Source organism: Cryptomeria japonica, chromosome 5 (assembly GCF_030272615.1).
Source record: "Cryptomeria japonica chromosome 5, Sugi_1.0, whole genome shotgun sequence".
Classification (NCBI taxonomy): Eukaryota; Viridiplantae; Streptophyta; class Pinopsida; order Cupressales; family Cupressaceae; genus Cryptomeria; species Cryptomeria japonica.
In genome coordinates, this window is record NC_081409.1 from 884,464,943 (window position 1) to 884,753,300 (window position 288,358).

Genomic DNA, 288,358 nt, shown 5'->3' on the forward strand with positions numbered 1-288,358 from the left:
CTGCGATTGAGGCTATGGGATTGAGACATATTCTGTATGTGCCTGAGTTTCGGGCGAACATGGGATTGCTGACTGCACTGGCGGAGAGGTGGCACTCTGAGACTTGCACTTTTCATTTTTCGATGGGTGAGATGACAGTCACCTTAGAGGATGTATACAGGATTCTGAGGATACCGATCGATGGGGAGCTGATTCCCTACAATCGAGATGGAGACAGGGATGCCCTTAGATGAGTGTTCTAGGATTTGGGATTGGAGATGAGGGTGGGACATGTGGCATGGGATACCATGACATGGACAGGATTGGCACTACCGGCAGTGTTGGCAGGAGTTATCAGTGGGTTCCTCTGTATCAGTTTTGTACCATTTTTTATGATGATGTAGACACCTTCAGGTGATTGTAGCCATATGATTTTGACATCATTGTATCATGACACTTTATATGTATATGAGATGATTCATCTTTACGGCAGCTATATGCATGTGTACCTATGTGATGAGATGTTCTTATGTGATGCTTATGATATAGATGCAAATATGTACATGATGAAATACAATATTTTTTTTTGTTCTTTTATGTTTTATATGTGTATGCATGATGCAAATGTGAATGTATGAAATGTGGATGAAAATGACAATGCAAATGTAAATTGTGCTAACAGGTGTTGTGTGCAGGATGTGATGTAGTTGTGATATCTATATGTATGTATGAAATGCTTATATGTGGTAATGCAGGTGCAACTACATGAAATGCAAATGTTTTTGGTGTGTCATTATACTCGGTCATGTGATAGCAGGCTATGCGGACTCGAGAAGGACGATGGAAGTCAATCAAGAAAGGGGGATGGAAGATAGAAGATATGAAAGTGAAAGAGCTTCTTGTGCGTTATCATCATTGAGCTTTATTATGGCAAGTAGGTTATGACAATCGAAGCATATGTTTGACCCAGAAAGTCATTGTACCTGTTTGCATGGAGATAAGACAATCACAAACAAGGAATGCCTCAGTTCACACTAGACTCATAGTGTCCTCATATCCTTGGACAAGTCATAACATTACTAAGAGACAATCCACAGACAGCAAAGAAAAATAGGTGACGATACCCCATCCTCGCCGTTCTAGTCAAAGACATCCTGGAGATAGAATCTCTAGTCAGAGACATCCTGGAAAAGCTAAAAGACATGTCACCAAAAGATAAAATCAAAATAACACCAAGACTCGACACCAACATCCACTGTAGTCCTTAAGTTTAGTGTCTCTTGTCACTTGTATAAGTCTTATTTGATTGTAGTCACAATGTTTACTTTCACAGAAAGGATAGATAGCACTGAACCATATGTTGTCTGAGTCTGTTGAAAGATTTGATTTGTTGAAGCCCATTGTTGTTGCTGTGTCATCTGAAACTGACTCAATCTGTGAAACTGATACTTTATTGTGAAGAAGATGGAACTTTATTGTGGATTGGTGATGCAGATGCTGCTTTATTGTGGATTGTGCGCGGATAGACTGAAGAAAGCTGTAAGAAACTGTCCTCCTTGAAACATGTGATGTTCTCAGTTCCACACCCATCACTAGACGTAGGATTTGCCTTAGCCACAGATAGGGTCTGATTTATTATGGATGGAAAGGGAGTGAAAAGGGAGGTTTATTATGAATGGCTAACCAATCTTGGGTAGATCAATAACAAGCCATGATGGGAATGGGTAATTTTATTATGAATGAATAGGTTGTGAGTGTGTGCAAAGTGAAGGATGAAAGTGAATCCTGAAGGAGGGAGGAGCAATGTCTATACGCATGGCGCTGGTGACCCAGTTTTCACCATGGTACTTGCCCAAGGCGCCATCGAAGTGGTTTTCACCACTGGACGAAATTATTTCTCTTTACTTTTTTCGATTTTTTGTATTTTTTTTTTATTTTTTTTATTTTTTTTATTTTTTTGTATTTTTGAATTAGGATACTCTGAAGAGCTATGTGTAGAACCTGCGAAGGTGCATGTTGTTGATAGGATCCTCCAAAGGTTCACCTTCTGTAGTGGAGAGCTGATATGCCCCAGATCCATATGCTGCTGTAATGATGTAAGGACCAAGCCAATTTGGTTCAAACTTGCCCTTCTTCTCTCTGTCTTGCTGATTTTTGGGGTTTTCTTTGAGAACCAAGTCATCTACCTCAAAAGTGCGAGGCTTGACCTTGTGATTGTAGCTGCATTGTTCCTTGACTAAATGATATGTAGCTCGAGTGACTATCTTCCTGGATGAAGGAACTGAGATAGAATTACTAGTGTGTGGACTACACAAGTCCGTATGCATGTCACCTAAAGAAGTTTGGGCATCCCTGACAACAAAGTCCTTCGAGGAAGCTCCATTAAAGGTCCATGATGTATCGCCAGAAGGGGATGGATGTGTGGAACAAGTGGATGAGTTATGAAGGCTTATGATTGTGAAAAGAAGTGAAAGTAGGATAGCATGATGGAGACTTAGGATCAACAAGTATGCTTTTTGGCTTGAAATTTTAGAACTTTTGCCCCCAGTTATTTTGATATTAGGGGAGATCATCTCTTGTTCTTTTTCTTTCATACGATTTTTATCCTTGACCTTATTTTTTCAGACTCCAATAGCTTTTGATTTTGATTTGGACTAAATGACTTTTCTTTAGTTTTGACTTTTAGATTTTTCTTTTCAAAGCTTGATTTTTGATCCCCAATAAGTAAGGGCTTTTGTGATTCTTGTTGATCCAAGTCTGGAAGTGGAGTGGAAATGGAATGAGCAGAAAATATGGTAAAGCTATGTGGGTTCTCAAGAGGGCTGGTGATATGCTCAATAGATTCTTTGTTGGAACCACTCTTAGGACTATTGATATCAAGAGTTGCTTGCACCACTAGAGAAGATTTGCATTCAGACTTAGTAGCCACAACACTAGGTGGTTCGCACCCAATTCCTTGGCATTGCAAATTGTTTGTAGGTTGTTCTTGTTGACTGAATACCTTAGGAGATAATGAGAGTTGGTCAACATGAAATATATACTCACCACATCCCATGTCTTTAAACTTGAACTTTTCTTTGATCTCTGCTTGTTTTGATGTAAAAGCTTTCAAGGATTCTGGATCCACATATGCTGATGAAGGAATAGCTTCTCGATTGACTGGGATTGTTATTTCTGATTGAGGTTGCAGATTGTTGCAATATATGAATGGATTTGGATCCGCTTTGATGGTCACTTCAACTCCATTGTGTAGAAACTTGATGCATCGATGATATGTTGATGGTACTACGCTCATCTCATGAATCCATGGACGTCCCAAAAGTATGTTGTATGTGAGATCTAAATCAAGGACTTGACAAACCACATCCTTTGTAACTGGCCCAACTCTAAGAGGTAAGGTGACTGTACCCTTGGATGAATGCTCTTCATCATCATATGCTTTGATAGTAATTTTGTTTGTAGAATTCACAGCTTTGTCGGAATATCCCAATTGTTTAATAGTGCTCAATGTACAAATATTTAGACCTGCTCCTCCATCTATCAGGACTCGTTTGATTCTATGTTTGTATATGAAGGCTTCAATGTGTAAAGGTGCATTATGTGGCTGACTTGCGGAGGCGTCATCGGCTTCTGTGAATGTAAGGGAGTGTGGAATGGAAAGGTATCCCGCCATGGCTTGAAACTGGTCCATGTTCAGATCAGTAGGAATGGCGGTGTCTCTCAAGATTTTGTCAAGAATGGCTTTATGTGCGGGGGATATGCGTAAGAGCTCAAGAATGGAGATGAGCGCGGGTGTCTTCCCTAATTGTTCTACAAGGTCATACTCAGGTTTGGTTGATGAGGAAGCAGTGTTTTTAGCTAGAGCACCTTGCAAAGTGAATTTACCTCGGCGGGTTGTAACATGACATTCAAAGGTAGGTTCGGAAGAAGATCCAATGCCTTTTAGAACAATCTTGGGTCTCTGGGTAGAATTCTCAAGGGTTTTGTCCTTGATGATAATGGTAGAGACATAATTGTCCATCGAGATGTGATTGATGGTTGAATCATAGTTATAAGATGCTCTAGTATAGTTGGTTTGGTCATCTATGGCTTTAGCTTTTCCCTTGTCATGCTTTGGGAATTGTTTCTTAAACATTTCATGTTCTTGATTGGATGAGTGTCCTTCAATCTCAATGTCACCTCTATCAATGAGATCTTGTATGATGTTCTTCAGTCGATGACAATTTCCTGTTTTATGACCTTTGCTCTTATGAAACTCACAATACTCGTCATCATTCCACCAATTTGGTTTAACCTTTGGTTCATATGGAGGAAAATCTGGAACTGTGATTACTTTGTTTGCCACTAGCTTTTTGAAAACTGACTCAAGTGGTTCTCCCAATGGAGTGTACTTCCTTCGTGATTTAAAAGTTGTTTGACTATTCACCCGATTTGATCTGAAAAAAAAGAATTTGGGTCGCACTGTATTGGCATCAACAACACCATCATTGACTGTGTTCTTATTTTTATTCCAAAATCTTGGCTTGTCTTTTCCTTTAAAGTCATCTTTGTTTTCCTTGAATATCTTAATGACTCCTTGTTCAATTAGGACCTTCTCTGTTGCTAAGCCTTTTTCAATGACATCCTTGAAGGTGGACAAACAAGCTTTCCTTAAGTCATAACCAATCTCTTTGTTAACATTTTGGGTGAACATTTCTACCATTTGTTTTTGTGGAATTTCACAAGAGCATCTGCTGGCTAGATTCCTCCATCTTTGTAAAAATGATGCAAAAGATTCTCCCTCTTTTTGCTTGGTGTTGCACAAAGTAGTGACTGATATGTCTGTCTCTATGTTGTAGGAGAAATGTTGGATAAATGCCTCTGCTAAGTCACCCCATGACTTAATACCAGGTGGAAGTTGGGAGAACCATTCCATAGCTTGATCACCTAGGCTTTGTGGGAATAATCTCATCAAATATGTCTCTTCTGCTGCTACCTCAATGCAAGCTGTGAAAAACTGTCTTATGTGTGCCTTAGGATCCCCTTTTCCTCTATACCTATCAAACTTAGGCGTCACAAAGTGTGTAGGAAATGGAGGCATTGGAATGCTCTTGTCAAATGGATAAGGACATATGTCTCTCATTGTGTATGTTGGCTTTGGTATATTTATGTCCTCCATTTTCTTCTGTAAGTCCTTGATTTGTTGCTCCAAATTGCTCTTAGGTGGAGATCGACTTCTTGGACCATACCCCATGCTTGACGCACCAATTGGAGGAGGAGCATGTTGCATATATGGATGATATTGATCATACACATGTTCATATGGAGGAGGTCTATAGTGATGCTGCATATATGGACCACTTGGTATAGATTCATGTTGAGGAATGAAATATCTATTTTGTCCATGTATACCATACTCTACAAGCATGTCATGTTCTAATGTGTTGCCCCCAAATTTGACATGGGGTTTCCTTGTGTCCAAATTCTGAGCATGCCTTTGAATATCTAATTGCTTTGGTGGTTGATCCTTAGCGTTGATATGTGATTGAGCATATTTCTCTGCATAAGACTTCCATAATGGTCTGTGAAGGTGAGTATCATATGCTTGACCATGTGTATGTGGGACCTCTGGTTTTTGAAACAAAGATGATGGTGATTCAGGCACCATATGTGGTCCTCTATTGCCTCCACTATTAGGTGTCCTTTGATCCATGTTGGAGTGAGGTTGTTGCAAAGGTCGATTTTCCATTATTTGAGACATGTCAAAATCATGAGGTATCTTGGCTCCGCTTTGTGCCATCATTTGTAAGAAGTATTGTCTATCCCTCCTCATTATGTCCTCAACCAATCAATTGAAGTGGGGATTCATAATGGATTCTTCCACATCTGCTGAATGTACTGAAAAGTTGTCCATATCATCATTGTGTGTATCATTGTTGTTTGTAGTGTCCATGTTCTCAACATTTGGAATGTTTCTATAGGCATCCATGTCAGGTAATGTAGTATGATCAGAATTGAAAAAGATATCATTGTCATACTCATAAGAACTCATGTTTGCGGACTCTTGAGCCTCTTTAGTTTCTCTCCTAGATTTTTGAAGACGGGTTTCAACCATGAACTAGGTATTGACCAAGATGTGTGAGACTAGATGAAAATGGAAAGAGTATGGAAGACCAAGAGTTGGATGGAATGTAAATGAATCTGAAGTGTACTTGCAATGTCCAAAGTGTAAGACCAAGTATGTATGTAGTAGAGTAGGTGTGACTTTCAAAGAGAGGATAGTTTCTCTTGATGAGGTAAGTTGACCTTGACTCTAAGTAAGACCAAATGAGACCCAAAGGTGATAGACCTTGATGAGGGACCACTTAGCAAAATGTTGTTGTATGTAGTGTGTTGACAAAGTATAGTGAGGACAAGCAAGTGACCTTTTGACTCAAGTTTAGACAAATGTGAATGTAATGTAAGGTGTAAAGCAATGATAGATTTTGTGAGACCCAAAGACAAGTTGAATGCTAGATGAAAACTTGGAGAAACAACCTAGGAAGCTCAAGAATTCCGAAACTAATTGCTCTTGTTTGCTGGACTGTAAAATTTTTCCAATTTGTGAAGTTGTTGGTTGTGACCAAATCTGAATGTTTGACTATTTTTCGTGACAAGAGGACACAATGTTGATGAGGACTCAATGTTTGCAAGTGTTTAGACTCAAAATGACTCTAAGAAAAGTGTGTTGTTTGATGTAAAAATGTTTTGCATACACTTGAAGACACAAAAGACACAATGTTTTGTTGTTTGGTCTTGAATGTTTTGAATGTTTAAAATAAGTCAAGCACAATTCTTATGGCTGGCCAAGACAATAGTTGTTGATCCCACATGAGGTTTTACCCTCGAGGCTACGCTATTCAGAGTGGATACTTAGATGCTTGACCTCACTGGCTCCACCCTCGGCACTCACTTCTCGAGCATCAGTCCCCATGAAAACTCCCCGTGGTGAACTTTGTATCTCTACTAAGAATCGTATGTGTGTGGGCCGCTACCAGAGGTCCAACCTCCTGTCCCAACAACTAGAAGGATTTTGGCTTCTAAAACAAAAAGGTGCTAGTAAGGGCATCCGCTCGTGTGGCCATACATGCGGCACTTTCAGCTCTGTAAATACAGAAAGCTCCCAGCCGGTAGGGGTTATGCCCTACAACTGATCAAATAAATTTGATCAAACGGGTTTATGGGGAGACATAGTGTCGGTATGAACTAATCAGCACACGTTATCCATAGTTTTCACCATGAATACAGTTGTTTATAGTGGTTCGGAAGAGGTGGGTTTTCCTCGCTACCACTTGGGTCGTTCTCTTCTCACTAGTAGTCCTAATGACCACACAGGAAGACAGGCCCTCTAAAGATTAAACAAAAAGAGCCTATTGTTCAAGACACAAAAGACAATGATTCAATTTTAGTGCACCAATTGAAGTGTTTGCTAGTCTATGAAAACAAGGCACACAATAAAAATCCAAAAACCCTTGCCAAGGACCTGCAACAAATATTTATTAGTAGTTTGGATTGTTTCAAATGATCACCCCTTCCTGCAAGCACACAAGTTAGGTAAATTTTAGATCCAAAAGACTTTGTGAAATAGGGGCCTTCAACAATGCGTTTTGTTGACCAATTCAAAGATCTAATTCATCATTAAAAAAAAAAAACACCTGTAAAATTTCAAGAGATTTCCAGAAATGTAAGAAAATCCAAAAAATTTGCTAATTTGCTCCAAAAATTAATTTTTTATGAAAAATCATAAAAAATTCATATAAAATGCAAAATCGATCCAAAAAATCTAAAATTTTTACTGGAGAGTCCTGATGGTCTTCCAAACCTGCATAAAAAAATTTTTGCAACAAATCCAAGCAATTTGTGAGATACGAGTAAAATAATGCAAAACCCTAATTTTCAAAGATCTAATTTTTGAGTAATGATTTTGCATCAAATTTAAAATCACAAAGAACAGATATTCTGTATAATTCTGAGAGATTTCCAAAAATGTAAGAAAATCTGAAAAATTAGCTAATTTGCTCTCAAAATTAATTTTTTATGAAAAATCATAAAAAGTTCATATAAAATGCAAAATCAATCCAAAAAATCTGAAATGTTTACTGAATCTTTCTGATTCTTTTCCTGACTTGCACAAAAAATTTGATGTCAAAATTCAAAGTCGTTTGTGAGATCTGATCAAAATAAGGAAGAACCCTAATTTTTAAAGATCCGATTTTTAGGGAAATATTTTGCATCAAAATTAAAATCACAAAGAATAGATCCTATGTATAATTATGAGAGATTTCCAAAAATGTAAGAAAATCCAAAAAATTCTCTCATTTTCTCTCAAAATTAATTTTTTATGAAAAATCATAAAAAATTCATAGAAAATGAAAATATTCTCCAAAATTTCTTAATTTTGGATTGAGAGCTCCTAATACTTTCTTCAACCTGCAAAAAAAATTTGGTGCAAAATTTCCTAGCCTTTTGTGAGATATGATCGAATCTCTCCAAGATCTTGATTTTGTGTCCAAAACCCTAGCTGCACAAGATTATTCTCCAAATTGTTTTACAAAACAGCAATATAGGGTTAGAAAAATCTGCAAAAAACATAGATCTAAGAAAAATCCATGTCCCACGAGGCGTGCCAAAATGTATATGGTGAAAATGGATAAAAATAATAACGATTTTGAAAGGCTAAATGAATTCAACCACAAAACCCTAGCCTAACAACAACAAAGATCCACCATAACATATGAAGATTACCTAAGACAATGCAAATCAAATGAAATCACAAAGATTATACCATCACATGTCCAATAGGGTTTAGATCTCCATTCTTCCTATCTCCATTGTTCTTGCTTGATATATTTGCTCTCAGATTTTATGTGCACAAGAGCTCAACAAAGAACGGAATGTGGTTGCAAGTAGGATCGTAGTGTAGTCAAGTGCATAAAAGATAATTAGAACGCATAGAACGATTAGGGTTAGATAATGAAGGAAGCATCTCCTTATATAGAAGACACTATATGAAATGGAGGGATAAGATTGAGAGGTGTAAAAGGAGGTCGGCTATGATTAGAGGGTAGGTAAAAGAAATAATAAAATAATGAAAGGGGTAGGTAGTGTATGAATTAAGAGATGAATGACATGTGTCATGGGTAGAAAAGGTTAATGAATTAATTAAATAAATAAAGATTTATATAATTAATAGAAGAAGTGGGATCAATTAAATAAATAAGATATTTATTTAATTTAGGAAAAGGATAATTTAAATAAATAAATGTATTTATTTAAATGAGAAATAAGGCTAGAAGAGGATAAATGAATTAATTAAATAAATAAAGATTTATTTAATTAATAGAAGAATTAAGCTTAGATAATTAAATAAATAAAAATATTTATTTAATTAGACTGGACAATTTTAGGTGTCTATTTTAGGTGTCTACACCAACATTCCTTTCTTCCTCTAAATTGAAAGCGTCCTTTCTTTGACTTCCCTTGTGACTTCTCATGCCCAGGGCCTTTTCTTCTTTCCTTTGATCTTCCCCTATTCTCTACATTCAAAATAATACTTGATGATGATAAAGTCTCGCCTGTGCTTTTCTATAGCGTTTCCTCGCTTAGGATAACACCATCAAAATCATCAACTTTCAAAGTGTTTGTACCAGAGATAGAGTTACTTACAACCATAACCAAGCTATTCCAACTTTCTGGCAAAGAACATAAAATTAAGAGAGCCCTAACCTCTTCATCAAAGTTAAGTTTTACAGAAGACAATTGGCTAGTAACTGTATTAAATTCATTTAAATGATCTGCTACATATCCTCCCTCACTCATTTTCATATTGAACAAACGCTTCATAAGAAATACCTTATTCGAAGCTAAAGGTTTCTCATACAGTTTAGCCAGTACCGACATCAGATCTACAGTTGTTGTTGCTTTTGATATATTGAATGCTACAAATGGTGCAACACATAACTGAATGGTTCCTAGTAACTTTCTATCCAAAATATCCCAATCTTCATCTGACATCATGATCAGTTTCTTTGACTTTGCTTCCAATGGCCACCACAAATCCTTTTGATACAGGTAATCCTCCATCTGCATTTTCCATAACTGATAATGCTGGTTGTTGAACTTCTCGACCTTGAATTTGGTTTCTTCCATTTCTCCCAATCAAATCTGAAAGTCCCTGCCAATTTATAGAAATACACGGCTCTGATACTAATTGGTAGGGTTTAGGTAGATCCATAGCAAATACAAATTAACAATTATATGTAGATACAAACACAAAAGATGAAGAAAATTGCATAACAGAGATAACACAGAGGTTTAACATGGTTCACCCAAGATGGGCTACATCCACAAAACACAGTCATTCATATTTTTTCATTATCCAGTAAATCAATACAACACCATTACAATGCCCTTTTACATTCTACCCGCTTATAACAAGCAATTTTTAGGGCAACATTAAAAGTCAGATAACAAAGAATAACCCTAACCCTAAAGGAATATTCTCATACACGTATTCCTGTATTCTCATACGTATGAGAAATCACTTGGCGAGCTCCGCTCGCTAGGAGACTTTGGCTCCCAAATACTTCGGCCCTTCAGGCTGACACATCCGCCCAATGAGTGTACAGTACTTGCGTGATCAGTCACCACATACCAACAACCACCTCAAGGAAATTGACAGCCACAACAAACCAATTGGCCTCCACAACAGTCTTGGAGAGGACAACAATGGCCTAATCAGCCATCTAGATATCTTCCACCCAATCAACCTGCTAACCCGCAAGCCATTATGCCACCTGCACCAGCCAATGTTCCACCAAGAACTACTCAATTACCAACCCAACCTGCTCCTAATCCAAACAATAAAACTTAGCAACAATGACAACTAGTGTATTCCACATAATTCAATCAATATTCTGCATATTTAGTTAGCATTAGTGATGTAAATCTTAGGTCAGGCAAAACTTTGCAATCACCTGTTTCTCCTGTCATCACAAAGTTAACTAATGAAGAGGAGGAAATAGTAGAACCTACTCCTATTTTCCCAACCGAGGAACCTAAGAATCTGGATCCTCCATTCCCTCAAAGATTAGCTCAACCAAAGTCTGTCTTTGAACCAACATTTGATTTTGTGGACCAACTTAAGAAAGTTTCCATTAAGATACCTCTCTTTCAAGTAATTAAGGATGTACCTATATATAGTAAAGCTATTAGAGAGGCATGCTTGAATAAACATGGGAGGAAGAAGAAGGACCCTGCAACAGTTCATGTAATGAGTAAGTTAGCTGATATTATGCTAGGGAAAGTAATCATGCCTAATTATTTAGACCCTGGTAGCCCAGTAGTAGCAATAATGATAAATGGAGTTATGGTTCAAAATGCTCTCATAGATTTAGGAGCTTCTATTAATGTCATGAACAAGGAAATTACGTAGAATCTGAATTTGGCCAACATAAGACCTACTCATACAGTTCTTCAACTAGCTGACAGTTCTACAATCAAGCTAGATGGTATGCTAGAAGACATTGTGGTCACTCTTGATTCTTGGGAGTATCCAGCTAATTTTATGATTTTATTTCCCAAGGCTACCTTGGGGGGATATCCAATAATATTGGGCAGACTATGGTTCGCTATTGCAGATGCTTACATTGGATGCAGGTCAGGCGATATGACTATTTCAAATGGAGATAGTCCAAAGAAATTGACACTTTATCCACTTGCTCAACCGCATGAAGAATTAGAATAGTTCATCTGGCCTGACTTAGGTATTGATCCTAAGGAAGATGCCAAGTCTGTGGTAAAATTGTTGATCCTTGATAGAAGTCCTCTCCTCTAAAATTATGATGAATATCAAGTTTTAACACAGGTGTTAAATAATTCATGTGCAACGGAAGCTACAGGAGTTCAGGTACTTCAGACAACTTTGGATGTCCATCACAAAGACTATTCCCTAGTTCAGATTTAATTACCCCAACACTCCTTCATACCTTTTTTCCCAATGAAAAATACACCTACCAAGTGTGAATGAAGCTTCCATGAAAGAAATGACTAAACAGATTGAAATAGCTCCTGGGAAGAAACTCATTATTAACTGTAATCTCTCTCTACAACAAGAGCAGTTATTGAAAGATTTGTTAGACTAGAAGAAATTTGCATTTGCTTGGGACTACACTGATATGGTAGGATTAAATCCTAAGTTATACACACATAGAATCTACATACAAGAGCATACTAAACCAATCAAACTGCCTTAGAGAAGAGTTAACCTGAATCCTAGAGAAATTGTCAAGACTGAATTACAAAAGCTATTGGATGCAGGTTTTACTTACCCCATCTCAAACAGTCAATGGGTTTCACCTTTGGTGATTATTCCAAAGAATAATGGAAAATAAAGAGTATGTGTGGATTATAGGGAATTGAACAAAGAAACCAAAAAGGATCATTTTCCATTTCACTTCATTGATCAAGTTTTGGACTCTTTAGCAAGCAAAAAGTACTTCTCATTCCTTGATGGGTTTAGTGGATATAATCAGATTCAAATAGTACTAGAGGATCAGGATAAGTCTACCTTCACTTTCCCCTGGGGAACCTATGCCTACTATGTTCTTCCATTTGGATTGTGTAATGCTCCATCAACCTTTCAAAGAGTGGTTCTAAGCATCTTTGTCGACATCTCCAACAATTGCATGGAAATCTATATGGATGATTTCGCTACATATGGGGATGACTTTCAAGAGACACTTGATAACCTATCTAAAGTAATACAAAGATGTTAGGATCATAATCTCTCACTCAATAATGAAGTATGATTTCTAATGATGCAGGAAGGAGTGGTCTTAGGTCATTACATCTTAGCTAGGGGAATTCAAGTAGATCCTGCAAAAATTGAGGTAATACAAACCCTTCCAATTCCCAACAAACAAAAAGATGTGCATAGTTTTTTGGGACATGTTGGTTACTATAGGAGGTTTGTCAAAAATTTCAGCACTATTGCAAGTCCCTTGTATGGTTTATTATTAAAAGATGTAGATTTTCAATGGACGCCACAGTGTGATAAGGCCTTTGAAGATCTCAAAGCTATACTCACTCAAGCATTAGTCCTTCAACGACCCAAATGGAACCTACCCTTCTATATTTACACTAATGCATCTGACCATGTTGTTGGAGCAATTCTTGCTCAGAAAGATGGAGCCATTGAAAATGAAGTCTACTATATAAGCAAGAATCTGCAAGGAGTTGAACTAAATCACACTATCACAAAAAAAGAGATGTTTGCAGTAATATATGCTCTCAATAAATTCAGGAATTATATAACAGGGTACCAAGTGTATGTTTACAATAATCATACAACAATAAGGTACCTCATGAACAAATCAATTGTTTCTGGCAGACTAGCAAGATGGTTACTTTTGATGCAAGAGTTTGATATTACTATCATAGATAAGCCAGGTGAAACAAATGTAGTGGTTGACTTCTTGTCTAGGCTTACACATCAACCTCAGGAACCTATCATTGATGATTATTTCCCATGTGAATATCTATTTGTTATCACTATCCACATTCCTTGGTATGTTGATATATCAAATTACTTGGCTACTGGTCAAGTACCCTCATATTTCTCCCTTTAAGATAGAAGAATCCTTATTGAGAAATTTTTTCCATATACCTGGGTCAAAGGATGTTTATTTTACACAGGACCAGATAATGTAATGAGGAGGTGCATAAGGGAAGATGAAACATATGACATTCTGCATGCTTTCCATGATGAACCTTGTGGGGGTCATTTTGCAGCCAAAAGAACAATAATGAAGATACACAATTTTGGGTATTATTGGCCTACCCTCCATAAGGATGAAGTCAATTATACAAGGAAATGTGATAGATGTCATAGAATGGGTCATCACATAAGGTCAAATGAGATGTTTTTGCATCCACAGGTAGTTGTCACACCTTTTGACAAATGGGGAATGAACTTTATAGGTCCAATTTATCCCCCATCTAATGGAAAATCCTATAGCCTAGTATGTACAAATTACCTTACAAAATGGGTAGAGGTAAGGACAATAAAACATGCAAGAGGCAAAAAAGTTGTCGAGTTTCTATATGAAGAGATCTTTATAAGGTATGGAGTCCCTAGAGAACTTGTTATAGATCAGGGTGCTCAGTTCACATCTAACCTGATTGTTGTTATGATAGAAGAATATAACATTCGGCATAAAAAATCTACACCTTATCACTCGTAAGCCAATGCCAAGCTGAGGTGACCAACAGAGAAATTAAGGCAATATTAACAAAATTTGTTGCCATAGATAAGAAGGATTGGGCAAATCGCCTTCCAGAGGCAGGATGGGCATAGAGGACACCTTGGAAAACTACTATAGGGTTTACACCCTTTAAATTGATGTATGGAAAAAATGCAATAACACCAATAGAGTTTGAGCATAAAACTCTACATACTACAATAGAACTGGGTATCGACCTCTCATAAGCATAGAAGGCAAGAATATTACAACTCAATCAACTGGATGAATTGAGGAAATCTGCCCTGCTAAATAAAATTTTCATTCAACAACACCGTATGAAATGGCATGATAAGTATATCAAAACCAAAGCATTTCATGCCGGTGACTGGGCCTTGTTATATGATTCTAGGTATAAAGACAACCTTGGCAAATTACAAACACGATGGCTAGGTCCATATGATATTGAACAAGTGTTTGCTAATGGAGCGGTCAAACTTGCAACTATTGATAATGAAAGATTCAAACTGCTAGTGAATGGCCACCGTTTGAACATTTATATCACAAGACCAATAATAAGGAGGAGTTTATGCAACAATTTGAAGGACTTTCCAATCCTCTTGAAGCCACTGACGGTGACCCTCTGGGTTCACCATTTGTTTGACCATAGTTTACACTAATCATAATAAACAACTCCATGTCAATGTGGAGCTCATTTCTCCATTCCATTCCACGTCATCTCCGCTTCACTCATACTTATTTTCTTCCATTTTCAGTTCCATCACCACAATCATTATTTGAACATCTGAAAATACACTTTACATCACACGTGCTAGCAATCTTATGAGCGAGCCGAATAATCTCTTCAGCCACGTAAGTACTTTCATTGCTTTCATGATTATATTCCTTTTGTTCCACATTTTTTGTCATATCATTAATTGTGAATAATTATACTTGGATTCCTCTATCTTACCTATCCACATGTGTGGACAATTGTGCCTAACTTCAGTTGGGGTGGGGATAGATTATGTTAAAAGATATTGTCATTATTAGCAAGACATGTAAATGTTAACTCAGGTCGGTTTTTGAGTCAATTTTACTTCACCCCGATGTTTAAAGTCCAGTCTATTCAAATTTTTGAAAATTTAAATTTTTCCTTTAACTAAGTCTATGTGAATCCCTCTTAACTGTTCTTACTATACATGGCTTATTATTACATTTGAGAAGCCTTGTCATAGTGCATTCCGCTTTTTCTTCCTAAAACTTTGGGAAATAGAGAACTTCATATTGTGAATTACAATAGAAGGGTTTTCTTGAAGGAGGTTTTAGCTACCATAAATGGGGGTTTCTCCAATCAGACGAGAACCTACAGATCATAGTCTGATATTAAATGATCAAGATTGTGAACCTCTACTCAAAAGTTGTGGATGGTTAGACTATTTTCTAGAAGTTGCATGCTTGTGATGAAGATGTTGCTCTATAATTTGCACAATCGTTAAAGGATGATATGGTTGTAGTAAGGGGATTGAGGGTTCTTGTCATAGAGGAACACATTGCACAAGTTTTAGGCCTACCTATGGATGGAGAGCCTTTCCTTGAAACTAAGGATGCTAGGTCATCTCGACCTCAATTTACAAAGCATGGTGATCGTACGTTGAATTTCACTAAGCAAGGAACAAGTAGGTTGTCTCTTCCACCTCTCTAGGCTCATAGAGTAACTTATGTTATTATGTATATTACTTATGAAGGAAGACAGTCTCGATTGCAATTTTTACATTTTAATTTGTGAAGTCATTTGAGGCATGATAGATGTATGAATGTTTCCAATTTTCTTTATAACATTCTAAAACATATGATGACTCATGTACGAAAAGGTAACCCTCGGTCTGTTTCCCATCACTGTTTAATTCTATTATTGATTGAACAAACCCTAGTAGAAACCAACCTTGGAATGCAGTGGGTGGAATTTCTACATATAAGTAAGGTTGATTCGTAGCATTGGAGAAGCTGTAGCCGCTTCATCCTCTAGACCTACCGAAATTCTTAGTGAAAAATCTTCTAGTGAGGATGAGGATGCCACTCCAAAGGTTGCAGTGAAAACCCCTGTAACACAAGGGCTTGTGTCTAAAGGTAAAAAGAAGGAAAATCCAGCATAAGAAATAATGGCTAAGGGAAAGAAGAAGGGTACGTTCCTTGGGGTTACCTTGAAAGAGACAACATCACAAACAACCGTCTCTAAAAATTAAAAAGGGAATAAATCTAAAACTCCCACTGCAATGTAGAAAATGAAGAAACCAGCTGCAGAAATGAGCCAATCTGGCTAGAGGAAGAAATTAGAAAAAACTTCTACAGAAAAATGACCTACAAGGACCAGTCATAGGTTGAAAAATAAATTTAAGAGCAAAAAGGCTGCAGGAGAGGAAATGTATATTCAGAGCTCTGATATTGAAATGGAAGAATCTCCTCAAAGGCATTCTCCTATAATTCCATCTCTATCTTCCTCCTCTAGCGAAGAAGAAAAACAAGAACAAGAAATGTTTCATTAAGAAGGATTGTTAGAAGAAGAGTTGAAAAAGGATTCAGGAGAGAAAGAGTTAGGAGATGTGGCATTTTATGAAATAGGAAATGTAGCTAAGATCATGTCAGAAATAGAGACACAAGGTGGTGACAAAGAAGAAGTTGTTGAAGATGAAGCATCAATTCACTTTGGAGAGACTCAAATTAACTTGAATATTGGAGACGCTTCTAACCATCAGCAAATTCACCATGAAAAACCTATCTTTGAGATGTGAACTACTACATCTAGGCTAGTGAACTTGGCTGAAGCTGCTGAAAAGGTGAATTAGGACGAGCAAAGGACAAAGGTTATGGTACGTAAGCACAATCCACCCTCATTTTCTTGGGCCTTGCTATGACTTTTGGAAATTGTTAGAAAAGAGGGAGGGGGAATGGAGAAGGGAGATTTAAGTGTTAGAAGAAAAACTAAGAAAGAAATATGAAGAGATAAATAGGTTGGAGGATAGAATAGAACATATTGCTGCTCTATTGCCTCGAGCAATAGAGTGTAGGCCACCTCCTAGGGTATATTCCCTTTATTTGAAAGAATTGCATCTTTCTTACAAAATAGGTAGGGAGTTGTCTGGATTAAGCTCATCATTAATGACCCCTAAATAATTCATCAATGCTTATAACACCTCTCCCCAGCAGAAAAAATTGCTTTGTGAATTTTATCTTCACAATTATGCCATTTCATACACTCCGCATTGGAATCCACTACTCTCAATTGGATATATTCACCTAAGGGAATTTATGTCCCATGTTCAAAATGAAAACATTAGAGGTGAGAAAGCCAAGGAGTATATGGACATGGAACAAATTGTTCCTTTGCCATTGAGGGCCGAGTTAGGAGATCCAAATGAAATATATTACATAAGGAATCAACTTACTGTCGAACCAGGTGTTAAGAGAAGGATCCTGTCATTAAGGGAATAAGTTTATAGTGAATATGAACAGATGGCAAGGACAACAACTAGAATGGTATATGGACATCTAGCCCAAAGATGGAATTGGCTACCTGAGGATCTGAAAAGAATGGAGCCTCATTCCCTCATAAATTATCATGCAACACTCGGAATAGCAGCTACTTAACTTGGGACGATCTCAACAAGAAAAATGGATACCCTTGATCTTCCAACCACCTATGCTATAGTGGCCTATTCCACACTGGGAAGAATTGCAGTATTATGATGTGGAACAAGAAAATGACAGATGGGAGAATTTCAAGAAGGATAAGGGGTTCTATTGGAGCCTTATTTCCAAGACCAAAGGGGAAACTTCAATTGTTGATTTCAGACTACTTACCCGGAAGGAAAATCATAAAACTTTTGCTAGTAGACCAACAAAACCTTCAGTTGGGGGGTGTGATGAGCCTTAGTTTTATGCTTTTATTTGCATACATCTTGCAATCTTTTAGGACTTTTTATATTTACTGATGGACTTTATATCATGCTTTAACCAACCTTATGGACCTATTTTGATAATCATGTCACCTAAAGCTTAAGACCTTTATTTTTACAAAACCATGAACTTTATGAATGCAATTATAAGTATTTACTATCTTTGTGTGATTAATGAATGTGTGCCATGAATGGTCATGAAATGTGGATGGAATGCTTGCTCTAATCCTTGTGTTTCAGTTGTGTGGAAACATTCTTTGAGATGAAACAAGACTTCATTTATAGCAGTGTAGTAACGTGGGCAAAGATTAGACAACAAGGCGAGAAGAGGTCAAGGATTGTTGTAACTTGGGCACTAGTTGTCCAAGCTCCTTAAGGAATCTGCAAAATAGTCATGATTGATTAAATAGTTTTTCTAATGGTTATGGTGGATGCTAGAGATTATATAGGGAAGATCTACGGATGTACAAGATCAAGACAGAGTCCTAATTGTTTTAGTTTTCTTAGATTTCGTAGTTTAATAAAAGCTCCCACCTAGATATTGGGAAGTGGAGCGACTCTTATGGGAGTTGTTGTAAGGATGGATGCTATAAATCCTTCTGGTATTCCTTAGATAGTTAGTTACTATTTTTCTTATCAAGCAATGTCATGTCGTTCACTTGATTTCTGAATAAAGAGCATATCTAATTTTTGAACAAGTTTATGATGTTCTAATATGGTTGTGCGAGTTTGATAAGTTAGTTTATGTTATCACTTTCATTCCAGAAGACTCACCCAAGGGGGCCCACTTGGTGAGGATTCTCTATGGTTATCTTTCATGCATTTTGTCTTTCGAGTTATTTAATTATGTTTTATTGAATTGCTCGTTGTCTGCTCCTAAAATCATAGACTGTTACTTTGTGTCTGTTCCTGCAGCCACGACAAAACAAAACAATTGTTTGTATATAAGTTAGAAGAATGTATATTCTGATAATAGAAGTTAGTATAATTTTCTCGACTTATGATTTTAAAAGTAATTTCCTTTCCTATGAAGATTTAATCAGCATTTCCATTCTCTTAGAATATGATAGACTTGTTCTTAGACACTCTTGGTGCATATATCTTCCAGTCCCATTTCAAGTTGTACATCCTAGGATTGATAGATAAATGAGTCAGGGTAATGGGGTTTGGATAGATGCTTAGTTAGGAACTTGTGTCTCTAAGTCGAGTACTAAGTTGTGTATAACATCCATGTCTTATGCTCCTGCATCAGACATCTGGGGTTGATGAAAACGTGAGTCCCTCACTTTGTCAAGGTCAGAGGAAAACCCAGACGGTCTACCTCTAATTGGTCTGCCTTTCCACTTCACAAGATACTCTCTATACTAGTTACTCTGGGTGCTACATCCAATTTTGAATTCTGCTATCCAAAATCTCTTCAATTTGGTATGGTATCCGCTGAGGTATCTGCTTCTCCAAGTGTGCTACACTGTCCTAAATGAATTCTGTCTCATGATACTGATGTAGATCTACAATGTTGAATATAGGTGAAATACCCAAGCTATCTGGTAACTCCTCTTCATATGCATTTCCGGAATTGAATTTCTTCGAGATCTTACAAGGTCCAAACTTCCTCATCTTCAACTTGTTATAAGTTCCAACTGGAAATATCTCTTTTCTCATACATACCATTACTTCATTGCCAACTTCAAATTACTTATGTCTCCTTTTTTCATCCGCTTTCTCCTTATACTTACTGTTCATATCCTCTAAATTTTGTTTAATCTGAGTATGTACTGTCTTCATATGCTCTGCAAATTCTTCGGCTTCTGCACTCCTCTTGTCTTCATTACTGATGTCTCTCAATTCTGATATCAAACAAGGAGTGAAAGAAAAATTGACTTATTTCATAGATAGATATCAAATTATTTATTCACAAATTTCATACTCACTTCTCGATGTTGATGTGCAAAGTGTTTTCATTGGAAACCTATAGCCACATATTCAAGAAAAAATATTGTTAATGAAATTTCATTCATTTACACATTTGTACATAATCCTTCATGATTATCAGCTATCAGTTAGTCAATATAATGGTTCTTCCTCGATGAATCTAATTGATCAATCTAAGGTTCCTCCATCTTATCAATCATTTAAGAAACAAAGTATTTTTTTTATTAAAATCAATGCTCCTAATAATATTCAAACTTAAGTTACAGTTGAAATACCTCCTACTACAAGCCACTTTAACTCTAGACTGAAGAATTGACATTTTTTATAGCTTTTTGAATCATTATACTCTATCATACTTCAATTTTTAAACAATGACTTAATTAGGATTCTGCCCATCCATCTCATAAACACTTCCAAACCTTTACCTCCTTTATTTGACCCAAAGGCCTTTCGTTAGTTTCACCATACTCTTGAACATGATACTGAGTGATGTATGCATCTAAGACACAAAGTTCAAGACCTCATTGACTCTAATATTATATATGTGTCTAGTGTAAATATGATAAAGGAAATAAATCCGTAGCACCTCCTAACCAAAACATAAATTTTCACTAACCCATTACCTTCTCATTCAACCAATCTTATAGAACCAAATTCCAATTCCATAGATCCTAATTCCCAAACCAACCAACTTGAGAGCTTAAAGTTAATGTGATAAAAACTTTTCTTAACCAAGAGAAACCTAAACCTAACCCAAAACCCAACATTACCTTCACCAAAAGTATAACTCAATGCATACAAATGAGGGATCACGTTGTACATTGCTACTATAATTAATGATAAACCCACACGTGGTGTGCTCATTGATTTGATATACATAATATATATTGCTATATAAGAGTTTATTCATATATGTTATATCAAGGCACTTATGAAAAATACGAAGTCTTGATTAAGGTGCGTGGAGGTTTCACTAGCCCCATTATTTGTTCTATAACCCTTCGTGCCTAGGTTGGAGTCAGAAGCTTAGATGTGCCCTTTACCGGAATCCCTACCTCATACCAATTTTTGTGTGTAGCCGGGTCACCCTTGGCTCACCCACATAAAATCAATCCCTTCCATAGTCCATCAATGTTTTAATTTTCCATTTGAAGGATAGGTGCATATTGCATATTATAGTAGGTTCCAACCCTTGGTTGGGCATGGAAAATTTTCACTTGACTACTTTTGGCCATAACCACTTGAACCTATTAGACCTTGTGAGGATACTTTGTTCCTCTCTTATCTAAAATTTAAATCCAAGAAAACAATAAAGTTATCCTTAAGTAGTTCCTTGGGTCCCACTTTGATTGCTACCCCTGATGATCCTATGACATTTATGGATATGATAGTAACTTATCCAGCCCCACAGGTAGCGAGTGAACCACATCTTGGACTGGGTATCCTTCCCCTTCCTTGAGAGTCTAGTGTATATGTTATAGTACCACCTCCACCCTCTTATAAATGAAAATGAGGCAAATCCCTAACACAATTTGAACATCCTCGCACTTTGATGATTGCTTTTGTTCCTCGTGCTTCTTCAAAACCTAGAGTAAAACAACCCATTGTAAGTTAATCTTCCCCTACTCCCATCTCTCAAACTTTAGAGGTTAATTTTGTTGCTCCTTTTGTTTTTGGAGCCAAGAAATAAAATAAATTGATGTTGAGTGATACTCCAACTCCTTCTACAAAAGCTCTAAACTGTAATTGATGAAATCATAGTGCAAGAGAATGCAAGAGACAGTGTCGTGCTACAACTCATGATCTTTCTGCAAGAAGTAAACCTTCCCTAGAGCAGTTGGATGTTTATTTTCTCATGCCTCCTCAACCATCCTAACCTTTGGACCTACTCTTAAGACTGATCCTTACCTTTCCCATTCCATTCAAAAGCTTAAATTGTTGATTCTAAGGGATTCCTCTTTTCCTCTTCTTAAAGCTTCTTCTTTTACTATGTCGATAATGCTCGTGGTGACTCTAATAACACTATTATGCCACCTATTATGATAAACATGGATAATGGTTCAAATGACATAGTTGAAAGTATGAAGAGTCATTCTGAGTTATCCTTTATGTTCTCTAAAGTGTCAAGTCCCGCTCCTAGTGACAAATGTAGTGGTCCTTCCATAGGGAATGATCCATGTATGCAACTAGATATATCTCTTTGTACTACACTATTTGTAGCTCCTTTAAGATCTTGCCCACCATCTCTTTATGATGATCAAGACTCAGAGGTAAATTATTTTTAATAGATTGGCTCAAAGGTGCGAGACCTCTTTTGTCTTTTTTTATTCGCTTGCATGTAATGTTTTTCCTGGTGATGTGTTGCTTGGCGTGTTTTTTGTTTGTTAAGTTCTCTTTGGATGACCCTTGATGCTTCATTGGCACAAAGATACAAAGGGACCAAACTTATTGTAACATTCTTCTATTTATCGTAAATATGTTTTTTTTTTCGTAAATGTGCTTTTTTTGTACTTGTGCTCTTGTCTTGTTTTTTGGGGATGATACAAAGCATTGAGGCATTTAGGTCTCTTCCATGCTAACAAAAAATATTTGTTCCTTGTTGTTAACCCCTATTTTTGTCATTCATTGGTTTATCTTGTATTGGAATATTCATGATGTGATAATGTGTGTGTCAATTTTAGCATAGTCGGTTTGTCTCAACCAACACATCTTTATGTTTAAATATTAATGTCTTTGAACCTTTTTGTTTGAACCCAAAATTTAGTTCATTAGTTCATTGGTTCAATGGTTCATTGAGTCTTTATATCTATACTATGTCTTGGTTTCACCAAGCTTAACTTGTGTAGAAAGCTCGAGCGGGGAGTGAACTTGAACCGTCGAACCTTCCTTGGTTCGTGAGTTCATTGTCAACCATTCTACATTTAAAATGGGTGTTTTGCAAAGTGGAAGCCAAGAAAGGGAAAAGACTGATGTTATACAAGGAATATTCGAGGAATCTCGATGATTTATCTGAAAATATTTTTCACAAGGTGGTAATCATTTTTCTAATAAGAGATCGCGTGAAGTGTTATGTAATAAAAGCATGTGTCAAAAGTATCATCTCCATCGTCACTCAACACGAGTGAATGAGTTGTGGTAATCACAAAACCAGATTTTTAGCCATTTATATCATTTTCTTTTGTACAAAACGATTTGTATCTTCATGAAAAATCTTAATTAAGAAAGGTGGAGGTTCGACGCTGGAGGTAATTTTCTCAGAATTAGTAGACACACAATTGTATGAAAGGTGAGTTCAAAATATTCGCCATCTTTGTCATTTTCGAAGGAAGAAACTATTAATTTTGTTGTAGTAACTGTAGTGGGTGTTATTGTTGCCTGTTTTGGTTTTGAAAATGAGACCCATTCCACCAAAACCAGGGCCAAAATCTGGTCTAGGTTGATCTCTTCCCGAATTTGGGGATACATCCCTAGCTCATGCAGATTTAGATGAATTTTTGGAGAGAGCTAGAAATCCCTCTAGTTCACCCATGATGGGAAGAATTGTTGACAATGGGTTAATAGAAGCTTTAGTTTTCCCTTTTGCCATATAGTGCCCTGAGTTAGTACTTGAGTACATGAACAAGTATGATCCCGAACATAGATGCATCAGAAATGCAAATGGGGGCGTCCTGTTGAATGTGAATAGGGAAACCATTATGGCGGTCTTTAAAATTCCCACTAAAGAGCCATATGAATATTGGACAATAATCACCTCGTATGGGTTTTTCTCATAAAAGAAAACCTAGTACATAAGTGTTATAGCCAGAAATTGGCTCCTAAAATTCTAGAAGGGTGGTTCCAGATTGCCTAAGCCTTTGACTAGAGAGCATTTGATTAAATAAGTGAGGGATATTGTCATCTTGTTTCATAAAGTAAAAGGAATCCAACAAGCATTTTATTGGGAAGATTGGATGTATTTTTACATCCAAGTCATATTGGATGAGTAGAGATATATAGATTGGACAGAATTAATTGCTGAGAGATTGCACGAGGGACTAAGTAATTAGCTCAGAAACAATAATTTCTACATGTCCTCATACTTGTTTTACTATCTGGCATGTTCTAGACCTTGGCCAGGATGACATCATGCAGAATGGTTTAATGGGATGAAAATTTATGATTACCACTCGCACCTCCAACTACAAAAATGTCATGAGGATTTAAGAAGAGTCCATGATGTATTTGTAGGGAGGTTGGTTTATGAATTGCGTGGAAATGTGAACAAACAATTATCTGACGAGGCAATGCAACAAGTGAGTACATATGGAAGCTATTCCATTCAGTATCTTTGGTTCACCTATATCAAGGTTGGAGGGTTCAAAGGAGAACCATTTAAATTGCCAAGGTTTGCCCTTGATCGCTTTGTGCTAATTGAATTGTGCAAGCAACTTGCTCATATTGATAAGAAAACACTAGCTAGACAAGATTCAAGCATATCTTTCCCAGTTGAGTTGGGTTATTATATTTGTCACTCTGTTTTTGATGCCTTTAACCTGGAGGTTGATTTCAAGAAGCTTAACCTTCAACCCTATGCTGCTCGACCATATTTTGACAACAAAGGTTATGCTCAGACACACTTAGCTCTTAAAGAGAGTTTCTCTCACATTTCACAACTCGAAGATTTTTGGGAAGATTGCAGAGATGAGTTTGAAGTGAGACGAATAACATTTTCTAGGTTCATAGTAGACCAAATTATTTATTTTCATCTCAGAATGAGTATAACAGGAATTGAAGATAATGGAGAAGATTTAATTGACCAACAATATGCAGAAAAAGTTCAGGGCTCCCCAATCCCTGAGATGGAGTGGGATAAGAAGGAAGATGAGATTCGAATGAGGACTTTCCCTATTATCCGTAGAATTGAGCAGTGGCTGCGAAAATAGAGATTGGGAAAACTTGTTATCAAAGATTCTCCTATTCAAAAAGTTTCATCTAATAAGTTTGTTAAAATTTGTGATGCAGGTGGTACCAAGGTTAAGATTAAGGCAAATACTGCCAAAGTTTCAAAGAACTCCCTTGTTATCTAACTTCCAGCTTGTGTTACTAGGTCAAGAACCAAGAATAAGGACAAAAAGTTGCCAGAAGGTTCAGTGGTAGTTGATTTGGAAGGGTCTCCAGAAGATAAGGATAGAATGGCAGAACTAAATATCGAGATACCCACCTTGGAAGTTGGAGATGTTGAAGAACTTGAAAAAAGGAGGAGAGGACACTGAAGGTGAATTGATCTTAGCTAATGTAAGTATTGAGAAACCCCAAGCAAAGAAAGATGTAGGTCCTAATATTCCCCATTGGTTGGACACCGCTCTTAGTAGCAAGAAAAGGAATGTGGTTCCTGTCTCAGTTGCTATTGAAGACATGGTTAGCAAGTGCTTGGGTAAAAATCTGAAATCTAAAAGGCTGAAGACAGTTTCCAAGATTGATTTTGATCAGGATACAGGTAGTTGGACTGCTGAGATAGCATGTCCTGTTTCGGATAAGGAAGTAGGGAATCTGTCAGCAAAAGATTTCAATGTTGAAAAGGTTAATCTGGGTGCTGGATCGCATGTGGCAGATGTACACCATTTGGAGGCCTCCACTAAAAGAATAATTAACAGGACATGGAAAGATGAGAAGGATAGGCAGAATCTCAAAGAAACGTTGAGGCATATGGCAAAATATATAGACGCCATTCATAATCCTAATGCTTAGCCGATTTCACAGCTTCCTATGTCATTCGATCCTAAGTCACCTGTTAATCAAAAGCTTCTGGGACAAATTCAAAGGAGTAAAATGGTGACTGAAAATTTCCTAGAATGGTTGGATGGGATCGCACAATCTGGCACATAGTATTTCAAAAATTTGAGCAAGGTGTATGAGAATGCAATAACTATAATGAAAGAACTTGAAACAGAAATTGTCAATTGAAAGAAAGAGGAAACCAAATGGAGAGTTGTGGTAGCTCAAATGGATGATGTACACAAATATAGCATCATGAAATTTATGTCGAAAAAATCAGTACAGGGCCTGGATGATAACATTCTTTATGTGAGCATGAGAAACATTTAGTGGCAAAATTCTGTAGTAGAACAGGGATACGGTGAATTTGGTAAATTGCGAGACGAGTTATCTCAACTTGTTCTATCTATGCAAAATGATTTGAAGTGTATAGGGATTAAATGCCTGAAAGAGGATGGAAAAACCATAGAAAGTTTAGAAGTCATTACTCATTCGTTTAAAGAGAAAATTAACTATGTTAGGGAAACAAAGGCTCTGACAACTAACGATTTCTCAACGGTGGCGAAGATTGAATCCCTTCTTTTCCTATGCATAGGACACTTGGGAAATCATGCAGATATCATGGCCTAGGTTCGGCGAGATAAAGAGATGTGGCGCTAGAGGATTGCACATACCGGAATCTTGAACTTTGTTGTTATACAAAACTTCTCAGTTGCTCACTTGGAGAGGAAACGTGTCTCCAGCACAACGCAAAACCAGCCCAAAGATCCTGCCTCGTAGCTACAATCTCGGTCGTGTCGACCTTTGAAAATGTTTTGTGATGAATTATAGGATGGTTTTAAAAAGTTAATTTTCTGGTTATATCTTTAGAACTGAATCTTGACTCAGGGGCAGAGTTATGCAACTCTGCGTTTCCCTAAAATCTAGTTAGCCGATGTGTGGCTATTTATATATTTTTAAAAGACTATGTGAAGGTCCGAGTTTTGGTTAGCTTTCCGACTTGATATATTTTGTCTTGCATTATCTAATGTTTCAAACATAAATACTCATTTATCTGTGAATGAATGGAAATGGTTATTTTGGAAGATTCAAATCCGTGTGTTTGATGAAGGAATTGGATTTCTATTGGAGTTCATTTATGCCGAAATAGTCTTTTATTTCTGATGCAATATTATGTGCTTGCGAAGAAGTTAAGTCTGGAAGTTTTTTTTAATGAAAAGTGCGAAATACAACAAAGTCTGTGAACTTTGTCATTTTAGAAATTGATTTTAAAAAACAAAATTTTGTATTTACAACATAGTGATGTGTAGATGTGAAAATGCCTTTCGTACTTTCTGGTTAAAAGTACATGCATAATTATTTTCTTTCTTTCATTTATTGAAAATCCAAAGAGGGAGTTGTATCTCAGAAAAATTTAGAGGGAAACTTTCACAAGTTTATCCAACTGTTTGGTTAATATTTTGTTCTTTAAGGGGCAATAGAGTGGTGTTATATTATTTTTAGCAAAGGACAAATCTGTTAACCAATACTTATTACATGTTTTCTTCCTCCTTTGTACTCATAGGGTCACTATATTTGGGGACAACAGTTAGGCCTATTTGTGTTCCAATGTTAGGAGAGGAATTTAGATCTTTAGGTTACATTAATTACTGTAGATATCTCATTTCCCATCATTTCATTATTGTAATCATCTATGAATGAAAAAAAAATATAGATCTTGATAATGAAGGTATATTCACTACACCAAACACATCTACATGAACATGGTTCAAAACCCTAAAAGAATTATGAGATTTGGAATAAAAAGAAACATGGCATTGTTTTCTATACACACAATGTTCACAAAAGTCAAACTCGAGATTACAATCATTAAGGCCTTCCACAAGACTCTTATATTTTAGGGCTCTAAGACCATTCTCACCAATGTGACCAAGTCTTTGGTGCCACAATATTATTTTCTCTGTTGAAATATTCATACCAAGGAATGACCATTAGATGTATGCTACATACTTCTTCTCTATAGACTCTGACTGTGAGGACGAAGAATCCAATGATATATTCTTTGGTTTTATATAAGAACTATATCACTCGACTGTGCATGCATCTAGCTTCTATAAGGTGTCGATCCTGACACCCTTAGCCAAGACCATAGCTCCTCGTCACCTTACATCCTCCATTCAATAAAACAACCTACATACTTGAATAATTTAATTTACTCATTGAGAGTGGGTTTCATGTCAAACCTGGGACATGTAGTTCATCATCAATCTCCTTTACTCTGCCATCAAGAAATCTAATCTTCACTCTTCCATGACCAATAAGATTCTTTAGATAAGAGTCATCAACTAGATTCACCTTCCCATCATCATATTCTTCATATTTTGAGAACTAACCTTTGAGAGAGGTCACGTGGAAGGAGACTTACTGGGAGACTTGGATTTTTCTTTCTTGTCCTATTTCTTGCCTTTCTCTTTTCATTAGCTACATACGTCAAGGGCTTCGTTGGTCAATTTAGAATATTTTCTCGGCATCTCTTCAAATAAAAATAATGCAACCACCTCATCCATCTTGAACTTAGTAGTAGTACTTCCAATAGCCATCACCAAGTGATCCCATGAGTTTTGCAAAGAACTTAACAAATGCATGCAATAATCCTCCTCTATAATATTGCCAAGATAACTTAACTATGCTAAAAGCATATCAAATGCATTAAGATGAACTGCAACAAAAACTCCATCTTCCATATTTAGAAAATACAATTTCTTTTGTAGGAATAACTTGTTTATTAAGGATTTATTTTGGCAAACATCTATGAGTTTCTTCTAAAGTTATTTTGTAGTTTTCTCTTCATAAAAATTTAGGAGAACTAAATTAGCCAAAAAAAGTCTTATCAAAGCCTTAGCTTTTTGATCAATTAGATCCCAATGATCTTAGGTCATACTAGCTTATTTTGTATCAAATATTGCAACCCAAGTATCTCTATCCATGAGTATATTATCCATTTTCAATATTCACAACTCAAAATTTCTACCACTAAATTTCTCCATTTTGATTCTACTAGACGTGTTTGCCATCTTTTGCATGAAACCAAGTTACAAAATAGTCTTTTGCAAAAATCCCACTAAAACTAAAAATAGTACAAAAAACTCAACCCAACAACAAAAACAAAGATGAATAAGATTTGATACCAACTAAAAGAAAGACAAGTGCACAAAAAATGCTTCTGCACCAATATAAGCAGAATAGGGTTGTAAAAATTTCTTAAAAAAACTTTAACTATTGCAGATGCAAAAAGATGCACATTCAAATAACAAATTAAAACAGGTAAACAATGCAAACCATACACACTATGATTTACAAGGGAAAACCCTTTTGAGAAAGACCCACACTCCAAAACACCAAGCTTAATTGTATCATTTAACAATAAATAACTACTACAATACAATGTCATAGAGCCAATGCTCTACAAGAGTTTTCAGACTTCTTCAAAATTTTGGAGTAATTTTGGTAACATACCGTTACTTCAACAAGCAACAACTTGTAACTCCAAAATTTAATTGTGCATTGTATAAGAGCTTATAATGCACAAAATAGTATCCAAAATCCAATGACTAAGGCTATAGATGCAACATGGAAGGTGTGAAAAACACTACACATGCATAACGGTAAGTTTCTACTTGTCACTACATGCAATATTGCAACTGCCATTTGTAACTCAACCTGTACATGCACACTTACACTTGCCAAAATGTAATTGTACCTACAAGGCACCCACATTCCATGCAACACACAACATGAAATAGAAACCACCTACATCTGTAACTCCATCTATAATAACATCTCCCAAATTTGACTCCTCTTGAAAATATAAACTACAAGTTGTAACTCACAATGAAACATCACACAACTATCAAATTTGCCTTCAATTAACTCACACACAATAGAACACCGACCTCCTTAAAAATAAGAGTCGTGTCACCCATGCCACTTCATATGTTTGAAGATAACTCAACTTGTCACTCCAACAAGTGACATCATCGGGTGCACATAAAATTAATTAAATTGGCAAATAAAACTTAGAATAATTTAAATAAATAATTACCAAATTAAATGTTAGGATTCGAAAGGTTGAGACACCTTAATCCCAACACATTTCTTGAAAATTATGACTAGAAATGGGTTGACAATGGGGAGGTCTTTCATTTTCTTAACACTCCTTTTATTTTCCAATCGTTTTACTACCTTGAGATAAGATGTTCTTTCTCACATTGAAAAGAGGTTTCATTATTGTATTATTAAACTCATTTCCCTTTTTAGGAATTTCAAATTACTCTCAAGTGTTTATTACCACCCGTGTCTACTACCCATCTTCTTGAGCCCCTTCCACAATCTATTACTAAAAGCTAGAGTGGCTCTAGAAGGATTTTTTATAGGCTCAATGGATGATAGAAAAGTCTTTCATTGAGTGCCCTAGGAGTTTTGTTGCCTCCCAAAGGATTCCAATATCCTTGAAAATTTTGATACTTACAAACAAGGGCCAATTTTGTGTGCCAATTGGATCGTCCATACCTTGGAGGGATAAGAAGGTTGATTTTTTTTTATCTAGCATTGTATTGCTTCTAATGCTCCTTTCAACCATATTGCACAATACAACCTGTTTTTTCAAACCATCCTCATCATGAAGGAACAAATGTGAATTCAAGACACTTTGATTACCAAAAGCATTTGGTGTGCTCAGGAAATGGGAATGGATTTTGAATTAAAATTTGCATCAACCAACATTTCTTATAGTGGTCTCCTATGATCACTTAGTAGGATCAACCCCTTGCTAGAGTTCCCCGGGTCTATGCCTTTATGCTCTACATATGTGGGGTTTGCATTATTTATGACATTTTCTCAAAAAATAATAGTACTTGGATTTCTTGGGAATATTTCAAAGCTCAATTCGAATTGGTAATTAAGACATGGAGTCTTGTTAGAATATCTTAGATTTATTTTTCCCTTAAAATGTCTACAAGGTCAAAATCTACTACACAAATCCATGGTGGAAGGACTCAAAGTGGTTTCTAGATACTCATTTTAGGAATTATAAACCTTGCAATGTTATGCATGGATTTCTCATCACTTGCTTGTGACAATCAAGATTAATATGTGGCCAAATCTTTAGTTTTCTACCTCTCATTAGAAATGTAAGTTTCAAATAGTTTGTGCTACTCTAGTTGAACCCAAATTGACTCATTTCATATGGTGCCTTCTCTACCAATTTCTCCCAACAAGATCTCGATTGGTTCACTTGGGTGTGCTAGTGCCACATTTTCTTTTTATGACCATTTGGAAACCATCAAACATCACTTCTAGCTTGTCCTTAGGCCTAGGTTGCTTGGCACTAAATTCACGACTTCTTTGAGCCATTCCACTCCAAGCCTTTTTTTATGGCATATGATGTACTTTTGCATGAAAGCTCGAGATTCTTACTAAATACACCTAGATATGATATAGTTTAATAGTGGATATACTATTCTCAATTTGAAAAGATATATATTTTTCTTTCTTGCAGGTCAATTTGTTGATAAATACTTTTCTATGTGTGTTAAAACTAGTATCTGTTCTAATGTCATGTTACAAATTCAAGTCAAAACCAATAAGGTGACATTAAAGGTTGCTCATCTACATGATTTAATTAGCATTGAGCGAACACACCTTGTATGGTTGCTTGTGTGCGCCCTTCCCTTGTTAACATGGACACTTCTTCACCAAGGGGGCACACCTCTCCCCCATGTGGACATTGACAAACTTATAAGCATAGTGCCAAATGAGGTCTTTATGGTTATTAGGGCTCTACATCCTCAACACCATGGGTGGACCCATTCACCATGTGGACATTTCTCTTCTTCTTAGTGTGGTCCTTTTAGTTGGTTCAACAATGGAAATTTCCTCACTTGAACCTTGCCATATGCTTGTGCATGCTACTTCTTGACAAGTTGAAGATAAAGATCAATATAATACCCTTAATAACTCATCGTCGTCTTTTACATTAATTATGTATTATATTTTTAATATTCTAATGTTAAAATATAACACCACTCATTATAAAATATGAAAAAAACTGTAATTAAAAAAAACGGTCATTTTCCTAAGATACCTTGGAGCTTTGGAACTTTGAACTTTGGCCTCAGTTAAGTTCAAAACCATTAAATTTGGAAGTAGAAGCCGCGGGAATAATATACAATCATTCAAATTTAAAGCTGTAGAGATCGGAACAAATGACGTATTCATTTCATCGAATTTAAAGCTTTACAGACCATAAAGAGGTATCGAAGAAAAATGGCGAATGGAGTTGCAGCAGTTGACAGCCTAGAGCAGCTATTTGTCAAAGCTAACAACGATTTAATGGTAACGTTCTTTTAACATCATTACTATTTTTATTCTCTATCTCTTTTTTCAGTTCAAATCGCTAGGGTTGAATGATTCAGTAATAGGGCCGATTCACCCACTTGTGCCAACGGAAATAATTCTTATAATTCCTTTTTTTCTCTCTCTCTCTCTCTCTCTCTCTCTCTTTATGCGTTACACTTCGAGGTTGTCATGGGCAATTAGCTTCTCAAAGCATGTGATCGCGGTTTTTTTCATTAATTTATTTTTTGAATTGATTTTTATTTGAAGTATGCCAATTTCCTACTCTCTATCAAATGCAATGCGTGACATCTACATTGACTATAAACCCTGCAAAGGTTAACCCTAGAATTGTATTTGAGCTTTTGAGGGTTATCTCTTATGCATTTTTATTGCAAAATAAATAAATAAAACTAGCCGTAGCTTCAGGGCATCACAAACTCGTATCATGTATGGAAGCCTGTTTATTAAAATTAGAAGTTTTTATACTAAAATTAACTTACTAGAAATGAGAAACATAGAAGAGCAGATTTTAATTGAAAAATCTAGATATTTCTAACGTGAACGTATTTTGAAATTGGATAGATTTTTTAATTCTAACAAGAAAGTGATTTACTATACAAAGGAACAGTCAATTCAATATATATAAATAACCCAAAAACTGCAAAATTAACCTTGTCCTTTGTTCTTATATCATGTAGTTTGACTCACGTTTCACAAGAGAAGAAAATGACTTACAGCATAGGGAACTGATTTAGGGTTATTTTATTTATTTTTAATTAATTTTATCTGTAGTTTAAATCAATTTAATTCGCTGATTTTCTGAATTTGCATTGCTTTGACTTGAACATTGAAAATTAGGCAAATTTAATTGGTAAAGGTTAATTTGAAACCATCCGAGCAGTCAATTAAACATATATAAATAAACCAAAATCTTCAAATTTAACCTTATCCTTTATTTTTAGTTTTACATCATATAGTTTGATCTCATGTTTCACAAGAGAAGAAAATGACTTACAGCGTGGGGAACTGATTTAGGGTGATTTTTTTTGAGCTATTTTATCTGTACGCTAAATCAATTTATTTTGCTGATTTTTCTGGATTTGAGGTGCTTTGACTTGAACATTGAAAATTAGGCAAATTTAATTAGTAAAAGTCTAAGTTACTGGGTTTGACGTTTGGAGCCCGGATGTGGGTCTGGTTCGACCCAGGTCTGGGTCTGCTCCCGGTGTGGGGTCTGGTTTGTTGTGTTTGACAGCAGAAATTTTTAACAGTCAGAAATTCATTGATCAGCGATTTATAATAGTGAATGCCTTGCTCCTTACCGAGGCCTTCTATGGTGGAGGATATGCTGTACGTTACCCATGATGTGGGTGGGAGGCTGTAAGAGTTTCCGTCCACGTCCCACTATTATTCCATGTCGGTGTCACATAAATCTGCATCAATCCCCCGTGGTTGGCTGGCCATAGTAATTATACAATAATATTATATTATATTATATAAAAATATTGTATATTATTTATAATATAATATTCTATATATTTTACATTGTTTTTGTGCTAATGAATCCAAAGTGAAATCAAATCCCTTTTCAAAATTTTGTTAAACTGACGGATCAGGGGGTTCTCGAACCCGAACTGGTGCCTGAACCTGAACCAACAAATTAGGTGAAAGTTAATTTGAAACCATTTGTAAACCAGCCAGAGTCAATTTAAATCAGTTTTGCCTGCTGTAATTCACGTTCTCTTTAATAAATGGAAAACAAAAGTAAGACTTTAGAGTGAAGGAAGGGAGTAGTAGTTACAGATATATTGTTTTTTAATATATATTTGCTTCCTTTTGCATTGAGCACCTATTAAATTCACAATTTTTGGGCTTATGATTTGCAACTACTTGTGAGGTTATGAGAGAATTGCCGAGTCTTCTTAGACAAGCCAGGTGGACTCATTTGGGCCAACTTTGCTTGAACTCTGCAGTAATACTTACGAAGTCTCATAACTTAAGTTGCTTGGTTGAGTTGGCTGTTCACTCAATATTTTTTCCCAGGGCACTACAGTTGGATTCACCTATACAAAGGCTATCTAAATATATAACAAATATTCTTACAAAATATATTTTAAATATTGAAAAAATATAGAAACAATCATAATTTCAATTTGCATAAAAATAGGGTTAGGCTCTGTTTTTTTAATTTTCTGGTACAATTCTATGTTTGGGGAATCAGTTTTTTCTATTGTCCACCCTGAAATTTTCCTGGTTTTGCTAGGGTTCTGCCTGGGCTTGCAGGTTTGCCCTAAGCTTCATAATCTAAGTTACTGGTTTAGGTTTGGTGTTTTGCTGATTTTTTTCCTAGGTTCAGTTTGCTGCATTTGGACAAACTATATTTACATATAATATAAAAAAAAACATAAAAATTTAATATAACTTTATACAAATTTAAGGTTAGTTAGGGTTTGTGTTTTTAGCTTTTCATTTGAGGTGAACTCACAAGTCCAGGGAAAACCCTGTGCAAGCACAGGCCATAATTAGACCATAATCTGTATTGGATTTGAACTGTCTGGTTATAGGCTGGGTTCTGATTTCTGAACAAAGCCTGCAACTCAGATCAGAACTACTATACAAGACAGTAATGTTTATCAGACTGCTTTTACTTGCTTCCAATAGGTCAGATTTACAATTTTAACAAGATAAAGGGAAATATTAATATTTATCAGATTGCTTTTTCCTATATTGTCAATTTTTTATGGAGATAACTGTAAACATTTTTTTTTTCTTGTTAACAATAATTTGGAACATCACTGGGCCAGCCTGGTTCTGGGAAGAACAACTCCTCAGTCTTGTATGTGTTATTACACATACATGTGTTCTCCAAGGTATGGGCTGCCTTATTGCAACGTGGTGATTTGAGTTTGAGTTCTTTTTAGGAATGCACCTTTTTAACCATTGCACTACAATCTTTTGGGCAGGTAAATTTACAAATTAGAAAGCATTATGATTTGCAAAATATGTTATAGATTATCAATGCTAAATAGATATCGATATAAGGTTTCACAGTGTTATCTACTCTGGTCGTTTACATTGTTTTTCTTCTACATGCTGGAATGGAAACAATTTTTGATTTTATAATAGAATTGGCTGTCATTGTGCATTCACACTTTGTGTGGGATGGTGCATATGCATTTCCATCATTTGGTGTTTATCTGTTCCATTTTTTCTAGAAATGGTCTAGACTGGTGCATCTGCACTGTGGATGGAATGGTGTAGATGCATTCCTGTATATTTGGAGTGAATCTGTACTATGTAGGATTCAGTTGTGTGGCGTAGTGTGCTTCATTTTCAATCTTTATTTTCTGGTTTGGGTTGAAAGCTCTTAAATTTTTGGAGACCTTGTCCTGATAATTGTTCAATTTTTACCAGAATTAGGAGCTGACATTGATTAGGAAATACTTGGTAGTTTTCACATTTAGAAATTGGATCTCCTGTTTTGGAACTAAATCAAAGAGTATTGATAAAGAATAAGAGTGTTCCCAGGACTTGTAGTTATTTGTAGTTTTTAAAACAAGTTCCATAAAAAAAATTATGATGTGAACACGTATTGTACAATAAACTATAAAGAGTAGATGACTTCTAGGCTAAGCATTAATTTGTATACAAATTAACACATATGGTGGCTCTGTGATGCAGGTTGTGCAGCATAAGTTGGAAATAGAATCAGAGCAAAGATATGCTGATAAGGTGACTTTTTAACTGACCACTTAAAGTTATCTGCCCAATGTTGTACTAAATGATCACATACAATATACTTATCACAATGCAGATTGGTCTTTTGTCCACTTCTTTTCTGGAGTGCTGCCAAGGTCCTTTGAAATAGAATTTTTGAAATAATGATATACACAATGATTATAAAACAGTATTGTTGTGATGTTTTCAGTTTCACACATCACCCCATTGCAAATGGGGACCCCTCTTTTTGGCTCGTAGGCTAGGCCTTTTTTGCTTTAGGTTGCACAGCTTGGCAGTTAGTTTTAGCTTTGTAGCTCCTAATTAGGTGATCTCTTGTTCATCCAGGGTTGTTGCTTGAGTTAGTGATAAGTGGGGTTTGCGTGAAATGAATGGCAAAGTATCAAGGTGCATAGGGTTTGTTCTTAGGAATGGATAGAAGAGCGAGAAGTGGTGAGTTTGCTTGTAATTCCATCAAGAATTGCAAGCACAATGCCTTAAGGTCATTGACTTCAAGTCCATATTTGTGCAAGACCAAAATGGGAAATAATATGAAAATTTGACTAAGTCAAGAGTCAATCCCCTTGCATCACACTCATGCACAGAGTTATGCAGGCAGCTATCTATAAAAAAACTGAAAGATCCCTGATGGATCCCCTTGCTGATCTGCTGTAGTTTTTAAATTAATAAACTATATTTTCCTATGTTTCCTTTGATGGTTTTAGAGAATAGACAGAAGTTGCAGAAGGTTTGTTTATTTTTGTGTTTTTGATAGTTTTTCAGCAAGTAATAATTGAAGAACAAGTACATGAAAAGAGTACTGGAAATAAATGTTCATACATAGCCAAATCAGAATCGTACCAAGCAGATTTCTGATTTATTTAAATCAAATAATTGTCGAGATAGTGATTCCAAACAATTCCAGGAAGATTACAATAAGCAATGAGTCCAACCTGAATGAAGAGTGAATACTGAAATCAAGAAGGAAGTTGCGGCTTACATCCAAAGCTCTTACATAGCTCCACGAGGGAAGAGAAATGGCTGCAAAGTACAGTCGTACGGCTGTTAGGTGATGCCAAGCTAGAAACCCCAATCTCCACGTTGAACCCTAACTCTGTTCACTGAATCCTCCAGAAAAGATGTCATACCAACTCTAAGGCATTGAAAACTGAATGCAAGAACCAAATTACCACTGTGCTGGGGGCTACGTCCCAGACAGGCAAGACCCTGGGGTTTTCGTCCCAGATGCTGAATCGCTCTCCAGAGCAAATTCTCCAAATCAAAGATGAAATGTGTAAAAGATACTTGATAATTAGGTTACCATCTCCTTATAACTCCTTCCCTCTAGCTCGAACCCTAAAAGTGTATGAAAAGTGCGCATAGGCTTATAAAGTCTTATTTCTCATTTTTAGTCGCCAAGTATAGAGAAAACGCCACTTTTTTAATATAAAAGAATTCCGTTCATCAAAAGGGTCCTGGACAAATGGGAAACATTTAGAAAAGTTCAAGACCTTTCCAACGAGCTATAACACATGGGCATATGCATCCAGATGAAGCCAAAAACCCCTTATTACTCCAAAATGGCTATAAACATAGCCTTATTTAATTAATTAAACGCTAACTTAGGAAATATTTAAATATATTAAAAATATAACCCAAATAGCTGCAGAAGGCTCAAATGACTCCAAAAGTCTGAAACGGAACCTGTCACCTGTCTGTGACTGATGTCGGAAATCATGGATCAACTGGCAGTCTCATCCCTAAAATCTAGGGATGCTCCTAGAAACTAGGAAACACACCCAAATCTCCTGAAACTGAAACCAAGGAATGATCTCATGGAACCCCAACCCTGGACGCTGTCACAACCTCCTAAAAAGTAGGAACTGCCTCCTAAAATGTAGGAATTGCCTCCTAAAATCAAGGAACTGCTCCAAACTGGTCTACTACTGCCAGAAACACCAAATCCAAACACTGAATATCTTGACTGAGTCTCTATCCACCATTGCCAACCTACAAGACTCCATAATAGGCTAACTCACATGTCTCTGCTAGACAGAGCTAAAGAGGGGACATGACAAAAACACATCAATAAGTATACAACATGATATCGGATGGACAACTAAGAACTAGTACAGCACCTTAAGGTGCAATGGTATGATATTAAGTTGTGTGTTCTATGCACAAAATAGCTTCCCTCTAATATTCATAGGCCTTCATTTCCTCTTGAAGTTTGTCAGTTGAATGTCAACAGTATCTTTCTAAATGAATTATAAATAAAAATTGAGAGTGTTAATAGCTATGATATAACATGGGAGAAATATAAACAATCAAATAAAGTAAAGCAATGCTCATTGATGATGCATTGAACAACCACATAATGGAATAGCTAGCAAATGAAATTACAGCCCTGAAAAAACTTGTTACAAACAAGTATAAGATGCCAAAAAGTCATTAATTTGACAATATACCAATTGAATAGATAAATCTACCAGATGGTTTTATCCAATACTTCGAACTACAAACTACAAATTGTACAAGGGTGCGCTTGCCAACAATGTATAGCAATATGCCCTTTTCTATGGCTAAAAATTCTAATTTACTGGTCTTGGTACTGGTTTTGGTTCAGGTCTAAGGGTTTAAATGGCTTCATGGGTTTGGTCAATTTTTTTTGGGGTTGGATCACTTTGAGTTTGTCCATACAAAAACATATAAAATTTGGAAATATACACATATTTGCAGCAGTAATTAAGTTCAAAATGCCACACATAGCATCATATATTGTGTAATAAACAAAACCGCCACAACAATAAATAATATTATTATGTCAATTAGTCAAACTTGAATGTCATGATATTCTAAGATCCCAAATGGAATCTTGCTCAATTTATCACTTTTTGTACTGAGCAATTTCATCAAACAGTTTGTTTACTTGCTGATCACAGAATTTTTCTTTTCCGATTTGAACCGACTTATGTTGTAGTGATAGCATATGACATTAGTAATTTAAAATCTTGTTTTCTTTCAATATTTGGTGTAGCATTTGCACAGTTTCAGAAATTCTAATTGCAGGATTAAATGCATTTATTCAATGGCAAAGAACAAGAACTGAAAGAATATGAACATCTGTGATACAAACCAAAATAGATAATTGACATTGCATGATATTCATGATAAATATTACATTGAGGATGTATTAACTTTTTGACCTCAGTTCTGAGAAAATAATCTGCAAATACAATATATACAGCTGAAGACCACCACACACAGATCAAATGAAACAGAAATTAACTTCTTTGCAGATCTGAATATTCCATATTAATTAAAGTAAAACATATTTATTAAAATAAATGTTATTATTTCACTTACATTCAAGTTTCAACAGCTCTAATTTTAAGAATGTTCTGAACATGCCTTGTGACATATTGTGGATGGTGATAAACATTTGGATTTCTTCAGCCTCAACATATACATGTTTGATCCAATCAATTTTGCTGCCAATTTTTTGTAGCATAAGGTTGAGGGAGTGGACAACACAAGGTGTTGAAAAAGTGTGTGAATATCACTCAACCAATTGTTAAAATATTCGATATATTAAACAATAGAGTGAGAGCTCTATATAAAGAATTTACAAGAGACGATGTTTCTAAAAGAAACAATGGCAAACTGAAGCTGAAAATAGAAACTAACTAAATAAACTAAAGACAACTAAGATGACTAAGATGACCTTAGTCATCGCGTTCGCCGAATTTTTGGCTTGGGATTTGAAATTCGGCGAACTTATAAAAAAGTATGAAGTTCGCAAAAGTTCGTCTTAAATTCGTAGGATGATGGGCAGATGTTTTTTTTGTCGACAGATTAACAGTTCTAGTTGCCGCCGAGAGGGATGAAGGCCGCTGAAGGGCTGCAAACGGAGGCAATGCCTGGCCGTGGGTAGAGTTTGGAGACTGCCGTGTTGACAAAAATTGCCGTTTGAATATAAATGTTCTTATAAATATTAATATTAAAAACTTTATTGACGAATTTTTTAAAAACTATTAAAAGATTAAAGCAAAATTTTAATGACACGATGCCTTACTGGGTAGGGTTTAGAGACCGATGCCTTGACGCAATGCGATGTTAATTAATATTAAAAAATTAAATGAAAACTTAATGGATATAAATATAAGGTCAATCTACATTTAACATATTAATATTTTAGAATATTATTTTTAATTATTAATATATAAAATTTGACAGTTTAAATTAAATTAAACAAATTTAATATTGTTTATTTTCATATTTTTTAGATATATTATTTATATTTTCTAAAAAATCAAATTTATATAAAATGAATTTAATGACGAATTTTTTTTCGATTTTTTTTGTCGTGTCGAATTTCATTCAAATTTTAATGTTGGCAAATTCAAACTCAAACTTGAACGTGGTGACTTAGGTTCTAACTACCTAGAGAATATTGAACAATAGAGCGAGAGCTCTATATAAAGAATTTACAAGAGACGATGTTTCTAAAAGAAACAATGGTAAACTGAAGCTGAAAATAGAAACTAACTAACTAAACTAAAGATGACTAAGATGACTAAGATGACCATTAAAGAAACATTACAATATTCTAATACCCTCCCTTAATGGTCATCGTTCTAACCTTTGTCACCGTGTTCGCCGAATTTTTGGCTTGGGATTTGAAATTCGGCAAACTTATAAAAAAGTATGAAGTTCGCAAAAGTTCGTCTTAAATTCTGTTGCCCCACATTTGAAATACCCAAAATTTGAACTTTGAATTGGTTCTAATGTTGTATGAAGGCTCAAATATGTGTCTCTTCAAAATGAGTGAGCATGTGATCTAAGGTTGTTATTTTTAATCCACTTTGTGGTCAATCATAAATATGCCTGTCAAAATGTGAAAAATAGATGAGTTTTGAAAATTACAAGGAATTGAGGGAAATCGCTTTGTGAACATGTCCTAAGCATCATTTTGTGCAATAATCTGTCTCATATATTGGCAATGACACTGTTTTAATTGAATATTTGTAGTTTATGAGGAGGCAGTTCTTACCAATTTTTGTCTGAACCCAGTTCATAGTTTGCGATATTTTAAATTTTCAAATTTTGATGTCCCTCGCTCTAAAAAAATTAAAATCCCTCACCCTAGGTTTCGTCATGAGGATCAAATAATGATATATGCTCATTTTCGTACCTGTTGATGTGTATTTTGTACACCACCAAACACAGAATAAAATACCTAAAGGGTACCTTATCCTCTCTTGAATAAAGTCTCCGAATGCTGAAGATGTCGCGAAAAGGATCAATCGGGATGACTTCAAGGTTCTTTGTATGTAGGATCTCTACGTGTGGATAAGCTCTCTGTGGTATGATGTGATTTGCTGGAATCACAAGGGGACTTACACTTGACGACCTAAACGTCTGATTTGCTTTGAATATTGCTGGAACACAGGATTTCACTGGCTTTGATTTGAAAAAAAGAAAAAAAAGACGAGGGCGAGGAAAGGATCTAATCCTAACACTAAGAATGTAGGAGCAATGAATGATCTTTGATGAAATTCTAACTAAGTCTTGTTTTGACATCCCAGGACCATCTCCACAAGGTTAGTGTGATCTTCGAAGGAAAGCTTTATGATGTTTAGATCATCACTACAGGCATAGACACCATCAGGCTGATGCATATCAATGAAGAAGCGACAATTGAAGTTAAGCTTAAGCTGAATGATTCCAGTTGACTACACAAGGCAAGTCTGCAATCAACAAACTGCTAGTAGTATGGATATACGAATTTCACCATCAATCAAACACATTTCTTCCACTCATCTAATAACATGAAATCAAATATGAGAAGTATAGAGACCATGCAAATTGTCGAATCGACCCATAAATTTCACCATTTCTTCAATGAAGTTTTTCAAGTCTTTTACAACAACATATTGGCAACAATCTTTGCCTTCTCTTTCTATTCTACTCTAATTGCTATTCTATCAACTGACTATCTACTATTAGCTAACTATTCACCTTCTAACTACTCTCTATTAGCCTTTACAAAATGAAGAGTCGGGGCTTATATAGTGCCCTTAATACAATTCAATGGCTAAGATCAATTTGAGATCAATGGCCAAGATTCAACAATGAAAACCCTAATTAGGGTTTGTTACAACAAACTCAATTCTGACCAATGAAATAATTGTATTAATTGGACACATGTCTTCTCTAGAAAATTCGACCAATGGATAGTTGGGGTAGGTACATCGAAGTTTGTGCCACCTTTTATGAGTTAGGTACATTGAATCTGGACACGTCGAGGTGGACCTATCCGACTGGAGGAGTGATGATTGGGATGCCACCTCGTCTGACACTTGTAACTTGGTAGATATTCAACTTGATGTTGCTGAGAAGCTAGCTTTAATTAACTCTTCTGAAACTATCTACTTCCCCAACGAACCCTTGCTCTGACTTCTTTTGTCTTTGATGTGCAGGATGATGATGTACTTTGACTGATGATGCTTGACTGAAGAAGGCCGTCCTTGTCGATGCTAGATTGGGGAGGTCGTCCTTGTCCTGACTTGATCTTCTTTGATGAGGGTCCTCCAAGTAGTTGATCTTCCGACTCCGGGGCCGCCATTTGATGCCTACACAAAAGATTTAAAGTTAGTCTTTGAGCATCAAACCTTAAAGCATGAAATTCATGACCTTTCAAGGGTATAACTTAAGATATTAATTTGAAAAAGACATGATAAATCAAGAATTATACATTTTCAAACTAATTATGAATGGAAATTGGATTTTCAAGACTTAGACTTTACAAAATTGCTATGAAATCACAATAAGTCTTGAATAAGAACTTGAAAAAACTCTTCATACCTCCTCCTTTGAAAGCCTAACTACAAAACCTTGAAAAATGATGAAAGAAGACCGAATTTTGATGGACAAAGGCTTAGATTATAGTCCTCCCTTGGATGAATTATGCCTCCATTAGCCTTCAAAATGAATTTCACCTTCTTTAGTCTTCACACTTAGCAAAATTTCGCCTTCAAACACCTTCCAAAATTTGGAAATTATCCTCCAGCTTGCTCAATTTCGTACCTCCAAATATGCTCTTCAAGTTCGCATGAGAGATAATGCAAGAATGATTTGAATTTGCTAAAGAACATCTCCCATTATATAGAGCGCTCACCTCTTGTATCCCCAAGGCCGACTTGCTAATAAAGAGGTAAAAAATAAATAAAACCTTTAAAAAAGGTGGGCCGACTTGCCAAATAAAGGCAAAATAATACCTTGAGCGCTCATTAACAAATTTTAATTCAAAAAATTAATTTTAGATGCCTCCAAGATGTCCCTTTTGATTATTTCAAGGTCAAAAATTAATTTATTAAATTAAAATGCCTTTAATTTAATGCGAATTTGATTTAATCTTTCCAAAGGTTTCGAAGTTAGCAATTTTGGGGAATTTGAGGAATATCAACGCTTGACTAAGGTATCAATGAAGAATGCCAATAACTTCGCCCTAGACCCTTAGCAAGGGTCAGGAGCGATTTTTCAATTTAGGCCTTGAATACCCCATTTTTATAAATCCAAAATTTAACCTAGGCATTGTAAATAGCATCTTTTACTGGAGTTTGGGTTTGATTTCACTTGAATTTTGGAGGGAAAGTGCATTTAGGGTTTTTTCGCCCTGGACCCTTAGCAAGGGTCAGGAGCGATTTTTCAAATTTGCTCTTACTCCTCCATCATTTTAACCCCAATCTACCTCACAAGGTTTGGCAACAATCGCTTTCATTCATCTCATCCAAATTTGCTTTATTTCTGCAAGGTGAAATAAGAGTTTTTCAAATTTTCGCCCTGGACCCTCAGCAAGGGTCAGGAGCGATTTTTCTTCCCTTGCTTAGAATCATCAAGTTTTGGAAGCAAACCTTTATTCATCATGTTTTTGAAGGCCATTTTTAGCCTAGTGCATCCTTGCCTTAGCAAAAACTCGAGAAATAGGTTGACTTTGCAATTTTCGCCCTAGGCCCTGTTGACGTGTATTTTGTACATAGCCTAACACAGAATAAAATACCTAAGGGTATCTTATCCTCTCTTGAGAAAAAGTCTCTAACTGCTGAAGATTCGCATAAAGGATCAGTTAGGATGACTCCAAGGTTCTTTTGGTAGGGTCTCTACGTGTGGATAAGCTCGCCGTGGTATGATGTGATTTGCTGGAATCACAAGGGGACTTACATTTGGTGATTGAATTTCCGATCTACTTTGCTAGAACACAAGCTCTCACTAACTTAGATTTGAAAAAATGGAAAAAGGATGAGGGCGAAGAGAAGATCTAATCCTAATACTAAGAATGTAGGAGCAATGATTTGATTTTTGATGAAACTCTAACTAGGTCTTGTTTTGACATCAATGGAACATCTACACAAGGCTAGTGCGATCTTCTAAGGGAAGCTTTATGATGTTCAAATCATCACCGCAGGCATAGATACCATCCAAGTTGATGCATATCAATGAAGAGGCGACAAATTGAAATTGAGCTTAAGCTGAACGATTCCAGTTGACTACACAAGGCAAGTCTGCAATCAACAAACTGCTAGTAGTATGGATATACGAATTCCACCATCAATTAATCACATTTCCTCCATTCATCTAATCATCTACCATCTAGGATTGAAGACTCAACAAGAAACCATGCAAATTGCAAGAAACGACACACTTCACCATTACTTCAATGAAAATGGAGTTTGTTTACAATCAATGGCAACAATTTCTTGCCTTGTCCTCCTATTCTACTTTAATTACTATTCTATCAACTATATTCTAACTCTTCCAACTATTTACATGCTATCTCTAACTTATTGCCAATTATTTCTAATTAGCCTTTACAAATGAAATGTCTGGGCTTATATAGTGCCCACAATACAATTTGATGGCTTAGATCAATTCAAGATCAATGGCCAAGATTCAACAATGAAAACCCTAATTAGGGTTTGTTACAACCATTACATAACATTTAATGCTTGACCAATGATAAAATTGTATTGCTTGGACACATGTCCCTTCTAGAAAAATCGACCAATGGATAGCCGGGGTAGGTACATCGGAGTTTGTGCCACCTTCCATGAATTAAGTACATTGAATCTGGACATGCTGAGGTGGACCTCACTGATTGGAGAAATGATGACTAGGACGCCACCTCATTTGACACTTGTAACTTGGTAGATATTCAACTTGATGTTGTTGAGAAGCTTGCTTTAATTAATTCATCTGGAACTATTTGCTTCTTCAACGAGCCCTTGTTCTAACTCCCTGTGTCCTTGATGTGCAGGATGATGATGTACCTTGCCTTGGAACGCTGGATTGAAAGAGGTCGCCCATGTCCTGGCTTGATCGTCCTGGCGAAGACCGTCCTTGATCCGGCTTGATTTTCCTTGAAGAGATCTCCATTTGATGCCTACACAACATTTCAAAATTAGTAACATGATTTTGCAATACATAACATAAATTAGAGAGCAAATTTTAGGAAACTTAATGATAAGTCCTTTATTAATCATTTCCTAAAAACGATTGAGCTTACTAGAATTCAAAATTTCAAAATTCAAAAATAAGGCAATGACGATCAAAATTCGAGATTAAAACAAGAGATCTTGCCATACCTTACTTGAGAGCTAACTCTAAAATGCAAAATAAAGGAATTTGCCTAGGCAAAATTTGAAATAAGATGGTCTTCAACGTGATCTCCCTTCAAAATAGCAATTTTGCCACCTTTCAAGTTTTTGACGTGATCTTCAAGCCTTTGACAAGTTCGCACCAATAGAATTTTCAAGTTCGCACCCCTTTTGAATATAATTCGCACCTCTTTGTCTTCCTTAAATCGCACTTGAGATGATAAAATAACAATGTGAAAATAATGATCTTCACCACCCTCCTTTATAAGTGCTTACCTCTCATCATTATTTAGGCCGACTTTTGTAAAAATACCTCATCGCCCTGGTCCCTGACTGAGGGACAGGAGCGATCCATCAATTTGGTCTTGATCCTTGCATTCTCGATCTCAAATCTCCATCATAAGGTGAATAATAACATTGTTCCTTTACTCCATGCTTGTCTTACTTGACTTTCACAAGGCAAATTCAATGTTTGGAGGATCATCGCCCTGGTCCCTTGGAGAGGGACAGGAGCGATCCTTGTCTTCTAGCTTGCAACTCTTCATTCTTGATTTTAACTTCTTCGTTCATCACCTTTCAACCTTTCAAAAGACGTCTCAAACCCTTTGCAACTTTGTTTTAACATAATTTTCGAAGGATTATAAGTGTTTTGGCAAATATTACCCTGGTCCCTTCCTGAGGGACAGGAGCGATCCTAGTGTCCTGGCTCAAATTTGCAAACGTTTGATCTTTGTTCTTCGTTCATTGTCTTCCAAAGGACGTCCTTGACCATGCCTATCTTTGCCTTGTCTTGGTTTTGACGGAACATAAGTGTTTTAATAAAAATCGCTTTGGTCCTTGTCCAAAGGACAGGAGCGATATAAGTCTTTTAGCTCAATTGATAACATTTTGACGTTAAAAACCTTTGTATATCATCTTCAAAAGACACCTTCAACCTTGTATGATCTCGAAAAACCTTGACTTGACATGAATTTGAAGGAAAATGAAGGATCCCATACAAATCGCCCTGGTCCCTTGGAGAGGGACAGGAGCGATATAGCTTCTTTGTTCAATTTGATGATTGTTTAACGTTTGAAGCCTTTGAATATCATCTTTTAATCATGTCTTGGACCCTTTACGACCTTGCAAAACCTTGACCTTATGTGATTTTTGAGAGATTTGGCCAATATAATCAATATCGCTTTGGTCCCTTCCTGAGGGACAGGAGCGAACTTCAACATTTTGAGCTCATGCTTGCATTCTCCAACTTGCAATTGCTATCATTGGGTAAAACGTGATCCCTTGATCTTCCTTAATCACTTGATGCTTGACAAACTTTCAAAATTTATGCTTTCATGCAAATTTCGCTCTGGTCCCTTGGAGAGGGACAGGAGCGAACCTAGGTTTTTAAGTGCAAATCCTTCATTTTGGTGATCCTTGTAACTTTGTGCTTGATTGAGACGCTTCGAAATGTCCTTGCCACCTCTCACCTTGACTTGGAGTGGTTTGAATTTGAGGAAAAGGCAACATAACTAAGATATCGCCCTAGTCCCTTGGAGAGGGACAGGAGCGAATTTGTACTTGTAGTCTCCATCACACTTCGCCAACTTCCAAATTTATCTTCAACGGTCTCGTAATGTCCCCTTTCATTCATCCATGCCTTGGAATTCATTGTAACTTGGCAAGAAATTTGTCTAAGACAAAAATCGCTCTGGTCCCTGCCTGAGGGACAGGAGCGAACTTGGGCATTTGGGTCCCTTGTTGACGTTTAATAATCTTCAATTTGTCTTCAATGGGTTCAATTCATCTCCTTTCTTACCTTCAAACATAAAACTTGCTTGATCTTTGCCCAGATCGTACCTTATGAAGAATTTCGCTCTGGTCCTTCAGTGAGGGACAGGAGCGAATTTGACCCTCTAGGCAAAAACTTCATCATTTCATTGTTTTTGATCAAGTCTGGATGCTCTATCATGCTCATTTCGTCCTTCACCATGCCTTTGATGTCTCAATTCGTCCAAACACGGTCAGGAATAGCTCAAATAAGTATTATCGCTCTGGTCCCTTGGTGAGGGACAGGAGCGCTTCGCCTTGGTCCTCGTGGAAGGGACAGGAGCGAAATTCGCTCTGGATCCTCAGTGAAGGACAGGAGCGAAATTTGACTTTTCGAACTCTCTATCAGGACAATTTTAATGGAATATAACATTAAAGTATAAGTGACATTTCCTTCTATGTTTCTTCTTTCTTATACTTTAAGTTATATTCCATATATACTTTCAGGATGTTTGAGAGTGGTTTCAGACCTCCAGGAGTTATATTGCAAAATCTAGTTTTTGGAGGTTTTTTCAGTTTCCAGACTTAGTCAAATTTCAGGATCAGGACATTCCAGACTTAGCCAAATTTCAGGATCAGGACTTCAGACTTGCCGGACTTGCTATCCATGTGATCCCCTGGGCGACATTCAAAATGCAAAGGCAAACTGACAAAACCCTAAAGGACCTAGAAAACAAACCCTAAAAAGCAAAAAACATGGGTCCCCATTTGTAATGGGGCGATGTGTGAAAACGTCACAACAGGCCCTCAGCAAGGGTCAGGAGCGATTTTGAGTTTTTGAGCAAATTCTTGATCATTCCAACTTCAATCCACCTCACAATGCCAGGAAATATCTTTCTTCTTTCTCCCAATCCAAGTTTGATTTCGTTTTGCAAGGCAAAATGGGAGATTTTAGGATTTTCGCCCTGGATCCTTAGCAAGGGTCAGGAGCGATTTTGCTTATCTAGCTTGGTTGCTTCTTGTTGATTATCCAAATTATCTTCATAGGATAAAACATACCTTTTCTCATCCACTCCAACCATAAAAATCATTTTGACCTTGCAAGAAAAAGGTGTTTTTGAGAATTTCGCTTTGGACCTCCTGAGAGGGTCAGGAGCGAATTTTGCAATCTAGACTCAAAATGTTTCATTTTTCACCTTGAAACCTCTTTGACATTCCAAAACTAAGCAAAAACATCCCCCATAAAATTTTCGCTCTGGACCCTCAGCAAGGGTCAGGAGCAAAATTTAGGTTTTCAACAGAGTCCTTTATCTTTTCAAGTTGAAACTTTCTCAGGTGGGTAAAGGGAGATGCCTTTATTTCACTCATGTTCAAAACTTGATCTTTTTTCACTACAAAATAAGGGAAATTCAAAATTTCGCCCTGGGCCTTCAGCAAGGTTCAGGAGCGAATTTACCGTTGTTGCCCAAAATTTACCATTTTTCATGCTTTCAAACCTCCAAATGCATCAAGTGACATCCAATCTTCCTTCCAGGAGACCCTGCACATAAAAATTTAGCCAAAATTAGTGACAAACAAGCTTAAATAAGATTTTCGCTCTGGACCTCCTGAGAGGGTCAGGAGCGAAATCTTCATTCTAGGCCAAATTGCTCAATTTTTTAGTTTCAAACCATTTCATAGGGCAAGGTTAGATCATTTTCAAGGCCAGGAACAAGGTTTCAAGCTCAAACAAGATGGCAAATGAAGTTTATGATGAATTTCGCTCTGGACCCTCTGGAAGGGTCAGGAGCGAAATTCCTAATCTTGGCCAAAATCCTGACTTCATTATCACATTTTTCCATCCAAACAAGTGTTTTGCCCTCAAAGATGCCTGGGAATGAGTTGGTTCTAAGCTTGGGTCAAACTAGAATGCCTTATGGAGATTTTCGCCTTGGACCCTTTGGAAGGGTCAGGAGCGAAATTCGCTTTGGACCCTCTGGAAGGGTCAGGAGCGAAATTTGACTTTTTGAACTCTCCATTAGGATCATTTTATGGAATATAACATTTAAGTATAAGTGATTATACTTTAAGTTATATTCCATATATACTTTCAGGATGTTTGAGAGTGGTTTTAGACCTCCAGGCTACATTGCAAAATCTAGTTTTTGGAGGATTTTCAGTTTTCCAGACTTAGTCAAATTTCAGGATCAGGGCATTCCAGACTTAGCCAAATATCAGGATCAGGACTTTCCAGACTTAGCCAAATTTCAGGATCAGGACATCACTCAAGCAGGACCTGCTATCTAGGTGATCCCCTTGGCGACACTCAAAATGCAAAGGCTAACAGACAAAACCCTAAAAGACCTAGAAAACAAACCCCAGAAAGCAAAAAAGCAGGGGTCCCCATTTGCAATGGGGCGATGTGTGAATACGTCACAACACTACCTTGAAAGCATGTTTCAAATTTCAGAGCCTAACTCCTTACCATTTAAAAGAAATGACCGTTTTTCCTAAATTTGGGTATTAAATTTTAATGGGAAATATTTAAATTATTTTTCAAAAATAATTTAATATTTTAAATTGGTTTCTATATATTTCCCATTGTTATCATTTCGGCGGAAAAGTTATTTAAAAATACCATTATTTTCATTTCCCTTTTTCCCACTTCATGGTCAACGGCTCCTACAAGTCCAAATCATAACCTTTGAGAGATTTAGGTTAGAAATGCTCCGTTTTCAAGCATTCCTAACCCAAATTTCTAACCTCGAAAAGTAAAGGTTAGGATTGCTCCAAAATGGAGCATCTCTAACCTTCCTTTCTAACCTTGTGTGGGCTCGCTTTATGAGTTACATAAAAAGGTTACAAATGCTTCGTTTTGGAGCATTCTTAAACTTTTTCATAGGAAAATGAAAATCTGATGGAGTGAAGATGCAAAGGACTTTGAAGTGAAATAGATCGGTGTTTTGTGAAAGAATCACAACTTACCGATACGAGAAAATGTTATATTGCATGTTTTAGATCTTCTTCGGCAACTTCAACAACTAATATAAGTTGGCCAGCTTGCACAAATCACCGAAAAAAGGGAGTTTCTCGTTTGTTTTCAAATGCCAAAAGGGAGGAAGCAATGGGTGCAAATTCGCAGTGAAGGTTTTAGAAACTTTCAAGCAATTTCAAAATGGCAGGTGTAAATTCGAATGCCACAACCTTTGTCAATTCCTTACATGGTATGGACGTCCACAAAGCATAATAGAATTGGGGATTTTCATCAGAAGTTACAGTTGGAAATGCAACCGCAGGCATGCAATGCAAAATGTTGAAACATGACTTGTGCAAAATGGATTTTGCAGTGGAGCTATCAAGGCCTTTGAATTAATGAAGGACTCTCGAACCATTTTGTTTGTGTCATATTTAGTGGAAGGTGGTTGCAGATACTTCAATTACATGAGTAATCGCATCTATAGTTGATCATTAAGATATAATGCAAGCAAAGCCGAGGAAGAGGAAGAAGCACGGGTTGCAAATGCACACCACTTTTGAACCAACTTGCCATTGATGCCTATATCAGCATGAAATTTGTTATTTTCACGCTTGGTCAGAAGATCTATTTATTGACATTGAGAGGACAGTTTTAGACAATACCTTGTGCAAGGATGCAAATATTCTTTGAAATAGGATTGATGGAATATAAAATGTATGAATGCAAATAATCAATCATGCCATCATACAAGCCTTCCCATTATGAAAAGAAATGTTATGTTCATGAAATAAAAGAATGCTGGACAGATGTAGAAGCAATTGGAGTGCATGTCCTGAAAGTGTCAGAGAAGAAGCTATTGAAGATGAAAAGCTACTTTGGCAAGATCAACGATTTGGTTCTTCAAATTCAAAAGTTATTAGTTACACTTTTGTAAAAATGACTTATGTCATTCATGTGATTAAAGTTAGAAAATTGACTTTATTTATGTAAAAGTTAGGTAAATCCTAACTTGTTCCTAAAAAGGTAGTTATCCTAAGTAGTTAGGCCAAGTAGTTATGAGGTAGTTATTCTCTCTAGCCTATAAATATAAGGCCTTTTCATTGTAAAGGGGACTGTTACAAAAGGGAAACTCCGGAGAATTTTGTAGAGAAACTTTTTGAGAACTTCTGGTTTTCACTTTTTGTACACAAAGCTTTTGGGCTTGTATGTTTTCAAAAGAATAATGAAGAATTCTTTGAGTTCATATGCATTGAATGTATTCATGATTTATTGTTACTAATTTCTCGTATGTTAAATTAGTAATCCTTTTGTGTATCGGTGGAATCTATTGGTTTTCAGTTTAATAATCTATGTAACTGACTTGATGAAACACGTCATTTCTTGGTATCTTGACTTGTTTGTGCTAGTATAGCCAATCTCTTCGTATGTTGAGAGTTGTTGTGCTTCTTTCATCATCATTGCATATTTTAAACCCATCTTATGCTTAAACCCCCTTGTAATGGTTATCTATTGTAGAATCTCAGTGTGTATTCGTGTGTCTGCCATTGGGGTTTCTGTTATCTACTTTCTTTAGTTTTGTGTTTTCCTTCCTTTTTGTACTTTCAGGTCAAAAGTACACAAAAATCCCAAAAACCCCGCATCATACAAGGGAGCTGCCCCTCTCAAACGCAAAGGAAGATTGCAATTTGATTGCAATCTCTCCAACTGTTGGAACGGTTGTCACTGCTCTTTGGGCAAACAGGGTCAATTTTGAAGGAGAATTCACAGTGACAAATCTGTTTACCAACAAATTCGTAGGATGATGGGTAGATGTTTTTTTCGTCGGCGGATTAACAGTTCTAGTTGCCGCCGAGAGGGATGAAGGCCACTCAGGGCTGCAGACGGACGCAATGCCTGACCGTGGGTAGGGTTTGGAGACTGCTGTGTTGACAAAAAATGACGTTTGAATATAAATGTTCTTATAAATATTAATATTAAAAACTTTATTGACAAATTTTCCAAAAACTATCAAAAGATTAAAGCAAAATTTAAATGACACGATGCCTTACTGGATAGGGTTTAGAGACCAATGCCTTGACGCAATGCGATGTTAATTAATATTAAAAAATTAAACTTTATGGATATAAATATTTTAGAATATTATTTTTAATTATTAATATATAAAATTTGACAGTTTAAATTAAATTAAACAAATTTAATATTGTTTATTTTCATATTTTTTAGATATATTATTTATATTTTCTAAAAAATCAAATTTATATAAAAGGAATTTGATGACGAATTTTTTTTCGAAGTTTTTTGTCATGCTGAATTTCATCCGAATTTTAATGTTGGCGAATTCGAACTCGAACTCGAACGCAGTGACTTAGGTTCTAACTACCCAGAGAATATTAAACAATAGAGCGAGAGCTCTATATAAAGAATTTACAAGAGATGATGTTTCTAAAAGAAACAATGGTAAACTGAAGCTGAAAATAGAAACTAACTAATTAAACTAAAAATGACTAAGATGACTAAGATGACCATTAAAGAAACATTACAATATTCTAATACCAATAACCTATCCGATCTACAATTTTTGGTACTGCCTATTATGAATTACACAATATTTTGAGGGTCTGCTTCCTCAATGGTTGCCATCAGAGTGTGAGCAATAAATGCACCATCCTTCACCTCCCTGTCACAAACCATGAAACCCTGTACTTCTAGAAACTGGAGGTCAGCTAAACAAGGTTTGTAGCAAAACAGTAAGCACAAGGAAAGATCTGCTCTAATACCACTTGATCTGTAAATTAGGGTGCATATTCCGCATGCTTGGCCATCAGCTTTCAAATAATGATTCAAACATATGTTAAGTGACTATCATACGGATACCTAATGGCTGAACAACTAAAATGAGATGTTTTGTCTTATCATAATCAACACCAAGTATAAAATGCATTGACACAATACGTGAAATCATACACAGCATATCTGCAACATTCTAAATATTATTGGACAAAATCTCAAATGGGAATAAAGCTTCAAAAAGAGTTGAAATGCTTTTCACGCCACTGACTTTCAGTTATTACAAATGTTTCCATGCCTAATGGCTAGTACAGCAGCATCCTAATGGTGACTACTAGTTCCCTAGTCCTGCATATTGATTTGGCAACAACATAAATCGGCAACAACCATTGCTACAGTCATGAAATGTTTTACCTCGAGCAAAAAAAAATGCAAAATGTAAAACAACCTCAATCTTCCTCCACGAGACAGACTAAAATGACCATCGAAGGCTTGCTAAGCCCCCACAACTGTAGAACAGCAACGTAACACTTTTCCATGCACTGTATATTCCTCTTTTCCTCATTTGCTTCCAGTTTGGAAGAGGAATGGTCCAAGGCACTTGCATTGCTAAAAATGTTTCAAGTTCTGCTGCTGATGGTAACTATTGGAAAACCTTTGGCTTTTGTTACCCACCAAGATCCCTTTGGGGGGGATTTTAATCAAACTGTGGCAATTTGTCATGTGCACCTTTGCTGTTATCATTATGTTTTGGCTGCATGCATGGCATTTTATTTGGAAACCGCTAATAACAATTTCATCATTATTTTCCAACTAGCGTTTATTACAGGCTTACTATTGTCCTAACGAACAATTCTGGCAATAGCAGAGTTTTTGGAAGGGCTGAACAGAAACAGAGATGGTGTTGTGAAAAGCCATGCAATGTTTGAAGCACAAAATAGGAGACTTGCAACACTGCTGCAGATGAAAAACTGATGTATGATTATAGCTAGGACATGATTTGGACCTTAAGTGGGGCCCACTTAAGCTGTATTCTGCTTTTACTGTTTGTTGTCAATGCTCAAAGCAGAACGTGGAATCCAGAAATATTTCATCATAGAAGTTTACTAATATTCAGAATATCCATTAGGACAAGTTTTGACAGACCTAATACATCATATCCTTTGACAATATTGCTGCTTCTAAATGCATTTGTTCACAATAGGAGAAAACTCAGTCCTCATAAAATATCAACATATGATTTGAATCCCATTTTCAACTATTAGAACCATCTCCTTATTTAGTTAGTAATGTATATTGGTTTCAAAAAACACTGACTGGTTTAATGATTAATGATAATGGAATCTCAATAAGCAATTCCTCTCCTCATAGCAAGACAATCCATGTTCATATAAGACAACATATACTACGTTTCACATAAATCAACATGAATGCCACTGGTCCACATGACTAAAACCATAATCACTCTGTCCTGTCTGGCATTAACTTCTATGTGCAGAAGTCAGCAACCTTATTCATATATGTTTATGACATTCTTCTATTTTCTCATCCTATTATTTGGTTTACAGTTTGGTCCTTAGAGATTCCTAGTTTTTTGCTTTGTTTGCTACCAGTTTAATATGTACATACGAAGTTTCAACCCATTCATAGGCATATGAGTTAATCATCATAAGAGTTTCCAATGATCAAATCTCAAGAATCCACTACCACTTCCAATTCTCATATAAGATTGCATGATAGATGCCTATCTTAAGGTGACTAATACAAAGTTAAGGGCAGTTGGCTTTACAACAACTATTCCAAAGAAGCTACAGTCCAGTGAACTGGTAGGCTTATGATGGTCTCTCTGACAAGATATGGCTAGAGAAGACTGTTAGACTAATACCACAGAAAAACTACAAAGTCAAATAAGTTAATCCTGGTTAATAATCTTAATTAATTGTAACCAAAATCATAATTTAGAACTTCTGCATATAAAATCATGCCTAATATGTATTAAATTCAGCATGTGCAGAATCAGAAAATGTCTAACAAACTTATATAATGTTGAAAACTACTTATAAAATTGTACTATCCCTATTAATTACATTACCAGTCATTTAATCAATAATAGTAAGTTTTTCTAGGTTACTACAACTTGCACTTGAGGATGAGTACTAAAGAAATGTATGAAATCACGATTGTAATAAAAGGAAGTATATCAACATGAAATACATCAACCAATTATAATGATTTATCAATTGAAGCTTTTCTAAATTAATAAATTAAGAAATTATCATGTTAATGTGCATTGTGCATTATATAAAGAAAGAAAACATCTAACACAAAACATGCATCTCATATCCACTAAAAGCAGCAATCATAGGTTTACTAATAATGTGCTGATTACAAAATTAATCGTCATGATATAAATCATCATTATAAACATAAATAGAGGTACCATGAGCTGCATGAAGGGTATCATAGGTATGAGGCATAGCAACATCCTGAGAAGTTGCAGACAAAAAGCTTTTATCATGTAATCATTTGCCTCGATTTTCCTCATTAAATGCATCATGATAGGAAGGAGATATGCTCAAAGGTAAATCACTAACATATGTTGTAGAAGTGGTTTAATCATCATCAATTGCATCGGCAAATTTACTGAAATCATCTAAAATAGATGGAAAGATGATAGCAAGTTCCATAATATTGAAAGTTGGATACTCGTTGGAATTAAGAGTCCATGGAACATGTAACACCTTGCTTTTGATAAAAGGACATCATGCTACAAACATTAAAATCCTTTAGAGAAGCATTCACATTAGTCATGGACAAGAGTCCAGTACAATCCATAATGAGTGAAATAAAATCAGTCAAGGATTGATAGATTGGTGGAAGAAGGATGGCCTAGAGCAAACTCCCTAGGTGGTGTAAGAAATAATGGGTTCACGAAATATAAAGTAATAAAGCATGAACTCTAAACCCTATGATGCTCATCTATCTCCTGCACTATGATCTAGATATAATCTATGTTCAACCAAATTTTTGGGATGGGCACAGTAAGGGATAGGGGAAAGTAATTTTGGGGGCAGATTTTTTGGAGGACCATTTTTAAGGGGATAGCAAGAGATAAAAGAAAAGGAAAAATAAAAAATATAAGATATTTCAAATTTTTGTATAATAACATTGACGAGACAACACACAAATTCATAGAATTTCATTGCTTTCATTGTTAGGAAGGGGACATTACACGTTCACATATATTTTCCATGGTCCATTGGGAGCACTCATCAACTGCTTCCTTGCCTTCAATACAAAGTTTTTTAGCATTTGATTTACGCCCTTTCTTCCTAGGAGGGCTGCGGTTAGGTCTGGTTTTGCTGCTCATGGCTTGAGCAATCGAGCATTTCCTAGGAGGAACAAGGACAAAATCAAGTTCAAACATCTTTGGAGACACATCGTGAATATCATCCACGAATGGAAAGGTGCCTTCAGAATCAGAGTCATCATCCTCAATAGGAGAATCATCGTTTAGGTTATCAGTGACTGGATCCATTGCAGGAATGGGATCCATAGGCGGCTCAGACTCAAGGTTGGGATCATTTTAAGTTTCAAATTTTTTTCCATTATTGCACCGGATGAAATTTGTATTTAGAGATCCAGATTTCCTAACCCATTTCTTGAGACAGATTTTGCTGGACCCCATCTTTCTTTGGGAGGTGCACACTCCAATATTATGCCCCAACTGATTACATCAAAAGCATCGAAAGGGAAGGCCTTCAAAATTTAGGAATTGGGTCCAAGTGCCAAAGGTGAAATGAATATGAACAGAGTGAGGAAGAGGCTTCGAAATATCTATCAAGGCGTAGACCTTGATGAACTTGTGCAGGGGAACTGTCTCAACTGAATCCAATTTAACAATAACACCCACCTAGTTGATCAAATTTTTGATAATATCACGGTCCCTTAAGATTGAAGGAGGGTTGTAGAGCTTGATTCAAATAAGAATCTTTGAGATTTTTGTAGAGGAAGGATCAGAGAAAGGAGACCAAGCAGTAACAAAGATACGACTATTACCGAAAAACCAAGGTCCATTCTAAACCACATAATTATGATCTGAAATAAAATTGTAGTGGACTAGAAAGAAATCAAAATCCATTGGCTCAATGGCTGGAAGGGCCAAACTGTTCCAGGAAGATCTGACCCACTCCAGAACTTGCTCAAATGAAGGGCGCCTCCTAAAAAATTGTAATAATTGATTGGACCCCCACATTAGTAATCACTGCATCCACACAAGAATCAGAAATAAAAAAGTCCACGGGCTTGTCAAAAAAATCCACATTGTCATCTCCAACCGCAAGAAAGGCTGAAGCAGAAGTAGGGTTTGAGTTTAGCAAATACATGGCCTGTGGTAGTGGCGATTGAGACCTAGCCAAATTAGGGTTTGATTTTTTGATTTGATCCAAGCAAAAGGAGCTATAGGTATGATAAGGGTTTGACCTATTTTTACATGCCAATAAAACTTGTAGATCCAAGGTGGGAGAAACTGTCCTCAATGGAGAAACAGAGGATACTAGATGGCCAGCCTCAGGTAGAGCACTAACGTCAACCCCAAGAGGATCAAACTGAGCAAAAACCTCTTGCTCTTCATGCAAAATATATTGATGTTTGCTAAAGGAGTGCAGGGAATAATGTTCACGGCCAGCCCTAGGAACGTCTTCACCATCCGAAAGCCATTTACAGGGCGGCTCTTTCCCTTCTTCAGATCAGCACCCTTGGTTTTGGTCCATGCCCCCGCTCCATGGCTCTGTGAGCTTTGAGCCCTACTCAGTCAATCACCCAAACCGGGAGCCTTAACGCCTTCTCGCCTCAAATCCTCACACATTGCCAAGATTTATTTATGAATTAAATAATTAAACAGTTTATTAATATTAGTAGTAAATTATAAGTAATAAAAGGTTAATAGTTATGCATGTTAATTAAATTTTATTGTTAATGTATATAACTACTAACTTTCGTAATAATTTTACAGTGAAATCAAGCACATGATGATGTTGCAGAAGTATTTATTAATGCAATCTCGATGTAGAGAATGCCCTTTAACTCTTTTTGAATAAAATGATTTTAGTAGTTAATACATATCTGTGTGTGCTTGATCATAATACTTGATCTAGAAGATGTCTACAAATACATGCCCATAGTCGCTCTATTCAGGATTCTTAGCACGTGGACTGACAGGATAATATCTATATTCTGGAAAACTCTGCCCTGGGGCAAGAAATTTGAATGTTGACATTAGGCTGTGTTGTGATGTACAGTTTAAGGACTGGGCTGCACCAATGACATTCTACCAAGTGGGGAAATGTTGCAAATGGTGATTGGTGGGGGTTAAGGTGATGTGTATTGGTGATTGACGGATGAGATTTGTTTTGAGAGGTAGTTTGTATGCCATATAAGTCAAATTGAGGATAAAAACTATGTAGTTACAACTTGCAACATCTGTACAAAATGGTGTAAAATGAAGGATATAGAAGTACTATAACAGAAAATAGAAAATAAAAGACATCCCCTCTAGATGTCATTAATAAAGCCAATAATATTTTATGGCTATGAAAAGTAGTTTGAGGAGGTTCTCATATCTCCCCAACGTGTTCATCATTTGCTGATCTGAACATGACACTCAAATGAAAAAGTGAAGCAATAAATTTCTCTCTTCAATCCCTGTATTGTGTGCGAGGCTTTTCTACATTTCTTATACATGGATTCAGATTTTCTTTGAATACTTATGTTTCTCTATTCCAGCAGAACATTTTATATTTATGGTATCTGTTAAAATCATTTGTGCTTTCCATTTTTTGGCATATCTCTATGGAAAAGTTCTTAAATCTGTTTTAAAAAGTAATAAAAAGGTGCACGACTCTGTTATTTCTCTTAGAGGTGTTTCATTCTTTTTATTATTATGGCCTCATAGATTGTGTCATATTGGATTCAACATGGAATATATTTTCAGTGTTGTTATGACTTGAAACTTTTACAATGCAGAATAACCCCCTAAGGTTAATGTACCGCATTAAGAAGATCCAGGATGAACTCCCATTGTTGAAAGAGCAATGTGAGAAACTGCTAGCAGCGAAGCAGGTATTTTGTAGTTTTTGTTCTTTGATTACTATTTTGGAGAGGTGGGTGATGCCACTGCTACACCTATTAAAGCTTGACTTTCTCCAACACATATTAGAAGAAATGATTGTATTTCTTGTTTAACATTCAACATATTACTTCAATCATGATGGGAACAAATCTTAATCTGTTGGTTAAACTTTTCTCTCTCTTAATTGAATGTAAAAAATTCAGGCTTTTAAATAGCCTAATTCTATTATAATCTTGAAGTGAAAATATGGTTTTGGTTGTAAGGAAAGTGGATTAAGTTCATGTCTTTCTTGTCTCCTAATAATAAGTCTGTTATAAGCAATCAACAATGATTTTCAATGTTTCTTAATATTGTAATTGCACTGAAATTGCTCACGAATATAAATCTCCATAATGCCATAAAAAACCATCAATCTATGTTATAATCTAAAACTTTGTGTCATCTTGCCAAGTATTTTGAAACAGTTTTCTTTGGTCTCATGAGACCTGAAGGTTACATTGACAAATTTCATGAGGTTTGTTGTTTTGTCATTTTTATGTTTGCACATTTTTCCTAGCCAAGTGGCGATCATTGTTAAAAATTGGTTAGCATTATTTTCTTGTCTATGCTACTTCATTGTTATGGAAGGAACATATTCTTGCTAGTAGAATTATGTATTTCTTGGCTCCTTATAATGTCAAAATCATGATTTTTTGCTTCCCAAATGACACGTTCCTTATTTTGTAGAACTATTGTGCCATAGATGTATCATCGTTGTTCTTGAATGTGAGGAAACTGTTTGATATTTTTCTCCTTTGCAATAAGTCATTTGCAGCAAAACTAAAACTTTATCATAACTGCAAGAGAATCTAAAACTTTGATAACACATTTTAATATTAATTCACATTTTTAATTCTCCTTTCTCATGTATACCTAGTTGAAATTACTCGATTAGAGCTTCTAAGAAGTATCTCTTTTTCTTGAAATTACTCGATAAGAGCTTCTAAGAAAGATTAAAGATACAATATTGGAATAGCTTTTTAAAAAAAAATAAAAATTATCTATGTTTAATTTGCTGTATTTTGTTACAGATATATATTCCAAATTTTGTAATAGCGACTGTTCTAAAATTTGGAACCACATGCTTGATGCTTTACAAATCTCTTTGTATTTATATTCTAATATTTCTTTCAAATTGTACTATGCAAGCACATTGACCAATTTTGGTAATTTGTGGACATGCATGTACTTTCTTTATTGTTCTTTATTGTCTCATTCGTGGGTCCTTCACTTCCATTTTGATTATGATGGGACCTTAGATTATTGATACATATATCCTCCATGGTTTGTTGACTCTTACTTTGCCATGAAATTGTTGTTGAACCCACCAAGGAGAAGATGTACATGGTTGTGGACCATTGAGTAACTACAAATCTTTCCCAATTGAAATTTATATACCCTATTAAACCAAATTCTTCTCTCCTCTAGTAGAATATGCCAAAGTCAAGAGTACATTGCAGAACTCGCTTTGCAGCTATCTAATGGGAGAGCTTTGGTTTTGACAAAAATGAGGGAGACAGCTAATAGCAAAACAAAGATGCAGTCTAGTGGTTGTAAGACATATCAAGCTAACCACCAATTGTCTGTAGTGTTATTCATTGGTCAAGAATGAATCATAGGACGTTGACAACTTCAACCGACCTATGTAGGTGTAGAAGATGAGTTACAATCTGCCATTGCAACATGCTCTAGAAGACTCTATTTGATTTGAACCATGAAGATTCTATGATTTGATTGTCAAAATTCAAACCCTAAGCAATAATGTAGGAGGCTTAGATCAAACATGTTAAAAGTTGCACATAAATCTGATTTTAGTTGTTGAACTTTAGTGTTAGTGCTATTTATGATGGCACGATCATCCACATTTACAATAAGAATTCCAATATCATTGCTATCACTTTTGACATAAAGACTCCTCCTGAATCCAAAATCTCTTAGATGATCATCAATTTTTAGATCACAGGCTTCATGATCTTGGTTAAGCTTGTACAAGGACTTAGTTCATTTGCAAAGTAGATGTTATTCCAAGAACTTGAAAAACCTTAGGCTGTACCATGTAGACTTCCTCATCCAAGTTGTCGTTCAAGAAGGCACTTTTGACATCCGTTTGATACACCTTCCAACCAAATTAAGTGGCTATAGCTGATTGAGAAAGTTCATCCTCATGTACACCTTCCAAGGCGTAATAGTACCATTTAGGTATTTTATGTATCTTAGGTGAATGTTACAAAGGTGAGTTCTCAACTGGAGCCTTAGAGTGGTGTAACATGCATTCACTAAGGAAATATGTAATCTAATGCATAAGCATAATTTTATCAATTTAACAATACAACATAAGGAAGAAAGAGAGGTTTAGAGAGTATAGTTTTTCTTGATACACATTCTGATCTTTAATTAGAATTTTCATTGTTTGGGAGAGGGAAAGTATCATCAGGGCGCTTTTCCACCCAACCATGGACTTACTAGTCCCCTGTGCCATTTTCAATTGGAAAGACGTGACCCTTCGCAGGGAAATAAAAGAAGTTGGAAACATGCCATCTGAGATTGGTGTTCAACCCTACACAATCCCTAGTCGTTCACACACCATAGGCTACTCTTAACTAGTATGACCTCTAATTGTGTTGTATATCTGGATTAATGAACTAACTAACGCTTGCAATAAGTAGCATCACCTTGGCCAAAGGATTTAAAGTTGCAACACGCTATTGCATGTAGTCATTGTTCTTCACCCTACTCAGCAAGACTTATCTAATGAGGATTCCAAGCCATCAAGACTATTTCATGAGCTAATGGCAATTAACTTTTTAAAAGCTCATTGGCTGACCTTCAGGTTTAGGTTCATCGTGGTGACACTAATTCTCATGGAATAATTCTCAAATGAACAACTTCCTTAAGCTTTAAGAATTCCGAGTTCTTATTTGTACTCTTGAGTTAGCAACCAGCTCACTAAGAGTGACGATCTTGTTTGAGAGTAAAGCAGATTCATTATTCAGCATGTTAATGTACCGCAACCTTATCTAGAGACTAAACCTTATCAAGAGTCATGGTAATCACGGTTGTCATTCAGATTTACCAAGTTTCTATAATTCCGAAATCCCTTAACTCAGATAAGTTGTCACTGTCTTGCTGAAAGATTCTTGCTAAAAGAAAATAAAGATAGCAACTCACTTCTTAGCAGCGATAGCCTCACTCCCAATCTTATAAGGGTTTTATTGACTTAAATACATTGCACCGCTCAACAGTCTACATGTGCAAGCTGAATAGCTAAATATGTTTTAAGTATATGCAAGCTGAATAGCTAATTACATTTCTTCTTTTTAAATTCAACTTTCCACTTAAGCTTCTGCCTAAGCAGAGGTGTAATTGAATTCTTCTTCAAGTATGAACGAATCTCATTCTCTTTTTAATTGTAAAGCATATCATTGAAAGTTATAAATACATAACAAGATTACAAGAACATGACCTGTGAATTGCAAGCTATATGGATTGCAGAAGTCCTTCTCCTTGAGAGCTGCACGTCTTAGCTTCGTCTTGGTAAGCTACAACTTATTTCAATGTTCTTCTAAGCTATGGTTCATGCAGTACCTCCGTGATATGGTTTGCTGTAAAATTCCGTTTCTATGGTGAAGAAATTATTAGTTTTGAGTGAGGATTTCTTTTCCAAAGAATTCCGTGTCCTTCTAAAAGAGACTCCCTTCTTGTATATATATCATAGGGATTCCAAATTTCTTAGCAAATTCCAAAACAGTTACGTGAATTTCCTTTTGTTTCAATGCAATTTTGAGTTCATTACAATGAATTTCCCCTTTTACATTGGATTCCAATTCCCGTGCTATCTTCCTATCTCTCCACTATGTGAAGGCGGTATATGTATGTATATGTATGTATCTTTAACCATGGATACACACACACATGTATGTGTTTGTAAAATTTATATTTTTAATTATAATAAATAAATGACTTTTATGAAAGTTTCCATTAATCATTAAGAACATAAAGAGTTAAGATAAAATAGTTTGGCCGAGAGGAATAATTACCAAATCTAAGACAAGGATGGTAAAACCCTAATCACCTATACTAACCAGTAGGGTTACCTAGCTTAACATTGGTATGTAACAAGGTGATCACAACCCTACAAGTCTCAACTTACAGATAGGGTTATAGATGGCATGGAGTCCTTTTGTTACCTCTCGTGATGATACTTTCCCTCCCTTCTCAGATGACGACGATCTTCTTGCACACACTAGGTCAAATTCATGTGGTTAGTCCGAAATCTTGACACATCTTTGTCATTGCATTTATTGATAAAAGAAGCAATCATTTCATATTCCATAATGATTAAAACTAAATCATTAACATATGTTTTGCGAATCACCATTCCATAATACCAAGGTTATAGGAGACGAGGGTGCTTGGAGACTTCGGAGATTGGTATTGGTACCGGTACAACATTTTCAAAAATAGGAGATGGGTGTACTTGGAGACGACAATTTTTTTAAATATAATTTAATAATTTATAGAAAATAGCAATTGCACTGGTAGACATGTATGCAAAATGTGGAAGTGTTCACACAACATTTGAAAATTGTTTACACTTACATTTGAGTTTAAATAAATAAGCCAGGTGCGTAAAAAAACAAAACTATATGCAAAAAGCTGTGAGCATTCGCATGTGAACTATATGCAAAACATGGTCTCATCATATGCCATGATTGTAGGGTTTAAATGAATTAAAACAAATGTAAATTAAAAAAAACATAATATTCAAACCTGGTTGCAATTGTTTGGGTGAGTTTCACTATTCTAGGGCTAAAGAAACGCTTCCAAGGGCAGATGAAAATGCAAAACAATTTTTTGTTTGTTTTGTTTTCTACCTAATACCTTGCATTTTTCTAGAGGAGATGTGTGGGAGATGCCAAATTTCCCGGCAGGATACTGGGAGATGGTGGGAGATGCAGGCTAAAAGTCTTTGGGTTGAAATGAAGACTCCAGGGACGCAAAAAGAATCAGAGACAAGTCTCTGTCTCCGAGACGCGTCTCTTGGCAACACTGCATAATACTAAGCAACAAGTATCAATGCATAAAATAACATCAAAATTTTTAGGGCACAAATGGGACGTAATAAGTGGGAACACTTGCAGTCTCGTGTCTTTGATAGACGAGTGGTAAAGAACTAGCCAAATGTTGACTTAATGAATTGGAGGGTTCATCCTTCAAAGGTACCTTAATACTAGATTCAAGATCTTTGTTGACTTTTTGTTGAACATATGAAGAATGTTTGTCTCTTTAATATCAACATCCTGATTAATAATAGATTCGTTAGTAGAAATAAAAATAAGCCTTTTTGTCTTAGATTATTCATTATAACCAACAAAGAAATACTTGATACTTTTGGAATATAGTTTATGTCTTTTTTGTTCAAGAACTAATGTGTATGCAGCTGAACTAGTAGCTTGAAAGATGTTTCCTCAAGTTTGTTATTGGTTTAAGCTTCTTAGGTGTGATTTTTTGCAAGGCTTTGCATAGACATCTATTTAGGATAGAAACCCTTGTGTTTATGACTTCCTCCCAATATTGGTTGGGCACATTGTTGCTGACCATCATGCACCATTCCAGTCCTGTTATGCCTTTCAACCGCTTCATTTTGTTGTGGAGTGTATGGTGTTGTTAACTAGCATTGAATATCTTTTCTTCACAAAATTCCTTGAATTGAGTGGAGGTGAATTCCTCCCATTATTGTACTGCAGTATCTTGATCCGAAGCTCTTTAAATGTTTGCACCATTGCTTTGAATTTGAGGAAAACTCCATAACAATTAAACTTCTGAAAAAATTAAACTCACTTTTTTTTGGAGAAATCATCCACCAATAATAATTACTGTGAATTGTTGATAATGGGAAATTTCTATTAAGGCTGACAAATATTTGCATCAATGAAACCAAAAGCTTGTTAGCATGCTATGCATCTTTTGTAAGAAATGACTTCCTCTTTTGTGTTGCAGTCAAATATTTAACACACAAATCTTGTTTTCCTTGTATAATTTTGTCACACATCCAATGCCTCATCAGTTGTGAGTATCTTGTGACTCTAGATATTACAATTTTTCCTAGTGAGTTTTGTGCCTCTGACAACACTAGATTTTAAATATTTGTCATTATTCTTAAAAAAACACTTTCCAAAAGCCCAACAACCCCTCTAAATTTGACCTAGAAAGCTTTTTTAGAAAATATTTAAATATGATATTGTGATTTTTTGCCTTTTTAAAATGCTTTTCGATTAGAACCCTCAAATTTCGAAACACTACTATTTGTTTTAATAAATTACTTCGAATTTGAAAGCCTCTCCCTCTAAATTGAAATTTGAACATCCTAGAATTTACAAATGATGTTTCTAAAACCAAAGGGAATTTATTGATAAAAATAATATCCAAATATTTTGCACTAGTTGTGATTGGCAAACATTAATTTTTTGACCTTTGACAATCTGCTTCATTGTGTGTGCCTAGTGATGATCATTTGCTCCATATTTGCCAAAAAAATCACCTAGGAAATTTATAGTGGTTAAAACTTTCGCACAACTTTATTAAATTGCCCTTTTATGTGCCCTAGGTATGAATTTTAGACACCCACCTCAAAAAATGCAAGGCTTGTAACCCATGTGACCTTAAAAAAACTGCAAAATTTGTAAGGCTTTCAACAAAATGATGAGATTTTTTTTTGTTTTTTGTGTCTTGCAAATTTTTGAAATTTTGCTTTTTTTTTTGTTGTTCTTAACCATACAACTATATTTTGCACCCATGTAGAAAAAAGCTAGATGTGATATATAGTTTGCAACTCGTGATTTTTGGTGTGAAAATGGGGATTTTTTTGACTTCTTTTGTTGCACAATTTCCCACCTATTGCTATCTTTTGGAATACAAGGTTTCTGAGTAGCATCCCTTGACAAAAGGCTACTCGAGATCCTATTAGTGATCATAGACCAAAAGACATTACTTTTATCTAGAAATCAAAGCTTTTAAACGGAGATATGGCAAGTATATATTGTTTGTATAGGAGCATAAGGATCTTTTCGAGGTTGGCTTGCCTTTGTTCCTCATAGAATCAATTTGTCTTGGTGGGTTGTGTTGTGCATAATACACACACCCCATCTTTTTCAATAGGGACCCCTGTTTGTTTGTACCTTGCTTTGCGTAGAAAGAGAAGGGGCTATGTTTGAAGTCATTCTTTCTTTTTTGTGCTTTCCAATCGCCTTGCTCAACCTGATAAGAAGGGATGAAGGCGCTAAACCCTGGCAAAGTCAAAGCAAATGATAAAGTTCAGATATTTTTAGGGCAAATCGCTTCTTATTTGATATTGTGCCTCTGAGGCGTCGAAAATAGTTTCAAAATCAAACCATTAAGCATGTCTTCCAAGCGCGTAAGGAATCCCAAAAATAATACCTTGCTAAAGTTCGTTTTTGACATTTTTCAGAGCCATAGCTTCCAATCGCGTTGGATACTTGCTGAGTTCGGCGTTTTGGAAGGTGAGCACAAAGTTATTTCTCCTTGTCGTCGCCCCTACAAATGCTGATGAAAGCCCCAAACTTTGCACGAAGTTAATGGGTCGAAGTGCAAAATGGAAAATGCGATATTGACTAACGTTGGGAGTTTGTAATATTAGGTTGCCCATTCATTATCGAGCCTTCTATGGCCGATAAAAATACCGAGGATCAAACACTCAGAGCAATCAAATAAGTAAGTTTGGGCACTAAGTTTTTGGATCATTTTGCCTGTCATTTCGAAATCATTTGTTTTTGCCGACTGAAATACCGAAAGGGAGTTCGAATAATTGAAATTTCTAATGTATTAAGAGGGAGAGCATATTGTTTTTATTTCACACTCCCACTAGCCTGTTAAAATCGCTGATAAAAATATCGAGGGTGGTGGTTGCATAAGTCAAACTTAAAATTGAAAGTGAGTTTGGATTTTTCTTAGAAGGAAAATCATATTTTTTGATTCCCTCTTGTCAATATCGGGCCAAGCGTAACAATAATGGGTTGTAACAAAATGTGGGTTTGGGCATCTCATTTTAATGAAATCATTTTGTAGCCTAGGAAGAATGCCGATGAAAATATTAGAAGGTATCAAGGCACGGTGTAATGAAAATGTAAAAGGACATAAAGTTCAAACTTAGGCAAAGGATGCATAAAATAAGCATTAGGCGTCAAATTGAAAATGAGGTCTTGCATTTAGTCGAAAATATCCCAAACTTGCCAATGAGATAATGAAAAGGGTAAAAAATATAAAATGTCCGGGTCTCCTTTGTAAGACTCTTTATTATTTTGCCTCCTCAAGGTGAGGAGATTGTTGAACAAAATGCCAAAAGGGGGTATGATGTTTCAAATGACAAAAGAACAAAGGATAAAAGGTTCAGTGTTTTACGTTTTTGAGTGCATGGTTGATTGATCCTATATTTGCTTGTCTGTGTAGGATGAATGGAACCACGTTGGACGACATGAAGAGATCCAACACACAGACGAAGCTGTGATCGTGATGAAGCTGGAAGGTGAACGTGTAGCACACAAGATCGAAATGATGATCATGGAACAATGAGGAATGTATTGCAGAGTCAAGACCAATGTGATGCTGTTTTGAGTCTCTGGAAGATAATGTCAGACACATTGAATGCTACCCAAGAATATGCATAAACTGAAATACACAGCTGGAAATTCTAGAAAAATCAGTTTGATTGTAAAAACAGAAGGGCTTTATTGTAAAATAACTACTTGTGGGCCCCCACTAATGCAATTCAAAACAAGAGAGACACAGGTTAGTTATTGCTCAACTACTTGATTTGCCTTGAGCCCAGAAAAGTTGTCTTTTGGCCAAAATTGATGTCAATCAGTTGTTGATGGCTAAGAAAGTGGTTGAAAGGGATAGCTGAGAAGTTAAAAGGTTTAGGTAGTTAGTGTTGACCACCCCTATAAATTTTTGCTTAAAATGTGTTGTTTTTGTCTCCAAGGCACGTTTTACGAGGTAGAAAACTCATATTTGTTAGTGTCAAATCATTGGGGGGTGTCTTTGTCATCGTTGTCCAAGTTTTGGTCTTCTTTTTCCTAGCTTTTTGTGCAATTTCGGGTTACAGAGTAGTCACTATAGGTTGAAGATTTTACTCTTAATGCATGCTTCCCGAGGCAAGTTTTTTGCTTCTTGTTGAATTGGATTGATCTTCAGTCCATCCTCGATTCACGTTTCAAATTTCATCGCGTTTCGAGTTCGTTTGCTATGTTTTTCCTTCAATTTTGGGTTTTTTCTTCCTGATTGCAGGTGGGAAATTTTCCTTCTATTGCAGGTTAGGTGTTTTCTTCTGTTTTAGCGTTGTAGGGTTTTTTTCTAGCAATTACAAGTGCACTTTATTTAAAACTTGTAACATGTAACTTGCTTTTTATTTTCCCTTTTCCCTTTTTGTCTTTTAAGCTGTTGTAGGAACTTTTTAGACAAATTGCAAGTGAATTTAAAATTACAAGTTTAATGAGAACTTGTAACTTCTCATAAAAGTCCCTACTTTGTGCTTTTAAGTTGTAATAGGGGTTTCATTTCCCTATTTCAAGTCTTTTAAAGTTTTTAAAGTGATTTTATGTCTTGTGTTTACATGTAATGGGAATTTTATTTTTCTATATCAAGTTTTTATGTTTTTATTCCTTTTAGTTGTAATAGGGATTTTTTTTCCCTATTACAAGTTTTATGTGTTGTTTTTTGTTGTAATAGGGATTTATTTCCCTATTACGAGTCTTTATGTTCCTTTTTGTTTTTTAAACTTGTAATGGGGATTTTATTTCCCTATTACAAGTTGTTTTATTATTTCTTGTTGCTCTTCTTCCTTTCAAACCCGAATTTGTTCAAGTGAAGGAAAAGTAATGCAAACTAAAACTTGTAAAGGGGTTTTAAAAATCCGATTGCATCTTTGGAGGGCACATTTGCTTGTAGTTGGAGAGGAAAACCCGATCTGCATTCTTGCTCTCACAAATCTGATTTTTGTGGCATTATTCCCTTGAATCTATCCCACATTCTTGCTATGCTGCTGGAGATCGATGGTTGGTGCCACGCTTTTGGGATTCAACGGTTTTGGCAAACACGTTATGCATAAATGTGGGGATTTTTGGCCCTGTTTTTTGCTGTGTAAGCTCCACGTTTTGGGTGCCCATATTCCGCCATTGTTGCCGCATTTGCAACACGTCTTGCATTCTTCAATCATTGAAGAGTGTTTGAAGTCAAATGCATCTCTCTTTCCAAGTTGTTTTTTGTGGAGAGGATTAAATGCAAAACCGATTTACTTGCTGCAAGGAATATCAACGTGGTGGTATCATTGTTCTTCCCCTTTGGTAAAAAGAATTAATATTCCGGGTTTTACAAATCTGATTGCAAACAAAAGTTTTTCCCATTTTCCAAGGTTGCCATTTCCGGTTGGTATCATTCTTTCCATTTTCCCCTCATGTCAAACCCCATTTCATCCATTCATTTCACCTTCATTCATTTTTCCCATTTAAAGTCTACTTGCAGTTGGAATTTTAAAACCTGATTGCAGTTGTGTCTTCACTTGCAGTCAGCGTTCCAAAACCTGAAATTGGTCCAAAATGCACTCAAAAACACTTGAAAATGAGTCTTAAAGGTCCAATTACAAGTGCAAACTTGTGTTTTCCCATTACACATATGAAGTTGCATGTTTATTCTCCATATTTGCAAGTCAATGCTCTTGTTTTTCCACACATGTAATGCAGTCTCCAAAACCTGAAATTGAGCTTTGGCCCCATTTTTGTATCAATCTATCCCTTTCCTTGTCAGTCTTGTTTGCACACACGACCTACCAAATCAATGGATTAAGGCATGGGCCTTATTTTGCAAGCAGATTCCAAGATTGGAGGATGATACAAAGAAAGAAAAACAACATGATGGAGCTACAAAAGAAGAAGAGATACAACCACAATTCATGGATGCAAATTATAGAATGCTTTCAAGACAGAGATGGTCATAACATGAAAAGAGGAAGGCAGCCCTTTCCCTCTTGAAGAAATGATACTACCCCAAGCATGTGAAAGGTTGGAGTTCGCTGGTTAAAGACTTAAAGACTATCAAGGGTGCAAGTTCTTGTTCCAGTTCAAGATGTCATTTACCTCGATCACAAAGTATCTTGTAGCAGCATGAAGATTTTCAAAACAGAGGATGATGTAATTAGTTTCGTGTCTTCAGACACATAGAATAGTTTCAATTGTGTATTTGTAATTTTGTTTTGACAAGTTTACTTGTAAAAAAACAATTTTGTAATTGCAAGTTTATCACTTGCACTTTTGTAATTACAAGTAAGTTGATTACAAGTCAATTTAGAATAGGAATTGTAATTTTGAATAAGTCTTAGTTAGTAGTTGGAATAAGTCATGGTGGTTGAGAGAATTTCTCAAGTTAGTTGGGATCCTCTGACCTTTTTCTCAAGGTTCCTCTCTTATAAATACTTGAGGGGGTCTATTGTAATTGATATCTTTTGGCAATGCAACACAATTCTGCCACTTTGTATGTGCACTCTAAGACTTTGAGCTTAGATGTAAATCAAATTGCTTTTAATAAAAGAGGCAAGCTGTGTTGAGACTTTGTGTCAATTCAAGTTGTTATGTGACGACATTTTTGGAGTTGATTGTGAGTTTTGTTTTATTGTTCAAGAGGGATTTAAATTCAATCTTGCAGACTTTGAGCTGCTAATTGTATTTAGAGTTATATGTTTGGTTTTTAGATTTGGTCTTGCAGACTTTGAGGCGGAAAGCTCAAGTGGGAAGATAGCTTGTAGACTTTGTGCTGCTTCTATTTTTAAGACTTGTGCATGTAAGGTGAAGTGCATCATGTAGTTAGACTTTGAACTGCTACATAGTGTGCTTAGTTAGCAGAAAATCATCTAAAACGGTTGATAGGAGAATAGATAGTTGAAGACTTTGAGCTTTCTTTTTGTTTTCCTGTCTCGGGGAAGTGACGAAGGTCTTTGTGTTTTCATGGAAACTTTGCTTCCCTTTATGTTCCAAAAATCTTACAAAAAAGTCTCATTTCTATTTTTGTTGTTATTTATTTCCAATTGCTATTACTTTTATGTGAAGAGAAAAGAGTATAGTTTTTCTTGAAGGAAGAAGAAAGACTGTTGTCACACCCATATTAGATTAGTTTAGTTTGTAGATAGGGGGAGCCTTCCCTAAATTAGGAGAGTATCATACTCACACACTGTGGTTGAATTTTGCACATCCCCCAGGTGTACAAAATTTTCAACCAACAGTTAGATGTTTTAGCAGTTAGTAGATTAGGAGTAGATTAGGACTGCTGGACATAGATTGTTATAATGGTAGTTGGAACAAATCAATAAACATTCAAGTATGGTGTTTGTCATTTTGTTCTTTTCTGTTTGCATGGTTTCTCTTTTCATCAGATTAGCTAGTTAATGTTCAGTGATTCTAATGGTGAAATGTGAGGGTATTCGATTTGATTTCAGGTTCATACTATTGGGGGCTTGCTGATTGTAGGTCCCCGTGTAAGGTTAGTTTGAACCCTTTTATTGTGCTTAGTTCAATTGTAGGTGTTTGTCTCAGGCTGTGTCAAAATTGGGTGCCTAAATAAGTACCTCCAGTCTGAAAATCCTTCATTTCTTTGGAGCTTGCACTGTTCTTGTGAAGTTGTGAGGGTGTCTTGGCAAAACAAGAATTAGTTATGTGAAATCTGTCTACTTGCAACATGTTACTATCATTGTCCTTAGGCTCTCTAAAGCCTATCCCTTTTGCTTTTATTTTCCCCAATTCAAGAATCAAAGCATCGTCAGATACAGGCCAGCTTGTTGTATCCGTAAGTCCCCTTGTGTTACTAGCAAAACACATCACCGTTGAGTTATCTTAAGCTGTCAAGACCTGACAGTTGGAACCTTGAGGTTGCCCCCTTTGATCATTCAAAACAGCATTAGGGATTTCCTTATTCAAGAGAAGATAGGATACTTAGCATTCTATTTTGTGTTGACCAAAAGAGTAACAACACAATTTCCCACATCAATAGGTTGGGTGCAGAAACTCGGTCTCTATGGTTGTTTCATATCTTGACTTTGGAGAATCTATGTTGCTTACAAATGCTTGTGCTCCCACTAACTTCCTAGGTTAGATTTTTCTTTGGTCTCATATTTGATTTCTAAATTCCTTTGTTCTTGTTTTTCCTTAGTTTTTAGGTGGCTTTAATGCTATCATTGGCCTAAATGAGAAAAGAGGGGGAATTGAGCGGTTTTGCTTGTCTTCTGCCTGTTGAAGGATAGCATATCTTATCTCAACCTAGTGGATTTGGTGCCAAGAAATGGAAGTTTCACTTGGAGTAATCATAGGCTGAAGAAACACACACCCTTATGTAGAGAAGGGGTTGAATTAGTATAAGACCAACTTTTACAATTTATAAACTTTAGCAATCACAGAGTAATAATCAAAAGCATCCACACAAGTAAGATCTAACAATTTACAACACAAGATGCACACACGATTTACGTGGAAACCCTTATTGGAGAAAACCATGGCAAAATATTGCTTATGTAGCAAACTTCTTACAATCTTTGTAGGCACCAACAACCCACAGGAGACACCAATCCCCTCCACTGAGCACCAACTCAGCAAGAGACACCAATCTCCTTGAACGAGAGGCACCAACCTCCCAATCTCTTATTAGAATAGAAGGCACCAACCTTCGAAATGCAATGATTTGTTTTTGACTTCTACTTGGATCCGCCCTAGATCACCTTCAAAAATCTGCTAACTCTTCCAACAAAATCTGCCATAAAACACTGCTCTCAAATCTGCAAAATATCTCCACTCAGATCTGTAAAATGATCTTCAATGAATGCTCATGAGTCTGAAATATTTCTTCACAAAAATCCTCACCATGATCTTCAACAATCGTTCATAAATCTGCAATATATCTGCTGCAAAATATGTCCGATATTTTCCACAGATCTGCTCTTATTATGTGAAAGATCTTCAATGAATTCTTGCTTAAATGACCCTCAACCTTTTCACCCAACAGTCATGCCTCCTCAATGAGGTCGGCCTAGCAGCATGTCTACATATATTTTTTTACTATTTTTAAATGCTTTGCCCAATGTGGGCGCTTGCTCCAAGGGGGTGATTCCTCTTTGGGACCCAATATAAAAGTTAAATAAAATTAAATTTTTTCCCTTAGGAGAAAGGGTGGCTCTCATATGGGTTGGTCCATGTGCATCAGATTTAATTTTTTGTTGTCAAATGAAACTCGACTAGGGTGCCATAACTTTGGCACACATTAAAGTCTACATGCCACGATTGGCACTTTGACATCAATGTCAACTAATCCTACATAGGCATGGAATTGAATCTATCTCAAAAAGGCTAAAAGGATTTCTTGTTTCTGAATTTTGGGCTGGCAATAACTAGTCTTCATTTTCAAAGATTTGGGGTGGAAAGGGTTTGAATGTTGGCTTATTATATTCCATTCCCTAGTACTCTCAATTCCAAAATATCCACCATTCAAATTCCAATTGAAGTGGCTTCAAGATTCTTATTTGTATAAGCTTATCGAGTGATGGTGGATGGAATGTTTGGTGGTATGAAAATGCGGATCAAAATAAAATGGAAACAATGTAATGCAAGATCCAAACACACTTTCACACTCACTCAATAATGCCTTAGATCAATGTATAAATCAAATGATAAACAATAATACCATAGCAAAGACCTTGGATTGCTCCATTGTTTAGTTGATATTTACTTAAATGCTTGATATGTAGGTTGCTCTTAGAAATTTAGCATAGCCATGATAGAACAATGATCGTAGGATGATAGTTTGATACTTGATAATTGATGTTTGATGCTTGATACTTGATAATGCTTGCTAGATCTCTTGATAATAATGAAACCTCTAGTGGAAATGTATGAGTGAAGTGTTTTATTTACATGCTTCACTTAACATTTGATCGATGGCGGAGATTGATTTGAAAGATAAACGGATGATAAAATTTGAGAGAGGGTAGGACTTGAACGTAGCACATGGATTGATGAGGTGGGAGAATAAAGAGGGGTGTAATGCATAAAGGAAATAAATACACATTTATTTTATATATTTGAGGTGGGAAGATTAAATAAATTATTTGTATTTACTTGATTTTGAGAGGAAGTGTTAGTTAATCAAATGATTTTTGAAAATTATTTAATTATAGGAGAAATTAATTTAATAATAAAATTATTTAATTGTACGAGAAATTAACTTAATAATAAAATTATTTAATTAATATTAGAGTAAAAGTGATAATATTATTTAATTTATAAAGGAAAAGTTAGCTTAATTAAATAATTAAAAATTACTTAATTAATGTTGTCCTCATTTTTGTGAATAAAAAATTGAGAGCGACCTCTTTGGATTTTTGTTAAAATTTATACTGTCTTTTGGCACGCTTGCCGAGGTTGCAATTTGTTTCAAATCTTCTTTATTTTGGGTTTGTGCCTCTTTTCAATCTTCTTTGGTTAATTTTCAATTGTTTTTAGTCTTCTTTTTTGCACTTTTAGTGCAAAATCGGGTTTCAGAGACTATATTGCAAGTTGGGGGAATTTTTAACCACATTGCAAGTGAAACTAGTCCACTTGTAGTCGGGTCTCTAGGACTCGTTTACACATAAAGCCCTTTTCTTTTGATCATAAGTCACTCGTTGTCGGGTTTATAATCCCTAAGTACAAGTTATATCATAAATTGGAAAGCAAGTGTTTTTAAACACTTCCCATTGGGGAAAGATAACCGACTTCAAGTCTTTAAAACACTTGTAATCGGGAAAAAGAGACCCGACTTCAAGTGTTATTGGGCGTTCAAGCATTATTGTTCTTTTTTGAACTTGTATTGAGCTTCAAACAACTCGATTTCTTCTTTCTTTCTCCGCGTTTTCCAAGGGATTCATTTATGTTTTAGTCTTTGATTTCAAGGAGTGTCCATCTTTTGGATCGCCTATTAAGTTCCTTGAGAGGGTTTTTGAAATCTCATTCAAGATCACTTTGGCGTTTTGCTCTCTCTCTCTCAAGGGTTTCCTTTGATAGGTACTTCTTCCTTTTTATCATTTTTGTTCATGCATCTGTGGATGTTTTGAATAGATGTTCGTTCTTTTGGTTTTCCATATATGGATGTATTGTTTGAAAGCTTGTGTCTTGCAAAGTCGAGTTTGAATGTCCATCTCATATCATATTGCCCTTCGCATTCTTCAAGTCACGCCTTGGTTTTCATATTAATCTTACCTAAAATTGGGTTTTGCCAAGTCAAGCGGATGATATGGATTTGAAGTCTTCTTAATCTGCTTATCATTTGTTTCGATTCCAAAGTCTTTTTACCGTTTCAAGCTACACTTGCAAATCTGAGTTTACCTCTTACAAATTCTTTTTGATGCTTGTAGTCGGGTTTGTGTAAACCTATTAGAAATGTCCGTGGTTTTTGCACTTGAAGATGTTGATCAACTTTCCATTACATAGTTACAAGCTTAATATGATTGCAAGTCATTTCCTAAAATACCTAAGCAAAATCGCGTCTTATTCATATAAGTGCAAGTTAAAATATGCAACATACTTGCAGTTGGGTGTTGTAGACCCGACTACAAGTATGCTTTGGCATCTTGCTTTCCCTCACATGTGCTTAAAATCGGATCACAAGAAGAAGATTGCAAGTTGTGTTTGTAAGCCTTTGTAATTTCACTTGCAGTCGGGTCTTTAAGACCCGACTACAAGTAAAAGTTGCCTCATTTAAAGTTGCATCTATCATATATATGTTGAAGGAACTGTTGTGACGTATTCACACATCGCCCCATTGCAAATGGGGACCCCCACTTTTTGCTTTCTGGGGTTAGCCCTTTTGGTTTTGTTGTTAGTCGTTTTAGTGTCTTAGCCTTTGCATTGAAGGGATTGAGTCAGGTGGATCTCCTCAAGGGGTCAGGTCAATTGAGTGATTAGGGGTTATTTAGATCATTCCTAGGGTGTTTTTTGTGTACTATCTGATCACACTTCAAGTTGCTAAATCAAACCTTGGTTGAATGCATAATGTCCTCCTAGGTCCCACCCCTTACATCAAGGACAAAGCGAATTTGCCTTAAGAAGTTTGGAATGTCATCCTGATCCTCAAATGTCCTGAAATTTGGCTGTCTGGAATGTCATCCCGATCCTGAAATTTGACTGTCTGGAAAATTGGAGAATCCTCCAAAAACTAGATTTTGCATTATAACTCCTGGAGGTCCGAAAGCACTCTCAAACATCCTGACAATATATATAGAATATAACTTAAAGTATAAGTGTCACTTATACTTAAATGTTATATTCCATATATGAATCCTGACGGAGAGACTAACATGTCAATTTCGCTCCTGACCCTTCCAAAGGGTCCAGAGCGAATTTCCTTATATCTCCCTTCTTGGTCCTAATTTGCCTCATAAACCTTATCCCTATGGTGTGGTTGAGAGAGAATTGATGTGTGAAACAAAGTGAAGTGATGAAAGTTGAGGAATTTGAGCATAATTGCAAATTTCGCTCCTAACCCTTCCAAAGGGTCCAGAGCAAAATTTTTTCAAGCTCGAAATTCCCCAAAAGACCTATTTCTTCACTAAGGACATCAAATAGTGGACATACATGGCAAGGAAAGGATTCAAAGGATCAAGTCTAAAGCAAAGATGAATGAAAAAGGATGAGAATTGAGCCAAAAAGAGAATTTCGCTCTTGACCCTTCCAAAGGGTCCAGAGCTAATTTCTCCATAAAGCATTATACATTGTTCAAACCTATAAACTAACTCATTCCCAAGCATTTCTTCAAGGCAAAAGGCTTGTTTTTGATGATTAAAGGATGAGAAATGAAGTTTTGTGCAGGAAAATCAAGTAAAGCATGAATTTCGCTCTTGACCCTTCCAAAGGGTCCAAAGCGAAATTCTTAGGAAACCTTTTTTCCTCACCAAAACCTTGAAATGGATACCACTTTGAGAGCAAGTTGACTTGATGGTGATAGAATGAGGTTTGACAAGTTAAATTCAAGGCAAAGAAAGGAGAAAAGAAGTGTGAAATGAGCCTAAGGAAGAATATCGCTCCTGACCCTTCCAAAGGGTCCAGAGTGAACTTTCTTAAAACACTATTTTCCTCCTTGTTCAAGCCATGATCTTTGTTCTTAGGACATGGTGGAGAGAGGATGGATATATACTTTCTTTAGGAACTAAATGGAAGTAAAAGCAATGATGGATTTGAGGGTAAAAGACAAATTTTGCTCTTGACCCTTCCAAAGGGTCCAGAGCGAAATTTCCTAAAACCTCTATTTGCTCCTTGTTGAGACCAAGATCTTGATTTCTAAGGCATGGTTGAGAAAGAATTGATATGTACTTGCCTTCAAAAGGTGATTTAAGGCAATGAAGTAATGGAATTGAGCTAAAATGCAAATTTCGCTCCCGACCCTTCCAAAGGGTCCGGAGCGAAATTCCTAGGAGATCTAAAGTTTTGAATAAAGTCCTTGAGCAAAACCCATTCCTAAACAATTTTGGAGGCGAATGATTTGATCTTGGTAAGGTAAGGTTGAAAATGAGGTCTAATTGACCAACTTTGTCCAAATTCGCTCCTGACCCTTCCAAAGGGTTTAGAGTGAATTTCACTATAGGGCCTGTCCCTAGAGAGGATCCTGAGCGAATTTCATTCTAATGCCTTCTTGTTGATGATTTAAGGTGAGAAATATCATGTTAGAACAAATATATCATGTATACTTAATCATCTTTTGTTTGTTTTGCAGATCAACAAAATCAGGATGGAGGAGGGTTAGGCCAGGACAAGGGAGACCTATTCAAGTTCCATCATTATCAAGGACACTTCAAATGCATGGAGGAGGACTCAAGGTGCTTCTAAAGCGTTGGAAGACTTCAAGTGTTCGAGGAGTTGCAAGCTATCCTCAAGATCTTCGTCCTACCACATGGAGAAACCACAAGATATCAGAAGAAGGATCTTATAAAACTTCAAAGCGATATGAGCTACCAGAGGAGGAGTGACTTGACTGGGAAGGAGGATTCATCAAACACATGGGAGTCAAGGAGGTACTTCATTCATCAAGTACATCAAGGGCAGAGGACGATCAACCGAGGTCAGTGCAAAAGAACGTTGAAGAAGTAGATAGTTTCAAAAGAGTTAATCAAAGTTAGCTTCTCAGCATCACCAAATTGAGTATCAAAAGAGATATGAGCAAGTACCAGACAAGGTGGCATCCCAGTCACTATTCCTCCAGTCAGATAGCTCCACCTCAGCATGTCCAAATTCAATGTACCTGACTCACCAATGATGGCACAAACTTCGAGGCACCTACCCCTGACATCTATTAGTCCACATTCATGGAATGTAATTTTCTCATTGGCTAAGGAGAGTTTCTTGTAACAAACCCTAATTAGGGTTTTCATTGTAAAATCTTGGCCATTGATCTCAAATTGATCTGAGCCATCGAATTGTATTGAGAGCATTATAAAAGGCTCAAGCTCTTCATTTGTAAAGGGAATAGTTGGTTAATAGTTAGTTAATAGAGGTTAGAATAGCTAATAGTCAAGAGTTAATAGCTAGAATAGCAATTAGAATAGAGTAGGAAGAGAATGCAAGAAATTGTTGCCTTGATTGTAAATGAACTCCATTTTCATTGAAGTTATGGTGAAGTGTGTTGTTTCTTTGCAATACGCATGGTTTCTTGTTGAATCTTCATTATAGATGGTAAATGATTAGATTGAATGAAGGAAGTTACTGAATGCACTCGCGTGGAATCTGCCTAGTCCAAACCACTAGCCTCTTGCTGATTGTAAGGGCACCCTGCGTGGTCAACTGACATAAAATAAGCTTAATCTCGAGTCGTTACACGTCTATTGTTCATGCATTAACTTGAATGGTGATCAGTGTCTGATGGTGTAACGATTTGAACATCTTCAAAATTCCCTTAGAAGATCGCACTGAGTTGGTGTCGGATTGTTCAACCTGATGGTGAGACCCAGCCTAGTAGGACTCCACGTAGTCGTTCATCCATCTTCTTGCATTCTAGGTCTTAGATTAGATTCTTCAAACCCTATATCTTTTGATATTTCTTTATCTTCCAGCCAATAGATAAGATTCAAGTTCCAACAAATTAAACGCTCAGGCCATCAAACGTAAGTCCCCTTGTGATTCCAGCATAATCACATCATACCACAAGAGCTTATCCATAGGTAGAGACCCCACATATAAGAACCTTCGAGTCTTCTCGAATGATCCTTAGGCAAAATCTTCAGCATTCGGGGAAACTTTGTTCAAGAGAGGATAAGATACCTTGGTATTTTATTCTGTGTTCGCATGTGCATAAAAAACACATCAACAGGAACACAATGGACCACTGAGAGGGGGGTGAATCAGTGGTAATCAATAAAAACTTTTACTCCTAAAAGATCTAAGCTTTAGTAACAATAATTATGAAGCAATGAGCAGAGGTATCAAACACATAAGCACACACCAAAGTTCCCAGACTCGGACTCGGCTCTGACTCGGCAAGGCTGACTCGGCTCAGACTCGGCAATGACTCGGCAAAATAAGAAAGCTAATTTGATCACATACATAAACATACATCCATCACATCATAAACGTTTGATCGCCTGCTACTTTTCACAATCAATGTACATCCTCATGGTAGCATCCTTCTTCTTGTCCAACATTACAGAAGATGCAAATGGGCTAGAGGTCGACCTAATGTGTCCCATATCCAAAAACTCCGTAATCACCTTCTCAATCTCCTCCTTATGCTTCCTAAGATGACAACAAGGGGTAAAGATGACTAGCTTAACTCCCTCTTCCAATTCAGTGACATTCTGAAACCATCTATCTAGCAACAATCGTAAATGAATATCATGAAAAACCACACTATGCTTGTCCAAGATGAATTGTATATACACATGATAAGATTTCTCAGGATGTCCTTGTCTCAATGATCAAACACTAGGCCACTCAAGCTACTTGACCTCTAGGAAAGGCCCTCCCCATCCTCTTGGGCCTTTGGCCAAAACAACTCTTGTTGCTCCACTAGAAAGCCCTTGAAATATAGCATCCTTCCCTTTGGATTTGAACTTCAACTCCATAGTCTACTAGTTTTATGTAATGGCCAACCCCTGATTTTTTTATTTTTTTGAAAATGTTTTGCTTACAAGAGTCACGCCCCCTGACCCGTCCGAGCCCAGGTCAGGGTCACTGTGACCCGGTAGGGGTCACCCGGCCCACTGACTCGCGTGACTCGCCGTGAGTCACAGAACTGTGGCACACACACATAAGAGGCACATCACATAACACTAGATGTACGAGGAAAACCCAATGTCGGAAAAACCTTGGAGAGAAATGCCGCTGGAGTCTACTGCTCCAATCCAGCCTCACAATGAAAACACTGGTTACAAATTTTATGGTCACCAACCCAAAGGAGCACCAACCCGTAGCTTTAGGGCACCAACCCAAGGTGCACCAACCCCTAAAGTTTATGAGTTTATACTCAAAGGAGCACCTACCTCTGCTCTGAGCACCCACTCAGAGATTACAATGAATATAGTTTTCAAATACAAATTATATGCCTTGTTGCAAATGAGATTTCGCAACACCTTACTGTTCTGCTCTTTATCTTCCTTCTCTCTGCTCTCCGCTTTTTGTTCTGCTCTACTGTCAACTCTCTGTTCTGCCCTTCTCTATACACTTTCTTGTTCTCTCGCAGTGTATATAACACCCCAGGCTATCTGCCTTGGCTCTCTGCACTCTGGTCGCTTGTCTATATTGCACTCTTTATCGTTCTCTGTTTTTTCTCGACAACTGCAACATTCTATCAACTCAGCTGCTACATCACCTTCTATGATCACCTCTCTCTATATTCAGCAGCAATTACTTCATCGAACTTATCCAGCTCACTCTACTCTGTTTCTGCAATTGCTCTTTCTCTATCTACTCTCTCTCACTGCGAGCCAACTACCCCAGCCAGATCACATTCACTGCTCTGCTCTACTCTTCACTGTTGCATTCGTCAACAACACCAACCTCTTTCCAGCAAGCAACTCAAATTCCCTGACGCGCCAAACTGTATCCTTCATCAGCTTTGAATCTGAGCTGTTGATCTGCTAGATTCAACTAGGAAGCCTTGACCTCACGCGTCATTGTGGCGGTTCCACGCACCACATCATCATACACTTCAGCCAGAACATTTGACTACTCTCTGTTAGTTCTGCTCTACTCTTCACTGTTGCATTCGTCAACAACACCAACCTCTTTCCAGCAAGCAACTCAAATTCCTTGACGCGCCAAACTGTATCCTTCATCAGCTTTGAATCTGAGCTGTTGATCTGCTAGATTCAACTAGGAAGCCTTGACCTCACGCGTCATTGTGGCGGTTCCATGCACCACATCATCATACACTTCAGCCAGAACATTTGACTACTCTCTGTCAGTTCTGCCACTTGTCCTCACAACTCTGCCAATTTAGCTGCCTCATAGCTATCCTTTCACTGCACGGTCATTTGTGTATCTGCAAGATTTCGATCTCTGTCTGCTCAACTACCTGTCCATACAACCCTGCAAGCTCAGCTACTCCACCTACAACTATCCAATCTCATCACCTGTTTGTAAGATTTGATTTCCTGCATGTTGATCATCTTGAGCCGTGCACCTGTCTACTATTGGATCGCCATTAATGTCTTCTGCGAACTTTGTTGACCTACCTGTTGACGTGTTTTTTATGACTGCGTCTAACACAGAATAAAGTCACCAACGATCACCTTATCCTCTCTTGATCAAGATTAGTTCGTATGCTAGGATTGCTTAAAGTTCAAACGACTAATCCCAAGGTTCCTTCATTGCGTGGACGTGACTCAGTTGTTTGATGGGTTTGCTGATAACCCAAGGGGGCCTTACGTGTGTTGAAGAAAATTTATGCAAGCTCAATGATTTTTGTACGGGTGATTTGCAATGAAAGCTCTAGTTTTGGATCTTTTGGATTTTGAATTATGCGAAAAGTAAATAAGAGTAGGGTAGAGAAAACTAGACTAAAAGTAATCTAATCCTATGAACAAGGAGATGGGATAACTTGCGCAAAATCCAACCACGCTTCGCTTTGCCAGCAATGCACAACTACACGAAGGCGGTGCAATCTTCAGAGGGTGTGTTAAAGATTTTCAAATCATCAAGAGAAACCATCAAATCGAACAATCTCTTCTGATAATCGAAGTTAAACATACACATATAACGGAGGCTCAGGCTAACTTTGCACAGTATGCAACAATCAGCTGCACACCAAAAGTATGAGCACGAATTTTGCAACAAGCGATCCTATCAAATCCAATTCGTCTAACAACATGAAAGCAAGTCTAATCTATGAAGAGAATGAGACCATGCGAGCTCCAAAACAACACAAGAACACACCAACAATGGAACAATGTATTAAGTGTTTGCTTCAAAAAAACTCTTAGCAACAATCTCTGACAATAGTCTCTCCCCCCCTACAAATGAGGGGGGTCACCCCCTTATATAGGTTTCAAGCCATGATTACATGCAAAACCCTAATTAGGGTTTTCCCTAAAGATTCCCCAGTTAAGGTGCAACAAGGTGTGAATCAACAATTAATAACCCACTATGCCCATGCACAATTAATTTAAAGAGCCTAAAATAGCGCCCACTAGCACATTAAATGTGCCCCATGATGTTGATTATGCTCAGAATATAACCGACACCATCATAAATGCCCATCATTCTCCTACTGACGGCGACATGCACGGAGAATTTGTCATAAAACCATAATGAGAAGGTGAAATGCAAGAAGATTCCTTATCTGATGATGACATGCATTGACTGGACCCACGTCGAGTCAACCTTCCTTCAACAATAAGTACGCCACTACTATTCAACCAAAAGACTTTCGTCCAAAAATGGACGACCATTATCTCGTTCATTTATGGCGTATGCAATGAATCTGCCGACGACAGCTTCTAGTTCTCCGATGGAGACACTTGGCACATTTTCAATGTTAAACTCCATCAAGGCAATTTTTTCTTCGCTCCTGGAAAATAAGCTTTCCCACTCTATCATGACTTCCTGTGTCTTCTTCATTATATCGAAGAATGAAGAAACATTTGCAAAATGTTCCTTAGGGAACAAACCTACGAAGAAGAAATCGTGCAACTGGGATTTCAGGGAGTTCATCGTTATTCCTTCGTCACTGAGTTTCCTCGCAAACAAAACTTCCATTGCACTAAGGATTTCTTCCTGTATCCCTCTGATAGACTCCTTCAAGGTGACAGACTCAATTCTGAATTTGTCAAAGGTGTTCTTTCTTGAACAGATGGCGTAGAACCATCAGGGAAAGTCATAAGCTTCATTTTCTTGGATCACTTTCCCGCCCACCAGAGTTTGCCTTGGAGTCTTCGTCAGAGCCCTGAGTTGCGAAATGGTTAAGTCTTGGTAAACGTCTACATCCTCCCATAGTCCTTCTGCTGTCTCTAATCTGTTTAGGAGGGCCACGAACTTCGAATGAAGCTGAGCTAGATCCTCAATGAATTTTCCCGCCTCAGCATAAACATCCTCTACCCATTCCCGGGAATTTTGCGCCATTGCTCTAATAAGTTCTGCATCATTAACCACTTGCTTGGGAAGGGAGGGAGGAGGAGTGAATGAAGGTCCCACCTCCCTGAGGGGTCTTTTGAAACTCTTGACGTATTCACATAGGACTCTATTTTCTTCCCTCAAACGCTTACATTTTGCCTTTGATTTCAGCAACTTCTCCTTTATGGCTAAGGAACATTCTTCAAAGTCTCCCACTACTTGACCTGTGGAAGCATGGCCAAGATCAATTTGTCTGATGACGTAATCCTCCTGCCTAATCTCACTCCTATCTTTATCCACTGCAGGTTCAACAATGTGCAAGGTCCGGGATCTAGATTCTTCCCTGACCACCTTGAAAACTTCCGGGGAGCCTTTCTTTCTGCTGGCCGATCCATCCTTTTCAATAATTCTTCTAACTCCTGAGCAGGATTGGTTCCTCCTTCTGCCTCATTCCCCAGCCTGCCTATCAACCAGTCTGGAGCAGGGATGGAATGGCTATGATCTTCTACATGTTCCTGTTCCTGAGATTCTTCCTCCATTTCACCAAGGATAGTCTCCACGAAGCTATCCTGGCGAGCTTCTTCCTAGTGCGGGGGACTTTCTTGCCTTTGACTTCTCGGTCGACGGTGGCCTTGTGAAGCATTGATGCTGAGTATATCGAGTGCTAGAACGCTTCCTGGAAGTGGACCTGTGGATTGTGGAAACATTTCCACTTCCCGCACGCTCGAGGAACTAACTGGTGAATGCTCCCTTTCTGTCCTTGCTCTATTTCGTGGAGGTTCTTCTTGCTGGGCTCCTTGTTGAATCTCCTGTGGGATTTCCTGCTGGATATCCTCCTTCTTTGTTGTCCTTGGTCTCTTTGGGGCATTTTTCCCTTTATCCATCCGAGCTTCCCTTCCTGCCTGAACTTGTGAAGAGCTTTCAGTCGCCTCACTGTGGGAATCCAGACTTCCCATTAGCTGGTATGTTAGATGGACATTTTCTTCCACCAACTTTCTTATCTGCCTGTCAATCCAATGCTTAGTGAATTTCAGCATTGGTCTAGCTAAGATATTCAAATCCTCCATCTCGGGCTCTGACTAATCTGGCAACTGAATAGGTTGATCCTTTACTTTCTCGAATTCAGGTTGTGTCAAATCTGCATCTTCCTTCACCTGATCTGACACTTGATAAATTTCACTTATTTTGATGGTGTCGAGGGGCAATTTGAAATGCATTCTCGTTCAGACTTCAAGGTCATCCTCGACACTTGCCTAGTAATCCTCCAAGTGAAACTTGTGTATGAATTTGACGCCGACAACTTTCCTAATTTGGCTGTAAGGATCATATTGGGTCCTGGATGTATAAAATGGCAGGTGATAGAATGCCAATTCCCCTGTTACACTTTCAGCGGCTTCCAAACCTGGGCATATCTCCATAAAGTCACCCAAGACAATTGGAAATTCAATTGATTGTTTCTTCTTCTTCTGCAGCTGATCATAGGTAGTTAACTGCCTCATGAGCTCAAGCAATACAAGCTTGTCTGACGGATATCTGGGCAATTTGTATGACTGGAAGGAGAATCCTTGCGTCTTGATGTAGGTGAATTTAGGAAATTGCAAGAACGCAACTCCATACTTCTGGACCAAGGCACTTGCTTGTGGCGACAACCTCATGTGCAACTTATTTTGCATAAGCCGTGTCAAGTACATGGTGAAGGTGTCATTCGCCAACTTGTAAGAACTAACATTGTGGAGATGCAGCTGGGGATAACATTCATGTACTTTTAACTGAGCTGGTCCGCAACCCATGATTCCTCTTGCTGGCAGCCCATCGAATCCTCCCCTTCGTGCAAGCATATAGAACAGGTAGGAGCTCATGAAAAAGGACTGGGACCTTTTCTCTTTTAGGTTCTTCAATTGTTCATGCAAGTAGTGACTGATCAATCTAGCCTAGTCAATCAGCATATTTGAATTCATAATCTCGCCTATGTAGAAGAACATCCAAGTCTCAAAGTTCTTCGAATGTGGGCATCCCATTACTTTGCTTAGCATTTTTATCAAGTCTACATACTCCTGCTTAAACTTGAAGATTGTGAGAGTTTTGGGCATCTTAGAAGCGTGCACTCTAGGCTTCAACAACCACTGCTTATTGATCAAATCAGCGCACCTGGCAGGGCTTGCTTCATATACTGCCTGAGCTCCGCTGCTGGTCCTGTACGTCATGGAATAATGTGAAGGGATTCCGAAAGCTTCACCAATTGACTCCGGAGTCAATGTTGCCAGTAACTTGCCATCTGGCGTTGAGATTGTTTTTCGCTCCACATTATAATGTGTTGCACATTCCAAGACCAGGTTTGGGCATTGAATAGCGGGAGGAAAACCAGCTACTGCAACTATTCCACTTCTCACAATTCTGACAGCTGTTAGGGATGGATTGTGCCCTGTTGTTCCGAACATTCGGATCTTGAATGTAGCCAAGTTGAATGTGCCTAGGGTAGTATCACTGATTTCATCCCATCTTGAATTCAACCGAGAATGAGGAAGAAAACTTTTCATTTTTGCCTTGATCAATGCTTGCCTGGAGATAGTAGCTACCTTGTTTGATTCCGCCATCCTGGAAGCACCTTGAAAAATAATGAAAACAGAGACTAAGTATGACCACTTTTCACTTCTCCACTTCTTCTTTCTTGAATCTTGCACGTGAGAAATGAAATGCCTTTCCAAACTTATATAGAATTCTTCAAAATGTCTTGAAAAATTAGGAGGCATTTAATTAGTAATTGCATTCATGACGCGTCATACTTTCCCCAATCACTATGCCATGCAAAGGCAACTTCCTATGCGAATGAGTTCAAATTTAGAATTTTCCTTAAATGCTCCAAGTCATGCGCCATACTTGGAAGATTCCTTCCGCCAACTCATTGGTTTTCACCCTTTCCGAATTTGGAGGGAATTTGAAGGATTCTCTCAGGATTTTGCTTGATTCTACTTTAATCTTGCCGCCTCCTACTTTTGAAGGAATTTCCATGTCTGTTTTCAACATCCCTATTTTTTAGGGATCCTCGTAGAATTTAGGAGTCAGGTTCACTTGATGGAGAATTTCATCCCGATTTCGAATCTATAAAATTTTCCACACTCCGTCGAGACTCGGTGTCTAAAAATAGCAAATTCAAAAATTTCCTCGAGGGAAATTTTGCTTTTTATTCCTCTTTAACTCCTTGGATTCCATGCCTTAGGCAAAATTTCAACTTTTAGCTTGGGTGGAATTTTCATTATGCCAAAGATTCATGAGATTTTCCACCTGTCCTTGCCTGACCCATTTTGGTGCCCAACTGCATACTTGGGCGCAATTTTCCTCTAGCCAAGGATCCATGGATTTTGTCATTTGTCCTTGCCTTCCTCATCTTGGTGCCCAACTGCATCCTTGGGCGCAATTTTGCTTATGCAATGGATTCGTGGATTTTTCAACCTGTCCTTGCCTGACCCATTTTGGCGCCCAACTACATACTTGGGCGCAATTTTCCTCTCGCCAAGGATTCATGGATTTTGTCATTTGTCCTTGCCTTCCTCAGTTTGGCGCCCAACTACATCCTTGGGCGCAATTTTGCTTATGCCATAGATTCATGGATTTTTCCACTTGTCCTTGCTTGACCCATTTTGGCGCCCAACTGCATACTTGGGCGCAATTTTCCTTTGGCCAAGGATTCATGGATTTTCTCATTTGTCCTTGCCTTCCTCAGCTTGGCGCCCAATTGCATCCTTGGGCGCAATTTTGCTTATACCATGGATTCATGGATTTTTCCACCTGTCCTTTTGGAATGACTTCCTAAACCTTGGTGAATTTTTGAGCTTTCCATTTTAAGCATAGGCTTCCAGCACTTGATCAATTTTTGGCTTTCTTTGTCTGCTATCTGATTCTCCGGAATTAGAAATATCTGCAAACACCTGATCCTCATTGCCTTGTCTGACTGACCCTGCCAGTACTGATTTTCCAAAAATAGAAACCTTCAAGGTGTCAGTGTTAGATCCCTAGACAGGGTGTAGGAATGACTTACTATAAATAGAAACTTACTAAAAATAGTAAGTTTGATTTTTGGCAAAATGACGACATTCTGGGACGCAGAAAAGTCCCTAAAAAATAGGGACTTTCTAAAAATAGAAAGTTGCTCCGTTTGGGCTCAAATTTTACTGGGAGGTTCCTTGAAGGGTCCTGATTCTAGTTGTATGTTCAGTTTTCCCAAAACCCTAACAAAAACCCCCTAAAATCTAGGATAGAAGGCAGAAACCCTAAAAAGGGACAAAATAGGCCCTAGACCTCATAGAATTTGCTCGACAGAGAAGCAAATCACTTCTAACCAACCCCTGAACATCTTCAAAGCGGAGAGATTGAAGAGATTGCCACCAACACACCCACAAAAATCAAGACCAAACGACTGAAAGGGCCTAAAATGCTAGGGGGTCCCTATCTGGGATGGGGTGATGTGTGATTAGGTCACAACACTACCCTAAGAGAATCGTCAACAATCTCTATTGCCACTGACTTCTGCATTGATTGGATCGACCAATTGCTTTATTCAACATCCTAGCATATCTGCTTGATCACTTGAGGTACACATGTCATCATATTCTTCGTCCAAGTCGCTTTGTCAATCCTAATCAACATCCTTGTGAATCTTTGAGTCTATCGGCTTGCAGACATGGCTGCAGAGTCGGTTATAATCTTCAAATATGTCGAAAAAATAACCATTCATCTTTTCGACAGGTGTCCTTTGATCCGCTCCGTACATGCCACGTCGTCAGGTCAGACTTGGTCAAAGCTCTTGTGGACTATCGGATTGCCTGGTGGTAGGCTTTGCAAATGCATCGAGTTGACAACAAGCACTTATGCCGATCTACTTTGTCGACTGGATTTTTCTTTCCTCGTGTTCATCGCCATAGTAATCCCGATGTCGGTTTCTCAAAGCTGTATCGGTATAGTTTCAACTATTGGGCTGACATCTTGCAACTATTCCGCCTTCACAACCTATCCCGATGACCATATGATGCCTTTGATCCCTTTCGTCGGCATGAGTTATTCCGATGAAATCTTCACCTTTGATTTCACCTCATCGCCATAGGCTATCCCGAACAAAGAATCTTCAAGCCAAAACAACCACATATCAGAATAATCATAACTATCGGCATAGGAAAAACTTGTTAGATCGACCGAACAAGTCATTTCGATGACATACTATCAATTCACCTTTATCGGCATAGGTATTCCGAAATGCATATTCCACGGTGACATACTTCATCGGCATAAGGTATCCCGAACTGCATATCCGCAGTCCTTCAACATATTGGCATATGTTATTCCGACAAACTTACCAAAAGGGTCTTCTCTACATTTTCCTCTGTCGGAATAGCTTACACTATCGGCATAGTGGTAAGTAGTCATTCCGCCTTCAATAGCTACCTCGATACACACCCTTGGTCTTCTGGTCGGCATAGCTATCTCGATATGACATAAACTTCACAGTACCCAACATCGGCCAGACTTATGCCGATAGCAATTTCCTCCACGCGACTCGGTATCGGCCTAGCTATTTCGATACGACCACCTGAGTAGTTATCACCTACACAACACTTGATCGGTATAAATTAACCCGATATGATCACTTCACCTGCACAACACTTGATTGGTATAAGTTAGTGAGGTTTTGCCGATATACAAGATTTGTCGTTTTCACAACTACTGGCTTCAGGACATCCAACAGGAACTTCATAGGCACATCATATGGCATTGTGGCATTGTTGGAGTCTGCAACATCACTGTCATCTTCATCACTTAGATCTGTGTTATCTCTTCTGCAACTTCATCAGATCTGCACACACACATGTTGACATCAATGACAACTTCAATGCCAACATATGTCATATGCATATCGTCCCTCCCATAAAGCTCGTCATAAGCAATCTCTTTTTTTCCATGTGTTTTGCAATTGCAAGTAATGTGTTGCCTTAAGAATCGGATCTATCTCATGTTATCTCAAGTCTTATGAACTGCAAATGCATGTCTTTCACTTGCAGTCGGGTCTCTAAGATCCGAATACAATTGATCTCTTGGCATATTTACTTCCCAAGTTCTTGTTGCAAGGATGAACTACTGCATTCCATATGTTTGGCATAAATTATATTTACTTGTAGTCGGATCTTGGAGACCCGACTACAAGTACCTTAGATGGTCACTATCCTTGGTTTGATAAGATCATGCTTCTTGCAGTCATTTTCTCCCATGTCAAGATGCTTTCCACAAAGTCATGCTGCACATTTCCCCTTTAAATCGGGTCTCAAGCTTCCATTTTCAAGTATGCGTCATCACTTGCCTTCAAATTTCACAATTCCATTTGCAGTCGGGTTTTGGAAACCCGATTACAAGTACAAAAATGAAAGGTTCCCACTTGCAAACACCTGCATGAGATCTAATTTTCTTCCCATCGCTGTCCAAGCTCATCTATAAAGCATTTGCTGAGTCAGTTCCAAATCCCTCCCAAGTTCATGTGTGGGTGTTGGTTTTCAAAACTTGAGATGGAATCGCCAGTTGCAGCAGAAGATGTTCTTACCCTTTTGAGTTTTCATCACAATATTGCAGATTCTTGTTCAATGTCGGGAGAGCCATCTTTGCCACCAAACAAGAAGATGAAATACAAATATGATAAGTACTGGAATGAGGTTACCTCCACATAGGTGGTCTCTCTGATTGATGAGATCTGAGATACAGAGATTGGACACGTTGACATGTCCGAGTTTTTGGAAAGAGCCTAGTGTTCTCCAACACATGGGATGCAACTGCTTCTAAGCAGTCATATCCATCTAGTGTCTTCATTTCCAGTAGCTGCCCTAGAACTTGAGTTCGTTCTCGCATGTGCTTCTCATTTTGATCGGGGAAATGAGAACAATAAGAGATGAAGATGGGAATGTAATTATAAGACTAGATGCAAAAACATTAGACAAAATCTTCAAAGTTCCCGCATCTCCTGTGTATGCTGACATAACCATGAAGAGTACCTTAGATCATTATAATCAGAAAAGATCGGATTGTATCAGGCAAATCAATGCTAAATGGCTCAAAACTTCTTGGACCTGTTTCTCAAGATGCCCCAAGTTGTATAGATGTGACTTCATTGAAGAAGTATGTGACATGATCACGCTTCTTAGCAGGATCATGGGTTTGAGGCATTCCAATGTATTCGAAATCTGGATGTACAAGTACATAGTGGTCATGAGGAAGAATGCATCTCACATCTTCTGGGGAGAGATTATCAGTGACAACTTGTGTGAGCAGCTGTCACAAGTTCCTGACACTCTCACTTTCTATATGAATTCCTACTTGGTTTATATTGCAGTGTCACTCAGATAGTTTCCTGGTCTATCTAACAAGGGTGAGATCTCTAATGCCCGTATGGGAATATTATGATCATTTGACTTTGAGGCCTAGTAGGCTTCATTACGCAAGAGTGCAAGACACATTTTTTGGTCATTTCATGTGTCTCTTTGATAAGATGCTCAGGAACAAGAGGGTTTCTGAGGCTGCATGGAGGAAGGTGAGTGAGTATGGATGTTTGTTTTTGCAGTTCCCAACCTTCACATATATGAGGGTTGGATGTTTTGAGGGACATCCATGCCTGTTACCTCGATATCCTACAGATAAAATGCTCCTGATGGAATTGGCAAGACAGTTGATGGCTGTTCATGTAGTACAACTTGCCAATCATAAACTTCGTATAAACATTTCCTCACATAATCCACTGCAAATTGGTCTATAGTCTTTGAATACCTCAACGAGGGCTATGGCAATGGAGACATAACTCCAGGAAATCAAGTTGAGGAAGCTTATAGCCAAAATAGATTTTGACTACCGAGGCATGAAGGACAAGATCAGAAGGGCTTTCACCCATGTTCATCATCTGGAAGACATCTGGGTTGATCTCCGCACTGAAGAAGAAATCAGGAGAATGGACTACAGTAGGTTGACTGTGGAGCAAATTGTGGATCTTGATTTAACTAGAATTCTAGAGGGCATGGTAGATGATGGAAAGATCCTCGATCTTGAGTATGTCGAGCAAAGAGTTGCAGAAGCTCCTCTTCCTTCTCGACAATATTCAAAGAAGGAATGTGACTCTTATCATTGATAGGTTTCAGCCCATCCTTGCAAACACAAATGCTTGGTTGAAAGATAATAGGGTCAAGACAATCAAGATCAAGGTTGAAAATGAAAGTGATTTGGCTGGGATTGCTGGGCGAAGATTTGAAGTAAGTATCAAGTCCAAGGAAGGAGCTTCTTCTTCCGGCACAAGGATCAAGCTGCGAGTAAGTAGGGCCTTGGTTATCCCTCCACCAGAAGTGTCATTGAAGAGGAAGGAGAAACCACAGGTGCAGATCCATGTTGTTGATGATGCTACAAAATCACCCCCTTCAGTTGGCTCAAATTCTCCTCATACAACTGTTCCACAATTGTCATTGGATGTTCCTATGTCTCCAATTGACACAGATGTGGATTCATTTTCCACCATATATGCAAATCCTGTAGAACCAAGTACTTCTGTTGGTGTTAACTCAGGGTTATTTGCTGAAATGTCTCATGGCAACCTTCAAAATGTTTTTTAGATAAATCCTTCTTATGTGGCCATGTCCAGTGTTTCTCTTCCGGAGGTTAATACTTCTGTTTTGAACTTTGAGAAGTTCATGACGAAAGCAAGTCATGAGTTATCACCTAAGTAGAGAATTGTTGTTGTTCAAACATAAACTTCTCGAGTCACAACTATGGTACAGGTAGAACCTGTTCCTTCAGAAACCATAGTTGTTGTCTCTGACACAAACTCATTAGAACTACCCCCTTGGTTGAGTTCGATCACACCTAAGAGGAAGAAGCAAGAGATCTCTCTTGATATCTTTGATTTCCGGCAAGTTGCAAAACTTAAGCCCAAAGCTGCAAAGAAAGCAAAAACAGTATCACGAGTGGTGGTAGACAAGGATAAGATGAAGTACGCAAAAGTAGCAGAGCCACTAGTTGAGAAGCCACCAGAAGAGGTGCAGCTGTCAGACTATAGGCTTACAAGGATAGAACTTGGCAAGAGGACACATACAAGTGTCATGCATGATGCCATAGATTCAGTAGCTCTCTTGGTTCAGAATTACGATGAATTATTGGCAAAGAAGAATGAGCTTAAAGAGAGGAACTTACATCTCATTACAGTAATTCAGAAGATAACGAATTCTTCAGAGCAAGTTGATCCATTGACCTCCTCTACTTCTGAAGAATCGGTCAAACAGTTGGAAAAGGTTGCTCAGAAGGCTAGAGCAATTGACACCTTGGTTGGTCAGTTGATTAATCAAAGTACCCAAGTAGCGAAGAAGGCGTTGCAGGTTTTGAGCAGCGTTAGAACAACGAGAACCAAATTGAATGAGATTTTGGAAGTTTTTGAGCAAAATCTTGGCTCAATTGAAGGAGATTTGAAGATCTGGCATCAAATGGATCAGTTTAAGTTAGAGGTATTGTGTAACAATATGATTATATTTGATAGAAAACAGTACATAGAATTTGATGAACTTTTGACAAATAAATTGTTGGTTTTCAAAGAACTCATCAAAGATGTTAAGGTAACACTTGAGATGTCTTGTAAGATTCTAAATTCAAATGGAGAGTTACAACATATGAGGTACTTGCAGAGATGGTTTCAAGACTCCGCAAGGAACTAGAAGCAGAACAATTTACTATGGATTCAATCCATAAATTTGTGAGTTGTCAAGTATTTTATGATAAGATGCAAACTATTCTTGAAGAACATAAGGAAGCAACAATGAGGTATTATGATGTGATTATCAAGACTGTTGCAGTTGCCAAGAATACTTTAGGGCCCGATTCGGATGGATTGCAAAGGTCAATCAACAGTTTCCAGTCTTTCATGTCTACTAATGAGAAGGACTAAAGAGTGTCCCATGACACGTGGTTTTTGTTTTATGTATTTTGCTTCTGACAAGTTACATGTAAAGACAATTTTTGTGATTGCAAGTGTACTTTTCACTTGCACTTTTGTAAAATATAATTACATGTAGAGCAACTACAAGTTGAGTTAGATTAGGACTGTAGTTGGAATAAATCATGGTGGTTGAGAGAATTTCTCAAGTTAGTTAGGATCCTCCCACCTTTTTCTCAAACTCCCTCTCCTATATATACCTGAGGGGGTCTATTGTATTTCTTGTCTTTTTACAAGCAAGTAAATTCTGCAGGATTTTATACTCATAAAGACTTTGCGCTTTATAGTTGTAAGTTGTCATCTTTTGAGTAATATGAAAGAAGTGTGGGATTTCAGACTTTGTGTTGAAACCTTGCTTTATTCCCATTGTGTTCTTGTGTCATTTTGGGATATATCTTTGTGCTACCTTGAGATTGTGGAAGGTTGTTGAAAAGAGCTTCACCCCAAATAATTGCAGACTTTGTGTTGTAGATATTGAGGGTGAAATTAGTTTTAGTTTGCAATTTGAAGTTGAGAAGGTATCACAAGACTTTGAGCTTGTGATAATTTTCATTTTAGTCTTAGAAGCCCATTATATTTGCAGACTTTGTGCTGCTGTACCTTGCACTTGTTTTTGAAAATTATTGTTATAAAAGGGTAGATAGGATTTCAAATATTCAAGACTTTGCTCTTGATATTGTTTTCTCGTCCCAAAGGATGTGACGGAAGTCTTTATGCTTTCAAGAAACTTCATTTTCTCTCTCTCATTTCACTTTACAAGTTGTTGCTGTTATTTATTTCCAATTGCTATTACTTTTCCAGTGAAGGGAAAATAATATTGTTTTTCTTGAAAGAAGAAGAAAGACCGTTGTTTCACCCATTTTAGATTAGTTTAGTTTGTAGATAGGGGGAGCCTTTCCTAAATTAGGAGAGTTTTATACTCACACACTGTGGCTGAAACCACAATTTTGCACATCTTCCCAGGTGTAGAAAATTTTTAACCAATAGTTAATATGCATAGAACAAAAGTGATGATTACCTAAAAACGCATTAGCCAATTTTAGATTTCTACAAAAGGGAAACTTGCATTCGGTACAACTGTGTACTCCTTCAAGCGACTTTAGTTTGTTACATATAAGCTTAAGAATTTGAATAAATTCTCATTTGGAAATAATTTTCAAGCCAAAATGCTCCTTCACAATAACTTGGAGAGAGCGACCTTTTAGATCAAAGATAAAGGCATGATTGTGGAGCTATTGTGGGAAGAATCCTTTTATGCTAAGGAACTCTTAGAATGGGAACAAAAATCTTAGATTGACTAGCTTTAGGAAGGTAATAGGAATACCTCTTTTTTTTTTGCAATTTGGTGAAGTTAAGAAGTAGTAATGTTTCGGCCTCACTCACTTCAGCTAGGAGGAACAATTATCTTCTTTTCAAAATATCTCCAAAAAATTTGTTAGGTATTTTTGCTTATTATTTATAGAGCAAATTTCCTTGTATGTGGTCAATGAGAGACAAATTCTTGACCGTATCCCTCTCTTGGTTTTAGAGGACATGGATAAATTGTTCTTATAACCCATTTCAATGGAGGAGTTGATGTTTGTTGTTTTCTTGATGAAGAAAGGTAAGTCTTTTATGCTTGATTGTTTCCTAATATTTTTTTAGTTATTTTGGGAAATTTTAAAAGCTGACTTGTTAGAAGTGGTTTGAGAGTCCTGTTGTGACCTTTTCACACATCACCCCATTGCAAATGGGGACCCCTTGCATTTTTGGTCCTCTTGGTCTGCAAATGTTTTGACAAATTGTGAACAAGTTTGCAAGTGTTTTGTCTGTGTTATGGTTTGTGCCCTTCAGACTTAGATTTGAGGTCATTTTCTTAGGTTTTTGGAAAATCTGAACATAGCAATGAAGTTTGAACCCTTCAAGGAAGCTACCATTGAAATTTGAGCGAATTTTGAGCACTTACTATTTTTAGTAAGTTTCATTGCATCTTGGATTGGCCTAATTTTGCATTTAAAAAATTAACTGTTTTTAGTAGTTTCTATTTTTAGTAAGTCCTTGTCCTGGTTTGCCCTAATTTGATGTTTGGAAGTACTTACTAGTTTTAGTAAGTCTATTTTTGGCAGGTCTATCTCAGGCAGTGGGTAGAACACTGATGGCAGAGCATTCCTGAAATTTCAAGTTCCAAATCCAAAAAGTTGAAAAAACAGGTAGATGATCAGAAAAATGTTTATGGAATTCTTTCCTGAAGTTGAAAAAGCATGGAAAAATTCCTTCTTGAAAAGGAAAAAGCATGGAAAATCATTCTAAGGCATGAGAAATCTTCCTCAATCCTAAATGTGGCAATCAAAACTAGAAAGATGAAAAATCTATCCCAGGTCAGGAATGAATGTCTAAATTTTAATGAATTCCTTCACCATGGTCAAAAGTACACTCAAGATAGGAGGGCACTAAATCAGGGTCATGGAGGAAATGTTCAAAACTCAAAAATTCCTCCTCCACATGAGAAATGCACTCCAAGCACTTGGGCGCCAAAATGCAGTTAAGTAGGAAAATTAACATTTTCCTAAATTCCTCCACTCCTCCCAATATGCGCTCAAGGACAGAGTTGGGCGCCAAAACCATGCTGAGAAGGAAATTCCTCCACTACACCAGAAATGCGCTCAAGGACAGAGTTGGGTGCCAAAACCATGCCGAGGAGGAATTTTCCTTTTGAAGGAAATTCCTCTACTACACCATAAATGCGCTCCAGGATAGGTGGAGAGTGCCATAATCTAGTGAAGGAGGAATTTCCAGTTTTCATAAAATTCCTTCACCTCATAAAAAATGCACCCAAGGAAGATGAAGAACACCAGAATCTAGTCAAGGAGGATTTTCCTCCCAGGATGAAATTCCTTCACCATAGTAGAATTGTGCCCAAGTGTTGGAAATTCCTTCCTTCAGGACAAAATTCTTGGAAACAATGGAAAATTGGCTGAGTGTTGGAAATTCCTTCCTTTTGGACATAATTCTTGGAAACAATGAAAAATTGGCTAAGTTGTTGTAAATTCCTTCGTCCAGGACAAAATTCTTGGAAACAATGAAAAATTGGCTGTGTTGAAAATTCCTTCCTTAGGACAAAATTCATGGAAACAATGAAAAATTGGCGAAGTATTGGAAATTCTTTCCTTCAGGACAAAATTCTTTGAAACAATAGAAAATTGGCTAAGTATGAAGATTTTCTCTCTTTAGAACAGCGGACAGGACAAAATTTCTTAGACATGGAAAAAATGGTCAGTTGACAAAAAATCTTTCTCCAGGACGAGGTATGCACGAAAATAGAAGAAAATTCCTTCAAGACAAAAATCTCTCATGTGATTTTCTCTCTCCTAGAATTCTAGACATACAGGATTCCTTCTGAAGTGGAAAAAATTGTTAAGAGGATATTTTAGGACAAGTGTCTCCGTAGGAGAGTTGGAGGCCATCATTGCCAGATTTATTGCATTTGCCATAAATGAACAGGATAACGGTCGTCCATTTTTGGACGATAATCTATTAATTACATGAAGGCATGGTGGCACATTTATTACTAGGGAATATTAGACCAAGTAATGGTTGATTAATTGCATCGTGGCTGACATATTCAAGGAAGTGGTGGCTCATTTAATGCATTTGGACGCCATTTTTGGGAACAAAGAGTAATTAATGGATAGTGGTGTGATTTCTCATTAATGTTTATTCCCACCACTTGGCGTCATGGTTGGGAATCTTTGGTCAAACCCTTATTAGGGTTTCACATGTTTAATCTTAGCCATTGATTGGTTTGTAATCTTGGCCGTTTGTTTCCCTCTTGGAGGCCTATAAAAGGTGGTCACCCCTTCATTTGTAAAGTAGGGAGATTGTATGATATTGTTGCGATAAGGTATTGAAGTAATAAATAGTAATATAGTGGTCTCTGATGGTATGCACTTGTGTTATTTTGTAGCTTGCATGGTTTCACTTTCCTCACTTAGTTTAGATTTATTTCAAGCATTTAGATGAACAAAGTTGATTGCAATGTTTTAAGGTGAAAATAGCTTGCTCATACCTTTTGTTAATAGATGATTTCTATTGACAGTGCAAGGTTGGACTGAGCTTTAATATGTGTGCGCTTAATCTAAATTGTTGAATGAACATTGTTCTTTGATGGTGTTCGTCAATGGTTTAAAATCTCTCAAACACAACCTCTAAAGATTGCACCCGCTTTATGTAGTTGTCTGCTAGTGGCGAAGTGAAGTGTGGTTGATCTCATCCGAATCATTGCTATCTATGGAGTTCTTAGATTGGAGTAGCTTCCCTAAACCCTTTCCCATTTTATTTTCCGCATCATCTAATTGAAAAGTCCCCAAAAAGGGTTATTTCAATGCCAAATCATTTGCAAGAATCTCCTTGAAAGCTATAAATTTGTCTAAGTCTTCTTCAAGTGTGCATAAGTCCCCTTGGATTACCAACATCACCAAATGAGTCTATATCCACATAAAGTCGCTATTACGCAGTTGGAACCTTGGAGTCAATGTATGATCTTCCTGCAATCTTAGCATACATCTGATTTTGATCAAGAGAGGATAAAGTGACTATTAGAAAACTTTATTTCATGTTGATGTGGCCACGAAACACTCATCAACAAGTGCCAAAATAATAAGTGGATACTCAAAGCCATCAATTCTACCTTTCTTTCTCTAATTCCCAAAAATGGAGCAGCTTCTTCTTTGGACTTATTTCATCCTATTGCACTCTGCAATGTTACATACAAGATAATCGCTAAGATTATTGCAAAGTGGTTGAAGACATGTTTGTTCTCTTTGATTTCCCTTGACAAAAGGGGTTTTGTTGAAGGCTGCAAGATATCAGATGGCATAGTTGTGGCAGCAGGATCCATTCAATCCATGTTCGCTTTTAAGGAAAAGGCCATGGTCATTAAGTTGGACATGTCTAAGGCCTATGATAGGGTTAGCTGGTCTTTTCTCCACAATGTCTAATAAGCTTTAGGATTTTGCTTAGATTGGGTTGAATGGGTTATGACTTGTGTGAATTCAACCTCTTTTTTTGTGTTAATGAATGAGAGATCATAGACTAGGGGATCCCTTATCTCCTTATTGTTTATTTTGATGATGTAAGGTTTAGGCCATTTGACAAAGTAATATCATGGGGGAGGTCTCATTTAGGATTGGTCTTAGGCTAGGAAATTAAGTTCTTAGTCTCATCTTTAGTTCGTGATGATACTGCTTTGATGGGGTTAGCTAAGATTGAGGAGATAATTAATTTTAGGAAAGTGTTAGATATTTACTTATTTGCTGTGTGTTAGCAAATTGATGAAGATAAGCCTATTATCTTCTTTTTCAATATGTATCAACTTAAGTTTCACCTCAAAGATTAAACCTGCAAACTCATTAGTCTATCATGCAAATATAACTCAAGCTTCAACCAATGAAACACCATGAAATGAAAAAACAAATAAAAGATTATATCTTCATGATTTATGTCTCATTGTGTCCTAACCCCATTGTTCTTGGTTGCAGATGATTTTGCTCTCAGACAAGAACTAGTAGCTTACAAGATGGCAAGTGTGGAATAGACTGGTGGTTGATATGATATGCAAAGCTAAACTCTGATAATGATTTATTCAAAATTTCTCAAAAACAACTCTAAAAATGCTAAGCACATGAACTCACGGATGCAAAGATAACGACTCCTAATTGACTATAAGATTAGCTATTAGTTTCAAAAATGGCTTAGGAGACCTCTATTTATAGATTTTTGAGTGCATAAGCTTAGGTGGCAAAGATCAACGGTCATGATTAAATCTTGCAATTTGGATGGCTATGAGCAAGAGGTTAAGATCTGAGAGAGAAAGGTGGAAGATGTTTCTTTGACACCTACAATATGTAGGAAAAGGTGGAAGGAGAAGCCAAGTGTCATTCATCTCACCTTGACTGAGAAGACTTGAGAGAATATATGATAGTTGGAGAAGATTTAGGGATAAGAGGACAAGTAGACTCAACTTCCTCCAAAGATGTAGGAAAGTTGGAGAGAATATAGGGAGGTTGAGGAATGTGTGTACGTACACATTATTTGAAAAATAAATTTGGAAGTTGAAGATAATGATGCATTTTAATTATAAAAATATTAATATCTTAGCCACATGATTGATGAGTTGGCAAAGAAGAAGTGATGTGGAGATGAGGGTGAGTTGGAAAAGGAAGATTAAATAATTAAAAAATTATTTAATTGATGATACTATAGGATAGTGGATAGAAGTTAATTGAATATAAGATATTTAATTAATTGGGTTAGATGAAAGGGATATAATGAATTAATTAATAAAATGTTTCAATTAAATTAATTAATAGAAGAATATGAAATGAATTAAATAAATTAATCTTTTCAAATTAACTATTTAATAGAAGAATAATTATTAAATAAATATAAAATATTTATTTAATTGCTCATAGCCAATTTTATGTGTATACACAATCTACTTGAGCTCATTAAGTGTAGGATTGCAAACATTTTTCATTTTCAAATTGAGACTTTGCTGTTGGACTATCTAGGAACTCCTCTTTCTACTAGATATTTGAGAAGAGAGCATTCAAAGAAAATTTTTGGATAAATTGTTAATGGTTTTCTTTTATAGGTCAATTGACTCTTTTAGAATGTGTGCAATATTTACGCATATATTAATTTTGAATCTTAACTGCTCTTAAGTATTTTTTCAAAGAATTTGATGCTCTCTCCAAAAAGTTCTTATGGGTTGAAAATCTAGAAATCATGAAATGAATTTTGGTGAACTGGGACTTGGTTTGTAGTTGATGAAGATATTCTACAAATGCATTTGATTGGGAAAGACTCCTTGATCTAGAATATTATAAAGAGGGGGGCCTCACATATAAGTTGGTGGCTCTTTTGGATAATGAATGAAGGTAATAATGCCTTATTTTGGGATGACTCCTTGGTAATCATCCCCCTATCCTCTTGTCGTTTCCCTAACTCTAGCCTCTTTGTGACATATTTTTGGAAGCAAGTTGGTCTAAGATTGCTGATTTTAAGTACTCCATTCCGTTGGGGGGATATATGGTCCAATAGTAGAAAGAGCCTTGGAGCTAGCTAGTTGGGGGCTCCTTGTAGGAGCGTGATATATTAGCTTCAATTTTGGGTAAGAGACCTTGCACTTCCTTGAGGTCTTGACACAAAAAGGAGTTTACTTAGTTGCCCTTGGATATCAAGCTCTTGAAACGTAGAGAAAAGAGAATTTGATGTTTGCTTGTTGGAAAATAATATGGAACGAGTTTGCTAGCCCAAAGGTAATTTCTTTCTATGGCTTGAACTCATAACAAATGCCTAACTTAGACAATATTAGGAAGAGTGGTTTCCAAAGCCTTCCTTGTGCTTTCTTTGTGGCAATAATGAGGAATGCACTAGCAATCTTTTTTTCAATGTCTCTTTTTAAGGAAATTTGGAATCTTTCAAATAGACTTTCATTTATTCTTTGGTAGATTTGGCTGGAGTATTATTTGCGTATCTTTCAAGAATGTCATAATAAGTCATGTATCTTAAGGATGATCAAAGAGATTGTAGAGGCAAAATCTAGTATGGATGACTCTCTTACCTCCTTTGATTTGATTTTGGTTAAACTCTTGGAATTGCCTCTCTCCTTCCTCGTGTATTGGGTTTGGAACTAGGGTTTATGCTTCTACTCCCTAATGGTTTGCTTGAAATTAACATCGATGGATCTTCTAAGGGCAAGTTGGGTGTTGCAGGGGTTAGTGGTGTTGGTTTGGATAGTGAAGGCTCCATTCACTTTATCTTTTCTACTTATCTAGGTGTTCACTCAAATAATTTTATGGAAGTTTGGGCAATTTTAAAGGGTTATTTTGAGGAAATTTCTCAAAATGAAGAGGTTATTATGGAAGAGAAAGAGGTATAGGGTTTATTGGAACATACTATATATGCTTGGAGAGTTTGGCCATTGGTCATTGACCATCCACATGTATAGTAGAACAAATAGAAGTCAAGCAAATGAAGCAATAAATCACATTGCCCAAGTGGATAAGAAGAGTATTACTTCACCCAAATGCATGGAGTAATTAGAGCAAGGAAAATCCCTCGTGATGGAGAGAGTGTTGTTGAAACCTAGGAAGAGCATGAGTCAATATAGATAAATTTTTTTTAGGACTAAATACAAATCTTGAGGAGGTTGCTGTAAAGCATTGTTAACAATGGAAGTATAGATAATTTGGTGTTGAAGGAGATGATAGTGAAACTTAGATCGAAAAGGATTGAGCATCTAGATAAATTGAAGGTTCTTCAGATCTTGGAAAAAGGGATCAATGTTTCAAAATAATAAATTTAATATTCCACTTGGAATCCAAATGACAGTGATTAATGGAGGAACTAGAATAAGTGTACATGTAGAAATGGATAAACTGAAGTGTTAAATGCATCATAACACAAGAATATGAGTTGGAAACACCCTTGAGTGATGAAAAACTTGGTTGCTATGAGCGGTTGCTCTCTAACAGAGTGTATTGCTCAAAATAGAAGCACAATGAACTTACTGTTGAGACATGGACCAGCTAGGACTTGAACCTAGGACCTTCCATAAGCTGCTGGAGTGCTCTACCACTGAGGTACTGGCCCCTCTTGGACCAGTCCATCGTCGGTCCGGGTGTGGCTTATTTCCAACACCAACACCCCCCCTTAAGCCACACCTCTTGTGTGCTTGGGACTCCTAGCCTGGACCTGGCTCTGATACCATGTTGAGACATGGACCGGCTAGGACTCGGACCTAGGACCTTCCATACACTGTTGGAGTGCTCTACCACTGAGCTACTGGCCCCTCTTGGACCAGTCCATCGTCGGTCCGAGTGTGGCTTCCAACACCAACACTTACAATACCCTATTAAGTTATGACTATTTCAACTTTATCTTTTTGAGAGATGCAACCTCCAATTGTCGTTCTTGCCTTTTTATTTGAATTACCAAAGGGTTCTTACAGAATGCTTGAAGACTCTCCTTACATGTGCCAAGCCTTCTAGTTAGGAACTGAAGAGATAGGGCTGATGGTTCATTTCAAATTCCACTTATTTTTCTGGTCTGGGCATTATGAGCTCCTCTGACAGAGGGTGATTGTGGAATCATCCCATTGATTTTGAAACTGCTAGTGTGAATTCTGAAACTTTCACTATCGACAATTTTTAACCTTGCTTCTTCTAGAGGCCATAACTTTTGCATATTAAGTTGAAACGAGTTGCCCATTTTTTTGAAATTGCATAGAATTGTGAGAGGAATGTGAATATGTAATTATATTCAACTTTTGGTGCCATATGAAAATCATTTTTGGCCCTATAACATGCCAAAGCATCTCTCTCCTTAAGGATGAGCTTTACTTCTTGATACAATATGGACCATTTACTTTTGCCTACACATCCTTATAGGTACTTACAGTTAGAAGATTTTTTTAATAAAATTATTTTTTTTAATGGCTTTATTGGTGCTTTGATCGCATTAAAGTTGCAGAAATCTAAAATACAGACAGGTATAACTGAAATTGGATGAAAATTTTGTTGAATTGATTTTAGGGTTGGTCAACATAGGCTTGCTGCAAATTATTCTTTAGTTAGTGGGGCCTCAAACTTATCCTGCCTTGTAATATTTCTCCTTACAAGGATTATTATTAAAGCTTTGATTATAATGCTTTGACGGGAATCTTTTGGGTATCTGCTCACTGGATTTTATGCTTAATGTTCTATATACTGACGAGAAGTGTAAGTTATCATTTCCAAGCTCTATCATCTCTTAAATTAAGATGTTGTCTCTTGATACCTGCTAAGGCCCTTAATAAGATCTTTCTCAATTTTATGATCTAAGATGTGCATTGTTGTTACTTTTCGTCATCAACAAATCTTCTATACTACTGCTTTATATATTGGGAGAATTAAGGATCATTTCCATAGCAAAGGGTAGCATTTAGAATATTCTTTTTGCAACCAGTGGCTTGTTTTGATATTGTGTAAGAAGAAATTCTGCTCTCTTTGAGTAATTAGTTGCAGGTGTTTGCAGGATTTGATTGATAAGACACAAACTATGCTAGTTGGAAATAGAGCTTTGATACAACGTTTGCAAGTGCGCACAAATATTCCAGTCACCAGTGATTCTGATGACCTGGTGTATACTTCTTTGGGAAAGGTCGGTAATATGTTTTTTATTGTTATATGTAGATGCAGGTGTTTGCAGCTTAGGAAGCTTGTGTTATATCACTGTTTATTGGAAATTATAAAATTCTCAACATGCACAAGGCTGACTCAACATATATCTTTCTTCTTATTGTTGCCTTTCTGAGATAAAGATAAGGTAGTTACATTTGTTAATGCATTATAGCTTCGGTAAGATAAATGATTGAATGAGAGATAAATGAAGTCTCTCATTCAATCATTTATCCTATCGATAAACTATGATGAAAAACTTCAAGCTATTGTTCCTTCATTTGATGATCATTCTTCATTTGTATATGTTCAATCTACTTAATTCGATCAATGCTTAAACTATCGATAATCATATTATAGCATAGAATACTGATTAAATTCGGTTTACATTATAACTGTGATCACCGATTATTATCGGGCTAACCAATGTATACCTATTTATATCGGTTGATATATTAAACAATGAACAATAATGGTTATCAGGATTAACTAGTATACACCGATTGTTATCGGGTGGCAAATTAAGCATACACCGATTGGTATTAGATGATTAGTTAAGTGTACACCGATTGGTATCGGGTAGCAAGTTAAGTATACACCGATTGGTATCGGGTAGCAAGTTAAGTATACACCAATTGGTATCGGGCTGTTAATTAAGTAAACACCGATTGGTAATTGTAACGATGAGTCAAATGGTGCGATCAAGTAATGACATGACTGGTCAAGGCATTGCTTGATCCTCCCTGCTTGCATATATATATCCATCGGCATTTGTGAGAAGGACATCGAAATCAATAAATGCTCCTCTCACTTGGAATATAAAAGAAGATAATCAGATTTATCATATTAAATAGATAATACATAGATAGAAGAAAAGATAACCTAGAATATAACTTGCATTTTGAATTGAGAATTGAATAACATTTACATGGTATCAGAGCTATAGTTAAATCGAACCTGAGGTTGTTCAATTTTGTGGAAAATTCAAAACAAGCATATATTCAACATCACAATTCTTCTAATGGCTAGCGCTATCAGATTTGAAGATAGACTCGGAGAAGGTGATGACTTCTCAGCATGGAAGTTCAGAATTCAGATGATTCTAAAAAAAAATAAAGTCAAATCATTTGTAAAAACTGAAACTGCAGAACCTGAGACTGAACTTGACAAAACAACTTGGAGAGAGGGAAATGAAAAGGCCATCAAAATCATAGTTGATGGGGTGAGAAATAATATTATGCCCATCATAAGGAAACATGAAACAACCTACAACATGTTCAAAGCACTTGACGATGCATTTGAGATATCCAATGCTAGTAGAACCTTGGCTTTAAAAAGGGAAATAAATCGCATAGCCATGATCAAAGGAGAATCAGTCAATGCCTACTTCATGCGAATATCAGCCCTAAGGGATGAACTAGCAACTCTTGGATATGAGATCCAAAGCAAAGAATTAACACTCATTGCTCTAGATGGGTTGCCTAGTATATGGGAAACATTCGTCCAAGGCATCAGTGCAAGGGATGAATTTCCAAAATTCGATAGGCTAAAGGCAGACTGTCTCCAAGAAGAATCAAGGTTAAATAAGAAAGGGATCAAGGAAAAGAATATAGATGAAGATCTCCAAGTTCTAAATACAAACTCAAACAAGAAAAGCAAGCAGAAACAATTTAGGAAGAGAAAAGGTCGTCATGGCAAGAACATCTTCAAGAAGAACCTTTCACAGATTCAATGTTACAGATGTGCCAAATTTGGGCACTATGTTGCCAAATGTCTAGAAAGAGCCAAACAACAAGCCACATTTACCAAAACAGGAAAATCTAAAAGCGAAGAAGACCCCGAGAAGTATGTACTCTATTATGCACTTACAAACCAAGCATCAAACAAAGTTAACTCCTGGGTGATTGACAATGGCTCATCCAGACACATTACAGGTTTCAGAGAAGTGCTAGACTCCATGATAGAGGAGAATGATGAGGAAGTGACTATCGGAGATGACTCCACACATCCAGTCAGAGGAGTTGGAACCTGCACCATCAAAATAAAGTCAGGTGTATCATTACGATTTAAAGGAGTACTATATGTCCTAGGCATCAAAAGAAACCTAGTCTCCATATCAACACAGGAGGATAATGGATACAAAGTGATCTTCATGGACAACAGAGTGTTGGCTTGGCCAAAGAATTCATCCATCAAGAAAGCTAAAACTATTGGTCAAAGACAAGGCTACTTGTATGAGCTGTGCACAGAGCCCAACTTAGTCCTAATCCATGAAACTACAGATGCTAATGAAGTCTGGCATAGAAGATTAGGCCACCTGAATTTTAGAGCTTTATCATCAATGGGAAACCTTGTCACAGGCCTACCTAAGTTAAAGCAATATCATTCAAGGGCATGCAAAGGATGTGCCCTAGGTAAAAATACTAAGGGTGCTTTTCAAAATAGTACTACGAAAACAAGTAAAATTTTAGAGTTAGTTCATTCTGATGTATGTGGACCCATGTCCGTACCTTCTTTAGGGGGATTTTTGTATTATGTAATATTTGTTGATGACTACTCTAGGAAAACTTCGATCTACTTTCTGAAGTGTAAAGAATCAGAAGAGATCCTCAATAGGTTTAAAGAATTCAAATCACTAACAGAGAACTACAAAGGAAATAAAATTAAAACCCTAAGAACTGATAATGGGGGGGAATACACACCAGAATTATTTAAAGATTTTTGTAAAAATTCGAGGATTAAGAGGGAGTTAACAATACCTTATAATCCTCAACAAAATGGGGTAGTTGAGAGGAAAAATAGGACAATCATAGAAGCTGCCAAAGCTATGATTCTTGATCAGAATCTAAATGTCAATCTTTGGGCAGAAGCAACTAGCACTGCTGTATATATTCAAAACAGGTGTCCTCACTCCCATCTTGAAGATAAAACCCTTGAGGAAGTCGTTACTAAATCAAAACTAGATATCAGCCACCTTAGGATATTTGGATGCCCTGTCTATATTCATGTACCTAAGGAGAAAAGATTAAAATTAGAGCCTTCTGGAAAAAGGGGAATCCTTGTAGGATATAGTGAAACCTCCAAGGTCTACAAGATCTATATACCTAGTCAAAAGAATATTGAACTAAGTAGGGATGTGATCTTTGAAGAAGACTTAGCCTTCAAAAGAGCCCAAAACTCACTAGAACTTGAAGTCTATATCCCTACCCCTAGCATAGATGAAGACCCTGCTCCTGAGCTTCAGAGGGAGAGTCTTGAGGAAAATGAAAATGAAACTCAAAACCCACCTAGAGAAAATTTCAAGAAAAGACCACTATGGGCCACCAAAATTGTAGAAGAAGCTCAAAAGTATGCTGCCCCTTTAGGGACTTTCAGAGAAAGCAAAAGACCTAACAAACTGACCAACTACGTTGCTCTCCTGAATAATCTCTCAAGAACAAAACCCACTAATGTATCAGATGCACTTAAACATCAAGTATGGAAGAATGCTATGACTGAAGAATACCAATCCATTATGAAAAATGATGTTTGGGAAATTGTTCCTAGGCTGACTGGCAAATCTGTTGTCACCTCAAAATGGCTCTTCAAAATCAAGCACGCTGCAAATGGCAGCATTGAGAAACATAAAGCTAGATTTGTAGCCAAAGGGTTTTCTCAAAATGAAGGAATTGATTATGAGGAAACATTTGCACCTGTGGCCAGATACACTTCAGTAAGAGTAGTCTTAGCCATTGCAACATCAAAGGGATGGAAAATTCATCAAATGGATGTTAAGACAACATTCCTTAATGGAGAGATCTCAGAAGAGGTATACCTAGAGCAACCTGAAGGGTTTGAGATTCATGATGCAGAGTCACATGTGTGTAGACTCAAGAAAGCTCTCTATGGGCTTAAACAGGCTCCCAGGGCCTGGTATGAAAGAATCGATACCTATCTCTCAAAATTAGGCTTCTCCAAGAATGATGCAGATCCTAATCTCTACTATAAGCAAAACAAATGTGATATGCTAATATTAATTTTATATGTTGATGATTTGTTAATCACAGGAAAAGACCACCTCATAGATCAGTGTAAGAAAGACCTTGCTAAAGAATTTGATATGAAGGACTTGGGACTCCTTCATTACTTCCTAGGATTGGAAGTATGGCAGAATACTGATGGCATTATACTAAACCAGGGTAAATATACCTTGGACATTTTGAAGAGATTTGGAATGCTAAACTGCAAACCCATGACCTCTCCAATGGAAGCAAACCTTTATAAACTTAAGGAAGCAGCGGCAGAATCACAACCATCAGATCCTACTCTATATAGGCAAATGATTGTGTCTCTGATGTATCTTGTAAATACAAGACCAGATATATGTTATACACTGATTGTTATCGGGTGGCAAATTAAGCATACACCGATTAGTATCGGATGATTAGTTAAGTGTACACCGATTGGTATCGGGTAGCAAGTTAAGTATACACTGATTGGTATCGGGCTGTTAATTAAGTAAGCATCGATTGGTAATTGTAACATTGAGTCAAAGGGTGCGATCAAGTAATGTCTTGATCGGTCATGTCTAAAAGACATGACTGGTCAAGGCATTGCTTGATCCTCCCTGCTTGCATATATATATCAATCGGCATTTGTGAGAAGGACATCGGAATCAATAAATGCTCCTCTCACCTGCAATATAAAAGAAGATAATCAGATTTATCATATTAAATAGATAATACATAGATAGAAGAAAAGATAACCTAGAATATAACTTGCATTTTGAATTGAGAATTGAATAACATTTACAACATTTATGTTATTTTTTTTCAAGGATCCGGTCAGTCAGCTTTTATAAACTTTATTTTCCACATTAACGTTACTTGCAAGCGCTTTATGTAATGTGCTAAACTGGAATATTTTATAATCTTGACCAAACCCAGTTTTTATGTACAATTTCTAACACTTTCTGATCACCGAGTTACTAGAATGGGTAGGGTGAGAGCATATGATGACTAGAATATGAACAACAGCCAAATGAATTTCATTTATGGGTGGCAAGCCACACAGTTACAATGCATGCAAATCTGAATTTAGAATGTGCAGGTCTTTGCAGCTAAGCTTTCCAGACTCCGTTATAGAATCTTATAATTTAATATAGAATTTGACAGAGAACCAAAAGATTTTTTTAATCAACATCTGGCGGAGAACTACTCAGATTGGTAAACATTATATTTGGAAATTGCAGGAAATCTTCAATACAAACTGAAAGTCATTGAAATCTCTTCTATGATCAGAAAAAAGGAATATAAGTCTAATCAAATGGCAGCACTGACAGAAATCCCACAACATGCGGCTACAGAAGAATTAAAATCTCAAATCCATTAATGATGTATGCAGTAGACACTTACTGAGGAACAACAAAATAAGTCTTACGGCAGTAACAGCTAAACATAAATATAATGGTAATATTTACTTCTGAAAAATACTCTCAGAGAATACTGCCATGCGTACGGCCCTGCAATGATCCCTTCTTGAACTGGACAGCATTGATACTGCATCATTTAACATGCTGTGATAAGCATTTGAGAATGTACAAGCCTTTAATGTATTTGTGATTCCTTGAAGGAGTGTATGGCACCTTAAAGAAATGATTGCTATCCAAATATGATATGGCAGCAACACCGGTACAGCTGGGTATGGATCTGTACAAAATCTACAGATGTACAAACAACGACGAGAATGCAAGAAATTTTTTGATGCTCTTGAAAAAAGTCTGATTTCAACAATTTAATAGGCGATCTTGGGTTTTTGGGCCTTTTAGATACAATGGCAGTGCTTGTTTTGGCCCAAAGTGCTTCAAAAATTCAGCTACCTCTTGGGTCTAACAACCTTCACTCAACTTGAAACCCTTGTAGATTTAGCCCTGCATGTCCGATTTCGACGAAACAAAAGCCAAAACTAACTTTCTTAGATGCCTTGGATTCAACCGTGAGGTCCTTTCAGCCCCAAAATGCACCCAGCAAACAACTTAAGTCAAACTGCCTCCCTAAAATTTGAGGAGTTCGCAGACCTAGAGCTTTGCTACTATGTAGGAGTTATTGTGAAATCTCTACACCCTAGGATCACCCGCAAAACAAAAATAACGTTCCACGAGAGAATGGAAAGAATTGCTGGCTTGATTATGGATGCTTGAATGAATTGATTGAATATATGAGGCCTTTCTTAAAATGCAAGGTTGAGGAATAGGATTAGAAAAGATTGTGACGTGTCTTAATTTTTAGTTACAACCAATTTGACAATTATTAAGTGACCTAGGAAACAAGAATTAAATGCCAAAAGATAAGATAAGATCTAATGACAGCTAACACCTTCTACAAAGATTCCCTAGAATTTTAGTAAACTTAACATGTGAATAGGACCTACTAGTGAACTAGTTAGGCAAAATATCTTATTCACATCAACAATCATGTGAGAGATGGGAATTTTTAGGGATGAATTGTAATAATTTTGATTGTCAGTATATGTGGTAGTTGCATGTTGTAAATATTTCAATTAGTGGATGAGATAACCTGTAATAAAGTTTGCTAATCATGCAAGTAGTCATAGCTAGTGAAAATTCAATGAATTCTTCATTCATTTTCACACGATTGTTGTAAGAGCAATGCCTTCTTGTGCTTAGTTTCATCAATGGTAATTCTCACACTTAATATTGTTGGAGTTGATATTCATTGAGTATTCAATGTTATTGTTATTTAAAAAAAATATTTACTCGTGACATTTATTATGCCTCTCATTTATTTATTAAGTCTTAGCTTATTCAAACCATGTGTTGATGAAGGGTACTCTCACAAACCTGAACACATAACAAAAATAGAGAAATAAACAGAAAATGCAAGAAATAAACACTTGCTTTCTATTATTCCAATGAAATGAGAACTACAACGTTTAGAAAATTACATGCTACATCCACATGGGCTCAAATAATTACAAAGAAAATCAACTCTCTAAGAAAACACTACAATTTGGAGCCACAGTCTGTATTGATGGAGCTATCCCTTGTAAGCTTCACTTCACCTCTTTAAAGTGTAACTTTTTTCTTTTTAGCGCTCAATGATCGAGTGGCTCATTTTCCTGCTCAAGTGGATTTTTCATTGAAACTTGAGTTTTGGTGGCACAACTTTTGAGAGCAATAAATTTTGACTCGGGCGTCTGATTTGCTATTATAACATATCGTTGGATAGATTGCAAAGAGATCTACAATGACAAATTTATTTGAAGATCCATTTGTGCAATTTTTGAACTTTTTTGAGTCTTCTAAGGTCCTCAATTTTTAGTTTGAAACTTCATTGGAGAAATTTATCGGGATGAAAAATTCAACATCTTCCAAATTGTGTAGGATATTTAGATGATTCTTTCACCAATCATTTTATTTTTCAATTTCGCTCCTTGGGTTAGTTTTCATGTCCATATGAGCTCGAAAAGGACGACTTAATAAAAATAGTAGGTGAATATTTTTGGCCGGTTCAAGCTTTTGATTGTCTACACCTTGGAAGTGTCATCATGGGCCCCAAAACAACTAAAGAAAACCAGAAAACAAAAGGAAAATACAATATTTTCGAGTGATGGAAGATTGCCCTTCCACTACTGGACGCTCTTGATTCAGACACCCAGGGTAACTTGAGAAGTGACTTAGTAACATCTCTGATCTTAGAGGAAAACCAAGACGATCAACCTCTGCCTTAGACAATCATGAATAATCTTCAACATGCCTTACTTTCCATTTAACTAGATATTTTTCATATTTCTCGTTTCTTGTGCTTCTATCCACACTACTATCCAAGATTTCTTCTATCTCCTTTTCTAAAATGGTTGTTGGAATCATTGTGGTTCAGTTGATTCATCTTCAATACCTCCTTCATGATACTCTGTCAAATCTGAAATATTAAACAGAAGTGAAATGTTTAGTCCACTTGGTAACTCTACCTCATAAAAATTTTCTGAATCATGCTTCCTCAAGATTTTACATGGTCCAAACTTCTTCATCTTCCACTTATTATATGTTCCATTTGGAAACCTCTCTTATCTCAAGGGAACCAGGACTTTATCTCCAATCCAAAATTCTTTATATTTCCCCTAATTCGCCTTAGCCTTGTACTGAATATTCATCTTATTAATATGTTTTCTCACCTCTTTGTGCAAATCCTTTAGGTGCTTTGCAAAGTCTTTAGCTTCGACACTACTCTTTTCTCCTTTGTCCATCTTCCTTAACTCTGAGGCATTTTTGGGACTACTTCCTTATACAATTTGGAGTGGTGATTTACCAGTGCTCCTATTGACAAAATTGTCGTAAGCAAATTCTACATGTGGTAAAATCAAATCCCATCCTTTGGGCTTATCTCCTACTAAGCATCTCAGTAGGTTACCCAAACTCCTATTCACCATTGTGGTCTATCCATCAGTCTGTGGATGGTGTGTAGAATTGAAATTCAAATTTGTCTTAAACTTCTTCCACAATGCCCCCCAAAAATAGTCTACAAACTTTGTATCTCAATTTGAAACTATGCTCTTTGGTAAACCATGCAGTCTCACCACTTCTCAAAAAAATAACTTCGCAACATGAACAATATTCATTGAACCCAACGACTTCAATTTGCATATCTGCCAACAAATTCTGCCTTATACTCAAGGCATCTGCAACTTTGTTAGACCTTATTGTTTAGTTGTAACACATGCATGTTGTGACCATTTCATACATCGCCCCATTGCAAATGGGGACCCCTACTTTTTTGCTTTTTAGGGTTTGTTTTCTAGGTCTTTTAGGGTTTTGTCTGTTAGCCTTTGCATTTTGAGGGTCACCAAGGGGATCACCTGGATAGCAGGTTTTGCTTGAGTTAGGTCAAGTTGATAAGTGATGAAGTCTGGAATGTCCTGATCCTGAATTTTGGCTAAGTCTGAAAGTCCTGATCCTGAAAATTGGCTAAGTCTGGAATGTCTTGATCCTGAAATTTGACTAAGTTTGGAAACTGAAAAACCTCCAAAAACTAGATTTTGCAATATAACTCCTGGAGGTCTGAAACCACTCTCAAACATCCTGAAAGTATATATGGAATATAACTTAAAGTATAAGAAAGAAGAAAGATAGAGGGAAATGTCACTTATACTTTAATGTTATATTCCATAAAATTATCCTGTCGGAGAGTTCAAAAAAGTCAAATTTCGCTCCTGACCCTTGCTGAGGATCCAGAGCGAATTTCGCTCCTGACCCTCTCAGGAGGTCCGACTCATTCTTGGCCTTATTTGACCAAATTTTGATTTGCAAAGCATTTTGTTTGGACTTTGGAATTGATTGAACACCTTGAAGAAAATGATGAATTTTGGCCAAGATTGGGAATTTCGCTCTTGACCCTTGCTGAGGGTCCAGAGCGAAATTCATTGTAGATTTCGTTTGCCAACTCGCTTGAATTTGAAACCTTGTTCCTGGCCTTGAAAATGATCTTACCTTGCCCTATGAAGTGGTTTGAAACTAAAGGATTAAGCAATTTAGCCTAGATTGTAAATTTCGCTCCTGACCCTTGCTGAAGGTCCAGGGCGAAAATGTTGTTCAAGTTTATTTCTCGCTAATTTTGGCTAACTTGTTTTGTGCAGGGTTTCCCGGAGAGAAGATTGGACGTTACTGGATGCGTTTGAAAGTTTGAAAGTTTGAAAATTGTTGAATTTTGGGCAACAAAGATAATTTCGCCCCTGTCCCTCACTAAAGGTCCGGAGCTAGATTCTAAAAATGCAATTTTCTTGCAAGGACAAAACAAGTTTTGTGATTGAAACGAATGGAAGAAGGTGTGTTTCACCCGTTGAAGATAATTTGGAGGGCTAGCAAAGGACGGATAAGCTTGAAATTACAAAATCGCTCCTGTCCCTCACTGAAGGACCAGGGCGAAAAACCTAATATCCAGCCCTTCTCTCCAAGTTTGGACAAATCTAAGCCAAGGCGCAAGTTTGAAATGATGTTTGAAATGCCTTGAGGTGGAATTAAGATGCTATGATTACAAATTTTGATGACAATTTGCAAATTCGCTCTTGTCCCTCTCCAAGGGTCCAGGGCGAAATTTCCAAGTATGCCCATTTACCTTACATTTCGAGATGATATTTTTGTTTCCAAGATTCAAAAAGGAGTGGAGAATGATGTTCTACGCCTTAGAGGTAATTTGAAGATTGAAGTGATCAAGAATTTGTGCAAAGGACTCAAAAGCGCTCCTGTCCCTCTCCAAGGATCCAGGGCGATTTTTACAAAACCAATAACTTCCCTCCAAGATTACGTTAAGGCAAGGTTGTACAAGGGTGGAAAGGGTCTTCTAAAGCATGGTGAACAAAGATTTGACTTCAAAGTTTGATAATCCTAGGCTAAAATACAAAAGTCGCCCCTGTCCCTCACTGGAGGACCAAGGCGAAAATCTTTAAAACACCTATTTTGCCTTGCAAAAAAGCAAAGTAAACGTGTATGGAATGGATGAAAGAGATCATTACTTACCCCACAATGAGAGTTGGCGATTAAAAGGTGAAGGATTAAGACCAAAAGTGAAAAATCGCTCCTGTCCCTCTCCAAGGATCCAGGGCGAAGTTAGTGGCGTTCTTTATTCTTACCATATTTGAGCGTTGATATCCTCCAAATTGCATTAGATGCCAAATTGCTAACTTCGAAATATTTGGAAAAATTAAATTAAAATTCACATTAATTTAAAAGCATTTTGCATTTAATAAATTAATTTTAAGCCTTGAAATAATTAAAAAATCCACCTTGGAGGCACTAAAATCAATTTTTAAAATTAAAAATACAGAGTGAGCGCTCAAGGCATTATTTTGCCTTTATTTGACAAGTCGGCCTACTCCTTTTGAGGTTTTATTTATTATTTCACCTTTTATTTGCTAGGTCAGCCTCATGGGTAAGTGGAAGGTGAGCGCTCTATATATTGGAGGTGTTTTTTTTACAATTCAAATCATTCAATCATCCTTTCAAGTGCAAATTTGGAGAGCTAATTGAAGGTGCGAAATCTAGCTGGAGTGGAGCGAATTTCTACTAAGTGTGGAGACTAAGGAGGGCGAAATTCATCTTGAAGGCTATTGGAGAGGCGAATTTCTTGCTAGATTGGAGGATAATTTCCAGATTTTTTGAAGGTATTTGAAGGCGAATTTCCAGATTTTTGAAGAGGCTAGTGGAGTTTATTCTTTTCCAAGCTAGAGGAGGCGCAATTTGTTCAAGAGAAGGCTTTGATCTACACTTTGCCTAGCGAAATCTATTTTTTTTACATCGTTTCTTAGAGTTTAATACTCAAGGGAAGGTATGAAGAATTACTTTTTTGAAGATCTCATTCAAGACTTATTATGATCCCATTGCAATTTTGTAAAGTCTAAGTCTTGAAGATCCAAATTCCATTCATTATTAATTTGAAAATGTGTAATTCTTGATTTATCATGACTTTTTCAAATTAATATCTTAAGTTTTACCTTTGAAAGATCTTAAATTTCATGCTTTGAGGTTTGATGCTCAAAAGACTAACTTTAATATTTTGTGTAGGCATCAAATGGAGATCCCGGAGTTGGAAAATCAAGCCAGATCAAGGATGGCTTTCTTCGATCAAACATCAACAAGGGCAACCTCTTCCAATCCAGCATTACAGGGCGAGGTACATCATCACCCTGCACATCAAAGACAAAAGAAGTCAGAGCAAAGGGTTCGTTGAAGAAGCAGATAGTTCCAGATGAATTAATTAAAGCTAGCTTCTCAACAACATCAAATCGAATATCTACCAAGTTACAAGTGTCAGACCAGGTGGCATCCTAGTCATCACTTCTCCAGTCAGTGTGATCCACCTCAGCATGTCCAGATTCAATGTACCTAACTCATGGGAGATGGCACAAACTTCGATGTACCTACCCATTCTATCCATTGGTCGAATTTTCCAGAGAGGACATGTGTCCAATTAATACAATTTTATCATTGGTCAAGCATTAAATGTTATGTAATGGTTGTAACAAACCCTAATTAGGGTTTTCATTGTAAAATCTTGGCCATTGATCTCGAATTGATCTAAGCCATCGAATTGTATTGAGGGCACTATATAAGCCTTGGCATTTCATTTGTAAAGATATAAAAAGGAGTTAGTAAATAGAGAGTAGTTAGAAGGTGATTAGCAGTTGATAGAATAGCAATTAGAGTAGAGTAGAGAGAGAAGGCAAAGATTGTTGCCAAGATGTTGTTGTAAGAGACTTGTAAAACTTTATTGAAGAAATGGTGAAATTTATGGGTCGATTCGACAATTTGCATGGTCTCTATACTTCTCATACTTGATTTCATGTTATTAGATGAGTGGAAGAAATGTGCTTGATTGATGGTGAAATTCGTATGTCCATACTACTAGCAGTTTGTTGATTGCAGACTTGCCTTGTGTAGTCAATTGGAATCATTCAGCTTAAGCTTAACTTCAATTGTCGCTTCTTCATTGATATGCATCAGCCTGATGGTGTCTATGCTTGTAGTGATGATTTGAACATCATAAAACTTTCCTTCGAAGATCGCACTAACCTTGTGGAGATGGTCCTGGGATGTCAAAACAAGACTTAGTTAGAATTTCATCAAAGATCATTCATTGCTTTTACATTCTTAGTGTTAGGATTAGATCCTTTCCTTGCCCTCGTCTTTTTTTCTTTTTTTTTCAAATCTAAGGCAGTAAAATCCTGTGTTCCAGCAATATTCAAAGCAAATCAGAAGTTCAGTCATCAAGTGTAAGTCCCCTTGTGATTCCAGCAAATCACATCATACCACAAAGAGCTTATCCACACGTAGAGATCCTACATACAAGAACCTTGAACTCACCCTGATTGATCCTTTTTGTGATATCTTCAGCATTCAGAGGCTTTACTCAAGAGAGGATAAGGTACCCTTGGGTATTTTATTTTGTGTTTGATAGTGTACAAAATACACGTCAACAATGCCCCATTGCAAATGGGGACCTGTAATGGACACCCTAGAATGCCCAAAAACTAAACCAACTGCTGATAGGAATTTAGTCAAACAGTTTGCATCCAACTCCTTATTTCTCCGTTTAATGTTTAAACCTCTTATGGCTTCGGAAATGAAATGTTTGTTTGTTTTTAAGTCTTTGCATAGGTTTAAAATCACATAACATGAACTAGAAGGAAATTACAATAATATGCGACATGAAGATTGAACTACTGCTGATATGATATTATTTCCAGAATTAATAAAGTCAAATACATAGCAGATTTTTCAACTCACTAAATACTCCAGCATTTTTGACATAATGTTCCAACAATGACTTCCCATCTTGCTGCTACAATAACATGAATAGTGCCGTGCTACAGTAACGTGAATAGTGCCGCAATATAGTAGCCTGAATAGTGCTGTGCTACAACAACGTGAATAGTGCTGCGCTACAGTGCTGCTACAGTATTAACTAGTCTTCAATCAGTCCAATATCTTCATAAAATCATCCTTTCAGAATGGCATAAGCATTGGTCAAGAAGTGAAGAAGGTATGAGCAAAACACCAAATCTGCCTGTAGCTGGAGATGCACCCAATCTGCCTTTTAATGAAGCTGATATCAATGGATTCCAAAGGCCAAACCCTAAGGGAATGACGTCTAGAATGTCACAAGAGAGGATAGACGTCCTCTAATGCCAAGAACGGATCTGCAACTCACACATCAATTTCTTCTCATATTCAACATGCTGAATGAAGCCACAAAAGCTTCCTTTTATTCTTTCTCCAAGGGTCGACCCAACTCACTTGAGCAATGTGAGATAAAAGATGTGCAATATAAAACATATTAAAATATTCACTTATGTCTCCCTTGGGTGCCCCTTTGATTTGCACACATCCCCATAAAATAAATATTAAAGTAACACTTTAATATTTTACAATTAAATTAAATGTTACTTTAATAACACTTCAGGCATTAAAATATATTACCAATCGGGCTCCGAATAGTGCGAGTGATAGCTCGTCAGAAAGCTCTCGCCGAGGAGTATTGAATCAATCACCAAAGCTAGCCTCCGTTGTGTCCTGCTGACTTACTAAAAATAGTAAGTATGCTTGAAACTAAGTAAATCAACTCCGTTTTAGCCCAAACTGGAAATGACTAGGCCAAAACACTCCAAGATCCCCTTAAACCCTTCGTTAGCCATCGGGACCATGTAGAGCTAGGCTAACGCACATACACTTGGTCAACTGCTAAAGTGGGGACATTACAAGACCCCTGTTTTTTCTAGCTTGTTAGCTTAGTTCTGCTTAGCTTGGCAGTAGTTTTGATCTCTTAGCCTTTAGGAGGGTTTTAATGCCTTGTCAATCCAGAGGAAAACATTGACCAATCCTTGTTGAGTCAATCACCTTATAGTGCAAAGGTTCATCCTTGGAAAGGGTATGCTCAAGTCAAGAATGGGTCGGTCGAGTCAGGAATTTCAAGTCCAGGATGATGAATTAATAATGAATCCTTAAGGAAACTAGGAAAATCCAAGGTTTGAACAAGGAATGTGCAATTGATCCAAGGTTTCAATTCCAAAGCAAGGAGAATTCCTTGTCAAGGTTGGATTTCTGACCTTAATAAAACTGGAAATTAAGTTTGAAAGTGCATGAATGAATGGCCCTCAAGATTACGATATGAGTGCAAAATCCTAAGGAAAATTTGCTCGATCAAACATGGAAAAGTTGAAAAGTTATCAAAATTGTTAAGGAAAAGTCATCAATGATTATGAAAAAATTCGAACGTTGAGATGAGGATTGCAACAATTCCAAAATTGGAGAAGGATTTTATCCTTGGAACAAAGTTGAAATGAGGATTTTATCCTTAGAACAAATTTGAAATGAAGAAATTATCCTTGGAATGAAGTTGAGAATGAAGAAAAACTTAAAGATGAGACATGGATTATAGAGGAAATCCAAAGTTGAAATAAGGATTATCAAAAAATTCCAAAGTTGGGATGTAGAATTATGAAAAAATTCCAAGGCTTGATTAGAGAAAAATAAAGGAAGATTCCAAAGTTTAAGTCACAAAGGCATGGAATTTCATTAAAAAAATCCTTGAACACCTCTAAAATCTGCTTGGAATTTAATAAAAATCCATGGATTAGTGAGAATCTCACTCTCTTGTCCAGCACAAGGTTTAAATTGCGCCCTTGTAGTCTTTGAGTTTGAACACCTTCCGAACACGCCCAACGGTTCTTGCACACAGGAAATTTGCACCTAGTTGTCCTTGAGTCACCTCAAAACCCGCCCAAGTGTCCCGGAACACATGAAAAATGCGCTCAAGTATCCTTGCACAACCCTCAAATGCGCTCAACAGTCCCTAACCACCCCTCAAGTGTGTCTTCAAGTCCTTGATAAGATGAGAATTGTGTCATTAGTCCTTGTATTAATACAAGTTCACCTAGGGCGAGTACAAAGCTATCTAAGGCCGACTTGTTTGAAGACTTCTCCAAAATGTACACAAAACAAAGAATGTAAGTGCTCAAGCCATGTTCAGCTAGTTGACCTTGAATGGAGGATGACTTAAGTTTGAAAAAAATGTTGAAAAGGAAAAAAAATGCAAATGGCCAACGTCCTAAGAGGAAAACTAAGTTGTCCTTGAATACATATAAATGAAAGATCAATAGAAACCATTTCCACATGAATTCCATTCAATTGCAAGAGCGAATTAAGGCAGATCACAAGCAAATTTAGATCAGAACCAAGCGAAATCCGTAGCAGACAAAGGCGAAAAATCAGGCTCAAAGTCAAATGTTGGATGAGAAGAAGGCGAGTTTGAACAAGAAAATCAGGTTCAAGCAAATTGAGGAGCAAATTGTCATAAAAAACTAGATCCAAATCTAAAGAAGGCAAATTGTCGAGAGGATTAAGGCAATGCACAAGTCATTGCTTCACCAATTTCATGCATTTCCAGACCTGAAATCAAGCAATTTCCAGACCTGGAACATCATTTCCAGATTTGAAACAAAATTCCAAGGCTAAAGTGTTAATTCTAGATTATGAAGGCGTTTGTGAAATATGTTTGTGGGGCTCACTGATGTTGTTCTTGAATGACTGCCGTGGAAAATCCTTTTAATTCTTCATTTAGAATGCAAGGTTAAACTTTCATTTTATTATCATAATAGTCTTACATTTTATTAACATAAAGGTTCTATCCACTCAAATGGTATTTTCTTTATCTTTTCAGATATGATTGCAATGGGAATGATGAACGGTGGAGAAGGATACAACTATAACACATAGAAGAAAAGATTAACACATCATGGAGGATGATGGAAACAAATAGAGTAGAATGAAAAAGACAAAAAGATCGATGAAAGACAAGATCCACATATGCGAGAACTAATTGCAATGCAAGTGGATGGCGTAGAATGAAGGACTCAACGATGTGAGGGAAATCAAGGTTAAGCGTATCCAAGGAAAGAGGATGACAAAGATGGAACTTTTCATGGATTGTTCTATAATGGAGGATGCAACTACGATAGACAAAGGATATTCAAAGATGAAGATGGAATGCACAATGAAGGCCATGGACAAGGAAATTGCAAGGAAGATAGTTTTAGAAGGGTTAATTAGAGTTTAAAACTCATCTGGTGGAGATCTGAAGTAATAGAGATGATGCAATTTGGGAATATAAATCATCATAATTGAGGTGCCACCCACTCATCTCCAACCAATCAAATAATTCAATGTCAACATGTTGGTGTTGGAAATAAGCCACACCCGGACCGACGATGGACTGGTCCAAGAGGGGCTAGTAGCTCAGTGGTAGAGCACTCCAGCAGCGTATGGAAGGTCCTAGGTTCGAGTCCTAGCTGGTACATGTCTCAACATGGTATCAGAGCCAGGTCCAGGCTAGGAGCCCCAAGCACACGAGAGGTGTGGCTTAAGGGGGGGTGTTGGTGTTGGAAATAAGCCACACCCGTACCGACGATGGATTGGTCCAAGAGGGGCCAGTAGCTCAGTGGTAGAGCACTCCAGCAGCGTATGGAAGGTCCTAGGTTCGAGTCCTAGCTGGTCCATGTCTCAACACAACATGTCTAGATTCATCGAACTTGACTCATCCAAAGGAGAACAAGTAGACATGTGGATGCATTGAATGAAATGTCATCATCTACCCCTTGTAAACTATGCCACTAATGCTATGCTAATTTTCATTGGTCCTTTTCCTCAAAAGGACATACATTCAAAGGTGTAATTTTCTCGTTTGAGGATATTTAAATGTAAGGATGTGTTAGTTGTAACTACCTCAACTTAGGGTTTCATTGAATTATCTTGGCCATTGATTTTTAATCAATTTGGGCTCTTCATTTTGTAACAAAGTCTATATAAGACCTACCCTTTTCATTTGTGAAGGTTAATAGAAAAGTTAATAGTTAGAAGTTAGAAGTAGTAGTAGTAGGAGGAGATTAGAATTTTTTGCCAAGATTATGCTGGAATAAATACATAATTTTCATTGAAGATATGGTGGATCTTTGTGTGTTTCAACATTTTGCATGGTTTCTACTTTTCAAATATTAGATAAAGTTCATTGTAATGGAGAAATGTGGAGATATTTGATGAATTCCTTGGTTCATACCATTTGTAGTTTGTTGATTGCAAATTGCAATGTATGATATGTTTGAACCTCGTTTTGGCAATAGTTCAATTGTGGATATTCATTTGGATTGCGCAGGCATTAGGTATTTGGATGGATGTTTGCACTATGAAAATCTTTCACTACCTTAGAAGATTGCACTCTTTCTATGGTGTTGTGAGCTATCTTTGGTTAAGTAGAAAGTAGTTCCATAAGAAATCCGTCTATCTAAGCACTATCTACTATTATCATTGTCCTTAGGTGTTTAGCTTAGATTTCTCTAACTTTATCCCTTTTTGTCTTTTATTTGAAGTTCAAGTCAGTTTGGTATTCAAGTTTTAGTTCTAGTGAAAAGCGTGAGTCCCCTTTGTGAGAACAACAAATCACATCATTCATTGAGTCTATCCATTGCAAAGTCACATTGTAAACTTTGGGGTTGCCTTATTTGATCACATTGTTTAGCATTTGAGGTTTCCTTGTTCAAGAGAGGATAGAATACTTGGTATTTTATTTTGTGTTGGTGAGAGTAACAAAACACACATCAACACTTACACTCTTATGTTTCAAAATAGAAGTGTAACTTTTCAAAAACTTAACCCATTTCAAATGCCTTTTATTTAACTTTCCTAGACTATTCAAATATTGTAAAGCTTGATGATCAATAAATAAAACAAACTCTTTTGGCAAAAGATAATGTCTCCATTTCTTGAATGCCTAAACTATATCATGAAACTCCCAATCTTAAACGTAATATTTTCTTTTGGCATCATTCAACTTTTCACTAAAATAAGCAATGGGTTTATATTCTCAACTCAAAATAAATCCAATGACAGCCTTTTATTTAACTTTCCTGGACTATTCAAATATTGTAAAGCTTGATGATCAGTAAATAAAACAAACTCTTTTGGCAAAAGATAATGTCTCCATTTCTTGAAAGCCTAAACTATATCATGAAACTCCCAATCTTAAACGTAATATTTTCTTTTGGCATCATTCAACTTTTCACTAAAATAAGCAATGGGTTTATATTCTCGACTCAAAGTAAATCCAATGACATTTCCACTAGTATCACAAACTACTTTTCTTTTCAACAAATCAATACTCCTTGCTACTCCTTTAGTCCATTTGAATTCCTTCTTGTCTCCTCTCATTGTTTTAGTCAGTGGTGCACAAATACTACTGAAAGATAAACTTTCTATAAAAACTTGCCAAACCTTGAAAAGTTCTCACCTTTTTAGTACTATGTGGGGTAGGCCATTCAAGGATAGCCTTTACTTTTTTTGGGTCCATTCTAAGACCATCTACTGAGACAACAAGTCCCAGGTACACCGACTCTTTCTTCACAAACTTGCACTTCTTGAGATTAATCAACAACTTTTTTTCTCTTAAATTTTCAAAGACCTTACGAATATGCATCAAATGCTCCATCAATGTCTTACTGAAAATCAAAATATCATCAAACTAAACAATAACAAATTTAACCAAAAACTCTTTTAGTACCTCATTCACGAGCCGCATGAATGTGCTCGGTGCATTAGCTAGCTGAAAGGGCATGACTAACCACTCTTACAAGCCCTCCTTTGTTTTAAGGCTGTTTTCTATTCATCTCCTTCTCTAATATGAATTTGGTGATATTTGCTCTTCAGATCTGTCTTTCTAAAGTACTTAGCTCCACTCGAACAATCCATAATGTTTCCCATCATCAACAAAGGAATCTATACTTGATGGCAATTTGGTTAATGATTTGGGAGTCTGTACACATCCTCTATTCTCCATGCTTCTTTGGTGCTAGTACTGCATGTACTACACAGTCTCGAACTTTCTCAAATCAATCCCTTCCACAAAAGCTCTTGCACTTTTCAACTCTCATTCTTTGTTGGAGTCATCCTATGAGCTTCCTTATTTGGCAAAGTAGCTCTAGGAATTAGGTCCATCTGGCGACTAATCTTCCTCATTGGAGGCAAACCCTTGGGCACATTATCAGCCACAATATCTTGAAACTCATTTAACAAATCTGCAACTTCTACAAGTACATCCTCTACTTCTTCTTTATTAACTTTAGAAATCAAAGCAAAACACATATGCTCACGCTTCATATCATCCAAAATTTTTCTTGCATCAACTAAACAAATTCTACCATTATTGCATACCTTTTCCCCCAACTATTTTAGGGGTTTCAACTTATGACGAACTCCATCCTTTGCCAATGAATAGGTGTTCGCATGTCCATCATGTACTACATGTCAACCAAACTGCCAAGGTCTCTCTAACAACACATGACAAACATCCATAGGCATAATATCACATAATAACTCATTACAATAATTTTCAATCTTGAACTTTACTGGGCATTGTTCATTGACCAGAGCTTTGTAGTTTGTAGTCCTTCTACAACCAAACAATCTTGTATGGATGTGGATGTCTTCTTTCCAACTATACAACTTACTAACCATTTCTTCTAAAACAAGGTTATTAGTATTACCTCCATTAATAATCTTATTGCAAACTTTACCTTCACGCTTACATCTTGTGCAAGCAAATTCTTCCTCTGAGTTGGTTCTTTCTCTTCATTTAGCAAGGCTCTTTAGGTAACAAGAACCTCTCTTTTTGCATCTTCACAATGTGAAGACTTGACACCTTCATCTAAATGCGCAACACGTGTTTTATTTGTCCTCCCTTGATGTTGAGGACAATATGCTATACGCTCTCTTCTCCTCCACACTTGAAACATGTTTAATGGAAGCCTCCTCTTTTGGATCTTCATCCAAATCTTCCTCTTCCTCCTTGATCTCCATTATTTGTATCACGAGGATGGTACGTGCTATTTCCCTTTTGGTTTTGATTGCTACTAGACTCTTCATTCTTCTTTTGGTCTTCATTTCAACCTCCATGAGATTGCCGACCATTCTTTCCACTATGACCTCTTTCATTTTTCTTACTTTCAAATTTTCTGTTCAACTTATCTTCTACCTTCAAAGAAAATTGATGTGCATCTTCAATGGTAGACATTCTTACAAAACTCAACTCTTCTTGAATACTTGGCTTCAACCCATTTATGTAATGTGCAAATTTCTCCTCGTTGGCCTCAAAATGGCATGTTCTGATCAAGACTCAATAGAATTCTTCTGAATCCTCTTTGACATATTTTCTTGCTTGCTTCAACCCTTGCATCTTCTTTAGCAAATCTAGCTAATAATTGATAGGAATGAACTGTCTTTTTAGCTTTTCCAACATCTGATCCCATCTTGTTATTTTATTTTTTCTCCTTCTATTTCTTTCTAATTGAATTTCTTTCCGCCAAATAGTGGCATGACCCTTTAGCTTGGTCTTTGGAAACTTGACCCTTTCAAGATCTTTCATATCTTAATACTCAAAACACTCCTCCATATCGTTGATCCAATCAATTAATTCCTCTATATTTAAAATGTCTAGAAAATGTGGAAACCTCGATCTTTGGCCTCTTTCTAATCTTGGAAATAGCCCTCAAATATCTATCTTCTTCAGCGCTCTTTGCTACTTTTCCTTCTTCGAACTATTCTCCTTCAGATTCATCCTGACTGTCATGTCTTCCTCTAACATAAACTCTATACAGCTCCTCTTGCAGTGCTTGAATTTGTCTATGGAGGGCTCTAAAACCCTCATTTGTCACAACAACATTTCTTCCACCATGGTTCTTTTGTGGAGGCATTTTCCTCACTTTTCTCACAAACGGTGCAGGATATTGACATGGTTCTTTCACCAATTATTTTATTTTTCGATATCACTCCTTGGGGTCAATTTTCAAGTCCACACAAACCTGAATAGGTTAACTTACTAAAAATAGCAAGTGAATATTTTTGGCTGTTTGAAGCTTTTGATTGTCCATTTGAGAAGTGTCATCATGGGCTCCAAAACAACTAAAGCAAACTACAAAACAAAAGAAAAATACAATATTTTTGGGTGATACAATATTGCCCTTACACCATTGGATGCTCCTGCATCATGTGTACTTGCTCCCAATTTGTGTTCGAATTAAACAATGTGTGTAGTTGTAAGATTTGTTATTTTGTCAATAAACAAACAATCTTTTACCTAGTGTTGATAGGGGATCATAACTTTTTTACTCTCAAGGAAAATAAAAAAGACATACAATGAAATTTTATACATCGCTAATATGAACTGCCCCAAAAATCATTGTAAAGATTTAAATTGCAAGTACATGTTGTCCACTTTTAGGTTAGTTTTATTTTATAGGGAATTTCCCCATTTAATTTGAAAAGCATTTCAACTGTATATCTATTTTATTTTGTGTCACACTAAAAGGTGTGAACCAAAATGTCGGCAAAACTTAAAAAACAAAATGCATTGGAATGAATATCTGAGGATAAATGTGGGGATGTGCACAAGCCATGGGTACTATGTGTACTCTATAATAGAATATAACACGGGGCCCAACATTTTACATGTTATTTGAACAACCAAAGCCACCAAAAGAAATAATTATGGTTAATCATTAGAATGGGGGACATTTGAAGTTTGGTAAAATGAAATATTTTCCAAAAATGTAATCCCTTTCTAACAAGTGGATTTGATTTTCATTGGGTTTGTGAGGGAAAATGAATTAATTTGCCATGCATTAGCAAAGGAGCTTCATCTGAATTTCTATTCAATTTCCAGTCTTGCAGTTGGTTCTTACTTAAACCATCAATTGCTAAAAGGGAGTCCCTTCCCACTTCCAAATTTCTTGGAAGAAATGACTAAGCGCAACATTGTGAAAATGACTGCACAAGAGTGGAGCTTCACCTAAAATTCTATTCAATCTTTAATACTGCAATTAGTTCTCACTGAAATTGTCAATCACTAAAAGGGAACCCCCTTTCACTTCTAGACATTTGAAACCATATGAGATTGCTATTTTAATCCATTCTAGACCTACTGTTATCCTTGATTTTAGTTATTCAAAAGTCTGAGGATACCCCACAAATTTTGCGCTTATTTGTGTTTTTAGTGCTTATTTCATGCTTTTCGAGACATTATTGTTGTCATTAGCGCATCTTTTTCCTTTGTTTTTCCCATCTATACTAAGTGTGTTGCTTAGGTGTAAATCGGGTTTACAAACCCGATTTACTTCTTTTCCATATTCACACCTAATAGGTGCAAATCGGGTTTACAAACCTGATTTGCACTCATTTATTGCACTAAGATTATTTAATTACTTATTTGAGTAATTCTATTAGGAGTCTTTTACTTAGTTCTTTAAAACTCCCCTTTTTGTTCTAATTTTCATTGATTTCATTTTTGTTCGAAGTGGGGAGAGGAGTTTTATCGATTCAGGGTATCTTTTCCCGAATTCTTAGGGTTTTGAAAAACCTCATTATTTTTCAAATTATTTTAGTTCTTTCCTTGTTTTTAATCACTGTGGTGTGAGGCGGAGGCTATAGGCCCACTGCGCACCACACAGTGGTGTGTGGTGGGTCTACGACCTACACCCCACACCAAGGTTCTTCCTGTATTTCCTTTATTTACCATCCGATGTCATGTGTTTGGCGGGGCCGTAGGCCTGTTGCACACCACATTGTGGTGTGACGGGTCGGTGACCCCGAATCACACCCTTTTTATTTTTACTTGCTGTGAATTCCATTACCGGGTAGGCCCGACCCCGACCATCACCTTTCCGTTGACTGTTCGCTTAATACCACAAGACGGTGTTGGGTGGGGCCGTATGCCCGCCCCACACCACACAGGGTCTGCGACCCTGACCACCATGACTTTTCTTTTTAAACCATTTTCGATGTTTGGCGGGTTTGAAACCTCGCTGACTACCGTAGCCATTTACCATTGCTATTCTTTGGTTGTGCGGGTTTATGACCCCGCCCAACACCTTGCATTTCCACTTTGCGTTTTAAGTGTAATTTGGGTTTATGGGTCCGAATTACACTTAATTTTGGTTTTTCCCAAATTGTAATTTGGGTTTATGGGTCCGAATTACACCTTCATCTGCACTTTTTAATAAGTGAATTTTTAAGGTTATACTCTTAAAATTTTACTTATCACACACAAAAGTTAAGTTTTGGTGATCGATTAATCAGTGATTTCAAAGATTTCAAAGAGGGTTTTGAAACCCTAATGACTAAATTGAACTATTTACAATATCCGTTGAAGTCATATGAGCAAAATGATTGGTGAAATATATCAATGTAATACTGATGAATATCTTTTTTCTCTGAGTGTTATTATTATATCAATGACAGAGGCTTCTTCAAACAAGAGAGGGATGAAGTTCAAAAAGCAAGATCCTCATCCAATCTTTCCTTCTTCTTCAGTCAGTTCGAACATTAATCACATAAGAGACACAAAGATAGGCCATGTTGACCTAGTTGAGTTTCTCAAAAGAATTGAGAAACCACCTTCATACCGTGACATGGAAGCTGTTATCAACAGTGGAATTCATCTGGTTGTTGCATTCCCAATGTCAGCTCAGGATCTTGAGTTCGTAGTGACAGTTGCAAATCATTTTGATCTAGTTAGTAGAAATGTAAAGGATGAAACGAGAAAAAAATTGATCAGGCTAGATGAGGAATTCTTTGACTCAGTTTTCAAGTGTCCCAATATTGAGAGATATATTGATATTACAATGTAATTTGCCATTGCTTATTTTGATAAGGATATCGACAAATGCAGAAAGAATATGAATTACCATTGGCTGAAGATCCCAAGACCTACTATTGCAAGGTGGCTAGAAACACTTCTCAGATGTGACTTCATTGAAGAAGTCAATGATTTGATAATTCTTTTAAGTAGAGTGAAAGGACTTCCCACCTCCAACACTTTTTATAAATGGATCTATCAATACATTCATGTGATCAGGCAAAACAAGGAGAAGATATTTTTGGGAAAACAGATCATTGATGCTAACTGTGAATAGCTCGCCAAGGTACCTACCACACTCAAGTTCTACATGACTTCATACTTGGTGTATGCTACAACTTCTATGAGATATTTTCTTGGATTATCTACAACTGGTGACGGGAAAGAAATTGAGGTACATAAGTATTATTCCCAGTTGGTTCTTCAAAATAGTCAGTCATTTTTGGAGAGTAAATGATGCATTATTTGGTTATTATATGGTTATGTTGAATAAGAACTTGTATAATAAAAGAGTGTCTGATCACGCTTGTGAAGTGTTTAACCAATATGGATGCATGTTTTTCCAATTCTCAACCTTCACATACCTTAGAGTTGGTTGTTTTGTTGGCGAGCCTTTCATTTTCCCAAGGTACCCATCTGATAAGATTGTACTTATGGAGTTGGCTCGCCAAATGAATGGAGTGCATGAGGCTCAATCGGGTTCTCATAAGACAGGTTTGAAGTTTTCTCTCTCCATTGGTAGATATTCTATCAATTCTATTTTCAAAGCCAGAGGCCATGGAACAGGAAATGAGAAGGGTTACTATGAAATTCTTCAAGGCTAGGAAGGACTTTGATTACAAAGGGATGAGGAACAAATTGAAAAAGGCATATGTTCATGTGCACTGGATCGAAGATGTTTGGGCCGATTGTAGATCAGAGCATGATATAAGAAAACTTGATTATCGCCAATTGACAGTTGAGCAAATTGAGAACTTTGGTCTTGCAGATGTTCCTGAGGATCCGAAGGAAGATGGAGATATCTTGGAGCCTATGTATGAAAAGAATAAAGTTTCTTCTACTCCTTTGCCTCTCATTCAATGGTCGCAAAAGGAATGCACTTCCATTCGGGAGCGATTTCAAAGTATTTTGACGAATACTAATATTTGGTTGACCACACATGGTGTTCCACTGAAACCCTTCTCATATGGTTCTGATGATGACACTGTTGGCCCAATGGGAAAAAGATCAGAGATCAGAACCAAGAATAAATAGGACCCCAATACTCTTGCCAAAGCTCCCAAACTGAAATTTACAGTTGGAACTAAGAAAGGAAAAGGTAAAGGGGAACTTTCAAGCTCAAATGCATAGGAGACAGGAATTGGAAATTCCAAACGAACAAGAAGAGGGTGAACTCCTTGATGAAGAAGCAATTGATGTTGATCAATTGGAAGAAGAAAAAGAAGTTGGACAAGAACAAGGTGAGTTTGATGAAGAAGAGTTACCACAAGTTGATAAATCCTTACCCCAGGTATCTCTACCCTCACTTACATCTATTCCTACTACTTGCATTTCTCCCACAAATGTAATTCATGTGTCTTCCACTAGTGCTAGTGAGTCCGCCTTAGACACACCACATGACAATATCGAGAATATTCTCAACTTTTCCCTCATTGTCTGAAGTGTCTGCAACCATGATGGATGATTTTGACAAATTCATGAATGAAGTAGCTCCTAAATCCAATGAATCATCCCTTTAAAATCCTCCTCATATTATTACTTTGACTTCCCCGCTTGTAACTACTATCGTTCAGGATTCAATCAATCCTTCTTAGGAAATGGTGGTAGGTGAGGATGATGATTTGGCTTTACCATCTTGGTTGATGTCAAATGCGCCTAAAAGAATGAAACAAGCCATTTGTCCTAAAGATTTTGATTTCAGTCAGCTTGTTCCTGTGAAACCCAAGACTATCAAAAAGGGCAAAACCTTGTCAAGGGTAAAGGTTGATAAGAATAGGAATAAATATGCTGAGATTGCTATTCCTCCTCAAGATGTTATCATTGGACAAGTCCAGGACTCATATTACACTATTCAAAGGATTGATTTGGGAAAGCAAACTCATGATTCCTCTTCAACATATGCAATATCAGCTATAGAAGCTCTTGTTGCTAGGTATAATGAGGGCAAAGTCAAGAAAGATCAGCTAAAGGTGTGAATTGAGCAACTCACCTCAATTCTAATCAAAGTGACCAAGTCTTTAGAAGTTGTTGAACCAGTGGCAACTTCTTTGGATGACCAAGTTGTTAAGAGAGCTGAGCAGGCTGCATCTAGGAGTAGAGCTGTAAGAGAATGGATGGATCGAATGTTAAGTCAAGGTACATGACTCCTAAGTTCAACTTTCACCATTGTCAACAATCTCGACGCAATCAAGACAGAGGTGGATAGAACTATAGGAATTTTCTTCCAGGAACTTGAAACACAAGAGAAAGTCTTTGAAGCCTGGTTAAAATTTGAAGATTATGATATAGATGACCTCGTCCAAAATGGTGTGATTCCCTCACGGCGCATGTACATTGAACAGAGAGAGGCTCTAGAGCATCAGATGAATGTCCTGGAATGCTTGGTCAAGGATATGAGAAAGGCACAAAAAGAATGTGCTGATAAGAAAAGAGAGATTGCTGCCAAAATCTCTAAAATACCATGTGTTTTCCTTGATGAAAGTAAAAAGGTACTCACTGAAGATGAAATCATCAAGAAATTTAGTTTACTCTTGACAACTGAAGTTGATATGGAGGACTTCTCTTTGTCCTCTATCGACAAATTATGTGATCTTCAATTTGTTCTGGATTTTCTTGATTCACTTCTGAAGAAACATAAGAAGTGCTGCATTGAATTAGAGGATTCTATGACAAGGGTCAAAGTCATCACCGAAAACACCTTGGGACTTGATGAAATTCAAATGAAGAATGCTTTGTAGAAGTTCGAGGAGTTCCAGAAGCGGGATTTAGCTCAAGGGAATGACACTTAGTCATTTCTGTGTTTTTCAAGTGGCATTTCATTATGTCTATTGACAGCTCAGGTGTCATTTTGTAATTGCTCATGTGCACCTGTTGAGTGCACAAGTCCTAAGTCAAATCAAACTCTTCTTTTGACTTAGTCATAAAATTAGTTATAATTTCCTATTTTCATGCTGAACCCCTCTCTTACATATATGAGGGTTATTATTGTAATAAGGAGATCTTTTTTTCATCTTTGTTTATGCAACAAAACTTTGCCAAAGTGAAGAGAAAATTGAGACTTGGTGTTCATTTTGTAAATTTGCAATTTAATCAAGAAAGAGAGAAGCTTGGCATTCAAATTTTATTTTGAGTTCAATCTTTTCTATGATATGAATGTTCTTATGTCATTGGTGTTCTTGAATGATTAAAGTTGGGTATAGTCTTGGTGTAAAAATTGAAAATTCTTTTGGGTCTTTACAAGTAATCTTTGAGTTACTTTGAAGTTTCAAGAATTGGAAATTGGTTAAGGGGAGAATTGCTTTAAGTCTTTGAGCTTTTACAAATTATCTCTAAAAATTGTATTTAGAAGATAGAAAGTAGAGTCTTTGTGCTATACGAACTATCTGGTTGCAGTAGACTATCTTTCAATATATTTGTGAGTCTTTGAGATGACAATATATTTGGGTTATAGCGGTTGATAGGAATTTTGGTACATAGAAAGAATCTTTGTGTTCCTAAGTGTGCTAACTCCCGTCCCTGTCATTTTTAGAATAAGGGAAGTAACGAAAGACTCTGTTCTTTCATGGACACTTTACTTCTAAGTAAATTAGTTAATATTACTGCAAGTTTTAAGTCATTTAGAGAGGAAATCTATTCTTAAAAGAGAATTAGATATAACTGGTTCTGAAAAGAAGAGGACTAAGTTGTTATTGAACCTTGGATTAGTGTAAAGTTAGCAGGGAGGAAAAAATAGAAAACAATTGTAGTGGAAAGGGGGAGCCTTCCCTTATAATTAGGAGGGATTATATCTTGCCTTCTGAGAGATATCATCCTGTTTGCTGTCGTGAAACACATATTTTGTGAACCTTCACCAGTTTACAAAATTTTCACCCAACACCTATGAAAGCTTCTACTTGATTGTTTGATTTGATACTTAAATAAAAAGAAGCCCCTTTAACAAATTTGCTAGTAAGAGATTGGAAAAACACACTTGCACTAGCTGATCTTGAAATAATAAATGATTGATTGATTATTCAATATATTTACAAAGGAGAGGAAGGCTCCTTATATAGAGATTACAAGATGATCTTTCCATAACGAAAACGATTGAGAATAGAAACACAAAAGGCATAAATCAAAGTTACTAAAAACGACTAGTTGACATACAAAATAGAAAGTTACTAACTAAACTATTTAAATGACTTAAATGACCATTAAATATTGCAATATTACTTTAATACTCTCCCTTAATGGTCATTCCACTAACTACTGTAGACGTATAAAAATGACCATATTCCTAAATGAATATTTTATGTTCATTTCTCTATTTAATTAAATCCAATTTAATTAAATTATCCACATTCTTCTATTTTATTAAATAAATTATTCAATTTATTTAAATAAAATTCACTATATCCATTTAATGAATAAATCATTTTATTCAATTAAATCCCCCTAGCCACTTTTAATTAAATTCAAATTTAATTAAATAGTTATCCTAAATTGAATAAATCTAATTCATTTAATTTCCCCAAATTATAACCAAATTGAATTAAATCATTTAATTCAATTAAATCCTATTATCCCCCATCCACTTGCAAAATCCCAAACCCCTTCCTAATCCCTTCTAGAATCTTCTAAACGCTTCTAATTAACCTAACCCTCCTCTAAATTTTGTCACATCCCTAAGCAAAGGGAAGTCACTTCTCAAAAACCTTAAAGTCTTTGATAACCATTGAAGGTTTTCAACCTTCAACCACTAAAACCCTTAAAGTCTTTGAAAACCATTGAAGGCTTCCAACCTTCAACCACTTAATCCCCAAAGTCTCCAATAACCATTAATGGTTATTTCAAACCCTCCCACGTGGTTAAAACATTTGTTTTGACTCAACCTCTACCCAACCCAAGGGTCTCATCAGGTCATTAATGCTTTGACCTTGATTATCCCTTAAACATTTGCACAAAGGTTTATCTTTGGATTAGATCTTAATTCATTGGGTAAACCTAACTTAGACTTGACCCTTAGCCTTTAGATAACCATGAGGTCTTCTCAGGCCTTTAATGCCTCCAACCTCTTCTTTCAACCCAATCCTATGTTGACACTTGTCACCATTTCATTGGTACAAATTGTGCACATGGATCCTCAACTTTCAAACTTGGCCCTTGATTAAACCTTTCAATCCTGACCATCCATTGCCCTGTTTGTGCTATAAATAGAGCTCTCAATCCTCCATTCTAAACAATCATCTTTCAAATTTGAAGCATCACATTTATGCTCAAATTCTTTCAAGCTTTCATTCCATATATGCTCATCATTTAGCCTCTTTTAGATCATAAATTAGACTAATATGCATGTTTAGAATAATTTCTTTATCATTTTAGTTCAATCATAGACTAAATATAGTATGCTAGGATAGTTTATTTACTAACCTTGTCATCTTATAGTTAGTTTATTGCATTTTAAGCATCATACATAGCTTACACCACATCTCATACTAAAATCAATCAAAAGCATCTCTCGTTCTCATATTTGCCATCCCTAAACCATTTTGCTCAGTGATCTGAGAGCAAAAACGTTGGTTTGAGGGACATTGTGAGATAGAGAACCATGGGACCCTCCTTGGGAAGCTGAGTAACACTACGTTACTCCATAGCTTGCATCAAGAAGTCCTGTGTGTGTGTGTGGACTAGTATTAGTAATATTTTCACATATTTAGTTTTATTCGCCCACTTTTCCTGCATACAACTACCATATAGATGACTTGAGATAATCTTTAGATCATTTGGCCATGAATGCATAAAAGGCTGACTCCTCTTCAGAACACTCAATGACATGAGTATTATAGTAATAATGTAATGTTTCTATAAGGGTCATCTTAGTTAGTTGTTTAGTTTCTTATTTGTCTTTCGTGTTTCTATTCTCAATCGTTTCTGTTATGGAAAGATTGCCTTGTATTCTCTATTTAAGGAGAGCCTTTTGTCTCTTTTTGATATCATCAATTTAATCAATAATATTTACATGGTATCAGAGCGGGTTTAATTTTTGGCAAATTTAAAAAAATAAAAAATTTGTAGCTCTATCACTTGGAATTTTTTTTTGGATTTATTTTTTTATGCAAAAATTGTGAGATTGGTTCTGTAAAATTGAAGGTCTATTCACTCTACATTTTTTGAGGGTTTCTTCTTCCTTGAAAATCACGGTAGATTGATTAATAAAAATTGCAAGCTCTAAGTTAGTAAAAAACGTGGGCATCGAAGGTCATTATTTTTCAGCTCGTGTAGGGTTGTTTTTTTATCGACAAGTCCGTGTTCTCTGCGTTGAATTTGAAATTCGTGGCCGTTTTTTTGTTCATGGCTTTTCCAGTTCATGTGGGTTCGAAGTTTTTTTTTGCTTGAGTTTCTTCCACAACCTGTCTTCACAATGCCTTGTTTTTTCTTCGCACGCAAGGGTTTCTGAGAATCTTGCAAGACGATTTTGCAAACGCGTGATTGAGTTCTTTCCAAAGGACGTGTCTAGGTTTTTTTTCTTCCCGTCTAATTTCCGACGATAGACATTGTTTTTTACTTGTTGTAACGTCGTAAATTCCACACCTTTAATTAGGGCGTCCAATTTCACTCTCCTAGCACTCATTTTAGCATTTCCCATTCTTCTATGCATTATAGGACCTTTATTGTAATTAATATTTATTTCAATATTATGAGTCCTATTCCACTTTAATACATCAACACTTTATTATTTGGGCCCTTAATTTTAGGTGTGGTCTTTATTTTTTAATTATCCTGATTTATTATGAATCTCGCCCCATTTAAAATTTCAAGGCACATTTTCCTCATCTAAACATTATATATTGTCACAAACTTATTATCAACATTAGGATCCTATTATCTCGCATCCTTAAAAAGTTGGGTTAAAATTGTCACGATCAAGACGCCCTAAGCATCTTGGTCCCATGATTTTAACCTCGAATTGCGGGAGCATAATAAGGCAGTTCCATCTTATTCAAATCTAGCTGTGTGAAAATATGAGAATTCTAAGTCAGCCTAAAGATGATTTTATTATGAAATCCCCATATAAGGTACCCCTCTCAATTCATTTCATAATCTCATTATTGCATCTCATCATTATGCTATCATTCCATTTCAAGAGCAAAACTTCAAGAGCAGATGTGATTCAAGGAGCAACAAACTATATCAAGACATTTTCAATTATGTTTCAATTATGATTTCATGATGGGTTTTATTTGATATATCATATTATTGAATCAACACCTGGAGGACTTATCCTAAGGACATTGCTTCATCAATTGAAGGTATAATCAACTTAGCTAATCACTTCAATTCAAGCATTTCCAATTCAATTTCAATTCAATTCAAGGGTTAATTCTAAACTCGGGGTTTGACCTAGGCAAAACCTTTAAAAACCATCTGAACACCATTCTTCTCCTCTTGTGTGTAGCTACAAGTTTTCGTTGGAGATAGGAGGGCCATTAACAAACAAATACAGACCAATACTTGAAACTAGGACAGGAAAATCTTGGACCAAGGGGCTCTAGGCGCCTCTATCAAGGACTAGGGCTCCTTGGGCGTCTCGATCCAGAGAAGTCTGCACTAGATTTGAGAGGAGCAGAGTGTAGGGTCTCAAAAAGTCACAATTGAGTTTGTGTGCAAAAGTTAGAAAACCAAAACTCTGGGCAACCCAGTCCAGTGAATTCAACTCCAAATTTCAATCACAGGTGCACCTTTGTGTTTTCAGTTCAATTCTGTACTTGTTGCAAAGTTTCTGTTTGTGCATCAGTCTATATAATCCTTTGAGTTTTCATTTGCATCATACCTAGATCTTAGTTGAATATTATTTCAAATCCATACACTTTCCAAAGCAACAAAGGAATAGAAGTTGTAAGGTACCATTTGACTCTCTTTGACAAGAGTTAGTCATATTCGATCACATCTTTTGTGGCTTCCTATTCCAATGTTTGTGTGAAAGTGGATCTTGACCCTAATCCTAACTTGATCCATTTTCATACTAAACACTCGTGACGTTTGTTTTTTTGTAGACTTTTCACAAGTGTATGTTGCTCTTGTTTCCTTCTGTTTTGAAGGTGTTTCAGGTTAATGTTTTCAGAATCTGAGCTAGGGTTTCTACTGTGCGATGGTTTGAGTCCGCAACAAATTGATTATTCTTACCAACGTGGATGTGTCTTCTCTATCGCACGATGTGTTTTCTTTATCGTGCGACGAATTTCATGGTTGTCGTTTGTGTTTTCCGCGATGGTATTTTGCAGATTTTGGGTTTGCATGGGTTTCGGGAAAAAATGTGGGTTTCTTGCAATAAAATCAAGTGTTTTAAGTTCAAGGTTGATTGCCTCAAAATTCATGCCAGCTGCTCATTGAGGGTTTTGACTGGTTTTTGACAGAAAAATCAGACCTCTTTTACTACATGACACTTTTTTTTGTTTTACCACACGATGAAGAGCTTTGGCCGTAGTACGAAGATTTCTAAGTTCATGGTTTTTATCGTTTTTTCCACAAAAACAAAGGTGCGTGATTTCAGCATCGCATCGAGGGTTTGCCGATTTTTACACAAAATCATAGTTTTAGTTTTTTGTTGATTTTTTTGTCAACAAAAATTGAAGTTTTTTGAGAAGCTGATCACGGTGTCTCTAGATAAAGGGAGGGATAGCTTTGTTACCCAACATTAGATTGGAAGGATTGTGGTAAACTTGGTCATATCCAAAAGTTTTGCAAAACCAGGGAGGATCTCAACAGGCTCATGTCGCAAAGTGTTTAGAGAAGGGGCCAACCTTTAAGCATTCATGGCCAAATGACCTGCATATTATGTTAATATTGCCTTGTATTGTCTATTAAAAGAGCCTTTTGTCTCCTGTTGTTATCATATATTTAGTCACTAATATTTATAATGAGCTTGTTGTTGAGACCCTTCCTAGTTGGACTTCTGAACAACCAACTGTTTTTTACAGAACCTTTGTATATGACCAAGTTTACCACAATAGTTACATGTGATATTCTTCTTGAAATTCTCCTCAAAGTTGCTTTGTCTTTTTTGTTGAGTGGACTCATCTTTGCTTTTGTCCTTGGCAGTAAAATCCAAACTATTGTCTCCACTTGGCTTACTTCAGGAGCTTATTGCACAACTCATTAAACTTCATGTTAACATTGCAGATGTAATGTTGACAGTTTTGATGAATTGCTCATAAGATCGTGGTAAGGTTTTCAACATAATGACCACCACATCTTCTTTTTCCATCTTGCGGCCAATGACCTCTAGTTGATTGCAAATGTCTTTGATCTTCATGAAATGATCCTGCAAATACATCTTGTTGTCCATCATGATTGAGAACAACATATTCTTAAGGAAGAAAGCTTTGCCTTTAGCTGACGTCTCGTGCAAATCCTTCAGGTGGCTCCAAATCTCTTTAGTAGTCTTGTCTGATGACACTTGTGGAAGCATCTCATCAGTGACTAATAACTTGAGAAACATAATTGCTTCACGGTTACGCTTATCAAACTTGTCTTGGTCTTTGCCTACCACTATAGGACTAGTATTAATTAGATTAATCTGGTCTAGGCATTGGTACTCAAAAATAGAGTGTTCTCTCCTTCTAGGTATTGTACTTATTGTTGTTGAAGCATTGATTGCCTTCCAACATGATGTTGGTCAATTACACCATCCCTCCCGTTTTCCAATGACACTAAAAGCGAGATCAACTTCTCAAAAAAAAAACTTCGGTTTTTGTTGTTAAAAAATTGGCAAAAAGAAAAAGCTGATTTTTATGTCAAAAATCAATCAAAATCTTCAGCAAGCAGCTTGCACAAATCCCTAGGTCTGCAAATTGACTGGTAGGAACCCTAGCTAGAAAATGATAGCCCATGATTTTATCAAATAATCATTTTTTTTTTTCAAAATTAAGAAATTAACCCAAGTCTGAAACCCTAGGCGTTTAACATTGCAGGGAACCCACAATTTTTGGGAAAAATCGTGCAAACCATGAAAACTATAAAAAGAACGTTTGCAGGAAGGTTGAGAAAAACACTAGCTCAGAGAAAAAAAACCTAGCCATCTCAGAAAAATTCACACGAGTGTGCAGCTCCCATGTTTTTATTAAAAACATCAAAATAACCAAAAAACCATCGAATCTTGCAAAAAAAAAAATGACATAAACCCGTCTTAAAAAACATAGAATCTTGCAAAAGAGTACTATTTGTTGCGCAAAATCCTCAAGTTGATTTTCAAATTAGAAGACTTGGCATGGATTACAAACAAGTCATGGCTAGAAACTTGTGATTCCGGAGAAAAATCGTTGAAAAAACAGATTAAACTGTGCGCTTGCGATTTGTAGAAACCCTTTAAATGGCACAATGAGTTGCAAAAAAAAAAGCGGGGTGCAGGCACAAAAAATCCGATGAAATTCTTCTCAAGAAATCCATGATTTCAAAGGGAATTCAAAAAAAGGTCCTTCGATTTAAAATAAAGAGCATAAAAACTTCTGAAAATACTTCAGGGGACAACACTATGGTTTTTTATGAAAAATCGTAAAAAAAGTTTTGGGAATAAATAGCAGATAAAGAAGCTACGAATTTTTATAATCTTTTTGCCCAAACGACCTTAAGCTTTGTTACCATGAAATAATTAATGATTGATTGATTATTCGATATATTTACAAAGGAGACGAAGGCTTCTTATGTAGAGATTATAAGACGATCTTTCCATAATGAAAACGATCGAGAATAGAAACACAAAAGGCATAAACCGAAGTTACTAAAAACGACTAATCTGACATACAAAATGGAAAGTTACTAACTCAACTATTTAAATGACTTAAATGACCATAAATATCACAATATACTTTAATAGACCTCAGTTTCTCTCTAGCCGCCCCTTCAAAAAGGAGTGTTTCCTCTTAGAGATTTTTTCAGTTAGCTCACTAATAGGGATCTTTTATAGCTAATGCTATATCCTTTATGCTTTTTCAATTTATCATGGCTAATTTCTTTGTTGCAGTTTGTAGTTTTCCTTGCTGCAGCTCTCGTCTTCTTTATTTATAGTTTTATTGCTTTCTTTAATGGGAGTTAGTTTAAGTAACCTCCTTTTTGCTATGGTTTTCTAGGATATATTTTTTATTACCATTGGTTGATTTGGGTCATTCAAGGGCATTAGTGTGTTTTCCTTGCTTTTTTTTATTGTACTCCTAGAATGTTAATATTAAGTGAGCAACATAGTTTTTATATTTTCACTTGGCTTACCATGTCTTGCTTTCTTTAATGGGAGTTAGTTTAAGTGCCCCCTTTTTTGCTATGGTTTTCTAGGATATATTTTTTATTACCATGGGTTGATTTGGGTCATTCAAAGGCATTAGAGTGTTTTTCTCCTCATTTTTTTGTATTATACTCCCAGAATGTTAATATTTAGTGAATAACATGGTTTTTATATTTTCACTTGACTTGCCATGTATCTTTTTTATTTTGATGGTAGTGTTAGAAACAGTTAATAATTGAGTTTGGAATTTCATGTCAGTCTCCATCGTTTATTTCATGATTCTGCACAAAATGTACATGGATGTATAAATGAGCCTTTATGGTGGCTTTGTTTTCCAATTTGTGCTAGAGCAATTGCACTACTTGCCAACTTGCCACCAATATCAATGACTGGATGTCTAATACTGAATGACCTAGATTGTCAATGTCAGTTGGTTTCTGGTCTACAATGTCCGTTGAAATTTTGAAAAGTTAAGTTTGTATTTTCAGATACGTTGAATCGTTGTAGTAGTTCAAAACAAATCCCATTTTATTGTTTCTAAGCAATTGAAGTGATTTGAGATTACTGTTTGATTTTGTTCTAGAATATTAGTTTTGTTAATGTACTTTTCATGATCACCAGGAAACTTATCTATATGGATAAGGATGGTGTACCTGTATCTTTTGGTGACTATATTCATTTACTCTGAAGTGGTGTCTCTTTTGCTATATACCTGCAGTTCTAGGCTGGTGTTTTTACAAGCAAGTGTAAATTGTATCAATCTGGAGAAAATTAAATATTAAAATGCTGACTTCAATGGTACTGTTCCTGGGAAAAATCTTTCAAAATTCCAATATATATATTTGGCGTTCACCCAAGAGAATCTCAAAATCTACAAGCAGTACCATACACCAAAATTCCTTTCTAAGGGATATCCGATTAGACATTAATAGCTTGAGTTAAATTAAGTTTAAAGATGGTTGTTTGCCATCTCATTTTGTTTTGCTTCCAGACATTTCAGGCTCTCTATTTATGCTCCCAATTGGTTCTCAATTTGCTTATTCATGCCAAACCATTTGCCCCTTTCAGTTTGTGAATTACTTTGTCTGTCTCCACAATCTTTGAGCGTGCTGATATAGAAATGCAAGTGGGTGAAAATTCGTGAAAATTCAAACTGAAGGAGAAATGCTGAAACCTCCTCGACTTTGTCCTCTATTGTGGGTTTAGTTTGTGAGAAATGCCTTTTTGTTGTGTTCTCTAAAAGGGACGGAATGTTTGTGTGATGCAGTCGAACTGCTTCGCTATTCTACATAAACCCCTCACCTGTCCAGAAATCTATAGGAATTATGAATAAATAATAAGATAAGACTTGTTAGGAACTTATGACCCAAAGGCTATTTGATGGTCGAAGCTATGTAGTGGTCCGGACTCCGTATGACAATAATAGTAATTTATTCTTATCACTTATTAAGTGGGCATGCGATCAGAATATTAAATTCGTGTCAAACAATTCACATATAGTTTGACAGCTTACACTTCTTTGCTATGTCTATGATTGCTAAGAATGTGTTTCATGGCCATTCTGTCAGTTGTTCTTAATTTCCAGAATAGTAATAAAAAATGTCATACATATATTATGGTTTTTTAATATCTAGTTTTGAAAACAGTTTTTTAGAAAATAGGCGCTGAATAGAAAATGATTATCAGTAGAGAGTTTTCTGCAGTTCACTATATTAACAAATATATTATTTCCACAATCATAGAAATTATTTCTACCTTCATAATATCTTTTGTATTTTTAACTCTTTTCTTCTAATGTGTCTGGGAACAGATAATTGACGAATGGAATGAGCAACTTGGCCTCAAGTCTAGTAAGTATTAACTGCTATAGAATGTACTTCGGATTGTAGATTTAAATTAAGGGTCATTAGTGTTTGGGTAATTAGTTTTGTGAATGTATGGTTGGTCTCAACATATATGGACTAGAAATAGGAAAGGCCATGGGCTATAGTCAGAATATAGTGGTCAAATGAATTTGAGTTATTTGACAGCTTTTTTATTTTATATTTAACATTAATTTTGTTTGAATGTAAGGTTCGCATTTGATCGCTTTGACTGTTCCTATATGTTCTATTGTTTCACTCAAGTCATGCATATTCTTTTCTTTCGAATCTGCATCTTCAATGATACCTTCATAAATCTGCTTATAACACGTTTTTTTTTCATCCAATGAATTTCTTCACACTTTCTTTCTCATAAGCCGCAATCACTATTTTATTTCTCAAAAATTTCTTTTATTCTTTCTTCATCCAAAATCTGCTTGAATGATATGGTTACTTTTATTCCTTACCTCTCTCTTCTATATCTGCCTCTAATACCTTCATATATGCAGATCTGAGTGCCTTCTTGATATATATATTTTTTCTCTACACACCTTATTCTACAACCTTCATTTTATATATTCATATCTAAATGAAAAGAGATACCTTTTCCTAATGGATGCATTCTTTCCAAAAGAAGCATTCTTCCATTATAGATCGCTGCCCTTTGTTAATCAGAAATATTGATTACTTTTATGAATCGATGCCGTCTTTTAATAATTGTATTCACTGCCTTTCTTGTGAAGCGCTATCCTTTAAGAACCATTACACTTTAATTTATCTTAATTATTGCTTCTTCTTAACCAAATGCAATCGCTCCACTTTTTGTTTTTATTGGTAGATGATAGAATTTGTCTTATATGACTTCTATCTTTTTCTGCTTTTGTCTTATTTGCTTTTGTCTTTTCCTTAATTTACATCGCTGATTTGTTTTTATTTTTATTTTCTAAATAATGATTGCAGCCTTCTGTAATTGTTGACCTTTCTTAACATACATACCAACTCCATATATTAATTAGATCACCCCATATATTAATAAGGTTTCTCGTTAATGAAATTGCACGTAACACAATCTTAATTGCTCCACATCACTGAATTTATTCACTATCCGTATAAATAATATTTGCTGCTTATGATGTCATAGATATAATGCTATCTACCTTTGGCTCCAAATGAAGTCCCCCACTATATCATGCGTCTTTTAATCTTTAGAGCTGATTTTAGAAGGTCGTCAGCCTTGTCACTGTTTATCTTTTACCAAAATTCTCCAATAAAGGCATTTCATGATGCTAATATATGGGTCTTCTTTGACATGATATTAATGTTAAAAATTTCTGATCCTAAGTAGGAGATATTTTCCACAAGTCAAATTATGATATTGCTATCAAGATTCAACTGAGTAGTTTTTGAGTCAAACTCATTGACCCATATTTCATGAGTATTGGTTTACAAGAATCCATCTCTCATGAGAATGAATGGTCCACTTAGCACTAATTGCATTTAAGTGATGGTCATAGAGGTGAAGCATTGGGCCTTCTTGGGAGGTCACCCATCCTAGTACTATTCCAACTCAAGCGCGCTTAACCATGGAGTTTCCTCCAAGGTTAAACCCACTTAGCTTATGACCTAATTTGCAAAACCTTCATCACGTGTTGTGCCTTATTCATTATAGAGCCCCTTTAGTTCATCAATTGATAAGTAGGAGATATTTTCCACATCAAGTCAAATTATGATATTGCTATCAGGATTCAATTATGTAGTTTTTGAGTCAAACTCATTGACCCATATTTCATGAGTAGTGGTTCACAAGAACCCATCTCTCATGAGAATGAATGGTCCACTTAGCACCCATTGCATCTATGTGATGCTTGTAGAGGTGAGGCATTGGGCCTTCCCGGGAGGTTGCCCATTCCAGTACTACAACTCAAGTGCGCTAACCATGGAGTTTCTTCCAAGAGCCTTCTCGAGAGGTCACTTATACCACTACTACTGCAACTCAAGCACGCTTAACCATGGATTTTCCTTCAAGGTTAAACCCACTTAGCTTGTTGAAGATTTTGCAAATGGGGTTGCAAGCTAAGTGGGTTTAACCTTAGAGGAAACTCCATGGTTAAGCATGCCTGAGTTGCTCTGGGGAAGGCCCAATGCTTCACTTCTATGAGCATCCCCTAGTGTAATGTCCCCACTTTGAAATATAAATTAATAATAAATAATTATAATAATTATAATAATATTAAAATACAAAAAAATAAAAATATAAAATAATAAGTTAAATATAATTAAAATTTAATTAAGTTAATGAATGGTCAAAAGACATGGAAGGAAAAGTTGCGACTCCCTCAAACATAATTTATAAAAGGGAGAAGAGAACCTCATTTGAGAAGGGGGAGAATTTGGAAATGAGAAGTGCAGATTTGATTTAAACAAGAAGTGCAGATCTGATTTTGGAAGGTTGTGTCCGTTTCAAAGTGTAGAAATAATGAAGAGTTGCACTCTTTCAAAGGGTGCAAATGGTGTGTCTCTTGCCAAAGGGCATACATGATGAAGAGGTGTGACCTCTTTCTCACATTGAAGGATAAAGGGAAGGAATCAAAAGCATCTAGTGACATCACCATTGATCAGATAAGAACTGTTGTTAAGTTACAGGCAGTGGCATCCTTGTTCTTGGTGGTATGCATGGGGATGTGCTGAATATGTATGCTTAATATATGGAGCCTGATAATGTTGTTATGCAGAATTTAGTAGTAATATCAATATAGACTGCAATATGTAGGGGACATTACAAAGAGGTGCGATTAATAATTGTATAAAGAAAGATAAATATTAAGGACATGGGATGTGTCTCTTACCAGGGGAGTTATCTTTCCAAAGACGTCATATAAGAAGGAGAATTTCAATGTAACACTTCACAGCATATCATATTGGGTGACTTGCCATGTATGTGGAAGGTAATACAAAATTGAACTGCCAACATAGAAGGGACATGGGTGCATATGCAATGGCCAATTCTATATATTGTCTCCAATGTTATTTCAGGGACGCCTTAAGGATGGAGTATACTGGGGCAGTTCAGTCATTTATAGCCTTTGAAGATTAAGTAGAGAGTGAGAACTATCATCGTGAAGAATTTACTATTCTAATCTGTTGGCTCTGTTGAGCAGTAATGCAGTAATGATTTATAACATTAAGACATATATCTGAAATATACAAATCAGTGAAAATTATCAAGATAAGTTCTATCCTCTAAACCATTCTTAAAATTTTAAATTAAATATTATAATGAAATGTATTCAGTTTTGATAAAATTATGTTTATTAATTACAATTCTCACTTTACTTTAAAAAAAATTGATGTCTCGGAGCTAAATTAAGGCAAATCCCAAATGGGGACATTACACCTAGATGTATTGAGTTCTAAGTGGACCATTCATTCTCATGAGAGATGGGTTCGATGAGTTTGTCTCAAAACTACACAATTGAATCTGATAGCAATATCATAAATTTCAATTCTTTTGCAGTACTCAATGCTGCCTTTAGTAAAACATGAATTTAATCTATAACTTCAAACATGGGCGATGATATCGTAAAGAAGAGTTGACTTTCTTAGCAGCAAAAAAAACTTGTTTCAACCTTTGGTCATTGCAATTTCCCTCAAGATCTTTCATCTCCTGTCAATGACAATCTTGACATCAACGATGACATTCAAAAATCTTTGACTAAGCACTTTGACATCAATGACAACTTCAAACAATCATAACTAAGTACTTTGACATAAATGACAACTTCCAACAATCGTGCATTAACCAGCTAGACAAACTTATACAAAATGGTTTCTGTGTATCCATGTGAATTGTGACTTGTGATTTAGGGTTTCCACAATTTGTTTTTAGTTTTTTTTTTATTATTTATGATTCCGTGGGGTTTTTTAGACTATACTTCCTTGCGTTTCTTAACTTGCAAGTTGCACAAGTACTTAAACAAATACTAGAACTTGATCAAGCACACTATAGGTTGATGAAGTGAGTTACATTGTTGTATAAGTCACATGCTAGCTTGTTGATGATGATGACAATGCTACCAAATACTATACTTTCGTGCATTTATGAACCTACGAATTCCATGAATACTTAAACAAATACTATAACTTGATCAAGCACACTATAGGTTGATGAAGCGAGTTACATTGTTGTTTAAGTCACATGCTAGCTTCTTGAGTGACATCAACCAATAGTGCATAAAGAGCCTCATTTAGAAACAAATATAAAATATTATAATTTAGCATGATGCCTTGAATGTGCTCTTAAACACTTCATTGCTTTCTACGTTTCGTTTGACCAACGTTGGTTGGTATCGAAAATCTCAAATTTTCAACAAGACTTTCCTTGTTCTACTTTACATGTCTCTTCTTGTTATATCCTGTAGACACATTAAATCTTCTTTAGCTGCTCAGAGTCTTGCAGCCGACTCTTTTGCAAAAATTATAAACCATCAGATCTTTGGATACAGAAAATTTGCAACATGCATTTTGGCATTAAGGTTACCACTTCTCAAATCTATTATTGCCTTCTTGGTGTTCTCCAATTTTGATTTCTGGTTGTCTTTTCATTTCTATTGTTTTTGGGTTTCTTCTTTTCTGATAATTGTTCTTGAATTTTGATTTTCTATATACAATTAAGGTCATAACTAAATAAGTTTTTATGTCTTTGATTGCAGTTGTCTTTTAATTTGTTCAAATATACTTCTACTATGCATGAGAGAGGATTGACCTTTCACCCTGTGTTGTTTCAGATGAGATGATGCATGACAATGGATCTGATGCACTACGGGATTTGAACCAAAAGTTATTCTCTTCCAAATTCAAAACAGTTGATGAATCTGATTGCTGATGTTATAGCCAATTGAAGGAATAAATTTAATGGATCCTATGCTTGAAACTTAAAGAGAGTGAAACTCTCACGCAATGTATTACCTTACAAATCCAAACATACACATCATTCTTGAACTTCAATTTGACAAGTGAATTATTTCATTCCCCACATCTTGGACATGTTCATAAAAACTGACTAAGTTTTTGCACATGTTCTCTAAATCAAATATGTACATAATAAGAGTGCTTTTTTTCCTTCCATTTTTTGAAATTATGTGATAAGATTTGGCACAAGTCTACAAAATTTGAAATTTAGGCTAAAATCATTACAATCTTTGGAGTAGATCAATGCATACTTCACAAGTTTATGTTAATAGGTCATCTTCTTGAATTCGAGTCTTTGTACATTAGCCAATGAAAGGATAAGTAAGTCAAGTCTTTATACAATGGCCAACGAAAGACAAACCATGTTTGTCAATATTTAAGTTGTAAAATAAATATGGTAACTTCAAACAGTTGCAAGATATCAAAATTCCATTAAAACATACATGTAACAATGGATTTTGGGAAGCAATCTGTAAATTTTGTATCCTTGAAAAGTAAAATGAGAAAACAAGGTGTCAACTCATATTGAACATATATTGTTTACAGTTCATACAACTTAATCAAGGCTGCTTTTTAAATCCTTGAAAGTACCACCACGGTTGGAAGGTGTAGAAAGCTACCGCTGAAACGTGCAACCATATTCTTTCATTTGAGACAGGTGTTCTTTGCACACGTGGAAATTGGATGCATTTAAGAACAAACAATTTTGAATTTATGGACAGCCAGAAAAATAGCACGGCAATAAAAAGATATCAAACATTACTACTATAGGTAGATATGGCTCACAAGATCTGCTTTACAAGGAAGATAAACATATTGAGATTTATTTTTTCCTAATCTCTCCACATTATAGCTATAAAGTAACAAAACATTGCAACATGAGTTATTTTGGCTCAAATAATGAGTTATTTTTATTTCTGTTAAATGGCGCCCAATTCTTGTAGCCAGCTAGTGTGTAATGGGCATGGATCAGGATGTCCACTTGCAATGGCTGTTTTTGAAATTGTGTAAAACCATCCATTCCTCCATTTGAACTGTGAAAAATGTAAAACTAGTTAGCTTTGTATTTCAGCATTATAGAATTTTGTATAAGCAACATTATTGCGAAAAAAGAGACGTTGCCTTTGCATGTATGATACTTAGTGGCGCAAATTGCTGTTAATAATCTTTTAATAACATTTTAAAACAAATTCAAATATGTTAAGAAGCATACAATCCCAAATTGAAAGAGTTAAAAGTGTCAAATAAACTGTTTACACCACCCAAAATGACGATGCCGCATTGCAAATACTAGTGTTGCTCTTGCCGAAATAATAATAATTAATTTTCCAACTAAACAAAAAAATCTTTTTTTAATCTTTGTAAATACTCATACACTGGACAGCTAATTGCAATTGTTTCTTCAAGCAAACAATATTTTACTTGATGCAGCAATTGAACTCTCGCCTCAGTAAAATTCATCGTCACCCCAATCAAATGTAATTAAAAATGTAAGAAGTATTTGTGGATGTAACGTTCCATTAGCTAGTTTAGTAATTTAAACATGAGTATTTTTTTGGAGCAGTTTGTTGCCATGAATTAAGTAGACGGTATATGAAAGAGAATAGCAGCAATGTTTTAATGTTTCAATAAATGAACGAAACTTACAATTTGACTTGATAAATGCCTTTCAAGGATACTTACAATTTGACTTGATAAATGCCTTTAAAGGATATTGGTATTGCTATGTACCAAATATAAATTGGCATAATGAGTTATTGTATATTGGATTTAAAAAGTAAAGTAAATATTAGTATAGATTGCTTAAATACATTTATTTAAAAAATGCTGGAGTCATCATTTTATTTTATTTTTATATTATTAACAATAATTTTATTTACTTGAAAAATATATTATATGTTGATCATGTTTTAGTTTTATTCTTATTATTACATGTTAACATACTAGTCATGCCAACCTCGAGGCATATAAAGAGGAGGTTATTTTCATATTACGCTAGATAAGACCTTGGAATCATGACTTTGAACTACTTTTAAACCATTGATAGTATACATATATTGTTAATATTGTCAATATTGACTAGTTTACAGAGTGTATTGTGACAATTAAAGCCAACTATAGAGATATCTATCATGGCATTCTTATTATATAATTACAATAATTATCCACAACAACATTATCTTAGCAAAAAAATTGCTGTACTGACTTTTAAATATCCAAATTAATAGAAATAAATTGAAATGATAATAATTAGAACTTTTTAAAAAAAATTCCATCCAATAAACATTAATTGCAAATTACACAAGGATATTTGTAAGAACAAAATATGCAAAATGTGTTTGAAGTGTAGTTTTGCAAAAACACATTTCAATAGTGAAAGTAACATCTTAAATAGAAATAGATTTTTTCCATGGCACTCTCTATCTCCCATCCTTTGCCTTTAACATTTCAAAAACAACTCTTTGTTATTCCCTCTATCATTGGTGGTTGAAGCTATGCAAATGTTACTAGTGTTGGTGCTGGTAGCTCTTTGAGGGAGAAAATTTGTCCCATTCCTTGTGCCAAATCCTCCTCAGTGGTGGTTTGTGGCCAAGATGTGGTGGAAAATAAGGATTTCTATCAACATAGGGGTCTAGTCTACAACTTTTGGCCTTCATTGCCTAACATTCATAAATGGGAGTTGGATTCTTAGAGGCCTCTTGCCTTGGGTAAAATTGAGATCTTTCGATATGCTAAAGGTTTCTATATTGCTTCTTTTACTTTTTTAGAGGATAGAAATTTGGTGCTAGGTAAGTTGTGATCTTGGGGAGAGCACTCTCTCTCCTTGAAGCTTTGGTCAACTTCCTCTAACCCTCTTACTAAACCTCTAAATGTGCATCTAATGTGGGTTACACTTTTGAATCTTCCCCTCTAGTTTTGAGAGGTTTGTTCTTATGAGGCCATAGGCAACTCTATTGGTTTATTCTTGAAAGTCGAAGATTCCACTTCTTACACAGGGCATTCTACTTTTGCTCGCATTCTAGTGGACATTGACATATCCAAGCTTCTCCAGGAGAATGTGGTTTTGATGGTAAGGGAAAGGCCTTGGACTCAACCTCTTGATTACGAGGGTCTCCCTTTTGGATGCAAATGATGCTCTCCATTAGTTACCTAGCTACAAATTGTCCTCTCTTGATGCAAGGGCACTAGGTGGAAGAGCACTAACAAAGATCACTCGACTATTCATTCCTGTAATTCTTAGTTGGATAGCCTCTCTCAAGATAACAATGATTCCTTAGCTTGTAGTGTACCTTTGATGTGCCCTTAGGACCCCATTGGGGAACATCCAACCTCGATCTCACAACCCACTTTGCCTTTGGCTTCAAACCGACTTTAGACTTAATATGTTGTGGAAGATCACCTTTTGCCTTGCTATTATTTTGTTCTTTCTTCACACAATGGGCTCTCTATGGGGGAATTCCCCAAATCCCCACCCCCCACTTCCTCTTGTTTTGAGAATTTTGAAGATAATATCTATTGGACTAATATTAGGAGGAAGAAAGGTCTTCTTAAACCATTATCTAAAACTCATAATAGAGTGATGATTGAGAGGTTTATTAATACAAGGCTTGGTATAGTCTAAGTGGAAACTTGGGTGTCCCAACCCTATCTTTTGTTAGTAGTTGTTTTAAGCAGCTTGGATGCAATTGTATCTCTATTTTGGAGTGCTATTAATCTATTGTTTTAGCTAGCTCAGATTTGTTTTAACTTGCTTTATGGAAGCCACTATAAACTATTGGGACCCTTGTTTTCTTACTTAATCTAAGCGAAAACAATAGTGGAAGTAGACGAGTCTTTTACTAGGACCCTTAACACTTCTTATAAGAAGTTACAAATTGAGCCTTTTAGTGAGACCTGAAAATTAGTTTTTTTTTTTTTTAAGTCATTACTATTTCAAAATGTAACATGAGCATAAATAAGATACTATAAAATATATTTTAATCCAATGTTTTCTTGAACAATATTTTATTTTTTGAATTGCGTTTTTTTGGTAGGCTTGTGTAAAATCTAAGTTTTTTACATGGTATTAAAGTTGATTAACCTAACAATGACTAGTCTTATGAAATTATTAAAGTAAAAGATTAAGAAATGGTTGTGTCAATTGCAATAGAACCTCAAAGGCTTGTAGTACATTTAAATGGTGCTAGATTCAATCTATAAAATATCATGTAACATAAGCATAAATAAGATATTTTAAAATATATTTTAATCTAAGTTTGTTTTCTTGAACAATATTTTGTTTTTTTGAATTGCATGGTTTTTTTGGTAGTTACAAGGTATTAAAGTTAGTTTACCTAAAAATGACTAGTCTAATGAAATTATTAAAGTAAAAGACTAAGAAATGGTTGCATTCATTGCAATAGAACCTCAAAAGGCTTGTAATACATTTTAATGGTGTTAGGTTGAATCTATAAAATATCATGATGGAGAGGGTTTTGATGAAAACACACTCTAAGATAGTTGAGGGATTAAACTAAACCTACTTAAAATAAAGTCATTTTATAGGTGGCAAAGAACGTAAGACTTGTTATTGTATACTTTTAAGTGATGATATACTTTTGCATGTGAGTCAAAAATAAGAAAGGAAGCTTGGGACCATTTGATTCAATCACATCAATTAGATGATTGGAATGCAAAGGTTATATCTACAAAGAGTCAATTAAAAATACAAGAATCGTGAAGTATATCAAACCATAGTTCAAAACCTTGAACTTGGCAAACCCAAATTTGATCCAGTGATTCTATGAGTTGGCAAAAACTTGACAATTTTAAAAAATGCTTAAAATGATCAACTTGGAAAACCTTAACAGAATCTTGGGAGTACTCACCAAAATTCTTCAAAAACTTAGCAAAACTCATGAAAAAATTGACTAGATAAATATGTAGGCAATTTTTAATGTATATATCAAACTACACAAACCAATTTAAGTCACTAGAGATACAAATCCCCTCAATTCATAAGCACCAAACTCCATTGCTAGACACCAGCTTAGTGAGAAACACCAATCTTCCCAAAAACGAGGCACCAACCAGTAACTTAACAAACTATTGTCTTCTTGAATATAACTTTTTCAATAAAAGATGATCAATAAATCTTCCTTCATTAAAGATCCTGTAGATATGATGCTTTTCACAGAATTCGATACAATCATTTTCATAAATCTTCCTTTTAGATCTGCATATACTCATCTTTATAAATCTGCCATAAATGCTTTCACAAATCCGCATAAAATTCACAAATCTGCATAAACTTTTATTGATAAATCTGCCATTGTATGACAAATAATTATTCTTGCTCTCCTCATAAAAATCTTCTTGTGTTATAACATTTATTACCACACTTTTCCTCCAGATCTGTTGATTCCACTTTTTCATGCTACATATCCTTCCCATGATTTTCAAATATCATTTATACCTTCATGCCTCTATGTAGAAAGCCATCTCTTTGAAGAGTGATAACTCTTCTAAAAGACATCATTTTTAGTTTATTAATATACACAAGCGCTGCCTTGAAGACTTAATCACTACTTAATATAAGTATTGCTTAAACAAAGTCTTTTACCTTTATACATATTAAACACTACTTTATTGCTGCCTTAATAATGTTATGGTTGCTAATATATGTGGGTTATTAGCTTATATTTGTAATCTACAGGTACAAATTTATGAAAATTGCAAGCAAATACGATTTTTTGTGCAGTGTGTGAGAGAGTGGGGGATAATGATTTGAAGGTGTTGTGTGTGCTATGAGGAAGAGTGAAATAACATAGAAAATAATTATGTTACCCCAAGTTTTTAGGATTGGGGACGACAGGGGATAGGGGACACATTTCTGGGACAGCGATTTTTTTGTCAATTTTGGGGACGGCTAGGGGATGGTAAAGGAGATGGTTATATTAAAAAAAGGAAAACTAAAATATATAGGGAAATTTAAAATATTCATAAGAAAACATGGACAAAGCATGCACATATACATTATAAAACATTAACATATAAGAACTAACAGAATTCTTATGCCAAATTTGTGTTAAATTGAGTCAAAGTCAAATTGCTTATGGAATTCATTGTCAAAATTCACTGTCAATATCCAGAATTTATAAAGATTTCCCCTAGGCATCCCCTATCCCCACGATGGGGATGCCTCAAAAAAAACTGGGGATGCATTCCCAGATAACGTAGGAAAATAAAAATAAAAATAAATATTATATTTGGGGTATCCCGTATCCCCAGGATGGGGATGCCTGAAAAAAACCTGGGGATGCTTTCCCGGATAATGTAGGAAAATAAAAATAAAAATAAATATCATCTTTTGCTTCCCTTTAAGGAGTGATATGCTATCAAAAGGGGTTGACTTGGTTGAAGGCTGAAAATAGCCTTTGGGAAACTCCACGTAGCCCTTGGTGAGCCCAAATCACTAGTCGCAGCGGTAAGGAGGGTTGCAGCTAATACATAAGACTGCCATATTTGTTAGGAGAGTGTCATACATCCAAGGGAGCCGCACAGGTTGAAGTTAAAAGAAAAAGAAAAAAATTGCTGTTGGTTGGTTGACCAGTCAATAGGCCAGGTCAGAAATTTATCAATTAAATATTAAGTTTCCATTGGTAACCTTCTGCTGTATGTAATTCATTGATTATATACTTCTGTATCAACAATACTCCTGGTTTATATGCACTAAACTCTGTACAAACGAAGTATTATTAATGCTTGGAAGTAAGGACTCGTTGTTATGATAATTATCTTCCATATTCATGAAAAAACAAAGTAAAAACCATCTCAGCCCAGCTTCAAGCAAATTGTTTGACGAAATGTCCATGAGCCAAAAGTTGGGAAATTTGCAAGTTGTTTGAAATATTTTGATTGGAACAATACAGTGATATCATATCATGCTTGTTTGTTGATGACATGTGCAAGAATTTATAAAATATTCCATTCAAGGCATTACAACAAAGGATCAATTTCAGGATGCTGCTTTATTTCAAGTGGAGGTGTAGTTGTCTGGGCAAGTAAAAAACAACTGACAATTTCTCTTTCAAGTGCAGTGTTAGAAGTTAGAACACCGAGCAACTTGTAATGCCATGAAGGAATTGATATGGTTGAGAAAATTGTTGGAAGGCATGGAGATTCCTCAAGCCCAACTAACAGAATTGAAATGTGACAGTCAACCTTGCATAGCCATGACAAATAATTCAAGGCTATATGGGAAATTAAACCTATTGAAGTACGTATCATTTTCTTCGTGAACAAGTTGAGAAGAACATTGTGCACACAGAACAACGTGAAATAGAAATGATGGTGGTGGATGCATTAACAAAGGCAAAGTCGTTGCTTAAAAGTTTGAGTCTTGTACGAAAGGATTAGTGTGCAACAGTTTAGTTGAAGAATATTTGCCTACAGTGGGAGTGTTGCATATAGAAAAATAGTGTTACAAGTAAGAAAATAGCCAAATATTAGATGTTTCTGTTTTCAAGAGAACATATGTAAAAAGTCTATTCAGGTGCAGTTCGGTTAAAATAGAACAAGTACAAAATGATTAAATGGAGTCTTTTAGCATGACTCTTAACACTTGTTTGTAAGGAGTCGCTATTTCAGAATGTGGATATGAGTGTGAATAATAAAATATTCCCAAATATATTTTAATTTAAGTTTGATTTCTTACACAATATTATATTTTTTATATCCACATGTTTTTCGCTAGTTTTGTGTAAAATCTGTGTCAAGCTTTTTCAACAATTGTTTTGTAATCTCTTTTCATTTATATTCAATTATTCCGATGGTTTCATAGTTCTTGTATAGAAGAACAACTTAATTATTTTTAAGGGTAATCCACACCTCCCAAGGTAAATTCACCACTTTTCACAGTTGAATTTGCTTTGCACAACTTTAAGTTCACACCTTTCAGATTAAGCAAAACAGTACCTGACAACCTTTGGAAATAATTGATTCCATGTAATTAATTCTAGATATCTTTCAGTCTAATGAAGACCAGTTCATTGATTAATAATAAGAATACAGAGTAGGAATTAAGGCTGGCGAGTAGACAGTTTCTAAATGGATGATAGTTAATACAGAAATGATCTTAGGTGAAAAGTTACCTCTTTCAATGCAGTCGGAAAATTGGCAACTGTTCGTGAATAAGCACATAGTCTCTCTTCCAAACCTGGATCAAAAGATATTTTCTTCTCAGTGGCAGCAGCTGATGCCAGTTCCTTGATCAGGCTGACAACCTACAAAATAATTATAATATATTGGTCAATATAAATAAAACATTGATTATAGGTAAAAATAAGCATGTTACTTGCAAGCAAATGCCCAAGGACATGATAACACCAGGGAATTGTTAGGATTTAAAAAATTGTGTTCAAGATTTCTTCAGAGCTTAGTCCTTCACTAAATTGCATATAGTCAACAAACAAATATCTCAATAATTCTACTTTGAGATATTGAAATCAAGAGCAGTCACAAGGGTAAAATATTCATAACAAACACACATAGAAAAAAGCATGATTTTTCAATAAACACTTGTGCTTTCATTAGTGCACTACAATATAATATATTCACAAATAACTCTAAAACTTTGAAATTACCACACTTCCATCTTCATAACAGACCCAACTCTATGGGTTACCCTTGAAGATTGCTGATTTAAAATTCTTGAAAACTCTTGGCAGATTTAGATAGATCAGATGACATGGTAAAGGATAGAAAAATAAGATGGTTAAGGATTAAACAATTGTTGACCCAAAATTATTGCAGCCTAATGAAGATGTGAAATATAATAAGTTTGGAAAATTAAAGGTAAGTGTGAATGTAGCTATTGATGAGTAGAATGATAACTATACTAGGCATCTGCACTATTTAAAACTGCAGTGAGTGAACTAATAACCAATGCTAAGTGGAGGTTATAATTCGTAGGGATAAATTACACATTTCCTTTATATAATCTTGCACTTTCCATTGAACATCCTTGAGGCAGTAATGGATGTGAGTATATTTGTTCCAATGCCATGTGCAATGGAGGCAGAGAGGCATCAGCAGCCACCTTCATCTGAATTTGAATTACCACATTTATTTCATTTAAATTCCATAAATTTAATTTTACATTTATTGTTCCAGTCTCACCTCTAAAACCCCAGTTTTTTAAAAGTACTTTATGTATTAGGGAAGCTTTATTTTCCTACACAATATTAATCAAAGTTTAAAGCTCATGATACACTGCCAAAATTGATTAATAGCATTTAAACTAATATATAATACTTTGGGTTGAATGTTACAGATATATGTTTATACAAAAACTGATACAAATGTTCAATCTAAAATCAGTAATAAAATTACAGGGAATAATTTTGCACAAGAAAATCTAAGAGAAAATGAGCTGTTATATTAGAATAAAATAAACTTAAAACTTAATTTAATCCCAGATGAACTGTACATACATTTTATAGTGTGCATCATTGTAAGCTTGTGTTTGGTATGCTGCAGTGTAATTTAATCTGTTTAAAACAGAGTAAATTGACCATTTTTACCAGCCAAAAGATTTTATCGGTCTTTCTTTCAGAGGACAATTTGAGAATTTCAGCGAGATCTACCATGCGCTTGGGAGAAGGAATCCATTTGTAGTGGCAGAGAAGTTCGCTAATCCAGAGATGAAAAGCTGTATTAATTTCTGCTCATTGTTTGTAAGCTTTGCCTTGTTTGTACTTACCCAGGTTAAATATAAATTTAGCTGAATGCAGGCAAGTAAAGAAACAAGGATCAACTGCTAACTTTCTCTATTTTTGGAAGTTACAAAAATGTAATTTAAAGGAATAATTGCACAGAAAAAACAATTCATATCGCAGCAGGCACAGACAACAAATTTGGTGGACAAATGAATAAATGTACTAAACCCATTTACCTTGAGGTGAAGTTAGTATGTGTGTTGTAGAATTGGTAAAAGTAGAATGGAGTAAACCTTTGTATATGTAAGCGGGAAGTAATGCTGATTTGAAGCAGTTTGGAAGTGGTGGCAGGTGGTGTAGGTCTATCGAACATGCTTGTCCTTGCAGTGGTGAGTCACTGGATGTGTGTTGGGACTATTCAACTTGTTTTCTCTAAATTGTTCTCTTACCTTCCAATTTTTTTCCCTATTCAACATTATGAGAAAAATTGAATGCTTGTCAGGTTCATCTGACAAGAACTGGTGGAAATTTGAAAATGCATGGTTTTCTGACATTGTACAAGCATTCAGGGTGACTAAAGAATCTTTACCAATTCTCTCTCAAACAAAAAATATATCAGTTAATTAATAATTTTAATAAAGTTTAGTTTTTTATGATAATGAAGGGGCTAGCATTGATAATATAATAATTAAAGGTTTCGAGCTTCCCCAAATTAGATTTGTGAAATATATTTGTAAGGTATCAACATTTCAAGTAATGTGGACCATTATCATTATAGATCAAGTCAAAATGATATAGATCTTAACCAAATGAATAATAAATTTACAGATATAGTCGATAAAAATAACATTGTTTTAGAAAGAAATAAAAAATAACAATTTTATTATTATTATATTACTAATGTCATTAAGACCTTGAGGTGTGGTTGATTGTAAAGGGATAAAAGTGCGTACACTTCTTCACTTTTATACATTTGTTTTATGCTATACTTTGAATAGATGTCATAAATGCACAAACTTAGTCCTCAATTTACTTACTTGGTGCACTAACTGACACTTATTCCTAAACCTCATTATTCATCTGCCACCACAAATCACCTCAGCCTCTGTCAATAGCTGTCCTAAGCATTTTACCACTTGGGCCTAGACTGCACGGTATGGACAAGTTGGGCCACATGGCTAGCCCACCTATTTATATTTTCAAACTCACACTCCCATGCTGACTTTCCAGAAGTTGATTTTCTGTCAGCACACACACCAAAAGTCTCAACTTAAGCAACTAGAAACATATATTTAACATAGTTTCACAGGGACCTGTCCCACCAAAAAACCAATGTCTCCAAGTATTTAACATAGTTGAAGCATTGCAATAGGAATATCAAAATTCGTAGTTCAGTATTCATATAAACAAACTTTAACTGTCAAATAATTGATTGCATTGCCGTTCTTTTAATTTCTTAAATCAAAGTTTGGAGTTTTTTTTTTTAAAACCCTGTTTTTCTTTGTTTTGTGGTGCAAATTTTGTAAAGTTATTTCAATTTCAATTAAAGAACAAGTTATGAACTATGTATGCTATAAATGGATATGAGGAATTATGTCAATGTCTGATAATTCTGATTTTATCTGCAGGTCTGAAGGAGAGAGATCATTTAATATTTTCTATGTCTACTCCAAATGAATTCAATTGGCATATATATCATTTAGGCAACCGGTCAATTGGTGTATTGACCGGTCATGCCTTTTAGGCATGACCGATCAATGCACCCATTGATCGGTGCCTTTGTAATTATACCATTAACACAATGCTGATTATCGGTTCAAAACACCCGATAGCATATTGTAATATCATCATATAATGACTGATCAATGTAACGAATCGGTTCATATAAACACCGATGATTCAAAGTGCACGATGTATGTAATCCAACCGGTGCAGTTGTTAACTAATGTTAAATTCCAAATGAAGCGGTGTATTCATTAAACCCGATAACAAATATGCCCGATATAATTACGCCTGATAACAGATGTGAACCGGTGCCAATGGTTATGCACCCGATAGCAAGTATGTATCAGCTAATAACCCGATGACTTATAGCATTTAATATGCTATCGGGTTAATACCCCGATAGCATATTAGTGCCAATTAATAATTGACATTAATATGCTATCGGGTTGTTAGCCCGATAGCATAATGATAAGTGATGTTTGTACAATCCGATAATCATATGCAATATAAATCTGACATGAAGCATGTAAATAACAGAACAAGGAAGGTTTAGGAAGATCTTATCTTGCATAAGCTACCATGCATTAACACTCCCTCTTAGCTTTGGAAGATAGATAAGGCAACCTGCATCACATTTCCTTTTCATAACTAAGATAATGTCAATCAGCAAAAAATCATTTATACATGAGAAGTACCATCAAGACATATGATACAAAATAGAAGAACATCACCTGAGCATGTGACATAAAGTATTATTTTAACATGTGATAAAAGTAAGAGAATCATCACCTGATCATGTGAGAAATCATCAAAACATGTGATCTGTAAGATTCATCAAGATATCACCTAACCCGTGACATTAGTATTGCCTAACACGCAATACTTAAGGATAAGTCTATGAGAAAGGTTAGTTTCTCATCATATCCAAGTTGTGATAAGTGCAATAACATTTATAAATGTTTATCACAACATAGTCATGGCAAATCCATGACTTACCAGAGATCCAATCATGATCAATGGTTGAGATATCACCTACACGTGATATCAGTATTGCTTAACACGCAATACAAGGATAACCATATGAGAAGTGTTTAAGTTCTCATTATATCCAAATTGTGATAATGCAATAACATTTGTACAAATGTTGTATCACAACATAGTCATGACACATCCATGACTTACCAGTGATCCAACATGATTACTGGTTTGACTATCATAAGATCGTCACCTTATGATGTCTATATACAAGTGTTCAGTGTCTAAGAGATCGTCACCCCTTAGATATGAACACAGGTGGCAAGAAGCCAAGAGATAGTCCAGACATGACAAAGAAGTTTACACATTAAACATCTTAAATATATGTAAGTATAGATTACAAAGCAGATTACCTTTCTATCATACCTAAACCCTTTCTGAAGTGATCAACCTTCACTCTGGAAAGTGGTTTGGTTAGAATATCTGCAGTCTGATCTCCTGTACACACATATTCTAACTTTATCACATTCCTGTCAACCATATCTCGTACATAGTGATATGGGATCTCAATATGTTTGGACCTGTCATGAAATACTGGATTTATAGAAAGTTTTATACAGCTTTGATTATCACACTGAATGACTATAGGTTTCATAGGTTCTCCAAATAATCCCACGAGCAATTTCCTTAGCCATACTGCTTCTCGGGCAGCCATTGAAGCTGCAATATATTCAGCCTCTGTGGAACTCTGAGCTACTGAAGATTGTTTTCTGCTGATCCAGGATATCATGGCTGACCCTAAACTGAAGCAGCACCCTGAAGTGCTCTTTCTGTCAGTCACACTGCCAGCCCAATCTGAATCTGTAAATCCATGTAGATCTATGTCAACCTTTTCATATTTAAGACCAAGCTTTAGGGTACCTTGTAGATATCTCATTATATGCTTTACTGCAACCAGGTGTATCTCCTTAGGTTCACACATGAACTGACTTAAGGCATTAACAGCATAGCAGATATCTGGCCTTGTATTTACTAGATACATCAGGGACCCAATCATCTGCCTGTATTGAGTGGGGTCAGTAGGTCTTGATTCTGCTGCTGCTTCTTTAAGTTTATGGAAGTTGGTTTCCATAGGAGAGGTCATGGGTTTGCAGTTTAGCATTCTAAATCTTGTCAATATGTCCAAGGTGTACTTCCCTTGGTTCAGTACAATATTATCAGAATTCTGCCATACTTCCAATCCTAGGAAGTAATGAAGAAGCCCCAAGTCTTTCATATCAAATTTTGTGGATAGATCTTTCTTGCATTGATCTATTAGGTGATTATCTCCTGTAATTAATAAGTCATCAACATATAAAATTAATATTAACATATCACCTTTATTTCTTTTGAGATAGAGATTAGGATCTGCATCATTCTTAGAGAAACCCAGCTTTGAGAGATAGGTGTCAATTCTTTCATACCAAACTCTGGGAGCCTGTTTGAGCCCATAAAGAGCTTTCTTGAGTCTACACACATGAGACTTTGCATCATGAATTTCAAACCCTTCAGGTTGCTCTAAGTAGACTTCTTCCACGATCTCGCCATTTAGGAATGCTGTCTTAACATCCATCTGATGTACCTTCCACCCCTTTGCTGCTGCAATGGCTAGGACAGCTCTTACTGATGTGTACCTGGCAACAGGTGCAAATGTTTCTTCGTAATCTATTCCTTCCTTCTGTGAGAACCCTCTAGCTACAAATCTAGCCTTGTGTTTTTCAATACTGCCATCTGCAGCATGCTTGATTTTAAACAACCATTTAGAAGACACGACAGACTTCTTGGTTGGCCTAGGAACAATCTCCCAAACATCATTCTTCATAATGGACTGATATTCTTCAGTCATGGCATCTATCCATACTTGATGTTTGAGTGCATCTGAAACATTGTTAGGTTCAGCTTTAGATAGATCATTCATAAGTGCAACATAGTTGATGAATTTATTAGGCCTCTTGCTTTCCCTGAAGGTTCCTGAAGGAGCAGCGAACTTCTGAGCTTCTACTATAGTTTTGGTGGCCCATAGTGGTCTTTTCTTGCGATTATCTATAGGTGGGTCTTGTGTTTCACTTATAGTTTCCTCAAGATACTCCCTCTGAAGCTCAGGAGTAGGATTATGAATTTCAGGTTCTATTGTATTTTGGGCCCTTTTGAAGGCTAAATCTTCTTCGAAGATTACATCCCTACTGAGTTCAATATTTCTCTGTCCTTGTACATAGATTCTGTAGGCTTTAGAAGTTTCACTGTATCCTACAAGTATTCCCCTTTTTCCAGAGGGTTCTAGTTTTAGTCATTTCTCTTTAGGTACATGAATATAGACCGGACACCCAAATATCCTAAGATGGCTGATATCTGGTTTTGTCTTGGTAAAGACTTCCTCAGGAGTTTTATCTTCAAGGTGTGAATGAGGACATCTATTTTGTATGTACACAGCAGTGTTAGTTGCTTCTGCCCAAAGGTTCAAGTTTAGATTTTGATCTAGTATCATGGCTTTGGCAGCTTCTACTATGGTCCTATTTTTCCTTTCAGCTACTCCATTTTGTTGTGGATTATAAGGTATTGTCAACTCCCTCTTAATCCCAGAATTTTTACAAAAGTCTTTAAATAGTTCTTGTAGTCACATAAATTTGTCCACTTAATTAAATGAATACTTAGTATTTATTTGATTATTTAACCATCAATTAATAATTAATTAAATTAATATTTAATTAATTCATCTTAACCCTCTTCTCCTATTAATTAAATAAATTATTCAATTTATTTGATTTAATTCACTTAACCAAATTCATACCATTAATTAAATAAATAAATCATATTTGTTTAATTAAATCTTCTCTCACATTTAAATAAATTAATATTTATTTAAATCCCCCAAAATCCCACCTCTCACATTTAAATAAATTAATATTTATTTAAATCCCCCAAAATCCCACCTCTCACATTTAAATAAATAAATAATTTATTTAAATCACCTTTATCCTCCACCCACTTGTATTTTCCTACAAAAGCAAGTTGCACAATTATTTTAAATAAATAATTTATTTAAATCACCTTTATCCTCCACCCACTTGTATTTTCCTACAAAAGCAAGTTGCACAATTATTTTAAATAAATAATTTATTTAAATCACCTTTATCCTCCACCCACTTGTATTTTCCTACAAAAGCAAGTTGCACAACTATTTTAAATAAATTATTTATTTAAAATCCTATTTATCCTCACCCACTTGAAGCCTTTAATGGTTTCCCTTAAAGTATTCAAACTTGATGGCTTTAAAGTCTTCAAACTTGATGGCTTCCTTCTATAGTCTTCTTAAGACTTTAATGGTTTTCCTTAAAGTCTTCAAGCCTTTAATGGTTCCCCTCAAAGTCTTCAAGCATTTTAATGCTTTATCTTCCTTTTTCTCATTTAAATAAATTAATATTTATTTGAATATTTATCCAAATACAACTTGCACACATTTATTGAAATAAATGAATTTTTATTTTAATAAAATCCTATTTTCCCTCACCCACCAAATCCACTTGCAAAATCTAATCCCCTTCTAGATTCTTCTAACCCCTTCCTAATTAACTTAATCCATCCCCTAATTATTGTCACATTCCTAAGCAAAATGGAGTCACTTCTCAAAGCCTAAAAGTCTTTGATAACCATTAAAGGCTTTCAACCTTCAACCACTAAATGTCTCAAAGTCTTGGATAACCTTTGAAAGCTTCCAACCTTCAACCACTAAATGGCTCAAAGTCTTTGATAACCATTGAAGGCTTTCAACCTTCAACCACTTAATCCCCAAAGTCTCCAATAACCATTAATGGTTACCTCAAACCCTCCCACATGGTTAAAACATTTGTTTTGACTCAACCTCTACCCAACCCAAGGGTCTCATCAAGCCTTTAATGCTTTGACCATGATTATCTCTTAATCATTTGCACAAAGGTTTATCCTTGCATTAACTCCTAATCCAATGGGTAATCCTAATTTAGGCTTGACCCTTACCTTCTAGATAACCATGAGGTCTCCTCAGGCATTTAATGCCTCCAACCTCTTCTCTCAACCCAATCTTATGTTGACACTTGTCACCATTTCATTGGTGCAGATTGTGCACATGGATCCCCAACTTTCAAGCTTGACCCTTGATTAAACCTTTCAATCCTGGCCATCCATTGCTCCATTTTTCCTATAAATAGAGAGCCCATTCCTTCATAATCCAGATCCTGAAAACTTGTAAGCATTTAGACTATAGCCATTTTAGAGAGCATTTAGCATAGCATAACTAAATCTTGTCTTTTTGGTTAAAATATATCATTTTAGCATAAAATAGCTTTTTCATTTCATGTTTGGAGCTATACTATAATCTCAATCCTCCATAAGCATCCATAGTGCAAAAAGCTGCTGAGAGCTACACTATTTTGGAACTTGGAGAGGAGAGGAACAAGGGAGAAAGGAGCTAATATCATGTTAAGAGATAGTTGGAGATATCTCATTGTCTTACTTCTTTAGTTAGATTCATTAGCATGTGTTTTTAGTGTCTCTCTTGGAATGCCTTCGTATGTTTTGGTTTTTGATGGATTAACTCTAACATCTTGTGTGATTTTGTGTTGTTTGATCAAGAACTAACATTGTGCCATTTAGGAGGGCATCATTTGGTGAACCCGACGTGAATCGAACACGCAACCTTCTGATGTTTTTTTTGTTAAAATTAACATTTTGCTTGTTGAAATTGTCACACAGGTCGCGCTTCGGCGCTATTGAACGCATTTTAGCGCTATTGACCCTAAGATAGCGCTATTGAAAATGTTCCAGCGCTATTGTCCCAGTTTCAGCGCTATTGACACACTTCAGCGCTTTTGTCTTCTCGGATTTATTTCTTCTTTCAGCGCTACTGTGTATAATAGCGCTTATGATACCGCAGATTAGCGTTGTTGTATCAATTAGCGCTTTTGTATAAAAAAGCAGAATAGCGCTATTGCGACAGAGTGTTGTCCAATTCGCTTTGTAACCCAAAATCAGCATTTAGGCTTGTGTAAGCCCACACTAACGTTTTGACTATTGACCAGGTGTAGGTTCTAATCTTTTTGTGTGCAAGGGAAGGAGTTAGTAGATGCTTTAAAAAAATCTTTCTTTTTACTTTCTTTAAAAAGTTGGTTAAAAAGAATTCATTTTTCCCTTCTTGCACAAATTAAAAATCAACCTCACATTTTACTTTGGAGTGCATAAAATGAACCTAACACTTGTTTTTGGTGCTTAAAAAGAACATTCACCTTTCTTTTATTGCAAAGTAAAAAGAACAACAACTTCAAATTTTTTTTGCTTTCATTGCAAGTTAGGGATACATTTTGTTTTGGTGCTTAAAATCAACAAAACAAAATTTCTTTTTTGCATCAAAAACTTAAAAATCACAATCCACATTTCGAAAATTTGGTGCAGTAAAAAGAACAATCCACTTGTCTTGATTTTTGGCAAAAACAAATTTTCCTTCATACAATCGTGTTTTTCATTAAGTTGACCAGGACTTTCAACTTCTAGATTACAAAACATATTGCTTTGAAGTTAAAATGAACACCATGGCTGTTGGAGCAACATCTCCAAATAGTTAGATCATCTTTGCAAATGTTGGATTAAAAAGAACAAGTGAATTTCGTGTTTGGCACACTTGTGCACAAAAGTCAGTCGAGTGGTCCTACTTCTAACACACACTATCCTCTCCCTTGGCTCTCGTGGTCCTAGGTGCAAGAGAAAAGTGTTAGTAACGCTCAAATTTTATCTTTTTAAGAGAGGCCTGCCAAGGGATCGATACTCTTGGGAACGACCTCGAGCGGTAAATCCTTCGAGCCGCTATAGAAATCAGGTGAGAGCGAAAGCTGTAGCCTTGGGTATAGCTGTTCCTACAGTGTAACTGGCCGAAAGGACAAATGGGCCCCACCACCAGTTACAAGGCTCTTAAGTGAGTCACTGCAGAATGAACTTATGTCCAAAGCCATCGAACATGACTAAACACCTTTAAGTAGTAGCCCACCCGTTCTATTGATTGAGGATATTTGAGATATAATTTAGTGCAAGAGCATAGATGGTTTTGCTCCCAAGATACTCACCATACATATTTCCTTGAGTAGAAACATAGCTTTTTGAAAAGTCACTTGTGGCTTGATAAAAGTGGTGACTCCCCCATCATAGGGATCATCTATTTGTTATGCTCGTGCAAGACTTAGTATATCACATCCTTACCTGCCACGACGGGATTCATAAGGTATGTAGTACCAAAGTCGAAGAAATATCAAGATGTGGGCTAAATTTATCACAACTGGCCATTTGACCTTAGGGATAAAAAGTGTTTGAAGTGTGTTCGTTTTACAGACCTAGTGCAAATTGAGCCGACTTCAGGCTTTGGAAATACACCTTAAAATAAATCTAAAGGAAGGGTCAAAAACAAGTCCAAGGATTGGGTTGATCTAGACCCATACTCATTTGTGCCTTTGAGGCTACAATTTTGTGTTTGGGTGCTTGCTTTGTTTTCTTGTCAAAGAAAAATCAGAAAATCAATCCCAAAAAACAAAGTATTCATCCAACATCTCTCAAAAACAACCAAAAATACCAAAAACAAAGTGCAAACAACAAAGAGACAAATTTTATGACCATTCTTCACATCTTGCGAAAGAAGAAGTGTCATCAAAATATCAACTTGAAAAGGAGACCATTAAGCTCAAAGGCTTTGATCAAAAGGAGGAACTTCTTCTATCTCAATAGACAAATCTTTGTCTCACATAGAGTCTTTCTACATCGCATGCGTCTATACCTTCAAGGTAAAACAAACGAGTTTGATTCAGAATCATTGAATCGTAGAGCTTTTATGCAATATAGAGCTCTGAGTTATCACAAAAATCAAGGAGGAAAGATTAATCCCAACTTCTTCCCAAACATCTGTATCACCTACAACACAGCTCGAGAAGTGCCACCAACGCCTGAAAGGGAAGAGATAGAGTTTGTCCCATTTGTAACACAAAGTTTTTATTGAAGTTGAAAACATTTTCATCCATCATCTCACTCATACATCATCACTTCATCATCAATCCGTCCCAACTCTCAAAACATTAAGAGGTTCTTGTTCCAAGTTCTCTTTTAGATATTGCTTGAAATCAAACACATCACATCACTTTTTAGATTGTTTCTACATCTAGGATAAGCTCATCCTAAGAGACACATCTACGCAGGTTAAAACTAGTTCATGAGTGAATCCTCTCATTACTAGGTAGTCAAAATCTGTAACACATCTCAGATTTCTCTACACCTTATCACATCCAAACTCCTCAAAACAAACAAGCAATTCAAAGAAGGAATTTCGGTTACATCTACCTTAAAGTGCTAGAGATCCCCATACAACACAAATCACCAACCATCAATCTTTCATTTCATCGACAACTCATCATCATCTTCAATCAACTTCACACAAAACTTGCAAACAAAATGGCTCAAACCCGATCAGGGTCAAGGCAACGAGAAATAGAAATTGAGGAAGAAGAAGACGAAAATCTCAATGAATTTCAAGAGGCACTTGGAGGAAATATGAATGACGAAAACCCAAATACTCCCACTCCTGCAACAATAGAGAGGGCCCAGCATAACCCTCTCTTTAACAGACTGTTTGACGAAATACTCAGGAGTAATGCGGATGCTCACTTCTTAAAACTCGCTCAAGAAGGAGCCAAACTCCCCTCTGACTTTGATCTTGCCCAATTAAGACAAGCATCAGAAAGACAAAGTCGCCATGAGGAGGAAAGAGGTAGAGATCACATCAGATATAACATTCCTCGAGGTAACCCACCACCTCCTCCTCCTAATGAAATGGAGATGTTGCGGCAACAAGTCGAGAATCTCGCCCAACAACTTCATAGTGGTGTTAAGACCAATCAATTCTCACTTAACGACATCTGTCCCTATCCGTTTGATAGGAATCTTTATATGCCACCCTTTCCACGCGGGTTCGAAACACCAAAATTCGAAAAATATAGAGGAAAGGGAGATCCCCGCGATCATGTCCGAGAATTTCATTCCGCTTGTCTCGAAGTTGCATATGAAGACACATACTTAATGCGCCTTTTTCCCCAAAGCTTGGGAGGAACAACCACATCATGGTTTTCCCGACTACCAGGTGGAATAAGAACATTTGAGGAACTCATCCAGAAGTTCCTATCTCATTACTCTTATAATATTGAATGCGACATCACCATGGCTGATCTATGCAACACCAAACAAAAACCAGGTGAATTATTCTCAGTATTCCTGCAACGATGGCGCCAAATGTCTAGCAGACGTTCTCTTCAGTTACCTGAACGAGAACTAGTGGAAATTTTCATTTCCAACTTAAACGAAGAAATGGAATTTCACTTGGATGTCAAAGATACAGATTCTTTTAACGATATGATCACCAAAGGTATAAAGTGTGAACGGGCACTCATCAAAAAAGGACTCATCAAAATCTTTAATGAACCCAAAGATGGTCCTCGGCCGCGCTTCAATAGCGATAAACCGAACTTCTGGAACAAGAATAAGAATATCGTTAACGATGGAGTTGTGGATGCTCGGACTGTCCAAAATGCACAACCTGTGGTTCGGTTTGCAGGACAAAATCCTCCACCTCAAAATAACACAAATGTTCCTCTTAATCAAGGTCGCATCACATCTCATGATGAACCAAGACCTCGTCCACAAAAACAAAAACGCATATACACTCCCTTAGGGGAACCCATTGAAATAGTGATGCGACAACTCATTTCTCAGAATTTGATCACTCTACCTAAGTTATCAAATTATGAGCCTCAAGTCAAACCAGCATGGTGGAGAGATACTGAACATTGTGAGTTCCATCAAGGAAGAGGACACAAGACAAGTAATTGTCACCGATTGAAAGATCTCATTCAGGATCTTATTGACCGAGGAGAAATTGAAATTGAAGGGCCTGACCCAAAAACAACCAATAATGATCATCAGATGTTCAAGAATCCACTTCCATCGCAAGATCAAAGGGGTCCTTCCATGTCCAGACGAGGTCCTGATACCACTAATTATACGCAAGCTGCGTATAATTACACTGTCAATCACCTGTATGATGCCAGTGAACAAATTGCAACTATCACCTTCAAAAATCCCACCTCCAATTGCAATGTTGTTACACGTCGTGGCAAGGTCACCATCAAGGCAGCTCCACAAGGCACCACCTCCAATCCAAAGCAGTACAATCTTGTGGAACAATTAGACAAAACCCCTGCGCTTATATCCATTTTGGAGCTTTTGCGTCTGTCACCCTCTCATAAAACTATCTTGGATCAAGCACTCCAAGAAGCGTCAGTCCCTGCAAACCTGAACACGGACCAATTTCAAGCCATGGTTGGAAATCTAAAGTCATCACCTTGTCTCACTTTTTCCGAAAGTGACAACTCTTCTTTCCAACAACCTCATAATGCTTCGCTACACATTGAAGGCTTTATCAACCAACACAGGATCAAGCGAGTCTTGATCGATAATGGAGCAGGCCTAAACATTTGCACACTACAGTTGGTCACAGCATTGGGATATGCAATAGAATCAGTGGATCCTCGCAAGAAGATCACCATCAAGGCCTATGATGATGCAGAGCGTTCATCCAAAGGAGCCGTGGTACTACCAATCCGAGTGGGCCCTGTGGTAAAGCACATCATCTGTCAGGTTCTGGACCTTCCTCTGCCATATAATCTATTATTAGGGAGACCTTGGATACATGCCATGCAAGCTGTTCCATCTACCTACCATCAATGTATCAAGTTCCCACATAATGGTGCAGAGATCACAATCCTGGGCGATGCAAATCCCTTTGCATTTTGCCATAATATCAGCCATCAACCAGAAATTACTGTTCCTAATAATAGGGAAGCCATTTCCTCCACATCATATATAAGTCTCGCCTCTCTTGCCAGTTCAAACACTCCTATACCCAAGCAAGAAAAGCTTAAGATGAAAGTCGCAGAGGAAGGTCCTGGAGAATACAACTTGAGTCAGCTTTTTTGTGTGGGACAAATGCCCACTTCTCCTAGAACACATGGTAAACCACAGCAATTACTCCAGCAACCACGGATCATGCCAGCATGTGCCTTGACACCTTTCGTCCTTGGAAAGAGTCAAGAGGAAGAAACACAAGATGAGGACCTAGCGGACTGGATCTATAAAGATCCCATCACCACTGACAAACCGCAAGTTACACTTCCTACGGAACAATATGGCAAAGGCCTCCTCATTATGCAAAGAATGGGATATGATGGTCAGAGTGCTTTGGGATACTGCAAACAAGGACGACACGAACCGCTGCTGCCGGAATTCAAGCCCAAAGGTAATACAGGCCTCGGTTTTGAAAAAGAGATCCTTCCTAAACTCAGATTCAAAGGAAAACCCAGCAAACCATTTTGCCCGCCTACTGCAAAGAGGACACCTTTCATAATCAAAGCACCATCAAACACCATCCCCACTGCCCCATCGAGGCTCACAAACCCACCACAACCATCTACAATACCAAACATCCCATCAAACGAACCAGTAATCCTATCAGCAACATCATTTGTAGCAACAACTATATCAGAACCCGCAGCAGCATCTATGGCACCAGCCCTTCCAACAGAAGTCACTAAATCAACACTGTCGATACTTCCAGTGACAAATCCTTTAAACCCCATCACGGTTCCTGCAGCACCGATCACGACAAAAGTACATAAACCAATCACGCCTGCAGTATTCAACTCCAGCGACATCCCAGTATGGTATAGTAATCGGATGCTGGAAAGTGATTCAGAGACCGACTCACATGAGTGGGAATTTGATTCTGTACAGCTTAACACTTCAGATGAGGAAGACACATCACCACCTCCGCCACGCAAAGACATTCCTGTTTACGGAGAAGCACAGATAAAGACCACTTGGGTACCTGAGCTGGAAACATCTTCCACAGACCCTACGTCTCATCCTACGCCTGATTCTGACAGGGAGAGTACCATCAACAACCTTCACCACACTGTCTTAACCCTCACTGATACCTCTAACGAACTTAATCTAATCGATGAAGTAATGCCCATTATCCACCCTGAACTCATCGAATGGAACCAATCAAATCCCCCATGTCTTGACCTCTTCCAGAACGATGAGGCTATCATTGACTTTTTGGAATTAAGGGATAATCTACCCAGCGGGGATCACAAAGCTGGATTCGCCATTGAACTTAATAGCGCCGCATACTTCGGGGCGGATGCCAAACCCTTCAGCTGCAAAAATAAAACATTAAAACATGGATCTTCCAGTGAAAACCACACTGTGGCACTGTTTGATCCAACAAAAGTAAAAAGAAAGAGCGTATCCAATGGTGAAAACCTCTCTGAGGCGCCTGAGGATGAAGGGTTTGACATTCTCCCTGCTAGTACACAACAGGAACGATCTACGATTCTTATTGAGGAGACCAAAGAATACAATGTGGGGACTCCTGAAAATCCTCATATCATACATTTGGCATCTCTTCTCACTCCAGAGGAACAACCTAAATTTATAGAGTTCTTCCAGAAGTGTCAGATCAACTTTGCATGGTCATATGCAGACATGCCTGGGCTTGATCCTGATTTAGTCATGCATCACCTCACCGTAGCAGAAGGAGCCAAACCTGTCAAGCAGAAGCTTCGTAAGATGCATCCCCAGATTGCAGTGCTAGTCAAAACAGAACTCAAGAAACTCCTAGATGTTGGTTTCATTAGGCCAATTGATTATGCAGAATGGATCTCCAACATTGTGCCTGTCGGCAAACCAAAAGGGGGCATCCGCATTTGTACTGACTTCAGAGATCTGAATAAGGCATGTCCTAAGGATGACTTTCCCCTACCAAATATCGACATCATAGTGGATCTAACAGCAGGACATGCAATGCTTTCACTCATGGATGGCTTTTCCGGCTACAATCAGATAAAGATCGCACCCGAAGATCAACATAAGACAACCTTCACATGTCCATGGGGCACATACTGCTGGAATGTAATGCCTTTTGGTCTAAAGAATGCAGGAGCAACCTATCAAAGAGCAATGACCACCATCTTCCATGACATGATGCATACTATGATGGAAGATTATGTGGATGACTTACTAGCAAAATCACTTACTAGAGATGGACATCTCCACATCTTAGATCAAATCTTTGATAGACTGGAACAATATCATGTTCGACTCAACCCAAAGAAATGTGTCTTCGGAGTGACCTCCGAGAAACTTCTAGGATACATTGTCTCAAGCAAAGGCATTGAGGTCGATCCAGCAAAGGTTAAAGCAATCATGGACATGCCACCTCCAAAGAATATCAGTCAGCTAAGAACACTACAAGGACGGCTTCAATCTATCCGCAGATTCATTGCACAATTGGCTGATAAGTGTCACCCATTCACACACCTGCTACACAAGAACATTCGCTTTCAGTGGGATGACAGATGCCAGCAAGCATTTCAGGCGCTTAAAGACTATCTCATGAATCCACCATTGCTGATGCCACCAGATCCAAGTAGACCATTATTGCTCTATATCTCAGCAACAAGTACAGCATTGGGTGTACTACTGGCACAACATAATGCAGAAGGAAAAGAGTGTGCTATTTACTACATCTCTCGCACACTGGTTGGCTATGAACTCAATTACACACCTATTGAGCGAGCTTGCCTAACAGTAATCTTAGCAGCCACTAAACTGAGGCACTATCTGTTAACACACAAGGTACAACTCATTGCAAAGATTGATCCACTCAAGTATTTACTTAACAAAGCAGCATTGACAGGCCGCTTGGCCAAATGGGTGATGATTCTAAGTGAATTTGACATTGAGTACGTGGACCGTAAAGCTATCAAAGGGCAGGTCATTGCAGATCAGTTGGCCGATGCACCACTCATAGGCGATCATCCCCTCATTTCCAATTTTCCAGATGAAGAGATATTCATGATCACAGAAGTACAACCATGGAAACTATATTTTGATGGGTCATACACTAGGCACGGCTCGGGGGCAGGCATTCTGTTTATCACACCTCAAGGTGACAGCATCCCGAAGTCTTACAGGCTCACATTTCCATGCACCAACAACATAGCAGAGTATGAGGCCTTGATCACAGGACTCAGGTTAGCCGTACAGTGGAAATTACAAGAACTACAAGTATATGGCGACTCCCAACTAGTCATTCGACAAGCAACAGATGAATATCAGACCAAAGATGATAAACTCATGCCATATAAGCAAATGGTGGACACTCTAAAGACATCATTTACTACTATCACTTTTGAGCAGATACCAAGAGATCAGAATCGAGCTGCTGACGCTATGGCTACCATCGCATCTCTTCTAGATCTTCCACAGAATTCAACACGCTACGAGTTCTTGGTAGAACAGCTTTGGATCCCCGCTTATGATATCCCCAAATCTGAAATGATATGTCGCCTTGTTGGTTCTGAATCTCCATGGTACGGTGAGTTCTACACCTATCTTCACGATCATACCCTTCCTCCCAACCAATCGAATAACCAACGAAAAACCTTCATTCGCCAAACTGCTCGATATACCATTATTGCCGAAACCCTATACCGACGCGGTCTTGATGGTACTCTCCTTCGATGTCTGGAACAAGATGAGATAACAAAGGTTTTGGGAGAGGTACATGAAGGAATTTGCGGGACTCACTCAAGTGGTCCATCACTAGCCAAGAAGATCATGCGAGCTGGATACTATTGGCCATCTATGGAAAAGGATTCCTACTACTTTGTCAGGAAATGCAAGAAATGTCAAGTTCACGGTGACCTAATACATGCACTAGCACAGGAACTGCAACCAATCACAACACCATGGCCTTTTTGTCAATGGGGCCTTGACCTTGTGGGTAAGATTCATCCATCTTCATCCAATGGCCATAAATTCATTATTACCGCTACCGAATATTTCACAAAGTGGATCGAAGCTGTTCCACTTACCCAAGTCACCGGCAAGCAGATCGCCTCATTCATCCTCAACTACATCATCTGCCGGTATGGTGTACCCATGTCCATCATCACAGATAACGGTCTTCCTTTCAAAAATCAGGATGTCCGTGAACTTTGTGAGAAATTTCATATCCAACACCGCTTTTCCACTCCCTATTACCCACAAGGCAATGGTCAGGCTGAAGCATCCAATAAAAACATATTGAGAATCCTAAAGAAGATAGTCAATGATGCCGGTCATGATTGGCATGTTCAATTGAATCCAGCATTATGGGCATATCGAACTAGCATTCGAACCCCTACAGGTGCAACTCCTTATTCATTGGTCTATGGTGCAGAAGCTATCTTACCTATTGAGGTTGAGATACCATCATTACGAGTTTCCTTGCATAATCTCATCGATGATGAAGCATACAGAGTCTCACGCCTTCAGGACTTAGAGTTACTTGATGAGAAGCGACAAGCTGCATACAATCACCTCAAAGCCTATTAGCAGCGCATGAGTAGAAGCTACAATCACCGAGTTAGACCTCGTACATTTGAGGTAGGTGATCTTGTTCTTCGAGAGAATCCTCGCAACCAACCAAACAGAGAACATCAAGGCAAGTTTGAATCAAACTGGCTCGGCCCATATGTTGTCACTACTGTATTCGGGTCCGGGGCATATCAGTTGGCTACATCAGACGGAGAACCGCTCGCAGATCCAATCAATAGCATGCACCTCAAACGGTTTTATACCTAAGGTGTACAAGGCATCAGGCTCCCCTGCATATCAGAAAATACCAAAAACATTCAGAAAAATGTCCTAAAGAAAATACAAAAACATTCAAAAAAGTAAAGAAAAATCATGCATCCAAATGGTGAACAACCACTCTAGTGGCACCTTGGGTAAGTACGATGGCGAAAACCTGGCAAACAGGCGCCACTCGTAAAGGCAATGGCTCCAGTATCTTTCAGGCTCGTTGCGATCACATTCATACATACACACATCCATCCATCTAACCATGGCTTGTTATTTGATCTGTAATCCAAGAAAGTACTTCATGCGTCTGGCATCCCGCTTTTTCATAAATCATGTCCAACTTGGGGGCAATGCCCTTACAATCTAGATGATGGAAGTGGATTCTACATTACTGGTGATTCATTGGCAAAAACATTCAAAAATGTCTCGCAAAATACAAAAACATTCAAAAATGTCTCGCAAAATCCAAAAACATTCAAAAATGACTCACAAAATCCAAAAACATTCAAAAACTATTACACAAAATCCAAAAACATCGAAAAATCATCGAAGATCACACAAAAACATGGCAACACCTTGTACATATTCACTCAAGTAGATGCAAAACCAACATTAACACAGTACTCACACAATGACCATTTATCAATCGACCACACAATCCACATCCAACAAATCAGAAACTGTCTTTAAACAAGGATACATCCTTCCTTACCAAAACAAAGACAAAAGTGACGTTTTCTTTGACAAGAAAATTATGTTAAGCTATCAAATGCCTGGTTGATTCGTGAGTAATTCATTTGTTTATCTGTATCGGGATCTTTCAGCATTGTTTGTATCGTTTGCGCATTATTTCCGATGAAGTTCTGGGGCATGTACTAATGGTGTCTACGTGGGAAGTTCACTAAGCTACGTAATCTTATGCCAAATACAGTCATAGATCACTACGGCTTGCTGACTACAGCGTATACCTCAACCATATGAGCATGAACCATTACCAAGGATCCATATTCTTTTATTCTTTATGTATATACTATTTGTTTATAGGTACAATGCTCATTCTTTGGTTCCTCCTCATCCAATTTGGATAAAGGTTTTTATTTCTTAGTACGGTATGCACTTGTCTCAGGATATGATGAGCCTAAGATCAAGGAGGACGATCCAAGTCATGCATGAACGGAGATAATCCTTGTCTGTTCCGCAAACAATACTCAGATCAACTTGATCCATTATATCAAGTTGCTTGTATTAACTTGCTATATCAAATCCATGTAAGAAATACTCTGGTCATCTTGAATCATTATGTCAAGATGCTTGTATTCTCTTCCAACATTTTAAAGCTCAATGATGAAAATAGAGCACTATGGATCGTCATTCCATCTCATCTATATATACTGCATTTCGTTGCATTCCAACCATCCATACATTCATAATAGCTGCATATCATGCATACATAGTCATAATAATGCATACTCTATTTTCCTCTTCTTCCATAGGAATGAGTCATAAGTCCTCCATATCTTCTATCTAACATCAAATCCCCCCTCACCCTCCCTATCTTGATTATCAACATCATCCTAATCCCTTCATCGCTTCCCATCCTCACTCATCCACAAAATTAAGCCAGTTACTCTGTCTACACAGATACATCGACTCCCACACACCTAGACTATCAACAGATACTCTGATCACGTATCTTCGGGTCTCAACAGGTAATCGATTATGGTAATCCTAGACTACATCAGGCATTTATCATAATGACCTAGTCTCAACGGGGCTGCCATGATTCCCCACAACCATCCATCACACGCACACACTATCAATTGATCAACCAATCAAACACAATCCAACGAACAATTACATCAATTGTCTACGTCTCAACGAGTATTTTGCTTCATATACCTTGACTTCATCGGGCAATTACATCAATTGTCTAAGTCACATCAGGTCACTTTGATTCACTTACTCAGACTTTATCATGTCCAAGCGACCAACTGACATCAACTGTCACGCTTTGACTTGACCGGGGCAATTAAACTGATTGCACCAGATTGTCCAAACAATTTTGATCAATTGTATAGCATCAATCCAAACCCCACACTACATCTGCTATGTATCTCTTGCATGACCTCAGGGTACTCGTTGGCTTGTTGTTTCTTCATATTCACTCCATTTTCTCCCATTCTTTCATCATTAGTTCTAATTTCTTCTATTCTACCTCCCCTCCGCTTTTCATTCTTTTTCGAGAGATCGCCCGATTTTTCAAAAAAATTTGGCCCATCCCTCGAGGGGGCATACCACCCATTAAATTTACATTTTATGGGGCATTTCTTCACACCTATTTTTCTTTCTTTGAAACGACGCGATAAACTGCACCGTCTCAAAGAGGGGCAAATGTAGTCACATAAATTTGTCCACTTAATTAAATGAATACTTAGTATTTATTTGATTATTTAACCATCAATTAATAATTAATTAAATTAATATTTAATTAATTCATCTTAACCCTCTTCTCCTATTAATTAAATAAATTATTCAATTTATTTGATTTAATTCACTTAACCAAATTCATACCATTAATTAAATAAATAAATCATATTTGTTTAATTAAATCTTCTCTCACATTTAAATAAATTAATATTTATTTAAATCCCCCAAAATCCCACCTCTCACATTTAAATAAATTAATATTTATTTAAATCCCCCAAAATCCCACCTCTCACATTTAAATAAATAAATAATTTATTTAAATCACCTTTATCCTCCACCCACTTGTATTTTCCTACAAAAGCAAGTTGCACAATTATTTTAAATAAATAATTTATTTAAATCACCTTTATCCTCCACCCACTTGTATTTTCCTACAAAAGCAAGTTGCACAATTATTTTAAATAAATAATTTATTTAAATCACCTTTATCCTCCACCCACTTGTATTTTCCTACAAAAGCAAGTTGCACAACTATTTTAAATAAATTATTTATTTAAAATCCTATTTATCCTCACCCACTTGAAGCCTTTAATGGTTTCCCTTAAAGTATTCAAACTTGATGGCTTTAAAGTCTTCAAACTTGATGGCTTCCTTCTATAGTCTTCTTAAGACTTTAATGGTTTTCCTTAAAGTCTTCAAGCCTTTAATGGTTCCCCTCAAAGTCTTCAAGCATTTTAATGCTTTATCTTCCTTTTTCTCATTTAAATAAATTAATATTTATTTGAATATTTATCCAAATACAACTTGCACACATTTATTGAAATAAATGAATTTTTATTTTAATAAAATCCTATTTTCCCTCACCCACCAAATCCACTTGCAAAATCTAATCCCCTTCTAGATTCTTCTAACCCCTTCCTAATTAACTTAATCCATCCCCTAATTATTGTCACATTCCTAAGCAAAATGGAGTCACTTCTCAAAGCCTAAAAGTCTTTGATAACCATTAAAGGCTTTCAACCTTCAACCACTAAATGTCTCAAAGTCTTGGATAACCTTTGAAAGCTTCCAACCTTCAACCACTAAATGGCTCAAAGTCTTTGATAACCATTGAAGGCTTTCAACCTTCAACCACTTAATCCCCAAAGTCTCCAATAACCATTAATGGTTACCTCAAACCCTCCCACATGGTTAAAACATTTGTTTTGACTCAACCTCTACCCAACCCAAGGGTCTCATCAAGCCTTTAATGCTTTGACCATGATTATCTCTTAATCATTTGCACAAAGGTTTATCCTTGCATTAACTCCTAATCCAATGGGTAATCCTAATTTAGGCTTGACCCTTACCTTCTAGATAACCATGAGGTCTCCTCAGGCATTTAATGCCTCCAACCTCTTCTCTCAACCCAATCTTATGTTGACACTTGTCACCATTTCATTGGTGCAGATTGTGCACATGGATCCCCAACTTTCAAGCTTGACCCTTGATTAAACCTTTCAATCCTGGCCATCCATTGCTCCATTTTTCCTATAAATAGAGAGCCCATTCCTTCATAATCCAGATCCTGAAAACTTGTAAGCATTTAGACTATAGCCATTTTAGAGAGCATTTAGCATAGCATAACTAAATCTTGTCTTTTTGGTTAAAATATATCATTTTAGCATAAAATAGCTTTTTCATTTCATGTTTGGAGCTATACTATAATCTCAATCCTCCATAAGCATCCATAGTGCAAAAAGCTGCTGAGAGCTACACTATTTTGGAACTTGGAGAGGAGAGGAACAAGGGAGAAAGGAGCTAATATCATGTTAAGAGATAGTTGGAGATATCTCATTGTCTTACTTCTTTAGTTAGATTCATTAGCATGTGTTTTTAGTGTCTCCTTTGGAATGCCTTCATGTTTTCGTTTTTGATTGATTAACTCTAACATCTTGTGTGATTTTGTGTTGTTTGATCAAGAACTAACATTGTGCCATTTAGGAGGGCATCAGTTCTAATGTGTATTCCCCCCCATTGTCAGTTCTTAAGGTTTTAATTTTGTTTTCAGAGAGATTTTCTGTTAATGTTTTAAACTCTTTGAACCTACTTAGGATCTCTTCTGATTCTTTATATTTCAGAAAGTAGATCCATGTCTTCCTAGAGTAGTCATCAACAAAAATTACATAGTACAAAAATCCCCCTAGCGAGGGTACGGACATAGGTCCACATACATCAGAATGAATTAACTCCAAAACTTTGCTAGTTTTCCTAGTACTATTCTGAAATGCATTTTTGGTATTTTTACCTAAGGCACACCCTTTGCATGCCTCTGAATGATATTGCTTCAACTTAGGTAGACCTGTGACAAGGTTTCCCATGGTTGACAAAGCTCTATAATTCAGATGACCTAATCTCCTGTGCCATACTTCATTTGCATTAGTTGCTTCATGGATCAATGCTAGATTGGGCTCTATACATAGCTCATACAAATAACCTTGTCTTCGACCAATGACCTTAGCGTCTTTGATGGAGGATCTCTTTGGCCAAGCCAACACCTTGTTTTCCATGAAGGTCACTCTGTATCCTTGATCTTCTAGTGCTGATATGGAGATTAGATTTCTTTTGATGCCTGGAACATATAGTACTTCTTCAAGTTGTAGTGACATGCCTGACTTCAGTTTGATGGTGCAGGTTCCAATTCCTCTGACTGGATGTGAAGAATCGTCTTCGATGGTTACTTCCTCATCATCTTTCTCTATCATGGAGTCTAGTATTTCTCTAAAGCCGGTGATGTGTCTGGATGAACCACTGTTGATCACTCATGAGTTAGATTTGTTTGAAGTATGGCTTGTAAGTGCTGAGTAGAGGACATAGTTCTCGGAGTCATTTTCTTTTCTAGATTTCTTCACTTTTGCAAATGTGGCTTGCTTCCCTTTCTCCGGACAGTTTGCAACATAGTGTCTGAATTTGTCACACCTATAACATTGAACATGTGATAGGTCTTTCTTAGAAGTGTTCTTGCCTTGTTTAGCTTTTCTTTTCCTGAATTGCTTCTTTTTGTATTTTTTATTGATGTTTGTATTTAGGACTTGCAAGTCTTCATCTATATTCTTCTGTTTTATTCCTACCTTGTTCAATCGGGATTCTTCTTGTAGACAGTCATCTCTTAGTCTCTCAAACTTAGGATATTTAGACCTTGCACTGATGCCTTGGACGAATGTGCTCCATCCACTAGGCAACCCATCTAAAGCAATGAGTGTTAGTTCTTTGCCTCGGATCTCGTAGTCCAGAGTTGCAAGTTCATCTTTTAGAACCGATATCCGCATGAAGTAGGCGTTGATTGTCTCCCCTTTGTTCATGGTGATATGATTTATTTCTCGTTTTAGTGCTAGAGTACGACTTGCATTTGATATCTCAAATGTCTTTTCAAGTGCCTTGAACATTTTATAAGCCGTCTCCTGCTTTCTAATGATGGGCATTATATTATTTCTTACCCCATCCACTATTATTTTAATGGCCTTATCATTTCCCTCGATCCATGTGGATTTCTCGGTTTCATCTTCTGGTTGTGCACTTTCAGTTTGGACATATGAATCAACTTTGTTTTCTCTTAAAATCATTTTGATTCTAAACTTCCAAGCTGAAAAATCTTCGCTACCTCCGAGTCTATCTTCGAATCTGATAGCGTTGGCCATTATGGAAATGTGATGTAGTTTGTAACTTAGTCCTTGAATTTTATCAAAATTGAATAGCCTTAGGTTCGATTACCTTGGCTCTGATACCATGTAAAGTTATTTCAATTTCAATTAAAGAACAAGTTATGAACTATGTATGCTATAAATGAATATGAGGAATTATGTCAATGTCTGATAATTCTGATTTTATCTGCAGGTCTGAAGGAGAGAGATCATTTAATATTTTCTATGTCTACTCCAAATGAATTCAATTGGCATATATATCATTTAGGCAACCGGTCAATTGGTGTATTGACCGGTCATGCCTTTTAGGCATGACCGATCAATGCACCCATTGATCGGTGCCTTTGTAATTATACCATTAACACAATGCTGATTATCGGTTCAAAACACCCGATAGCATATTGTAATATCATAATATAATGACTGATCAATGTAATGAATCGGTTCATATAAACACCGATGATTCAAAGTGCACGATGTATGTAATCCAACCGGTGCAGTTGTTAACTAATGTTAATTCCAAATGAAGCGGTGTATTCATTAAACCCGATAACAAATATGCCCGATATAATTACGCCTGATAACAGATGTGAACCGGTGCCAATGGTTATGCACCCGATAGCAAGTATGTATCGGCTAATAACCCGATGACTTATAGCATTTAATATGCTATCGGGTTAATACCCCGATAGCATATTAATGCCAATTAATAATTGACATTAATATGCTATCGGGTTGTTAGCCCGATAGCATAATGATAAGTGATGTTTGTACAATCCGATAATCATATGCAATATAAATCTGACATGAAGCATGTAAATAACAGAACAAGGAAGGTTTAGGAAGATCTTATCTTGCATAAGCTACCATGCATTAACAAATTTAACATTTATATATGCAAATTAATTAATTTATTTTTTAATCAGTAAATTGTGGGAAGGACCTGCTGAATTTGCATACAAAAACTAGAGACTAACTTTGTATGTACCATCTTGTCCCAGCACCTCTTGGAGCCATACAAAAAAGTCCCAAATCCTATGAAAAAATAAACTGCTCATAATGACAACTGAACCACAGAGGAGGAGGCACAAGGCCTCCATCCTCACAAAACAGAGAATTTCGAGCACAATAAAAACAATGAACATAGAGAACATGTTGCCAACTGATAACTTGCAGCCAACTACTCTTACTTTCAGAAATTTCAAATTGGAATCTGTAACAGATCAAATCTAATTTTATTAAATTCAAGTGAACAGGTTACTAAACTTTTTTTAAGACACAAAATTTCACAAGGGATGATCCCCTTTTTAAATAATACCTTCATTTTCAGCTTACAGTCATGAATATTAGCAATTACTGGGAATTGTCCAAGAAGATAAACTTTTGATATCCTTTTCTTGTCATCCCACATCCGATTACCATTCTTGTCATATATAGATTTCATAAGAAATAAAACGAGTCATAAAGACTCCACTTTGTCCTACCATGCAATCCAGCCAAGAGTTAATGTAATCCATTTGCCAGAATTTGATGCTACTACATAGTTACTGGGGCCGAATATGTGATCTAACTCTTCGTATAGTCAAATTAAAATGAAAATTCGAAATTCTCATATAATCAAATAAGGATTGCACCTTGTGTATCCTCTGCTTCTGCATTTCATGTTACCTTAAATAAGAAAGACAAAAAGTGAAAACCTTGTTTGACTAACTAGTTGATAAGAATTTCAATTAATCAATAATTATTTTACGATTGGGCTAATCAGTTATCAAACAATACAAGTCAAGATTGAAATAACAAGGATCACAACTTTTGTGTATCCATTAATTTTGCATTCCGTGTGACTTCAAGTAAGAAAAACAAAAGAAAAATCCTTATGCCTTGAGCTCTTCAATTATGTATATGCAATAAATTTAAACCTTAAATTTCATTTCTTGCAATGTCACTATGAATTCTCAAAGCATAAGTGATAATGAGGAGGTTGAGAATCCAAACATTGTAATTGAAACCAAAAATAGTGTAACTCTTTATTATTTCTGTCCTTTGAAAAAGACACAACCTTTCACAATCAGTTTTGCACTTCTTATTTAAACCAGATCTGCACCTCTGGTTCCCAAATTCTCCCCCTTCTCAAATGAGGTTCTCTTCTCCCTTTTATAAATTATGTTTGAGGGAGTCACAACTTTTCCTTCCATGTCTTTTGACCATTCATTAACTTAATTAAATTTTAATTATGTTTAAACATAATATTTTATATTTAATTTAAATTTTATTTTTCTTCTTTTGTATTTTAATATTATTATCATTATTTATTATTAAATTATATTTCAAAGTGGGGACATAACACAATTTTTGGCAAGAGTTGATGAAGCTGGCTGGAAGAGAACTCGATCAAAGCACTAGATATCATCCTCAAACAAATGGTCAAACAAAGATTGTAAACAAATGGCCTGAAGACTACTTGGGAAACTATGTTTTGTGGCAACAAAATGATGAGCACATAGTTATACTAAGGGGAAGCGTGGGTGGAGAGGAGGAGTAGCGAATTAGTATACAATATTCTTTTTCCTTTAAAAACTAAATCATTTTAAGATTTAATCAAAATTAGCTCTTATGTAAAATCAAATAATGAGCAACACTATTTATGTGGAAACCATTCCAAGGGAAAACCACGATAAAAATATTGCTTTTATTTATCTTCTTTTTAACAAATTTTGTAGGCACCAACCTCCTAGAGGCACCAACCCCTCATTCAATTTGTGAGCACCAACCTGCTAGATTTCTCTTTAAAAATTCTGCTATAACTTTCTTCTCCAATCTGCTATTATGCTGATCATAAATCTCCCATAAAACCGATTACAATCTCCTATAAATCTGCCATAAAACTTCTGTTAGATTCTACGAGAAGTGAGAATCGAGCCAGGATTTGATGTCGGTCGTAAATCACATGCAACTCCAAGCAACAGATGATCAAAGATCAAAATAGCTGAATGAAGATAAATCTGATATGAGAGAAAAAATAGAGACTGAAGAGAATTTTGGAGAAGACTCTCACTGAGCTATCACTGAACTAGTGAAGGTGAGAGTATAGTGCTTATTATATAGAAAAATAATTGCATATACATCCAAGGGGTGCATTTACTCCTATTCCCCATAAAAAAGTGGGAGGTTTTACCTTCTTGGTAAATGCCAAAACATGTGGCATAACCTCCTTACATGAAGACAATAAAGGAGTTGAGGAAGCTGGCACATAAGGCCAAAAGAGGGTGAGAAACCCAACTACCCCATAACCCACTTAGGAAATGACAAAATAGTGGTTATGAGAGGTGGCACAAGCAGTCAAAAGAGGGTGTGTAACTCAACTACCCATGTGAGGTGGAGAGTTACACATGTAGCTAAAGTATTTCACCATGTGTCCTCATATTAACCACTCCTAATAACCTAAGCAAGCTTAATAAAATGTGTAGGAAAAATAAATACCCTCTAACATAAGGAAAATAAAAACCTACACTAACAACTTCTCACAATCTCCTCATACAATCTGCATATGTTCTCCTTAAATTCTGCTCTACCTCAAAATTCCTTCATAAAATCTGCAAGAAATCTCCTTAGGAATTGTCCTTTATCTGCTGGTATGTTTGATGTATTTATTTCTCTTTCACACTCAACACACACCCCTTCTCCACATCCCACAATCTTGATTTAAACCTTCATGAAAGAGGGCGACTTCTGAAAAGACATCTGATTTCACAAAGGGGGGCAACTTCTATTATATATGCACCTATTCAACTTGGGGGCCCAAATGCAAAGCAGTCAGCCCCAAATTAAATTACCCATAAGTGGCTAGCATAGGTTGGCCCACTACACGAAAAATAATATATTTATTTGAAATTTAAAGTCTTCAAAATGAGTCAGCCCATGATTAATGAGCATTGATCATTGAATTAGCAAATGAGTCGGCTTCTTCATAATATCTTTAAGTCTTTAAAAAAATAATTCTAGAGGTCGGGCAGATCATCATCCTTATTCAAATTAATTTTAACTTATTTAGTACAGTACTGCTTTTGCCTCTTCATAATGAATCATTGCTTGTTATATTAATGCCTTATTTACTTTAATCACTGGTCCATACTTGTAAGAAATCTTAACTTAAACATAATCTAAACATTATCAACCTGCATCATGACATCAATGACAAACTTCAACACAAAAGGCATGGGCAAGGTGGTTGTGTTTGGCAGAATTTTGTTACAACACTACATGCATATCAGCACAAAGGTATGACCCCTTTCAAAGCTTTGTATGGTTATGAAGCTTCTACATTTGTGGACTTGGTTTTTTCTGATTCTAGAGGTCCAAAAGCGCTTGACTGAGCCAAAGAAAATCAAGATATCCATAAGGCACTAAAGGATAATATTCCGATTGCACAAGAACAGCAAAAGAAATATGCTAATCATTATCAAGTTGAGAGGTCTTTTGAGGTAGGAAACATGGTGTTTTTGTGTCTTCAACCTTATAGACAATCCTCATTGAAAGTAAGTGGAGCGGAAAAGCTTAAACCAAAAATGGGTCTTCCAAGGTGATTAAGAGAATTAGGGACGTAGCATATTAGTTGGAATTTTCATCTACAAGCAGAATCCACAATGTGTTCCATGTGTCACGCCTCAAAAAGGCTCTTGGACAACTGATTCCTTTTACAAAATTGTCCCCTATGGATGAAAAAGGTAAGTTGATAATCATTCCGAAAACAATCTTGCAAGTAAGAGACCTCAAAATGAGGAGTAAAACAATATCTGAATATCTCATCAATGTTGGCATTTGCATGAAGATTGCATTGATGAACTATTGTGTTGTCATTGATGTCAATTGTAATCGGTAATGAAGGTAATAGAGTTGTATTGCAACCGGTAGTTGAGCTAGTGAAGGAAACCGATATTACTATTGAAGCAGTAAGATCAACCAATAACCCTACCTGTTGATATGCCAAACCCTAACCGATGGAACTTGGTGAATCGGTTGTGTTGATCTATGATCAAATGGTGATCGGAGATGATTGTGCCACGTATGCATGATGCACGTGATGAGTTTCAAAGTGGTTTTGGCGCGTAGAGATAACTATTTTATCTTGGGAATGAGCGAGTGCATAGCATGAAGTGGAAACCGCATGATGAATTACAGGATTCGATGAAGTGGTGATCAAGGAGCGGTCGAGGTTGTCTTGTACAATGTGCAGATGATTGCTATGTAATCCAATGGTCATGTTTGAACCGATTTGTTTGTAATCTCTATGAGATCTTAGGTTTGTGATGTGTTGCTGACCTATTGTTTTGCTTATAAGGTCAATGAGTTATTTTGTTGTAGTGTTGGCAATTTTGGTTAAGTGTCAGTGTGATTGATTGCTGAACCAGAAGGAGTATCTGCAGAATGTTTGAAGGCAGATAGGAGCATGCAGAGGATCTGATCAAGCAGAGTAGTGCTATTTACCAGATCAACAAGACCCTGTTGTTCTCTAACAATTACAACAGTTAAATCCCTTAACCAAGTAAGCTTTAACAGGCTTAGTGCTTTCTAAATCTTCTAACCAAGTGATCCATTAGCTTGGATTTGAAACCCTCTATCTAAGTTACTCCTAACAAGGTATTGCTTTTAATAGGGCATTGTAGTCAATCCCTTAACGGGGTGGTCCCTAATAGGATCTGTTCCTAACAGGACATTTTTGTAAAGCTTCTAACAAGGCTTGGCTCCTAACAGGGCAAACTTCAGAAGAGTTCAGAATACTTGTGGGTATTCATCCCAGTGAAATGGGACTCGCCCAGACTCGGCGAGTCCGAGTACGAGTCGGGCCCGGCGAGTCCCAGGGGCTCGGACTCAGACTCGCCGAGTTGGTGAGTTTGGCCCAAACTCGGCCGGCGTTAAGTTGGAAAAAGACCAAAAAAAAAAACAATTTTAAATGCTTTTTCAAATCCGTTTTTTTGAGTTAATTATCTCCTATCCCTAAAAGTGAACTTCATTTCATTCACTTGCAAAAATAGGAGGAGTAAAGTGAGTTGGGAAAAAAAACAAGGGTGCATAGAAGAAAAACCAGCAAGGAGGAAGCTCAAGTTTTCTTCAATTTGTCACATTGGAGCTGCATTGGGTTTGGATTTGGTGCATCAAGAGTTGGATAGGAAGAGTTTGCAGCTCATTTCAAGCTTGTTGCAAGAGGTAAGATTGTTTTTTTGAAGATTATTTTGTTTCTTGTATGCAAAAATTCCATTTTCTATTCATTTATTTTGAAAGTTTTACATTTTCTTTCAAAATCTTTTGTATGTGTGTATGTAGCATGTAGCATGTAGTTGTAGTGTTGTACTATGTAGGGTTTGTAAATTTTTTTTTTTAAAGTAGGGTTTGACAAACCCTACTTTAGTTTTTTGAATGTATGTATTAATTTTATTTTGCATTTGTAATGTTTTATTGCAGCAAACTTCACTTTATTATTTGCCTCAACTTCAAGTTTCACAAAACTATCCTAAAATGTCTACTTCAACTTCTAGACCCCCCATTAGAAAGGACCCTGCTTGGAAATATCATGAGGATTTTCCAAGGCAAGGAAAGGGGCAAACAAAATGTATGTTTTGCAAAACAATATTCCATGGAGGTATATATAGGCTGAAATACCATATTGCTGGTGTGCGTGGACATGATGCCAAACCAAGCCTAAAAGTAGTCCCTGAGGCCGTACGTGAATGTTATGTAATGGTTGAGGAGATTGAAAGGAAAAAGAAACAAAAGGAGGATCGAGCGGCCATTGGGAGAGAGACAGTTTTTGGAAGAGGACACAGTTAGGTTGTGTTGGAGGCCCTTCTTCCTTACCTCCATATCGTCCCACTCAGTTTGCTACTGCTGGTGCTTCCGTTTCTGCTTTTGCTTCTATAAGTGGCAGTGCCACTGCCACTTCTCATGCTCCTACCACTAGTAGTTGTAGTGGGAGTGCTACCATTGGACCTAGGATTCGTAAATCTAGGTTGGATTCCTTCTTTGTGCCTCGCACTACTCCTGGGTCCCAACTGTCGCTTGAGGGCATGGGTTGGAACAAGGAGGTCCATGATGCTGATAAAATGGCAGTTGGCAGGTTTTGGAGCTACACTTGTATTCCATTCTTTGTAGCTAGGTGAATGTTTTACTAACTTTTATGTTTGATAACTTTGATTGTTTTAATTTTTATACTTAACTTATCTCATTGAGTTTCTTTGCGATAGGTCTCTTTATTGGCAACAAATGGTTGATGCCATTACCATAAGCGGGGCGGGGTTCAAAGCCCCTAGTGAGAGTGATTTGAGGGGACCCATTTTGTCTCAAATGGTGGATGATGTGAAGAAGGATTTAGATGAACAAAGCCAGATATGGAGCACTAAAGGTTGCACCATCATCACTGATGGTTGGACGGATAGGAGAAATAGAACTCTCCTTAATTTTCTTGTTTTTTCCGCAGGTGATTGATTAATTTTAGTTTCATATAGTCTTTAATTTTTTATTTTTTATCTAATGGTTTATTGAATGATCATTGACCTAGCTTTATTTTTTTATTTCAGGGGGCACCGTTTTCATCAAGTCCATTGATGCCTCCGCCCATTGCAAGAATGCCACCTACCTATGTGAGTGGATAGAGGAGGTGATTGAAGATGTGGGTGAGGAGAACGTGGTACAGGTGGTGACCGACAATGCAGCAAATTATGTTACTGCGGGTAAACTTTTGATTACAAACTAATTTTGTTTGCAAATTAATTACTATCTTGTAGTTTGTACCTCCATTAATTACAATTTACAATGCAACAAATTATGTTGCTGCAGGTAGACTATTGATGGAGAGGCACCCATCTATAGTTTGGACTCCATGTGCTGCTCATTGCATTGACCTCATGTTGGAGGATATTGGAAAAATCCCATGGGTCAAGAGATGTGTAAAAAGGGCAAGAAATGTCTACAAATTTGTATATAATCATTCATGGGTGTTGGCTCTTATGAGACAATACACAGAGCAGAAGGAGTTAGCTCGTCTAGGAATCACAAGATGTGCCACAAACTTCCTCACATTGCAGTCCATGCTTAGGTCTAAGTCTACCTTGAGACGTATGATTGTTGGTGAGGAGTGGTCTTCCTCATCCTATGCTACCACCCTTGCAGGGAAAGATATGGCAGATTGCATTTTTGATGAGCAAGGCTTTTGGGTCCTGTTGACGTGTATTTTGTACACAATCATACACAGAATAAAATACCCAAAGGCATCTTATCCTCTCTTGAATAAAGTCGCTAACTGCTGAAGATTTCGCAAGAAGGATCAGTTAGGATGACTCCAATGTTCTTTTTAGTAGGGTCTCTACGTGTGGATAAGCACCAGTGGTCGTTGTGATTGCTGTGTCATCAAGGGGCCTTACGTTGCCGAAGATTTTGCTAAACTAAACAAGCTTTTCAAAAAAAAATATCAAAAGGATGGGGTTTGCAAAAGGTCTAATCTAGTCTAACCCTAAGAATGACTTGATGTGGACAAGACTTGGTGAGATTCTACCAACTTCAATTTTGCCATAAATCAACAACTCAATTGAAATTGATGCGATCTTCTAAGGTAACAAATGATTTTCAATACATCAAAGATCAAAGACACTACCACGAAGGTACATATCCAAGATACAACAATGATTGAAGGTTTGAGTGATTCCAATATCTCCAGTCGACCACGCAAGGCGTTCCTACAATCAGCAAGAAGCTAGTGGTTTGGAAAGCGAATCCTACCAAGGATCAAGTCCAACACTTTGTCCTTCGAATTAACACACTACTTTGATTGAGAATGGTTCAAGAAGAATGAACAACCATGAAGATAACCAAAAGAATTGCAACAAAACACCATAACTTCAATATTTTATTGATCTCAAAGCCATCATGTACAACAATTGTTTGAATTCCTTTTCTCAAGACTCAATCTTGCTACAAAAGTAAATTACTTCTAAACTCTAATCTCTAATGCATCAATAATCTAATCTTCTTCTAATATCTGATTATAAAATGAAATGAAATGAGGGTATAAATAGCATCCTCAATTACAATGAACGTTCCAGATCCAAAAAGCAGATCAACGGTCAAGATCATGACACCTAAACCCTAATTAGGGTTTAATACAACCATTACATAACATTTAATGCTTGACCAATGACAAAATTGTATTGCTTGGACACATGTCCTCTCCAGAAATTTCCACCAATGGATAGCTAGGGTAGGTACATCGGAGTTTGTGCCACCTTCTATGAATTAGGTACATTGAACCTGGACATTGTTGAGGTGGACCAATCCGACTGGAGGAGTGATGACTAGGATGCCACCTCGTCTGACACTTGTAGCTTGGTAGATATTCAATTTGATGTCGTTGAGAAGCTATCTTTAATTAACTCTTGTTCTAACTCCTTCTGTCCTTGATTTGCAGGATGATCGATGTACTTCGCCTTGGAATGCTGGATTGGAAAAGGTCGCCCTCATCTTGATGATGCTGGATCGAAGAAGGTCGTCCTTGTCAATGCTAGCCTGGAGGAGGTTGCCCTTATCTTTGCTTAATCGTCCTTGATGAGACCGTCCTTGATCTGGCTTGATTTTCCTTGAGAAGAGTCTTTCGACTTGTAGACCTTTCGAGCCTGGGAGTCGCCATCTTGATACCTACACAACATTTCATAATAAGAACTAGATTTTGCAATGTATAACCATAAATTAGAGATTAAATTTAGGAAACTTCATGATAAGTCCTTGAGTTATCATTTCCTAAATACGATCGAGCTATTGGAATTCAAAATTTCAAAATTCAAAATTTGAAGCAAAGACGATCAAAATTATTCAAAATTCAAGGGATCCTCGCCATACCTCACTTGAGAGTTTAACTCTAAAATGCAAAACAAGAAATTCGCCTAGGCAACAATCGAAATTTGGTGACTTCAACGTGATTTCTCTCAAGCTAGCAACTTCGCCACCTTTGGAATGCCTTTGACGTAGTCTTTGGCAAGTTCGCCTCACTTGAAACTAAGCTCGCACTCCCCTTTGAAGATGATGTTCGCACCTTCCTTTAATGAAATTCGCACTTCTCCTTTATGAAATTCGCTCCTTGTAAATACAAATCGCACACCTCTTTGTCTTCTCCAAATCGCATATGAATGAAGGTGAAATGATGATTTGAAAATGAAATTATCACCCTCCCTTTATAGGCGCTTACCCTTACAACTACCTCAAGGCCGACTTGGTAAAAACAAAGATAATTAAAAGCAATTTTTAATAAAAACCAATGGCCGACTTTGTAAATATAAAAGAATTTTAAATCAAGCGCCCCATTTTATTATTTAAAATAATAATTAATTAATTAAATGCCATCGTTTTTTTAATTAATTCGATTTTTAAATAGGCAAAAATTAATTAATTAATGCTTATGCGCAATTTTTAAATGCTATCAATTGATTTATCGATTTTTCTAGCATTTAATAAAAATTCAAAAAATGTTTAGCGCCAAAATTTGGAGGAGGGAAAGATACAAACCCCATCGCTCTGGTCCCTGGGAGAGGGACAGGAGCGAATTGTCATTTTAGCCTAGATTCTTTTGCTTTTTACGTTCAAAATCTCCATCTTCACGTTGAAACTGGCATATTTGCTAAGAACCTCGAGCTTGATCGTCTTGATTGTGTGAATGAGTGCCCTCTAAGGTGGATATCGCCCTTGTCCCTGACTGAGGGACAGGAGCGAACTTTATGTTTTCTCCTTGACCTTTGCATCTTCGATCCTCAATCTTCATCATGAGGGAGAAACAACGTTAGTCTTTCGTTCCATGCTTGTTTCACTTGTCTTTAACAAGACATTTTGATGCTTAAATGGATTATCGCCCTGGTCCCTTGGTGAGGGACAGGAGCGATCCCTATGTTCTAGCCAAAATTCTTCGTTCTTAACCTTAACTTCTCGTTTGTCACCTTCAAAATGATATCTTTGATCTTGTGTAGCTTGGCTTTGACGTGATCTTGAAGGATAATGAGTGATTATGTGAAAATCGCCCTGGTCCTTGCCTGAAGGACAGGAGCGATTTAGCTTCTTGGCTCAATTTGATCACCCTTTAACGTTTGGTTTCTTTGCATATCATCTTCTTAAGATCACTTTGACACTTGTGTAACCTTGTACGCCCTTTACTTGGCGTGATTTTGAAAGAACTAGCCGATCTAATGGATATCGCCCTAGTCCCTGACTGAGGGACAGGAGCGAACTTGAGTATTCTGGGCTCATCCTTGTTCTCATCAACTTACAATCACCTTCACAATGTAAGATGAGGTCCTTTGATCCTTCTTGAACGCATAAAATGTGATAATCATTTAAAACTTAAGCCTCCATGAAGATTTCGCTCTGGTCCCTGACTGAGGGACAAGAGCGAATTTGGCCATTTGGTGCAAATCGTTCATCATATTAACTTGTAATTGTCTTCAAAGTGCAAAACGATGTTCTTTACTCCCTTTCAAACATTTAAAATGTGAATGGCAACCTAAATTTGGCCTCATTTAAATATTTCGCTCTGGTCCTTGCCTGAAGGACAGGAGCGAACTTGGGCATTTCAGTGCAAATCTTTCATCTTTGGCGGTCTTTGATACTTCGTTCTTCGTCGAGACACCTCAAAATGTCCTTGCCAGCGTGTATCCTGACTTAGAGTGGCTTGAATTTGGGTGGAAGGCATGATAATTAACATTTCGCCCTGGTCCCTGGCTGAGGGACAGGAGCGAATTTGATGCTCTAGGCTCCATCACACTTTGCTAACTCCCAAAATTATCTTCAACGGTCTCGATGTGCACCCTTTCACCTATTCTTGGCATGAAATTCGTTCTAACTTGGTGAAAAATTGACCTAAGACAAAAATCGCTCTGGTCCCTGACTGAGGGACAGGAGCGCCTAGGCCAATTTGGGCCTCACTTTGGTATCTTGTAATCTTCAATTTGTCTTCAACGAGTTCATTACACCCTCTTTGCTTGCCTCAAACTTAATGTTCACTTGATCTTTGCTCAAATTTTGCCCTATGAGGAATTTCGCTCTGGTCCCTGGGAGAGGGACGGGAGCTACCATTGAATTTCGCCCTGGTCCCTGGCTGAGGGACAGGAGCGATTTAGCTTCTAGATCAAATTTTCCTCATGTTTGTGCTTTCAAATTATATTCAAATGATAAAATATATCTCCTTTGATCTCCTCAAATCGTCAGATTGTTCAAATCCTGCAAGGACAAGGCAATGTTTGATTTTGAGCTCCGGTCCTCCACTGAGGGACAGGAACGATTTTTACTCCTGGCACATTTCCGTGTTTGTAAAATTCTTCAAATTATATTCAACGAAAAGAACATGCCTCCCTTTATCACTTCCAATTCGAAATTCGTCTTGATCCTGCAGAGACAGTAAGATTTTGAAAAACAAGCTCCGGTCCTTCACTGAGGGACAGGAGCGATTTTGCTTCTACAGGCCAAAATATCAAGATTTTGGGATTTTAATTACTTCACAAGGCGAAAACAAGTCATTTCCAATGCTCGGGATCAATTATCAAAATTCTCAAAATTTGGTCAAAATTACTCAATCGGACAAAAAATCAAAATCCCATCATTCACACTTAGACAAATTTGGACTCTGCATTCAAAATTCCAATTGAAACCAGACCAACTTACCCAGCCTCTGGCGAATTTACTTTATTCAAAATTGCATTCCACGAGAGGAAGCTCAAAAGCTCAAAATTGGACTGGACTCTGGCCTGAAAACACAGTAACAGAAACCCTAAGGCTTGACCCTAGTCCAGACAACTGGCATACTAAACCAAAACCCTAAAAGGCAGAGAGAAAGGCGAGCAAAAACGAGCAAAAAGAGGGGGTCCCCATTTAAATGGGGCGATGTGTGAAATGGTCACAACAGGTCCCTTGTGATGAGATAGTGAAGGTAATTTTTTTATAAATTCTACAATTTAACTTCATGTTTTATAACTTATTATATGTATTCTCTTATTTGCTCATTTTTCTAAATTACACAATATTTTCAATTTTGCAGTTTGTTAAGCCCTTGGTGGTTTTGTTGCGAGTTGCGGATGGAGATAAGCCCGCAATGGGCTATATATATGAGGGCATGAATAGGGCGAAGGAGGCCATCAGATTCGTCTAAGGGATGAGATGAGAGCAAGTATGGTCCCATTTGGGAGATCATCGATAGGAGATGGCATCATCAGCTTCATAGGCCCATCCATGCGGTAGCCTATTATCTGAATCCGGCATTTCGTTTTATCCCTTCTTTCAAGGCTGATGTGGAGGTCCTTAATGGGCTATATGCAATCATGGAGAAGATGGGACCTGTTGGTACTTCTCACATAGACCTTTTTCGAGAGCTACAGTTGTTCTCAGATGCACAAGGGGAGACCTTCTCTCGTCCTGTCACCAAAGACGGTAGGACAACTATGATGTCAGGTAAAAATAAATTGTAAGGCTTAATTTTAGTTTTATTCAATACTATATTGTAACTTGTTAAATGAGTTCATGAGTGAGACTGATTTTATTTATTTTTCTCATTTCAAACTCAAATCATTGGTAGAACTTTTTTGGCCCAGAGACACCAAATATTCAGAAGTTGGCCATTCGCATCTTGAGCCAACCATGCAGCGCATCAGGTTGTGAGCGCAATTGGAGTATGTTTGAGCACATACACTCCAAGAGGCGCAATAGATTATCTGTGGAGAAGATGAATGATCTCGTCTTTGTTCACTACAACCTCCGCCTGAGAATGAGAAAGAATGCAATAGTTGACATGTCTCCTATCATTCTAGATGAGGTTGATCTTGAAGCAGAGTGGGCCAATGAGAATCAGACAGCTCCTAGGACTCCTACAGCTGTATTTAGTGATGATGACATTGATTGGATCGACCAAGTAGATATAGAGGCTGAGGCTGTAGCCATGGCAGAGGAGGAGCAGAGAGCACAAGCAGAGACAGGAAATACTGAGACTCAGAGTGACACAGTTGTTCCTGATGTTGGTGAGCATGGCATGGTGTCACGGGAAGCGACTATGGCTGCTGAATCATCCAGGACCTACTTTAAACGCCTTCGCAGGGGGCCAGGGCGAGAGGGTGCACGGCCCTCTGAGCCATAGGCTTGTACACTTGTAGTTGTATTTACTATTTACTATTTACCTTTTGTATTTGTATGAAAAATTTGATGATGATCATATGATGACATGGATTTTTTATTCCATGAGTTTTGTAATATTGTATAGATTTGACAATATTTATATATCTATGTTTGTTATTTTCTTCAGCTACAATTTGCATTTATGCTTATGTGATTGATGTATACTTGTGTATGTAATCAAATGAGCCAAGTTTGATGATGTTTTTGTGTCTTTAAGGTGTATTCAATAAAGGGTGTCTGAAACAAGTTTTAAATCTTTAAAAATCTCTAAATTTCTTGAGTTTTTCACTTTCCCGAGTCCAGCCGAGTCTGGAGCCAAGTCTGACGCCGAGTCCCGAGTCCGAGTCCCGTTTCTTTGATTCATCCCCACCGTGGTTTTTCCCATTTGGGTTTCCACATCAAAAATCATTGTGTCAAGTGGTCAATGGTTTTTGTGGTTATGTTTTGATATGGTTAATCTGTTTAACTGGTAAAGCCACTTAGATGTGTTAAGATGACCGGCAGTAATCTGAAATGTGCTTTTACTAATGTTAGTAAAATGATTTGATGTTTTGATTAAATGGTTTGAGAGTTTCAGATTTGTTATACTGTTATTCTGTTATGCCAGTCAACAGGTAAACTGTCAGAGCAGTTGCAGTTTGCAATTCAGTGTTTGAACCAGTTAGTTCAATGATTGATTTATGAGTTGGGTTTTGAGTTTGGTTGAAGTTTAGTTGGTTATTCTATCTACTGATTCATCAATAATTGTTCGGATCCTTATTGATTCATCATATCATCAATCAAGTGGTAAAACTTGCCTTTGGAGGATGCAACATGGGAAGGAGAGGAGATTCTTAAGCATCCAAGTCTACAAATGCTCAAGGACAAGCATTATTTGGGTGGGGAGAATTAAAATGTCCCCAACTCAAGCCACCAGTCTTAACCATGCATTGGCTGTCCTTTCCTTGGATTACCCAAGATGAAGAGGACTTAGAGCACTATTGGGTAAGAGTTGAAGTCTTTTGCTTGTTCTCTAATCTATTCTTAAGTTGTGGAACGCATCTTTTTATGCAGCTTAAGTGACTCTTAGCCTAAAGACTTAGTATTTCCCTCTTTTGAGTTTAATGACTTAAAAGAAATGTACTTTAATCTATTAAACATGTGCAAAAAATTGCAAGGCGGCATTAGAAATTAAGGAGCCTATTGGCTCATTTTTTAGGGTTTTACTTGGATCATTAGATTGGGCTTGCAATGGATCTAAGGCAAATATTAAGTCATTCTTTTGGGAGTCATTATTTAATATATTAGGGTTTTCTTGGAGCTCATTATCTGATTTTACTTTGCTCTATTGTTGCTACGATTTCTTGGCTTGAGGCTTAAAACTCTTGAGTAACCCTGGTTTTAGAGAGACATATGGGTTTCCCCTAGTCAATAGGGTGTGTTTTGGTGGAGGCGCTTTTTGCCCTAGCACATCATTTTCAGCGCTGCCTATTCTTGTTAGGTTTTGGAGACCATTTTGGTGAGGTGATTCAGAGTTATCAGACTCAAATTTGGACCACCTACAGAAAAGTTCTTGCATATTCTTGAGCATCATTGAAGCTAACATCAGCAAGGGAAAGTGGGATGTCATTGTGAGACCCAATGCTGGTTTTCTGAGGGTTTTGTTAAGGCGGCTAGCATTTTGAAGACATTTCTAAAGTATTTGAGCATAGGTCTACATACTGCTGGTCACATTCGTCTTAGAAAAATAAGGAAAAAATAACATAATTTATTTCTGCAAATTCTGGGCAGATTTAGTGTGTTTTCAGTAACCTTTTCATATTCAGAAATTTCCATAAATTAGTAGAAAAATCAGATAAGTATTCTGAGCCTAGATCTGAGTTTGTTGAAGGGCATTTTTTGCAAATAAAATTTCAGAATTTTCAGTTGCATATTTTTGGAGATATTGTTGTTTAAAGTTTTTCTTTTATCCCTATTTGGGGATATTACATCCACATAACTTCTTGACTAAATTTTAAAGAAAAAATCACCTTAGAAGGACTGCCTTTCTAAGAAAAAGTTTCATTTCAAAAATAATCATTATATTATGTGATCACGAATCATGATCCAGAATTGACTCTTCTGATTCTATTTTGTTTTGAGAAAAATGTTTGTGCATTCACTGCTATTGCTGTGTCAGCAAAAAACATATAAAACAAAACTCAACAAAAAACTTTTCTTGCTACTTTGACAATGAAAACTAACCTCATTGCGATACTCCCTTTCCACTATACCCACGGTGGCACCTGGGTGACGAGCTCCTACTAGCATGAAAGCTGAAATCCATATGAGCTTCTCTAGCATTGACTTGTCAAAATTCTCCTTGTCCAAAACCTGAATTTAAATATCAATTTAAATTTAACCTTCATCCAAATTTAAAGATGATATGAAGTTGTCCACAACTACTAGAAATGTAATATTACCTACAAAATTTGTTGCCCATATGTTGTTTTTAATATTTAATCATAATTATTCAGGACAGTTAAAACCCTATTGCTGATTTACTAAAATCAGGCACCAAATCATATGAAGTAAAACATTAAATGGGCATTTTACCTTTAGTTTGTTTGTTGATAATGGAGCACTTTGTCATTATAAAGAGTGCTTATAGGTTGCAAGGGCCAATCAGTTGAAAATGTCAAGAGTTCTTCGAAATATGATAAGCAAAAGTGGTGAATTCACCCAAACTTTTCAAAAGGAGGAAACTTAAAAAAAGCTTGTGGTAGTTTCAAGTATTGGTTTACATTTCCTTAGAATTTTGATTTTGAACTAGTGATTCTTAGGGTTCAATGCTCGCACTTCACTTCTAGGTGTCTTTGAATTTGAACCTCAACTATTAGGTGAACTTTCTAAGTTGTCATCACGGATCATCACTCTTTGTGCATGTTACCATTTTGATGACACTTAGAATGAATGCAAAAATGGCAAATGCTTAGCCTAATTCTATCACCTATGCTATTATGGATTGCTGATTTATTTTACTAGGGTTCAATACAGCTTAGGTATGACCATACTATGTATGTATGTGAGTATGTGTACGTATATGTATATGTATATGTATATGTATATGTATGTGTATGTGTATATGTATATGTATGTGTGTATCTGTGTGTGTATGAAAGTATGTATGTACTAGATTCCATTAATCTTTCACCTTACAAAAACTTATTAGGAACTTCTTAAAATTTCTGCTAAGCATTTCGTTCCAAATACTTATAAAATAAAAGTTAAGGAACTTTAGACTTGGGTTACAAATCAAGGCTGGAGGAATCAAGACCATATTAATTTACTCAATCAATCTTAATCTCAATTTTGAGTTAAATATCTTTGATAATTAGAACCATAATAAATTAGGCTGAAAAATTCAGTAGGCCCAAGAAAGTAAGTTCTCAAATTTTATTATTTCAAAAGTTCATAAATATTTGGAATTTTGGTGTGGCTAGGTATGGATGAAAAATGAAAGATAAGTGAGAGGAGGTAAACCTGAAAACAAATTGAGAGATAAAGGCTGCAGCAAAAATCTGTTGGGAGGTAGAAATGACAAGTTCAACACTGTCCAGAAACAAAGTTATACCCACACATTGTTGCGCACCTAGAAACAAGGCATTATATACATGAGTTGGAAAATCGTTTTTATATCCAAAAAATAAAGCATGACATCATTGGGCCCTTCAAAACTTTGAGCATACAAAAATTTCCTGAGGTTTGTCCAAAGTTTGTGACCCCTCAAGACCCAAAAAGGCCAAGTTGAGTTCACTGTACCTACATGCTGAAACCATAATTAAATTGCATCAGTATAAGCAAGATGAGTCTTTATACTTTTAGACGCTCCAAAAAGGGTTCCAAATCAATGAAAATCTTTGTTCGGTTCAGGATTTAGGTTCAATAGTTTACCATTTTTTCTTGCTACGTTTGGTATGTGTTGTCATTTTTATGACATCCTTGGTCCATTAGTGACAACCGATCGGAGATATGTTCCATGGACCAATAGTGTCCCAGTTGATCAAGGACAGGGCCAATGGTCAAGAACTCTTAAGTGTTGTCTTGTCGGGAGGCAAGTTTCCCAATTCTTCCCCTTCATGACCCTGGAATTCCAAGTTTCCCAAGTCTTTCCCTTCATGACCCCGGGGTTGGCAAGGGACATTGTTCCGGTCAAGATTGATGCATGAGGGATGTTTAGGAGTTGTCATTGATGGCAACTCACTTCAAAAATCATATCCGGTATAAATAGATTTGACTTACTGGAAGTTGTATTATTCAGGCATAAGTCTAGAAGGTGGAATACAGTATCCGGTAGAGTATGAGTACATTGTGCAGATCTTGATTTTGGTTGCGGTAATACAAGCAGATGATTCGAGGTTCGAGGTAGCTTATTTTGTGATCCTAGTATCCGGTGTTGATTCATGAGCGAGATTGAAGGTCCAGTAACCGGTAATTCAGGAAGAATAGAGCTATTTTGATGTAACATGTGATCCAAAATCCTTGGGATGATTTCGGTGATTGGTTTCAAGTTTGAGGAGATTGGGCTGACATGTGGGAAGCCTATTATCAATCTGTTTAGGTCCACATATGAATTTGTGGACGGATTGAGCCGACTTGTTCGTTACACATTTCATGTTGCGTGTTATGTGGTTTTTGAAAGCCGACATGGGAATTGATTTGTTTGTTGATGCGGATATATAAGACTGATTCATTTGAGCATTTTGGATGATGGTATAACTATGAGAATACTGTATGAGCGAATGTGCGAAGGTTTGTGAATGTGATTGAAGGTTATGTGCTCTGGTATATGACAGAGCAGCAGAACAGAGCAGGTAGACAAAACAGTTGCAGAAGACTAATTGAGCTTAACTAGACCTGCTATTTGGCATTAGTAGATGCTATTCTTTAGTTCATTCACTATTGTAATCATTTGTAGGACAGTGAGTCCTTTGAGTTGTTGCCCTCTTTTGTATTTGAGCAAAGAGCTCTAGGCAGTGTGCCTGAATGCAAGTGCATTCCCCTTTTGTAATATTATCATACTCCTGATCAAAGTATAATAATATTGTGGGTTCAAATCCCACTGTGGTTTCTCTTTCTGGGTTTCCACGTATGCATCCGATGGTTTAAGAATCAGTTTCATAAATTTGTGAATTGCAGAACACTCATTCACCCCCCCCCCCCTCTCAGTGTTCATTGATTCCAACACCCGGAATCCCAAGTTTCCCAATTCTTCCCCTTCATGACCCTAGAATCTCGAAATCCCAGGTTTCCCAAAGCTTTCCCTTCATGACCCCAGAATCCCAGAATCCCAGGTTTCCATGGTCTTTCCCTTCATGACCCTGAAATCTCCGAATCCCATCTTTCCCAATTCTTCCCCTTCATGACCCCGGAATCCCAGGTTTCCCAATTTTTCCCCTTCATAACCTCGGAATCCAAGGTTTCCCAAGTCTTTCCCTTCATGACCCCAGAATCCCAAGTTTCCCGAGTCTTTCCCTTCATGACCCCACAATCCCGGAATTCCAGGTTTCCCAAATCTTTCCCTTTATGAACCAGGAATCCCGAAATCCCAAGTTTCCCAATTCTTCCCCTTCATGACCCCGAAATCCCATGTTTCCCAAATCTTCCCCTTCATGACTCCGGAATCCCAAGTTTCCCAAATCTTCCCCTTAATGACACCGGAATCCCAGGTTTCCTAAGTCTTTCCCTTTATGACATCGGAATCCCAGGATTTTCCCAATTCTTTCCCTTCATGACCCTGAAATCCTAGGTTTCCTAATTCTTCCCCTTCATGACCCCGGAATCTTGGAATCCCAAGTTTCCCAATTCTTTCCCTTCATGACCCCGGAATCTCAGAATCCTAGGTTTCCCAATTCTTCCCCTTCATGCTCCCGAAATCCCAGGTTTCCGACTTCCGATTTCCGACGACTTGCGAAACTTCTAGATGACGTGATCAACACTCAAGGCTCTTAATGCTCCACCAACCCCTGTGACTTGTCTACATTCTTTCATGGAGCTATAGGGGCGCATTTAATGTTTTTTGCAGGATGGCCATCATGTGGAGTACAGGGCCATGCTCATTTATGGTTACTCGATGATGTTCATGCCAGGCCTGCATGCTCTAACTTTGGAATGTCAGACAATCCACCTTCTAGAAGTACTTTGCTTCTTGGGATTGCCTTGTCAAGGTATGGCCAGGTTGCTCGCACGCACACCATGTCAGGTTTGTGCACTTCCCTGCCCTCCTTGATTAACATTCCTTTGTGCACACCAGGGTCAAGGGTTCCCTTCCTTGACCATTGGTCTCTCCTTTGCAACCAAATTGCTATATATAGGCTATTAAGCCTCATTGTAAAGTGTTCTCTCCTTGTTGGCTTGAGCTACTCTTTTTCTCTTTCACTTCTCTTGCAGACTTGTATATTTTCTAGCATTTCTGCAATTGTAAGTTTGGCCATTGGCCTGAGAATGAATTGAAATCATCATTATCGCCTCTCTTCAACTTATGCATGTTGTGTATGATTCCTTACCTTCATTACAAGTGTATGTTTTGTGGCTTTCTCTCATGTATATGTTGTGTTAACTTGATTCTGAGTGTGACTAGTGGAAAACCTTCTCCCCTCTTGACATTCAAGAAATTCTAACCTCCATACATGTGTTTGGGGTCATTCATGCAACTGAAGTTTGTGCATCTCCTGGGTATTTCGATTGATTCTTTGTGTCACTTCTAGGAGGGGAGAGAAATATCTCTTATCTTGGCGCATCACCTCCTTTCATTTTTGCAATTCCTTCTTCAGTTTTCCTCTCCAAGCTATTAGGATAAGTTTAGAAGTAGAATTTGGAGTGTTGAGTTGGTTCAACACATGCATTGGGATTGAGAAGGAAGTTGGCATTCTCCGAAGATTCAACCCCCTTGCGCTAGGTCCCACATTTCGAGGTTGTTTTCATGTTTCACATGGTTGTTGAGTTGATAGTTCAGCAAGGGTGCAAAATTTTGTGACAACAATTTTTGGCACGCCCGGTGGAACCATTTCTTCATCAGGCTGAAGATTGGTGCGTTCTTCAGTACACTCAACCTTCAAGAGGCGTGTTTCAAGCACCTAGCGACTCTGTAGTTCAACAAATTTGGTGACCCTGCTGGTATGTGTCCATCTCTCTAATTGGAGCAGACTTGTTACTCTTATTTGCAACATCTTTTAAATAAGCTTTGGCTTTCTCTATGCTACTGTCATGGAAGGATACTATGAGCAACGCCCCTTTCCCCCTCCATTTCATGAATATGCAAGTTATTATTCGCCTCCTTGCCAGCAATATCAAACTATGACTGCCCCTATTTTCATTCCAAACAACCTTGCTACAACGAGTGAGCAATTTTAAAATCCTTACCACCCACCCACCCATGCTCAACCTTCTTGGCATCCATCATATGTTTATCAATAGCCCCAAGAGGCCTCTTTTGCTCCCATTCAGCATCTGCATCCTCTTTGCCAGCATGAAAATGTGAAAAGTTTATAAGACATCAGCGTCAGAAGTATGATGCTGAGCTTCCAATAACAACTCAAGGCCATCGACTTGGAGCAAGAGAGAGCTACCTATGACAAGTTCAACTTGTTCATCAAACTCAAGTCCAGCAACAACATGAAGAGGTACAGAAACAACAACATGAGCAGTTCCTCGCAAAGCAGGTTGTTGTTCATGAGGAACAAATTAGACAATTAGCAGCTCGGGAGAGGCAACTCATGCAGGAAGAAAAATATGCTCCTAAGATGCCCAAAATTGAAATTCCAGGTTTCAGACAAGGGGCACCCTCTAAGCCTTCATTTGAGCCTCCAAGAATCAACATCCCAAAATTTAGAGGCTCCCAATCTACTATTTCACAGAGGCACTCACCTCAAGGGTCTTTCAAGAAATTCAAACACCTCAACTTCCCTTGCAAATTTTTTCACCCACTCAACCCTCTTGTCCTAATACTATTTCGCTCTTCAAGGGCGAACCTGTTAAATGGAGAGTTGATTGCGCTAGTGAGCGGAGGAAGGGGGAGCTGCTGCTTGCCATTTGTCAGCTCTCTCACACTTGCAAGGATGAAGCATCAGGCTTGTTGCATGAGTTGATTGAAGACAATCACTCTCAGGGGACCTCCATCCACACGAAAAGTGACAACGAAGAAGAGGATTCATTCCTCTCATTTGATTAGCTTCCTTTCTTCTTCCAGAATGAGGAAGAGGGCGTGCCTACAACTGGTGAGGTCTTGGATCATCAGCAAATGGAAGTCAAGGACATTGAGGAGCTCCACAATGCATATGAGACTGGGCTAGACATGGAGGAGCATAAGGACGGTTTTTTCCTGGAAGATGAAACGGTTGACATGCACAGGGGTGTTTCTCAGCCTATGCATAATGTCACAACAAAGCCTACGTTCCAAAACGAGGAGCTTGATACTTCTCCCAATAATCATGAGGACTGTTGTGATGTGAGGGCATTTCCCAGCATGGAGTGAGGCATGGAGGAGATTGATGAAGATCAATTTTGGGATGAGTTGGAAGTTTTTTGCTCATCCGATCATCTTCTCCTCAGCTCGAAAAGTGCCATGAGCAACAACAACAACAAGAGATTCACACTTCATTAGACGAGTCAAAAATGCCAGCCCCTGCCAGCCAATGAGGTATCAAGGCGGCTAAGCATGATAGCGAGTTCAACATTTTTTGCTTAAACTTTGAATTTCAAGAGGGTGTCCAATCAGGCATCTAGCTCAGATTGAGATCTGTAAGTCATTCCTAGTCATGCTTACCACTGAGCATGAAGTTGAGCATCAACGAGAGCAGTTTCAGTTTGCTCATTCATCTCAAGAAGATAAAGTTCAAATGTGGGTGCACTTCCTTGTTCTCAATCTTTGGGAGGCATCGCAACAGCTTGTTGGGTGCCTATCATTTTTCTTTTTCTAGCTGGTTGTCCACAAGCATGAAGAGCATCAGAAACTGGTTAGAAAAGGCAACTATTTTGATAATCTAGTCAATGGATTTGTTTAATTTCCTTTTTGTATAAAGCAATGCAAATATTAGATTGAAGGTTGTTTTGCTTTCATAAGTGCTTTTGCACTCGCCGCATTCTCCTTAAGAGAGTGTGTGCTATAGTTTCTAGGTTCCCTCCAAGTGATGGCATGCACATGTTTTGGGTCCTTCCAGTGAGTCAGTGCCCAATGGATGCTTAATGCTTTTGGATTCCATGCTTTGCAGGCAAGCATCCCATAGAGGTTGCCAAAATGTTGTCATTTTTATGACATCCTTGGTCCATCAGTGAGAATCGATCGAAGATATGTTCCATGGACTAGCGTTGTCCCAATTGATCAGGGACAGGGCCAATGGTCATGAAGTGTTAAGTGTTGTCTTGTCGGGAAGCTCCCAATTCTTCCTCATCATGACCCCGAAATCCCAGGTTTCCCAAGTCTTTCCCTTCATGACCTCGGAATCCTGGAATCCCAAGTTTCCCAATTCTTCCCCTTCATGACCCCGAAATCCCGGACTCCCAGGTTTCCCAAGTCTTTCCCTTCATGACCTCGGAATTCTGGAATCCCAAGTTTACCAATTCTTCCCCTTCATGACCCTGGAATCCCGGAATCCTAGGTTTCCCAAGTGTTTCCCTTCATGACCTCGGAATCTCGAAATCCTAGGTTTCCCAAGTCTTTCCCTTCATGACCCTGGAATCCTAGGTTTCCCAATTCTTCCCCTTCATGACCTCGGAATCCCGAAATCCCAGGTTTCCTAAGTCTTTCCCTTCATGACCCTTAAATCTCGGAATCCAAAGTTTCCCAATTTTTCCCCTTCATGACCCTAGAATCCTGGAATCCCAGGTTTCCCAATTATTTCCCTTCATGACCCCGCAATCCCAGAATCCCAGGTTTTTGACTTCCGACTTCCGATGACTTGTGACACTTCCATATGACGTGATCAACACTCAAGGCTCTTAATGCTCCACCAACCCCTACGACTTGTCTACTTTCTTTCATGGAGCTACATGGGCACATTTAATGTTTTTTGCAGGATGGCCATTATGTGGAGTACAGGGCCATGCTCATTTATGGTTACTCGATGATGTTCATGCCAGGCCTACATGCTCTGACTTTGGAATGTCAGACAATCCACCTTCTAGAAGTACTTTTCTTCTTGGGATTGCCTTTGTCAAGGTATGGCCAGGTTGCTTGCACGCACACCATGTTAGGTATATGCATTTCCTCGCCTTCCCTGACTGACATTCCTCTATGGATGTCAAGGTCAAGGATTCCCCTCCTTGACCATTGGTCTCTCTTTTGCGACCAGTTTGCTATATATAGGTTGTTAAGCCTCATTGTAAAGAGTTCTCTCCCTACTGGCTTGAGCTATTCTTTTGCTCTTTCACTTCTCTTGAAGACTTGTATATTTTCTTGCATTTTTGCAATTGTAAGTTTGGCCATTGACCTGAGAATGAATTGAAATCATCATTCTTGCCTCTCTTCAACTTATGCATTTTGTGTATGTTTCCTTACCTTCATTATAAGTGTATGTTTTGTGGCTTTCTCTCATGTATATGCTATGTTAACTTGTTTCTGAGTGTGACTTGTGGAAAACCTTCTCCCCTCTTGACATTCAACAAATTCTAACCTCCATACATGTGTTTGGGATCATTCATGCAATTGAAGTTTGTGCATCTTCTAGGTATTTCGATTGATTCTTTGTGTCACTTCTTGGTGGGGAGAGAAACATCTCTTATCTTGGTGTGTCACCTCCTTTCATTTTTGCATTTCCTTCTTCCATTTTCCTCTGCAAGTTGTTAGGATAGGTTTAGAAGTAGAATTTGGAGTGTTGAGTTGGTTTAACACCTACACTTGGATTGAGAAAGAAGCCAGCCTTCTCTGGATATTCAACCCCTTTGCGCAAGGTCCCACATTTTGGGGTTGTTTCCATGTTTCACAAGGTTGCTGAGTTGATAGTTCAGCAACAGTGCAAACTTTTGTGACAACGGTATGGTTAGATTTAAGCATATTATATTTACATATATAAGAATAATTTGGAGAAAATAAACAAAACTGAATATAGAATCGAGAACATAGCTTATTGATAATGTGATGTCACTTGTCAAATCAAATTGTTATAGATAGATCAAAATGTTTTATATCATAGAGGCATTACTTGCAATTGGGATTGAGTTAGCAAACCAAAAAATATAAATGGAATTTAACTAAAGATTTAATGGGAAAAAATTCAAGAAAAAAATTATATTTCCATACAATGCAGCGCAAAACAAATTTTATTTTTTGTAATTAAAAAGCAGAGCAAGGTACAAGGGCAGTGCCCAGACATTCCTTGTCATGATATAGAGCAGAGTCGGACAGGTAAAGCTTAAACAGCCAATATGTTGTTTATTATTTTGGAGTTCAAATCTCCTTTGACCTCCAAAATAACAAACAACATACTGACTGTTTACTTTTAGATGATCAAGAGGCAGAGTCCCTGCTAGTAAGTCTAAACTAAGGCCTTTGCCACAATAGAGAACTTAGTGCCATATGCCATTTTTCATAATTTTACTGCTTTTAACCAAGCTCCAACCTCCAAAAAATACACTTTTAAAGTTAGTTAGATTTTGTATTAAAACATTTTATAAATTCTCATGAACCTGTCCAAATTCTCCTCAAGTCTTACCCAAAGAGCGACTCTAAACCTAACCATTTGGCTCTAGTACATCTCAAATGTACTGGGCTTAAAGAAGCAGGTTGGGAGGTGGACCTTTGGATCCAGAGAAAGTTTCCAGGAGAACCTGGTATGGTTAAAATAAGAATAAAATCTTTATCACTTGAACAATGTATTTTACTAACCATACATGCTCAGATTATAAAAATATGAGATAATATAACATATTTTAAAAGGCCCGGCATGATGCTCACAAATAAATCTTAATATCCTCTTCTTTCCATTCGTGATAAATTTATGTCAGCAGTATAGGAATATAACCCTACCCTACCTTTTTTAATTAATCCATAAACGTGATAAATAATTTTCAAGTTTAAGGATTATCACAAACAGATTCATGTGATCATAGTCTACAAGTTAAAATTTTATGATCTGAGAGTGTTGCCTGCTTTACATGAAACTTGTTTGTTTCTTGTTCAGTATTTACTTTTCAACTTTTTGAAATGGGTGATTGGCTTACATTGGTAATATGTTACTGTTGACTTGAAACCCAAAATCTGCTGTTCTGACAATCTTAACTGTGTGGAATTTGTTTGCATCTTGTTCATGATTGTGATTTTCAGGTTGTGGTCCCTACACCATGATAATGCAGCTTCTCTATTATCATATCATTTCTTAGGTTCTAAACTATCCAACATAAGTCCAAAAGGCAGATTCAATAACTGACTATCACAGATTACAACTGACCTTGCATGAAAGACCTGCTAAATGCAAACGTGTAGCTATTGCAGAGGCCCATTTACCAGAAGCTGCTGTAAGGCCTTCGGGATTTGTGTCAGTCTTCCCATCTATGGGTGTCTCACCTAATTTGGCAACAGCAAAATACACCAATACTTGGGTTGCAGTGACCAAGCCTTTGCTCTCCAGCCAAGGTTCCAGCATTCCATTCTGGATAAATACCAAATCTGCTGAAATGTTATAACCTCTTTAGTATTTAGATAAAACCAGATCAAACTTAAGGCCTAACTGAAAGTGAACCATGATTTGATGTTAATCAGAGAAAGTAATTTCTTTTTGTTCTTTCCTTCAAAACTCATAAACAACTCCTTACTATACAAGAATTAAGGTAATGACTTTTGTAGGGTACATTCATTGTGATGGATTAAAAATGTAGGAAAGAAAAACATTGTAAGCTTGCTTAACTTTGTAAGGTGCAAGTGGTCCCATGCAATTTTTTAATTAGTCTATAGTTTGGAATTTTCTCCTAAAATGGTGGCGCAGCTGAACTTATACAGATCCTGTTTAACCTCAAATTTATCATATAGACGCACATTTTGTCTTTCTTCAGTCTTATATTTCTTTTAGCTTTTACCTCCAAAATTTGGCAATTAAAAAAACGTCACCCAGTTGGAGTTTGAGAATTGACCCACAGCAGACAAAACCAGATAAAATTTCAGACCTGACTGAAAATGAACCATGATTTGATGTTAATCAAACAAAGCAATTTTTTTTGTTCTTTCCTTTAACACTCATAAACAGCTCCTTAACAATACAAGAACCAAGATAATGACTTTCGTAAGGTACATTTTCAATGTGATAGACTAAAAATATGAGGGAAAAAAAACATTGTAAGCTTGCTTAACTTTTAAGGTGCAGGTGGTCCCATGTAATTTTTTAATCAGTGTATGGTTTGAAATCTTCTCCTAAAATGGTGGAGCAGCTGAACTTACACAGCCCCTGCTTAACATCAAATCTACTATATGGATGCACATTTTGTTTTTCTCCAGTTCTACATTTTTGTTTAACTTTTACCTCCAAAATTTGGTAATTAAAAAAAGTTCACTCAGGTTGAGTTTTGAAATCAACCCACACAGATAAAACCAGATCAAATTTCAATTTTCATGCCAAACTGAAGGTGAACCATGATTTGATGTTAATCAGAGAAAGCAATTTCTTTTTGTTCTTTCCTTTAAAACTCATAAAAGATTCCTTACAATACAAGAACCAGGGTAGTAACTTTCGTAAGGTGCATTCAATATGATGGATTTAAAATATGGATTAAAAAAAACATTGTTAGCTTTTAACTTCTTAAGGTGTGGTTGGTTTTTTAATTAGTGTATAGTTTGGAATATTATTCTAAAATGGGGGAGCGGTTGAACTTATATAGCCCTGCTTAACCTCAAATCTACCATATGTGTGAACATATTGTCTTTCTCCAGTTTTATTTACTTCTTTTTAGCTTTAATCTCCAAAATTTGGTAATTAAGAAAAGTTTGCACCAAATATGGGAGCTTTAGAACATTGTATGGACATCCATCATAGCATTAAAGTGTTGGAACACTTTGGTAGACACACATGCAAACTGTGAGAGCATAGAGAAGGCCACAACCCATTTAACACAGCGCCTCAAAAGTTTTGTTTGCCAGATTGCCTCAAGGAGATGGCATCTCATGAAATGAAATGATTGTAGGATATGAGCAAAATAGGTTTGTTAAAAGGATTTACAAACTTTGAAGGAAATGTAATTAGCAAGGGTAAAGTCGAACCCTACAACCATTGATAGCATCTTCTCTGCTCAGGCATATTGGTAGGGAGATTTTTGTCAAATGGTATAATTGGAAATGCTCTCATAGATATGCATGCAAAATGTGGAATCGTAGGCAATGCACTTGGACAGTTTGACTAAGCGCCTCAAGAGATGTCATCTCAAGGAATGAAATGAAATGATTGTAAAATATGCACAAAATGGATTTTGCAAGGAAGCTCTCAAGATCTTTGAATTAATGAAGCACTCTCAGATCCTAACATTGTAAACTTGGTTTGAGTTTTGTTAGCGGATGAGGGCTGCATGTACTCCAATCACATGGAAAGCATTACATATATAGTTGATCGATAGATGTCCTCAGTTGACCTTCATGCCTATGACGGCTATCTTGAGAACACCCCAAACCGTATTATTAAGATGACATTTAAACCTGTGGTGGTTGTGTGGGCGTGTTTTCTTAGTGTCTATAGATCATATATTAATAGAAAGGTGGGCTTGGCGAAAGGCAGCAGAGTATTACCATATTCAATTTTTTTCTCATTAACTCTATCTAAAAGTTCAAATTGTAAGGATATCAAAGTGCAGCAAACAAACAAGTCCCGCCTCAAGCTCGCCCCTTCCTGAACCCCAACTTGGCAATAAGTAAGACCAAGATAAGGAAGGTTGAGCACTAGGCTTGGGTCGCAGGGATACCCTGAGTTAACAAAAAAAAAAACAATTTTTCAAACCAACTCAACTTTATCATGGTCACTAGTGTGATTTGTAGCAATCACTGTAAATAGACGACATCATGAAATAAAGTTATCAAGGGTACAAATTTCTCTCAATGATTGAAATTACTCTCCCAAAATTCTTCGATACAAAACTTGGTCATATCAGCCTTCAAGATTTTTGGAAATCAATGACAGAAGAACATTAGTCAAGTTTGGTCCACAGGACTTTTGAAAGTAGGTTAGCACATGCCGTCAGATTTCTAGTAGTCATTCAATGTCCTGACCTAGTGTTGGAATGTGTGAAGGGATACAATCTTAAAACTAGGGAGATCAGAACAATTCATGGCAAGTTAATAGCCAAACTGGATGGGATTTCCATTGGAATTATTCTCAAGTTGCCAATTAGGGAACAATTTACTTGCATTGACAAACAGATAGCTCAAAGGTTCTTTAGTGAGAATAGGAGTGTCTCAACAACTTGGCTAAGACTTAGTTATTGACACCTAGAGGAGGACAATCATAACTTCCCAAGACGCTTCATCATTCTATTTTCATTGATGATGTTTCCAATGTGATAGTGTTGCTTCATCGACTGATGGGAAGCGAGGATTCTATAGAATTTGAGATATGGATGTATCTCTTTATCATTATTATATTAGTAGGAAAAGAATTCATTGATTGGGGCAGGTTATTAGTGATAACCTGCATAATCAATTGGCTCAATTTGAAGCAAACCAACTTCCATATGTCTTCCTACCTTGTGTATGCCATTGTGATTATGAAAGCATGGCCAAGACTCAGCACCAATGGTGTGTTTGACAATACGATGCAAATGTATGACTTCTACTTGCAATTGCAGTTGGAGAAAAGCCATAAGAGCTTCAAAAGAGTCGATGACGCTTTCACAATGCCGGTAGTGAGAGAACTCCAAGGTAACACAACACTTAGAATATCAGTAGAAGCAACAACACTCATCAAGAGATATGGGAGATTCTTCATTCAATTCCCAAAGTTCGCATACCTGTGAGTAGGAGGGTTTGATGGTTACCCTTACAAGTTACCGAGATATGTTGATGATAGGCTCATTCTAATTGAACTTTGCAGACAACCAAGTGTGGTTAATAAGAATTGTCGAGATAGGAAAAAGAATGTCATTCCATTCCCCATTAGGCTTTAGGCTTAGTCATTATCGTTGCATTTCTGCTTTGGATGCACAGAACATTGAGAGGGAATTGGTCAAGATTAACCTGTATTCTTATACGATGAGGTTCCCTTTTGACAGCAAAGGATATGTCAAAGACAATCTAAAACTTGGTTCTAGTTATTTTCACTTCCCGAATATTGAAGATTTATGGGATAATTGTGAGGACAATTATGAAGTCTAGAAACGAGACTAGATGAGGCTAACACTGAGGTAGATAAAAGAGTCCAAACTTAATTGGGATACAAACGGGATAGTTGATGATGCATCAGATCTAATTGATCCTATTTATTTTGAAAAGGTCTAGGTTCAACCCCTTTTAGCCATCAATTGGACATATCGGGAGGTAAACAAGATCAATGAAAGGACTGCTTTTGTACTCAAAAGATCAAAGGCTTGGGTTAAGAAGAAGATGATAGAAATGACAGTGATAAGACCATCAAGTAAGAGAGAGAGACTCCAAAGAGAAGAAGTGATTGTCAAGAAGGTATTGTCAAGAAGGTACTTCCTCTTAAACCCCATCCCAAGTTCTTGTTGCAAATTATAGTTCTCAGCAAAGTAACCAAGGGGATGCTGGTGACAAAGACCCTTCAAAGAATAGCAACCTCCAAAGCACATGTAGTGAAGACCCAAAGATGGAAAAGAAAGTGTCTAAGGGCAAAGAAAGGCTAATGGGCTTTGCTTAGGTGGAAGTGAAGGCGAAAGACCTGTTGGTGTCTATTTTATCATCTACCAAACATTAGAATAGGATACCCGAAGGTATTCTATCTTCTCCTGAAAAATCACTACTGATTCCAAGGTCTATATGTGCGAACAAGCGACTTTAGTGAAATAGCTTCTTGGGTAGTGTATGCTGAAAATCTCAAGGGGGACTTACGTTAAAAAATGTCTTTGAACTGTTGGACTTAGATGGATTTAGCAATTTTAGGCTCTCTTTTTTTATTTAGATTTTCCAGGATTTAGACTTTCAAAAAGGAGAAAAGAGATAGGGTTTGAGAAAACTAATCTAATCCTACGAACTCTAGAGACAGTATCAATTGGGTGCTCTCGGGAAACCAAACTTTGCTTCGCCACACTAGGGACAACTACACAAAGCCGGTGCAATCTTCAATGGATTGTGCTTATGATTAAGATGTTGGGATGCATAGAGGATGGGCTCAGACTAACTTTGCACGGTGAAATGGAAATCATCCATTCACCAAAAGTATGAGCGGAGATACACCATCAAACTTATCAAATCCTTCATTCAAATTAACAACAATGACAGCAAATCTAAATTAACTTTAACTAAGTGTTGAGGAAATTGAAACCATGCAAATCATTCAAACAATAGGGATTACAAAGCCTTAGAGAAAGCGCACATGAAATATATTATCTGGAAATGACCTTACGCAACAATATGTCAAAAACCTTACCCCCTCCAAATGAGAGGAGGTAGCCTTATATAGTTTTTCAAAAATAAATAACGACCTAGATCAAACAGTGATCAGGGGCCCAAATTGAAAGCTACAAACCCTAATTAGGGTTTCCCAAAGCACTATCATCTTGAATGAATAAGAAAGTGACATGTGGCACAGCTGCTAATCTCACTGAGGTGAGTGTCCAGTTTCCTCTTTCGCAGATTCGATGTTCTTGGACACAATAAGACTGACCTCCTCCACAGTGACACTTGGCAAGCTGCTGATCTGGAAGTCGATGATGTCCACATCACCAGTACATGTGGCAAGGATGTTCTCCCACTCAACTGCTTGGGCAAGAAAGTTCTCATCAATGAAGAGAAAATTTGCAATCCTCGAAAGATCGCCCTTGTCAATCATCCTCGAGTCTTTGAAGAAGCTTGACTGAATCCTGGCTCTCAGGTTCTCTGCCTGCAAGTGCTTCTCCCTTATACTCTCTTTCTTCCAGATCTCTGATGCTACATGAAACACCTTGCTCAAGATCTCCCTGACACTCTCCTCTGTCTCAAAGCACTTAGTCTCGGATTTCTTCAAAACTTCAATCCGGGTGATCCAGGCATAATACCAGGTGTTAAAGTCATACCTATCCCCGGCCTGTATGACACCTGCATCCACAAAACTTCTCTTTGACAAGCCTTGGATAACCTTCAAATGCGGAAGTATTTCATCTTGAATTTCCTCCACGTCTTCCCAATTGGCAACTAGGTCCTAGATACAACTGACCAACGAAGAGGCTGACTCATGTGTTGACACTAAATTTTCCACCAGTATATCAGCACGTGCTAAAGCATCTGAAATCCACTCCTTGGCCTGTGTGAATGTGCCCTTCATATCCTCGTAATCCTTCATCGATTCTTGTTGAAGAGGCTGTGGAGGGGTGACCGAGATCTCATGGTTAAGAGGCTTGGTAAGATGGAGAACATACTTCCTCCATTGCTGGTTTTCTTCCTCAACCTTCTTTCTCTTTTCTCTCTCCTGAGCTAAACTTGCCTTGAGGGCGTTACAAGAGTCATCAAAGTACTGGACCTCTTGGTCTTGGGTGGGCTTACCCAGCTCTATAGTGGTGATCTTATAGTCCTTTGGGGCAACATTGTCCCGAGTTTTCCCTTCCTTCGGCACAACTATTTGAATTGTCCTGAATCCCGCACTATCCCTTTGAATCAAAGAGAACTTTCTGGCTGGCTTGGGTGGTTTAGCTATGACTAGCTCATTCACCTTCTCCAGAAATGCTATTGTGATCTTTTCAGAATAGGCTTCCTTAGGGACCTTAGCCCTTATCCTTTCCCTTAGCCAACCAGGGATAGTTGATTGCTCTACGGTATTCTGATCAAACCCATCATTTGTCCTTCCTGGATTAGTAGCTATACCATTACCATCCAAGAAGACTACTAGGGATGCAGGCGTTTCAATTTGCTCTCTGTCCGGACTTTGGATGATTGCTTTCATTATTTCCTTGATCGAAGGAGAAGGCACTCTCACTTCATTATTAACCATACATATGTCCATCTCCTGCTCCTCAACGGCATTCTGATCAGGTACGGCAGATGCGGCACTCAGGATGGAATGACCTTCGCTGGATTCCCATCTCTCCCCTACAATCTTCTTTCCTATGGCCTTTCCAGAGCTTCCAACTAACTCCTTCCTCTTCCGGGACCCAACACTCTCTGGATTCCGAGCATTGCCTGCAGAGATACAAGGGTTGGAGGACAAAGAGTCATCTACTCCCATCAAGTCATAGGTCAAGGCCACACCTTTAGACTTCAATTGTTTTGTCCTTTTAGATGTCCACCACTTAGAATACTCGACCACCGACCTCATGAGGTCTGCTAGATCTGATTTCTCTCCCTCTGCCCAATCTATCAAGGCTAGTGGTTCATTCTTCATCCTTTCAAAGCCCGGCTGCTGAAGTTCAAGGCTGTCCTCTACTTGGTCAGCAACTCTAAACACCTTCGTCACTCTTACCAAGCTCAAGGGAATCCTCGACCAAAATCTCTTCTTGATTTCAAAACTATTGGCTGCGTTAGCCCAATAATCTTCTAAATCAGCTTTGTGCTCAAATGTTATCCCTTCGACCCTTTTTATTTTGTGGAACGGATCAAAATTCTTCCTAGCCTTGTACTGATAAAAGGGATACCAAGCCAATTCATTTTCAGTAGCGGCAGCAGCTTGTGATGACGAACATGTTTCCAGTCCATTACCAATCGTGAGAGAGGAGGCTCCCGCCTTCTTTTGCTTATCTCTTTGAATTGCCATATACCCCTCCAATTGCCTCACAAGCTAGAGTAACACAACTCGGTTGGTAGGGTAAGCTGGAAGCTTATAGGGAGACCCGGTAAACCCCTGAATTCTAAGGTAAGTGAACTTCGGGTATTGGATATACCAATATCCAAATCTACTGATGAAGTCCATAGACTCTTGAGAGAGTCTCTGATGCAGTCCACCTTGCAACGTCCGTGTGATGTACATGAGAAATGTATCAGTCACCCTTTTAAAATGGAACTTTTCTTCCATGTGGAGCTGGGGATAACAATCATAGACTAGAAACTGGTTTTCTTTGTTTCCCACTTCCCCTCTGCAAGTGAGACCTCTATATCTGTAGGTTCTAGCCAGGGAATAAAACAGGTACAAACTCATGAAGAAGGTCCTATTTGCTTCCAGGTTCTTCAGCTGGCTATCCAAGTTGTCACTTATCATCCGAGCTCAGTCTATCATCTTCACTCCATTCATTATTTCATTAATATAATAATACATCCAGGGCTCAAATGGAGCACCTTGAGGATTCCCCATTATCCTGTTCAGCAGAACGATCATATCTCCAATATCTTCCTTGAAGTATGCTCTCACCAAGCTCTTCCTCTGAAGTTTGGAGGCACCTTTCGTTGGCTTATCCAGCTAGGAATGACAAAACTGAAGCGGAAGGCAACGGAACACTAACAAAAACCCTAGAAAGCAAGAAAAGAGAGGGCCCCCATTTGCAATGGGGCGATGTGTGAAAAAGGTCACAACAAGACCCAACAGAGATTAAGAACAATCTTGAAGATAATGAGCCTATACCAACAATGTCCCCTTCTATCCTTATGGTTTCTCCTTCACATAAACTACACAATCCACCATTGGATACACAGCCCCCATCTTTAGCAGAGATGATTCTCCCCACAAAAGAAGTTCTTGAACATGTCATTTCTACTCCACCTGTGCCACCACATTCCCAACATACCGATATTTCAGAGTCCTCATAGGATCCTTCTCCATCATGGATAGAACAAAGTCTAATAAAGAAAAGGAAGATCATGGAATTGAGCAGAGCATTCCTGAATTCAATACAATTTCCACTTTCTTTCAAAGGCTTGAGAAGCAAAAGAAGATAAAGTTCGATTCAAGATTGATAACGAACTCAGTGTCAAGGAATATGTGCGTGGAAAAAGCACAACCCATTTTGGAGAAAGATGTGAATGAAGCCACCCAAGCTGATTTTGATGTAACTATGGTTGACCTTGGTCCTTCAACTCACAATGGTGATATCCAAAAAATTTAAGTGTTTGCCGCAAAGTTGGCATAAAGAACAAAGGAGAAACACTCGAAGAATCAAATGAAGCAACAAGTGTAGAATTTGAATCTAAAGTCGATTGTGGGCATGACCACCTTGCCATTAGATGTAGATCATCCATTTGCAGTCGGCCTTGAGGGGGAGATTTAAAAAGGAGTCATAGAGAATATCCATAAATGCCAATCATACGGAAGGGTAATTGACAAATGGGTTGAAAAACTAAAAGCAGATGCATCTGACTTCATTAGAAAAGATAAAAATTATAATGAGGCAAGAATCAAGTAAGAAGTTGTTGAAAAAGAGCTGAAAAGTATTGGAAAGGAGAAAGCAGTTTGGAGAAAGATCCTTAAAGATCTCAAAGAAATGACAAAAATGGATGCTAACATCCTTGTAGCCGAGAAAATGTTCCCAAATGTTGAAGAAAACCAATGAGAATCCTGGCTCCAGAGTGTTGAATGGAAATTGATAATCATTAGTCAAGTTTCAATATAACAAGAGAAGCTTGTGATAACTTGTGATCAAGTGAAGACAAAGACTCATAATGAGCTCCTCTCAATTTGTACCAAAATATCTTTGATGGATGAAATCCAAAAGGCACAGAAAAAAACTTTCAAGATATGGTTGACAAGGAATTGTTTGGTAAGGAAGTTTTCGGTGTGGACACAATGGAAAGATTAAGTGACATCTCTATGGCTTTGAGGATTTCTAGTGCTTGTCTTCCTGATATGCAGTTTGAATTGGATGGTATTCATAGGAGTCAAGGCATCCAGAAATTGAGAATGACTAACGCTGTCATCCCTAAGAACAAGTTAGTCGCCCCCGCCATCAAACTTTTCCGAGCATTCAAGGCAAAGTCTCCTTTTCATCAAAATCAAACTTCAGCTCAAACCAGTTCATCAAAGACCTCAAGAGGAAATGCAAAATGAGATTAAAATGATTGTAAAACATTTTGTATAGTTTTTGGGTTGAAATGATTACAAATCAAAATTTTGGTTATTATTGTTGTAATATGATTTGTATGCTTTCTTAATAAAAGTTAGAATTTGGACTTGATTTCTAGAAAAGTTAGGTCAATCCTAACTTGTTCCCAAAAATTAGCGAAAAGTAATTACTTACGTAGTGACGTAAAGTGGTTATGGTGGTTAACCCAAGTGGTTATCCAACCTTGTAATGTCCCCTTCTCAATGATGTGCTTTCAGTGGTCCATTGGCCTATCTCAGGGACCTGTAGGCTATGTGGAATGAAGAATTAGGGTTTCAAACGTTGGTGCAGCATGAACTTACTATTTTTAGTAAGTCAGGGGTTGACTGTTTGGATGGTGCTATCTTACTAAGTTTTCCATGTTCTGTCACTGGGTGCGAAGATGATGTTTTTCGAAGCTATATTGCTTGACTTACTATTTTTAGTAAGTATCAATTCAGGTGATTCTATTTATAGCAGGGCAGTTCAGAGATTCAGTTCAGTCCGGTGGATGGTTCGGCACTTTAGTCCTCAATTCATTTGGGTTTTGAGCAATATTTGTCTTGCAGGATGATTTATTAAATATTAACATTGCATTCTAAGGTTAATATTTAATTATACTATTTTGGACAACTTTGGGAATTAGACGTTTATTTTATTCAAGTGATTTTATCAATTTTTCCTAAGTCAATGGCATAAGGGAAATCGAATTATTTCATGAGCATCACTCTATGTCTTGTTTGCAAGGTGTTGTCCTAGGCAAAGTTTGAACTTGCCTAAGGGAAGGGGACGCCATCCTTGTAGGGACTTACTTTATATTTTTCAAATGTATTTGGGCGCCTATGGGGGAGTAATGAAGTGGCATGTAATTTGGATGTATTTGGGCGCATTTGCATTTGAATTTAGGGAGCAAAAGAGTTATAAATAAGAACCTTGGGCTCTCATTTGGATCAGCTAAAGAATTTGCATTGTTATGCTGCCGAAATGAAGAGCAAAACTGAGCTTCGGAGTTGAGGCTTCCTAGCTAGCACAGTTTCGTACTTGCAATATAGTACCTAGCTGGTGGGTGTGATTGAGAGTTGATTTTGGTGTGAGGATTTTCAGTTTTAGAGTTTTGGTGAGTTTTCTATGTTGATGGTTTGGAGTGGCTGAAGCGGATTTTTGTTCATATCTCTCTACTTGAGTGTCCGTTTCTTTTGGGTAGAGGTTCGTCGAAAGCGTACTGGAGAGGCGATCATTCCTCTGGAAGGGCATTGGATTTGGTGTTGATTGGATTTTTTTAGAGCAAATCGAAATTCTCAGCTAGCCGTACCTTTCCTAGAGTGCCTTGGTTTGTGTGCCTTTTGTGTGTGGTGATTTTGGTGCTGGTTTGAACTCCCGGTTGGTTCGCCTTGGTCATAGAAGTTGTTCGCCTGAGTTCGTGAGCATTTTGGAGTTGATTCGGTGGAGTTATGTGCATTTCTATGTTGCTGGCCCATTTCTGGAGATGCTAGTATTTATATCAAAATTGTTGTTTTTATGTTTTAGCCTGAAATCAGTTTTAGTCTATGATTGAATGTTGTAGTACTTCATTGTAATCATCTTGTATCATTGGTTAGTAGTACTAACCTCTTATTGAGCTTAAAGTGCTCATTGTTACTCCCACTGCATAAGTGGAAGAGGCTGGCTAGGCCGCCTTAGTGTTTGTAATTTCTTTGTACTTCTGCCCTCCCACTGAATAAGTGGTGGAGTGGTATTGTCTTCCCGCTGAAATATGCGGTTGAGTGAAAGTTTTTATGCATAATTCCTCCTGCTGCATAAGCGGTAGAGTGATTTGGTTCTGGTTATGCTTTTGCTCCCTTGGCTAGTTTACCGCCAAGTTCTTGATCTTCATCCCGCTGAAAAGTGGAAGGGGTTGGCTTGCCGCCCAGTATTGTACTTGCTTTATACTTTCCAGCAGCTAACGAACCCCTTATCACCATATGCTCTCACCTTCCCACATTGGGCACTTGGTGATTAGAAAGTGGACGGGTTACTTTCAGCAGTATTGAGATTATATTTTCTAACCTTAACGGGTTATGTGTTTGTTTGTAATCCTTATTGCACTTAAAACAAAAAAAATATTATCCAGGATATTACAAACCTAAACCAATATATATGCTCTAAGATGTTGTAAAAGGGGTTCCAACTCTTCACATGAGATATTGTACACAATCTTGAATAGTATTGTTCAAGCAAAGTAATAGAAAACAAAGTTTTGGATTTGCATTCAAATTGTTTCCTATGTGTTATTGTTGATGCGTCATGTGTCTCATTAATAATAACCTTTGTTTTCCTAAGTACCATATGTGAATAAGATTAGTGACAAACATATCATGTTTTTGGTATCTTGAATTGAATATGTTAAAGTTCAGAAGTGTTGGTAAAAAAAATTGTCACTGTGAATGCTTCTTAAGAAATGACCTCGTTTGCCTTGTGAGTAATGACAACCGTTCCAACAGTTGGAGAGATTGTAGAGAAACTACAATCTTCCTTTGTGTTTGAGAGGGCAGCTCCCTCGTATGATGGGTTTATTTGGTATTTTTGTGTACTTTTAACCTGAAAGTACATAAAGGAGAAAATATAAAACTAAAATAGGACCGACAACAGAAACCCTACTAGAAGACATACGAAGACCAAATAGGATTCCATAAATGATGGCAATTACAAAGGGGTTTATCAACAAATATGTTTACCCATGCAATGATGATGAATGAATAATCACGAACCTCGACATACAAAGAGATAGACTACCTCAGCACATTCAAACTAAGATACCAAAGCTTGACTACGTATCATTACATCAACTACACAAATTATTAATGTCATACACATGCATAAAAAGGGATTACAAATTTGACATATGAGAAATCAACAATAATAACAGGTGAACACACTTAGAACACACGGACCAAAATGCATCCTTCATTATCTTCTTGAAAATATACAATTACAAAAACCCTTCTATACATAGTGTGAAGCCAAAAGTCATCATAAGTTTCTCTAGAAATTTCTCCAGAGTTTCTCCTCTATAAAATGTCTCTTTTACATTTCAAATCACCTTGTATTTATAGGTCTCATAGAATAACTACCCCATAACTTCTTTCTAACTACCTAATAATTGACTTTGCATTTTGGGTTATAAACTACCTCCCTTCTGCCCGAATAATTTGGTTAGGAATTGCTTCACTCTAGCACAAAAAGAGTCAATTTTCTAACCTTTCACAAAAGTATGACAAAAGCAACTAATACAAAAGATAGCATCAAAACATAACTAATGACTTATGACTCATTCAAATCATCAAGAATATTATCATCATCTTCGATCTTAAAGAACAGTTGTTCTAGGTTCATTCATCTTCAATCACTCCATTGACATAATGGTCTACATATGCTTAACTTAGCTATTGATCTTTTCTATGAACTAGCCAACATTGTGTTCTTATCATTAATCTCACGGTTCCTCCAAGTCACTAAGCATTGACCTTGATGCTTTTCCTGTAATTATAGCATTTGCATTGTTTGATGTTTCAACATTTTCTAGATTTCTTGAGGATGAAGAAAGTGCCTCTCATGAAACAAATCCTCAACTCTAAAACACAAGATGTCTAAATGAGTCATCAGATTTTGTGTCACTAATGATGCACAATAGATGTTGGAGCTTGAAGAAATGTGTGAATAGCCAAATCAAACCTTCTTCTTTGTCTATCAAATCATGGGGCTTATAATCATAAAAAGCATGGCCTCATAACTTCATAATTCCCGAAGTTGTAAACTTCTTGTAAGCTATGGCTATGGGCATTGATTTTCTCATTATACCGAACTGTTGATGTGTTTTTCATGCACATGCGAACACAAAATAAAATACCAAGGTATCTTATCCTCTCTTGAACAAAGTTTCCCCGAATGTTGAAGATTTTGCCTAAGGATCAATCGAGGCAACTCCAAGGTTTTGGTATGTAGGGTCTCTACGTGTGGATAAGCTCAATTCGGTTTGATGTGATTACGCTGGATTCACAAGGGGACTTACGTTTGACTGCCTGAGCATTTTAATCTGCTGGAACTTGAGTCCTAATTACTAACCGGGAAATAAAGAAATATCAAAAGGTTGAGGGCTCAGAAAGTCTACTCAAAGACCTAGAATGCGAGAAGATGGATGAACGACTAGGTGGAGTCCTACTGAGCTGGGCCTCACCATCAAGTTGAACAATTCGACACCAACTCAGTGCGATCTTCTAAGGGATGCTTCGAATATATTCAAATCGTACACCATCAGACACTGAACACCATTCGAGTCAATGCATGAACAATAGACGCGTAACGACTTGAGATTAAGCTCATTCTATGCCAGTTGACCACGCAGGGCACACTTACAATCAGCAAGAGGCTAGCGGTTTGGACTAGGCGGATTCCACGCAAGTGCATTCAATAACTTCCTTCATTCAATCTAATTATTTACCATCTAAACGAAGATTCAACAAGAGACCATGCGTATTGCAAAGAAACAACACCCTTCACCATAACTTCAATGAAAATGGAGTTCATTTACAATCAAGGCAACAATTTCTTGCCTTCTCTTCCTAATCTACTCTATTGCTATTCTATTTTACTGACTATTCACTAACTCTTATTAGCTAACTCTTAACTATTAACCTTTACAAATGAAGAGCCAGAGCCTTATATAGGGAGTTCTTTACAATTTGATGGCTTTGATTGATTTAGAATCAATGGCTAGGATTACAAGATGGAAAACCCTAATTAGGGTTTGTTACAACAAACTCCTTTAGCCAATGAGAAAATTACATTTCATGAGTGTGGACCAACATAATTCAGGGGTAGGTGCCTCAAAGTTTGTGCCATCACTGGTGAGTCAGGTACATTGAATCTAGACATGTTGAGGTGGAGCCTTCTTATTGGAGGAACAGTGACTGGGATGCCACCTTGTTTGGTACTTGCTCTATGATGACCTTGGTCGATCCTCCTTCGTCTTTGGTATACTTGATGAATGGTGTACCTTTCCTTGACTCCCATGTGCTTGATGAATCCTTCCTCTTTATCAAGTCTTTCCTTCTTCTTTGGTAGCTCATATTGCTTTGAAGTGTTTATAAGATCTTTCTTCTGATATCCTGTGATTTCTCCATGTGGTAGAATGAGGTCTTGGAGGATGGTCAGTTCCATTGCTTGCAACTCCTTGAACACTTGAAGTCCTTAGCACTTTGAGTCTTCTTTTATGCGCTTGAAGTGTCCTTGATGAATGATGGAACTAGAAAAGGTCACCCTTGTCCTGGCCTAATCTTCTTCCAACTTGATTTGATTGACCTGCAAAACAAACAAAAGATGATTAAGAATACATGATATATTTATTCTAACATGATATTTCCCACCTTAAATCATCAACAAGAAGGAATTAAGATCAATTTCGCTCAGGATCCTCTCCAAGGACAGACCCTATAATGAAATTCGCTCAAGACCCTCTCCAGGGATAGGCCCTATAATGAAATTCGCTCAGGGCCCTTTGGAAGGGTCAGGAGCGAATTCCTTCCTTTAGGTTGAATTCTTCCTTCTTTTCACTTCAATTTGCATTGATTTTCAACTTTCGATCCCTCTCTCATGAAGACGTCACATATTTGACCCTCAAAATGGCCTAAAAGAAGGACTTCGCTTTGGACCTTGGGCAAGGTACAAGCCTCAAGAAAATTTTGCTCTGGACCCTTTGGAAGGGGAGGGAGCGAAATTTACATTTTACTGAATCTTCCCTCATAGAACTTCATCTCTCACCCTTTCCTTATCAAGATCAAGTCACTTGCCTTCAAATTTGCTTAGAGATAGGTTTTGCTCAAGGACCTAGGCAAAACATTAGACCTCCTAGGAATTTCGCTCTAGACCCTTTGGAAGGGTCAGGAGCGAAATTTGCATTTTAGCTCAAATTTCATCATCTCTTTGCAATAATACATCAATCCTTTCCCAACCATGCCTTAAGAACCAAGATCTTGATTTCAACAAGGAGCAAAATAGAGGTTTTAGGAAATTTCGCTCTAGACCCTTTGGAAGGGTCAGGAGCGAAATTTGCATTTGCATTCAACCTTTCATCATTTTTCTTTACTTCAATTGTCTCCAAGGCATGATAACGTCCTATTTGAGGTTCTAAGGCATGAAATTAGTTCATATTTGAAGCAAAAAGGAGGGTCTTAGGAAAATTCGCTCTGGACCCTTTGGAAGGGTCAGGAGCGAATTTTGTCATTTAGCCTCAAATTCATTGTTTCCCTCATTTCAATTCACTTCACAAGGCAAGCACACATCAATCTACCCTCAACTATGTCCTAGGAACAAAGATCTTGGTTTGAACAAGGAGGAAAATAGGGTTTTTAGGAGAATTCGTTCTGGACCCTTTGGAAGGGTCAGGAGCGAAATTCTTCCTAGGCCCAATTTCTTCATCCATTCATCCTTTCTTTGTCTTGAATCTAACTTACTACACCTCCTCCCATCACCATCAAGTCAATTTTCTATCAAAACAAGGTTCATTTAGTGCACTAGGTGAAATTGAGGGTCTTCCTAAGGATTTCGCTTTGGACCCTTTGGAAGGGTCAGGAGCGAAATTGATGTTTTAGGCTCAATTCTCATCCTTTTTCACTTAGCTTGCTTTAGACTTGTCCTTTTTAAATCCCTTCCTTGCCATGTATGTCCACCATCTGATGTCCCTAGTGAAGAAATAAGTCATTTGGAGGATTTCGCTTTGGACCCTTTGGAAAGGTCAGGAGCTTAGAAAAATTTCGCTTTGGACCCTTTGGAAGGGTCAGGAGAGAAATTTGCAATTATGCTCAAATCCTTCACTTTTCATCACTTCACTTTGCTTCACACATCAATACTCTCTCAACCACGCCATAGGGATAAAGTTTATGAGGCAAATTAGGACCAAGAAGGAAGATATAAGGAAATTCGCTCTGGACCCTTGGGAAGGGTCAGGAGCGAAATTTGACATGTTAGTCTCTCCGTCAGGATTCATATATGGAATATAACATTTAAGTATAAGAAAGAATAATAAAGATAAGTTATATTTCATATATATTGTCAGGATGTTTGAGAGTGGTTTCGGACCTCCAGGAGTTATAATGCAAAATCTAGTTTTTGGAGGATTCTTCAATTTTCCAGACAATCAAATTTCAGGATCAAGATGACATTCCAGACTTAGCCAAATTTCAGGACATTTGAGGATCAGGATGACATTCTAGACTCCTTAAGGCGAATTTGCCCTGTCCTTGATGTAAGGGATGGGACCTAGGAGGACATTATGCATTCAACCAAGGTTTGATTTAGCAACTTGAAGTGCGACCGGATAGTACACAAAAAACACCCTAGGAATGATCTAAATAACCCCTAATCACTCAATTGACCTGACCTCTTGAGGAGATCCATCTGACTCAATCCCTTCAATGCAAAGGCTAAGACACTAAAACGACTAACAACAAAACCAAAAGGGCTAACCCCAGAAAGCAAAAAGTGGGGTTCCCCATTTGCAATGGGGCGATCTGTGAATACACAAAAAACACCCTAGGAATGATCTAAATAACCCCTAATCACTCAATTGACCTGACCTCTTGAGGAGATCCATCTGACTCAATCCCTTCAATGCAAAGGCTAAGACACTAAAACGACTAACAACAAAACCAAAAGGGCTAACCCCAGAAAGCAAAAAGTGGGGGTCCCCATTTGCAATGGGGCGATGTGTGAATACGTCACAACACGAACCACCATATAATGAACTGTTGTAAAAACTTTGGTTTGACATCAAGTGTTCTGGACCATCTTGTACCATTTTCTATTTACCAATGTTCAACCTTAGTTTTTGATAACATTGCACCAAGTATAAATTAACACCATGGTAAATTTCTATTACATTTGAAATTGCATTTTCATCGTAAGATAGTGCACATTATTATAGTGCAAGCTTAGTTTTCAGATTATTTCATTTAGCATCATCAGTAATCTGGTATTCTTGTTTGCCATGCTAGTTTCTCTAAATTTGTGTACATGTGCCCACACCACATTCCAGAACTTCACTTTTGGCTCACGCAAGGAAGAAGTTGGCTATGGTTGCTGCAAATGGAACCATTTTGTCAAATGTTTCACGTGCCTTGTTAATTGACTCACACATTACATGCATGTCTATTCTAAAAATTCCTTTCCACTTCGATGGATATCTGTAACCTGTTTTAAAGCTCTCATTTATGGTCTGGCAAGGAAGTGGTTGACAGAGGTTGTGGAATTCAGAATTAAATCTACCATTTGCATTTACTTTAAAGTCTCCATACACCTTTTCAAATAAACATTTTTATTTATGCATACCCTGCAATAATGTAATCCATACAACCACATTTCTTTTGAGCATTTTGTCAAATGGTTCACTTGCCTTGTTGATGCTGCCTCTAATTGTATCCATGCAATAACATATCTTGGGGGTATTTCGTTAATCAGTTCTTGTGTAATGTCTATGCTCTAGTTTGCAGCTTCGATACTTCGTGGGAGTTTTCCAAACAACTTATGTTCATTGTTTTTGCTTCTACCTTTGCACGCATATCATGTAGTCACTACATTACATGAGATGAGGCTTCTTTGAGGTATTCTAACAAACAGTTTGCATGTTTTGTGTATGCCTCTCTAATTCTACTTGAAGTTTCTATCTCATTCAATAAAAGAAATTTGTGAAGATCTTGTGGTCGTCACATTCATGAGATCACATTTCCTTTAGGCATTATGTCAAACAATATTTGTGCCTTGTTGTGTGTCCACAATTTTCATGCATGTCTAATAGGGCATATGTAACTACAACACAATTATAACAGCTGACAAAACTATCCTCCATAAAGATTTGAGGCAAGTCTATGCTCTATTCAAGGCTCCATGTCTTGGCACAGACAATGAGAATGTTTGCGGAGGTTTGTGAACTTTGCCCTTGCGTCTGCCATTTGCATTTGCTTGAAAGTTTCTAAAGCCTTTTCAACAAAATAATTTTGCACATTCTGTCAAACACTTCAAGTGCGTTGTCTTTGATTCCCTACTTTGTATTGATCACTTGAAAACCTATATAGCCTTTTCAACAAATTTGTTTTGTGCCTATTCTGCATCATTACATTCCACTAGACAATAGCCCTTTGAGAGATTTATGTGAAACTATTTTATGATATCATCTACGCTTCAATGTTCTTTATTACCCAACGCATCTCTTCGAGGAATTTTCTCAAACAGCAAAGCCTATCATCCTGCAGTTTGCGCACATTGTCTCTGTTTCCCTATTTGTATACATTATCACCAAAATGCTTTCCAGCTATAATTTCTGATAACAATCCTCCTTCATTATGCTTTGATAGATTTCCACACCCTATAATAAGGGTTGCATTTTGTATTGCATATATATCAAGCTCCCATGCAGCTATAATGTATGCATATATATCAACTCCCATGCAGCTATAATATATGACAAAGATCTCTTGACCATTACAGGCCGTATACCAATGGACTGCATCCACTTGAAAGTTATTGGGCTTTTCTCAACATACCATTTCCATGCAAATCTTGCAATCATTCAATTTCATACTATAACATCTCAATGGGCATTCTGTCAAGAAGTAACATTTCCAAAGTTCACATTGTGCTCAAAGCATAGACTATAGCAATAGAGGTTGTGGAGTTTGGCATTGCCTGTCATTTGCAAAATTTCAAAGTTTATAAAAAACTTTTTCAATGCATTTTTGCAGACCTTGCAATCTCTACATGCTGTGAGATAATGTCCCTTTGAGGGGCTTTGCCAAGCAATTCAGATACTATGTCTATGATTTCATGGATGCAGTCATTATCGCCGGAGAATTACCAACTATAATTTCTGACAAAAATCCCCTTTTCATAGTGCTTCGATGGCTGTTAATGGCTATTTCAAAACCTCCAATCTGACACAGGGAGGAAGGATGCTAGCAAAGATTATGGAATTTGGCTTCACACCTGCCACTTGCATTCATTGAAAAACTTCTAAAGATAGTTATGAATAAGGAGGTTAATAGGTTTTTGAAAAATGAGCAATGGAGTATAGGGGAATAACTATGATTCCGCCACGCTGCATCATCATGGAATAGAATATGGAATACGATCCGATCGTGATTGGCGTTTGATTGGTTCAAATTTCACTGGAATCTACGGTATTTAAGGGGTTAATTCCTTTGAATTCTTCGCACAAAATGAGAGAAGTGATTAACCATTAACTTAATTGGAAGGTTAAACATTGCAAGTTTGTTGCACAAAAATGGGAAGGATTAACCATTAACTTGGTTAAGAGGTTAAGCATTGGAAGCTTTACGTGCAAAATGGGAGGAGGAATTAACCATAAACTTTTTGGATTTCTGAGCAACAAGAGGGAGGAAATAGTATGATTTAAGGTGTTTCTAAATATTTCCCTCCCAAGTTATTAAAATGGGAAATAAATTAAATTAATCACAAATATTAAATTATTTTGACAGATAATTTAATATTTTCCATTTGAAACCTATTAGCCTAGTTCAAAAGAATACACATATCTTTTGACTGAGATGGGCTCCAAAATTTGAACCAAACATTAAAGGGGAAGAGGTGATCATAACCCAAAGAGATTTCTTTATGATGAAGACCTGAGTGTGAGATTTGAATGTTTTCCGAACACAGGATGACAAAAATTAAAGTATTAAAATCTCACAAACGATGAAGTGGGTTTTGACGAAATTTTGCCACATTGCTCAAAATGATAGCAAAATCATGCTCATAAGGCATTTTCTCTTGACACTTTACAATTCTCAAGATTAAATTGTTTTTGCATTTCAGCCCATGCAAAAAGGTCAGCTCAAAGCAGGTGCACGGGGCATATTATGATCTAACTCATAATATCGAACTTGAAATCATGGAACGACCTCTCGACTCGCATGCTCACAATGAATTGGATAGTCGCTCAAGATAGGACACATGTTCATCACTTCATGACAAGACTCAAAATGAAGACATAGGCTGAACTACATAATCACACATCTCAAAAACTCCTGAAAGTATTATATTTAAGGGCAAGCCCCACATTAACTTCAAAGCAAAGTTTAAATTTTGGATGTTCGAAACTAGGGCAACAAGAAGTTAGTTTACATTTCTCCATTTAACGTTTCTACTTACTTTAAGCATTTTGGGGTTAAATACCCCAAAAATTCAAAATACATTTATCATACAAGGGAGCTGCCCTTCTCAAACGCAAAGGAAGATCAGCGTTTTACAACAATCTCTCCAACTGTTGTACACATTCGTCACTACTTGCAAGGCAAACAGGGTTAGTTTTGGAGAAACAATCATAGTGACAAATCTATTTACCAAGAAGTCATTAAAATTAAAAAGGGAAACAACTCAAGTCTTTAGGCTAGGAGTCACTTAAGTTGCATAAAAAGGCGTGCCCATAACTTAAAATCACTTAAATTCACTTAGTTGCATACAAAGGTGTGCCCACAACTTTAGAAGAGAATAGAGCACAAGCCAAAGACTCTGCACTTACCCAATAATGCTCTACGTCATCCTCCTCTTGTGTAATCCAAGAAAAGGGCAGCCAATGCACCTTAAGCCTCATGGCTTCAGTTGGGGGCATCACAAAGCAGTGGACGAAACCCTATGATTGTTGGAATCCACGAATAAAAAGCCTTTGGTTCTTGAGAGCATTCTCACTTAGGGAATGCATTGGAGCTTCAAGGATTTGAAGCAAAGTTCAATGAGTTAGTGTGTGCATTGTTGGTTGATGTTTTTGTAGTGTCATAAATTGTATGGACCTATACAATTTTGTCCTCACCTAGGCCTCACTTTTGCGTTTCAGCCTTCTGTGCCTTGATTCTGCTCACACCCATCTAAAATTTGCATTGTTTGTGCCCCTGTGGGGCACTGTTCAAATTTGAGCCCTAATTGGCAGGACCAAAATGCCCTGGGTGCCATGGTCCTCCCAAAAGGAGCCCAAATTTGGAGCCCGCAACGGTCACATCTTGGAGGCGGGAAAACATTCTTCGCGTTGGCCTACCTCAAAATTTCAAATACATTTGGTGTAGCTAGGTATAAAAGCAAGCCTAATCCCCTCATTTTGTAAGCTATCAAGATCTCTTAATTACAATTTCGCAAGATCAATTTCAAATCAAGTGAGCAAGCAATCAAGCATCATCAAGGCAATGAAGGAGAGGTCAAGTTCATATTTCAAGCATTCATGATAGCATCCATGATAAAGACATTAGAAAGACTTTCTACATGATATTATCAACCATGAGGACTTCAAAGCAAGATTCATCAAGGTATCAAGTTCCAATTCAAGCATTTCAATTCAGATTTCACCTTGCCCTCAAAAGGCAAGCTTTCCAATTTAGTCAATTCCATTTTAAGCTCAATCTCAATTTCAATTCAAGGGTTAATTCCAAACCTAAGGTTTGACCTAGGCAAACCCCAATCAACAACACCATTTCCCTTCTTTCTATGTGTAGGTGACAAATTCAAGAGCCATGAACAAAGATTTCGACAAATAATCCGACGACAACCAGGTCTAACTTTTGTAGGAGCGAAAAGTAGAGGACTAGGCTGATAATTGCCTCCCGGTCCTGCGAATTTCCAGCAAGCTTCTAGGAACAAGTTTTGAGCGACATTTTGATTCCGAAAGTTTCATGTTTGTCTGCATTTGATAGCTGGAGGACTAGGTCAATATTTGCCTCCCAGTCCTGCACTTTCGAGCCAAATTGCTGTCAGAGGTGCCTCTTTGTCCCTTCTGCTCAGATCTAGTTCCATGTCTGTATGTTGTACCTATACCTTACTGTTTCTATTATTTTATGTCAAATTCCCACTATTTACCCTAGATCTAGCTTTCAAATTACATCATTTCAATTGCATCCTCAACTAATCAAAAGGTGAGTAGAATCCAATCAATATTCAACCCTCTTCCTAATAGAATTGAGGTTGGATCTCTTGGGTTCACTATCCCTTTTAATGTGAGGTGTGAAAATAAGTGGATTCATAGCCTAACTTGTGGATCACCTATTCACCACCTTTCGCAGTTTTATTTTGTTGTGTAATGACTATCATTACAATCCCTTGCTATAGAGATTAATTCATAATCAATACAAGTTACTGCTAGAGTTTGAATCATTTGTGCAAGTTTATTTGTGTTGTTTGAGTATAAGTACTTATTGTAGTTTGAATATAATTTGGTGAAGATTGTGTGTATGTTATTTGGTGAATATTGTAGTTTGTATTTCAAATATGTTATTTCATTAAAATTTTGGAAAGGAAGATTTGCTCATGTCAAGAATATTGAATTTTTATCACTTCGCTCTAATGTGTTTTGAGTGTTGGTTTTGGAAATAAGCCACACCTGGACCGACGATGGACTGGTCCAAGAGGGGCCAATAGCTTAGTGGTAGAGCACTCCAGCAGCGTATGGAAGGTCCTAGGTTCGAGTCCTAGCTGGTCCATGTCTCAACATGGTATTAGAGCCAGGTCCAAGCTAGGGCTATATGGAAGGTCCTAGGTTCGAGTCCTAGCTGGTCCATGTCTCAACATTGAGTATGGCCCATCTTCACGTAGTTCTTCTACATCTTCTTACGCTTCTCAAGTTCTAAAAGTCTAATTTTTTTTTCAGAAAGTAATGATTATATAGAGGAAAAGGAAAATGTGCATCACATGGCTAATACTTCTATGTGCCATCTTTTAAACCTTATACTTGTAGGAAGCTTACTATTTTTGTGGAGTAGAGGGTCCCATGAGAAGAAAATTTATGCTACAAAATTAGAATCATATAAAAAAATATAGGAGCTCCTACTTTTTAGATTTAGATTTTGTGAGTGGGCTCCCATGGAGAGGCTTCAAGAATTATTTTTATGGAGTAAGGGGTCCCATGCAGCAAAAAAACTACTGCTACAAAACTAATTAGAATCTTTTCCTGATAAATTGGAGCCCTAACCATTTAGTTTGTAATTTTGAGTGGGTGCATTTGAAGTGGAACTAGAAATTTCTCCCACTAGTAGAAGATGCCACTTATGAATCATCTGGAGATTTTAGATTCCCACCAATTAATCTAGGAAATTTTTTGGAAGGAAAAATATCTATATTTATATTTTTTAATCTCTTTATTTGCAAATCAATTAATGAGTACCACATAGACCAAAGAACAGCAACAACAGCATAGATACTTTAAATTATCATCTGTATATTTCAATAAATAAAATTTATTTTATCTATTTATATTTTCTCACTACTATTCCATGAGCTTACTGAATATAGGTTTGTATTGGAAGTTTTTTTCGTATATTTTTAAAGTTTGAACATAAGAAAACTTTTTTCTCGTATATTTTGAAAGTTTGAATGTAAGTAAAACTTAGGCATTAGAGTTTGCAGCAATTAAGTTGTTCTTTGCACTTTGAATAGTAGGCATCTAAGAATTGAACTAAACTCTCGTACACAGAATATTTGAACACACTGTATATCAATTTTTTTATCATTTTATATTTTTATATATTGTGTTAAACGAATACATAAAATAATCAAGTTCATTAAATACCAGCTTCCATAAATTTCGGAAATTAAATTTTTAAACTTTAGCTGCACTACGAAATTTCATGGAACCACTTACTTTAAAATACTACTTAAAAAATATCAGCAACCGCCATTAATTTTTTTAAGAGGCCCCTCTGTAGGACCACAGCCTCGGGCTGTCTTTGGGTTGGGCTGCAGTTTTCCTTGTCAAGCTGCCAGATGTCAGTTCTCTATATTTTATCCGATTCATATCAATAGATTTTTAGATTTAGCTACACAGTGTAGATTTAACTTCAAATTTAACATTCTTTATTTTAAAATAATCACGAGATCGGCTTCACTAAATTGAACTTGAAGTTTTATGCATGTCCCTTATTACAAAATTCACCTGCTTATAAAAGCGCGGGACCGCTACCTAAATTTCAAGAGCCCTTCGACATCGTGCTTCAAAATTTGTTAAGCTCAAAATTCAATTTCTGAACATGTTCTAAGTTTCTCAAAAAAATTGTTCATCTTTATTCATCAATTTCTTAAACTTGTTTCTATTTTTCAGAAAATTGTTCCGAATTGAAAAAGTTTAAGAGTCCAATAAAAAAACATTAAAAATAAATAAGGAAAAGAAACTCTCCAAATTTAAAAGTATTTACCGTCCCAACGAGGCCGAGGCGTGACGTCGAGCACGGCATACATATCGTCGTTTCTGGTACACACAAAAATCGGACCAGAAAGATTTTCCGGCACTTTTTCGCCCCGCCTAACCAGCACATCCTCTCCCGTTCCCATTTTTTGCAGCGCCTGGCCAACTCTTCCAGCGCCGATAATTGTCGCTGGAATAACGTTCTTTTCGACGCCGGTAGACATGGCCGCCGCCAAAATCCTGACTCGAGAGCAAAGTTTGGGAGTCGCGTAAGACGTTTTGATTTGCAGGTTCAAGTGTGATAATGATAAGGCATTCGTGGGACAATTTGAAAGTGATGAACTTGATGCGAGCGTGCGAGCCATGTAGAGAGTAGGGATTCGAAACCGCGACCTCTGGTCCCGGTCAGTTGCTTCTGCACTGGGAAGAGCCAGTTGTTCGCTTTTATAAAAAATAATAGTAATATTGAATGGATAAAGTCCTTGTATTGGTAGATTACATCCACATACTTGAAGTAGAGAGGATCCTTTTGTTGAGTACCTTCTCAACAAGAGACAATTAGTTTTTTGTTTTCAACGAGATTGGACATGGAGGTGAGGATACTATTAATTGGAATGTGTAAATTGGACAATTAAATTTGTTTATCGTTAGGAATGAGTTCTTTTATTTAACATATAAAAATGTAAAAGAATATATTTTTGTGAGGATATAATTATTGATGCATAATAAAGATTGTTTTGAAAAATATTAAGAAAATATAGGTAAACATAGGGGAGAGGATTTAATAGTTGAACATGTTAACTTCACACTTCTCAAAATCTTACATGAAAATTTTAATCATTCCCATTTTTTTATAGTAGCTTACTTGACAAGTCCTATGCTTACAACTAAGATTTTAAGGATCACATCATCAAATATCATGCCACTTCAGCATGCTTTTTGTCGAGGAGTCCAAATGGACTCCAAAAAAAAAATAGTGAGTTTGTTAGTTGTGCACTAAGTCGTGTTTTATTGGAGTGTTGATGTGGCATCTCATTATTTGTTGCTTTTTAGATATAAAGAAAACATTTCATTCAATTATGGGTACTCATCATCAATACTAACAACTTTAAAGTCACAACTATTGGTACAATTTTGTTAAAAATTCTAGGCACTAAATCAATAAATGTTGTTACAACTATTGGAACATGTTCAACTATTGGATCCTTTCCCCTATCTATCATTCTCTCTCACAATAGGTAATATGGATATAATTATTTAAGTGGCATCAAGGCTTTTATTTTTTGCAAATTGGTAAAAGAGAATGTTGTTAGCTAGATGTAGATACACATATAGCAATAGATTATAGTGATAGGCAGAAGAAATTTGTGAATTTTGAGAGAAAATAAAAATCTATATATTAGTGTATTGCAAGAAAATGTATTAGGAGAATAATGATATAAGTTTATAAATGTTATATAATGCAACCATTGCATAGTGGAAAGGTCGACATTATGTTATTGTTTAATTCAATGATAGAAGCATGCAAAGTGAACTAAAAATGTGATATTTTTAATGATGCCACGTTATAAAATTAATGATGATTGTACTTAATAACATAATTTATTGTCTAGTTTTTATTACAATTTGCATGATTATGATTTTGTTTTGATCTAGAGTGAAGAGTCATTTTATATGGAAATCAAGAGTGAAGTGTCATTTAACATGAAAAATTATACAAGATGGGGCAATCCTCATTTATCTTTGAAGAATTTTATATGAAAAATCAAGAATGAAGTGTCATTTAACATGAAAATTATACAAGATGGGGCAATCCTGATTTATCTTGGAAGAATTCTTTACAGGCAATGTTGCATAGCTTAGGTAATAATAAGAACTAGAAGATTGGTTTGTTAATTGAACAATGCAAGGTTTCCCTTTTTAAATTTGATTTTGTAGACACCTAAACTTTGTCACCTCAATTTTCTCATAATCATTTTAATTTAAAGATCTTAGTCTCATGTTGTCAACTAACTCCATCATTCCAACTAATCAATTTTATTATTATTTGTTAATCTTCTAATGTGATTGTCAAAAGCATCTCGTCATGCCACCAATTTATCAACTTCATCATGTTAAGGTATCTTGTTGATCAATTGAATACATTATATTAATTAATAAATTAATCTCATCAATCTTTGTTGTAAGGATGAAAATTTCATTTACCTTGCAATCTCAGTATTATTCATGTATATCTCCAATACTCTTGGAAACGTGTCCTTGGACACCTAGGGTATAATTAAAAATTAATTTTGCAATAGAATTTCCTTGAGAATATTGGCATTAGTTGTTATATGCATTCATGAAGGAGGTGGAGTCGATGGTGGTTGTTGTGAAGCTATTTTACGTAAATTTCTCAAATTGAAAGAATAGTAAAGCATCTTGAATATTGTTAGTTGGTCTCTTATTAGTTGGGTGATGCCCACCTTGAAATATGGGTCATTTGTAATATCCCTATTATTAATATAAAAAAATTTGGAGAAAATTTAAATATATTTGATTGGGCCATTACAACCTGCAATGATTGGAAAATGGATCCTAGCCTAGAGACTTAAACTAGGATCCAAATTAATATCATTCGTTGGAGGAAATAGCCAACAAGATCCAACTTTAGTCCTAAAGAAGAGTTGTATGAAATGTGTGATTATTTCCTCTTTTTGGTTTGATTTGATTGGAAATACAAGAACTACGTAAAATGATGTAAAATTGATAAGGTTCAACATAAATAGACATATGTAGAACTGGAAGCTAACATAGAAATACAAATCTGAAAATGAGATGCAGAGAAGGACCTGTTACTAAAATATGGAGCTAAAAGTATTGGTCAAGTGTGTTAGGTGCCCTAGACTTGGAGGTGTCTCTATTAGCCGAGGCTTTGGATTCTAGATCAAGATGCTCTTTTCATCAATCCCTCCAAAATTTAGCCAAAAAGTGTTAGTCAAGTGAGCAATTCAAGAGGGAGAAATGGCGTGCGTGCAGGGGTCCTTGAGCTATCGAGCTAGGGTTTCGTGGCCCTAGCTCGCGTGTGGGGTGGTTGCAGGTGTGGCGGGGAAGGGTGTTGCAGGGGGTTGGGGGTGCTCAGCGGCTGCGGGGGTGGTGCTGGGTGCGGAGGGGGTTGCGGGGGTTGCGGGGGGTGGGGCTTTGGCTGCACGGGGGAGGGGTTGAGGCTGCGAGGGGCTAGGTGTAGGCTGCGCGGGGGTGGTTTTCGGACTGCTGCGGTTTTCTTCCCATGGGTCCAAGGTGTCGATAGGCCCTCCTTTCAGTGGTGAGGGAGGGAGGGTGCTTCGGGAGCAACGCTTCCTTGTGTGGCCCCTTTGGGGTGGGGTGCGTGGTCATTGTTTTTATTTTTGTTGTTCGGATGGCATCGCTTGGTGGTGTGGCATCGCTAGATGCGTCAACTATGAATTTTCGGGCTGCGGTGGGCTCAAAACCCCCACCTCAGAGTATGAAGACTTTCAACAATAATCTCTTTTCATCTGATTCTGGGAGTGCTGGCAGTTCTCGCATTCTGAAGATTAATGGATGTTTGGAGAGATGCAGCGAGAGGCCGAAGTTGGTCATTCCTCCTGAGATGATAGCTGAAGACATTGAGTATTTTTCAAAGCACTCTCTTTATTGCAAGTTTTTGGGAATGAGGGTATCCTTGCAGTTTTTGGAAAACTGGGCGCAGAGGACTTGGGCACCGGAAGGAGAAATGGAGATTATGTTGTTGGCGAATAACTATTTCATGGTTACTTTCAACTGCATGGAGGATCGCCATAGGGTATTTGAAGGAGGCCCGTATTTTTACAACCAAGTGGGTTTGTTCATCAAACCCTAGCATGCAGGGTTTAATCCTTCGGAGGAGCTCCCAAATAGGGTTCCAGTGTGGGTTCGGCTACCACGTTTTCCTATGGAATGTTGTCGCGAGGACATGCTACGGATGCTTGCTGCTCTGTTAGGGAGGCCAGTGGGATCTTCAACGCAAACCCTAGGGAGAAAGGTAATGACCTTCGCGCACATTTGTGTTGAAATAGATCTCAGTAAACCATTGCCAGATGCTATAGATATGTGCTCAGGTTCTTATTCTTGGACTCAGCAGTTAGATTATGAGACTCTCCCATTTCGATGTCATCTGTGTCATTAGTATGGTCATTTACAGCGTAAATGTCCTAGATATAAACCGACAGTGTGTCAATCTCAACAGTCGGACCCAAGCCCAGATAGGGTTGAGAAAGGGAAAGCTGCCATGTTGGTCGAGGTTGAGGGTACTGATAGTTTTGTTGCAGTTAAGACAAAGAACAAGAACTGAGGACAAAAGAGGTCCTTACAAGAGAGACAGGGGGAGGATTCCTTCAACAGATTTGAGGTCCTGGATGATCTTAGCCACTAGGAAGTTAATCTGGGGTTTATCCCTCTGGATCAAGGTGCATCAGGGGGGGCACCAGAAAGTGTAATTGAGGACTCTACCCAGGCCCTGCTTGTGGTTGGAAGCCAACAGATGGAGATGGATCAGACAGTAGGGGTTCAGCTAGGACCCACTCTTGGGTTGGAAGAGAATATGGTTGAGGGGAAGGGTTCCCCATTAGCTTTGAAATTGGACTCGACTGGGGGGAAAAGTAATAAGTCCTCCACCCTCCTCGGTCAGCATCAGAAAGATATTAAGAAAAGTGCTTCAGAGAAGAGCTCAAAGGCTGACAGAAAAAAGGATCTAGATAAGATCAAATTGATGGGGGAGAACTTCGTTGAGTCAGGGTCAGTAAAGACCTTGGATACGCACTTTTCCAATCCCCCTAAATGATTGTGCTTTCATGGAATGTGAGGGGCTTGAACAGTGGCCCTAGACAAAAAGTTGTTCGGGATTTGATTAGGAATCATTCACCAGACGTCTTATTTTTACAAGAAACTAAAATCTCAGTGGAGAGTATGATGGGTCTAGTGCCAAAGTTGTGGGGGAGAGGCGAGTGTCAGTGTGTTGGGGCAGCTAGATCTTCAGGAGGGGTGGCATGTCTTTGGAACCCCTCAAGATTTCGCCCGGTCTGGTGGGTTGCTTCCAGATCTTCTTTATCTGGGGTCCTCTCTAGTCTTAAGACTGGGGAACCCATCTTGTTTTCGAACATCTATGCCCCTACAGAGTTTCAGGGTAAGCAAAACCTGTGGTCCCATATTTCTTGTATGCGAAGGCTGGCCCCTTTTCATCCTTGGATTATGGCAGGCGACTTCAATGACATCCCTGAGTTGAGTGAAAATAAAGGGGGTGTCATGCGATTGGATCCCTCTTCTGTCTTGTTCCAGGATAATATATCCTTGTTGCAGCTGGTTGACATTAAGCTTAACAATGGGTTGTTCACCTGGAACAATAGGAGGCTGGGAGAGTATTGGATTGCAGAGAGGCTGGACCGTTTTCTGGTCTCTAGGTTTTGGATTGGTGGAGGGTGGTCCACTAGCTCTGAGATTCTCGACTGGAGAGGGTCAGATCACTGGCCCATCAAGCTGGTTTCTTCTTCGGCTCAGGTAGCTCGCTCTCCTTCTTTCAAATTTCAACTTATGTGGCTTTGGGATCCTTCCCTACAGGCCCTTGTTACGGAGTGGTGGAGGAGGGGGAAGCCAACCTTTGGCACTGCCATGTACTCTTTTGCCAAGCATCTTCAATTTATTAAGTATCAGCTTAAGCAGTGGAACCACCAGGGCTTCGGGAATATTTTTAATGCGAAGAAAGCTGCTCAACTGGTGTTGAATGGGATCACTAGCGAAATCAGAGAGCAAGGCCTGTCTGAGGAGCTGCTTAGGGATGAGGAAAGGGCTGTCAAGGTGGTCGAGGAATGGGAGCTTCGAGAAGAAATATGCTGGAAGCAGAGAGCTCGTATTGATTGGCTAAAGGAGGGGGATAAGAACACTGCTTTCTTCTTCAACTCAGTGAAAGCAAGAAGACATGGTAACTCTATCCCTGTTCTGGTCAATGATAGAGGTGAGCAGTGTGTGTCCTTGCAGGAGATCTCTAGGGAGGCATTACAGTACTTTCAGGCCCAATTTAGGGAGGACCCCCCGGGGGATTCGGTGGCAGAGAATCAGGTTCTTGATTGCATTCCATCTCTGGTCACGGGAGAGATGAATGAGCAGTTGTTGTGTCCTATATTATTGGAAGAGCTGGAAAGGATTGTCTTTCACATGAGGAAAGGAAAAGCTCCTGGCCCGGATGGGTTCCCGGTGGAATTCTTTCAAGAGTTCTGGGATATTATCAAACTGGATTTATTGGAGGTGGTCCAGGAGTCCCAGAGGAACAAGTAAATGCTTAGGGCGTTGAATGTGCCTTTCATTGCTCTTATCCCCAAGTGTGAAGGGGCCAACCAGTTAGGACAGTTCCGCCCTATCTCTCTCTACAATGTGGTTTATAAGATCATCTCTAAGCTTATCATGGAGAGATTGAAGATGTGCTTGGGGAATGTCATCTCAAAGGAGAAAAGTGGTTTTGTGGAAGGTCGCCAAATCCTAGATGGTGTGGTTATTGCTACAGAGACCATTCATTCTATGGCTTCATCCAAGGAAAAAGCTATGTTTATCAAGCTGGATATGGCTAAGGCGTACGATAGAGTCCGATGGTCCTTCCTTCAGAAGATCCTCAGGGCCTTTGGTTTTGCTGATGAGTGGGTTCAGTGGGTTATGAGTTGTGTTACGACTACTTCTTTCTCAGTTCTTATTAATGGAGACCATACTAAGTTGTTTGGGGCTTCTAGGGGTCTTCGCCAGGGGGACCCTCTCTCACCTTATTTATTCATTATGTTGGTTGAAGGGTTGGGGAGGCTGATTAAGCAGAATGTGGGGCTGGGTATTATTTAGGGTTGGAGATGGGGTAATGACCTCCAGCCGCAGTCACATTTGCAGTTTGTGGATGACACAACCCTTATGGGGCTGGCTTGGGTCAGAGAAGCTACTAATCTGCAGAAGGCCCTGGATGTTTATCTTGAGGCCTCGGGCCAGTTGATCAATGAGGATAAATCTTCTATCATCTTCTTCAACACTCCTGAAACTATTCAAAGGAGGATTTCTCTTATTTTAAGATTCCAAGTCAGCTCCCTGCCCTTGATCTACTTGGGTATCCCTATTTCTCCTGGTAAACCTCCTAGGGAGTCTTGGTAGGGAATTCTTGATAAATTTTGCACAAAGGTTGATCACTGGACTCACAAATGGCTTTCCTTTGCTGGGAGGGTTCAACTGATTCAGTCGGTAGTTCAGACTCTTCTGATCTATTGATGTATGCTTCATGTGGCTCCTAAGTGGTTCTTGAAGGGATTGGATTCTCTGACTAGGCAATTCTTATGGGCAGGCAATCTTTCCTCATCCAAATGGAGTCTGGTTAATTGGAACTTAGTGTGTAGCCTGAAGCAGTCGGGGGGACTTGGTCTAAGGCAATCTATTCTTTTTGGGGAAGCATTGGCTGCTAAATTGTATTGGAGGTGGTGTGTGGAACAAGATCGTGGCTGGGCTAGGATTTTGGCCAACAAATATATGACGAGGATCCCAATGGAGGAAATCCCTAGGTATCCACTCGAGGGAAAGGGCTCTTCAATTTGGGACACTCTCAAGAGGGGGGCTGCTCTTATTAAGTCTGGGCTTTTTTGGATTTGTAGAAGGGGGGAAGAGGTCCTTTTCTGGAATGATTTGTGGGATGGTTATCCTCCCATCCTTGAACAGTTCCCTCATCTTGGGATTCTGAGCCAAAGGTTTTTGGAGGCGGGTTGGTCAAGGGTGAGTTACTTTAAGGCTGCTTATAGGTGTGGTAGGCTGGATTTGGAGCGGTGGAAAGATCCTAATGAGTGGTTGGTTGCTGGGATGGAGGATGAGTGTGCAGAGTTGCAGGGCATTCTAGCGAGTAGACACTGCAGCTTCCTCAAGGGAAGGGATGGGCTTGCTTGGTCTCCAAATCCTAAGGGAGTTTTTACGGTAGCTAGTGGATACCGAGAATTGTTGAACCGAGGTCTGGAGGAAGGGGAGGTGAACTAGTGGAAACAGGTGTGGAATAAGGTTTCCTGGCCGAAGTGTAACTGTTTTGCTTGGACCTTGGCTCTAAATAAATGTCTAACCTAGGATAATATCCTCAAACGAGGATTCTTGGGGCCTTCTATTTGTGTTATGTGTGGTAATGGGGAGGAAGATTCCTCACACTTGTTCTTCAGATGTCCCTTCTCGATGCTTATTTGGCATTATTGGTGGGGGGTGTGGAAGCATTCGTGTGTCCATGCGAACTCTCTGGTGGAGTTTTGGAGAAGTTTGGGCAGACCTCCTATCGTGTCCTCCTTCCTCCAAACTGTCTGGTATATCGGGCCCATCTTCATTCTGTGGCAGATCTGGCTCGAGAGGAACAGAAGGATCTTTCGTGAGGTCAAAATGTTTGTTCAGCAGGTTTGGAATAAGATCATAGCCATGATCCGGGAGACAATGGAAACTAAATGTGAGGTGAACTTTCCGTTGAATAGAGATGAGGCAGACATTGTGAGTAGGTTTGGCTTGCAAGAGTTGTCTCTGGCCTCAGCTTGTGTCAGGAGAGGTAGAAGGGCTTCGAAGAAGGTTCAAAGGGTGGGAAGGTGGATACCCCCTCAAGATGGGATTATCAAGATTAACACTAATGGCTCATCTAGGGGTAACCCTGGCCCAGCTGGAGTTGGGGGTGTAGGCAGGAATAGAAGGGGGGAGGTAGTTTTCCTCTTTTCAGTTCATAAAGGGAGACACTCTAATAATTTTATGGAGGGATTTGCAATTCTCTACGCCCTTGAACGGGCTTGGGAGCAGGGTCATAGGCAGGTGATTTGTGAATCAGACTCACAAATTGTTGTTAACTTGTTGAATGAGCAGAAGGATAGTGGGATACAGTGGCAGTTGGTAGGGATTGTTCAGCAGATTCTCCATATTAGTTCTTTAATGGAGTAGGTGGCCTTTATCCACATCCCGAGAGAATGGAATAGAGCAGCTGATTGTTTGGCAAAGTGGGCCTCGGAACATGATAGTGATTGGAAGGTTAAAAGTTGGGAGCATCTTTCTAAGGATCAATCTCAGGAGTTGCAAAAGATTTTTACTGAGGATATGGGGGGCTAGGTTGTTGGTTGTAGTGGGGCTGGCTTGTTGGTTCTGCCCTGGGGCCCGGGGCTCTGGCTCTCTTTGTAATTCTTGGTCTTGAGTTTCAATAAAGTTTTTACCCCTTTTATTCAAAAAAAAAAAGTGAGCAATTCAACATATACCTATGGTTTTTGCCTATTCAAAGTCTAAAATTATGTGCCTCAGTTTTCTCTACACAAATCCACAACTTTAAGTTGTTGGATTTGTAACCTACACACACAAGAAGAAAAATTTGTACTATATAGAGGCTTGGCTAATTCAAACCCCATGTTGATGTTTCCACCTCCACTATAGCTATTATGATAAAGAAAATAGAGATTACCCTTGGTAGGGTAGAGACTAAATCAAAATTGAAATGATATTACCTTAGGTTCAATAATGATGGTGATGCAATGCTCTTTCAATAAGTCCTTTAAGGGTTGATGCAATAACAAGACATGACAAGTCATAACAATATTAATCATGAAAACATACTTGCATGTAGATTGTTTTAACTTGTTGCTCCATAATTCTCAAATATAAAGACAATTTCTCAATAATGTTTGCTCAATAGGAATGATATTGATAGTGATGGGATGAAAATGAATTAGAAATGATGTCTTTATATAAGGTTAGCAAGAGATTTCCTAATTTAGTCCAACTTCCAATAGTCATATTATAATATCAAGATCATATCACAAATGGGGGGAATTGACATTCGTGCATGTTTGATTTTGGGCCCCTTTTGGAGGGATTGGCACTAATCACTCTAGTCCACCAAGAAAAGGACTAGAGAAAGATGGTTGTAGAGTCCAAGATCCCAAGACATAAAATTTAGGTCGTCTCATAAGTATATGACAACAATTTGGACGTGTTTGGGCCAAAAATAGGCTTAAAATGAGAGAGCACACTAAAGAAAGGGCCCAAAAATAGGTGTGAAATTGTAAAGGGTTATAATTTAGGACACTATATTTAGCTCCCACTTTAGTGCGAGTATGAACTCGCACTCATACTCACAGTTACGTAAAGAGAGCAAATAGGAGAAAGATTAACAAGAGGTAAGATGTCATTAAGTTGAGAAAGAAATCCCTTAATATTAGCATCTTAACTCACACAACAACATACAAGGGAAACACAAAAAAAAATAAAAAAAATTTAAAAAGACAAACAAAGCTAACAAAAAGACACACAAAGCGAATAGAATTTCAAGACATTATAGAGGACAAAACTCTTCTTAATAAGGAGGAAATCAGGGATGAAGCTGTCAGGTTCTTCAATCAGCTCCTCACTAGTAATAAGGACATTGATCATACCCACCAACACAATTTGGTTAATATCATTCCTAAGATCATTAATCCTATTCAGAATAAGGCCCTATCTGCTATCCCGTCTGCTGGAGAAATTAAAAAAGTTGTCTTTTCATTTCAAGGGGATAAAGCTCTGGGTCCTGATGGTTTCCCTATGTTTTTCTTCCAAGAATTCTGGCATATTATGGGAGAAGACACGGGTAATGCGGTCAAAGAATTTTTTGGAGCTAGAAGAATCCTTAAGGAACTCAACTCCATGTTTATTGCCCTAATCCTTAAAGTTGCTGGGGTAGATACTATGGGAAAATTTAGGCCAATAAGTCTATGTAACTCTTTCTATAAGATCATATCCAAAGTTTTGACCACTAGAATTTTGGCTGTTCTCCCCTTCATCATCTCTGAGGAGCAGAAAGGTTTTGTTCCTGGCAGGCAGATTTTGGACTCTATCATTCTTGTGCATGAGAACATTCATTCCCTCAATTCTGCTAAAAAAGAAGGCTTCTTGATAAAGTTGGATTTGGCGAAGGCTTATGATAGAGTGGAGTGGCATGTTCTTTTCAGAATCATGGAGGCTTTTGGATTTGATAAAAAGATAACCAAAATTATCAGAGAGCTAATCACCACTCCTATGTTCTCTATTCTGATTAATGGATCTCCTACAAAATTCTTTAAAACGTCAAGGGGGCTCAGACAAGGAGATCCCATATCTCCTCTTCTCTTCACCATTTTGCCTGAGAGCATGAGCAGATTGATTCACAATCTGAAATTGAGTAAAACCATCAAAGGTCTTCAACCTTCCTCTGCTAATGTTTTTTGCTCTCATCAACAGTTTGTTGATGATACTATCCTAATGGGATATTCTTCTGTTAGGGAGGCTGAGGCCTTCAAAACTGCTCTTAATTCCTATGCTTTGGCTACTGGTCAACAAGTCAATTGGGACAAATCGGCTATATATCCTGAATACTCTGGTCATAAGACAACAGAAAATTGCTAAAATTATTGGTTGCAAGGTGGACATGCTCCCTTCCACCTATCTGGGTCTTCCCTTGGGTTTAACTCCCCCAAACTCCTTTTGGAATATGATTATTGATAAATTCAACAAAAAACTTGCTGGGTGGAAAGGTTCTATTTTATCTCAGGCTGGGAAATTGCAGCTCCTTCAAGCTACTCTCCAGAACCTCCCTGTTTATGCCCTCAATTTATTTGGTATCTCGGCTAAATTTGTTGAAGCATTGGAAAGAATCCAGAAGAGATTTTTATGGTCAGGAGTTGAAGAAAAAAAGAGGACATCCTTGGTTGCTTGGGATAAAGTTTGTAGACCAAAGAACAAAGGAGGGTTGGGGATTAAAGCTCTAAAAACCTTTAACAAAGCTCTTCTAGCAAAACAATTATGGAGAGCTTATGATACCAAGAAAGATTGGAATCAAATATGGTTTGATAAATATATTCAGAATTGGCCTATCCAAGGGGTCCTTGACTCTGAAGACATTCCTGTTGGATCCTTCATTTGGAATAGTATTATCAAATCCATAAAAGTGGCCAAAGCTGGAGCTGGATGGGCCCTTGGAAAAGGTGACAAAATAAGGTTTTGGGAGGACCCTTGGATGAAGAATGAAGCTCTTTATGATCAAGACAACAGTCAAGTTATTGAGGAATGTAAAAGGAGGTTTGGGTTTATGGTGTGTGACTACTGGAAGGAGGACAAATGGGTGAGGCTTGATGTTATACATTCTGGATTTTCCTTACTCCAGAAGGAGTTGCTGTCCTTTTCCCTTAACAAAGACTATGATGATGTTTTTCTCTGGAAAAGTAATCCTAGAGGTGAATTTACGGTTGCTTCAGCCTACAAAAACACTTTTTCTCAGACCAGTAATCCCATTTGGAGTAAAGTTTGGAACAACATTCTGATCCCTAAAGTCAATATTTTCTTTTGGATTGCTTCTCACAATAGTATCCTTACTCTTGACAATTTGGTCCGAAGAGGTTTTAAATTCCCTAATAGATGTGAGCTATTCCAGAAAGAGGAAGAACCAGTTGATCATCTCTTTTTTCACTGCTCCTTTACCTGGGAAATTTGGTATAAAATGTGGGAGAAATGGAAAGTTAGTTGGGTTACGAACAAGAGTATCAAGGATATTATCTGGCAATGGAATTTCCCCACTAAATGCCAGCTTATCAAGAACCTTTGGTCCTTGACCCTCCCCATGATTTGTTGGGGCATTTGGAAAGAAAGAAATAACAAAATATTTAGGGAAGCTAAGTGTAACTCTCAGGTGGTTTTTGAAAAAATCTGCAGGGCCATAAAAGAGAACATCAATATTCCTCACAAGAACAATAAGCAATGGTTTGTTACTGATATGAATGATATGGAAAAAGATATCCTCACTGAATGGAACCTAATACATAAAGTCTGCAGATCTGACAATAAGAATAGGAGAGATAATATTTTTTGGCGCTTTCCTGATCATGATTGGATAAAGGTGAATTTCGATGGGGCGGCTAAGGGCAACCCTGGGAAGTCTGGTGGTGGAGGAGTTATCAGAAATGCTCAAGGAGTCTGCATTGCAGCTTTTGCTTCTCCTTTTGGGGTCCAAAATAATCATGTGGCTGAAGCTCTGGCCATGCTAAAAATCCTCCAGCTTGCTTAGGGTTTCAAATTCAAAAAAATCTAGCTCGAAGGGGACTCCTTAAACATCATCCAAGCCCTCAAAGGTACAAGCTCTGTTTCTTGGAATATTACTAACTTAGTTAAAAGTGCTAAATATTTGTTAAATAACTATGTTAGTGTTAGCATAACTCATACTCTAAGAGAAGGCAATAAGGTAGCGGATCTCTTAGCTAATGAAGGGGTCAATTTAGAGAATGATGTTAAATATATTGGAGAAACTCATTGTAAAAGGGAGGTTAAAGAACAATTATATTTTGATCGTATCAATGGGTCAAGTTAATATCATGATTATATTTTGGGGAATGAATTCCAAAGACAGATTTTTGGGGGCAGATTAACTGCCAGTTAATGAGTGCTTTTTGGCATCATTTTCATGATCATATGCATGAGGAAGATTATAATCATAATTGTTGGGTTTGAGCGGCCATAAACACAAGTTTCAAAACAACAAAAGAGTCTCTGTTTAGTAACTCCAGAATTTACAAGCATTTGGGGTTTCATCTACAGACTATGAATTATAGCTGCTAGTACTTCTACTTGGAGCTCAAAATGGGTGGTAATTTAAATAGGAACGAGCCCCCAGGATGCGAAAATTGGAAGAGTGAACGAAAAGTCTGGAGAAGACTTCATAGATATGGCTTTACTGACTATATGGAAAAGCTTCATGGAAGCAGAAATTTTGTTTCTCACAGTTTTGCCAGAGGCTGGAGTAACAACAGAGTTACCCTGTTCGGGGAGATATGGCAAATTGATGAGAACCTGGTCGCAGAGGTCACGGGTCTGCAAACGGATGGCACCAAATTTTACAGAGATCGGAAGTATGCAGCTGAAGTGTTCAAAATCTTCCTGAAATCAGAGGATGAGAAGGGCAAGCTTGTGAAGAAAGACAACATTTCCTATTACATTCCCCAACAGGTAAAGCCCTTTTGGCAAATTTTTTTAAGGGTTTTAATGGAGTATTTAATTGTTGACGGTAGATTTACAAAAATCTATAACTATTACTTTGCTATTTTGAACCACTTCCATCATGGGGCCAAAATATCCTGCCTTTTTATTTAGCGTCCTCTCTGAATGAGAGTCTTGCTGACCATGCTAAAAAGCCTAACTCCTACCCTATAGCCCATCAGGGGCTTATATTTCTCATTTATGAACATCTGAAGGACAAGGCTAGGGCGACCAACGATGACCCTCTGATCATGAATGCACATATCTCTGAGAGCGGCAAAGATTCAGATTCGGATGAGGAACAGCCTAACGCATCTACCCACAAAAAAAGGAGAGCTGACACAGATAATGTGGATACGGAGGTGCACTATGATGTGGAGGAGGAAAAGGGTAAGGATTTTGAAATTGATATGGAGTATGAAAAGGATGAGAACATTGGTGAAGAGGATGAAGGGGGTAACTCTGAAAACCCTCACTCTAACCCTATGGGCTCGGACAGTAGGAATGTTGCTCTGAATTCTAAGGAGGATGACAATTCTAACTCTGTGGGCACTGAATAGGGTAGGGATTCTGCGAACACCATCTTGAATACCGCCCGTAATTGTACTCTAGAGTCCTTCAACTTCCAGAAATGGGTTGTCGACAACATTACTAGCATGCAAAGTAAATAGAGGGAGTTGGAAAACAAGATTAATAAGTTGATTAAGGACTCTGGGAAAAAGAATGATGAGACGGAAACTAGTGAAGCTGAAGAGGAAATCGAGATGGAGGATTGGCTGGAAAAAGATTTGATCAAAGGGAATTTGAAAACCTGGAGGATGTTATAAGAACCTTGAAAGAACAGATTGAAGAGGATAAAGACAACATCAACTCCCAGGTCGCCCGTACCGAGAAGGCTCTAAAAAACTTCATGAACCATAGTCTCCAAGTCCTCAAAGTCTCATCACAAAACATGAATGCTTTGGTGGATCATCTAGAAAGGAAAAATCAGGAAAAGAATCTGGTTGTCATTGATGATATTCCAACTTCAAGCACCACCCACCAGACTCCTAGGTGCAGAACAAGGCAAAACACTATTGGGATGGAGATCAATACGAAAGATAGCCAGCTGAGAGAGGAAAACAACGATTTGAGGGAAGCGGCCAAGGCGATGATGCTCTTGGTTCAAAATGCTGAGGAATCTATTAAAGTTTTCAATTAATTTATAATGTTGGGTTTGGAGCCAACTTCTTGTGCTGGTGTTTTGCAGCTGTTTTGTTTCATCTCTTTAATGCTTATCTTTCGAATTGTATTAGGGTTTTGGGTCCCCTTAAACTTGTTTTTACTTAATCAAAAACAAAAAGACACACATAAGAGATAAGTACTAAAAAGACTCCAAGTCAACTATTTGAAGAGACCTCGATAATCGAAATGTCTCAACCATTAATATCATTCTCAAAATGTTAGTGGAAGAGCACAAGAAAACTTCTATAAAGAGAAAGAGCATATACTAATTGATGAGACAAGAATCTAATGTCCAACAACTAGCAAGGTATGTTATGATAGGGGTCCATGGAAAAACCATGAATTCCACTAGCCAACAAGGTGTGTTATGTTGGGTGATTCATGCTTACATCATAGATTATACTAGCTAGCAAGTTGTGTTATGCTAGGTGATCCTTGAAAAGAGGCATGAATTCTACTGGACAAAAAGGTGTGTTATGTTGTGTGATTTGTGTAGTGCAACATATTATTACACTAGAAAACTATGTTATGATGGGTAACCAACAATGATAATCATACTAACAAGTTATGTTAGATGACAAATGCTTAATGATTAAAGTAGCAAGCCTCGCTATACTAGCTAACTAATGCTTTGGGAGCATGCTCATGTTTTGCTAAGGGATCAAACTAGCAAGTTGTGTTATGCTATAAGATTGAGATCATATGGAGTCACACAGGTCTAGCAAGGTGAGTTATGTTAGGTTATCTATAGATCAATTTCTTCAAAAGATCACACTAGTAAGCCACACTATACTAAATGATTAAAATGTTAAATGTCATGCAAGTTGCTACAGATATATTGTTAAGCATGTCTTAGGGGCACTATGCAACACAACACCACCACTTTAGGGGTAAAAAAATGAATAAATACAAGCAACAAGGAGGCCTCATATGACAACCTTTAAGATGTCAACATATTTTATGTTGATATCTTAAGGAAGGTAGAGATACACGTCAAGGATAACACACATTCAACACAAAGAAAATATCCTAAAAAAAAGTGAATGCATTCCAATCGAGGAAGGAGATCCTTATACATGATATAAAACTTCGAGCAAGGAAGAGATAATTGTAAAGTGTTGGTGTAAATTATGTCTCATAATTACACTTTACTTAAGTTGACTTAGGATAATGCATTCAAAGTAGTTTTCAGATGAGACACTTAGGGAATTGCACATCTAGGGAAGATGGTTGTAGGATAAATTCCACCTTTTTTGGCGTAATCTTGTTATCACATTCCACCTTCGGTGGGTGATCCACCTTTAGTGGAATATTCTATTATTTCTCCTACCTACCCTCACCTACCCTTGTATCTCATTGAGCGACATGTTATGATTGTGTGCTCTCTCATTTTCCTATAGCCTTGTCTTTATAAGAAGGCTCATTTACATTGTATGTAATCCAGTCAAATCTAATTAATTCAATCTATTGTATTGCATCATTGATGAGAATACAATTTGTTCTTGTCACATATTATTTATCTCTTATTCTTGTGCTTTTCATTGGCCTCTAGATCTTGGGTTGCTATTGGTAAATTCTCACATGGTATCAAAGCTATAGCAAATTCTCACATGGTATTAGAGTCTATAGGGTGCCATGGATAGTCATTTGAGAGAATGTTGATACAATTTGGGGTTTTGTAATTTGGAGCTTTCTATTGTAAGTTAATATTGAAGCTTGTTGGATAAAATTTGAGGTCACCATTAGATTGAGGAGGTTCATGAAAGTCAAAATTACCTTTTGTTTCGTCCAAATCCAACACCGGGAGCCAAATCTAGAATCGTATGAAAGTGGAGAGTGGTTACCTAACCTATCATGACCTTATTAATAGAATATAATATATATTAATAATTATACGATAATTTCTCTTTAACTTCTAAATATAATAAAATAAAATTTATATTAATAATTTAATATATTCTATAATTATGAAACCTTTTATTAATATATCAAAAAATTTAGAAATATATATATATACCTTTCAAAAATTAGATGAAAAAGTTTATTAAAAGATATTATATCTTTAAACTTAAAAATACTATATTAAACTCTATTCAATATGAAATTATTTAAAATCCTTAAAAACATTATAATGGAGATTTCTTTTCAAAAAAAGAGAGAAAGAAGAAGAAAAGTAAATTTTAAAAGCAACTAAATAAAGATTGCTTTACTGTAAGTCTAGTCTAGTTTCATTATTTAATGAGAATGAATGTTTTAAAGTAAAAATTTCACACTAAAAAGGGCATGCTAGACTTATGTTTTTTTTTTATTAAAGAAACATTATCGAATGCTTTATATAACTAAATCTTATGTTTTATTTTAAGAGGAATCAAATGCATTACAATTTTCTTTCTTTTAGGAGCTATTAATAGTTCCGTTATTTGGGGGAGTACCTAATATCGTAAGTAATTAAAAAAAAATGTTACATAAGTAAAATTTTGTCAGTTTCTAAGATAATGCATTTAGGGGAGAGGTGTCAGTACGTGCACACCCTAACTTCGGGGGTCATCACGTAGATCTAGAGACCAACTTTGACCCTCGCCCAGCTCGATCGGTGACTTGGCAACCCGAAATCGTGATGTGGGAGGCCAGTCATTTGTTTTACCACGTGTCTGGTGCGCATTGGTCTGAGGTGGCAAAATAGTGTCATTTTGTACCCCCGACCAGAATGTTGGCGGGCCCACCTCGTTAGCTGTCCACATCTTCCGACAGTCTCAAACGCGGTTTACGCGTGGAAAATTTGTAGAAGGAAACCTGTTTCACTGAGCTCTCCCTCCAAAAACATCGTCGCCACTTTCAAACTTTCCAACCTATTGCATTAACTCCGCGCCCACTTGCCCTACGTCTAGTTGCCCCATCACATTTTTCGAGCAGAGAGGCATTCATGGCGTTCGTCTCCTTGCATTTTGCACTTGCGAAAGGTCATCCATTTCGCGCACTTTCTCCATTGAAGGGTTTCCATCACCTCACCTCCTATTCGCCATGGCATGCAACCAAATTGACAAGGACCTAGAATGTGTGCACCTTTGCCTGGGTAAAGGATTTATTTTTCTCCTTCGAATTATGGACTTTGCTCGATTTGTTTGCCCTCCTTTGACTATTTGACATTTCCTTTGGTTTTTGCAGGGTTCGACTGTGACAAGGATGCGTTGCGGTGGCTGCGACAGACCAACAACGACTCCCCCTTCAACCCAGGTGAGGAAATGTCCTCACTAAGGCATGTCGATTCCGGTTTTTTGTTTGAAGGCTACTTCCATTTGCTATTTTGGTAATTTTTTTCTAATTCTCTGTCTTTCCGTAAGTATTTGTGTTTCTGAGCACAACACGATGTGTTCTTGAACACAATTACATGTTAAAAGGGAATCATAATCCTCTGTTCAATCTCTGCTATTCTTTTTTTTGCTCACTACTGCAACAAGATGGGTTTACATTTCTTGCATCATTGTTTGTATTGATGGCTTCTAATTGATATCGAACTGAATTTTGTTTGAGGGTTTGAGGGTTTCAATTGATATATGTTGGAATTATTACAATGCTTTGTAAAGTTCAATGTTTTTCGGTTGGAAGGGTTTCATTGATTGAATGTTCAAGGGTTTCAAGATACTTTTACTATTCTTCTTTCAATGAACTCATTAATGGTTGTCATGTTTCAATAGTTTCAATGTTGTCAAGTTTCAATAGTTTCAATACTTGTCATGTTTCAATAGTTTCAATAGTTGTTTTGTTTGAATAGTTTCAATAGTTGTTTTGTTTGAATAGTTTCAATGTTTTGATGTCCCCAATGCTTTAAATTATTCAATGGTGCAAATAATTGAATTTGTCAAATGTTTCAATGGTGCAAATGTTTGAATTTGTCGAATGTTGGAATTTTTTAGGGTTTCTCGGTTTCAATGGTTCAAGTGAATATTTGAATATTTAAATGTTTGAGTCTTTGTGAGTTTCAGGGTTTGTGGGTTTGAGGGTTTGAATGTTTTCAATGGTTCGAAGGGTTTCATTGTTTCAATGGTTTCATTGTCTCAATTTTTAACAAATTTCAATTCATTGCTTCAATGCTTAAATGTGCATTCAATGCTTGAATGGTTACATGTTCGAGGGTTTACACTCAATTAAATGAAGTTTATTTGGTTGATTGCGAGTTAGTTATGAAGATACTTTTACTGTTCTTCTTTCAATGAACTCATTAATGGTTGTCATGTTTCAATAGTTTCAATACTTGTCATGTTTCAATAGTTTCAATGTTTTGATGTCCCCAGTGCTTTAAATTAAATTTTGAATGTTCACAAATGAAATACTTAATACTTGTCATGCTTCATTTTAACTAGTATTGTTTCTTTCAAATAATGCATAAACAGTAAATTAGAAACCCTCAAACTCTTATACATGAACAATGGCATGTATGTGCAAATGTGTATGCACTATTAGAATCAATGACAGTCCCAAAGAAACTGAGAGGGGGGGGGGGGGGGGGGGGGGGTGAATCAGTGTCTAACCGGTTAGAAGAATATTTAAACTTATTAAGAATTGTGTATCCCAAAACAGTGTACCGGTAAATAAGAATTAATGCAACAAATAAGAATAACAGAGACAACATAGAGAACACACCATAACACAAGATATTTAACGAGGAAACCCGGTGTGGGAAAAACCTCAGTGGGATTTGTGACCCACAATATTCACTCACTAGCCAATGAATAAATATTACTTACAATGAGGGGCCTGTACATGCAGGAAGGCTAGCAGCCTAGAGCTCACTGCTCAGCTACAAAACAGAAGTCTCACTGACTTACAAAATGGATTATCAAAATCCAATACAATGTACTGCTTCAGATCAGCATCAACCATGCCAGGTTCAGTACTGGTTTAAGCTCAGTCTATTACCAAAACCTTCGTTGTCAACTATATCACTTTATACAAAAATATCATTTATTCTCTCTCTCTTATCACTATCCTATCATCTCTCGAAATGACCTATAAGATCTCATACATATATATGAGTCTTTTCCAATATGCCATGTCGGCTTTTACAAAAGATAATTACAATATAAAATAATAAACAAAATTTTTTTTCCATGTCGGCTTGAGTGCCGGTATGCATTATTGTTGTTGTCGGTGAAGTGCCTACCGGTGAATGTAGAAGTCTATTGCTGGTGCCGGTAATTGCCGGTGGGTTGACAGATGATTGCCAGTAGGTTGCCAGTTGGTTGTCATCAATGACAACATCAACTATTCTCATGAGAGTGTAGAATGCCAACATGCACATGTGTATGTATATACACATGTGTATTCACATGTCTATGTATTTACACATGTTTATGCACATGTCTGAATCTACATGACTTACAACTCAAATTTGAAGACATTCACTATATGGACATGTACATTTATGTATGTACATGTATATACATATTTGCATGTACATGTATATACGAATGTGCATGTACATGTATATACATATGTGCATGGACATGTATATACATTGGTGTGAGGATCCAGTACGTGCGCACCCTAACTTTGGGGACAACGTGCCATGCCACGTGGACTGAGAGACCAACTTTGACATCTGCCCAAGTACTTCATTGACCTGGCTACAACAAGGTCATTGCGTGCTTTGATCTCCATTCACATGTAATGTGATGATTGGGCCAATATGTCAACAATTGGAATAAGAAACCTCCAACCTTGCATAAATTGTACAAGAACCTAGGGACCTTACTCAATTTGAAATAGTTCTTAGGCGGATTGAACAATTAAGTTCAAACAACTTTGATCATCTATGTGTGGCATTCACAAAATAACACCTTTATCTTATTTTGCACTTCTCTTACTCCCAAACAATGAGGACATGCCATTGTTTGAAAACCTTCGTACTCTTCAATTATGTTGCACCTAAACATTCATATTGAATGGTCTGTGCATCACAATTCAAAATTATTAAGATTTTCAAACATTTGTGTGTCCTCGTTGGAGTACCTGAATGCATGGAAGGTGAGGTGAGGCATAGTTAATGGCACTGCAAGGAAATTTTCAAAGTGGTCGGAGGAAGTATGGAGGGAGAGCTTGGTGGATTGGGTGGCCGTGTAGAAAAATGCCACAATTTTGACACCTCACACTAATGGCAAGGTTTTTGAGGTGTTCAATTGGCAAAGTTTCGAGTTGGGCACCCAACTCAATTGTGCTATATTAATACATCAAAACTATTGCCATAAACATCATTCAATAGACAAAAATTATAGCATGTAGTTGTTCACACCTTTGCTCAATCATCCCATTGCATGTGAATTGTACCAACATATCAAACTTCCCTTTCCAACCCGAAACCATTGGACTTTGCAAACCATTCAAGTATTGAATATAAACGTAACATATGAAAGCATTTGAGACATTCAAACATTGGAGCACTTGAACTATGCAAACCAATTAAGCATTGAATGTACATGTAACCATTGAAAGTATTTGAGTCATTCAAACATTGAAACCATTGACACGTAATAAAGTATTCAAATTGGCAGAAATAGTCAATCATCGCATTACTTGTATGTCACCAATCAATATGTCTACCAATGTCTCTATTACATCAGTTTCCATACATTGTGTCTAAGTATCAATCAAAATTTAACAATAACTATTGTCCAAAATGTCTTCTTAAACTTCAATTGAAAAAATGAGGCAAAAAAATTCTTGGCCTTGAGCCTGATGGCCTCGGTGCTGCAACAGGCGCCATGTTCTCGTCAATATCAATTGACTCACTCACTAGTACTCAATTCAAGTGGCATTGGGCTACAATATATGGGGCTGGAACCATATGGTGTCACCCCTGCAATATATTTCAAAGTACCAGGAAAAGTAGGCGATGGGGAAGTAGGTGAATAATTCATGCCTATTGGAAAGTTGGGCAACATTGTGTTAATTAGATCCTACATAACAGGGTGTCAGTCGGGCAAAGGCATGGATAGACTGGACTCACTGTTCAACAACTTCCTTCTTTCCAACTCATGGACCTTCTCTGAGATTTCCCTTTCCTTAGCCTCATGTTCCTTCCTTGCACTATCTCGCTGAATTTTTTTAGCCTTTTCCTTCTTCACTAATTCCTTCGGCCTTTCCTTTTCATTCCACAAGATCGCCTTCTCCTTTCTCAACCATGAATTAGTTTCTTTGGCCAACAAACTTGTTGCCTAGTTTGTTTTTATCTGCTCTCTCTTTCTTTGTTTCCCCTCCTCTATTTCTCTACTCCTCATCTCTGCAAACTCAACACCCTCGATGAACTCATCGAGAGTTATCAACTGCTCTTCTTGTGCCAAATAGATGCCAGTTGAATCCCCCCTACCACTTCTCTGGTTCACAATGTGAACGGGTAGCTTTAAGAATTGTGAAAGTGTATCATGTTGTTGTGATTTAGGCATCTCACTTACTTGTGACATTAGGATCTCCTCTTCCATATTACAATCTTGAGTTGCTTCTTGCATCAAACCTGCATCGTTTCCATTGTTAGAGTCACCACAATCTGCATAGTAATGCACCATTTCTGGAATGGTGAAGGCAAGATAGATGTCCCCTGTTCATCTTCGCCTTCCAACTCAACACTGAGATTCGCCACCCCTTCCACCACCCAGGATGGTGCAATTCACTCGAATAGAAGGCCAAGACTCTCATCCAAAGTGTCAATTGCAGCTTCATCAATGTTGGTGGCTACATGTTCCATGTCAACTTGTGTAGTTGAATCCATTTTACGGATGGATGCAATGTTTTCTTCAACCACTTCTGGGGAGACATGGACTCCTGAAAGGCTGAGCATGTTTTGCATTGCAGATGCATCTTCCCCATCATTAATGTGGAATGTGGTGTTGGGTTGCATGTCTTGGGTGAGGGCATCGAGATTGAGGGGCCATATCCCCATCTTTTTGAATCCTGCAACAATGTTTGAAATAGTCAATGCCTTGGCCAAAGACTTGCTACTCAATTCTGCCAATTTAGCCCTCCCGATTTCTAGATTGGGGGACCTTGCTATCAATGCGGCTCTTTCCGATTTGAGGTATGTTTTGAATGGAGAGAATACACTCACATCGAGTGGCTGCAATTTGTGAGATGTGTGAGTTGGCAATGCCAGCAAGTCTATGCCCAACATCCTTGCCTCCTGGATGGTTGGAAATGCAACATCGTTGTCGTGGTTGTCGAATATCAACAAGCACATGTTCATTGGTGATACACCCCTAGGGACGAAATACTTGAAGTGGTGCAACCAATTCATGAATAGTTCCTTGGTCATCCATGCATGTTGTTGCGTTGCCATGCAAGCACCAGGCTCGCATTTAGCTATGCAATTTTGTAACTACCTCTTGCCTTTGAACAGGTAGAACCCTGGAATGCTTTGTCCAGAAGAATTGACACAACAAAGAATTATGATCCACTCACAGCTCTTCGGAAGTATATAAGACATGTTTCGGCTTCCTTTCCTCACAAGCACCCTGATTGCCCCATTTTTGCCTACCGTAACTCTTGTTTCATCATAGTTCCAAATGCGGGCATGACCATATGGATTAGCAACATATGATTCTGACATTGTCTCATAAAAAGTAGAAACAAATATTGGTCTAAGATACAATTCCCGGTCTTTATCGAGTCCTTCGGTCATCCGCAAGCTAAGTTCATGATGTCTGGCCTTGAATCCAGACCACCATGAGTTTCCAGGCATGCCATCCTTGAAAGGGGTTGGTCTACCCTCACAAATCTGAGAGACAACTGCCTTCAAGTTTATGATTTCAAGGCCATGACCACAACCAACCATCTCTTGGCACCACTACACAATCTCCTCTTCTTCTTGATACATGAGGATGGTTGGTGGACCTTTCTTGGATGTGGTGGCCAGACCACCCAACCATTTTGATAGTATTGCAGTTGGGATGCCCCACTTCCTTGATGCACCCCATATGGACATGTCGTTGCCCTCAACATCTTGGAGTGCACCTTCCATGTTTATTATTGACCACAACTTCTGTTGCATTGTTACTTTTCTTGAAGTTGAATGTGGACTAGGTTTGTCCACCGTGATTAGGATAGGATGATCATTTGGATCGTCTACTGCTGGGGGTATAGGGTCTGCCTGCGTCTGAACATGAGGCGGGGCTTCTACTTCAACATTGAAAGTGACACCCCTTTTTTGTGAATGCACCCTTGTGCATACTGATCTCTTTGAAGCACGGGGAGGAATCTTGTCTATATAGAACAATATGAACATGAATGTTAGCCATGGAAAAAATTCTTAATAAATATAGGCCACCATGACTGATATGAATAAGTTTATGTTAGCCATTCAATCTTTTATGAAGATTAATATCAGCTATACTCTTTTGAATCTGAATACTCTGAGATCAAACCAACTAACCATTTCATTTTGTACATTGATGAGTGTTGATAAGTGCCAATAGTGATGCTTGAGATGGAATGAATGTGCAATTATAGATTGGATGACAATAAGGCGCAACAAGTCAGCGAAGCTTGAACAGTAGGACTATGGTTCCCTTTTACGAAACTCAAAATTTCAGCAATTGTTTGATTGTTTTGTGTATTGGACACTTGTTTTATTGTTTGGAAACCAATTCCGGTATGGATTCATGGTTGAAACCTTCTGGGTCTTCTAGATGTGGGGGTGTAGATAGACTGTGTTCTTTCCAAAGAATTACTTGACTGTATAGATGAGGGGTGCTTGGCTTACAATTAGGTTGGATGTATATTTTGGTAAAAATTCACGATGGGATTTGTTCATCCACTACTGTAGGAAAGCAGGCATTTCCAGGACAGGTTTTGAGAGCGTTCTCGGACTTGAGGACCATAGTTTTCTAAGAAAAATATATTGATATGGTTGGTTTGCCACGATTGGAGGCTGAGTTTGAATAATTTTGAAAAGAAACAAGATCTTGTGGGGAAGACAAGATCATCATAGGGGTATGGACAGAGAAAGAATTGGTCAACATGATGACCATGCTTGGCTAACTACTCTTGATGTGCTCAGATTTGGGGATATGAGATGGTAACATGTCATTCTATGGGTGGAATAACAAAGTGTGAGGTGGGGAAAGTTTCACGAAGATAGTTTAGGATTTTATAATCAACATCGTCTAGAGATAGGGTTTTGAGAAGACCTTCACTTGTTAGAATCTCATGGACCTTGAGATAGTTTTGCCTCTCATATTGATAATTTTTTACAATCTGATAGCGTTGATTTGTGTTTGACATTTTCACGCTCTATTGTATCCATGTGCATTGTCTGGAATGTATCATTTTCAATCTGCATCATGCTATATATTACAAACTTTGCATGTGACCTCAAAACATTACTTTAATATGTATATACATACATGCACATTATCATATGTATATACATACATGTAGAGTAATTGGCATGCATTTCTACATGTTCTTTGAATTCAAAGATTAGATTGGTATGGAATTGCTAAACACTTGTACATGTCTATGAATGCAAATATTGAATTGGTCTTCAACTGCACAGTAAGTCGTATGCCATTCTACAAATTGACAGACATATATGTATGAATAGTGATGCATGCAGTCACACACACACACACACATATGAAAATACTCTCACACACACATATACTCATAGACACGCATACACGCAAATGTGTTTTAATATATAAATGTATACATATATATCTATTTTATATATAATCACATATGTGTGTGTATATATAAATATATGTGTATATGTATGTGTGAGTGTGTGTGTGTGTGTGTTCTTAAAGGTATTAATACATAATTGGAGCCCATATATATGTGGACCCCATAGAAAGGTATTCATACATATACAACCCATATATGTGTGGACCCCATTTGTTGATAGGAGGGAGCCAACTCAGGTGTATACATGACGAAGGGTGAAAGTTGGCAGCCACCTCGTATACAATTGTGCATGTATTAGTTGTATATGCATGACAATTGCGAAGGGACACAATTATTAATTGCTCAATAAATGAAACAAGACGGAGGGAGAGAATAAATCTAAAGGCAATTATTAAAAAAAGATGTAAGCTAAAGCAATGAAGTTTCTATTTAATGTGTTGGTGGGATATAGTTTTAGTTAGTTAAAAAAAAATTCCCTACATAAATCCAAAATGTTTATTCATCTGTGTACTCGACGCATGTAGTGTTTGCAGAAGACATGGAAGCCACCTTCACCCTTTACACAATGAAACAACAACTGGCCTTTAGGGGCAAGATTGCCGATAAAAGGTTGAAGGTCGTATTCAAGTTTGGGGATGCCAGATTTCTTCAGTACTTGAAATTGTTTTTGGGTGACTGTTTCATGAACATAGATCACCGGTACCAGACGAATGCAAACATCGTGGCCATGGTAGCGGCTTAGGCTTGGCATATTGGGAAAAGCTCAGAGAAAGTTAAATGGTTGTTGAAAGAAATTATGGACGATGAATGGCTGCTCAATCTCGATCAACTTTTCCTAACGGATTTTATAGGGCTTGGGTTTGAAGTGCGTAAGCGAGAACCGGGTCATGTGGGTCCTACTTTTTTCCCCTTCCTTTGATGGGAAGTGAGGACGGACCACAAGGCAAGGTCTGCCGAAACCACACTCGAATGGACGATGTTGGAGATGTGGCTCATTGAGAGGAAGAAGACATATGAAGGAACGTCAGGTGGTGTAGGTGAGGCGGGAGGTGAGGGAACGCCAGGAGGTGCAGGTGAGGTGAGAGGTGAGGGAACGTCAGGAGCTGCAGGTGAGGCAATAGGAGAGGGAACGTTAGGAGGTGCAGTTGAGGTGAAAGGTGTAGATGACACTGGTTATTAGTATGATGTACTAGAGGTTCCTGAGGAGTTCGACGATGATGAAGACTACATCCCCTCACCCAAGAAAAGAAGCAAATGCATGATTGAATGAATATATGTGTGTATGTGTGACACATTTTGGGTAAGCATTATATTTCTCAATGTTTTTAATTTAAAAGTAATAGAATACGTAAATTTTAGTGGGAATGGTTTATGGGAATGCCTATCAATACTTGGGAATGGTTTTTGGGAATGCTTGGGAATGGTTTTTGGGAATGCTTGGGAATTATTTGAAATATTTCGGATTAAATGTTACAGTTTATATAGTTTGTAAAGGAGAAAAATGTGAAATAACAGTGTGATGTAGAAAAATATGTATGGTAACAAGAACAATACCCATGTGCTTTTGTTGGATCTGGTCGGCTGGTGTGCATGTTTGCCACTCTGTGTTTTTGCTTTTTGTTTTTCTCTTGCACTATATTTCTTTCAAATTCGACTCTTGCAATGAGATGTCATCAATTAGGGTTAATTGACTGTTTTTTTTTCATAGGCTGACACAGGGAAAGTTTTCCTGCTAAAAGTACAAAGTCCAATGCAAAGATAAGATAGAGGGGGCCCCAAAATAGGGCGGGGACAGGGGTGCCATGCCCCTGTCCTAGGGGGGAGAGGGGTGCCATGCCCCTGTTCTACCCTTATCTTAGGATAGGAAGCAGGTTCACGTAGTGCAGAGGGCAAAAAAAGTGCAGTTTCTGGGGATGAGCAAGTCTCAGGTCTCTGATCAGGCTTGGGGATTCAAATCGCCAACGCGAAGACCCTAATGTGGTCGCAAATTGCAGGGATCACAATTTTATGACACTACAATGCTGACAATTCTTAGATATGAAAAATATAACGAGATTTACCCTATCTTGCAACTTTTCATTGCATCTATTGACTTTTTACAACTATTGACAACTATTGATAACTTTTGACAACTTTTGACAACTCTTGACAATTTTTGACAACTATTGACAACTATTGACAACTTTTCACAAATATTGACAACTATTGACAACTTTTGATCTTAATGATCATAACATTTGGTGAAGTTGCCCAAGGCAAGCAAATTCAACACTTGGAATTTATATAATGTCAATTGTCATTCATAAGTTGTTCATTAAGCCATAACATGCTAATATCATTAACATGCTAAATTGTTCACAACACTTGGAATTTAAATAATATCATTAATCCATAACATGCTAAATTGTTCATAACTCAACCATTTATAATTGAATATACATTGTTTATAAGTTGTTCAAAACATAACCATTCTTATTCAAATGAATATGCATTAATCATGTTGGCATATGATGATATGATGATAATGTATGTTGTCATTGATGTCAATAAGTACAGGCGAACAGGTATGAAGATTGGAAGAAGTTGTAATTGATGTTCAAGTTGGGGAACCGGTTGATAGTTCTGATACTTAATGTAAGTACAGATGCCAATAGCTAACAAGATGAGAGGGGGGGGGGGGTGAATCATAAAAACTTAATCTTCCATAAGAACAATAGGTTCAACCTCGGTAACATATACTTTAGCAACTTAACCAAAACTGCTAAACATGCAAACTCATAAACACATAATCATCATAACACTCATAACACCAGATTTAACGTGGAAACCCAAATAGGGAAAAATCACTATGGGATTTTGGACCCACTAAGAAATATACTCTTCTAGAGTATGCTCGGTTAAAAGCAAATCCTGTTAAATATTACAAACACATTGCTAGATGTGACCCGGTTAAGGGATTTCCCTCAGATTTGTTAGGATCTTCACTTTGTTAGAAGTGACCTTGTCAAAGGATTTCAAACACTCATTTAGAATGTTACCTTGCTAGAGGGTTTACATATAAGACTGTTAAGTCCACTCGGTTAAGAGATTTTCTGTCACTTACAAAATAACAGTAATACAAATTTATCTGCAACTTCACATCTAAAATGCTAAAGCAGATTCTTATTTGCTCAAAACAATCTAGTCATAGGACTTATCTTGTCCCTCTGCTGGGCTCTCTACTCTGTTATTCAAACAGGTCTTCAAGCTTTTGTGCTCGGTAATCACTATGTAGCATCCCTGTGCATACACTTGCCCGCATGCATTGTTTATCAACAATTCCTTATTTATAAACAATTGCTAACCGCTCAATCTCCTTGATCACATTTCCCATGATCAATCTTAGCCATTAGATCTTCAAACTTGACCAGGTTCAATGTATCCTTCGATCTGAAAATGTTTTACCTTACCTCGGGACTTGCAGTCCTTTCTTGGAACTTGCACAAGGTTATTGCGGTTCAATCTGCGCTGTAGATCTTCCTGCCGATTTTCCTTTGCCATAGATCCTTAAAAAACTTCATGCACGACATACCAATCATTTATACATTTCCAGCTAATCATTGTCCTTCATTAAATAATGCTTTTATCCATCCCATGCACATTGTCATAACTCGGTTGCAACTTGGTAGATACTAAACTTTACTCGGTAGACATTTCGCCTTCATTAACCGATATCGATAACCTTAGGGTTTACCGACTAGGTTCCTTAGGGTTTACTGACTAGGTTCTTTGCTCGGTGACATAGTATAGTATAAACCTTACAATCAACAACATATGTAGAATATCAAAACAATCTAAACATCATGATCTCATCATTGTCTAACTCAGTAATAGTTGCCCATTGAATACCTTATTTCTCCCCTTATTCATCACATTCTTTCTGTGTCTTTTACCGACATCTTAATTCTTCTAATCAATCTTCTCAAGATATGACAACATCGCACTGAATGAGATAATCAATCTCTTGACATCAATGACAAAATAATGTTATACAGATAGTTATCATCATTCTTCAGTTATATCAATAATCTTCAACAACCTTCTCAATATCCTTACTAAATATCAACAATCTCCTGATATTGAAATGCCAACAATCTTTCCTACTGTAATGCCAACAATCTCCCCCTTTGGCATTGATGGCAAGGCCAACAATTAAATGGTAATACCAACAAGATATTCAAATTGATTCGAATTCAGATTGCTATTAGACTTCTCCTGTTATCCTTGAGCTGTTAAAATCTTCTGAAGTCTTCTTCCTTTACATTAGGCTTCTGAGTTGTTGACTTGCATTTAGTCTTCTCCGTTTTTGAAATCTTCTCCCCCTGTCATTAGTCTTCTGTTATTTCCATCATTCAGGGCTTTCATTCAGTCAACCATTTAGCCTTTCAACCAAACCATTTATAGTCTTCTCCCCCTTTGACAACAATGCCAAAAAAGTAAAAGAAACAAATCATGATTGCTTCCTCTGTGAAGTGATTTGCCTTGCTGTGTATCATCTCAGTCTCGGTTAGAGCAGCTTGTCTATATTCACTCTTTCTTGCACAACTTTAGGTGACCTCCTAAAGTGCGTAAATCAACATCAATCCATACATAATATTTTGTAGATTCATTGAATTGATGCTTTCACCGAACTTGGTCAGTGAGTAGAAGATAGGGGTAGGACCCCTAACTTGCTTCTGAGATACTCAAAAGTGTCCCTTGGCAATGACTTTGTGAAGATATCTACTAATTGCTCCTTTGAACTGATATATTCCAGCACAACTTTCTTCTCTTGAACTTCTTCTCTAAGATAATGATACTTTATAGATATGTGCTTCGTCTTAGAGTGCATCACTGGATTCTTTGAAATGTTAATGGCACTAGTATTATCACAAAATATAGTTATTGACTTGGTAACTTTCTCATTTATACCTTCCAACAGTTGTTTGATCCATGCTATATTGGTACAATTCAATGCTGCAACAACGTATTCAACTTCTGTTGTTGACTGTGAGATACATCCTTGTTTCTTGCTAAGCCAACTTACTAGTCTTTCTCCTAAAAAGAAAGCTCCACCACTTGTGCTTTTCCTGTCATCAATGTTGCCTGCCCAATCAACATCAGTATAAACTTTTAAATCAAAACCATTCTTCTTTTCATATACTAAGCCATAATCTTCAGTGCCTCTCAGGTATCTGAAAATTCTCTTGATTTATGTCATGTGTCTCCTTGGGATCTGCAGAGAATCTTGCTACAATACCTACTGCATGTGCTATATCTGGTCTACTATGCACAACATATTGCAATTTTCCAATCATAGACCGGTAAAGTGTCTCATCAATAGATGCAAATTCATCATTCTTTGATAATTTACAGTTAGTAGTCATAGGAGTACTTACTGGTTTAGAATCCTCTATTCCAAATTTCTTCAAGATTTCCTTTATGTACTTGGATTGAGTAATGAAAATCTCATCTTTCATTTGCAATATCTGTAAACCTATTAAATACTTTATCTCTCCGATTAGTGACATCTCAAATTCTTTGCACATTTCATTTCCAAAATTCTTGCATAAGCAGTCATTACCACAAAATATAATGTCATCAACAAATATGGCTGAGATCAGTATTCCATTGTCCTCATCTTTCTTCATGTACATATTGTTGTTGTAGACACTTAAAAATAATTCTTTTAATTATTTTTAATTCCTCGCATAATTAATTAATTAATTATGTTAATTCAAATTCCTCTCAATATTAATTAAATATAATTAATATTGTCACTATAGCATATGATTGATTTATTTAATAAATCAATCCCTTTCTTTATTCTTCTAAAAAAAATCAAATCCTCACAAATCTTCCTCTTAGCTAATTAATTTTAATTAATTAATTAACCTACATGATTCCTACAAATCATCTTCTTAATTCATTCTTCTAGAAACTCCCTAAATTCACTTAACATTATTCTTCTAATTTTTTATTCCCTCCACTCATTCTCTCCCCTAGTCAAATTCTCCTACAAATATTAATCCCACCTAACATTTCCTCTAATCCCCCTCCTAATGAGTCGTTAATGGTTAATCATCATGATTAGCCACAAAGTCAACTCTTTGTCTTTTTCATCCAACCACTAGCTTTAAATGCTCCTTTCCTAGGTGAATGTAAGATTTTCGAAATCACACATTCCTCTAGGCATCCCCTCTCCCAAGGAATTTTTAATTCTTTTTTATTCCTCCAATCCCCATGATATCCTTTTTTGGAGAATTTTTAATTCCTCCAATGCATCTTGTGGAGTGTGGAGATATGAAATGCCTTTAAGGCATATTTCTTGGTCTCCACACCCTCTCTTGGACCTTGTGTGAGCTCACAAGTAAATCTTAGCCTTTCATCTCGAATTCATCCTAGCCATCTGTTTTCCTCTCCTCTTCCTATAAAATAGGGCTCCATTCCTTCATTCAAAACATCTTGAAATCCAGTAAGCTTATGCTGCCCTTTTGAGCCCAGGAAAACATCTTGGCAACTTGATCATCTCATCCTTATCATTTTTCAAATCCATTCCATTTGTGCACAACATTGGAGAGCCATCCAAATCCAGTAATCAAAGGAGCACATCAAGTGGAGCATTATCAAGGGGCACCTTCACTTCATCAAGCTCAATCCGAAGGAGAAGGTAAAATAGCAAGGTGAAATGGTCTTTTAATGATATTTTAGCGTTCTGCATGTTTATTTCGTTATGTTTTGATCATTTGACCTTCAAATCTATTTTCCCCTCTTCATTTTGGCACGCTCGGTGGGGCCCACGTCCCTAAGAACTAATGTTTTTTTTTTAGGTTTTTATGAGTTGTGAGACACAGGTTCCAGAATAGCGCGACTGTAGAAATTTTTTTTAATCTTTTTCGCAGGTTCCAGAATAGCGGCTTTGCATTTCTACGCAACAGGTCCTCCTTATTCTTTTACTTTTATGTTTTCTATTTATTTGTTGTTTCTATTTCAGCACGATAGCTCTGTTATCTGTTCTATTTATTTATAATCTGTGTGAAAGTAGGAGAGTATGCTCTTGTCTATATAGACAATCAGAAATCTAGACCTTTGACACTTTTCTATTTTGTTTAGCACGACTGTATGCTCTGACCGCAAGAAAGTGTGAAAATAAGAGAGTATGCTCTTGCTATCTAGATAATTAGAAATCTAGATTTTTGACACTTTTCTATCTGTTTAGTGCGACTGTCTACTCTGATTAATGTCCGAAATTTGTTAGGCACTAATAGTAGTCTGTATTTTCTTTTCATTTCGTGTTATCTGCTCTGTTTAATCATAATCTGTTTGGCCACAGGAAAGTGTGAAAGTAGGAGAGTATGCTCTTGTCTATCTAGACAATCAGAAATCTAGACCTTTGGCATTTTTTTAATTTTGTTTAGTGAGGTTGTCTATTCTGTTAAAACTAGGGTTTCTGTTTGCTCTGTTAAATCCAGGGTTTCTGTCTGCTCTGTTAAATCTAGAGTTTTTGTTTGCTCTGTTAAATTTAGGGTTTCTGTCTGCTTTGTTAAATCTAGGGTTTCTGTCTACTCTATTTTTTCGCCATATCTTCTTTATCTCGACTCCATTTTCCTCCAACAGATTCTCCGCATTGCCATTTTCCACATTTCATTCCTTGGAGGCCTTATCCAAAAAATCCACTTTTTGAAGCCCAAAATCCCATATTTCTCTATTTTTTAGGGTTTGTCATAACTCCTTCCCCTTTTATCCAATCACCTCCAAATTTTTCCCATATTATCTATCTCCAACTTTTGCTTTTTTGCCCCTCTTTGACAAATTTTCCCATTCCTTCATCTCTCCTCCAAAATCCCTATTTTTCGCTTGCCTATCCATTGGAAAAGGGCAAAAACCTAGTTAAACCCCATTTACCCATCAAAGCTTTCTTCAAATCCACATTTGTCATTAGTAAAAAAGTTTCTACTCATGTTTTTCTATTCATTCCCAAAAAAATTTTTAAAAAAATATTTTTGTCATTTTGTTGTTTTTTGCAAGACGCTTTTTGAACTACTAATCAAGTGGTTTTGCAGGTTGCCTAGCTGATTCAACCAAATATTGTGCATTTATTTAAATTAGGCACCTAGATATTAATTAAAATGGAATGAACCATCGTCTTATGTGTCTTTAAGAAAAGCATAAAGGTAGGAAAGTATGCTCTCGTCTTACTAGATGATTAGAAATCCAGACCCTCCAACCTTTTCTTGTTTGATTGTGTGTTTACCTCTAGCGGGCCTGCCCTCCCAACTTTCTCTTTGAGAAGGTAAGAGGGGAATGGCCCAAGTGAGTACACCCGGACCTGGGGTTCCCATCTCACTATAATAAATAGGCCATTGACTACGAAAGGGTTAATGGTTGGGGCTATATGAGAGTTCACTCTCACATTGGGTGCTTAGTAGGATCCTAAAGATCTCAATCATGCTTGCGTGACTACTAAGTTCTTGGTGCTTCATTGGGCTATAGGCCTCGATTGCACTTGCGCAACTTCGAAGGGTAGCTCCTAACGGGAAGACTTACTAAACACCTTGTTCATAGTGGCCAAAAACCTTCTAGTCATTGGTGCAGGAGGTCGGACCTCTGAAGCGGCCCATATTCTTATGGCCCTTAGTAGAGACACAAAGTTCGCCATGAGGAGTTTTCATGGGAATTGATGCTTGGCTGCCCCGAGAAGTGAGTGTCGTGGAGGGGAGTCAGTGGGGTCAAGCATCTAAGTGTCCGCTTTGGGTAAGCGTAGATGGGAAACCAATTGGGATTCAGTGACTATTGTCCTTGCCAGCCTTAAGAATGTTGTATATGAGCATGAGTGTCTTTGATATAATATGCATTTGATCATTGTGTTTGCTTTGTTTGATACATACTTGCCAAGAGTAGACTAAAAACACATCACTATCCCCAAACACTTTGCAAAAACACTTGTCAAGACACAAACAATTGTCCAAGTCATTACCCACACCAAGTCCAAAAAAAAAAAAAAATTGCGTCAAAGCTCTGTCCATCCCATATTTCATAAGCCTAAGAGAGAAGCTAAGAGTCTGTCATCTCCATCAACATTCAAGTTTGTCCTTTGAAACACCAACTATCGTCCAAATCAAGGTGGTCATATCCTTTCATACAACTTGCCATTCAAATCGATCCTCCATTAAGTTGTATTCATGTCAAATTTCTTCTAAACTTGACAACCTAGTTATCAAGTTTCCTCTAAACCATCACTACCATACCTTCTTCATCAATCATCCTCAAATTTCTTAAATCCTTTCATCTTCAATTTTCTTAAATCCTTTCATCACAAATTTTTCAAATCCCTTCATCCTCAATTTTCTTAAATCCTTTCATCACAAATTTCTCAAGTCCTTTCATCACAAATTTCTCAAGTCCTTTCATCACAAATTTCTTAAATCCTTTCATCACAAATTTCTCAAGTATTTTTATCCTGAAATTTCTCAAATCCTTTCATCACAAATTTCTCAAGTCTTTTCATCCTCAAAATTCTTAAATCCTTTCATCACAAATTTCTTAAGTCCTTTCATCCTCAAATTTCTTAAATCCTTTCATCACAAATTTCTTAAGTCCTTTCATCCTCAAATTTCTTAAATCCTTTCATCACAAATTTCTTAAGTCCTTTCATCACATTTTTCCTAAGTCTTTTCATCACAAATATCGTGTATTGTCGCAACTCGATCCCAAAAGAAAAAGATTGTTGAACAACAATATGGCATGCCAGACATTGGTGTCCTATATGAAGATCCCACACAAGATCATACACAAAGTGGGCAACCTAGTGATCAAGATCAAAGTCAAAATCTCAACATGGTTAACCAAGATGAACTTTGTCCGGAAGTGCAAACTTTCCTAGCGGATTCTTATAACCAAGAGATGATGGAAAAGTTTATTAAACACAATCCTACTGCACTTCTGAAAACTCTCCTTGAACATGGAGCTCAACTTCCATCTGAATTTAATAGATCCGCTCTCACCCAACAACCACAAGGAGACCTCGCTCCCACACAAAGTGCTGCACCTACTATTCAAACTCAATCAATTGCAGCCCCATCAATCATCCAGGCTCACTCAATGCCACCCGCGGTACCTCCCACCGTGGTCTCCATCCCACCTTCTTCCTCCTTACCATCCATACCACTATCAAATCCGATCTCATCCATTCTCCAACAAACTTCTATACCACCTCCTTCTATTCAACCACAAATTTCTATTCCACAAACTTCCCTTCCTCCCAACAATGTCGCAAATTTTATCCGGGCCGTATTCAATCCCGTCACAACCGTTTGCGGACCACAACCAACTGTCACTCAAACCCCAGCGACATCGGTCATCACATCCCACGTTCCCACCTCCTCATCATATCAATATATTGGTGGTGGTGCACCTTCTTTGGTTCATCCAATTCTTGGGGCAAATACAATTCATCAATATCAAAGTCCACAACAAGAACTCATCAAGGAAATTCAAGACATGAAGAATATCATCAAGGACATGAAACAAAGGACTAATAAAAGGAAAACTTACTCGTTCGAAGAGTTTTGCCCTTGTCCTTACGAACCATCTATATCAGTTGCACCATATCCCCCGGGATTTGAGATCCCTAAATTCACCAAGTATGATGGCAAAGGAGATCCCCACGACCATGTCCGAGAATTCCACATCTTATGCCAAGAAGTCTCCTATAGTGACCTTTATCTTCGTAGACTCTTTCCCAAAAGTCTCACGGGAGACGCCTTGGCATGGTTCTCATCTTTACCACGAGGTTCCATTGTCTCTTTTCCAGACTTGGCAGAAAAATTTGTGGCCCACTATGCATACAACATGGGTAATGATGTTTCTATGATGGACTTATGTAATACAAAACAAAGGCCTAGAGAAACCTTCGCCAATTTCCTACAAAGATGGTGACATCTTATCAAGAAATTCCAGTGGGACATGCCAGAACAACATCAAATTGAACTATTCCAAAAGAACTTGGTGCCTGAACTTTCAAGACCTTTAATATCTCAATGTATCAAATTCTTCCAAAAATTGACTGATAAGGGCCTCGCCCTCGAACGTGTCTTGTTGGAGGAAGGAACCTTGAAACATTACCAGAAATCAACACAAAGTTCTTCCTCTTATTATAACGACAAGCCAAAATTCTGGTCCAAAAACAAAAATGTGGTCAATGATGGTATAACTGATGCAAAGCGGGTCCAAACTGTGGCCACCCCCCCAAAATCCACCACCAACAATCATCAATTCAACAACCAAAATCAATCCCAAAAACCTCACAACAATGTCTCAATCCAAGGACGACCACCCCGATCGAATAACAGGACTCCAAGAGATTTCACTCCTCTGGCTGAGCCTATTGAAGTGGTGTTTCAAAAACTTGTCCAAGCAGGTGTAGTGGTTTTTCCAATCACTCGCCCATTTGACCCCAATCAACCTAAACCGAGATGGTATAATGAAAATGAGTATTGTGAATACCATCGTATCAAGGGACATGATACACGAAAGTGTATGAAGCTGAAGATCTACATACAAAATCTCATTTATAGAGGTGAGATTGAAGTAGCAAATGCAAAACCTAGTAATAACAATGACAAACTCAAAATGTACCAGGAACCCTTCCCCAAGCATGATAAAGGAAAAGGCTCATCATCTAACACAATGGGTTATGACTATGCTAATCACATAACCGGTTTCGATTTTTTAGTAGGTTGCATTGAACCTGTAGACAATCATGTCAATGTCATAACCATCCAAGGAGTCAATTCTCCTTCTTCCCAAAGCAGACCAAATCCTGCTAGGATAGTCATTCAAGGTGCCACGCCTTCCACTTCCCATTTCTAGAATGACTGCAATGCAACTACACGTCGAGGAAGGGTCACCATCCAAGGAGTCCCTCCCTCACCAAACCCCCCACCCATGTCTTCCACCCGCCAATATGACCTCCTTGATCAACTTGGGAAGACACCTGCGCAGATCTCCATTTTGGAACTTCTCAAGACCTCCCCGGTCCATAAAGAAATTTAGGAACAAGCCCTTCTCCAATCACGCGTTCCAGATAACATCAACGCCACCCAATTCCAAGCCCTCATTGGAAACCTTACTGCCTAGCAGCACATTGTATTTAACTCCAAAGATGCTCCCGCAGATGAAGACCATAACAAACCTTTGCACATCGAAGCTCTCATCCACAAGCACAAGGTCAAACGTATCCTGATAGACGGTGAATCCAGGCTTAATCTGTGTACATACAAATTAATAAAACAATTGGGACTTTCTGAGGATCTGATAGACACATCCGGAAGGATCACAATAAAGGCATATGATGATGCAGAAAGAATTTCAAAGGGCATGATCACCTTACCTCTTCAAGTGGGCCCCATTACAATTGAAACCCCTTGCCAAGTACTAGATCTTGATCTCCCCTACAATATTCTCCTCGGGAGGCCATGGATTCATTTCTTGCAGGCCGTACCCTCCACCTATCACCAATGCATCAAATTCCCCTATAATGGAAGAGTGATCACTATCAAAGGTGATCCCCAACCTTTTCAATATTGCAAACTATTAGAGGGGAAACATTCGTATCATTGCCCACTAAATAGACCCTCGCCAACGCCTCCATCTGACACATCAAATGTTGCCTCCACATCATCCCAACCAGATAATCTAATCAAGATCTTGGACAATGGCTGTGGAGAATACAAATTGGAGGACATCTTATTAATAGGCAACCTCCCTCTCTCTCCTAAGTTATTTGGAAAACCAAAAGAGATAAAAAAGGACCCAAAACCAGTCATGTAATGCCAAAACACTACCTTCCAGCAATGGGGCCCACTTGATAACGAGAGCCTCGAAGCAGATATCTCTTCATGGTTGTATCGGGAAGAAGATGAAGATCCAACAAGAATATCCAAAGAAATGTACCCAAAAGCATATGCCATAGTTGAAAAAATGGGTTACAAAGGACACAACCTGGGACCAGAGGAGAAAGGAAGAAAAACACCCATAAATCCTATCTCCTACAGATACAACAGAGGCTTGGGGTACACACCGGTGCCTAAGATTACTATTGCTAGTGCCCCTTCTAGTCCTTCTTCAGATATCGAAAGCATTGACGAAGAGGAATTCCACAAAATGCCTTATGAATATGAGAAAGATATCTTCTTGGATGCTTACATCAATAACATCAGCCCCATAACCCCTCCCACTTCACATGAGCTACATCTTGTCCATTCTGAACTCATTGATTGGGGCCAATGAGACAAACCCACTTTAGATATCTGCACCGACGATAATGCTCTCATTCCTCTCCTAACATCACAAAATATGGAAGATTGTAGCAAAATCGAGGGTATTCAACTACACGAAAAGGGATACTTTGGTAGTCAAGTCAATGCCCTTAGCCACAAAAAAGATAATAAAAGAAAAAGATATGATTCCCTAGGTGAAAACCTCCCTGAGGCGCCTTTGGATGAACAAGAAATAAAAACAAAGGGCGTATCTGAAAGTGAAAACCTAGAAAAGGCACTTGACGATGAGGGATTTGACCTCCCTACCATTAGTTACCTTCCACAGGACAAATCAAATTTGTTGATAGAAGAAACAGACAGCATCAACATGGGCACCAAGGTCATTCCGAAAAATGTGCTCATTGCCAAATCCCTCACAGAAATCGAGAAACAAGACTTCATCAACTTCCTGACAGAGGTAAAAATCAATTTTGCATGGTCCAATTCCGATATGCTAGGGTTGGACCTTGCCTTGGTGGTTCACAATCTCACCGTCCACCCAGATGCAAAACCTGTAAAACAAAAATTGCGCAAAATGCACCCACATATTGCACTCCTGGTCAAGGCGGAACTCCAAAAGTTGTTAGACGCAGAATTTATCAAACCAATAGATTATTCTGAATGGGTCTCCAACATTATACCTATCGACAAACCTGCTGGGGGCATCCGCATCTGCACAGATTTTCGAGATTTAAATATAGCTTGTCTTAAAGATTATTTCCCGCTCCCCAATATAGATATGATTGTGGACCTTACAGCAAGACATGAAATGTTATCGCTAATGGATGGGTTTTCTGGATACAACCAAATCAGGATAGCAAATGAGGATCAGCATAAAATTGCATTCACAACACCATGGGGTACTTTCTTTTATTGGGTCATGCCTTTTGGTCTCAAAAATGCTGGAGCTACATATCAACATGCAATGACAACAATTTTTCATGACCTCTTACACAAAATTATGGAGGACTATGTGGATGATCTGCTAGGCAAATCTAAGACAAGACAAGAACACATTCCCATTCTAAAGCAGATCTTTGAAAGATTAAAAAAATACAAACTACGATTAAATCCAAAAAAGTGTGTGTTTGGCATCACATCGGGAAAAATACTGGGATTCATTGTTTTCCGTAGAGGCATCGAGGTTGATCCTACAAAGGTAAAAGCTATTATGGAAATGCCTCCACCAAAAACTCTCAGACAACTACGCAGTCTCCAGGGAAAACTCCAGTCTGTCAGGCATTTCATTTCACAGCTAGCAGATAAGTGCCATCCATTTGCACACCTGTTGCGTAAAGACACAAAATTTAAATGGGATTGCTTATGTCAAAAGGCCTTTGAGTAGCATCACCTCCCATATTGATGCCTCCTGCTCCTAGAAAACCCCTTATTTTGTATATATGTGCTACTACAGTGGCATTGGGGGCATTATTGACGCAAACAGATGATCAAGGGAAGGAACATGCCATTTACTACATCAGTCGGACGTTGGTAGGATATGAACTCAATTACACTCCCATTGAAAGAGCATGTTTGGCATTAGTGTTCAGCACACAGAAACTACGACACTATATGCTAAATAATAAGACAAAATTAATTGCTAAAATTGATCCACTTAAATATTTCTTGTCCAAAGCTACTCTCACTGGCAGAACCACCAAATGGGTCATGCTCTTAAGCGAGTTTGACATTGAATATGTGGACAGAAAAGCAATCAAGGGACAAGTCATTGCAGATTAGTTGGCTAAAGCTCCACTTCCAGGCGACCATCCTCTTCTCACAGAATTACCAGATGAGTTCATTATGACTGTTACCACATCCTCAACATAGAAATTGTATTTTGATGGCTCCTACACTCAAAATGAATCGGGGGTAGGAATATCATTGGTCACACCTCAAGGAGATGGCATCCCCAAATCATACAAGATATCCTTTGCATTTACCAATAACATAGAAGAATACGAAGCCCTCATCACAGGTTTACGCTTGGCTATCCACTAGAAAATAAAGGAATTACAAGTCTATGGCGATTCCCAACTCATCATAAAACAAGTCAATGATGAATACCAGACAAAAGATGATAAAATCCTTCCCTACCATACCATGGTTGAAGATCTTAAGCAATATTTCACGGCAATCAAGTTTGACCAAATCCCACGAACAAACAGAAGGGCTGCAGATGCAATGGCCACCATTGGCTCCCTCCTTCAAATGCCAGCACACAGTCAGAAGTGTGAGTTCTTGGTTGAGAAATTGTTTATACCGGCATATGACCTACCAGAGTCTGAAATGGTATGTGTTCTCATTGGTCCCGAGTCCCCTTAGTACCAAGAAACCTTCGCTTTCCTCAAAGACAACACCATTCCCCCACACCTCACCAAAACCCAATAGCAAACCTTCATCCGCCGATGTGCCTGTTACACCATCCTTGCAGACACCTTGTTCAGAAGGCATTTTGATGGTTCCCTCCTAAGGTGTTTAGATAAACGAGAAGCAAAATGGGCATTATGCGAAGTACACGAGGGTATCTGTGGGGCACACTCAAGTGGACTCACGTTGGCTAAAAAACTTTTGAGAACAGGATACTATTGGCCTAAAATGGAAGAAGATGCATACAATTATGTGAAGAAATGCATCCCTTGCCAGCAGCATGGCGACAAGATTCATGCATCATCACAAGAATTGCAACCATACATTACACCATGGCCCTTCTCGCAGTGGGGGCTCAATCTCATTGGGATAATCCACCCTTCATCTTCCAACGGACATAAATTCATTATCACCGCCACCGAATACTTCACCAAGTGGGTAGAGGCTATCCCTCTTACTTTCACCACCAGCAAGCAAATATCCAAATTCATCTTGAACTACCTAATCTGCCAATATGGCATCCCAAAAGTTATCATCATAGATAATGGTAAACAATTTAAGAACTAGGATTCCAAAGAACTCTGCCAAAAATTCAACATCCAACACCGCTTCTCCACTCCATATTACCCCCAAGGCAATGGCCAAGCTGAGGCTTCTAATAAAACCCTAATAAAAATCCTCAAAAAGACAGTCAATGAAGCGGGCCGTGATTGGCACCTCCAAATCCATCCTGCATTGTGGGCCTACCGCACCTCCATCCGCACCCCCACAGGTGCGACTCCTTATTCTCTAGTATTTGGTTCCAAAGCCATCCTTCCCCTTGAGATCGAGATCTCGTCTCTAAGGGTATCGCTGCAAAACATCCTACCAGAGGAAGAATACAGAATTGCCCGCTTACAAGAGCTAGAATTGTTAGATGAAAGGCACCTCAAGGCCTTGAATCATCTCCGGGTATATCAAAATTGTCTGTGCATGAGTTATCATAAAAAAGTCAGAACCCGAGAATTCCAAGTTGGTGATCTTGTTCTTATGGAGAATCAGAAAAATCTACAAGAAAGATGAACCATATGTAATCACAATGAAATATGGATCAGGAGCTTATCAGTTGGCTACTCCTAAAGGCGATCCTTTGGATGATCCAATGAATATCATGCACCTCAAAATATTTTATGCTTAGTCCTTAGAAAGTCTAAAATGGTCAAAAAAAAAAAAAAATCAAGAAATTTTTTTAAAAAAAATCAGAAAAAGAAAGAAAAGCAATTCGTCCATTAGTGAAAACCACTTGGTGGCACTATGGACAAGTACCTTGGTGAAAACCTCTGTGCAGACGCCAAGGTAAATAACCAGATCCATTGTCTATCATGTCGATACTACAAATCATCTGCCATCCAGCCCACCCATGCACAACATTCCTTTTTTTTTGCCTCCCAATAAAACATGTGTATGATGATGAGTCTTCACCCGAGTCATGAACAAGGAATGTCCCATTGAAACTGAGATTTTATGCCTCTGTGTGTAAGTTTCAAGAAGTCTTGAGAAACAATCCCAAGTCCATCCTAGTTGTACTCTTGGCAAGAGGTATCATGTGGTCGCAAGGAAGAGACTTGTTAGATTTTGTTAGATCTTTTCATATAGGCTTGCATCTTTTGCCCTACGACTGCCACTATTTACGACTACCTGGGTTCTTCCATATCCAAGTACGTTATGATAGGTGCATACTGGGGCATATTTCATAGTATGGCATGTTTTGGATCCTTCTTGTATAAATCGGCAACCTGGTACTAGTTTTTATCAACACTTACCTTCTCGTGTACAAGAGGTATCAGTGTGTTTGAGGGTTTCCTTGCACAAACCCACAATTTTGTATTAGTGTTTCTTAACACTTGCATTGTTGTGTGCAAGAAATTCCCATTTGTCTACAGAGTCAGTCCATGCCCTGGGTTTCTCATGGCATCCTGATTTCTATAATCAGTGGTGCAAGCCACTCAGGGCAACATCAAACTAGGTTGGCTCTCCACATTTGTTGTGCACAAAATCTCACCATCATTCCATCAAATCCTAAACTCAATAATCCCATGGAGTTCTCAATTGCCCCCATTTTCCTCCGTGGTCTCGCATCTCTTATTCTTCTTTCCAAATACCTCATGACTACTTCATATATCTTCCTCATTTATCCCTTCCACACTAATTTTTTCTTCTTCTACTTTTTTTTTTCCTCACATAATCAATTTTGATTCTGATTCATATCTTATACAGGATGAATCCTTCCTGAAACCAGACGTTGTGATCTGATCATGTCTTATATAGGATGAATCCTTCCTGAAACTAGACGTTGTGATCGATCATGTCTTATACAAGATGAATCCTTCCTGAAACCAGACGTTGTGATCTGATCATGTCTTATACAGGATGAATCCTTCTTGAAACCAGACGTTGTAATCAGTCATGTCTTATACAGGATGTATCCTTCCTAAAACCAGACACTCCGATCATGTCTTATACAGGATGAATCCTTCCTGAAACCAGACGTTGTGATCAGTCATGTCTTATACAGGATGTATCCTTCCTGAAACCAGACACTCTGATCATGTCTTATACAGGATGCATCCTTCCTGAAACCAGATATTGTGATCAATCATGTCTTATACAGGATGAATCCTTCCTGAAACCAGACACTTTGATCATCTTTGTCTTATATAGGATGAATTCTTCTTGAAACTAGACTGAATCTAGATCTTATCAATCGAATCAAATCAAATCTATCGGGATATCAATTTCGCAAAACTTCAAAGATCAAATTCCTCAATTGATCTCCCGAGGGGGCATCACCATACCATAATCTATAAATCAAGAGCTAGGGCATCCTATCAAACCAATATCAGCATCAAAACAAGATTATTCTTTGAATCAATGTGTCATCACACCTTGCTTAAAAGAGGGGCAAAATGTAGACACTTAAAAATAATTATTTTAATTATTTTTAATTCCTCGCATAATTAATTAATTAATTATGTTAATTCAAATTTCTCTCAATATTAATTAAATATAATTAATATTGTCACTATAGCATATGATTGATTTATTTAATAAATCAATCCCTTTCTTTATTCTTCTAAAAAAAATCAAATCCTCACAAATCTTCCTCTTAGCTAATTAATTTCAATTAATTAGTTAACCTACATGATTCCTACAAATCATCTTCTTGATTCATTCTTCTAGAAACTCCCTAAACTCACTTAACATTATTCTTCTATTTTTTTATTCCCTCCACTCATTCTCTCTCCTAGTCAAATTCTCCTACAAATATTAATTCCACCTAACATTTCCTCTAATCCCCCTCCTAATGAGTCGTTAATGGTTAATCATCATGATTAGCCACAAAGTCAACTCTTTGTCCTTTTCATCCAGCCACTAGCTTTAAATGCTCTTTTCCTAGGTGATTGTAAGATTTTTGAAATCACACATTCCTCTAGGCATCCCCTCTCCCAAGGAATTTTTAATTCTTTTTTATTCCTCCAATCTCCATGATATCCTTTTTTGGAGAATTTTTAATTCCTCCAATGCATCTTGTGGAGTGTGGAGATATAAAATGCCTTTAAGGCATATTTCTTGGTCTCCACACCCTCTCTTGGACCTTGTGTGAGCTCACAAGTAAATCTTAGCCCTTCATCTCGAATTCATCCTAGCCATCCGTTTTCCTCTCCTCTTCCTATAAAATAGGGCTCCATCCCTTCATTTAAAACATCTTGAAATCTAGTAAGCTTATGCTGCCCTTTTGAGCCCAGGAAAACATCTTGGCAACTTGATCATCTCATCCTTATCATTTTTCAAATCCATTTCATTTGTGCACAACATTGGAGAGCCATCCAAATTCAGCAATCAAAGGAGCACATCAAGTGGAGCATTATCAAGGGGCGCCTTCACTTCATCAAGCTCAATCCGAAGGAGAAGGTAAAATAGCAAGGTGAAATGGTCTTTTAATGATATTTTAGCATTTTGCATGTTTATTTCGTTATGTTTTGATCATTTGACCTTCAAATCTGTTTTCCCCTCTTCAGTTGTTTTCACTTGTCCTTATAAAACCAATCTTGATCAAATAAGAGTGCAATCTTTCATACCATGCTCTAGGTGCTTGTTTTAGACCATATAAAGCTTTGTTCAGTTTGCATACCTGATCTTTACTCCTATCTTCAACAAATCCTTCAGGTTGTTCTATATAAACTTCTTCTTCTAGTATACCATTCAAAAATGCAGATTTGACATCCATTTGATATACCTTGAAATTTTTGAAAGCAGCATATGCCAACAATGTTCTTACTCCCTCAAGTCTAGCCATAGGTGCAAAAGTATCATCATAATCTATTCCTTCTTCTTGAGCATAACCTTTGCAAACTAGTCTTGCTTTGTTGCGAATAACCTCACCTTTTTCATTTATCTTTTTTTTGAAAATCCACTTAGTACCGATTACATTTTTGTCCTTTGGTCTTGGGATTAGTGTCCATGTGTCATTCTTCTTATTTTGATCAATCTCTTCTGTCATAGTATTTACCCAATCTTCACTATTAAATGCCTCTTTCACTATTCTATGTTCAAATTCAGATATTAAACATGTGTTATGTCTCAGTTTGTTCCTTGTCATCATTGGATCATCCTTATCTCCTATAATCTGACTTGATGCATGATGTCTTCTGACATACTTGGCTAATATAGGCTCGGTAGGTTCTGTATGATATTCTTCATCACTCGGTAACTGGACATTATCTTCATTTTCTTCAGCAGCTTTCTCGGTAGGACTTCTCGATTGAACATAAACGAATTCTTCATAGTCTTCTAGTTCTTTGGAATTACCTTCATCATTTCTTTCTGCAAATTCATCAATTTTCACATTTGCACTTTCCACTATTTTGTTAGATGATTTGATCAGATATTTAAATGCTTTACTTCTAGGAGAATAACCAAGAAATGTTCCTTCTTCACTTTTTTGATCAAATTTTCCATTTTTGTCATCTTTGTGAACATAGCATCTACTTCCAAAGATTTTAAAATAACTTACATTAGGTTTCTTGTCATACCAGATCTCATAAGGTGTCTTCATAGTTCCTTTCTTCAATTGAACTCGGTTCAGGGTGTAAACTGCAGTGCTGATTGCTTCTCTCCAAAATGTTTGAGGTACCCTCTTTTCTCTCATCAGGGTTCTAGCACAATCCACAATTGATCTGTTTCTTCTCTCGGCCATCCCATTTTGCCGAGGTGTTCTCAGTGCAGATACTTGCCTCTTTATACCATGATCATTGCAGTATAAGTTAAATTCATCAGAAGTGAATTCTCCTCCTCTATCAGATCTAAGACATTTCAGTTGTCTTCCTGTTTCATTTTCAACTCTTGCCTTGTACCATTTAAACATTTGAAAAGCTTCCGATTTCTCTTTTAAAAACATGACTGACATCATTCTTGAGTAATCATCCACAAATAATATGAAATATTTATGACCATAATAACTTTGAACTTTCATAGGACCACAAAGATCAGTATGAACTAGATCTAAAATTCCTTTAGAAGTGTAAGACTTACTTGTAAAGCTTGATCTTGTCATCTTACCCATCTGGCATCCTCAACACATAGCATTCTCAGGTTTTTCAAGACTCGATAGACCTCTTACTCGGTGCTTCTTACTTATTTTGATCAGATTATCAAAATTTACATGACAAAACCTTTTATGCCATAACCAGGTATCATCTATCTTTGCATAAAGACACTTGTTCCTAGTTGAGTCAAGATGAAATATATTACCTTTTGTTTATGTCCTGGTAGCAGCTAACTTTCCATGCTTATCATGAACTTTGACTATTCCTTTCTGAAATTCTATTCGGTATCTTGTATTGTTTAGCTGTGTTACACTCAACAAATTGTATTTCAATCCTTCAACCCAGTATACATCATCACATTTAGCATTGTCAAGAAGTGTTATAGATCCTTTACCTTTCACCGGACATGGTGCATCATTACCAAATCTTACATAGCCTCCATCATAGTCCTCTAATTTAACAAACTTGTGTTTATCACCTATCATATGATGTGAACATCCACTGTCTATGATCCAAGAATCATTATTATTTATGTGAGATATTAGGGCTTTTTCTTCATACCTTTCTTCATCAGATCCATCCTTAATAGCCACATAAACAACTTCCTCAGTATCAGTTTCATCATATTCATCATCGTTGGATTCCTCATCTACTATTAGACATGTCTTTCTATCTCTCCTTCTGAAGTCTCGGTGTCCTCTGTATTGGTTATCTTTCTTCCTGTTATCTCGGTATTCTCTCTTTTCACTAGATTCCTTGTCAGGGCAGTTAGAAGCCATATGTCCTATCTTATCATAATTGAAACATTTTAAAGGTAGCTTTCCTTTATACTTACCTTTTCCTCTCGATAACCTTCTGGCTAACAATGCTTCAAACTCTTTTTGCTTCTTGATTTCCTATACAGTTTGTGCACTTTTTCCATGTTCTTGCAAAATCTTTCACTTGCTCCACTGTGATCTCCTTCAGAGTACTTACTCATTCTATCATTGTAATCATCAGATTCACCAATATGAAAAGAACTAAATGCAGATTCTACTTTATTTACCGTAGAACCACTGTTATCAAAATTACTTAACTCAAATGCATGTAGCTTACCAATAGTAGCATCCAAAGAAAGGCATGTTAGGTACAAACCTCAATTCATTGATTGTAGAGACTCGAATAGCATAAGTTGGTAGAAGGGTTCTCAACAACTTACTTGTTATATCCTTTTCTTCAATAGTTCCACCTGTTCCTTTAATTTGATTGACATGCTCCTTTAGTCTTGTACTGTATTGGGTTATGTTCTCACCTTCATTCATTTTCATGGATTCAAGTTGTCCTCTTAGACTATCTACTTTTGTTCTTTGAACATGTTCATCACCTCCATACACATATATGAGCTTAGTCCACATTGCTTTTGCATCATTACAACCTTCTAGATCATTAAACTCTGAGTCGGTCAATGCTGATGTAATTTCAATCATAGCTTGAATATACTCTTGCTTTGCCTTTATCTCTTTCAAGGTCATAGGGTTGGTGCTCGGTGTAATGTAATCATTCTCCAGATAATATGTTGCATATTCTCCAATTCCTGATAAATGCAGCTTCACCCTTTTCTGCCATGTGGAGAAACTTGACTTGTTCAGCTTCGGTGAATCCCTTTTATACATCTTCGGATCTTTGCCTCAAGTACCTTTAAAATTTTTCTTCCGGAGTCTTTAGCTTTGATACCAATTGATAGTTCTGATACTTAATGTAAGTACAAATGCCAATAGCTAACAAGATGAGAGGGGGGGGGTGCATCATAAAAACTTAATCTTCCATAAGAACAACAGATTCAACCTCGGTAACATATACTTCAGCAACTTAACCAAAACTGCTAAACATGCAAACTCATAAACACATAATCATCATAAAACTCATAACACCAGATTTAACGTGGAAAACCAAATAGGGAAAAACCACTATAGGATTTCGGACCCACTAAGAAATATACTCTTCTAGAGTATACTCGGTTAAAAACAAATCCTGTTAAAGATTACAAACACATTGCTAGATGTGACCCGGTTAAGGGATTTCCCTCAGATCTGTTAGGATCTTCACTTTTTTAGAAGTGACCTTGTCAAAGGATTTCAAACACTCATTTAGAATGTTACCTTGCTAGAGGGTTTACATATAAGACTGTTAAGTCCACTCGGTTAAGAGATTTTCTGTCACTTACAAAATAACAGTAATACAAATTTATCTGCAACTTCACATCTAAAATGCTAAAGCAGATTCTTATTTGCTCAAAACAATCTAGTCATAGGACTTATCTCATCCCTCTGCTGGGCTCTCTACTCTATTATTCAAATAGGTCTTCAAGCTTTTGTGCTCGGTAATCACTATGTAGCATCCCTGTGCATACACTTGCCCGCATTCATTGTTTATCAACAATTCCTTATTTATAAACAATTGCTAACCACTCAATCTCCTTGATCACATTTTCCATGATCAATCTTAGCCATCAGATCTTCAAACTTGACCAGGTTCAATGTATCCTTCGATCTGAAAACGTTTTACCTTACCTCGGGACATGCAGTCCTTTCTTGGAACTTGCACAAGGTTATTGCGGTTCAATCTGCACTGTAGATCTTCCTGCCGATTTTCCTTTGTCATAGATCCTTAACAAACTTCATGCACGACATACCAATCATTTATACATCTCAAGCTAATCATTGTCCTTCATTAAATAATGCTTTTATCCATCCCATGCACACTGTCATAACTCGGTTGCAACTCGGTAGATACTAAACTTTACTCGGTAGACATTTCGCCTTCATTAACCGATATCGATAACCTTAGGGTTTACCGACTAGGTTCCTTAGGGTTTACCGACTAGGTTCTTTGCTCGGTGACATAGTATAGTATAAACCTTACAATCAACAACATATGTAGAATATCAAAACAATCTAAACATCATGATCTCATCATTGTCTAAATCGGTAATAGTTGCCCATTGAATAACTTATTTCTCCCCTTATTCATCACATTCTATCTGTGTCTTTTACCGACATCTTAATTCTCTTCTAATCAATATTCTCAAGATATGGCAACATCATACTGAATCAGATAATCAATCTCTTGACATCAATGACAAAATAATGTTATAAAGATAGTTATCATCCTTCTTTAGTTATATCAATAATCTTCAACAACCTTCTCAATATCCTTACTGAATATCAACAATCTTCTGATATTGAAATGCCAACAATCTTTCCTACTGTAATGCCAACACCGGTATGAAGAGATGAAGTGAATCGGTGTTAGGGTTTCACTAAGTGTGACTACCAGTTGGTAGTCTTAGTTCTAGGGTTTCTGGTTTGGCAATCTAGCTTGTGCGATGCAACTAGTGACATTCTGTGATGAGTTAGCTAAGAGATGAGGATGAGATCGAGATGCCACGTCAGTTTTGTGCATGTGAAGGATTTCCTTAAGGATCTTGCATGTGTAGATTGATTGCATTAAATGTTTACCTCGGGAATGAACATTCTTCTTAGCGGTATGTGAAGAGAGCGTGATGGCTTACTGATTCCCATGTGTGGTGAAGAATGGATGATGCAGAATGACTTGTGATCTGTTTGAGAATGTTTTATTCTATGCAAAGTGTTTAAATGGTCAGGATTGGACCTCTTGTAATTGTAAACCTAAAATGTTTAGGGTTTAGGGTTTATGCTACCAACCTAATTGTTGTTTATAAGGTTGATGATGTTTGTTATTGTAAGTGTTGGAAAATTTTGTGTTTTGTATCCGAGTGATGAGATACTTGCTATACCATTGAGTGGAAAACTGCAGAGTGTGATTGCAGAGTAGAGGAGCTGAAAAGGATCTACATTAGCATGTAGTGTTGTTATCAGATCAAAGATTTACCTATTGTCTTCTAACCATTTCAACAGTAGGAAAATCCCTTTATCGGGTAGCTTTAATAGGATTATTGTAAATCCTTTAACTAGGTGACTCAAGATCATTGAGTTCTTTAAATCCTCTAGCAAGGTAACCTTTAATAGGGTTTCAACCTTGAATAGTGTATATAGCCATCCCTTAATCGGGTGATCTTTAACAGGATCGGTTCCTAACAAAACCTTATTGTAAAGTCTTTAACCGGACCAGGCTCCTAACAGAGCGAGCTTCAAAAGAGTTCAAAAATAAGCTTGTGAGTATTCATCCCCACCATGGTTTTTCCCATTTGGGTTTCCACGTGAAATATCTGTGTGTCATGAGTTGTGCATTTTTCATGTGATGTTTAAGCAGTCTTTGTTTAGGTGAATATGCATGCAAAGCTAATGGTTATGACATTACTAATACAACACATGCATATGTATATTGGTGAAGTAGTTATCAAGTGTTGAATGTTATTTGGTTTTACTGTTTGAAGTCTTACTGTGTTTAACCGGTATTACCATGGTTAAGTTCAGTGATGAGACAATCGGTTATCATTGTTTTAACTTGATAAGTTGTTGAGAAGTTTTTGTTTGTACTGATTCACCCCCCACTCTCAGTACTAGTTAGGGTATTTGTTGTTCATCATTATTCATCAATTGGTATCAGAGCAACTCTAGGTCCTCGGTGATATAATCTTAATCGCTTGAGGTAAAAGATCCTGCTTTAATGATGAAGAGGGAAGGTCCTAAGTTCAATAGAGATAACTTGAAAAAATGGAAGGGCGGAATGAAGATCTATATCAAGAGTTTGGGTGCTCAACACTAGAGCTATGTTGAGAATGCCTATGTATTCCCCACTGACACTCTAACCGATGATCAGAAAAGATAGATTCAAGAAAATGGGCAAGTCATGGAAGCCCTTATTAGCAGCCTGTCTGATATTAAGTTCATTGATGTAAAAGATAAGGACACTCCTAAGGATGTATGGGACACTCCTAAGGATGTATGGGACACACTGGAAACCATTTATGGTAGTGATGAGCATGTCAAGAAGGCTAAGGAAGAAAGCCTTAGAGGAAAATTTGAAGACATGAGGATGGTTGAAGGAGAGACCATTCAACAATATGGCATAAGGATCAAGACTGTGTTTGGAGATATCAAAAGCACTGGTGAGATCATTGTTACCGGTCTATGCAATCAAAGTTGCTGCTATTTAGGAGCTAAGGTCTATCAACAAAACCAAGGTATCCCTAGACTCTATCATTGCAAAGTTGACTGCATATGAGTTGAATAGCTATGATGACAATGTTCAAAAGACTGAGTCAGCCTTTAGAGCATCTGCTGCACCAACCAGAAAAGGAAAAGAAGTAAGACTAGTTATGAATCCAGGCAATGCAGAGATATGGATGATGAAGAGATTCTGATGGAGTTTGAAGCTCTTCTTGCCAAGAGACTTCCAAAAGGCACCAAAAAATACAGAGGTAAGCTTCCTTTAAAATGTTTTTCCTACAATAAGATATGACATATAGCTATTAATTGTCCTAACAATGACAATAAGGATAAACCAGAGAGGTTTAGAAAATATAAAGGAGGAAGTAGGAGAAATTGTCTTGTTGCAGTTGATGAAGGTGTTACTGATGAAGAATCTGAGGATGAAGAGAATGAAGACATAGTGTTTGTATCTTTAAAGGAAGATGTGTCTGACAAGAAAGCCCTTGTCTCTCGCATTGACAACTCTAATGAGTGGATTATTGATAGTGGGTGTTCTCACCGCATGACTGGTGACCAGAGAAATTTTTTGTCTCTAGAAGAATATGATGGAGGTGTTGTCAGGTTTGGCAATGATGCACTGTGCTTGGTAAAAGGTAAAGGATCCATCTCATTGAATGGGAAGAGCAGTGCGGATGATGTCTACTAGGTAGAAGGTCTTAAGCATAACCTTTTGATTGTTGCTCAGCTAAATGACAAAAGACTCATTCTGGAGTTCAAAGATGGAGTCTGCACTATAATTGGAAAGAGTGGTGAACTTATTGCCATCGGTAAGCAGACTAGAGGTAACTTGTTTTAGTTGAATGCCAAGATTAGTCAGTGTCTAATGGTGAAGTTTGATGATAGTTGGATATGGCATAGGAGACTTTGTCATATGAATTTTGATAATATTGTAAGAGCCAGTAAGATCAAGGCAGTAAGATGATTGCCTTTTTGAACAAACCAGATAATTCTTTGTGCAGAGAATGCCAACTTGGGAAGATGTCTTCCTCAACTTTTAAAGGCAAGTCTTTTTCAATGGAGAACTTACTTGATCTTGTGCACACCGATTTGTGTGGTCCAATGAAATCTAGAAGTATTTAGGGAGATAGGTATTTCATGATTCTTACTGATGATTGCTCAAGAATGATGTGGGTCACATTCTTGAAAGACAAGTCTGAGGCATTTGGAAAGTTGAAAGCCTTTAGAGCATTAGTAGAGAAGGAAAGTGGTCAAAAGATAAAATGACTAAGAACTGATCAAGGAGGTGAATTCACATATGATGAATTCAAAAAGTACTGTGAAGAGAACGGTATCAAGAGGCAGTTGTCTGCCCCAAGGACACCACAATAGAATGGCATAGCAGAGAGTAATAACAAGACTGTATTTGAAGCGGCTAGAACAATGCTGATCTAAGGAAAGGTTGCTCACACTTTTTGGAGAGAAGCGGTGAGCACTGCAGTCTATACTATGAACTGGGTACTCATCAAGAAAGGTAAAGTTAAAACCCATTATGAGTACTGGACCGAGAAGACTCCCACTATGAGTTATTTTAAAGTATTTGGCAGTAAGTGTTATATCAAGAGAGGTGCGCATCTAAGCAAGTTTTATGCTAAATGTGATGAAGGAATAATTATGGGATAATCCACTAAGAGAAAAGCTCTCAAGTGCTACAACAATAGGACTCAGAAAATAGTTGAGAGTATCAATGTCAGGGTTGATGAATCCCCTGAGGAGCTTGAGGAAACCTACGGCGAGGAAGTGGAAGATGAACCGGGTGTAGCCTTCTGGAAATTGATTAAGAAAGAAACAAGCAAAGACCTCAGTGTTCCTATACCGGTAGAAGCTACAATAGGTGAAGAAGAAGATGGAGAAGAAGAAGAAGAAGAGGAAAAGCAAGCAGAACCAGCTAGAGTCATTCCTAGATATGTGAAACTACATCATGATCCTAAGCAGATCATAGGAGATAAAGATGTAGGGATACTTAGAAGAAGAAAGGTGAAACAAAACTCTTACATGATTTCTGAATTTGAGCCTAAGACTACTAGAGAGGCACTTACAGATGAATAATGGATTAAGGCAATGGAAGAGGAGCTGGACCAGATAGAAAAGAATGCAACATGGTCTTTGGTACCTAGACCAGAACACAAGAATGCCATAGGTACCAAATGAGTCTTCAGGAATAAGCTGAATGAAGAAGGCACAATTGTAAGGAACAAGGCAAGACTTGTATGAAAGGGATATGCCCAGGAAGATGAAGAAGACTATGGAGAAACTTTTGCCCCAGTGGTTAGACTGGAAGGTGTTCGAATGCTACTTGCATTTGCAGCATTTAAGGGATTCAAGGTATACCAGATGGATGTGAAGTTTATGTTCTTGAATGGAATCCTAGAAGAGGAAGTGTATATTGAGCAACTAGATGGGTTTGCCTTATCAGAAGATAGTAACATGGTGTGTAGATTACACAAGGCCCTATATGGATTGAAACAAGCACCATGGGCATGGTATGAACAGTTACACTCTCATCTTTTGAAGATAGGATTTCAGAGAACAAGTGAGGATAACAACATCTACCTAAAATCTGAAGGTGATCAGATTCTGATATGTGAAGTGTTTGTAGATGACATAATCTTTGGAGGAGATGATGAAATGAGCCATGCATTTGCAAATGAAATGAAGAAAGAGTTTGAGATGTCTCTGATTAGAGAGATAAAGTTATTCATTGGTGTACAGATACAACAAATGAAAGAGGGTATCTTTATTACCCAGTCCAAGTATGTCAATGAGGTATTGAAGACCTTTGGCATGGAGGAGAGAAAACCAGTTGGTACACCAATGGTGACTGGTTGTAAATTGACTAAGGAAGATGATTTAGCGTTGGTGAATGAGAAGGATTATTGGTCAATGATCAATAAGCTGCACTATGTGGTATACAACAGACCAGATATTGCTCATGTAGTGGGCATTGTGGCCTGTTTTGAGAAAATTCCAAGAGAATCCCACTTGGTAGCAGTCAAGAGGATTCTTAGATACTTGAAAGGGACAATAGATTATGGATTGTGGTATCCATACAATGGTGATTTTAATCTTAAATTATTTACTGATGCAGATTGGGCAGGTAATGTGGACGACCGGAAGAGCACAACCGGTGGTGTGTTCTTTCTTGGTGGAAGACTAGTCTCATGGATGAGTAATAAGTAGAGCTGTACTTCCCAGTCTATAGCTGAAGCGGAGTATGTGGCAGCATTTATGAACTCCACTCAAGTAATCTAGATGAAACATGTATTGGATGGTTTCAAAGTACCTACATCTGAACCGGTGAGTATGTTTTGTGACAACACAAGTGCAATCAATATTTCCAAGAATCCGATATTGCATGCTAGAACTAAGAACATTGAGCTCAAGTATCATTTCTTGAGAGAGAAGGTTCAAAACATAGAGGTTGTATTAGAACATGTTTCCAGTAAGGAGCAACTAGCAGACATATTCACTAAGCCCTTACTGTGAGGCCCTACCCCGACTCAGTTTGACATTTTCAGTTATTTGCATATTGAGACTATTATGGATGCTTTATTTTATGCTTATTGGATTTAGAACTATATGATTCCATGATTTGGATCATATTGACATATGATGATGCTCTATTTTATGCTTGATGACTATGAAACTTTATATGTTGCTAGAATTATCTTGAAATGGTGAATGTCATTATTGGAATTGCAGGACTTCACTTTGATAATAGAAAAATGATGCTTATTTTATGAATGGTTCAATTTTGAGAATTATGTTAATTGCTTATGTGAAATCGAATTTGAATGAATGAGATATTGAATTATTGTTGCCAAATGTATGAGTGTTGATGTGCAATGAAATCCATGTATTTAATTATGTATAATTGTGATTATTTGGAATTACTAATGTGTTAATTGAGATGCGCAGGAAAATTATCCATGTGACCATGGAATTTATATGGAGAACCAAACCTAGACCAATGTATGTTTGTTAAGCCAGGGGTTGTCTATTTGGAGAGACAACACCCCGTTTGTAATGTATTTTATTTGTGAAGTAAATTATGCATGAGTGTTAATTTGATTTTATTTAATTGTGTAAACCTACAAGAGACAAATTCCATGTGTGATTTTTATATTGTGTTTTATTGTGTCACTTGACACATGTGATGATTAGTGTCATTGATTTTGACTTGTCTCTTGGAGGGAGTTTTGTTTCTACCAAAGCCATTCAAACACATGAGTGTGGTCCCAAATTTGCCTTGGGTAGGGAGTCTTGGGAGTGGTCAACTCAGGTTTGACCCGTAGGTAAACTTCAGTTGGGTTTCTAAGGGGTTAAAAGGACTCCTAGGGTCAGTTTTAGGGCTTTTCCAAAGGTCCAAAGGGTATACCTATGGGTTAGGGGTATTTTGAAACATGTGACTACTCCCATGTGATTGTTTAGCCACCTCAAAAAGTGGTTTTTTCAAGGTGAGCGAAAATTCAACTTAGAAAGTTCCTCCTAGGATAGACAACCTTCCCTTTTGATGTCAAACTCCCTTCCCCATCTTCTCTCACCTTTTCCCTTTC

General features: G+C 37.3%; 2 protein-coding genes across 2 annotated transcripts; one reads left to right on the forward strand and one right to left on the reverse strand.

Moving 5' to 3' along the window:
- Positions 1-32,005: 32,005 nt before the first annotated feature.
- LOC131028010 (uncharacterized) lies at positions 32,006-146,808 on the forward strand. Its single transcript, XM_057958123.1, has 6 exons — positions 32,006-32,272; positions 35,957-36,007; positions 59,165-59,260; positions 103,983-104,108; positions 141,633-141,672; positions 146,469-146,808. The coding sequence occupies exons 1-6, from the start codon at positions 32,204-32,206 to the stop codon at positions 146,564-146,566; spliced, it is 480 nt and encodes a 159-aa protein (XP_057814106.1). The 5' UTR covers positions 32,006-32,203; the 3' UTR covers positions 146,567-146,808.
- A 344-nt stretch (positions 146,809-147,152) lies between these two features.
- LOC131028009 (uncharacterized) lies at positions 147,153-231,907 on the reverse strand. The gene is made up of 5 exons (XM_057958121.2): positions 231,424-231,907; positions 206,533-206,750; positions 196,355-196,483; positions 154,785-154,916; positions 147,153-147,686 (listed from the first exon to the last, which is right to left on the reverse strand). Exons 1-5 carry the CDS (start codon positions 231,776-231,778, stop codon positions 147,573-147,575), a joined length of 948 nt encoding a protein of 315 aa, XP_057814104.1. The 5' UTR covers positions 231,779-231,907; the 3' UTR covers positions 147,153-147,572.
- Positions 231,908-288,358: the final 56,451 nt, after the last annotated feature.

What these genes read in the sequence shown, in the direction of transcription:
- LOC131028010 (XM_057958123.1), top strand. Translation starts at nt 32,204, where the DNA reads ATGGCGAATGGAGTTGCAGCAGTTGACAGCCTAGAGCAGCTATTTGTC. An exon ending in AAGCTAACAACGATTTAATG is followed by an intron (nt 32,273 to 35,956) that starts GTAACGTTCTTT and finishes TCTGTGATGCAG; the next exon opens with GTTGTGCAGCATAAGTTGGA. An exon ending in TGTATACTTCTTTGGGAAAG is followed by an intron (nt 104,109 to 141,632) that starts GTCGGTAATATG and finishes GTCTGGGAACAG; the next exon opens with ATAATTGACGAATGGAATGA.
- LOC131028009 (XM_057958121.2), bottom strand. Translation starts at nt 231,778, where the DNA reads ATGGCTCGCACGCTCGCATCAAGTTCATCACTTTCAAATTGTCCCACG. An exon ending in GCCTCGGCCTCGTTGGGACG is followed by an intron (nt 206,751 to 231,423) that starts GTAAATACTTTT and finishes ACATTTCAGCAG; the next exon opens with ATTTGGTATTTATCCAGAAT. An exon ending in TAGCAGGTCTTTCATGCAAG is followed by an intron (nt 196,484 to 206,532) that starts GTCAGTTGTAAT and finishes ATTTAAATTCAG; the next exon opens with GTTTTGGACAAGGAGAATTT.